This window comes from Pleurodeles waltl, chromosome 5 (genome assembly GCF_031143425.1).
Source record: "Pleurodeles waltl isolate 20211129_DDA chromosome 5, aPleWal1.hap1.20221129, whole genome shotgun sequence".
Classification (NCBI taxonomy): domain Eukaryota; kingdom Metazoa; phylum Chordata; class Amphibia; order Caudata; family Salamandridae; genus Pleurodeles; species Pleurodeles waltl.
The window spans coordinates 445,682,373-445,926,165 of NC_090444.1; the positions used below are offsets into that span (position 1 = coordinate 445,682,373).

The 243,793-nt window shown below is 44.8% G+C and overlaps 1 protein-coding gene and 1 long non-coding RNA gene across 2 annotated transcripts; one reads left to right on the top strand and one right to left on the bottom strand.

Moving 5' to 3' along the window:
* Nucleotides 1-22,335: 22,335 nt before the first annotated feature.
* Nucleotides 22,336-140,064, bottom strand: RAB1A (RAB1A, member RAS oncogene family). Its single transcript, XM_069234262.1, has 6 exons — nt 139,622-140,064; nt 82,836-82,908; nt 64,393-64,488; nt 55,165-55,260; nt 53,842-53,973; nt 22,336-25,042 (listed from the first exon to the last, which is right to left on the bottom strand). Exons 1-6 carry the CDS (start codon nt 139,642-139,644, stop codon nt 24,845-24,847), a joined length of 618 nt encoding a protein of 205 aa, XP_069090363.1. The 5' UTR covers nt 139,645-140,064; the 3' UTR covers nt 22,336-24,844.
* A 33-nt stretch (nt 140,065-140,097) lies between these two features.
* Nucleotides 140,098-243,403, top strand: LOC138295757 (uncharacterized). The gene is made up of 3 exons (XR_011203680.1): nt 140,098-140,173; nt 226,529-226,600; nt 243,243-243,403. It is a non-coding gene; the product is annotated as an uncharacterized lncRNA (long non-coding RNA).
* Nucleotides 243,404-243,793: the final 390 nt, after the last annotated feature.

Consider the following 243,793-nt stretch of genomic DNA (forward strand, 5'->3'; position numbering starts at 1 on the left):
AGATTTCAAAAGCTGTATTTTGCCTACTACTGGCCAGGCATGGCCCTGTAAGGCCAATCTAAAACAGACAGGAAGCTGTCATAGCATAGTAGGAGTAATTTAACTGCAGTCCCTCCTTTTCCAAATTAATTCACTGATGCCATTCATATAAAGGGCTGGGCTTGTTGCTGCATCATAGGCTGGGAGGGCTGGCCTGTAAACCAGACCCCTGGAATAGCCCCTAACCTTCCTGTAAGGTTTTTAAAAATAATTGCCATGCTGGTATCAGCAGGCCAAAGGACCAAGACATGGCACGACTGTCCTTTAATCATTCCTGTGCCAAATTAGCCTTTTCTCCACAGTAACCTGCAGCCATCAAAGGGCGTCCCCATCCAGGTACACCTGCACACCTCCCGAACACCTGGTTGATCTCATCCAACTATGTCTTGTAAGCACAGTACTGGTGCCAATTGTTCTAGTTCTCAGACTAGCTCGAAATGTAGATGTTGCAGCATCCTAGCAATCATGTACTGTTTGGGCTGGTGAGGACCAGAGATCTTCCGGAACGGCTTGCATTATCGCACTGGCCAGGTCTCCACAATCCATGAGTGTGGCTGCCCAACAGGCTTATTCCATTGATTAATCAGAAAGCTAAACTACCTGAAGAACATATTGTCTTTCTAAAGGCATTAATTTGATGGTCCAGCTGAAGGACTGGTCAGAATGAATTTGGGTTAATCCTACACATCCATCTGCACAACCAAGCTTTCAGGGTGATTAAGAAGTCCAGTTCATTGGAGGCTAGTCTGTGAGGTCTATCTATACGTTGACTGACCAAGGGGCATGAGAAGGCCTCTGAGGCAATGAACATTGTTTTTCTCATTTAAGTCCAGGTGTTCTGTGGTGTTAAACTCGAATTTTGACTTTAGCACTGTAGTACTACATGTGTGAATGCATATTTGCAGGAACAGTTGTTTCAAATAGCATTTATTTGGTCATATTTATTTTCTACTGCCATGGCATAAGGATTATGTTACTTACCCTCTAAGCATTCGTTTGTGGCATGTAGTGATGTCGATTTACATACTCTGCCTACTCCTACCATCTAGTGTTAGGTCCGGAATTTTGCAAGATGTTTTTCTTCTAAGTAGTCTTTCAAATCCCATGGCCGAGTGACTCCTCCTCTCGGTGATACTGCGCATGGGCATTGACAGATTATTTTCCCATAGGCCGGTGAAAAATGAGTACAAGGTATGTGGGAAAAAAAGCAATGACCGCACTAAGTACAAATGTACAACAGCCACAGGTGTCTGGGGAGAAGGGACGGCACATTTGAATCTACAGCAGTACATGTCACAAACAGATGCCGACAGGGTAACAATCCATTCTATGGCATGTCTGGCTGTACATATACAAGCACAGCATGGAATGTAAAGCAGTCCTTCCTTGGAAGCAGGTGGCTAGCCTGTGGGAGTTGCAGTTGTCCCAAAAAAAAAAAATAAGGGAGGGGTCGCATTTAACTTCCTCATCTACACTGGCTTGTTGGAGTGCTGAAACATCCACAGTAGTGCTTGGTGAGGGTGTGTTGTGTAGACCATGTAGCTGCTTACAAATGTCAGCTATGGCAACGTTTCCAAGAAAGGACATAGTAGCTTCCTTTTTACAAGTGGAATGTGCTCTGGGAGAAACAGGTAAAGTTCTTTTGGCCTTAATGTTTGAATACATTTGACTAGCCATCTGCCTATGCCTGATTTTGATATTGGATTGTCTTTACGAGGTGGAGAAGAGGCTACAAGGAGTTGTTTAGTTTTACTGAAAGTTTTAGTTTTTTCTAGGTAGAACATGAGTGCTCTTTTGACATTTAGGATATGAAGAGCTCTGGAATCTGGGGGGGGGGGGAAACAGGCAGTTCAATGGATTGCATGAGGTGAAATTGTTTAAGTAACTTATGTAGCAATTCAGGATTAGTACAAAGAACGACTTTGTCTCTATGTATTTGGTTCTCCAGTAGTGGAATCTTTCATAGATTCACATGCTTGAATCATTCCCCGTCGTCGAGATGGTAAACCACCACCCCCCCCCCCCGACTCCCTCTCATTAACCCCCAGTACATTTAACCAAGCAGTGTTACCATAGAATTAAACCTAAAGTTCCTTAAACCTATTAATTTAATACTATCACAGTCATTTTAAGAAAAATGGCCCAAACTTCAGAATCCACCAATCAGGAGAAATGGTTTAATCCTGTCTAAATAGAATTTAATACACCTTTTAACATCTAAACAGTGCAATGTTATCTCCACAGGAGTCGTCGGCTCAAGAACGAATGTCTTGAAGACCAAGGGATCATTCGGATGAAAATCCGAAGGGACTTTTGGGATAAAATGCAGATCAGTGCGCAAGATTAGTCTGTCTTTTTTAATCTGTAAAAACAGCTCCAGAATGGAAAGTGCTTGTATCTCACTGACTCGTCTGGCTGATGTGAGGGCAACAAGTAAGGCAACTTTCCAGGAGAGGAATTTCATAGAAGCTTGAGGAATTGGCTCTAAAGGCTGCTTCATAAGTTGCATAAGAACAATATTTAAATTCAAAGAGGGGGGAGGCAGTCTGAATAGTGGAAACACTCTGAAAAGCCCTTTCAGAAATCGTTTTATCAACCTAGGGTACCATAACGAAGGTGAAGCGTCTGTAAGACGCAATTGCAGCCAGGTGCACCTTTATAGATGAATGCCCAAGTCCTGAGAGCGCTAAATGCAACAAGTAAGGTAATATCTGCTCTGGAGATGAGGAGAGAGGATCAATTTGCTGTTGATGACACCACAAACAAAAGCTTTTCCAGTTACATGAGTAAGCCTTACTGGTGCTGGCTGCTCTGGCGTTGGATAGAATGTCCCTGCACTCTTGCGGAATGTTTAAATGTGCAAATTCCCTGTGCTCAGGAGCCATGCTCACAATCGCACTGATTGAGGATCCCGATGCAAGATTTGACCGCTGCTCATTGTTAGCAGATGTGGAGATATTCTCAGTGGGATGTGAGGCTTCACTGACAGAAGAAGCTCTGCAAATCAATGTTGGCGAGGCCAGTACAGGGCTATTAATATCAGCATGCACGGTTCTCTCTTCATCTCTGTTAGGACTCTTGGGATCAAGGGTATTGGTGGAAAAGTATATGCAAAGATTCCTCACCAAGCTATGGAAAATGCATTTCCCCCATGATCCCTTTTGGTGATGCCAGCTTGAGAAGTATTGGTATTCAACTCGCTGGCGAATAGGTCGAGTTTGGGTGTTCCCCACTGGGAGAAAAACGTGGTTGACTGTGGACTGGTCCAACTCCCACTCATGACACATTGATTTTTGCCTGCTGAAAGTCCGCTATCATGTTCTGTATGCCTGGAAGGCGCACTGCTGTGTGCAGGCTGCCCTGCTGCGACGCCCAATTTCAGATCTTCTGAGCTTCCCTGGAGAGAGAGAGAGATTTTGTGCCTCCCTGTTTGCTGAGGTAATGCATCGTAGTAGTGTTGTCCTTTCTTATTACCACTTCTGAACTGGCAATCTTTGGGAGGAAAGCCTGTAAAGCTAGATGAACTGCTTTGAGCTCCAGCAGATTGATGTGCATTGTCCGCAACTCTAGTGGCCACTTGCCACTTACCCATAGGTCTTGTAAAACAGCTCCCCAACCTTCCAGGGAGGCATCTGTGGTGATTGTCCATGGTGCTGGGCGATGAAGAAACAATAGACAGGTGATGTTTTTGAGACCACCACACCAGAGCTTTGATTATTGCGGGAGTAATGTTTATCTGATCTTCAAAGCTTCCTGGAGCCATTGTAGATGGAGCTGCTCTTGCAGGGGCTGCATCTTGAGTCTGCAGAGAGGAACTAGAGGTATGCATGATGACATCATGCCCAATAAGGACTTGAAGAGGCGTACTGAAATGTAGTCTTTTCTTTGAATCGATCTTGCTAGAGATATTAGTTTCTTCTGTATTTCCACAGTGGGACATGCCATGGTGAATTTAGTGTCCAGTCTTGCCCCTAAAAAAGTGATCCTGCATGATGGTTGGGGTTTGGATTTCTCCCAATTGAGGGTCTGGCCAAAGATGCTGAGCAAGGAAACACACTTATGTTGACCTGCATGCTCCTATATAGGTGTTTGCTTTTATCAGCCAACCATCTAGGTATGGGAATACCTGATGTTTTTTCTCCTGAGAAAGGCTGCAATAGGAGCTAGGCACTTCGTAAATATCCTGGCAGCTGACTTCAGGCCAAATGGAAGGACTTGAAATTGAAAATGGCTTCCGGCTACCATGAATCTCAGGTATTGTCTGTGGGCTGGGTGAATGAGGATGTGGAAATAGGCATCATTTAGGTCTAGTGAAGACATAAAATCTCCCTGGTTCAATCGCAGAAGGACATCCTGAAGGCTTATAATGCAGGATTGTTTTCTCAAGTAGGTGTTTAATTCTCTGAGATCGAGGATCAGTCTCCAGTTCTTCCACTTTTTGCAAATGAGAAATAATCTGGTTCTGAGAGGAGGATTGGGAGGAGGCATCTGGACGAACTCTAGTGTGTGTCCATGCTTTACGAGCTGTAAGACCCACTTGTCCGATGTTACGGCTTGCCATTGTTGGAAAAACAGAGATATCTTTCTGCCTAGAACAGGGGGAGTATGGTTGGGGGCAGCCAGAGCCTTGGATGCATCATGCTCTGCGAGCTGAGTATTTAGCATAACGAGCTGAGCGTCCCCTGGAGCCAGACCTGTTGTAGGCCGCTTGTGGCAGCTGCTTTTGGGTGTAGTATTGACGAAACTCCTGAGAGGAGGAAGGATACGTCAAATATCTGTATTGCTGGTAGCCTCGCCTACATGAAGGCATTCCACACCCTCTCGTAGTTCGAAAGGAAGGTTTGCGAAACTGGAGAGATCCCAAAGATTTTGATGTATCTGTGTCAGACTTAATTGACTGCAGTGTCTCATAATGAAAATGTCACTTACCCAGTGTACATCTGTTCGTGGCATCAGTCGCAGTAGATTCGCATGTTCTGCAATAGCTCGCCATCTGGTGTTGGGCCGGAGTGTTACAAGTTGTTTTTCTTCTAAGAAGTCTTTCGAGTCACGGGACCGAGTGACTCCTCCTTTTGTCTCCATTGCGCATGGGCGTCGACTCTATCCTCAATTGTTTTTCCCCGCAGAGGGTGAGGTAGGAGTTGAATTGTAGTAATAGTGCCCATGCAATGGAGTGACTAAGTATGCACCTATTTAAGGTTGAGATGATACATATATAAATAATTGAAGGTAACTTCCAAACTGCTACAGGCTCCCGGGGAGGCGGGTGGGCACATGCGAATCTACTGCGACTGATGCCACGAACAGATGTACACTGGGTAAGTGACATTTTCAGTTCGATGGCATCTGTCGCTGTAGATACGCATGTTCTGCATAGACTAGTAAGCAGTTATTTCCCCAAAAGCGGTGGATCAGCCTGTAGGAGTGGAAGTAGTCTGAAATAATGTCCTTAATACGGCTTGACCTACTGTGGCTTGTTGTGCGGATAACACGTCTACACAGTAGTGCTTGGTGAATGTGTGAGGCGTAGACCATGTGGCTGCCTTACATATTTCTTGCATTGGGATGTTTCCTAGAAAGGCCATGGTAGCACCTTTCTTTCTGGTTGAGTGTGCCCTTGGTGTAATGGGCAGCTGTCGTTTAGCTTTAAGGTAGCAGATTTGGATGCATTTAACTATCCATCTGGCTATACCTTGTTTTGAAATTGGGTTTCCTGCGTGAGGTTTTTGAAATGCAATAAAGAGTTGTTTAGTCTTTCTGATGTTTTTTGTTCTGTCAATGTAATACATTAATGCTCTTTTGACATCTAATGTATGTAGTGCCCTTTCAGCTACGGTATCTGGCTGTGGAAAGAACACTGGAAGTTCCACTGTTTGATTTAGATGGAACGGTGAAATAACCTTTGGCAAAAATTTAGGATTGGTTCTTAGGACGACTTTATTTTTGTGTAGTTGTATAAAAGGTTCCTGTATAGTAAACGCCTGAATCTCGCTTACTCTTCTTAGGGAAGTAATGGCGATGAGAAATGCCACCTTCCAGGTTAGGAACTGTATGTCGCAGGAGTGCATGGGTTCAAAAGGTGGACCCATAAGTCTAGTTAGGACAACATTTAGGTTCCATGAAGGAACAGGTGGTGTTCTTGGTGGTATAATTCTCCTAAGGCCCTCCATGAATGCTTTAATGACTGGTATCCTATATAGGGAAGTTGAATAGGTAGTTTGCAGGTATGCAGATATTGCTGCAAGGTGAATCTTAATGGAAGAGAAAGCTAGGTTAGATTTTTGTAAGTGAATCAAGTAACCCACTACCTGTTCTGGAGTTGTGTGTAATGGTTGTATTTGATTAATATGGCAGTAGCAAACAAACCTCTTCCATTTACTTGCATAGCAGTGCCTGGTGGATGGCCTTCTGGCTTGTTTTATGACTTCCATACATTCTTGGGTAAGTTGTAAGTGCCCGAATTCTAGGATTTCAGGAGCCAGATTGCTAGATTCAGCGATGCTGGATCTGGGTGTCTGATCTTTTGGTTGTGCTGTGTCAACAGATCTGGCCTGTTGGGCAATTTGATGCAGGGTACCACTGATAGGTCTAGCAGCGTTGTGTACCAGGGTTGCCTTGCCCAAGTTGGTGCTATCAATATGAGTTTGAGTTTGCTTTGACTGAGTTTGTTTACCAGGTAAGGAAGGAGAGGGAGAGGAGGAAAAGCGTAAGCAAATATCCCTGACCAGTTCATCCATAGGGCATTGCCTTGGGATTGTTTGTGTGGGTATCTGGATGCGAAGTTTTGGCATTTTGCGTTCTCCCTTGTCGCAAACAAGTCTATCTGAGGTGTTCCCCAGAGTTTGAAATAAGTGTTCAGAATTTGGGGGTGAATTTCCCATTCGTGGACCTGTTGGTGATCTCGAGAGAGATTGTCTGCGAGTTGATTTTGTATCCCTGGTATAAACTGTGCAATTAGGCGAATTTGGTTGTGAATTGCCCAATGCCAAATTTTTTGTGCTAGCAGGCTTAACTGCGTGGAGTGCGTCCCCCCCTGCTTGTTTAGATAATACATTGTTGTCATGTTGTCTGTTTTGACGAGAATGTATTTGTGAACTATTATTGGTTGGAAAGCTTTTAGTGCTTGAAAAACTGCTAGAAGTTCTAGGTGATTGATATGCAGTTTTGTTTGATGTACGTTCCATTGTCCTTGTATGCTGTGTTGATCGAGGTGTGCTCCCCACCCTGTCATGGAAGCATCTGTTGTTATTACGTATTGTGGCACTGGGTCTTGGAAAGGCCGCCCCTTGTTTAAATTTATGTTGTTCCACCACAGAAGCGAGAGGTAAGTTTGGCGGTCTATTAACACCAGATCTAGAAGGTGACCCTGTGCTTGAGACCACTGTGATGCTAGGCATTGTTGTAGGGGCCTCATGTGCAGTCTTGCGTTTGGGACAATGGCTATGCATGATGACATCATGCCTAGGAGTTGTAATACCATCTTTGCTTGTATCTTTTGTGTTGGATACATGCGTTGTATGATGGTGTTGAAATTTTGAATTCTTTGTGGACTTGGAGTGGCTACTCCTTTTGATGTGTCTATTATGGCTCCTAGGTATTGTTGTACCTTGCGTGGCAGAATTTTGGATTTTGTGAAATTGACGGTGAACCCTAGTTTGAAGAGGGTTTGTATGATATGATTTGTGTGATTTGAGCACTCTATTAACGAATGGGCCTTGATTAGCCAGTCGTCTAGATATGGGAACACATGTATCTGCTGCCTTCTTATGTGTGCTGCGACTACCGCTAGACATTTGGTAAAGACTCTTGGTGCGGTTGTTAATCCGAAAGGCAGTACCTTGAATTGGTAATGTATTCCTTTGAATACAAACCTTAGGTATTTCCTGTGCGATGGGTGTATTGGTATATGGAAATAAGCATCCTTGAGGTCTAAAGTTGCCATGTAATCGTGCAGCTTTAGCAATGGCAATACTTCTTGTAGTGTGACCATGTGGAAGTGGTCTGATTTGATGAAAGTGTTCACTACTCTGAGGTCTAGGATTGGTCTCAGTGTTTTGTCCTTCTTTGGTATCAGAAAGTACAGTGAGTAAACTCCTGTGTGTATTTGTGTGTTTGGCACTAATTCGATTGCATTCTTTTGCAATAGTGCCTGCACTTCTATCTCCAGGAGATTGGAATGGTGTGTTGTTAAATTTTGTGCTTTTGGTGGTATGTTTGGAGGGAATTGTAGAAATTCTATGCAATAACCATGTTGGATAATTGCTAGAACCCAAGTGTCTGTAGTGATTTTCTCCCATGCTCTGTAATAATGACCTATTCGTCCCCCCACTGGTGTTGTGTGGAGGGGGTGAGTGACATGTGAGTCACTGTTTAGTAGTAGGGGTTTTGGGGCTTTGGAATCTTCCTCTATTTCTAGGGAATTGCCCTCCTCTATATTGTCCCCGAAAACCTCCTCTATACTGTCCTTGGTAACTGGACGGTGTGGCTTGTGAGGTGCTGGCTTGTGTGCTTTGACCCCGAAACCCCCCTCGAAAGGGCGTTTTACGGAATGAGCTGTAATTCCCTCTGCTCTGCGGGGAGTAGAGTGCGCCCATGGCTTTGGCAGTGTCCGTATCTTTTTTGAGTTTCTCAATCGCTGTGTCCACTTCTGGACCGAACAGTTCTTTTTCATTAAAAGGCATATTGAGAACTGCTTGTTGAATCTCTGGTTTAAATCCAGACGGTCGGAGCCATGCATGCCTTCTGATAGTTACAGATGTATTAATTGTCCGTGCAGCTGTATCTGCAGCGTCCATGGAGGAGCGGATTTGGTTGTTGGAGATGGCCTGTCCCTCCTCAACCACTTGTTTTGCCCTATTTTGTAAGTCCTTGGGCAGATGTTCAATGAGATGTTGCATCTCGTCCCAGTGGGCTCTGTCATAGCGCGCAAGTAGTGCCTGGGAGTTTGCGATGCGCCACTGGTTTGCAGCTTGTGCTGCGACTCTTTTACCAGCTGCATCAAACTTGCGGCTTTCTTTATCTGGGGGTGGTGCATCTCCAGATGTGTGAGAGTTGGCCCTTTTCCTAGCTGCTCCTACAACGACAGAGTCTGGTGGCAGCTGTGTAGTGATGAAAACCGGGTCCGTAGGAGGCGGCTTATACTTTTTTTCTACCCTTGGTGTGATTGCCCTACTTTTAACCGGCTCCTTAAAGATGTCTTTTGCGTGGCGGAGCATACCAGGGAGCATAGGCAGGCTTTGGTATGAGCTGTGGGTGGAGGAGAGTGTGTTGAATAAGAAATCATCCTCGACCTGTTCTGAGTGGAGGCTTACGTGGTGAAATTGTGCTGCTCTAGCCACCACTTGAGAGTACGCGGTGCTGTCTTCTGGTGGAGATGGCTTCGCAGGGTATGCCTCCGGACTGTTATCTGACACTGGGGCGTCGTATAGGTCCCATGCGTCCTGATCTTGGTCACCCTGGCTCATGGTGGTGTGAGCTGGGGAGTGTGAAGGAGTTTGTGCTGGTGAAACGTCAATCACGGGCGGAGGTGAGGGTGGTGGTGTAACTCTTTTCACCACTTTTGGTTGTGGTGTTTGTTCCGTGTGGAACTCCAACCTCCTCTTTCTCCTAATGGGGGGAAGGGTGCTTATTTTTCCTGTCCCCTGCTGAATGAAGATACGCTTTTGCGTATGGTCCACATCAGTTGCTTGTAGCTCTTCCTCAAACCTATGCTTCTGCATTTGGGAGGTTAGCGAGTGCTCTTCTGTATAAGAGCCTGAAGCTGGGTCGCTTGCAGTTTGTTTCGGCATCGAAACTTTGTCTGCGTGTTTTTTCGGCTCCGAGGTGACTTTTTTCCTTTTCGGGGCCGAAACCTCTCGGCGTCGATCTGTTTCTGTGCCGCTGTCTCGGCGTCGAGCCGTGTCCACACCGGCATCTCGGTGTCGAGGCTTGTCTCCAGCACTTTCTCGGTCCCGAGAAGGCTGCGTGCCGGTGTCTCGACCGGAGTCGGACGATCTCGGCACTGTTTGGGCCTTTTTCGGTGCCGATGGTCGGTCACCGAATTTATGGGTCGAGCCATGGCCTGGTGGCAGTGGCGTCCCCTGGGCCTTGTAAATCTTCCTCTGTGTGGTTTTCGACGTCTTACTCACGGTTTGTGTATCGTCGAATCCTTCGGAGTCGGAGTCTTGGATCGAGAAGGTACCTTCCTCTTCCTGTTCCTCGAACTCCCGGTGGGCTGTCGGTGCGGACGCCATCTGAAGTCTTCTGGCTCGACGGTCTCGGAGTGTTTTTCGGGACCGGAACGCACGACAGGCCTCGCAGGTGTCTTCGCTGTGCTCAGGTGACAGGCACAGGTTGCAGACCAAGTGTTGGTCTGTGTAGGGGTATTTATTGTGGCATTTGGGGCAGAAACGAAACGGGGTCCGTTCCATCGGCGTTCTTCAGCACGCGGTCGGGCCGACCAGGCCCCGACGGAGGATCGAAAAAACTACCCCGAAGGGCACCGGAGCTGTTCGATCTTCGATGCGGTGTTGAATGTAAGTACGCCGATCCCGAACGCAACAATACCGACGAAAATCTTCCGAAATTAGCTAATTTTCCGTTCCGAAACTCGGAGCGACAGGAACACGTCCGAACCCGATGGCGGAAAAAAAACAATCGAGGATAGAGTCGACGCCCATGCGCAATGGAGACAAAAGGAGGAGTCACTCGGTCCCGTGACTCGAAAGACTTCTTCGAAGAAAAACAACTTGTAACACTCCGGCCCAACACCAGATGGCGAGCTATTGCAGAACATGCGTATCTACAGCGACAGATGCCATCGAACATATGCTTACCAAACAATGCCTGGCTATCAAAAGGAAGATCTAGGATTTTATTCTGGACTTCCGGATGGAACGATGTGGCCTTTAACCGACTTTGCCTCCGGAAGACAGCCGAACCTGCGAGCAGACGAAATGCAGTAGTGGCTATATCCATAGCACAATCTATCATTTCAGCTGATATATGCTCTCCCTCATGCAATATCTTTTTTGCTTCCAACTTAACATCCTCCGGCAACTGATCAATATGCGGGGCGATGTCTGCACATAATTGCCTATCATATCTGGCTAACACTGCCCGGGAGTTAGCCGCTCTTATCATGAGGATGGACATTGACGAAAACCTCTTCCTGATGTTATCCAACCATCCACCCTCTTTGTCCAGAGGTGCGGAAATTGGAGCAGAGGGATCCTTGGATCTTCTCTGTGTCGCTGGAGCAACCACTGAATCTGGATTGGGTGACCAGTCAATCATGGTAGGGCATCCTCCAGCGCCTTGTACTTTTGCCCTATCGAGGAAGCACTGCTGTGACTGTAGCAGGGTTGTGCATGACCTTCAAACTCTCTTCCCATATGAAACTGACTAGCGGTACAGAGCATACTGATTTCTGGAAAGGCTCTTTAAAATCATATAGAAAGCAATCCGTTTCCTTGGATGGCATTGGGAGTGCACAACGCTTAGCTGCTCTTTCCAAATGATTATGGAATCCCCCGATGTCATCTGGAGGTGAATCCACTTTTGGCTGCGAAGGAGGAGCTGGAATCACATATTCATCCCACTCTGACTGGGTGTCGAGGAGTTCTTCTTCTTGATCACCACCCGAAATGTCAGTGTCATCTGGTATGGTCATATCCGGTGTAGCCACATTCGCTAGTGGTAAAGAGGTTGGCCTCTGACCTGGAGTGGTAACACTTGAAACAGGCCAAGAAGGAGGCAGTGGTTGTCCCGATTCCTGAGGAGGAAAACCCGTACTATAGTCTGCAAGCATCGCTCTCAGATCAGAAAGTAAAGAGCTTGGCATGTATACATCCTCCTGATATGCCTGGTCCCCTGCGTAGTACTGCAGGTTATAGGTTGCGCCAAACTCATCCTCATCTTGATATTTAATATTCAACTCTGAGGGGCTGTGTGCTGTTCCAAATGGTCGCTCCTCATCTGATTCAACACCCTCCAACAGATGTACTGGCATCAGAGGGGTTACTTTACTAGGCAAAGTATGCTGTGGAGTAAGTTTTTCCTGGCTTCTGCATTGTCGACGAACGCATGGAGATTTTAATCATCAACAGCTTTAAAGTGGACGCTCTCGTCGACGATGAAGATGGCAATGAGGTCACCATTGTTACTGCCGCCACCGACGTGTAGGTCCTCGCCATCAACGCTGTCCTCGTGGACGGTGGGAGGCTCGTCGTCAGCACAGCCGTTGGCGATGATAAAGTGGAAACCACAGTTGACGGTGAAAAGGCACGCACCGATTTCGACGGTATATTCTTTGCCAGAGGTCTGTCCACCACAGGCTCAGAGGAGGGCCTTTTGAAAGGTTCAGCAGACGCAGGTGGAGGCACAGAAGATGTTTTTTTTTTTTTTTTTTAAGGCCTTTCTCAGCTGCTGGCATGCCCTCTTTCCCCTTTTGTGGAGAACTTATGATGCAAAGTGAAAGGGCTGCAGCCTTTATAAGACATTGAGGTGGTCTTTTTGTGGGCCTTTCTTGGCTGCTCTGATGAAGATCTTGAACGTGATCTAGCTCTCTTAGATTTCTTTCTGGACAATGTTGAGTCATCACTTTCTGAATCAGAGACTGGGTTATCTCTAGATTTAAGTTTCTGCAGCCATATTAATAATCTGCCCTCTCTATCCTTTAGGGTCTTAGAAGAGAAGGTACGACATACCTGCAGTCCTTAGCAGAATGTCCGGGTAAAGGTAGTATATGCAGTCCTGATGAGGGTCTTCAGAGTGTAATCTCTTTTCTCCACGTCTTGCAGGATCTGAACAAACTTTTATTTTCCTTGTCAGACATGCTGTAGGCCTCACCCACAATTAGAACAAGTTTAGAAGAATATCATCTTAAAGCTAATCCAAAAGATATGAAGAAAGAGCAGAGCTCTGAGGAGACTCCCTAGCATGACGCGCAGTAGAAAATCAGAGGTAGTGGAGCTTCTCTCTGGAGGGTTCTTGGGGGTTGGTATCTCCTTATTGGTGGATTCTGAAGTTTGGTCCTTTCTCTTAAAATGACTCTGATAGAGTGTTAAATTAAGAGGCCTAAGGGCCTTTAGGTTTAAATCTATGGTAACACTGCTTGGTTAAATGTACCCGGGGCTCCCATCTCAATGACTGGGAATGATTCAAGCATGTGAATCTGTGAAAGTTCTAATACTTGAGTAGTGCCACTTTCCACTACAGAAAATGAAGTAGGCATGAGTGTAGAGGCTCAAATGGGGACGCCCATGAGTCTAATGAGAACAAGACGACAGGAGGCTGTTGGACGAACCAGAGGCGGAATAACTTGAGTCCTTTCATCAAAACCCAGATGACTGGAATTTTGGACAGTGAGAAATGCAGTCTATTTTGCAGACACACAGCAATTGCAGCAACGTATAACCATATGGAAGTGTAAGCTAAATTTGCCTTCTGCAACTGAAGCAGGCAGCCGACAATGTTTTGCACTGTGGCTTTTATAGGATCAATTTGTTTGGATTCATGGTAGCAAACAAAACATTTCCATTTTGCTGCATAACAGGCTTTAATGGAGGGTATGTGTGCTTCCTTGAGAATGTACATACATTCTGGTGGTAAGTCAGGGTACACAAACTATGACCTCAGGAGCCAAATTGCTAAGTTGAGAGTTTTGGGGTCTGGTGTCTCATTTGAGTGACAAGGTCTGCTAGGATGCTTCTTGTGAGGAACCGCTGAGAGATCTAGCAGTGTTGCGAACCAGGGCTGACATGCCCGCTACAAGGATCATGGTGCGAGACGTTTACCTGAGCTTCCAAACCAGAAACGGAATGAGAGGGAGGTGAAAAGGAACTAGCCAAGACCAAGTTATCCATAGTGTCTTCCCCTTTGATAGTGGGTATGGGTACTTGGAGGTGAAGTTTGGGCATTTTGCATGTTCTGCTATGGTGAAAAGGATGATCTGCGGGGATCCCCACTTTCAAACGTATGGAAGGACTTGCAGGTGGAGTTCCCATTTGTGGACTTGTTGCTGCATCCTGCTGAGCAGGTCTGCAAAGCAATCTGTTCCTGGAAGGTATTCACCCAAGAGGTGAATGTTGTGGTAAAGAGCTTCTGAGGCACCTTCTGTAACCTCGATGAGGAAATCTTGAAGAACAGTTTCTTTCAAACAGGGTTCATGAAATCCCAGCAGAACACTTCATTTCTCATATTTCACAGTAACATCACCTTAGAACACACTTGGTAATCACCATTACTTTTTTTCCCCTCCATCGATGGGTCAGTTGGTGGTGTCAGCAACTGATCTTTTATGTGAAAAACATTGTTTGATCTGTTACTAACGGTGCTAAACTTTGAGTATTCAACACAGGTTTTGTTGTAGAAGATTGTTCAAGGCATCCATCGACTATGTTGCGGACATAGTTGTTGCCAATACGTTTGTCGTAGCCAATGTTGCTCTTCGGGGGTCTTGTTGACTTTCTTCTTCAACACTGTCTTAATCAACAAGGGGTCCACCAACAGCTTGTTTTAAATATATAAACCTGCAGAAGATGATTTCAATAGGTCTTGGCAAAATTTTAATTACGCTGGAGTAATTTGAGTAGTTTCTGTAATTGCGCTTGTTTTGTGAAATTCCATGATTATGCCAGCTTGAGAATAATTGGAGACAAAAGTCCTACTGAAGGAGCACAGAAACAACCAACTTAGAGGGAGCAAACAGCTGCTGCGGGTCGGGTCTGGCACAAAATGCATCACCTGGCCAATTTTGGGTGTGAGGGTGCATTTTGCACTAAGAAAATGGCACTTAATTCTGGATTTTGCTTATCATGTAATTATGCATGATTACAAGTAAGTTTTGCAATAATTGACTTGTGATGGCTAGCCCTCTGTGACAATTTGCTGGCCTCTCTTCCTATGTTCTTCCTGAAGGTACGTAAATGGTCCTCCAACTCATCCCAAAGGGCTGTATCATAATGGCCAACAGGGCCCAAGAATCGTCGACACGCCAATGGTTGGAGGCCTGAGTAGCAACCTCCTTCCCAGCAGCAGCTATTTGCTTGCTTTCCTTTAATAGGAGGGGAGGAGCGGGGGGGGGAGGCCTGTTTGCCCTCTTACATGAAGTGGTTGCAACAATGGAGTCAGGTGGTACTTGACTCCGAATGAACAAGGGGACGGAAGGAGCAGATATATATATATAATATATATGGAAAATGGCACTTACCCAGTGTACATCTGTTCGTGGCATGAGTTGCTGCAGATTCACATGCTGTGCATTATCCTGCCATCGAGTGTTGGGCTCGAAGTGTTACAAGTTGTTTTTCTTCGAAGTCGTCTTTTCGAGTCACGAGACCGAGGGACTCCTCCCTTTCGGCTCCATTGTGCATGGGCGTCGACTCCATCTTAGATTGTTTTCCCCACAGAGGGTGAGGTAGGAGTTGTGTATATAGTATAAATGGCCATGCAATGGAGTGAGTATGTATGTACATAATGTGTGTAAAAAAATATATATTTATAAATGTACAGGTTTCATCAACTTATAACAGCTACAGGCTCCCGGGGAGGCGGGAGGGCGCATGTGAATCTGCAGCGACTCATGCCACAAACAGATGTACACTGGGTAAGTGACATTTTCCGTTCGATGGCATGTGTAGCTGCAGATACACATGCTGTGCATAGACTAGTAAGCAGCTATCTCCCCAAAAGCAGTGGTTTAGCCTGTAGGGGTTGAAGTTGTTTGAAATAATGTTCGTAATACAGCCTGTCCTAATGTGGCTTGTTGTGTTGTTAACACATCTACACAGTAATGTTTTGTGAATGTATGAGGCGTAGACCATGTGGCTGCCTTACAGATTTCTGTCATAGGTATATTTCCTAGAAAGGCCATTGTGGCGCCTTTCTTCCTAGTGGAGTGCGCCTTTGGCGTAATAGGCAGATCTCTTTTTGCTTTAATATAGCAGGTCTGAATAAATTTCACTATCCATCCGGCAATGCCTTGTTTGGATACTGGGTTTCCTGCATGAGATTTTTTGAAAGGCTACAAACAATTGTTTTGTCTTGCGAAATTGTTTTGTTCTATCAATGTAAAACATTAATGCTCTTTTGATGTCTAGCGTATGTAAGGCTCTTTCGGCTACTGAGTCTGATTGTGGAAAAAAAGACTAGGAGTTCCACTGTTTGGTTCAGGTGGAACGGTGATATAACTTTTGGTAAGAACTTTGGATTTGTCCGGAGAATCACTTTATGTTTATGTATTTGTATAAAGGGTTCTTGTGTAGTGAATGCTTGAATTTCACTTAGCCTTCTAAGAGATGTGATCGCTATTAGGAAGGCTACTTTCCAGGTTAAGTATTGCATTTCACAAGAGTGCATGGGTTCAAATGGTGGACCCATGAGTCGTGTTAACACAATATCGAGGTTCCATAAGGGAACTGGTGGTGTTCTTGGGCGTATGATTCTCTTTAGACCCTCCATAAATGCTTTGATGACTGGGATTCTAAAGAGTGATGTTGAATGTGTAATCTGCAGATAGGCAGATATTGCTGTGAGATGTATTTTGATAGAAGCAAAGGCTAGGTTTGATTTTTGTAAGTGTAATAAATAGCTTACGATGTTTTTTGCAGAAGCGTGTAGTGGTTGGATTTGATTATGATGGCAATAATAAACAAATCTTTTCCATTTGTTTGCGTAACAATGTCTTGTAGTAGGTCTTCTAGCTTGCTTAATGACCTCCATACATTCTTGTGTAAGGTCTAAATGTCCAAACTCGAAGACTTCATGAGCCAGATTGCTAGATTGAGCGATGCTGGATTCGGGTGTCTGATCGGTTGCTTGTGTTGAGTTAACAAATCTGGTCTGTTTGGTAGTTTGATATGAGGTACTACTGACAGGTCTAGTAGTGTTGTGTACCATGGTTGGCGTGCCCAGGTTGGTGCTATCAGTATTAGTTTGAGTCTGTTTTGACTCAATTTGTTTACAAGATAAGGAAGGAGTGGGAGAGGGGGGAAAAGCTTAGGCAAATATCCCTGACCAACTCATCCATTACGCATTGCCCTTGGACTGAGGGTGTGGATACCTGGATGCTAAGTTTTGGCATTTTGCGTTTTCTTTTGTTGCGAATAGGTCTATTTCTGGTATTCCCCAGTGTAGAAAGTAAGTTTGTAGTATCTGGGGATGAATTTCCCATTCATGTGTTAGTTGGTGATCTCGACTGAGATTGTCGGCTAACTGGCTTTGAATCCCTGGGATGTACTGTGCTATTATGCGAATGTGAATCGCATAATGCCAAATTTTCTGTGCTAAGAGACACAGTTGTGACGAGAGTGTTCCTCCTTGTTTGTTGAGGTAATACATTGCCGTCATGTTGTTGGTTTTGACAAGAATGTGTTTGTGGACTGCCAACAGTTCTAAATGATTTATGTGCAGTTGTTTTTGTTGATTGTCCCATTGTCCCTGTATACTGTGCTGGTTGAGGTGTGCTCCCCACCCTATCATGGAAGCATCTGTTGTGATAACGTATTGAGGCACTGGGTCTTGGAATGGCCGCCCTTGGTTTAAATTTATAGGATTCCACCATTGAAGCGAGGAGTGTGTTTGGCAGTCTATCAACACTAGATCTTGAAGTTGACCCTGTGCTTGTGTCCATTGTGTTGCTAGACATTGTTGTAAGGGACGCGTGTATAGACTTGCGTTTGGGACAATGGCTATGCATGGAGACATCATGCCTAGGAGTTTCATTACAAACCTCACTTGATAGTGTTGGTTTGGGTGCATGTTTAGTATTACGTTTTGGGAGGCTTGTACCCTTTGTGGACTTGGAGTGGCAATCCCTTTTTGTGTGTTGATTGTTGCTCCTAAGTACTGTTGTATTTGACACGGTTGTAGATGTGATTTTTGGTAGTTTATAGAGCACCCTAGTTTGAGAAGGGTTTGTATGATGTATTTTGTGTGTAGAAGACAGTTGCTGAGTGCTGGATTTTATTAACCAATCCTCTACGTAAGGAAATACGTGTAGTCCTGTTGTTTGAGCAAGGGAATGACGTCTTGAAGTGTCACCATGTGAAAGTGATCTGATTTGATGTAAAGATTTAGTGTTCTGAGGTCTAATATGGGTCTCAGTGTTTTGTCCTTTTTTGGGATTAGGAAATACAGGGAGTAAACACCCTTTCCCTTTTGATGGTTGGGCACTAGTTCTATTGCTTCTTTTTGTAACAAGCTTGAACTTCTAGCTGTAACAGATCCAAGTGTTGTTTGGACATGTTGTGTGCTCTTGGAGGCACATCTGGTGGCAAATGTAGGAATTCTATGCAATAGCCATGTTGGAAAATGGCTAGGATCCACGCGTCCGTAGTTATGTGCTCCCAGTTGTGGTAATCTGTGAGTCTTCCCCCCCCCCCCCCTCCCTCCCCCCACTGGTGTTGTGTGGTGGGGGTTTGTGACGTTGAAGTCACTGTTTAGTTTAGTTTGTGGGGTTTTTGGACTCTGGAATTTCCCCTCTTGTATTAGGCAACTGTCCACCCCTACATAGTCCTCGAAAACCTCCTCTCTGATATTGGCCCTGATATGTGGGTCTGACTTGTGAGGTGCAAGGCTCTGTGGTCTGGGCCCGAAACCCTCCTCTAAAGTGTGGCTTCCTAAAAGTGCCTCTGCTCTGTGGGGAGTAGAGCGCGCCCATGGCTTTGGCCTTGTCTGTGTCTTTCTTTAGTTTGTCTATCGCTGTATCCACCTCCGGCCCAAATAGTTGTTGTTCATTGAATGGCATATTTAGCACTGCTTGCTGAATTTCGGGCTTAAATCCGGAGTTTCGTAGCCATGCGTGTCTCTGAATGGTTACCACGGTGTTTACTGGTCTGGCCGCCGTGTCTGCTGAGTCCATGGCCAACCTTATTTGTTTGTTGGAGATACTTTGGCCTTCCTCGACAACCTGTTGGGCACGTTTCTGGAACTCTTTGGGAAGGTGTTGAATGAGATGTTGCATTTCATCCCAATGTGCCCTGTCGTATCTTGCTAGAAGAGCCTGATAATTGGCAATTCGCCATTGATTGGCTGCTTGTGCTGCCACCCTTTTGCCTGCTGCATCGAATTTCCGACTTTCGTCGGGTGGTGGTGTGTCTGCAGAAATTTGTGAGTTCTCCCTTTTTCGGGCTGCTCCCACCACCACTGAATCTGGAGTTAACTGTTGTGTGATGTACACAGGGTCAGTAGGGGGAGGTTTATATTTCTTCTCCACCCTAGGCGTGATGGCTCTGCCTTTGACTGGGTCTTGAAACACCTGTTTAGCGTGTTGTAACATGCCTGGCAGCATTGGCAAGCTTTGGTATTGGCTGTGCGTAGATGACAGGGTGTTGAACAAGAAGTCATCTTCTATGGGCTCTGCATGCAATGCAACATTATGAAATGCAGCTGCCCTGGAAACCATTTGCATGTAATCAGTACTGTCTTCAGGTGGTGAAGGTCTTGCCGGGTAGCATTCGGGACTATTGTCAGAGACCGGTGCGTCATACAAATCCCATGCATCCGGGTCATCTTGACTCATCCCTGTGTGCGTTGGTGACTACATCATTGGGGGTGTTACTACCGGGGACAGATGTGGCGAATGTAATGGTGACTTGTGGCGAAAATTGTGGTGGAGTTTTCTCTTTTGCCACTTTTGCCTTTGGCTGCACTTCTACCTCTTGGAATGCGAGCTTCCTTTTCATTTTGATTGGAGGAAGAGTTCTAATTTTCCCCGTGTCCTTTTGGATATGGAGCCTTCTTTGTGTATGGTCAGGCTCTCCCATGCCCAGCTCTTGTTCAAATCTGTGGCCTTTAAATGTGTGGAAAGGCCTTGTTCCTCTGTATAGGAGCTTTGTTTCGGCTCCGAGGAAGAATGTTTCAGTACCAACATTTTTTTGACAGTCTTTCTCGGCTCCGAGGAAACCTTTTTGATTTTCGGTGTGCCGAACTCTCGGTGCCGTGTCTGTTCGGAGCCGGTCTCTCGACCGGAGTCTGATGTCTTCGGCTGCTGGGAGGCCTTTTTCGGTGCCGATGTTTGGTCACTGTGTTTTCGGGTAAAGCCATGGCCTGTTGGCGGTGGCATCCCCTGGGCCTTCATGATTTTCGAGTGAGTTTTTGCTGGGGCTGGTTTACTCACGGTTTGCTGCGTCTTCGGCTGCTCACTCTCAGACTCGCCTGAGTCCGAATCTCTAATGGCAAATGTCTCCTCTTCTTCGACGTCGGTGTGTCCGGCCGGTGTCGACGCCATTTGGAGTCTTCGAGCACTTCGATCCCGCAGTGTCTTCTTGGATCGAAATGCCCGACAGGCCTCGCAAGTATCCTCGTGTTTGGGGGACAAACACAGATTACAGACCAAGTGTTGGTCTGTATAAGGATACTTTGCGTGGCAGTTGGGACAGAAGCGGAAGGGGGTCCGGTCCATGAGCGTTGAAGATGGACACGGTCAGGCTGACCAGGCCCCGCCGAGGCGCGGAAACCCCGAAGGGCTGACGGAACATTTGTTTCTTCGGTGTCAATGTGCTAGCACTAACCCGGTACCGAGCGCAAACAATACAGTCTATTCCAATGGATAACTATCTTTTCCGAACCGAAACACGGAGCGTAGAGGAACACGTCCGAACCCGATGGCGAAAAGAAAACAATCTAAGATGGAGTCGACGCCCATGCGCAATGGAGCCGAAAGGGAGGAGTCCCTCGGTCTCGTGACTCGAAAAGACTTCTTCGAAGAAAAACAACTTGTAACACTCCGAGCCCTACACTAGATGGCAGGATAATGCACAGCATGTGAATCTGCAGCTACACATGCCATCGAACATATATATATATATATATATATATATATATATATATATATATATATATATACATACACACACCTGGCAGCATGGGCAAAAACTGAGAATCCCTCTGTGTGGAAGCTAGGGTGTTGAAAAGAAAGTCCTGTTTTAGGGTGTTCTTTGTGTACCTCAACATTATGAACACTAGGAATAACCTGCTGTTAGGAAGTTGTATCCTTAGGCAGTGGGGAGGGACGAGCTGGGTATAGATCAGGGTCCTTTGGTGTGGTGGGAATCGGTGTCATGCATGTCCCAAGATCACTTAATGCCTTCCCTCTCTAACCCCACGATGTCCAACTATGGTGGCCCTGGAGGTGACCCATCAAGTAGGTTGTGTGTAGGAGACAATGGAGTGGAATATTGGAAGGGTGGTGTCGGAAGAAGAGGTGGTTTGAGGAGGAGAGGCAAGACTGGTGGCCTGGTCTTTAGTATCCTTCCTGGCAGGAAGGGGGAGGTCCAGTGCCTCCTCAAAAGTCAGCTTTTTATTTAAAGGTGGAGGAGAGGAAGGAGTTAAAATGATACAGCCAGTACCCACTTGAATCTGTCTGGTGAATGTCCAATTTATCAAAAATAGGGCCAAAGACGGTCTAGAGTCTATCGGCTCTAAGGGCTTTCGGTATTGAAAGTTTGGGTTTGACAGGTTAAGCTTCATCGGTGCCAAGGTATAATGGAGTCTGCTGCCAGGTCAGCACAGAGGGTCAGACTGATGCCAAAACATGTTTGCCGTTTGAGGAGGTGGCAGTCGATGCCAAAGGCTTGGCCTTTGTGGTGATGTTCATCATTTGGCCTGAGGGCGGTGCAGCCGAGCCAGATTTTCAGATCCAACCATAGCCAGAAGTCAGTGGTGGTCTTGTGACCTCCAATAGTGGAAGTGGAAGTGGAAAAGCCACAGATTTTTATTGGGGAGGGCTTGGGTGTTGAGGCAGGGGACCACAGCACTCTTGGTCCCAAACAGGACAAATTTGCAAGCATAGCAGTCGATCTGTGATCAGGTTAAAGGCACAGATTGCACACAAGGTGTTGATTAGTGTGCAGATATTTTGCGTGGCAGCATGGGCAAATCCATAAGAGAGTGTGTGCCCCACCCACCCCCATCAGAAACACATCCTTGATGGAGCCAGTCACACGTGAGAAGATAGGCCCGAATGAGCGGCGAAGAAGAGAATCACAGAAGCAGAAAAGTGCAATCGAAAACACAGTTGAGGACTGTAAAGAACCAAAGAATCGTAACAAACAGAGTCACAGTATAGGGCAGAGGCACACATGTCCAAACCAGACAGTGGACAGGAAACAATCTAACACTGGAGTCCATGCCCATACACAATGTCACTGAGATAAGGAGTCACTTGACCTTGTGACTCAAAAGACTTCTATGAAGAAAAACAACTTGCACAACGCTGCAGAGCATGTGTCTCTACAGCCACACATGCCAGCGAACATATATTTAGGTCATGGCAGAGAAAATAAGTGTGGACAAAAAACATTAGAGTAACTGAAGTAATATACATAAAGTGACACATTTATTACATATCACATTATTAGCAGAGCAAAACTTCCATGAGAACAACAATGTTTATTGCACCATAGATTGCATATGTATTGCCATTGTTGAGGGAGAGGTATCATGACACGCGACACTCCCCCACCCACCCCCAATTCAACAATGATAATAAATTGCTTATTACACTCCGCATATCTATGATGAATAAACTGGTGCTGCAATGTCGGAGGGTGCCAGCTTGTTTCACTGAAAGGTGGAAGTACTATAACCTTGAATACATTTACATGTGTTTAAGGTGCTAGTAGTTTTAAGCTACATTTACAGCTGCACTATAAATGTAATTGGTGCCTAAATTCAGTAAGGTTCTTTAAAGCAGGGTATGTTATATGTAACAAGACATTATGAACTTTCATAATATTATTTTTCCAGAGTCATAAAAGATGCACTGGGCCAGCAAGGGAGAGAAACATTGTGCAAAGGTTATAGGAAGCCCACCATAACAGTACGTATTAACTTGTGATGTTTAGCATCGGTGGGAAGAACTGCCTAAGAGACGTGTTATGGGGCACAAAGGCGGTACATTTTTAGGTCTCTAACCAATTTGGCTGAACAATAAAGTTTTCGGGGGGGAGAATACTGGTATATGGGTTCTCTGAACATTACCACAAACATGAGTCGAACAAGTAACCCTTTAAGATACAGCAGACAAACTGACATTTGGACAAACAAACTTGGAAAAAGGCACATCTAGGTTTTAGCTTAGGACCAGTTGTGTACAAGAACAACAGGATAACATGCCTTTCCCAAAACACCAAAATATACCTATAGTGTATATATCTGAAATCTGCAATATTACCAAACTCAGTTCTGTTAGGTTAAATAAAATAAGCACACGCTGTAATTAGTCAATAATAAAATGTTATTTGGCCACAAAGCGATTCATAGATGAAAAGTGCTGAATAAAGAAATGTGTACTGTTTAAATATCTATGACTGTACCAGTATAAACCGTTTGGGCACATAAGTGAAAAGCATGGCATCTGAGATAACTTAAACAAGTTCTAGGCTCCTGGGATTTGTAATTATTTTTCTTAAATAAGGGGTCTCAGTTTAATCACTTCTACTTTGAAAACAAAAAAAATCCATTTTGGCATCTTGCTTTGGTCAAATTCAACTTTCATTTGCATCTTTACATCCCATACTTTTCGCCCCACTGTCTGCAACATTATTTTCTATATTTGCAGTAGGCGTATTTTTATCCTGTAGTATTCTCAGCAATTCAAGGTCTTAAAACAGAACAGAATGCTCCCATTTAAAATCTTTGCTAGGATCTGAAAAATAAATGTTGATATTAACTTATTTAATAAAATTAAAACTGTGCTAAATTGTCTGAAGATTTAGCAGTACATAAAAGAAAGGTAACAAAAGAATGTATTCTGATGCCTGAGCTCATGAAAAGAAAAATGCACTGCTTTTCACCTTAGCTACAGACTTCATGGTAATAGTAGGGAACACTATAAAACAGCCATATCAAATGGCGTCTGAACTAAAGGACAAGGATCCTGTACATTCAGCTTAAAACATTCTACTTTTGTTATGTCCTCGTAATTTTCAACTTGCCTATTTCCAACTAATATCAAAGCATATGCAATATTAACTTTTAGACCTGAAGTATCAATTTTTAAATCAAAATAATTGGGTACAAAATACCAAATATATCATGATAAGAACAACAACGGCAACAGACTTGGTTTGGGAAATCAGTGATGTTTGTCCAATGTACACTATTGATACAAGGTAACTCAAAAATTCAGTAAGAAATATAAAAATGTATTCTCTTCTTCCTAACTACAAGACAACACTAGTTTACCATACAGTTAGATATTACTTCCAATAAGTACAATATTTATTAAACATGTCTTCAGTTTGTTACATATTGGGCAACAAATTACAATATCCTGCAGCCACAAATTATATGCAGAGTATGAAGAAAATATTAATCAGACAGCCTAATCCTCCATTAATAACTACAAGAAAGAACTAGCAAATCAGATGTTACATAGAACAGCTCACTTAACTTTATTTATGCATGGAAAGTGACAGACACTGTTGTGCTGTTTGATACAAAATTGCTGAACTTCATCTTCAGAAGACTAAACCCGACATTTAAACATGCCAACAGGAACATCAAAACAAAATTATTTTCTAACCAACCACAAGAGACAGTCTGGTATACGTAAAGCAATGAAGAATAAACACATTATTTATAAACCAGTAGATACACATACACACACAAAGGTTTAAAACTGTTCTGAAAATGAAGTTAGCGGCCTTGAGTCGGGGAATAAAAAAAAGTCAGCAATGACTATTTCCAATCGCTGACCCTTAGGGAGACGGTAAGAATCTGTCGTAGTGCGGCTACATACAGTACAATTCAGGCAATTTTCTTTTGTCACTTAGGATCAGATTGCAAATTCACTGGTGTGGTGACAACGAGGAGGCAGATTTTAGCAGCAACCTCCACTGGACTGCTTGACCGGAGTGCTTTGAATTTTGACATTGGACTTTTCTGCCCCACCAGATGTTGCTCCAGGGCCCATTCGCTTTTTAATTTCAGCTGCCATTGTCATGAAAGCCTGTTCAACATTTGTTGCATTTTTTGCGCTGGTTTCCAAAAATGGAATTCCAAGGGAGTCTGCGAATTCCTGCAAATGAAAAAGTATGTTCAGATTATTTAATAAACAAAAATCAGTTAAGAAACTGACTATATCAACAAACCCAAACACCAGACATAAAAAAGGATACAAGGTAACTAAAATACCTCAATTTTCTTAAAATTTAGCAATAACAATTTTGCAAGTAATAGTTTTGATATATGCCGTATTACTGAGAAATTATCCAAGATCTGTGAGGCTTTTTTGCCAGGTCCTAGTGCAATTAGTAGTTAATTGCAATGTAGGTGGGTGTTCACAGGTGCCAAGTATTATAGTACCCTCAAATTGGACAAACAGGGTTCTAATCAAACTTGACCCTCTAGTGAGAGCAATCAAGATTCAATGAACTCAGACAAAATAGGACACATGACAACCCCAAAGGTTATGGTACATTCTGGTGTTAGTTCTACGTTTTTGTTAGAGAGGAACCAAAATTTGAGCAGGGTGAAATGTTACTGGGTGTCTAAGGATTTGAAGCTTCAGTGCCTGTCCATTGCCTAAGACGACCCAGAGGATGAGCAAGACTACTAAAAGCAGGTATCAATTTCCCTTCAATCAATGGATACCATGCATCTTTTGTTGCTATAATAACAATGACTTGTGTTCCAACTTTTATCTTCTAATGTACCTGGATTGTGTTATAAATTTCATAGTGCAAAGGTATGTTAATGTTTACATGTGTTATCATGCAATGATTTTAAGTAATTAAGCATGAATAGTAAACTTTAAACTTCTTTGTTTTAGTTTATTCTAGTGCATTCCGCAGTCTACAGCTTAAGAAGGGAAGATTAGAACCAACATCGAAAGGTCACCTGGGATTACCAGATCACTTAAAAGGATTATTACTGGATGGAAAGGCAAACTGAAGCAAGACTTCAATGAAGGGGTTGTTTGAACACAGGTGTCTGGGTTCAGTGCTGTCAACAGGAGGCAGTTTTGCAGAGCAACAGACCAATATATACTCAGAGGGCGTCAACATTTTGGGAATTAATAAGTTAACAAGCACTGGCAATGCCAATATGTCTGTCTTATGAATGTACTGTCAAGCCAGATGTAAAAACCCATGTGTGCTGACTGCCCTCCTCCCTTCTGTGCTGTCTGAGAGAAAAGCCATAAAATATATAGTTACCCAATACGCTTTAATAGCATTGCAATGCCGTGGATGTGCCCCTAAAAAGTTCAAAATCAGGCAGCTGGATACATAAAGTGATGAGATGTGTGAAGGGCAAGCACTTTTTTTTGTGGAAGCACACAACTTCTGCCCAATCTAAACAGGTACTTCCGGCTCCCAACATGTGGGTAGAGACAAAGCCCCCTCTTCTGGTGATACTCGCATAATTGTCTGGTGACAGCTGTGCTGTCATGCCAGACCATAAAAAGCCTTGTGCTGACCACACCTACACCCCAACCCTCTCCCAAAGGACAGAGTGCTCCAACACTACCAGCAGAGCACACAGAGTGGCGTGTTACCAGAAAGTGCGCCTGTAGGTGGGATGGATGGGTCAGGCTATAAAACTACGTTTCTAATACACTGGTTTAAGCTGATTCTCCCAAAAAAGCTTACTGAAACCTCTGTACCCTGAGGAACAACTTAACATTCCTTCAATGTGACCTGAATATTTTTCTGGAATAACAGTGTACATGAACACTGAATCTATTATCAATGCTACTGTAAACCCACACTCTTCAAATTCAGCTGTTGGTCTCAAGCGCCCTTTATCACCACACACTTTTTACTTCCTCACTACCAAACATTTCTCAGTACACCCTATATATTTACCTGTTTCTACTGTACCTACTCTGGATTTTAAATTTTCTTTAGGCTTGTTGCTCTCTACACATCCACACAAAAGTGGCCCTTGCGACCATACTTCCTGCATTCTTTGTGTGCTGCAAATCATTTCTTCAATTCAGATGTGTGATAAGTACTCCCACAACAAGTACATCCCTTTACTTTATTTCTCGGACTACTCCACAAGGCCCCAGCACCTCCCTTGTTACAGTTTAAGAAACTGCGTTGACCTCTCTCAGGACAGTCAATCCTCAATAATGCAGCCTCTCCACTGTCCATGTTTCTTTTGCTAAATTCTTTCATACATCACTGTGACTTCTCTATTAATTTGGCCATCTATACCATATCTTTAAGTGACGGATCCTTAGCAGCCCATAACCTTTCCTGTATTTTTTTTTTATCTTTGCATTGAACAACAAGTTAACTCTTTAGTCATTAGCCCAAAACTACACTTAATTGATAATTCTCTGAATCTGACCACAAACTCATCAATAGATTCATGTTCTAATCGAGGTTGAGTGTAAAATTTGTATTGTACCATGACCAGATTCATTTCCTTTGTAAATCTAGTTTCTGACCTCTTAAGTGCCTCATTGTACACATTATCCATAGGTCAACCATTAGGCCTCACTGCCAGAGGGAAGAAATTGAACATCCGCTGCCCAGAGCATTTAACAGTAGAGATTTCGTCCTGTCTGGTGAAAAGCTTTGTACATCTAATGCTACAATATAATTCTCAGACATTTCAATCCAATCACCCCAAATTACCGCCAGCCCTCCTAGTTGAGAATCTTACTGTTTAATGCCATACTGGGAGACTAATACTGCAAGAAATGTCCACTTAATCTCATGCAGTCGCTTAATATTTTAATAATCTCCAATAATTAAAATTGTCCTAGAATATAATCTCTATACCAATGTCCATTTCTCCACTGCTGTTAATGGTGTGCATATCACCATGAATTTGCACCTACAAGTATCTCAAATCACTGTAAATTATTGTATCCCATATAATAATGGCACTGCCTGCTTGAGTGTGCTGATTACAGCGAAGGATGCCGCTGTGCCAAATCCAAGATGGCATTAACTGCACAACATAATACTGGTGTGCAGATAACTGAAGGATGCTGCTCAGCCCAATCCAAGATTGTGCCATGCTGTGTGTGCTACGTATCCCCCACCATACAATTCCAGAAAATAATTATCGAAGCAGTGTCTCCTTGATGCGCAGGCACTTAGAGCACCACATACACTTTTCAGTGGCAGGTACTAGGACCATCCAAGTTGTGTGAGACAGTTGCTTCCGCTAAAGCCTCCTCTGCTTGTCACCAATTTTGTACTGACCAAGTAGTATGCAACATGGCTGCCAAAAGCAGTTTCAACTATTCTTTATTCAGCACACAACCTGGAGTCTATCCTCCTTGAGAGCCAGAGGCCCATTGACTCCCATGGAACTCTCCAAGCCTCACAATCTAGAACCCAAACATCCTTACATCATAACATCCACCATGGCAGGGACCGTGGGGCTTCACGCCTTCCATTCGCCACAGATCTTTTATGACTGGCAAACACTGAATGAGCCAAATCTTCAATCAAATACCCTGAGTAGTCACGCTCAACCTGTCAGCCAGCAAAATTGTTACATTTTTTGCCATCCTTTTGGGATGGGAGGGACTGACCAATTCCATAGAACACCAGTCATCTGCCCAGATCTCAGAGGCTTTACTGAAGAGGACAACCTCTATCTTGTGTCCACTAAGGTGGAGGCAAATCTGCTTCATCACTTTGTCACAACACTAAAGGCAGTAAAAAAAAAAAGGAAAACAAAAAACAAAAAAAAAATCTTTGCTCTGGTTGCTTAATCATCATGGCCAATTGACTCCACCAATTGGGTGTCATCGGCATACAACAGAATTTCAAGGCCAAACTCTAACATGGTTAGCCAGGGACACCATATGGATGTTAAGAGTCCGGCTTAATAAATACCCGTGGCACCCCGCAAGCATTACTCAGATTTATACAGAGGAAGAGAAACCATTTGACATCTACTCTGGCTGGTTGTGAGACCTCACCAAGTAATGACCCTATTCTGTGTCAGACCAGTTAGGGCTCTTGTATACCATGTATCAGTATCAAAATAATACGCGAGGAACACAACACAATAAAAACCTCCTTCCAGTTCATACAAATAGCATATATTTCTTTATCATTAAATAGACACTAAAAAACTAAAATCTGCTGAATAGATCACGAGTAATGATATTTAAACTGTTGTCATAAATCACTGCAATTCACTCAAAAAGATTTATAAAACATTACTTTTCACTTATAGTGGTAGTCTAGAAGTCACGAAAGCCAGGGCCAGGTCAAAAATCAACGTTTCAGGCCAACAGTGATGGAGCACTGATTGGATTCAGGGGCTGGGCTGGTCCCAGTGACTTACCTTCACACTCAAACTTTTCTGGCTCTTTTTCTCACTGACTGGCTCATCTGCAGGGTCCTCTGCAGCTTGGATCCAGCGTTGTACTCGACATCAGTGGACAGGGGAAGTCCAGCGGCGTGGTGGGGGTCTTTGCTCTTGACGGAAGCTCCATGTGGTTTACAAACTGGCAAAGCAGTGGTAGCGTATAAGCCTCTAAATTGCTGCCAAAAAACTATTACCTTTTAGCATTAGGGTCACAGAGCTGCACCAATGGAGCCCAGAGGTAGCTGGTCTGCTAGGGACTTTGTAGTTGCAAGGCTTCTTTAGCTTATGTGTTCTGGATCTTAACAGGAGGCTAGCCAATCACCCCTTGGAATCCACTCACTAGTCCATGGCACTAATGGGAGCATGTTCATCCCTTGGGATTACTCTCTATAATTTTAAAAGCAGGAGTAGTAATTTATTTCTGAAGTCCTGTCTTGATTCAGAAGGTGCCGTGTTACTTGGTGCAGCCTTTCATTCCGAGGTCCACAGGTTTGGCAGATGCAGTCCTACTGTCCTTTTTTAGTTCACTAGTGTTCTGTGGCTGGTAGTTAGGTGTGTCCAGTACAATAAGCAACTCCTCCTGGGAAACCAGTTATGCAACAGGTTTTCCTCCTCTGGAAGACATGCCGGCCAGTCTACCTAGAGAAAGGAGAGGGCAAGGTGCAGTGTGACTCGTATTTGGCTGTGAAAGGCAGCTAGCCTTCTAAAGTCAGGCCATCAGCAGCCACAGCTAGGGCAATCATTTCAGGAGGACGTCACAATTCAGAAAGATCTATTACAACTTTGGGGCAAGAAAGTGGTGATTTTTTAAAGTCACCTTTATATTAGATGTTCGTGTACATAAGACTTCAGCACTATGTTGGGGTTATTGTAACAATTTATTTGATACCTTATAGTGCTGTATTTAGTAGTCCCAAATGGAAGTTAGTACTTAGCTATTGGGCTAGTGTTAACATATTAGTCAATGGGACTACCATCCTTGCTACGGTTAACACAATAGGAAGTTTTCACTTTCAGAACATAACCTTTAATATTTAGAACCCTCCGTTATGGGCTTTTATGGCCTAAGGAAAGTAGGGGGTCCACGTTAAACAGATGTAGAGCTATTTCAGTTTAAATTCCTAGACTGATGCAGATCAAAAATATCTGTGTATCATCTGCAGACATAAAAAAAAAATGTCCACTGCAGAGAAGAATTTCCTGGTGTACTTCTCTTCGGTGATGAAGACCTTCCTTTTTGGGTGGGTAGGTACGTGGTTTCTGTACCAACTCTAACATATGTCTGGTGCACCCACTGGTTCATCGTTACTGACTCCCAAAGGCAATTTTCTCCCTGACCCGTTGAGCTAGGGATGGCATGCGGCAGCTACAAAGTTACACCAGTTTTTGGGAAGCGCTGCTCTTCTAGCCTGAAGATCTGCCGCACCTGGCCTCTGGTTCCCATTGGATGCATAGTCCTAGTGATATCTAGCTGTCACCTGGCATATTATGGTCTGATGTGACCTCCAAAATAGTTGATGCCCCATTTACACAAGTCATGAAAAGTCATGGAGCCAGAGCAGTGGTACCAGAGGGCTCCGAAATCCCATGCCATTTCAGTTTTCATTTTGTTTGTAGAGCATCATCTATGCGTTTCCCCAACAGGGAGATTCCATAAGGTAGCACACCTAACATCTCTGCTTGGACATTCAGGTGGAACATGGTGGATCTCAGCCAGCTCTTCCTTCTCATAACAGCTGCTCCTGCCCAACTACAGAAACCTGTTTGAAACATCTACTGCAACATTTATTATGGCTTTGGATTCTGTGCTCCCTCTTTGATACTAGGGTTAGCAGCCTCTTTTCTAGGATGAGGCTGATCAGGGGAGAGATGCCATGCTAAAATCAGCTGATCAAGTGAGTCCAATATCACCAATGTATATTTACTCTTGACTGAAATAGCCATTGAACAAACGTTACCGCCAATAACCGTCTATCGGCCTGCCATCTATCGGGAGACACAAACAATGGGGTAACTGAGTTTTTTGATCTTCGTTGCTTGTAGACAATCACAGAATCTGGATTTAGATTGCCTGTAAAGCAGGAGTATCTGTATGCCTCAAAGCCTCTAAAAATGGTGTGCCACCGATGAGATTGCAGCCAGTGTCTACATTAACTTTTAACCTTATGAATTAAACAAAATCCAGAATGGGTATGATCTTGTGGGTTTACCTTACTGTTCCTTAAAATAAAAAAGGAAGTGCTGCAGATCCTTTGAAAGACTGAATTTCTTAGTCACTCTCTCCATTAGAGCATGAAAATGGGCTATGTCTTCTGGAGGGGAATATGGCTGTATGGGTGACTTGTCACCCCCTTGGGAATTATATAATCATCCTATTCTGAATAAATGGACTCTGACAAGTCTTCTTCCCTCATATCCTTAGGTGTTGAAGAGACCTAGGGCTGTCTGACAGCACTTTGAGATGTGCTCGCCGAAGGTGGCGGAGGCGGCAGAGGATTCACAGGTGATGGAGGAGTTGTAGGTGGGGGTGGATGCGAACTGAGTGTAGGTGGCCCAATAGGCTATTGTGGGAACAATCTTCCGAAAGTGTCTATCATCTGCTTTAGAGTAAACATGAAGGCAACTGGCATCTGTATGACCTATGGTTCTTTGTAACAATGATGAGGTCTACCAGAGATTGGGGAGGAGGGTGCTCTGAAGAGTCGCTGAAAGTCATACTCCTGGTAGGCCACCTCCTCATCTAATGGCTCTTCCTCAAATTTCTGTAAGTACAGCACATCTGTGTCACACTGTAGGATGCCCCGAAAGAGTTGATTGCTAAAGTCTGCCTCCAGACCAGAATCTTGATGGGCAGGATTGTATTCCCCTTCTAGGGTAGAAAGATAGCTTCTGATGGAAAATTTGTCATCAACCGTTGAAAACAAGGCTATGGGTATCACCATCAACCAATACACCTCTTTGGGACCATCACCAATGGTGTTGTCGAGGAAAGGGATGGTGTTGACGGGGTAGTCATAGATGATCTCATTACGATTGTTGAAAATGGTCTCACAGGTGACAACAGAGTTATCATCAGCAATGTTGCTGGCAACAGTAGCTTCTTTCTCATCCATGGGGATGACAGAAAAGCCACCAGTGAGGATGGCACCTTTGTGATATCGCCCAGAAAGCTGGATTTTCGTGCAGTTTTATTTAGTATGATGATGCATGTACTTCCTGGAGTGTTTACCTTTAGGAACTCCTTTTTCTTCATGTTAGGTTGTAGTAGATGCTTTAGGGTGCAAGTGCAGCGCTGCAAACTCTACATGTTTCCATCTTGGTGCTGCTTTTGTAGAAGTGCTTGGTGGAGCACTTTTCACTGAATCATCACCAGAGGAGCGGGCATTTTTTTTTTTTTAATGTACATATGTTTCCAACCTTATCACCCTAGCCTTTAGAGTTTTAGAGGGACAAGTCTGACATATGTCCCAGCATGAAGCTTGCTGCACTGGATAGAGGCAATAAACAAGCTGCTCATGTGGATCACCTGTATACATTTTCTATACACAAGTAAAGCAGGGTTGCAAACTAGATTTTCTCCGTCAGTCAGGACAGTTGGTAAAAGAGAGAAGTCTCCATGGTCCACAAAATGGATCTTTCACAGAAAATTACACTAAACAACGTACAGTATGAAAAATCCATGCTGGAGAACCAAGAGACCTTGAAGGCTAACATGACCAGCAGAGTTGCAGTCTCTCTTGCAGGCAATGCACTGGAAGAGGTTGAGGCCTTAACCTACCAGGGCAGTGTCACAGACCAGCAGGGCAGCACAGACACCAGTGTTAAGGCAAGAACCAACAAAAGCAAGGGCTGCTTTCATTCAGCTAAAGATCTTCAGTGCCAAGGACTTAACGTGGGAAACCAAGAACAGGCTTTTTAACACTACTGTTATATCTGTCCTTCTGAATGGATCAAAAACTTAAAAGACAAGAGTAACCACCATCAATAAAGTGCAGACCTTAACCAACACCTGTATGAGGATAATACGCCAAACAAATCAGCCAGCAACAACGACCTATGGCAGCAGAGTTTCCAACTCACTGCCCATGAAGAAATCCTGAAAAGTCACTGGGGCTGGGTAGGTGACACCCTCCTCAAACCCATGCAATTTCACCAGACAAGCTTGACCTGGAACCCTCAAGGGAAAAGGAAACTAGGAAGGCCACGAAACACCTAGCCTCAAGGCTGACCGCAAGGCAGATGATGGGCTACACCTGGAGCCAGACAAAGTATCTGTAAGTTACAACAGTTTCCCAAATCAGTTCAGGAAGAGCAACACTACATGCCACGAACAGATGTTTACAGGGTAAGTAACAAAATACATTTGATGGCATGTGTGGCTCTACATACACATGCTGTAGGAAGTTGGCTCTGTATGTGCTATTTCAAAGTAAGGAATAGCATGCACAGAGTCCAAGAGTTCCCCTTAGAGGTAAAATAGTGGTAAAAATAGATAATACTAATGCTCTATTTTGTGGTAGTGTGGTCGAGCAGTAGGCTTATCCAAGGAGTAGTGTTAAGCATTTGTTGTACATACACATAGACAATAAATGAGGTACACACACTCAGAGACAAATCCAGCCAATAGGTTTTTATATAGAAAATTATCTTTTCTTAGTTTATTTTAAGAACCACAGGTTCAAATTCTACATGTAATATCTCATTCGAAAGGTATTGCAGGTAAGTACTTTAGGAACTTCAAATCATCAAAATTGCATGTATACTTTTCAAGTTATTCACAAATAGCTGTTTTAAAAGTGGACACTTAGTGCAATTTTCACAGTTCCTAGGGGAGGTAAGTATTTGTTAGGTTAACCAGGTAAGTAAGACACTTACAGGGCTTAGTTCTTGGTCCAAGGTAGCCCACCGTTGGGGGTTCAGAGCAACCCCAAAGTCACCACACCAACAGCTCAGGGCCGGTCAGGTGCAGAGTTCAAAGTGGTGCCCAAAACACATAGGCTAGAATGGAGAGAAGGGGGTGCCCCGGTTCCGGCCTGCTTGCAGGTAAGTACCCGCGTCTTCGGAGGGCAGACCAGGGGGGTTTTGTAGGGCACCGGGGGGGACACAAGCCCACACAGAAATTTCACCCTCAGCAGCGCGGGGGCGGCCGGGTGCAGTGTAGAAACAGGCGTCGGGTTCGCAATGTTAGTCTATGAGAGATCTCGGGATCTCTTCAGCGCTGCAGGCAGGCAAGGGGGGGGTTCCTCGGGGAAACCTCCACTTGGGCAAGGGAGAGGGACTCCTGGGGGTCACTTCTCCAGTGAAAGTCCGGTCCTTCAGGTCCTGGGGGCTGCGGGTGCAGGGTCTCTCCCAGGCGTCGGGACTTTGAATTCAAAGAGTCGCGGTCAGGGGAAGCCTCGGGATTCCCTCTGCAGGCGGCGCTGTGGGGGCTCAGGGGGGGACAGGTTTTGGTACTCACAGTATCAGAGTAGTCCTGGGGTCCCTCCTGAGGTGTCGGATTTCCGCCAGCCGAGTCGGGGTCGCCGGGTGCAGTGTTGCAAGTCTCACGCTTCTTGCGGGGAGCTTGCAGGGTTCTTTAAAGCTGCTGGAAACAAAGTTGCAGCTTTTCTTGGAGCAGGTCCGCTGTCCTCGGGAGTTTCTTGTCTTTTCGAAGCAGGGGCAGTCCTCAGAGGATGTCGAGGTCGCTGGTCCCTTTGGAAGGCGTCGCTGGAGCAGGATCTTTGGAAGGCAGGAGACAGGCCGGTGAGTTTCTGGAGCCAAGGCAGTTGTCGTCTTCTGGTCTTCCTCTGCAGGGGTTTTTCAGCTAGGCAGTCCTTCTTCTTGTAGTTGCAGGAATCTAATTTTCTAGGGTTCAGGGTAGCCCTTAAATACTAAATTTAAGGGCGTGTTTAGGTCTGGGGGGTTAGTAGCCAATGGCTACTAGCCCTGAGGGTGGGTACACCCTCTTTGTGCCTCCTCCCAAGGGGAGGGGGTCACAATCCTAACCCTATTGGGGGAATCCTCCATCTGCAAGATGGAGGATTTCTAAAAGTTAGAGTCACTTCAGCTCAGGACACCTTAGGGGCTGTCCTGACTGGCCAGTGACTCCTCCTTGTTTTTCTCATTATCTTCTCCGGCCTTGCCGCCAAAAGTGGGGCCTGGCCGGAGGGGGCGGGCAACTCCACTAGCTGGAGTGTCCTGCTGGGTTGGCACAAAGGAGGTGAGCCTTTGAGGCTCACCGCCAGGTGTGACAATTCCTGCCTGGGGGAGGTGTTAGCATCTCCACCCAGTGCAGGCTTTGTTACTGGCCTCAGAGTGACAAAGGCACTCTCCCCATGGGGCCAGCAACATGTCTCGGTTTGTGGCAGGCTGCTAAAACTAGTCAGCCTACACAGATAGTCGGTTAAGTTTCAGGGGGCACCTCTAAGGCGCCCTCTGTGGTGTATTTTACAATAAAATGTACACTGGCATCAGTGTGCATTTATTGTGCTGAGAAGTTTGATACCAAACTTCCCAGTTTTCAGTGTAGCCATTATGGTGCTGTGGAGTTCGTGTTTGACAAACTCCCAGACCATATACTCTTATGGCTACCCTGCACTTACAATGTCTAAGGTTTTGTTTAGACACTGTAGGGGTACCATGCTCATGCACTGGTACCCTCACCTATGGTATAGTGCACCCTGCCTTAGGGCTGTAAGGCCTGCTAGAGGGGTGTCTTACCTATACTGCATAGGCAGTGAGAGGCTGGCATGGCACCCTGAGGGGAGTGCCATGTCGACTTACTCGTTTTGTCCTCACTAGCACACACAAGCTGGCAAGCAGTGTGTCTGTGCTGAGTGAGAGGTCTCCAGGGTGGCATAAGACATGCTGCAGCCCTTAGAGACCTTCCTTGGCATCAGGGCCCTTGGTACTAGAAGTACCAGTTACAAGGGACTTATCTGGATGCCAGGGTCTGCCAATTGTGGATACAAAAGTACAGGTTAGGGAAAGAACACTGGTGCTGGGGCCTGGTTAGCAGGCCTCAGCACACTTTCAATTGTAAACATAGCATCAGCAAAGGCAAAAAGTCAGGGGGCAACCATGCCAAGGAGGCATTTCCTTACACATGCTCTGCATAGACCATAAAGCAGTGCCATCCCAAAAGCGGTGGCTGCTAGCCCATGGGTGTTGCAGTTGTCTGAAAAAGAGAATTGAGCACAGGTAGTCCAACATTTGCTTGTTGCCGTGCGAAAACATCCACACAGTAATGTTTAGTAAATGTGTGCAGATATGAACATGTGGCTGCATCGCAGATGTCAATTATTGGCATATTACCCAAAAAGGCCATAGATGCACCTACTTTGTGTCAAGTGTGCTCTGGGAAGGGGGGGGGAATGGGTAGAATTATTTTAGCTTTAGTATAGCATGTTTGGATAAATGTGATTATCCATCTTGATATGCCTGCTTTAGATATAGCCTTCCCTGTATGTGGAGGTGAGAAAACGACAATTGTTTAGTCTTACAAGAGTCTTTAGTCCTATCAATATAGTACATTAATGCTCTTAACATCTAAGATGTGTACAGCTCTTTCAGCAACTGAATCAGGCTAAGGAAAGAAAATTGGCACCGCAACCGATTGGTTCAGTTGGAAAGGGGAAACCACTTTTGGAAGAAATTTTTGATTGGTACGAAGGACCACCCTATCCTTATGTATTTGCAAAAAAGGTTCTTCTAAGGTTAATGCCTGAAGCTCACTCACACGTCTCACTGAAGCGATTGCCACCACAAATTCTACTTTCTAAGATTAAAACTGGATTGGACATTTATGTAAAGGTTCAAATGAGGGTCCCATAAGTTTCGTAAGTACAATATCAAGATTCCACATTGGTGCTGGGGTCATCCTAGGTAGAATCCCTCAAGACCTTCTGTAAGTGCTTTAATAACTGGAATTTTGAATAATGTTAAATGTGGTCTGTTTTGTAGATACGCTGCTACTGCTAAGTGTCGCTGTATTGAGGTATATGCTAGGTCACAAGTTTGCAAGTAGAGCAAATAAACAATATTTTGAATAGATACATTAAATTGACCAATTTGTTTGCTCCGACAGTAAATAACAAACCTTTTCCATTTAGTGACGTAGCATGCTCTGGTTGTGGGTTTACCTGCTTCCTCAAGAAGAGTCATGCATTGTGGTGGTAACTGTAAATATCCAAACTCTATGACCTCAGGAGCCAAATCGCGAGGTTGAGTTCTTTGGGATTTGGGGGTCTGATTTCTCCATGGTTCTGAGTGAGAAGGTCTGGGCGTAGGGTAAGATTCTTGTGTGGAACTACTGAAAGTTCGAGTAGTGTTCTGAACTATGGTCGACATGCCCAAGTGGGAGCCACCAGAATGAGGGTGAGAGGATTGTCTGAAGTTCCTCACCACAAGGAGAGAGAGGTGGAAAGGTGTAAGTAAATATCCCTGACCAACTCATCCATACAGCATTGCCTTTGGAGAAAGAGAGTGGGCGCTTGGAGGCGAGGATGGGCATTTTGAGTTGATTCTGTTGCGAACAGATCTGTGTGTGGAAACCCCCTCCAACTGAAATTCTTTTGTAGGACTTGAGGGTGGAGTTCCTACTCGTGGACTTGTTGCCGCATACTGCTGAGTAGGTTGGCAAGATCATGGTCAGTCCCTTGGAGGTGCTCTGCTAACAACTGAATGGGAGTATGAGTGTGTCTGTGTCCCTGTTTCTCTAAATAAAACGCGGCTGTTGTATTGTCTGTCGGGACTAGAACAGTCTTGCCTTGGAGATGAACCAGAAAAGCTTTGAGTGCTAGGTGAATGGCTTGAAGCGCAAAGTAATTTATGTGCAGAGCTTGACGTTTGGTGTCCCACAACCCTTGTATTGGGAGATTGTGACGATGAGCACCGCAACCTGTAAGGGATGTGTTGGATGCCAGAGTGATCTGGGGAACAGAGTCTAAAAATGGCCGCCCTTTTGTCAGATTTTGTATGTTCCACCATTGCAAGAAGATTGCATGCAGCTGTCTACCAACACTAGATCGTATAACTGGCCCTGTGATTGAGACCATTGATTCACCAGACACTCTAGCAGCAGCCACATGTGTAGCCGTGCACATGGCACTATTTCAATACAAGATGCCATCATCCCTAGAATTCTCTAGACTGTTCATACTGGAATACGTTGATTGGGGAGTACTTGACTCAGAGCTGTTATATTCTGCATCCTGATTTTATTGGGGTAGGCTAATCCTAAGTGGGTGTTTAGAACAGCTCCTAGATAGGGCTGAACTTGAGATGGTTGTAGGTGTGATTTTTGTATGTTGACGGTAAACCCTAACTGGGTACGAGATGAAAGGTTGTGTGTGCTGAAACGAACTGGATTTGATGAGCCAGTCTAGAAATGGGAAAACATGAATACTTTGTCTGCGTAGAAGCGCTGCGAATATTGCAATGCATTTTATGAATACACAAGGTTCAGTTGTTACGCCAAATGGGAGTACTCTGAACTGGTAATGGGTGCCTTGTAGGACAAATCTGAGATTTTCTGCATGCTGGATCTATTGGGATGCGGAAATAAGCATCCTTTAGGTCTAGGGCAGATACGAAGTCTCCTTGTTGTAATAGTGGTATTACATCTTGTAGAGTGACCGTATGAAAATGTTCTGATCGGATATATTGATTTAGTCGTCTGAGATCTAGAATTGGACGAAGGGACCCATCTTTTTTGGGAATGAAAAACTAGCGAGAATAACTGTTCCTTTTTTCATGATTGGGTACTAACTCTATTGCTCCTTTGTGAAGGAGAGCCTGCACTTCTTGATTTAATAATTGCAGATGTTCTAGCGAGAGTTTGTGCTTTCTCTGTGGTATGTTTGGAGGTGTGGTTATAAGCTCCAGGCACTAACCATGTTGGATAATATCCAACAGCCACTAAATCTTCTGCCTCAGAGTGTGAGTGGTGTGGTGAAGGAGGTAGAGGAGAGGGTGGTAAAGGTGGAAGTATCAGATTGGTGGCGATGTCCTTTTTATTTTGTGGAGGTGGCTGGATATCAATAGCCTCCTTGAATGAAGTCTGGGGCTTAAAATCAGAAGATTTTGCAACGATCCGACCAGTGTTTGGTTGAATATGTATAGTTTTCTGTTTCGTATCAAGCTTCTCTGTCAGTCTGTAAAATAGGCTCTGGCGCTGAAACAGATGGCATCGATCCCAATGGTGAAACGTTTGATGACAAAGGTTTTAGTTTTGATGTCAAAAGCTTGATGCCGATGTTGTCAGAACCGAAGACAGGCTAGGTTGGGTCAATGCCAAAACCTTAGAGGCCTGTTTGTGGGGGAAGTCTTTAGTCTGGGCAGCAATTAATGGTCTGCCACCCAGAAAAGCCCCATGCGCCAATAGCTTCCAAGCCTCCTTTTAGAAAGCCTACACTCTGCCCTTCCTACAGACCTAATGTACTTTTAAACTGTAATATTAAAATATTCACATCGATTTTGGTGGCTAGGCTGCACCATGTTTGGTCTCCCCTCATCTCTACCCAGCAAACAGGCTTGATCAGACAAAGGCAAGCAAATGAGAACACAAGACTGGCGATAGCACTCATCGGAGTTGGCAGAGTGTCGGAAACAACCAATGGCCCTTCTCTCCCTCAATGCAGAGAATGCCTTCAACAAGATCAACAGGCTGTACCTGTCAAAACAGTTTGATAAAACATACCTGGGTCCCAACAAGAAATTGTTCATCCAGGCAAACTATAAACAATCCACCACCAAGGTCTAGCTTAGTGGGGAATATCAGACATCCCCACTAATAAGAAGAACGTGGCAGGGATGCCACACGTCTCCTCTAATCTTCCCCCTGCCCATGGATTCCCCTTATGTGCTAAACTGCAGAATAATCCGGATATACACAAAACAACTGGGGCTGAAAGGGGGGGGGGGGGGGGGGGGGGGGGAGACAGGGATCACTATTTGCAGATGACATCCTCTGACCCGGAGAGCACCTTACCAGTACTTCAGACAGAACTGGGCGGCTTCACATTAGTATTGAGCTTCATAATTAATTACTCTAAAACTCAGGGTATTGGGGTAGCGGATCCACCAGGCCTACTACGAAGTCCCATCCAGAGCAGTGGATACAACTGCACAGAATCCACCATAAGGTATTCAGGGGACAACATACAAAGTCACTCACAAGGACTTTATGCCTGCAATACCCACCAGTGATCACAGCCCTATTTCAAGGACTTCTATATATGGGAAAACTAAAAATCTCCTGGCTGGGACAGTTGATTAGCCTGTAAATGAACGTCATGCCTCGCCTTTTATTCGTCCTGCAAACTCTCCACCTTACCATCCTAAAAGCAACTCAACTACTAATCTGCACAAAAATGCTTAACTTTGTATGGGAAGGCAAGCATCCATAAGGAACTAGGAGGTTCTGGGTTTTTCAGAGATAATTGCATACCTGCTAGAGACTCAGCTACACCCCTTCCTGGATTGGAATCATGACCCCTAGACAAACTGTGGGTACAGGCAGAACAAACATTCTCACCCACACCACTTGAAGATCTTCTGTGGTTACCAGGTAGGACTGGACTTGCCTCCCTCTTCTTCCATTAACGCCCAAGCTATTGATCCGTTAGAACATGGTATGTAGTAAGCAGGTGTTTCCTATCTACCCATTTCTCCTCAACCTTTTAACTAATAAGCCGGATTTTCACAAAGAGGCGCTGCATCCAGGCGTCCTCATATGAAACAGAGGCCACCCACCATGCATGAAAGATTTTTACAATGTTGAGGGCCTGCGACAGAGGCAGGATCTAGTCGAAAGTTTTGCTCTGACGGTATGAAATACATATAGACTCAAGCCCTACACTGCACAGGGGAGAGAACTTGCTCAGAGTGCGTTCCTGATGGACGAAGCACAAATTGAATCCTTGTAAACCAATACTATCAGCCACAAAGGCATCTCCTGGCCCTACTGGTACATATTACACTTCACTCCTCTCAAAAAGCAAACATATGTGACAAAGTGAGAAAGGGAGCTAGGGGTGGAGATCTCGTAGGAGACCTGGAACGCTATATGGCTGAGGGCCTCAAATTCCTTATTCTGCCTATGATATAAAGAAAAAACACACATACTATTGACACTGTGGTATTTCACCACAGTGCAACTGCACAAGATGTTTGGAAGTCCTGATGTCTGCTGGAGAGGCTGTGGCGACAGCAGCACATTTATACACAGGTGCTGGGCATGCCCCATGCATTCAGACCTTTTGGGACAAAGTCCTCCTCAGGATACAGACTATTACAGGTGTTATACTGCCCAGTGACCCACTACTTACCTTGCTGGGAAGCCCTGGGAAACAAAGACAATACCCCACATCTACACCAATGGGGAAAACTGTTCTCCCATGTACTCTCACCTGCATATTTGATCACAGCTCAGATGTAGAAGTATCAATATGCTCAATGGAGAAACTCAAGTGACAGGTCCTCCAAATTTGACGGAACTTGGCACCCATTTGTAAGGAAATGCCTCCTTGGTATGGTTACCCCCTGACCTTTTGCCTTTGCTGATGCTAAGTTTTGATTTGAAAGTGTGCAGAGGCCTGCTAACCAGGCCCCAGCACCAGTGTTCTTTCCCTAACCTGTACTTTTGTTTTCACAATTGGCACACCCTGGCATCCAGGTAAGTCCCTTGTAACTGGTACCCCTGGTACCAAGGGCCATGATGCCAGGGAAGGTCTCTAAGGGCTGCAGCATATCTTATGCCACCCTAGGGACCCCTCACTCAGCACAGACACTGCTTGCCAGCTTGTGTGTGCTGGTGAGGACAAAACGAGTAAGTCGACATGGCAATCCCCTCAGGGTGCCATGCCAACCTCACACTGCCTATGCAGTATAGATAAGTCACCCCTCTAGCAGGCCTTACAGCCCTAAGGCAGGGTGCACTAGACCACAGGTGAGGGCACCAGTGCATGAGCACTGTGCCCCTACAGTGTCTAAGCAAAACCATAGACATTGTAGGTGCAGGGTAGCCACAAGAGTATATGGTCTGGGAGTCTGTCAAACACGAACTCCACAGCACCATAATGGCTACACTGAAAACTGGGAAGTTTGGTATCAAACTTCTCAGCACAATAAATGCACACTGATGCCAGTGTACATTTTATTGTAACATAAACCCCAGAGGGCACCTTAGAGGTGCCCCCTGAAACCTTAACCAACTACCCGTGTAGGCTGACTGGTTTTAGCAGCCTGCCACACTCGAGACATGTTGCTGGCCACATGGGGAGAGTGCCTTTGTCACTCTGTGGCTAGTAACAAAGCCTGTACTGGGTGGAGATGCTTATCACCTCCCCCTTGCAGGAACTGTAACACCTGGTGGTGAGCCTCAAAGGCTCACCCCCTTTGTTACAGCACGACAGGGCATTCCAGCTAGTGGAGACAATAGACCCCTTGCTGATTGAACGAGGAACATGACGGTCAGCTAACGCGCTGCCCGTGAACTCCCGTCGGACGGACGAGAGACACCAAGCATCGTGCGATTTTGGACGTGAGCAGATCTCCCCCGGTCTTTGCTCGGGAGAGCCGCGGTGGTTTTCGCTTGCTGGATTCTGAACTTTGGAGCCCCTGGCGGCCGGTCTGTCAGGAGGGATTTTGGCGGGGGAGAGGATTCCCCCCGCGCCTTTGTACATTTTGGTTCGGGAGCCGGCGTTTGGAAACCGGAGCTCCCGTTTGGCGCTTTGGGGAAGTCCTGGAGCCGTGCCGGCGGAGCGAGCGAGGAGCGGCAAAGACGGTGACATTTGTTTGGCGGCTTGGGGGGAGTCCGGGGCATTTATTCTCCTGGCTTTAGCAGGCTGAGGCAGTTTGTACTACCGGTGCTGCCTTTCCAGGAGTAACGGGGCACCTAAGTCAAACTCGTATAAAGCTTACATGTGTTGCTCATTTGCAAAATAAGTAGGTGCAAGAGTTTTCTATGGATTAGCGGAATACCGTGTTCTTGGTATTGCGTTCCACAACTGCATTTTGTCAGGGAGTGTTAAGTTCTGGCTCCTTGACATCCCACGAACTTGTGTAAGCTCACCGCACTGCGCAGAAGGGATTTGAAGCGCAGATGGTTGCCGATTATTCAGCATTCTTGTATTCGTGGTGGTACACGGTTTGTTTTGGAAGTGCTGGAGATCGTGAATTGTTGCTTCAATGGGATTTCTTCAGGTTTAAAGGCCTTTGCGATAAGAGGTGGGCCATTGGCCAGCTCGGTTCCCTGTGGAGTGGGGGTATTTGAATCCTCACAACGTGTACTGTGTTTTCCAGCATTCCCAGTGGCCAGGGAAAGAGAGAGGGGGAAAGAAAACCAAAAGATAAATACTCCTTTTATCAGGCCTCGTTAATATTCTAATTACCCCCCCTATAGTGTCTTTTTTTCCGACCTTCGTCGGGAAAAAATTAGGAAGAAAAACGGCGAATAAGAAGGGGGGGTCACTGGCTACGGAGAGGTGTGCGACGTGGGAGATCTTATACTTCCCGTTGCTCTCTTCGTGGGAGTCTCCCGGAGACCCCGGGGATCTTCACAAGAAGTAACTTAATTGGGAAGGGGGTAAGAAGGGAGTGTGAGAGTGTTGGAGCCTCACAGTGTATGTCATCAATCAAGCGCCGCCCCAGGGGTGCCCGGGCAGAAGTCAATGACTTGTGTGTTGCCAGGAAAAGTAAGCCCGGTACCCGTGGTGCAAGTGATAATCTTCGGACTCAGTTGTCTGGGACTATAACAACAGGCATAGCGGACTTAGATCATAAAACCCACGGTGAGGGGTCAAACTACACAACATTACTCGTGGATCACCCTTTACCCCTCCGGGAGGAAAGTCAAATTGAGCTTCACGGGAGGAGCGATTTGTTGATTACAAGGTATTTTCAGACTACAATCCCTCCACCACAAGCCATGGCAGACGCTCAATCGGTCTTAGGCGAGCTAGGGGTTTTAAAGCTAGTTGAAGGTGGTTCAGCTGTTGGCCCATCTCAAAATCTATTAGATAAGGAACCAGCTACGTTGAGAGAGGGCCCTCCTAAGACACCACCCTTACTGGAAGTTGACGGTAATTTCTCTAGTGGATCAAAATCACACGACTTGGACGTACAGGCTCTGTTAATCTCTCTTACTAAAGAGATTAGGGGAACATTTGAGATTTCAGAAACTAATCAAAATAGGATTCGGGAAGCCTGTGAAGTCTTGGAAAGTAAAATCAACCTGTTAACAGACCGGTTGGGGAAGTTAGAGGCGGTGGTGGAGGCCCATGAGGAGCGAGTTTTAGCTCAATCTAAGGACATTTTACAATTAAAACGGGGAGAAAAGTTGTTGCAGGACAAATTGGAAACATTAGAAAATAACATGAGGAGAAATAATATCAGGCTCCTGGGAGTCCCAGAGGGCTTGGAAGGGGAAGATATTAAGGGCTATGTGATTACGTTGATTAAGGAGGTCCTCCCTAGTATAGCAGGGATTAATTTGGAAGACGATATCCAGAGAGTCCATAGTGATCCTTTCAGGAAAAATTCAGGAAGGAAGAACCCCAGGAGGATCTTGATAAATTTCAACACATACTCTATAAAGGAAAGAATCTTGTCCGAAGCCCTCAAGGTTGGAGCTTTCCCCAAAGGGGATTGGTCTCTTAGGATAAGATCAGATGTGTCTAAGGCAACTTTAGACAGGCAGTGGGAGCTGGGAAACTTTATGCGGGAGCTCCGTGAACTTGGGGCTACAGTTCAACTAAGGTTCCCGGCCGCTCTCCGTATAATGTGGAAGAATAAAATGTATAATATGAGAGATCCCGGGGAGGTCAGCACATTTATAGATCAGATTAAGGTGTCTCAATAAGATCTAGTGGAAAATTCCGTCCGGCGAGGAGTTCGAAGTGGGGATAACAGGATGGTTATCCCAGCAGAAATAGGGAGGGTTCCTCTGGGGGCGGGGGGTGGTTTTGGGGGTATGTTGGTGTTGGGTGTAGGGGTGGGAGGCACAGGGTGTTGGGGTTTGTTCTGGGTTTGGTGGGTTGAAAATTACAAAAATAAGAAAGTCCTCATATCTTGCCTACATAGGTCGGGGGGTTCGGGGTTCTCCTTTTTTCTTCCTTCTCTCTACGAATGTTCATGTATGGCAATGTAAGGTTGAGATTCCTCTCTTGGAATGTGAATGGGTTAAGGGTGCCTGGTAGGAGGAAGATGATCTTTGAGTATTTACGATTGGTTGAGGAGGAGATCATTATCCTGCAGGAAACTCACCTTCATCAAAGTGAGTGGGAGACCTGGCTTAAACGGCTGAATTGGGTTTCATCTAGCGTATGTTCTTCTCAAACCAGTACAATAAAAGGTGTGGCAGTTTTGATTAAGAAATCCATGAGGTTCAAGGCAGGAACAGTACATGTTGACTCCAGAGGGAGGTGGGTAGTGGTAGAGCTGTGTGTATGCGGTCACTGGATTACAGTGGCGGGTTATTATGGGCCAAATATTGACGACCCAACGCCATTTCAAGACCTATTTAATATTCTACTTTCAGCTAGGTACCCAGTGGTATTAGGTCGGGATTTTAATATATTGCTAGACCTTGCACAGGACAAGTCAACCCCCCGGGAGAGGGAAAAGCTGGGAAACATGGAATTGTCATTAAAAACGCTTCAAGTCTCATTATATAATGCGCGGTTAGAAGGGAAAAAGGACTTATTAAAGGAGCTGTCTTGTCAAGAGGAAAAGGTTCGGTCTAGTTTAGACGCCTTTTTGGAAAATCGCTGTAGGTTAAAGTGGGAAAGTAGTCAATATGCACACTTTGAATATGGAGAAGGTTGCAGTAAATTGTTAGCGTGGAAGGTTAAGTCGGACCTTTCCAAAAAGCAAATTTTATCAGTCAAATCAGATCTTACGAATCAGACCCGCACGGAGCAAGAAGAGATTGAGGAGGCATTCGTATCCTTTTTTCAGGAGATATATTCAGAAAGTTTGGTCAACTCGGAAGAGTCGGTAAGAGAATTTTTAGATAAAGCACACCTCCCAGCGTTAGAGGAGTCTAAAATGCTCTTATTGAACGACAAGCTAAATGAGGCTGAGTTGGTAGAAGGTTTAAAGGTGTTGAAAAAAGGTAAGGCAGCGGGGCCAGATAGTCTACCTAATGAATTATACAAGGCTTTGGGGGAGGAACTTACTCCATTCTTATTAGAGCTATTTAATTCTATGTTGATAGAAGGGGCCCATATTCCTAACTCCTGGAGAGAGGCGACAATCTGTTTATTGTTAAAGCCAGGTAAGGATTCATCGTCTTGTTCCTCCTATAGGCCCATCTCCTTGCTGAACACGGACTATAAACTTTATACAGGAATCTTAGCTAAGAGATTGGGGAGAGTCATCGGCAATCTGATCCATCTGGACCAAAAGGGTTTCATGAAGGGGAGGCCGCTTCACGAGATAACTCACGAGTTATTTGCTGCACTAGATTTGGCAGAACACGAGAAGGCGCCATTGGCGATTTTGGCTTTTGATGCGGCTAAGGCCTTTGATCGCGTTAATTGGTTGTTTTTGAAGGTGGTGTTGGAAAAAGCGGGCTTGGGAACCCCCTTCGTCAGAGCGATAGGGGAATTGTATAGATGCCCCTCAGCGAGAATCCTGGTTAATGGCCAACTATCACAAGAATTTAGGATCTGGCGGGGTACGCGACAGGGTTGCCCCCTATCTCCCTTGCTTTTCAATTTATACATTGAACCCCTGGCTACTTTACTCCGGTCTTCTAAGGAGATTATTCCATTTTGAATTGGGGGTTGGGAAAAAAAACTAGCGTTATATGCAGACGATTTGATGATATACAAGAGTGATGTTAGGTCTACTCTACCTAGGGTCATCGCCTTGATGGAACTATTTGGTAGATATTCCGGGTACAGCATAAACAAAGAAAAGACGGAAATAATGTGTTGGAACTTGTCGTATGCTTCCCCCTTAGTTAAACAAGAGATCAGATACTTGGGTATTCGATTAGCAGCTGATCTTAATGAGGTAGCTAAATTGAACTTTGACATAACATATAGGGACACCAAAAAACTGTTAAAGGTGTGGGCCGCTCTTCCTCTTACGATAATTGGAAGATCCAACATTTTGAAGATGTGTATTCTTCCAAAATTTACTTTTTTATTTAACACTATCCCACTAGAGTTCAAGAAGAGCTGGTTTAAAAAACTACAGGGGGCCTTATCCTCATTTGTATGGGCTTCCAAGGGAGTAAGGATTGATTGGAAAAAGAGAGTGGGGGGGGGGGGGGGAGAAATCGCGTCTCCTGACCTTTTTAGGTACTATTTGGCTTTCCAATTAAAAAACATTAGAGTCTTATTGAATAAAAAGTCAGAGCACGATTTAGTCTGGAGAGCATTAACGGCACACCTTGAAGAAGGAGCAGACCATTTTTTATATAAATTTGGACACCCCAGGTACTTCAAGAAAGTTCGTTTGAAACTTCCCAGACATGCATGCAATGTTTGGATGTATTTTCGGAGGGCGTTAGAGATACCTTATTTTTGTAATTCGGCTCCCATTTGGGATTCTCCTGGCACTCCGGAATGCCTTATAGACAAACTATCAACTCCTTTGAGAGCAAGTGGGATGGTAAGATGGGGCCAGTTAATAGAAGGAGTTGAATTGTTAAGTTGGTGTGCATTCCAGGAAGGTACTGGTGGGACAGTCTCTAGATTCAAGTACCTTCAGATATCTAGTTGGGTAAAGTCTCGTCGAGATGGAGAAATAGGGAGGAGCATATGGGAAGGGAAGCTAAACCAGAAAATCATTAATAAAGAGGTTGCAGTATGGTACCATGCTTTGTTGGAATCAGAGGATAGTGCATCCCTTCCTTTGTTGAAGTGGGGAGCGATTTTTCCATCTCTAGATGTTATAGCATTGTGGCAAAAGTCTTGTTCAATATTGTGGCTTACCACCAGTCCTGCAGGGCTGAAGAAAAATCACTTGTTTACACTGCATAGGGTTTACTGGACTCCGGCCAAATTAACAGCTATTGGGAAAATTCAGAAGAAGTGTCCAAGGTGTGGGGAAGATAAGGCTGATGATATCCATAGGTTTTGGCAATGCTCTAAGTTGTTGAATTACTGGGGGGATATAGGCAGTATCTTAAAGGTAATCTTTAATGTTAATTTAGTTTTAAACCTAGCAATAGTGGTGTTTGGGGTTCGGGAACAGGATACAAACTACCAGAAATTGTCAGTTCAGCAGGAGTATTTGCTGTTTATATTAATCCTTCTAGCTAGGCGAGAAATTTGTCGTAAATGGATTGATCCTCTTCCTCCTTATGTGCTGGATTGGCAAACAGCTGTAAATCGAATTTGTACATTGGAACAACGGGGTCCCCTGTCTAGAAAAGATAACTTTTGGTTGTATTGGGAAAATGTGTATCAATAACATATTATTCTATGCTGTATAGGTTCTTTTGTTTTGTCTCTTCCCTTTATTGTTTTTTGAATTTTTGAACTCTTAAAGTCCAATGATTAGATCCCCCCCCCCCCCCACCCTATTGGGGTGCTGCTTTGGTTATGATCGGGTTCTAGAAAGTAACAATTAGCAGAACAGGAGGGATGGATCATCCGAGGTATGGATTATATACTTGGAGGCACGCTGTCGCCTGCCGTGCCAGTGCTTTTCCTACCCAACCAAAGCAGGGGTGATGAATAGGAGGACAAAAACAAAAACAAAAATCCAGCTAGTGGAGTTGCCCGCCCCCTCCGGCCACGGCCCCACTTTTGGCAGCAAGGCCGGAGGGGATAATGAGAAAAACAAGGAGGAGTCACTGGCCAGTCAGGACAGCCCCTAAGGCAACCTGAGCTGAGGTGACTCTGACTTTTAGAAATCCTACATCTTGCAGATGGAGGATTCCCCAAATAGGGATAGGAATGTGACCCCCCCCTCCCCTTGGCAGGAGGCACAAAGAGGGTGTAGCCACCCTCAGGGCTAGTAGCCATTGGCTACTGCCCTCCCAGACCTGAACACACCCCTAAATTCTGTATTTAGGGGCTCCCCTGAACCTAGGAACTCAGATTCCTGCAACCTAAGAAGAAGAGGACTGCTAAGCTGAAAAACCCTGCAGAGAAGACAGACACCAACTGCTTTAGCCCCAGCTCTACCGGCCTGTCTCCCCACTTCTAAAGACACTGCTCCAGCGATACTCTCCCCAGGGACCAGCGACCTCTGAATCCTCAGAGGACTGCCCTGCTCTAGAAGGACCAAGAAACTCCTGAGGACAGCAGCTCTGTTCACCCAAGACTGCAACTTTGTTTCAAAGGAGCAACTTTAAAACAACTGCGTTTCCCGCCGGAAGAGTGAGACTTGCTACTCTGCACCCGACGCCCCCGGCTCGACTTGTGGAGAAACAACACTTCAGGGAGGACTCCCCGGCGACTGCGAGACCGTGAATAGCCAGAGTCCTCCTCCCCCACCCCCCAAACACCACACAGCGACGCCTGCAGAGGGAATCCCGAGGCTCCCCCTGACCGCAACTGCCCGAATCCCAGATCCCGACGCCTGGTAAAGACTCTGCACCCGCAGCCCCCAGGACCTGAAAGATCGAAACTCCAGTGCAGGAGTGACCCCCAGGAGGCCCTCTCCCTTGCCCAGGTGGTGGCTACCCCGAGGAGCCCCCCCTTGCCTGCATCGCTGAAGAGACCCCTTGGTCTCCCATTGGAAACCCGACGTGTGTTTGCACACTGCACCCGGCCGCCCCCGTGCTGCTGAGGGTGTACTTTCTGTGCTAACTTGTGTCCCCCCCGGTGCCCTACAAAACCCCCCTGGTCTGCCCTCCGAAGACGCGGGTACTTAAATTGCTGGCAGACTGGAACCGGGGCACCCCCTTCTCCATTGAAGCCTATGCGTTTTGGGCACCACTTGGACCTCTGCACCTGACTGGCCCTGGGCTGCTGATGTGGTAACTTTGGGGTTGCTCTGAACCCCCAACGGTGGGCTACTTTGGACCCAAACTTGAACCCTGTAGGTGGTTTACTTACCTGCAAAAACTAACTCTTACTCCCCCTAGGAACTGTGAAAATTGCACTGTGTCTAGTTTTAAAATAGCTATATGTGATTTATTTGAAAAGTGTATATGCTATTTTGATTATTCAAAGTTCCTAAAGTACCTACCTGCAATACCTTTCATTTGAAGTATTACATGTAAAATTTGAACCGGTGGTTCTTAAAATAAACTAAGAAAATATATTTTTCTATACAAAAACCTATTGGCCTGGAATTGTCTTTGAGTGTGTGTTCCTCATTTATTGCCTGTGTGTGTACAACAAATACTTAACACTACTCCTTTGATAAGCCTACTGCTCGACCACACTACCACAAAATAGAGCATTAGTATTATCTCTTTTTGCCACTATCTTACCTCTCAGGGGAAACCTTGGACTCTGTGCATACTATTCCTTACTTTGAAATAGTGCATACAGAGCCAACTTACTACACCATTCACAACTCATAAAACAAATGCATCAATCAGGAGGCATGTACATGACGATGTCCAAGACTCTGTGTGCCTTTGGCATTTGTGAAATGACTGCCTCCGACGCTGAAAGCCAGTCGTCCTAAAACACCACAATTCAAATTGTATAACTACAATAAAACCTGTGTATACCCCGTCCAACTGACCAATTCCCCCTACTGGACAATGACAAAATAGCCCACTGGAGGAGGCCTGCAGATGGACAAGTTATTTACCTTCAGTAAGGCCTTATCTGGTAGAGACAATATCTCGTTGCGGATTCCTTACCTTAGAATTTCCCCCAGGTGTCAGACTGGATCCGAGATTTTTCTCGAGCAGTACTCCTGCACACCGTTAGGTGGCGATCGGCTCTACGTCAGTTGTATGTGCTGTCCGGGCCGGATAGGATGTCGCAGGTCCTATATAGGCACCACACCCCAGAACGCTGCCATCACTTTCTTTTCACAAGTTTCCACGTCAGAAGCACAGAACCATGAAGAACACGGACCACTGGTGCATCAAAATCTAGGGCTCTGAAAGGGAGTACCTGTCCCTAGAAATCAGTTTGCAGAGTGGGGAGGATGGGTGGGTTGAGAAGGAATCTGCAACCAGATAAGGCTCTACCGAAGATAAGTAACTTGTCCATCTGACAGAGACATCCAGTTGCAGATTCCTTACCTTAGAATAGATACCCAAGCAATACCATCCCCGGAGGTGGGTCTATGAACTAAGACACTAGAAAATCCTGCAAGGCTGAACGGGCAAATAACCCAGCCCTACGGACCAGACTGTCTAGGCAGTAATGTTTGGTGAACATGTGCAAGGATGCCCATGATGCCGCCTGACAGATGTCAAGGACTAGAATTCCACACGCTAATGCAGTGGTCGCAGCTGTAGCTCTGGTAGAATGAGCATGCAAAACGTTAGGTGGGTGCTTCTTGGCAAATGCTTAGCCGATTTTAATGCAGAGTACGACCATCAGGCGATGGTTCTCTTCTGCACTGCCCGACCTTTCTTCGCACCCACGTAACCGAAAAAGAGTTGACCATCTACCTGGAACCCTTTAGTATGATTACAGTAGAACGCCAATGCACTTTTTGGGTCCAGGGAGTTGAGTCTCTCCTCCGCCTTAGAAGGAGGTTGGAGTGTGTAAAAAGTAGGCAAAGTGAAGGATTTGCCTACATGAAAGGATGTGACCACTTTTGGCAAAAGAAGCCCTAGTGTGAAGCACCACTTTATCAGGATAGATGGAAAGGTAGGGCGGCTTAGATGAAAATGCCTGCAGCTCACTCACTCTGTGGTCAGATGTAATGGCCATAAGGAAGGCTGTTTTCAAAATGAGAAGCCTAAGAGGACAATTGTGGAGATGCTCAAAAAGAGCACACATCAGGAATGTCAGAACCAAATTCAAATCCCTTTGGGGCATAATAAATGGTAATGGAGGAAACATATGGGCAAGACCCTTAAGGAATCTATTAACAATAAGAAACTTAAACAAAAGAAGATTGATCAGGCAACCTCAAAAACACAGATAGCAGATAAATAATCTTGGAGTGCCCATAGCATTGCTCTGCTGGGCCAGAGAAAGGATAAACGGAACCTCAGAAAAAGAGGAAGAAGGGGGTGTTGGAGGCTTGGGGGTCAACAGACTTGTCTGTACACCATGCGACAAATTCCTTCCAATGACAGGCGTATATATTTTTTTGGTGAAGGGACGCCTGACTGCCAAGATCACATTGTAGTCTTCGGGCAGAAGGTCAAAAGCTGTTAACTGCCTCCGCTCAATCTCCATGCAAGAAGGCGGCGATTCAGGTGGAGAACGTTCCCCTGCTGCAGCGACAGAAGATCCTCCTGAAGGGGCAGTCTGATCGGAGGATCACTGACCATGCCAATAGCTCGGGATACCAGACTCTGTGTCCATTCTAGAGCCCCAAGGATTACTGGGGCCTGGTCGTTCTTGATCTCCTTGAGATAATCTTACTGACTGAAAGCCCTACAACTGCCAAGATGAACTTCCACAACAGGATGGAAGCCGTAGCAGCCTGGATGAAGGAGAGATGCATCAAGCTCAACTCAGACAACACAGAGATCCTCATCCTGGGACCCTCCACTTCCACCTGGGACGACTCCTGGTGGCCTGCGACACTCTCCCCTCCCCCACCCCCCCCTTCCCCGAAACACGCATTCAACCTTGGCTTAATCCTAGATTCATCTCTAGCCATGGCCCACCAAATCACCTCTGTCGCATCCTCCTGTTTCCACACACTCAGACTTCTCTGCAAAACTTTCTAACGGATCCCAAACGACTGCTGCAAGACCATAACCCACATGCTGGTCACCAGCAGGCTCGACTATGGCAACGCCCTTTATGCCGGGGTGGGGGGTGTCAGGCAAACTGGCTAAAAGAAGCATAATGCTGATAAAGAGCGCTTTGTTTTAAGGGGTAAAAATAATGAACGGCACTAAGCTGCTCTAGAATGGGCCATCATTAACATCTGCTGTCATTTATAACAGCTAGGGGTAGGTTTGAAAAGGGAAGTGACTCCAAATAGTCCTATAAAATCCTATCCCTAACAATGACACTGTGGATACTTTTACACGTTAGTAAGGCCTGCCTGTTCAGAAGAGTATGTTTGACAATAATGTATTTCATTATATTTTCAAAAAGGTTAACAGAACTTAACTGCAATGTTTTAATACGTCTAGACGTATTTAAACAATTACATCTTAAAAGTTTGAAGACCACTGGTCTAGGCACTGCCTTCTTATACTGCTAAACCTAACAAAGATTATCCTAAGCCATATTGTAGTGAATAAGCCTGTAGTTTAATACATTATAAAAAATAAAAAATAAAAATTATACATTTTTTTTTCTCTAAACAACCTGAACATGTGCACCCAAACTAAATTGTGGAATGTTAAGCATATTGACAATGCTATGTACGAGTCACTGAAAAGAGCCATAAATTTTGAAAGATACATACAGCTCAACCTCTTATAAGGCAGGAAGGAAGACCACAGAATAAACCTTCAAAGCTATGAATGAACGAGCTTACCTTTGCTGTTGTGTAGTCTACTACTTTCTTTGTGGTCAAATCGCATTTGTTTCCTACCAACAATTTGTTAACGTTTTCACTGGCGTAACGATCTATTTCCTGCAGCCACTGTTTTACATTATTAAAGGACTCCTAGAAGATAAAAGGTTAACAATGAATACTGCAAACTTAAATTTTCTTGTACAAGAGTAAGAAACAAAGTTTTTTTTTTGTTTTTTTTTTTAAATCAAGACGTTGCTAAAAGGAAGAAAACCAGACAGCAAAATAAATCTAATGACATTGAAAAGGTTCTGAATTCTTTCAACTAGCTATATGTATCTTAAAAACTCACCCCACGCACTCTGAATCCAAGACATCTCAATACTATTTATTTAAATACACGCTCAACAAATTTAAAATGAGAAAAAAAAAAAAAGAGGCAGCTGTAAACTAGGCAATGCATTCACACAGCAAGCTATCAACAGGGCGGTTGAAATGTATAAGAGGCAAGTGGCAGTCAACTGTATGCATCTCCTAGTATACTGTGATAGCTCTATAGGGGAACGAATCACAGAGGGACCCTTCTGAGGCCCCCTAAAGGTCCTACAAGGAGCCAGGCAGGCTCGGCAATGGTAACTGAATCATGGTGTGCAACCCCAACTAAAGTTTGTGTGAAAGATATCAGACCTGCCTAGCTCAGTGCACAAATGATTAAACTTACAAAAAGAAAGGTTTAAAAGGAAATGAATGTGTTCGCGATTGCTAGAATCATTTGAACCAGGAAGGGGGATATGGAGATCGTGATACTTCACCCCCCACAAAGTTAACAATTTCCATGCAACTTTCTATGCAAGACCAGAGATGACTGTGCTTTTCCTCTCCAGCAGCAGCTTGTGTGGACAACTTAAAATGTTAATAAATAAAATGATCTAAAAAAAAGTGGTTGGAAAATGTTACATTTTAACTGGCCCACACATTTTAACATTTTGGAAACTTTTTAGCACTTGCAACGTGACTGAAAATAACCGTCATTCAAATAAATGAATGAAAGTTTCCTTTTTATTTTGGGATTTTTTGTTTCAACAATGGGCATGTTATTAGAAAATAGACTTCCATTACATTTCTAGCTAGAATCTAAGGACAAGCTGGTTTATTGATTAATCATGTACTCAACAGCATCACTAAAAACATGTGTGCTCCGACGCACAAGTTACTGGCATCTTTGTAAAACAGCTTTTCATAAAACTACACAAGTGGCAAAACAATTCCATTTCATCCATGCACAATTATGACATTTTCAGTAAATTGATGAAAAAACATGTTTCTGTATAACTGCATTTGTACCTGGTCTGTCACATCATACACTACTATGATACCATGGGCTCCTCTGTAATAACTGGAAGTGATTGTTCTGAATCGCTCCTGGCCTGCTGTGTCCCACTGTATTAAGAAACATACACATTGTTATTTCAGCATCACCATAAAATGAATGAGCAATAGTTCCAGCGTATGATTTTACCCATTCAGGATGAAATTTATATATATATATAATTCCGTCCACAGATGCACAATATACTGTTTAACAACGAGAAACCAAGGGCGTGCTTAAATAAGAAATTTAAACCAAAAGGAAGAACCATCAATGTAGAGAGCTTGATAGCACTGCCATTAATGGAAACCTGCATGGTTTTACAATAACTTACATTTCCAGCTTGTTTCTCCAGAAACATGCAGTACAGTGAGATCTCCAGCCATGCAGGTGTGACTGTTGGGTAAGTAGGCATAAGTTACTGTGGATCTATAGAAAAGTTATAACCAGAAAGATAATAAGTTACTTACCTGTAACAATAGGTTTACAACCTGTATTGCTGTAGATTCACATGCTTTGCACACTCCTGCCACCTAGTGCTGGACTGGAACAGTAACACTTGTCTTCCTTTGAAGAAGACCCTTCAGTTTCGAGGAGACCTGGGATGCCCCCCCCCCCCCCCCCCTTGAAACCCACTTCACAACAAAATTGTTTCGAAGGTCAACAGTGTTTGAAGCCTTGGGAGAATGTCAAGGAATAGTTAATAAAAGAGGAGCTGGGGTTAACAGCCACTCCCCTCTGGTCACTACATCAATCATACAGCATGCAGATAGAGGACATGCTCTTAAGCTCATTTTACCCATAGCATTGCTCAAACATTGACATTTTGAGTGCCAAAGCCACAAATAGATGGCTATTTTATCTTTTAGATGAGACTGACAAATCACCTACTGGATTCAGAGGCGAGTTTCTAAGGATCCCAGAAAGAATTACTGAGCACTGGATTAATTTCAGGTCCACAAAGTTTGTTATGCAACCACCTCACTCATGGCCAATAAAATGCACAAGTTAATCAATGTCAACCCCTTTGACAGGCTTCCCCATTCAATGCTGTTCCTTTCCTCATCACCCATGGCCGGTCAAGTGCTTTAAGACCAGCCAGCCTGTTGCCATGAATGATTTCCCATTCTGAAGACATTCTACTGCTAATTACCTAGTCAGATGCCAAAGACATGACAGCCAGCTCTTTGTGACCCCACCCCCCCATTAACACTTCAATCTCTTCATTTCTCTATTCCTCATGCACTTTCATCATTGCCCCTGTGAGTCACCTGCCAGTACACAGATTTGGATTGTCAAGAGCTTCACATCCAAGGTTCAAACGAAGAAACCCTCCATGTCCAACATTACTCCATTCTTTGATACATCTGTCAGGCATGTAGAGTAGGTTTTAATAACCCAAACAAATTATGAAGAGAACATGTAAACAAACATGCTCTACAGCAGAACGTGTCCACAGCGGACTTCAACCTTTGAATCCCCAGCAAGTTAGCTGTGTTTGTAGAACACGTTCGTCTGACAAGACTGTAGATCACTACAACAGACATCTCAAATTTTACGCAATATAGTGTGCATCAAATGTTGGCATTCTAGGTATGCTTTCTAGGAAACCTGCAGGTGCGGAATGTTTTGCATGTGAGCACATGTACAATGTTAGGAATGGAGGGTCGAGGATCAGTTGGGAGCAGTCAATGTATTGCCCAGGTCATTATTTTGTCAGTCTAATCTACGTACAGCTTAGCTTTGTAATACATGTTGAAGACTGATATGGGTCTGTGTCGTTCTTCAATCTGCCTTACCTGCACCCTAAAAAGATCTTAGAGAAGGAGGTTATTATAGGCTGCAGGTGCAATGACAAATGAGAAACACAAAGCAGACAATGTTACAAGTTTATCTGAAAATCCTGCAAAACAGATTTGCTTTTATCACTTTGTTAAATTTTCAAAGGCGCGCTGCCTCTTTTCTTATTTTCGATGGCAGCTTGTTCAATAAATGTTTGTCTCTTAAGCCAATCTTCAGCCTTATTAAAACTTTGTGACAAACAGTAGCACTGAGAAAAACAGACTTGGCAACTATGGGAGGAGTTATGGCAGTAAGAAGAGGCATTCCCTAGTCTGCTCTTTGATCAAGTGCATTTTAAACTCTCATTGATAGTGGCAACCTATGCAGTCTTTTTATTTCAAGATTTCTCCTGTATAGCCCGCGGATTGCTTTGACTGCTCCATTCAGCACAGCTCAACCCCCTGAACGCATTTGTAGAGTCAGCATACAAAGAAGTACCTTGAATAAGCCTGGTTAGGTGTATGGCCCTAAACAGGGTTGCATGGTATGCTATCAGAAAAGGAGCAATGCTCTCCGACTCGGTCTCTTTACTAAAGAGCTTGATGAAAGAAAACCCACATGTTTTTGTCTCTGCTGACAACCCCTGGAGAATCGGGCATCTAAAGGGGTTATGGCACCGAATAAACAACCCAACCTCCACTCCTAGCCTGAGTGTTTTGTTCAATTAAGCTTTCCACCTTTTGCTACATAAGGACATTTTCTAAATGCATATAGAAATCCAGGTGATACCCCATCATCATCCACTTAGTAGACTCATGTATCTTAAACAAGAGTGAGTATATTGTAGATTTGAGCAGGATACCACAACTAACACAAAAACAACACAGAAGAACTCAGAATGACTGGTTAAGAAAGACCCTCCCAGAAACATCTTTAGTGATATGGATAATTTGAATATGGTTTGATCACAATGGTCACAACCTTGTGGTTCAAAAAATATTCTTAAACGTTTACAGGTTTCCGATTAGAGGGTATGCAATTGAAAGTACACAGTAAGAGGTTTGTATGCCTTTTTATGGGTGAGCGCAAAGCGCTCCGCCCCATGCTGTAATCTCTTTGGGCTTCTAACCACGCCCATGTTACATCAGTCACTTTCACTGGTTTGTGGGCTTGCCTTTTAAAATCAGCTTGCTTACATTTGTGAAAGGCATGCATACGTCATGACTTTTCCGGTTTTTAGCCCACCTATATAGCACCGGTAAACTACTGGAACCATTCGAGGCTTGATGTTTTCAGCATGGTTTCCAGACTACTTGATCTTTTTATTTTCAACGCACTGTGATCGCGCTGGGGTTTACATAACACAGTTGTGCTCGGTTTTGCAGTTTTTAATTTCAGCGCGATCGCGCTGTTTTTTTTCCCTTGTAATTTGTGTGGCAAGAAAAGTCTGGTTAGGAATTTACCACGCTAATAGCTCTAACTCGAGCAAATGCGAGTCCCGTTGTATTGCAAATGCTTGTTTAACCCCTTCGCTGCCAGGCCTTTTCCCCCTCCTGTGCCAGCCCTTTCTTTGGCTATTTGGGGCAGTTCGCGCTTAGGCCCTCATAACGTTTTGTCCACATAAGCTAGCCAAGACAAATTTGCGTCCTTTTTTTCCAACATCCTAGGGATTCTAGAGGTACCCAGACTTTGTGGGTTCCCCTGAAGGAGGCCAAGAAATTAGCCAAAATACAGTGAAAATTTCGTTTTTTTTAAAAAAATGGGAAAAAGTGGCTGCATCAGACGTCTTGTGGTTTTTTCTCTGAAAATGGCATAAACAAAGGGTTTGCGGGGCTAAAATCACCAGCTTTCAGGAACAGGCAGACTTGAATCAGAAAACCCAATTTTCAACACAAATTTGGCATTTTACTAGGACATACCCCATTTTTACGATTTTTTGTGCTTTCAGCCTCCTTCCAGTCATTGACAGAAATGGGCATGAAACCAATGCTGGATCCGAGAAACCTAAACATTTCTGAAAAGTAGACAAAATTCTGAATTCAGCAAGGGGTAATTTGTGTAAATTCCTACAAGGGTTTCTTACAGAAAACTGAAAAAAAAAATATTGAAATTGAGGTGAAAATAAACAGCAATTTTCCTCTACGTTTTACTCCGTAACTTTTTCCTGCAATGTCGGATTTTTGAAAGCAATATACTGTTACGTGTGCTGGACTCTTCTGGTTGCGGGGATATATAGGGCTTGTAGGTTCATCAAGAACCCTAGGTACCCAGAGCCAATAAATGAGCTGCATCCTGCAGTGGGTTTTCATTCTATACCGGGTATACAGCAATCCATTTGCTGAAAAATAAAGAGTGAAAAATAGCTATCAAGAAAACCTTTGTATTTCCAAAATGGGCACAAGATAAGGTGTTGAGGAGCAGTGGTTATTTGCACATCTCTGAATTCCGGGGTGCCCATACTAGCATGTGAATTACAGGGCATTTCTCAAATAGACGTCTTTTTTACACACACTCTTATATTTGGAAGGAAAAAATGTAGAGAAAGACAAGGGGCAATAACACTTGTTTTGCTATTCTATGTTCCCCCAAGTCTCCCGATAAAAATGATACCTCACTTGTGTGGGTAGGCCTAGCGCCCGCGACAGGAAATGCCCCAAAACACAACGTTGACATATCACAATTGACAGAAAACAGAGGTGTTTTTTGCAAAGAGCCTACCTGTAGATTTTGGCCTCTAGCTCAGCCGGCACCTAGGGAAACCTACCAAACCTGTGCATTTTTGAAAACTAGAGACCTAGGGGAATCCAAGATGGGATGACTTCTGGGGCTCTGACCAGGCTGTTACCCAGAATACTTTGCAAACCTCAAAATTTGGCTAAAACAAACACGTTTTGCTCACATTTCGGTGACAGAAAGTTCTGGAATCTGAGAGGAGCCACAAATTTCCTTCCACCCAATGTTCCCCCAAGTCTCCCGATAAAAATGATACCTCACTTGTGTGGGTAGGCCTAGCGCCCGCGAAATGAAATGGCCCAAAACACAACGTGGACACATCACATTTTTTTTCTTCACAGAAAACAGAGGTTTTTTTTTTGTACAAAGTGCCTACCTGTGGATTTTGCCCTCTAGCTCAGCCGGCCCTGGGGGGGGGGGGGGGGGGGGGGGAAATTCCTGTCGCCTAGAGGTTTCTGCCACCCCCACCCCCCAAAACCACCACCCCCCCACCCCCGGGAGCGACCTTGCCTACGGGGGCGCTCCCCCTGTGTGACATTGGCCCAAATAAAATTAACAAAATCCCCGGTGCCTTGTGGTTTCTGCCCCCCTTGGGAGCAGATTGACCTCAAAATCGTCCGATCTGCCCCCAAGGGGGGCAGAAATGGTCTAAATACAATTTGCCCTGGTACCTAAAGATTTCTGCCCCCAAAGGCGGCATAAATGGCCTAAATACAATTTGCCCCTCCATGGGAGCGACCCTTGCCTTGTGGGAAAGTAATCCAGAGGTAGTTCAAGTACCTCAACTAGTGCTTCCTGCTATTGATCCTCTGGTAAGACATCAATTGGATAGGTATTGCATGGCACCGCTTCTCTTTTACTATCTGATTAACACTGTGGAGTTTGGAACAAGTGTTCTGCCCACTCCGTCAAACAGCTCTGAAATGACAGTCTGAGGTGTCCATGGGAGTGGACACCCACCAAGCATCAACTTTGTTACTTAGCGATTACTATCTATCACTCGCAAACGGATTTGGATGGAAATCTTGGCATGGTGTCGAAATCACTGAGGGTTCTGATCCCTTCCTGGAAGTCTGCCACTCACTCACCCTGGACACATCAAAATTGCAAAAATTGTGATGCTTCCCAGCGTACTGTACTACTTTGCAAACCTCCCACTCTTAATTACGGCACAATAGTTTAAGTAAGAGCACTCTCTCCTGGTGGACTGTATTTAATGGAAGCGACCGTTGAAAATTAATTTGGCCAAACTACGCGTACCACTGGACAAGGGAATCCTTGGCACCCCTGACTTCCATGGTTACTTCTAAGCAGCCCAGTTACAATGAATGGCCCACTGGATCGGCGGGGCACTACATGCCTGAGATTGCTTTAACAGTGGAGCAACTCCAGAGCGATGTCCTCAACAGCTTATTGTTCCCATGGACAAAACTCCCTAAAGTTCAGCCAGGATTGGTTCAGATGGTGGCTCTGACACTATGATGATGTCTCCACTCCACACGTTCAATACCCCTGTACACCCTGGTGCTCCTGCAAAGGACCTACCTACCTCCACTGGCCTGTTAAACGCTGGAAGGATTGCCCAGTGGGAGGCTGTGTGTATCCAGACAGTGGATGATCTGTACATCAACAGCACTGCTACTGATTTTTACACCTTGAGCCTTAAGCTGGGGAGAGGCCAATTTCTACTCTTTGACGAGATAATGCAAGCACTGAGGGTTTGTTGGAATGTCTACGAGACAGACGCAAACAGTACTACAAACCATACACACAATGGGAGACTGGTATGTTCGAGGATGGCCTTATATAGCCAAGTAATCTCCACCAGAGTATGGCTCCAATCTCTGATGGAACAATGGGAAGGCTTCTGCCGCACCTTTAATGATACTGACTGGAGGAGAGCCCTGGGATATCCAAGGAAGGCCTCCAGAAATGCAAGCTTTATCTTCATACAATATAGCATCAAGCATACACAACGACCCTTAAACTGCACAGAATATTTTTCTTCAGGCTTGCATAATAAACCGCCCCAACCCCCTTTGCAGCACCTACCCGTTGCTTGATTCTTTTGAGGCCCCTCCGCTGTTCCTTTCCATAAACATTATTATATCAGTTGCTAAGGGCACAACCATATTAATCCTCTCCTTTGGCACCTGCTTCAGACAAGAGCCCGCCTCAGGCTAGTAAAATGCTCTGGGTCACTACAACCAAGAAGTGCATCAAGCTGGAACTTCTGTTTATATTTTACCGCTGGAACATTACTGGATGGGAGAGGTCTGAGGAAGGGCAGAGAAATCAACCACAATGGTGGAAATAGCAGATGACTTGATTTTAGAAATAGCAACTGAAACACACTGAATACCATTGATGGTGACCCCAGATATGCACTATCGGCAATTCATGGCTCGCGTGCGAGGACTGCTACCATGTTTTGTATTTTACTAAGTGCCAATAAGCAGATTAAAAAAAAAAAATCACTGTGGAGGTGTACTCCATGAACACAAATGGAGCTGATACATTCCTGCTCAGTGACTCTATGGTCCTGCTAGCAGAACATGATCAATGGAATCCGAATAATGGATATCATTACATAGCTATCATTGCACTTGTATAAATCTGCTACCAGATCCTAACTGACATGAAAATGATGGAACCCTATTTCTTTCTGTAGTTTTAGAGTAACTAGTCTGACAGTAAAATATTTAAACTCCTTTCCTGTAATCATGTGATGCTAGCCAACATTGGACGCAATAATTATATTAGAAGCCGGACAGAAGAAAGTGAAATTTTTAGGAGATCTCTGAAGAAAAATAGCTCATTAACACTGTATATTTTAAAGTGTTCTTACTAATTTGCCTGCATTGTCCTCGTACTATACCACCATGTGATCATCCTCAACAGTGGCACCCAAGTAGAATTAGCATGTCTTTTGTAGGAAGCAGATCCAAAAGTTATTTCTTAACTGCTGTAGGCTCAAATCACAACAAAGTGATCATGTGCTGTTGAGTGTTTCTTTGTTGGACTATTCTAAACCTTCGGTGCACATTAACACACTGGTGACAAAAGAGAAGCTTGCCAGCTATTGATCAAAAATACTCCACGGGAGGTGGGAGCGCACACGGGTTGTGCCTGTCACTGTCCAATTAATGTGTAAGCGGAGGCTTTAGATTCTTATTTTTGCATATGGATTACACATAGTTTAGGCACAGCAGAAGACATTTTTCACATCAAATGAAAACCACCAGGAAAATGACAAATAGTAGGAGACGACATTTGATTAAAAGACCCTAGCTTGTTTTGAGATGCTGGTTGTGTGGGAGTTGTCAAGTTTATGTAAGAGGGTTTTCTTTGTTACTAGCATGGTTCTCCTCTGTTGCAAGAATGTTGGCCTGATGCTTCAGTTCTCAAGCTGGGAAAATAAAACTGTTAAATAAGGAGTCATGAGGGATCTTGAGACTGAAGACTACTTTCAAGAAAAGCAACTTACAAACGTCTCACACTAGATAGTAGGAGTATGCAGACCATGTGATCAGCAGCAGCACATGCTACAAAGATCATATTTGACAAAAACAAAATGATTGGCAAGATAACGGCCATCCACTATCTCTAGTGAAACTTATTAATGCTTACATTATTTCATGATGGATGTGAAAGACTGTTAAGCAAGTCAATCCACTGAAAGCATATTTAAGGCACCCTCAAAATGTTGTCAGACAACGGGTCTAAAACTGAGTCCCCCTACACATTAGTACCAGCCTTTTAATCAATAATAGAAGCCCGAAAATTGTCATCCCCAATGGAACTCACAGGAGGCAAAAGTAAACCAACCACATCACCATTCTCATCTTCCTCCAATAATCTGCCGAATACAATCCTGTTTCATGAAAATGTCTATCGCTGGCATATGCAACGAATAAAACAAGCTACCATTCTTTTATATATTCACAAAGAACACAACGTTGTTTTAAGTCTTGCACCAAGATTGTGGAACACAATGTCTTGTAATATCAGGTCCATTGCTTCAACCTATTCTGCACAAATGTTAAACTTAGTCTTTAAGAACAATGATTCTTGCTTCTCTCATCCCAATCTTGCTCCAATGTCCTACAAACATTTTTCCACATGTTTCTAAAGACACTCATTTGGCCAAAGTAGAGTCTATTGATGTAAAACTGAGTGTTCCATCACTTGTAAGGCAACATCAACTTATTGCTTGTTATTCACATTGATCCAAAAAAAAATAAGTTAAATAAAAAAATAAAAAAATGTAGATGTTGTGACGAAGCAAGTACAATAAAAAACAAGGACATTGTAAAGGGAGGAAGAAATTGTAAAAGAATAATCACATCAAGCGAGCTGTTAAGATGAAATAAAGACACTTGCATTACATAAGAAAGGTAACTAGAGCAGATTGAACGATATAAATGGAGAGGCAGCTTTGGATAGATTAGATTTTCCTTGGGCAGGGCAGGGCAGGGGGTTGATTTATCAGAACTAAAAACACTGGCTTTCTGCAACACTGGCTGCTTTGCTGCAATTATCAATAAATCTGTTAATATTACATACAAAGATTATGTGAAATCCAGGATAGCTCAGTCTTCTTTACATAACATCCAGTTATCTACATTATATGACTACAATACATTTAATAAATACCCAGTTGCTCAGAAAAGTTACAAGATACTTACTATTTGAAGTTTAATTGTTTTTCCATCTAATTCAATAGTTCTGATTTTAAAATCGACGCCAATTGTGCTGATGTAGCTTTCCGTGTAGGTGTCATCCTGCAGAAACAGAAAAGTAATTAAAAGTGATGCAGAAGGTAGATTTGAAGTGGCAAATCAAGTGGACTTCTTGGAACAACAAGCAGAGATTTATTGTTGGATACCACAGTAATCAGGGGGTTCTATTTAAGCAACATGTTCTTATTAATAAAGAAAAAGTTACTTAAATAATCTACTCAACCTAACTGTAATGCTATTTTAGTACACTGAGCCCCCATTTTCTTCATATCACATGATAGTGCACCATGTCTGCTGTAACATTCCAGTGGCATTACCTTAGCTCATTTACAGCATTGTCATCAGAGCGGGGCAAGAATGTTTCTCTAATCATGGTTCAAAACTATCACTTTTAATGAATATGTAACTAAAACATGTAGTGGTAGCATACTGTCGTAGCCGATCAGCGTGTTTTACATTGGAATAGTCACAAAATGCAGTTTTACTGTACAAACAGTAATGTTTGAATATCGAGTTTCATTGGACATTACAAAGTTAAGTGTTCTGATTTGTTTTTCTGCTATTTAAATATTTGCATCACTTCTGAATTAAATTAAATTAAAAAATATGCATTTGTAATTCCTGATATATTGTGAAATGTGTGCTATTTATATACAAGCCATTTAAATGGTGTGCTAGAAGAAAAAACTGACATCCTACACCCTTTTGTTTCACAAGGATTGTGAGAAGGTTCACTTCACAAAATCGTCTAACTGTAGTAAGAGGTAAAAAAAAAAAAAGTAAACCCCATTTTCAGGATAAGATGAACAGCATTTAGTTAAAAGACAAACTAACATCTGACCTCTGTCCTTGAACAGACAACAGATGTGTTGGGATAAAACAAGATTTAATTGAATCTTTATTGCTCATTCATTCTCTGAATGACCAGAATGTCTGTTCCTTTCCAGCTCAAGTTCACTTGCCAGAAGGGACCAGTAGGTCCTAAAAATAGCTCAACCTGATTAAATCTCAATCATAGTGCGTGGGCAAGTAGCTTTTTCGAGGCCTGACTAGAGAGCCAGCCTCGAAAAAGCTACTCACCTACTCAGTATGGCAAGTCACATTTTATCAGGTCAAGCTATTTTTAGGACCTACCCGCCCCTTCTTCTGGTGAGTTGACAAAGAACAGATTCTGTTCAGTCAGGAAGTGATGGCGCAATAAAGACACATTTAGATCTTGTTCTTATCTTGTCACATTTGCTCTGTGTTCAGAGACAGAGGTCAAAAGTGTTTGTCTTCTTATAATTACTTTTTCTTCTGACTGCAGAGTTCCAAGATCTTGCAAGGTGAACTGCCTGACATGCTGTACACAGTGTGAAATGAAAGACTGTAGAGTGTCCGGTTTTTATAACACATTTAAATAATTGAGTAAATTGTACAAGCATTTCAAAATGCATTTCAGTAGTTGTGAAAGCCCATTTTTTGTACTTCTGTGTGATGATATGATGAAAAAAATCAGAACACTTTTTTTGATGATGTTCACACTATATGGTTTAGATTTAAGCTGTAAGTTAGTGGGAAAGTTTTCGGACATTTCTTGAAAACTTACTGTCTGTAAATGCGCTACCACATCATGCTTTAGTAATACATTTCTTAGAAGTGAGTGTTTAAACAAACTGAGAAAAACTCCTGTCCTGATGGCAATGCTATTAGTAAACTAAGAGGCAAGTCATGGAGCATATGTACCCTCTGTGTGTATTCTTATTATACACAGAGCAAACTTTTAGTCTATTTCATCAAAACAAAAGGCTTTTTTTTTGTACAACAGAAGTGATGAACTTGCATATTTGAAGGAGCTCTCATATGAGAGAATGAAGAAAAAGGCGACTGTAAAATAAAATATTTGTCTAGGATCACACAATTTGAGAGCTGTTTACAGGTCAAGTAACATTAATGATTTTTCAAGGCCTGCAAAGGACTGGTACATGCTACAAGCTACAACTGCATGCAGAAACAGAAAAATTAATGTATTAGGTGGCTTATAAATTGGTCTATGTTTGAGGTCGAACAACTGCTTGTAGGCTATGTAAGGTAGGCTTACATGTACTGTCCATTGAAATAATAAAACAACAAGTGCACTTTAATGTATCTGAACAGCAGCAGGCTTTATCCAGCCGCTTATGGCTGCAGAGGTGCTGGAAGGGAGCTCTGTTAACTGTATGCATGAGTGTAACTTATTTCTAGTAGGTCATATCACAACAATAAAAGCAAAAAAATAAAAGAATCAATAAGGTACGTTATGACTTGCGCTTTTACCATCAGTTGCTAATCAGGATATAACAAAATAATTCTCAGCAAAATCGTTTGTTGCAGGTATGTTATGTTGACTTCCTCAATTTAAAAATCAGAGATTTCCCAGCTACACACACACACACACTACTACACCGCTCATTAACTCGGAGGACCACACATACAATATAAATGACAAGCTGACCAGAAAAATCGTTATTGTTTCAAACTACATGCACACACATGGATAAGGAGATTTAACAGCCAAACAGCAGTACTACGACCATATATCTGCATGTAAAGATAGCAAGGATACCATTTCTCTTCTCTCCCTTCAACCAGGCCAGCTCAGGAGCACAACTATACAGAAAATCTTGTGTGAAAGGTGCACATATCAGAACGGCACTTTATTTCGTGTAGGTGTTTCAAAAATACCCTTTCAATCTTGTTCACTGATGTTCACAGACCTTTCCACAGCCATACTTAAAAGGTAGCATTTAGTTTTTGGGAAATTTTGAAAAGAGCATACTGATTAAAGATATAAACAATGTAAAACAAGCTTTTGCAATGGAATAGGTCTCACATTTTCCTGAGTTAGAGCTACTGGCATTGTAAATTCATAACTGGACTTTTCTTGCCAAATAATTTGGCCAATCCCGCCTCAATTTAGTCTTTTCCTGCCATATAATTCCAGAGGCCCAGCATTTAACTAAGGCACTTCCATTTACCTTCTTCCTTTATCTTAAAACATATACAATCATATAAACATTTATCTGAAATAAAGGTTTGGCATTAGAGTGCAATGCTCAAAACACCATAACAAAAATATCATTTTGGATGGATTGGAGGGGGGAAGTAAAGATGGAGGACAAGTGGCATAGTAACTGTGTCATGGGCCCGGTGTAAGAAAGGAAAACGGTTGACTGCAATTTTGGTAGGAAAATACAGCAGTAATTAGAGTTGAGTGAGGTTGATAGGTCTCTGGGCCCTGGTGCCATTGTACCTGTTGCTCCATTGATAACTAGGCCGCAGGAGATAAAGCAGACGGGGCAGAAAAAGAGAAGCGAAAGGAATACAATAGACAAAAAGAAGAAATAGAAGAGGGTCGCAAAAAAAATAAAAGAAAGAAGGGAAAGGGCGAACGAGAAAACGAAACCACAACTAAGAAGAAATGGAGCAAATGTGTGAGACAAAAGAAAAAAAAAAAAAAAAAAAAAGAAGAAGAAAGCCAGCGAATGAAAGATAACCTGCAAAAAATAATGAAAGTAGTATGAAAAGAAAGAAAAATGAACATTAAAGAAAAAAAGATGGTGAGAGAAACAAGTAGCGAAAGAACAAGGGCAATTATGTACTGATACATTTCCCACAGACACAGAATGGGAAAACCACTGACACTTCGGGTCATGACAAGTAACTTGTGGCTTCCATATACAGGCTGTAAAAAGAGGGATTTATAGTAAAACATGAATTGACAGATAAAGATAAGAAAAACACTGTAGAAAAGAGGGAAGAAAGACCTATAAAAAAAAATAATTTAAAAAAGTGAAAGGACGCATACCGAGTCAAAAGAAAGAGCAAAGAGAAAAAAACAAAGAAAGAATGTAGGAAATAGAACAAAAAATAGTGAAAGAATTAACGCCTGATGAGGAAAAAGAAGAACGAAACAAGAAAAGAAGTAACCCAGTTTTTGCACGTTTGAAGGAGGAAGTAGCAAGAGGAAAAGGGATATTATTTTTTTTTAAAAAGGGAGAGGAGTAGAAATAAACAGTTGAAAGAAAGAGCAAAACTTAACTTGTGGATTTTAAGAGCTGGAAAGAGAAAAGTGGGGGGAGAAAGAAAACGTTGAGTAAACAGAGTAATGGAAAGAATGGAGTGAGATAGGTGAAACAGACCCTCCCAAATAAAGATGGCAGCTAAGAATAGATTTAATTGGCTCCCCCGTGTCCTCAAGTAGCAGTCAGAGTGTGTTACAGTAGGGGGCACTGCAAAACTGCAGGAGGTGCATTAGTAGAGTTGTATGTGAACCCAAGTACAGCAAAATAGGGGCACTTTAGATCAGAATTGGGGGTATAGACAGCTGTGCTCCTGCCCAGTGCTGGAAAAACAGAAAGGCAGCAGGAGAGGAATGAGAACGGAGCGCCGTGTAATTTCTGGTATTGGAATAATGGGGAGCTGCAGGTTAGGGTTGAGGTGCACTGACAGAGTTGTATGTGGGCTGCAGTACTGGAATAGTAACGAGTACACAAGACCACAAGTGAGGTATGTTAACGGAGCTATGTGTGGAACCTAATAATGGCGTGCTAGTGTTGCTGAGTGTTAGACTGGAGATACCCTGGTGAAGCTGCAAGTGGGGCCCAGTATGAGAGTGGCATTGCCTCTGAACCACAGAAGCGACGAGTCCCAAAGGGCGTGTGTGAGAGTCTTAGTACTGAAAAGGAATGTACACTGAATGTTTAGAATTGATGGATTCTGGCGGAACTATGGTGGTTCCCATCAACAGTGGCATTGGATGTTAGACTTGAGGTGCACTGGCTGAGCAGTGTTTTGCTCTTTTGGGTCCAGTATTGGCATGGCATGGGGACTGAATGTTAGAATTGAGCTGCTGTAATGGAACTGTATGTGAGTAGGGTACCAGTATAGGAAAATAAATCACCTCGCTGGGGTAGAACTGAGGTGCACTGATGGAGCTGCGCCTGAGGTGCTGGCACTGGAAAAGCAGAGTGTACTGATTGTAACAACTGAGGTGTTCTGGCAGACAGTGTGTGTGGGGTTATGGCATGGCTGAGGGTTTGGAGTGTGTGAACCGAGGTGCACTGATGGAGCTGCCCGAGGTCCCAGTGCTGGAGCTGCAGAGTGTACTGACTGCAAGAACGGAGGTGATCTGGCAGACACTGTGTCTGGGGTTCCTGGCACTGGCATGGCTGAGGGCTTGGAGTGTGTGAACTGAGGTGCACTGATGGAGCTCTGCCTGAGGTCCCACTACTGGAGCAGCAGAGTGTACTGACTGCAAGAACGGAGGTGCTCTGGCAGACTATGTGTGGGGTTACTGGCACGGCTGAGGGCTTGGAGTGTGTGAACTGAGGTGCACTGATGGAGCTGCGAGTGGGATCCTAGTATGAAGAAGTGGGCACGGTCTCTAAGGATTGCAGACCCCTGGTACAGCTGGCTATAAGTTTTTACAAGCAATTCTCTGTCCTTGCTCTCAGCACACAGGCAGGCACACTCCGCAAAGAAAATCCAAGCCAAGGAAGGGTGGGAGCCAGGCAGCTGAGAGGTTGCAGAGAGTCCACAAAGACCAAATGTGAACAAGATAGCCTGATTTATAGCCTTGCTCGCAGCTAAGCTCAGAGGAAGAATGCTCTGCGAATGAAAAGGGAAGCTTCTCTGGACAGGAACAGGAAACAAAAGTAAAAAAAAGAGTAATTTTAAAGTAGTTGGTCCCTGCTCCCACAAAGGAGGGACAAAGAGGCATGACTGACTACTAGCGAGCAAGGATTTTTAAATGACACTGAAACCAACACGTGAAATAGCTGGAAGCCCACTGAAGTATACAAGAGGTCGTAACGCTTACGCTCGACCTAAAAAAGAAGCTTTGTCTGTGGTGGCACACATTATCAATAATCAGCAGCACCAGCTCGTACTGTGCACAGGGCACACCACTTTGGTAGCAATGCAGAGTTTCTGCTATGATGTAGAAGACCTAGGTTTGTTAATACCATCTCCCCCCAAGTTTGACTTTGAAAGAATAAATGTGTATACTGTAAATAGCCATTGTGGCCAACTTTAGCCATTTTACCCCTCTAGAGCTCATAAGGAGTTCGACATTTGAGTAAAAAGACATTTCACAGTTCTGCATACATCACTTCTCTAGTTAATGAAGTAAGCCAGTCTGAACCAGAAACTTCACCTTTGTGTACGTAATAGATTCAAAAAGAATTGCTTCCTAACCAATCCTTAAATATACAGAACAGCAAAAAATATCTTTTAGCAGCCTGCACGTTAGAGCTAAACCACAAAGTTTTGTATAATTCTGAATTAATCTCACTACTATTTCGGTATATTAAGTTATTAACCTATGAAATATAGATATAGTTGACCCACAATGCATAGCATTTAAAGGAATCGAATTCCAACCTCCTATAATAAAACAATCTTCCCACACTGGGATCTATGGTCAATATATGACCTATTCTAGCTTTAGAAGCTTTGTCCAAGATGGAACAAGTCTTCTCTATACAATATTGTAAAACCATTAGAGATGGAGTAAGTTTTACAAATGAGGGACTTTATGCATATGGTCCTTTTCCCATTCGAAGCGAACAGAACACTACAATAGTGGCATTCATTTACGCTGGTTTAACATTCCTATTGAACGTTCATTTATGTTAGACTTTGCCAACAGTTCCAAAAACATTTATTTTTTATATTTACTGCTTTGTGGGTTTGAGCATGATCACTGTGCTTATTTTAGACTTAGTATCTCTGGGGTCAAGATCTTATAACAGTATCAAATCACTGAAGAACATTGTGCTTCTTTGCAAGGCTACCCTCATTCTTCTACACTACTGTTATCTAGACTCTGTGCATTGATAATTTGCTAGCTGGATTTTCATTGCATGCATTTCCCTTGAAACAGAGATTGAAAGACTCATCTAATAACTGTTTGTAGCTGCACTGCTGCAGAAACGGTCTGCCTGACGTTTGCGTTGAAGCAGTATTGCATGGTCTAGGAATGGAGATAAACGGCAGTCTATTCTTGTAGTGTATGTGCAGAGGAAAGGAATGAGCAAGGAGGAAGCGAAGACCACAGCAGCATCTCAGCTTCAGATGGCCTGTTAAGATCCAAGATGGACATGTACGGATATATAGCTTGGGCCTGTTTTTCAAAAGGTTCTGATTGAACTGAACTAGTTTGAATCAAGAAAGCACTGGTCTACCATTAGAGTGAAATAATATAAATGGCATTTTATAATACCCGCCCCACCTCTGCTGTGAACATATCTGATAGTGTCTAAGGCATAAGCTTTTAAGTACACCTGCAGCCCGTCCAGGGGGAGACTGAGAATTGGACACAGGCCCAACCAAAAGTCTGTCAGAAGTTGTGCGTGGCTGGTAAAAAAGGAAAACAATACTTGCAAGATCAGAACATGGCTGAAAGGCTCAAGACAGTCAGATCACATACCTATTTGGTGCAGAACTTCGAAGCAGGGAGTGGCGGCTGCAACTGGAAAGTGTTACTGCCTGACCAAGAACTGTACCCATTTGTAAAAAAGAGGATCAGATTAAGCTTATGTCCTGGAGGCCCCCAGGGACACAAGAATAGCACAGGAAAGGACTAGAAGCATACCAGTTCACTAGTTGTAAGTACTGTTCATGGTGAAGATTCTTTGTTGAAACTTCAAAGCAAGTGAAGAAGCCAACGTCCACTCACTATGAACTAGTACCAGGAAAGCAAACACTCCTGTGGAAAGTGATGAGTCTGATGTCAGCACCACAGACTGAACTTGCACCTGGGAAGGTGAGGACGTATCTACTGGTCCACAGAATATTGGTCTATAGAAAGAAAGGGACCAAAGACTACCCGCTGAGAGGATGCAAGGCAGGGATACCACCAGAGGAACTGTAACTTTTGGAAACTGAATTGTGCTGGCCTGCAAAGGGGAACTAAATTTCATTCTGTCCTTCTAGACGGATTGAAGGCAAGAGATGGTCTGAAGCGGAGGGTTGTACTGTGCTCCTGGAGTGGAAGAAGCCACCAATGGCTACTTTTGAGAAATGTGCAACAACTTTCACTGACTGTGCCAGCAGAACTGAGAAAGGTAGAGTGGAACTGTACCTTTGTCACTCTAGATCTTTCCAGTGACTGATTTAATTTGTGTCATTTTGGTCTTATTTTAATCATAAAATACTTTTGTAAATTCACTGCATTTGTTTGGGTGTTTTACAGCGTAATTTCGTCAGCCAAGTGTAGTGTTCATACTCTGAAGTAGCCTTACGCCTTGGGCCCATCCTATTAAGGGATATACTGGGCTATTTTAGAGAAACAGCGTTTGCCTGACGAGAACCTACTTTTGCACAACGGTGTGAGAAAGTTGTGGTAAGTTGCCCTACCAAGTAATCAGACTTGCTACAATCAGAATGTAGAGGACAGATAATCTTACCTCCTATTTTCGTTATATTGATTCTGTCATGGTTTAATGCATTTGAAATGTTATTAAAGATAGAACTAAAGAATTGGTGTCTCACATATTTGTTTCATGCTACTGTAGACATGAATCCTAGTAATCAGTGAACCATTCAATGCCATTTTTTTACACACAACCACAAATCAAGTTCAATTATAAATGTCAATACATCAAAAACACAAAAGGTGATGAGCGGAATGCTTGGAAACAGACTAAACCATTAAGAATCGTTCGGAATAGCGCTTCTCCCCTCTTTTTTTTGGGGGGGGGGGGGAGGGGGGGGGGGGAGGGGGCGGTGTTAAGGGTCACCTGGCAGTTCAGGGTGTATGGTGCTTATGAAAAGAAGGGTCAGTACTGATGTATATAATGCAGGCCTCCATTTAGCTTGGCAACGTGGGTGAAAAATTAGTCTGAATGCTACAAAGAGCGAGTGTTCCTGGTTTAGACTATTTAAAATAATTAATCCCACCAATGTGCATGTTTAATCTAAATGTACATTCATTTAGCACCAATCAATTGAGTATGTTAAAATATATGGAAAATGTCACTTACCCAGTGTACATCTGTTCGTGGCATGAGTCGCTGCAGATTCACATGCTGTGCATTATCCTGCCATCTAGTGTTGGGCTCGGAGTGTTACAAGTTGTTTTTCTTCAAAGAAGTCTTTTCGAGTCACAAGACCGAGGGACTCCTCCCTTTCGGCTCCATTGCGCATGGGCGTCGACTCCATCTTAGATTGTTTTCCCCGCAGAGGGTGAGGTAGGAGTTGTGTATATAGTAAAAATGCCCATGCAATGGAGTGAGTATGTCCATAATGTGTATAAAAAATATTATATAGTTACAAATTTATACATGTACAGGTTTCATCAACTTATAAAGGCTACAGGCTCCCGGGGAGGGCGCATGTGAATCTGCAGCGACTCATGCCACGTACAGATGTACACTGGGTAAGTGACATTTTCCGTTCGATGGCATGTGTAGCTGCAGATACACATGCTGTGCATAGACTAGTAAGTAGTTATCTCCCCAAAAGCAGTGGTTTAGCCTGTAGGAGTTGAAGTTGTTTGAAATAATGTTCGTAATACAGCCTGTCCTACTGTGGCTTGTTGTGTTGTTAACACATCTACACAGTAATGTTTTGTAAATGTATGAGGCGTAGACCATGTGGCTGCCTTACAGATTTCTGTCATAGGTATATTTCCTAGAAAGGCCATTGTGGCGCCTTTCTTCCTAGTGGAGTGCGCCTTTGTCGTAATAGGCAGATCTCTTTTTGCTTTAATATAGCAGGTCTGAATACATTTCACTATCCATCTGGCAATGCCTTGTTTGGATATTGGGTTTCCTGCATGAGGTTTTTGAAAGGCTACAAACACTTGTTTTGTCTTGCGAAATTGTTTTGTTCTATCAATGTAAAACATTAATGCTCTTTTGATGTCTAGCATATGTAAGGCTCTTTCAGCTACTGAGTCTGGTTGTGGAAAAAAGACTGGGAGTTCCACTGTTTGGTTTAGGTGGAACAGTGATATAACTTTTGGTAAGAACTTTGGATTTGTCCGGAGAACCACTTTATGTTTATATATTTGTATAAAGGGTTCTTGTATAGTGAATGCTTGAATTTCACTTACCCTTCTGAGAGATGTGATAGCTATTAGGAAGGCTACTTTCCAGGTTAAGTATTGCATTTCACAAGAGTGCATGGGTTCAAATGGTGGACCCATGAGTCGTGTTAATACAATATTGAGGTTCCACGAGGGAACTGGTGGTGTTCTTGGGGGTATGATTCTCTTTAGACCCTCCATAAATGCTTTGATGACTGGGATTCTAAAGAGTGATGTTGAATGCGTAATCTGCAGATAGGCAGATATTGCTGTGAGATGTATTTTGATAGAAGCAAAGGCTAGGTTTGATTTTTGTAAGTGTAATAAATAGCTTACGATGTTTTTTGCAGAAGCGTGTAGTGGTTGGATTTGATTATGATGGCAATAATAAACAAATCTTTTCCATTTGTTTGCGTAACAATGTCTTGTAGTAGGTCTTCTAGCTTGCTTAATGACCTCCATACATTCTTGTGTAAGGTCTAAATGTCCAAATTCTAAGACTTAAGGAGTCAGATTGCTAGATTGAGCGATGCTGGATTCGGCTGTCTGATCTGTTGCTTGTGTTGAGTTAACAGATCTGGTCTGTTTGGTAGTTTGATATGAGGTACTACTGACCGGTCTAGTAGTGTTGTGTACCATGGTTGGCGAGCCCAGGTTGGTGCTATCAGTATTAGTTTGAGTCTGTTTTGACTCAATTTGTTTACAAGATAAGGAAGGAGTGGGAGGGGGGGGGAAAAGCGTAGGCAAATATCCCTGACCAACTCATCCATAACGCATTGCCCTTGGACTGAGGGTGTGGATACCTGGACGCGAAGTTTTGGCATTTTGTGTTTTCTTTTGTTGCCAATAGGTCTATTTCTGGTATTCCCCAGTGTAGAAAGTAATTTTGTAGTATCTGGGGATGAATTTCCCATTCGTGTGTTTGTTGGGGATCTCGACTGAGATTGTCGGCTAACTGGTTTTGAATCCCTGGGGTGTACTGTGCTATTAGGCGAATGTGATTGTGAATCACCCAATGCCAAATCTTTTGTGCTAAGAGACACAGTTGTGATGTGTGTCCCTCCCTGTTTGTTTAGGTAATACATTGTTGTCATGTCTGTTTTGACAAGAATGTGTTTGTGGGCTATTAGCGGCTGAAATGCTTTCAATACTAGAAACACTGCTAAGAGCTCTAGATGATTTATATGCAGTTGCCTTTGTTGAACGTCCCATTGTCCCTGTATACTGTGCTGGTTGAGGTGTGCTCCCCACCCTATCATGGAAGCATCTGTTGTGATCACGTATTGAGGCACTGGGTCTTGGAATGGCCGCCCTTGGTTTAAATTTATAGGATTCCACCATTGAAGCGAGGAGTGTGTTTGGCAGTCTATCAACACTAGATCTTGAAGTCGACCCTGTGCTTGTGTCCATTGTGTTGCTAGACATTGTTGTAAGGGACGCATGTGTAGTCTTGCGTGTGGGACAATGGCTATGCATGGAGACATCATGCCTAGGAGTTTCATTACAAACCTCACTTGATAGTGTTGGTTTGGGTGCATGTTTAGTATTACATTTTGGGAGGCTTGTACCCTTTGTGGACTTGGAGTGGCAATCCCTTTTTGTGTGTTGATTGTTGCTCCTAAGTACTGTTGTATTTGACACAGTTGTAGATGTGATTTTTGGTAGTTTATAGAGAACCCTAGTTTGTGAAGGGTTTGTATGACGTATTGTGTGTAGAAGACACAGTTGCTGAGTGCTGATTTTTATTAACCAATCGTCTAAGTAAGGAAATACGTGCATGTGCTGCCTCCTGATGTGAGCAGCTACTACTGCAAGGCATTTTGTGAATACTCTTGGGGCTGTTATGCCGAACGGTAACACTTTGAATTGGTAATGCACGCCTTGGATTACAAACCTCAAGTATTTCCTGTGGGAAGGATGTATGGGTCTGTGGAAATAAGCATCCTTGAGATCTAATGTTGACATGTAGTCCTGTTTGAGCAAGGGAAGGACGTCTTGAAGTGTCACCATGTGAAAGTGATCTGATGTAAAGATTTAGTGTTCTGAGGTCTAATATGGGTCTAAGTGTTTTGTCCTTTTTTGGGATTAGGAAATACAGGGAGTAAAACACCCTTTCCTTTTTGATGGTTGGGTACTAGTTCTATTGCTTCTTTTTGTAACAATGCTTGGACTTTTAGCTGTAACAGATCCAAGTGTTGTTTGGACATGTTGTGTGCTCTTGGAGGCACATCTGGTGGCAAATGTAGGAATTCTATGCAATAACCATGTTGGATAATGGCTAGGACCCACGTGTCCGTAGTTATGTGTTCCCAGTTGTGGTAATAATCTGTGAGTCTCCCCCCCCCACTGGTGTTGTGTGGTGGGGGTTTGTGACGTTGAAGTCACAGTTTAGTTTAGTTTGTGGGGTTTTTGGGCTCTGGAATTTCCCTCTTGTTTTAGGCAACTGTCCAACCCTATATTGTCCTCGAAAACCTCCTCTCTGATATTGGCCCTGATATGTGGGTCTGACTTGTGAGGTGGAAGGCTCTGTGGTCTGGGCCCGAAACCCTCCTCTAAAGTGTGGCTTCCTAAAAGTGCCTCTGCTCTGTGAGGAGTAGAGCGCGCCCATGGCTTTGGCCGGGTCTGTGTCTTTCTTTAGTTTGTCTATCGCTGTATCCACCTCCGGCCCAAATAGTTGTTGTTCATTGAATGGCATATTTAGCACTGCTTGCTGAATTTCGGGCTTAAATCCGGAGTTTCGTAGCCATGCGTGTCTCTGAATGGTTACCGCCGTGTTTACTGGTCTGGTTGCCGTGTCTGCTGAGTCCATGGCCGACCTTATTTGGTTGTTGGAGATACTTTGGCCTTCCTCGACAACCTGTTGGGCACGTTTCTGGAACTCTTTGGGAAGGTGTTGAATGAGATGTTGCATTTCATCCCAATGTGCCCTATATTATCTTGCTAGAAGAGCCTGAGAATTGGCAATTCGCCATTGATTGGCTGCTTGTGCTGCCACCCTTTTGCATGCTGCATCGAATTTCTGACTTTCTTTGTCGGGTGGTGGTGCGTCTCCAGAAGTTTGTGAGTTCGCCCTTTTTTGGGCTGCTCCTACCACCACTGAATCTGGAGTTAACTGTTGTGTGATGTACACAGGGTCAGTAGGGGGGGGGTTTATATTTGTTCTCCACCCTAGGCGTGTTGGCTCTGCCTTGGACTGGGTCTTGAAACACTGTTTAGCGTGTTTTAACATGTCTGGCAGGATTGGCAAGCTTTGGTATTGGCTGTGCGTAGATGACAGGGTGTCGAACAAGAAGTCATCTTCTATGGGCTCTGCATGCAATGCAACATTATGAAATGCAACTGCCCTGGAAACCAATTGCCTGAAAGCAGTACTGTCTTCAGGTGGTGAAGGTCTTGCCGGGTAGAATTCGGGACTATTGTCAGAGACCGGTGCGTCATACAAATCCCATGCATCCGGGTCATCTTGACTCATCCCTGTGTGCGTTGGTGACTGCATCATTGGGGGTGTTGCTACCGGGGACAGATGTGGCGAATGTAATGGTGATTGTTGTGGCGAAAATTGTGGTGGAGTTTTCTCTTTTGCCACTTTTGCCTTTGGCTGCACTTCCACCTCTTGGAATGCGAGCTTCCTTTTCATTTTGATTGGAGGAAGAGTTCTAATTTTCCCCGTGTCCTTTTGGATATGGAGCCTTCTTTGTGTGTGGTCAGGCTCTCCCATGCCCAGCTCTTGTTCAAATCTGTGGCCTTGTAAATGTGTGGAAAGGCCTTGTTCCTCTGTATAGGAGCTTTGTTTCGGCTCTGAGGAAGAAGGTTTCGGTACCGAAATTTTTGAGACAGTCTTTTTCGGCTCCGAGGAAACCTTTTTGATTTTCGGTGTGCCGAACTCTCGGTGCCGTGTCTGTTCGGAGCCGGTATCTCGGTGCCGTGTCTGTTCGGAGCCGGTATCTCGACCAGAGTCGGATGTCTTCGGCTGCTGGGAGGCCTTTTTCGGTGCCGATGTTTGGTCACAGTGTTTTCGGGTAAAGCCATGGCCTGTTGGCGGTGCTGTCCCCTGGGCCTTCATGATTTTCGAGTGAGTTTTTGCCGGGGCTGGTTTACTCACGGTTTGCTACGTCTTTGGCTGCTCACTCTCGGACTTGTGCGAGTCCGATTCTCTAATGGCGAATGTCTCCTCTTCTTCGACGTCGGTGTGTCTGGCAGGTGTCAACGCCATCTGGAGCCTTCAAGCTCTTCGATCCCCCAGTTTCTTCTTGGATCGAAATGCCCAACATGCCTCGCAAGTATCCTCGTTGTGTTCGGGGGACAAACACAGATTACAGACCAAGTGTTACTTTGCGTGGCAGAAGCGGAAGGGGGTCCGGTCCATGAGCGTTGAAGATGGACGCGGTCGGGCCGACCAGGCCCCGCCGAGGTGTGGAAACCCCGAAGGGCTGCCAGAACATTTGTTTCTTCGGTGACGATGTGCTAGCACTAACCCGGTACCGAGCGCAAACAATACCGTCGGATTTTCCGATGGATAACTATCTTTTCCGAACCGAAACACGGAGCGTAGAGGAACATGTCCGAACCCGATGGCGGAAAGAAAACAAATCTAAGATGGAGTTGACGCCCATGCGCAATGGACCCGAACATCAACTTTCATCTATACCACTTGGTCTTTGAACATAGGGTATGGTCAGTTATGAATTAACTTTTGAAAAACCCACCTTACATTTATGGAAGCAAGGCAATCGATCAAATCTATTCCTCAGTTTAAATCTTTTTTTTGTACTTAATATGACGATGTACATTGACAGAGCGCGGTTACCCCAATAGGTGTCCTGCTGCAGAACAAAGGAAGGCAAATAAAAACTAATTAAGGAAACTGGGAGACGCAAGAAAGGAGACTTAATTAGGTCAAAAAGAGAGAATTTAATTTCATTCAAAGTGATAAAGTAGGGTAGTGACATCTGTTCGAGGAGAGAAAGAAAAAAAGGGGGGAGGAAAAAAAAAAAAAAAAAGACAATCGTTCTCCCACATAGGCCTTCCAGATTAGGGATACAGGAATACAAGGAAGAGGCATGAACAGTTGACCTAGGCACAAAAGGAATCAGGTTGAAGTGCAGACATATAGGACCCAGACTATAAACAGTTCTGACGTCAAAAAGAGAAGGCCTCTAAAAGGCATTACTTTTTTTTAAATAGATTCAGTGTAGTCCCTTAAGGTCTCAAAGAGATGAGTGGCGAGGAAGCTAAGGAGGTGTGGCAGCAGAGTTCTGAACCAGCCACAGGCAGTAAAATATTATTTACGCTGGCATAAATAAAAAGTTACCACAATCATGCCTATAAAGGACTGTAGCTTGAATTAATGTCCTTCAACAATGATCAGTGTGAAGATGAAAAATCCCACATATCTAAAAGAATTTTGTGCTCCTTTTCCTTCCACTGCTGCCTGTTGTAGAATCTTAATAGCTCTTGTACACTTGCAGCACCTGTTGCTAGTTGACGGTTTACACTCCTCATCAGGAGGCAGACCATTTACTGTGTATTCAATTAAAGTAATTTTCCAGTGGCACGACAACCATGACAAAGGTAGAACATACATCTTATATGCCAGATAGTGAGGGAAGTTTTCAATTTTTTCTCTACCTCAGGAGTAATTATTCTGCTTTTGACAGGTTTTTCAAAAATGTAGTAGCCTTTTGAGAACTGTCTTTAACATGGGACAATACTGGTTTATCAGTCTTCTCAACGATGTTTCAAGGAAGAAAGTGTGTTCCTCCCCACTTGCATTGCAAATCACCGACGGACTGATTTCAGATTCTGATCTGGTGGGGTTGATTCAAGTTGCCGTGCCTAAAGCTTCTACATCTGTGTATTCTACTTGTACTTTATTTCAGGCATCATGCTATTTTACACCCACAGAATGTTTCTACTGTTTCACTTCCTGATCAGTTTCCTCCTCAACTTCACAATCCGTACATAGAATGGGTTCTGGTGACTCAAGTGGTGTGGTGTGCTGCACAGAATATCCTGTTACTTGGACTTCTTCGATATGGGGAATTTTCAAAGGTACTCTGAAAATTTCCTCTGCAAAAATTTAACTTTCACTTTTTCCACGGATGTTCATGTGAAATTTGACCGGGTGTCCGAGAGGTTAGATCTTGCATTATCATATACCTAGTTTCGAGGGTCAAAGTGCATTTTCATTTGCCTAAAATTCTACCTCAATGTTTCTCCAAACATTTCTAGTTTTAAAGACTTAAAATAAACTGTCGGTTTCAACCCTTCTTCCTTGAGAAACCTTACGAGTGTACTTGTTTTTGACTCATTATTTGAGGTTGGAACGCCTCCTTAATCACTGGTTTGCCAGGATTAGGAGGACTGGATTGGACACAATCCTCATTTCCAGGCTGATCCATGTCAGGATCTAAACTTTATTTAAGGTTGATTAATTTGTCAGTGAACTGTCAGGTTTTTTTTTTTTTCTTCCCCCAAACGGGAGTAAGGTGTCAGAATAAGGTGTCTGTATGTGATGTAAGTTAAGGTTGCAGTTGTCATCCATGTGTTGACGGTGCACTAGCCAAGAGTTAGAGGTAACATTCTCAAGGATCACATGCCTTCGCTTCAAAACAATGATTTGCTCCGAATCTTCTTGTTCAAATCAATTACTATGTATTGCTCACTATCCTTCACCTATCTGCTACATTTGGTGCCTTCATCATGCTCCTCCTCATCAACCCTTGCATTGACTGTTTTTTAATGTTTCACAAATGAACTATATTCAGAGACTGAAGTGAAAAAGAAAGTACACTCTAAAAAAAAAAATCCATTATTTTTAATATATGTTGGACACTCATCTAGTCATCATCAAGTCTTAACAGTAGCCAAGTTTAACCTCGCATAACAAATTTCAATTTGTAAGGACCAATCTTTCAAAGACCATGGTGGTCAATGCCTCTTGTTATATTTAGGCGAATAAACACTGCTGCACCTCAAATGACTGCTTTACGTCTGATACTGTAGAATGTGCCAGATCCTGAGAGGAGTAAAGATAGGGCCCATTCCAGTTTGCCATTGGTTTGGCTACATCCAGTACTACAACAGTTTGTATATGTTGCAGGAACTACATTGCAAAACATGAGGTTGGAAGAAAGTATGTACATCAAGCGGAACTTCAGAGGGAAGATTCAATATTTTATGAGCAGAAGAGATGTACTTGGTACATACCCTCTTACTTATGACTCAGTCAGTCCATAAAACACAAGGTTACTTCCTTTTCCCTTGTTAGATCTAGGTAGCTGCCTAAATTAGAATTCGATTTTTAGGATTCTAGAGGGTACTCCATAACAAGTAGTATCATTCTTCAACAAATTAACATTTGTAATGGCATCTAGCTTCTCTTCTATGGTTTGTGATCTGGAAGAAACGCACGGCTTGAAAACTTAAGGCTCTATATCCTGGAAGAATGCTGAACAGCGAAACCACTTAAATGTACAGGAGGTTAATATTTCAGTCATCGTGTTTGTATTCATTCACATCAGGTGCAAGATCTTTCTGCAAACTCAAGAATTGTCAATGGCCTAATTACACCCTTTGCATACTTTGAGGATTTAGTTTCATTATTATTAGGGTAGATTTTAGTAAGGCACTTAGCAGTTGATGTGCTAATGGGGAAACACATTTTTTTTTTTTTTTTTTAAACAGAGTACTTCACAATACTGATATTAAAAGGACAGTTATTGAACTTGAAGTTGAAAAATATATTCCAATATCACAAAGCTCATGTGAGGGAAGATGGCAAGGGTGGGGGCCAGGGGGTGGTGATGCTTGAAATTACTGTGGCTTAAGCATTTAGGACACCTATTGTGCACAGAGTACTGGAGGCTCTTCTGGAAAAGACGTGTTCCATGTACACAAGTAAGGCAGCTTAATTTTTTTCATTTTTAATATTCATTCAACATGTCCTTAGATAAAAGCATGTTGATAACTGGCATGCAAATATAACAAAAATGTCCTTATACAGTACCTTTTGGAACCTTGCAACTTTAAATAGTGAAGACCACTACAATTGTGAAGGGCATCACTGCTAAATATCTTATTTCATTCTAGTGTAGCACTTTAACACAACTTACATGCAAAACCGGAAAAAGAAATTTAAATGCTGCCTTTTCAGCTACATAAACATTTCACAACGTGGTGGACTGTCTCAGCACACACACACACACACACGTAAGTTTAAAAAAAAAAAAAAATACACAACAATGTAAGTATAAAAGGTCTTCATGCACATGACCACCGCTATGGCATTTACGGAGGAAAATGTAATGTGGGTGTACACAATTAACAAGAAACTTACTGCAAACCTAAGCAGAAGGCAGGACTTTCCAACGCCAGAGTCCCCAATGAGCAGCAATTTGAATAAATAATCACTGTAACGGAAATAAAAAAATAAAATTAAAAGCACATTCAACACTATTCAGGTTTTAGCAGATTATCTACAGAAAACTCCTATGACAATTCAGTGCTCCTAATCTCTTTCCTCAGAAACGCACTAAACACTGTGGTAAACCGACCCATACAAAGGAATCCAACTTGGTTCTCAAAATCCCAAAGCCTGCCTGCCTCCAAGCTGAAGGCCCTATAACAGTGATCTAGATCACTTCCAGATTACCATCACTCTACACTCGGACGGCTTCCCGGCAAAAACAAACTAGACACCATTGTCGTTCTGAATTTAACAATTTGGTCCTATAAGAGCTTAGTTTGTGATTGTCCTCTCATATGCACCCAGTCTAAACCGCTGAAGACCTACCTTACAACTACACTACTAACCCATCAAGTCTTCCCACATCCAACTGATCGGCCACCATACTGTCCCATATTTGGACAAACATTTTGAACTCTCTTCATTCCCATGGTAAATTGTGAGACTGTCTAAAATGCAAATGCAGATGCCCATCCAGATGCCCTCAACCAAATACTCAGCACCAGTTCCTGGCTAAAAGTTATTGAAAGCCTAATTATTCAGTTCCAACTTAATTGTATCATGATGCTACTTGGCAACTAACTGCTGGTGGCTGTCTACATTATTGGTAAGGGGAATCCAGTCGCCTGATTAATCTATATTTGTCCTCTGCTTTTAACATAGTGACATAAGTGTCCTTCTTGATGCACATAAAAAACACGAGCATATGCTAAATAGGTTATCCTGTAGCTCAACCACCATTGTCAACATGTAAAGCATGACAATTCATTTTCGCCCTACAAGATTCCTTTGTCTGTACCAAAAGGTTCCATTTTTGCTGCTATATTGCTCAACTTATATATGGACCCTCTCAGTATCTCAATAGAACTCTACCAACTAACATGAATACATGCAGCTGTAGCTTAATTTTTTTTTTTTTTTTTTTTTTTTTTTTTTTTTTAAACGGCTACACTTCAGTTCTGCCCTGGTATCTGAACTCTCTTCCTCTACCTCTGCTATAACCTGTCACACATGCTCCTTCACCACCAAAGTGATCAGTCTTTGGTATGGTGCTTCAATGCTGGTCATTACTTTAGGCCTTACTTCTTTCTTTTTAAAGTATCCTTTTATAATCATGTCCTAGGTTATTATATCTGCATTCTAGAGACTGAACTTATTTTAATCAGCGTTTGAATTGTTTCATGTACACTACATTTGCATTAGCCGGATATTTTGATCTCACTGAATGTGCATATTTACTCTGTAATAATTGTATCTTGTGTTTCAAGTATCATCTCCCATAATACAGCAATTTATTTGCAATGATGTCACCATACTACATCGCTTCCAATCTTCTTGCACATTCCCTTTAATGATAATAAAAAACTGCCATGGATGTGACCTTGCTGTCTGCATATTTGTAGGTTTTCTGTTTACTTTAAGATGGGATGCCATTTACACATTGTACATGCCATAAAACAAACAAAATGGTAAAAAGACAGCTTTTTTCAACATTAGGAGATTTTGATTTTACTTAAGTTTGTAATTTGGTAACTCAACTTGGCTGTTTCAAGCTTGTCACATGTATTTATTTGTACTCTACTGATGTACTACATTAAACGTCTGACTAGACAAGGTCCCAAAGGCTAAATTATCACCAAGCACTTCTGAATCACTGAAATTGCTGTACAAAGGCAGCATCAGATGCTTAAACTGCATAAAATTCTATATATATATATTTTTTTTATTAATTTATTTTTTTAAACCGCAATACCTGCTTGTAAGGAAATGCCTCCTTGGCATGGTTGCCCCCTGACTTTTTGCCTTTGCTGATGCTATGTTTACAATTGAAAGTGTGCTGAGGCCTGCTAACCAGGCCCCAGCACCAGTGTTCTTTCCCTAACCTGTACTTTTGTATCCACAATTGGCAGACCCTGGCATCCAGATAAGTCCCTTGTAACTGGTACCTCTAGTACCAAGGGCCCTGATGCCAAGGAAGGTCTCTAAGGGCTGCAGCATGTCTTATGCCACCCTGGAGACCTCTCACTCAGCACAGACACACTGCTTACCAGCTTGTGTGTGCTAGTGAAGACGAAACGAGTAAGTCGACATGGCACTCCCCTCAGGGTGCCATGCCGGCCTCTCACTGCCTATGCAGTATAGGTAAGACACCCCTCTAGCAGGCCTTACAGCCCTAAGGCAGGGTGCACTATACCATAGGTGAGGGTACCAGTGCATGAGCATGGTACCCCTACAGTGTCTAAACAAAACCTTAGACATTGTAAGTGCAGGGTAGCCATAAGAGTATATGGTCTGGGAGTCTGTCAAACACGAACTCCACAGCACCATAATGGCTACACTGAAAACTGGGAAGTTTGGTATCAAACTTCTCAGCACAATAAATGCACACTGATGCCAGTGTACATTTTATTGTAAAATACACCACAGAGGGCACCTTAGAGGTGCCCCCTGAAACTTAACCGACTATCTGTGTAGGCTGACTAGTTTTAGCAGCCTGCCACAAACCGAGACATGTTGCTGGCCCCATGGGGAGAGTGCCTTTGTCACTCTGAGGCCAGTAACAAAGCCTGCACTGGGTGGAGATGCTAACACCTCTCCCAGGCAGGAATTGTCACACCTGGCGGTGAGCCTCAAAGGCTCACCTCCTTTGTGCCAACCCAGCAGGACACTCCAGCTAGTGGAGTTGCCCGCCCCCTCCGGCCAGGCCCCACTTTTGGCGGCAAGGCCGGAGAAAATAATGAGAATAACAAGGAGGAGTCTCTGGCCAGTCAGGACAGCCCCTAAGGTGTCCTGAGCTGAGGTGACTCTAACTTTTAGAAATCCTCCATCTTGCAGATGGAGGATTCCCCCAATAGGGTTAGGATTGTGACCCCCTCCCCTTGGGAGGAGGCACAAAGAGGGTGTACCCACCCTCAGGGCTAGTAGCCATTGGCTACTAACCCCCCAGACCTAAACACGCCCTTAAATTTAGTATTTAAGGGCTACCCTGAACCCTAGAAAATTAGATTCCTGCAACAAGAAGAAGGACTGCCTAGCTGAAAACCCCTGCAGCGGAAGACCAGAAGACGACAACTGCCTTGGCTCCAGAAACTCACCGGCCTGTCTCCTGCCTTCCAAAGATCCTGCTCCAGCGACGCCTTCCAAAGGGACCAGCGACCTCGACATCCTCTGAGGACTGCCCCTGCTTCGAAAAGACAAGAAACTCCCGAGGACAGCGGACCTGCTCCAAGAAAAGCTGCAACTTTGTTCCCAGCAGCTTTAAAGAACCCTGCAAGCTCCCCGCAAGAAGCGTGAGACTTGCAACACTGCACCCGGCGACCCCGACTCGGCTGGTGGCGATCCAACACCTCAGGAGGGACCCCAGGACTACTCTGATACTGTGAGTACCAAAACCTGTCCCCCCTGAGCCCCCACAGCGCCGCCTGCAGAGGGAATCCCGAGGCTTCCCCTGACCGCGACTCTTTGAACCTAAAGTCCCGACGCCTGGGAGAGACCCTGCACCCGCAGCCCCCAGGACCTGAAGGACCGGACTTTCACTGGAGAAGTGACCCCCAGGAGTCCCTCTCCCTTGCCCAAGTGGAGGTTTCCCCGAGGAATCCCCCCCTTGCCTGCCTGCAGCGCTGAAGAGATCCCGAGATCTCTCATAGACTAACATTGAAAACCCGACGCTTGTGTCTACACTGCACCCGGCCGCCCCCGCGCTGCTGAGGGTGAAATTTCTGTGTGGACTTGTGTCCCCCCCGGTGCCCTACAAAACCCCCCTGGTCTGCCCTCCGAAGACGCGGGTACTTACCTGCAAGCAGACCGGAACCGGGGCACCCCCTTCTCTCCATTCTAGCCTATGTGTTTTGGGCACCACTTTGAACTCTGCACCTGACCGGCCCTGAGCTGCTGGTGTGGTGACTTTGGGGTTGCTCTGAACCCCCAACGGTGGGCTACCTTGGACCAAGAACTGAACCCTGTAAGTGTCCTACTTACCTGGTAAAACTAACAAATACTTACCTCCCCCAGGAACTGTGAAAATTGCACTAAGTGTCCACTTTTAAAACAGCTATTTGTCAATAATTTGAAAAGTATACATGCAATTTTGATGATTTGAAGTTCCTAAAGTACTTACCTGCAATACCTTTCGAATGAGATATTACATGTAGAATTTGAACCTGTGGTTCTTAAAATAAACTAAGAAAAGATATTTTTCTATATAAAAACCTATTGGCTGGATTTGTCTCTGAGTGTGTGTACCTCATTTATTGTCTATGTGTATGTACAACAAATGCTTAACACTACTCCTTGGATAAGCCTACTGCTCGACCACACTACCACAAAATAGAGCATTAGTATTATCTCTTTTTACCACTATTTTACCTCTAAGGGGAACCCTTGGACTCTGTGCATGCTATTCCTTACTTTGAAATAGCACATACAGAGCCAACTTCCTACACTGCTGGTCCTAAAAAAGAAAAAAATAGGGGTGAGGGAAATAAACACCCACAGGTACGATTGCAGAACCATATTGCCTACAATTGAAACTCAGTATTCAGATGATACTTTATCCAGGAGACAAGTCTGTCAATCTAGGAAAATGAAAACAAGCATCTGCAACGCAACGGGTCTCGCATTTGCTCGTGTTAGAGCTAATAGCATTGTAAACTCCTAACTAGACTTTTCTTGCGACAAACCATGTACGTAACCGGAAAAAGTGCAATTAACTGTGTAACAGGATCGATACTATGCAAAGCGCTCGACTGCTGCCAAGCAAGATTGCGTTGCGAAAATAGAGAAAAAGTAGTCCACAAACCGAATGGAAAACAGCAAGCCTCACATGTTTTCTGTACTTGGTCAATGCGCCCGAGGAGGCCTAACCACCGGAAAAGGCATGACGTATGCGTGCCTTCCACTAATGAAATCAAGCAGATTCTAACAGGCAAGCCCACGAACCAATGAAAGACATTGACGTCACGTGGACGGGGCTCCGAGCCATTATTAATCCCTAAAGCGTCTCGCTAGCGAAACGCATGCACAAGCGACGCAGGGACGACCCTGGAAAAAAAAAAAAAAGTGGACACATTGATCGCTAATTTTAAAAGGAAAACCAAAAAGACATGCTAGTACGCAAATATTTACCAAGCGTTTTAAAGGCTATCAGATACCAAATGAGAGCACACAACATGCATGTAAAAGTAAGTGAATTTATTAAGTTAGTAAAAACGACCCAAAAGATTTTTACCAGGTGGCGACAATCAACAACCTGAACTCAGCTTTAACCAAGTTGGTTGGTCCTAGTGGAAGACATACAGAAACTAGGGTGAAATAAGTGTGACTAGTCAGTGTTTACTCTTGCTACTGATGTTTCACAATAAGGGCGAGAGTTGAAAAAGGGGTGTTGCTCAGTCTATATTATTATTTTTTTAAATGTCAGTGCATTTTTAGTTGATAAGCAGTTGTAATATGTATGAGATATGCACATTTTTAGACGTCAATATTATAAAAAGAAACGTTTGCAATGTAATAGTTCTCTCGTTTGCTCGAGTTAGAGCTAGGAAAATGAAGTTTGCTCGCAGTCCAACATGACTACAAATATGCAATTATCCATGTATCAAGCTCAATGGCCAAAGCGGGAACAGAACCGCCCTAAAGAAGAACAAACAAACCATTTACCAAAGATAAAGATTTTTTGAAAGGCAAGCCCATGAACCAAAGATAGTGATGGGCGTGCGGTGGGCGTGGTAAAAAGTCCACAGATCGATTACAACACGTCGGAGTGCTAGATGTAAATCAGGTTCTTCGCAGCAGTTTGCACTGATATCAAAACATATTTCCAACAGGGTAAGAATCACTTGAACTTCTCAAAGTATATGGTAGCAAAGGAGTCTGAAAGTAGAATGGTTAGACAAAGATGTGTCTCTCAAGAGTAAACTCTTAATTGTAGACCTTCACTAATAGATGAAGTTAAGTTACATAAGCTGATACACTTGTTTACATGCAACACATTTTCTTTCTTCCGTTTCAGAATCCTCTTTAAAAAGTTCTCAATGTAAGAGGTCACATAAAAGTCGGGAGCTAACAAAAGTCCCTCCTCAGAGTGAGAATTGGATCCCATCAACTCAATATAATACAGCCCAAAAAAAAAAAAAAAAAAAAAAAAAAAAAAGGAAATGTGTCAAGTACAGTATAGGATAGTTACTGAAAACTTCGAAGAAATCAAACATTGACTTTTGAGGACCTCAAAACATCCACCCTGCCACATCACATATATGTTAACATACTGCAAAGTCATCATCTCTGCAGACCAGATGGCCCTCTCAAAGATAAGAAAAATTTTATCACAGATACTTACATTGCACGAAATAACAGATTACATGATTAGCTGAAGCAATTTCTCCTGCAAGTTCTTCTCAAGGTAATTGTGCGACAGTTGATATATTACCATGATGCCTTCCTTACCAAGCAATATATTGCCAAACCCATGCCCCGAATCTGCCTTTGTTGCCATCTGTCGTTAAGCCTACATGCTGAGATGCCTGGTTTGTGATTACAAACATCTAAAACTTTCACTGTTGTGGGTATGTGACAGCACCGCCTTACCCAGACAGGGACTAACTGAATGATTGACAAACAAAAAGTACTTACTTGTAATCCGCTCTGTCAGGGCAACTTTATTAAATCTACTAACAAGGGGAAACACTTGTCTGCTAATTTCATGCTGTCCAATATTCTGTCTTTATTCTCGGTCATCGTTAATTGAAAGGCAATTCACCAAAATCGTGCAGTGTAGTATCCTAAGTTGCAGCACTGCTAGACAATTTTCAAGAGGTGTACCAATTTGGGAAGAGTGATGGACTGTTGCTTCACACACTTAGGGATGTACATCTCTTTCATGAATGTGTACACACGGCATAGTAAGAAAACATGAACGCCTGTACTGCAACATATTTCTATTAAGACAGAGCATGAGACAACTGAGAAGGCACTGATTCGTATCCGGGGATGTGCAGCATGCTACACAGTGGAGCAGTTCTTTGTTGGAAGAGTGCTGATTTGCAGTATGGTCTACGAGCAAAGCACTTGTGTTGGGAACTTATTGCGAATTAGTCATTCATCCCTTCATCATAGATAATTTGCAGTGTTTGGCAGATTTCACTGCTGGGTTGCTACTGCAAGTGCTCTACAGAATATATCCAGGAATGACAGTGGAACAAACAGCAGCTTGCACTGGTTACTGGCAAATACTGTGTAGAGTCCACCAAGAAGGGACAATAGGCAGCCAATATTATGTACTGGATACAGGCAGCTCTATCCATCATTCTTCCCATTGTTCACATTTACCTTCCTCACCGAATGAAAAGTGACCAACCCACAGGCTTACGCTAGACACAAGCAATCTACGTAGTTTGCTCAAATGGATCAACCAGAGGCCATTCTGGAGATTGTATCTGGGCTCCCTGACATCATTTCACTAGTAGATAAAAGGAAAAGGCAATTGTTATAGCATTCTTTGCCTACTGTTGGTAATAGGTTTTCTAAAGTTAAATTGATGCATATAAAGAACGTCTATCGATTTTCTTAAGAAAAGTTACAACATTTTCATAGCCTGGATTTCAGTTGATGCTTGTACGATAACTAGAAAAAAGATGCACCTGTTTGCTTTGCATTCATGAAATATTCTGAGGTTCCATGAGCAGTATGCGTTTGTGGCCAACATGCATTACTTGCCCAAACATTCCCAAGTCAAAGTTCCAAAAGTGTGCAGCACTGCTTCCCAAATGTGAAACTGTATACTAGTGAAGACTTTAATCTGGGTGAAAAGGTTTCTATGCAATTCATACACTTCAAGGACAAAGTCAAGGACTTCACTTGTTCATTCTTAGTCTACTCATTCAGTTTTGCTCCGAATATGCGATGACATAACGACACTAACATACATCACAGCAAATTGAACCACACATGGAAGTAGTTTTTACAAGGAGAAGAGTGGTCATATTAAATGTTATGACAGTTCGCTTTTAGTCCGTAGTAGGTTTGTTGATGTACCAGAAGGAGAAATGATCTAATCAACTGTATGCTCAATATAGGGCATTATGTGTAATAAACACACCAGGAACCAAACAGAAACTCACAATTTTGACCCATTATTGTTTTGGGTGAAATACCTAGGTTAGGTACATTTCCTTTGCTGTGGGGCTCACCTATGTAGGAAACTACACATCGCAAAACACTATATATGGCTAGAAACATTACCTTCAGTTTTGCCTTATATGTGAATTTACACAGGTGGGGCCTACCTTTTATCCAGTTAGAGCTAATAGCTCTGTTGAACTCCCTACTGAACAAGTCCTTGCTATCTGGATAGTCCCTTCCAACTAGAAACAAGCCAAGATTCTGCCTCTTCTTCTTGAAGAAAAAAAAAAACAAGAACTAACGCAGACCCCAATATTCCAAGCAACTATATACAGCTCTATGCTGCTAGCCTTGTCTGAAATTGAGGAGAAGTTTGTGAATCAGCAGTTTTCTAACCACATACACTTCAACAGGCTAGCTCCTCCACCCCATACAGTCAGGATTTAGGCCAAATCTCAGTAGAGACAGCACTTCTGGACGTTTCCAGAAGTGATTAAACACACCTTAGATGCAGCTGGAAAAGCAGTGCTGGTACTGCTAGACCTATCTACCGCTTTTGACACGGTCCCTCACTCCAGGCTGCTTGCCGTCTTCATGACATAGGGATTAGGGGCACAGTGCTGAAGTAGCTGAAATCCTTCCTTGAAGACAGATGAGGTTTGGAAGGCACCTTTTTTGTCAGATAAGAGCAGTGACTAGGTGGGAGCGCCAAGGGACTCAGCCTTTAGCCCAACCATGTTTAACATCTATATGATCCCTTTAGCGGCACTGTTCAAGTGTTTTGGGGGCAAGATGACTTCTTTTCAGAGCTACATGGTGTTGTTTCATTTCCATGTTTGTATGTGATGGTTTATGTACCTAGTTAAGAAGCAAAAGATCGCTGAAAATGCACCGACTCCATAAACGGTTCACAAAAAATAAAACTAAATAAAACTAAAGTCCTCACCACAGAGCTTTGGACCATTCTGGATCTAAACACCCGTCTTCCAGGATTCAACAGTACCCTCCCCTCAGAAGTCTGCGCTCTTCCTATGGCCATCTGGCTAAAGTTCCAAGGGACAGGTGGGCAAAATCTGAAGGCAGATCCTTCTCCCTTCTGGGCTACCAAGCCTGGAACATCCTATCTTCTGATTGATTGGCCTTTCAGAAAGCAACTCGAGACCTGGCTTTTCACTCTCTAAATCAACATCCTGTGCTCTCTTACATTTCCCTTAGTGCTGGGAAACTCCTCAGAGTAGTGGTGTGCTCTAGAAATATCGCTATTCATTCATTCAAATGAGCAGCTAAGCATTTACTTTAATTGATTTTATAATTATATGAACATGGATGATTTGGAGGCATAGTGAACGTTAACACCATTCAGTGCAGTTGCGATCACAGCTCATCGACTTAACATGACCCACTGTTCATCTTTCCCAATATTACTTCTTTTTGGAGCTACATGGTGTTGCTTCATTTCCATATTTGTATGTGGTGGTATCTGTACCTAGTTAAGAAGCAAAAAAAAAAAAAAAAAAACTGCTAATTAACCGACTCCATAAACTGTTCACAGCAAAAGGGTCCTACATTTTTGGAAAACGTTTATAAATCATGAGGTATGGCTAAATTTTTGCCACCACCCTACTCTTCACAAATGTGGTGCAGATTTCTACAGGGGAAGCACGAGAATGAGGGATGTTATACAACTGAGATTCAGCATATTTTCTTGAACTGAATAAATAAGCTGCAGCTTAGTGTGCACTATGATTAGGTGCATCTGCTGCTTTTCACATAAAATAAGTCCTTCTCTCTCCCAAATTAGTTCCACCATGTAGCCATTTTCTAGAAATATGTAGTGTCCCTATGTATGAATGGCGATAGGATGTATGTATATATATATATATATATATATATATATATATATATATATATATATATATATATATATATATATAAACGTTAAGGATCCTTCCCTAAGATTGCTTAGTTATAATAAGCTGGCGTCTCTTAAGACCGTTATTTGCCTTAAATGAACACACCCATGCTATTCAGCGCCACGCTTGAAACCCAAATCAGCCTTGACCAACATTTTCAAACCAGTTCCATTGCAGGAGGGCATGACTAGGGTATGGACAGAGATGTTAAATGCCATGGCAGCTCATCAGCTCTATAACAAACAAAACAAAAAAAACAAAAAAACAAGCATGTACAATGCAATGGGTCTCGCTTTTGCTAGCTATTAGTGTTGTAAATTCCTAGCTTGACTTTATCTTGCCACACAAACTGAAATTAAAAAATAGTACAATTGACATAAGCGAGCCAATTCAAAGTGCCACCACCGCAATGAGCACCAAGGAGAGAGACAAAAGTAAAAAGAAGTTCACTCACAGTCAAAGTTATCGGCAAAAGTGCAGTTATCCATGTAACAGGGTCGATGGCCAAGGTGGTAACCAAATCTCCCCAAGGAGGGACAAACACAAAAGCATTTTCTAACAAAAACAAAGTATTTTTGAAAGGCAAGCCCATGAACGAGCGATAGTGATGGGTGTACAATGGGCATGGTTAAAAGCCCAGACACACACGAACACGTCAGAAAAGCAGCCCTTGCACGCTGCTATGCTCAGCCTAAAAAAACAGTCCTTCCGCCAAAAGCCTACAGTGCTGAGAAAATTCCAAAGTGACAGAATAATACTTACAAAAATATATATATATATATATATATATATATATATATATATATATATATATATATATATATATAGAGAATGTCAGTTACCCAGTGTACATCTGTTCGTGGCATGAGACGCTGCAGATTCACATGCTGTGCATATCCCGCCATCTAGTGTGGGGCTCGGAGTGTTACAAGTTGTTTTTCCCCCCTTCGGCTCCATTGCGTATGGGCGTCGACTCCATCTTAGATTGTTTTCCCCGCAGAGGGTGAGGTAGGAGTTGTGTATATAGTAATAGTGCCCATGCAATATAGTAAGAATGTACATAATGTGACTAAAAGTGATATTTACAGATTTACAAATGTACAAGTTTTAATTTTTTGTCAACTTCGAACGGCTACAGCCTCCCGGGGAGGTGAGATGGTGCATGTGAATCTGCAGCGTCTCATGCCACGAACAGATGTACACTGGGTAAGTGACATTTTCCGTTCAATGGCATGTGTAGCTGCAGATACACATGCTGTGCATAGACTAGTAAGCAGTTATCTCCCCAAAAGCGGTGGTTTAGCCTGTAGGGGTTGAAGTTGTTTGAAATAATGTTCTTAATACTGCTCGTCCTACTGTGGCTTGTTGTGTTGATAACACATCCACGCAGTAATGCTTGGTAAATGTATGAGGCGTAGACCATGTGGCTGCCTTGCAGATTTCAGTCATTGGTATGTTTCCTAGAAAAGCCATGGTGGCACTGTTCTTTCTGGTGGAGTGTGCCTTTGGAGTAATAGGCAGTTCTCTTTTTGCTTTTATTTAACAGGTTTGAATACATTTAACTATCCATCTGGCAATGCCTTGTTTGGATATTGGATTCCCTGTATGAGGTTTTGGAAAGCAACAAACAATTGTTTTGCAAATTTGTTTGGTTCTATCAATGTAGTACATTAGTGCTCTTTTGATGTCTAATGTATGTAATGCTCTCTCAGCTACAGAATCTGGTTCTGGAAAGAACACTGGGAGTTCCACTGTTTGATTTAAGTGGAACAGTGAAATGACTTTAGGTAAGTATTTTGGATTTGTGCGTAGAACTACTTTATGTTTGTGTATTTGTATAAAGGGTTCTTGTATGGTAAATGCTTGTATTTCACTTACTCTTCTGAGAGATGTGATGGCTATTAGAAAGGCTACTTTCCATGTTAAGTACTGTATCTCACATGAGTGCATGGGTTCAAATGGTGGACCCATGAGTCGTGTTAATACGATGTTGAGGTTCCACGAAGGAACTGGTGGTGTTCTTGTTGGGATAATCCTTTTCAGACCCTCCATAAATGCCTTTATGACTGGGATTATGAATAATGAAGTTGAATGCGTAATTTGCAGATAAGCCGAAATTGCAGTCAGATGTATTTTAATGGATGAAAAAGCTAACTTGGACTTTTGTAAGTGTAGTAGGTAGCTTACGATGTTTTTAGCAGATGCGTGTAATGGTTGAATTTGATTATTATGGCAGTAATAAACAAATCTTTTCCACTTATTTGCGTAGGAATGTCTTGTAGTTGGTTTCCTAGCTTGTTTTATGACCTCCATGCATTCTTGTGTAAGATCTAGGTGTCCGAATTCTAAGATCTCAGGAGCCAAATTGCTAGATTGAGCGATGCTGGATTCGGGTGTCTGATCTGTTGTTTGTGTTGAGTTAACAGATCTGGTCTGTTTGGCAGTTTGATATGAGGCACTACTGACAGGTCTCGTAGTGTTGTGTACCAAGGTTGTCGTGCCCAAGTTGGTGTTATCAGTATGAGTTTGATTTGACTCAATTTGTTTACTAGATACGGAAGGAGTGGGAGAGGGGGAAAAGCATATGCAAATATCCCTGACCAACTCATCCATAACGCAGTGCCTTGAGAGTGAGCATGTGGGTACCTGGATGCGAAGTTTTGGCATTTTGCGTTTTCTTTTGTTGCAAATAGGTCTATTTGCGGTGTTCCCCATCTTTGGAAGTAAGTTTTTAGTATTTGGGGGTGAATTTCCCATTCGTGGATCTGTTGGTGATCCCGAGAGAGATTGTCGCTAACTGATTTTGAATTCCTGGTATGAACTACGCTATTAGGCGAATGTGGTTGTGAATCGCCCAATGCCATATGTTTTGAGCTAAGAGACACAATTGTGTCGAGTGTGTCCCTCCCTGTTTGTTCAGATAATACATTGTTGTCATGTTGTCGGTTTTAACAAGAATGTGTTTGTGGGTTATTAGTGGTTGAAATGCTTTCAACGCTAGAAATACTGCTAGTAGTTCTAAGTGATTTATATGAAGTTGTCTCTGCTGAGTGTCCCATTGTCCTTGGATGCTGTGTTGGTTGAGGTGTGCTCCCCACCCTACCATGGAAGCATCTGTTGTGATCACGTATTGAGGCACTGGGACTTGGAAAGGCCGCCCTTTGTTTAAATTTATAGTATTCCACCATTGAAGCTAGGTGTATGTTTGGCGGTCTATCAACACTAGATCTTGAAGTTGACCCTGTGCTTGTGACCATTGTGATGCTAGGCACTGTTGTAAGGGTCGCATGTGTAATCTTGCGTTTGGGACAATGGCTATGCATGAGGACATCATGCCTAGTAGTTTCATTACAAATTTTACCTGGAACCTTTGGTTTGGGTGCATGGCCTGTATTCAGTTTTGGAATGCCTGTACCCTTTGTGGACTTGGAGTGGCAATCCCTTTTTTTGTGTTGATTGTTGCTCCTAAGTACTGTTGTATTTGCATGTGTGATTTTTTGTAGTTGAGTGAGAACCCTAGCTTGTGAAGGGTTTCTATAACGTACTTTGTGTGTTGTGAACACCGTTCTTGCGTATTGGTTTTGATTAACCAATCGTCTAGATACGGGAACACGTGTATTTGCTGTCTTCTGAGATGGGCTGCCACTACGGCAAGGCATTTTGTAAAAACTCTTGGCGCTGTTGTTATTCCGAATGGCAACACTTTGAACTGGTAATGTACCCCTTGGATTACAAACCTTAAGTATTTTCTGTGGGAAGGATGTATGGGTATATGGAAATACGCATCCTTGAGGTCCAATGTTGTCATGTAGTCTTGTTGTTTGAGCAATGGGATCACGTCTTGCAGTGTCACCATGTGAAAGTGATCTGATTTGATGTAAAGATTTAAGGTTCTGAGATCTAAGATGGGTCTTAGAGTTTTGTCTTTTTTGGGTATGAGAAAGTACAGGGAGTAAACACCCGTTCCTCTCTGATGATTTGGTACTAGTTCTATTGCATCTTTTTGCAACAACGCTTGGACCTCCAGCTGTAATAGATCCATGTGTTGTTTGGACATGTGTGTTTTTGGTGGCACATTTGGAGGGAATTGTAGGAATTCTATGCAATAACCATGTTGGATAATGGCTAGGACCCACAGGTCTGTTATTTCCTCACAGTTTTTGTAAAAATGTGTTAATCTCCCCTCCACTGGTGTTATGTGTTGGGGATTTGTGACACTGAAGTCACTGTTTATTTTGCGGGGTTTTGGGACTTTGGAACTTTACTCTAGTTTTAGGGAACTGTCCCCCTCTGTATTGTCCCAAAAAACTTCCGCTCTGATACTGGCTCTGGTATGTGGGCCTTGTTTGTGAGGTTGAGGGTTCTGTGCTCTGTCCCTGAAACCCCCCTCTAAACTGTGTTTTTTGAAATGTGCCTCTGTCCTGTGGGGAGTAGAGTGCGCCCATGGCCTTGGCCGGATCTGTGTCCTTTTAAGTTTCTCGATAGCAGTGTCCACTTCCGGCCCAAACAACTGCTGTCCGTTAAAAGGCATATTCAGCACCGCCTGTTGAATTTCTGACTTGAATCCTGAGGTGCGTAGCCATGCGTGTCTCTGTATGGTGACCGCTGTATTTACAGTTCTTGCAGCTGTGTCTGCTGCATCTATTGCCGACCGTATCTGGTTATTAGAGATACTCTGGCCTTCTTCCACCACTTGTTGCGCACGCTTTTGGAACTCTTTGGGTAGATGCTCTATGAAGTGTTGCATTTCGTCCCAATGAGCTCTATCGTATCTTGATAGCAAGGCTTGTGAATTGGCAATGCGCCATTGGTTGGCTGCTTGTGCCGCAACCCTTTTCCCCGCTGTGTCGAACTTGCGACTTTCCTTGTCGGGTGGTGGTGCATCTCCTGAGGTGTGTTAGTTTGCCCTTTTGCGAGCTGCACCTACTACCACTGAGTCCGGTGTTAATTGCTGCGTGATGTACACAGGGTCTCTTGGTGGTGGTATGTACTTTTTCTCCACCCTTGGAGTGATGGCCCTGCCTTTCACAGGCTCTTGAAATACTTGTTTGGAGTGTTTCAACATTCCCAGTAACATAGGAAGACTCTGGTACTGACTATGTGTGGACGACAGAGTATTAAACAAAAAGTCATCTTCAATTGGTTCTGCGTGCAGGGTGACATTGTGAAATGCGGCTGCTCTGGACACCACCTGTGTGTAAGCAGTACTGTCCTCAGGTGGTGATGGTCTCACTGGGTAGCATTCGGGACTTATCTGATACAGGCGCATCATAAAGATCCCATGCGTCAGGATCATCTTGGCTCATTCCTGTATGCGTTGGGGACTGCATCATTGGTGGAGTGGCCATTGGTGATGGTTGTGGTGAGCGATGTGGTGATGGTGGCGGAGTTACTTGTCTTGCCACCTTTGCTTGTGGCTTTGTGTCTTTCTCTTGGAAAGCAAGTTTCCTTTTCATTTGAATTGGAGGAGAGTTCCGATTTTCCCTGTTTCTTTTTGAATGTGGAGCCTTCTCTGTGTGTAATCTGGCTCCCCTGCTTCTAGCTCCTGCCCAAATTTGTGTCCTTGAATTTGCGAGGACAGTTCCTGCTCCTCAGTGTAGGAACTTGGTTTCGGCATCGAAATTTTCAACCGTCTTTTTCGGCTCCGAAGACACTTTTTTGGCTTCGGTGTTTCGATATCTCGGTGCCGATCTTTTTCGGTGCCGGTTTCTCGATGTCGAGATTGCTCTGACCGGGTGTCTTGGTGTCGAGCCTGTTCTGTGCCGGTATCTCGACCGGAGTCGGATGACTTCGACACCTGCGTGCCCTTTTTCGGTGCTGATGGCCGGTCACCTTATTTTCGGGTTAAGCCATGGCCTGTCGGCGGTGGTGTCCCCTGGGCTTTAATGTATTTTCCGTGAGTTTTGGCCAGGGGTGTTTTACTCACGGTTTTCGGCGTCTGTTCAGTTTCGGCCTCGTCCGAATCCGCGATGGAGAAGGTTTCTTCTTCCTCCTCCAAGTCTTGGTGTCCTGCCGACGCCATTTGAAGTCTTCTTGCTCTCCGGTCTCTTAGCGTTTTTCTCGACCGAAACGCTCGACAGGCCTCGCAGGTATCCTCTGTGTTCGGGAGACAAACACAAATTACAGACCAGATGCTGATCTGTGTAAGGATACTTGTTGTGGCATTCGCGGCAGAAGCGGAATGGGGTCCGTTCCATTAGACTGGATGATGCACGTGGTCGGGCCGACCAGGCCCCGCTGGGGAATCGAAACCCCGAAGGGCCACCGGAGCTCTTAAAAATTTGGTGTCGATCTGCATTAACTAACCCGATACCGAACGCAAACAATACAGTCAAATTTTCTGAGATTTTAATCTACTTTCCGAACCGAAACACGGAGCGAAGAGGAACACGTCCGAACCCAATGGCGGAAAGATAACAATCTAAGATGGAGTCGACGCCCATGCGCAATGGAGCCGAAAGGGGAGGAGTCCCTCAATCTCGTGACTCGAAAAGACTTCTTCGAAGAAAAACAACTTGTAACACTTCGAGCCCAACACTAGATGGCGGGATATGCACAGCATGTGTAGCTGCAGCTACACATGCCATCGAACATATATATATATATATATATATACATATATATATATATATATATATATATATATATATATATATATATATATATATATATATATATATATATATAGATTAGTTGGCTGCTGTGGGTAATAAATATCTGGCCAAACAAAGAAATTTGTTGATCAGACAAGCCAACACAATTCATAGTTGAGATCCGAAACAGACGGCATGTCTTATACATGAATTACTAATGTTTTGGGAAGCTCAGATAACACAGATGATTAAAATACAAGTATTTGCTGGATGCTGCTTAGAGGAAAACATGTTTCTAATACCTTCAACAAAACACTATGCTGTGTTGGTTGTGTTTTTTTGGGGGGGGGCGGAGTGGGGGATAATGTCTAATGAAACGAAATCTGTCAGGGAAACCTTTTAAAAGGTTAAAGGAGAAGTTAAATTACTAAAACGTAACAAACTAAAGTGCGCAGCATAGGAAACAAAACCCTTAAACGCAATAAGAGTCAAATATTGACCCTCTATTTGCCTTTGATCAAGCTAAAAGCAAAGGGGCCTTTTTAAAGATCCCCTGTAAAAGGTCTGAATTTTTTCCAACTCAGGGCTAATGACACTTGGCGAACAGTTTTATTCCCTATACTCAGAAGCAAACCTGCAGTGAATAATACGATATTAGAATACGTGGGATGGCAAGGCTTCGAATCGGACAGCAGGGGAAAAAGTGCTACCCACACAGCAGCAAGGAGGGCATGCAATCGAGAAGGTACCTATACCCCTATTACAAAAAGCTGTTGTAGACTCAATTCAAATTCCCTCAAGTCAGTATATACAAAATATATCCTAAATGAATATTTGCTTTTGGCACCAGATCAGGGTCTATTTGAAAGAGGGAGTGGAAGGTTCAGACCAATGGATGCAATCTCTTGTGGAGGTATGACAGAAAAGCAGAGAGAAAATTGTGACGGAAAAATGGCAAAAAGGCACTCCAACTTACAGGGGCTTTTAATAAAAATAAAGGAAGAAAAAAGAAAGAATCCTGCACAAACTAAAGGTCAAAAAATTATCTGCAATAGTGAGGCAAGCAGGGCAGGTTTTGCATGGACTAAGTTTGGTCCTGCACCCACGGTGTTAAGAGTGGTGCTATTGCCGTGCGCTGACAAAAGAACTAATTGTTCAAGCACGTTTTCTATTTATGACAAAAGTAATAATTCTCATTCATGTCTTTTTTGGTTTGCAAGAATGATAACTCGTGCTAGAAGTTTGTTTACAGCATGTTGACTGCTGCACCATTAAAGAACTCCCCTCTGACCGCCCTCATACCTTCTCCTAGTCCCTTTGACCCTCCAACATTCTAATTTACCTGCCTGCTATTTATAGACCAGATTAAGGATGTCTCTTCTCGCCACAATGATGTGTGTGCCAGCGTGGAGGGATGAGTGGCACTGGGACTATCTCTGCAAGCATCTAAGTCGGCGTCACAGAGAACAAAGTCATCAGTGACACACAAAAGTTTACAGTCTGGTGCAAAGTACAATGCAGCACAGCTTGTTCATAACGAAGGACGTCAGATAAGCAGGCTTATTCAAGGTACTTAATTTCCATTTATAACTTTAGACCCATAAACAGTAATGGAGACAATTTTCCCGTTAGTGTACTGCTTTTTTTTTTTTTAGGTGCAAAATCAGAACGTGTGCAGCAGCTTTATCAAAAGAATCGACTAACTGTACACATAATATCGCCTGTTTTTACGCAGGCACACCTATCTGGAACAAGATGTATGCGAGGTACAGCGTAAACTCTTACCGGTTTAACAGTACATCTATGCTATTCTATTAAGATTAATAGATATTTAAATTATTATTTATATACCAATTAGCAGCCAGCATTACAAAATGTTCCAGCTACATCAGGCAGTTTCCTCCTGTCTGAGGCATTTCCTGGTATACATTAAGAGTACTATTAAGTGTCAGTGAAACCTTACCATTCGAAGCAAAACAAAGCTTAATATGGCAGAATCAACCCAAACGCTCATTTTCTACTTTATTCTTTAAAAATGTCTATTTCGGATGTGCATACGTGTCACTGATTCAGCGTAAAGAGGAAGACTGAATTGAAATGTTAAAGCCGCCGATCCTCCAAACCATGTGAAGCTGAAGAAAAATAAGGCGACGCTAGAGACCTCAAAGGGGCATTTCCCACATAGAATCAACGGACCACATGCAGGGTCACGATTCGTTTCTGGGGGTATCTCTTCAAGTAGCAATTTAGACAGGTTTGGGCCCAGCGAACTAGAACCCCTGGGAAGCATGGGATCGGAGGTAGCAGCAGAGTGAGAGGCCCAATGCCTCCATTCCAAAAATATGAACCTACTCTGCGAACAGTCGGGGGGGGGGCGGGGGGGGGGGGGGGGGGGGGCGGGTTAGGGGGAGAAAGGGGAATAGTGCCAGGATGACCCCTAATAAGTGTATAATACACCGTACCCGGGGGCGGATCCTGCCCTGCATAGCCAGATAGTAACAGTTGAGCATGCTAATAAGTCAATAAAAATGTTGCCATGGAATGTGGAGAGTATAGTCCCTAAACTGGCGGATGCAGATTGGGGGCAGTTTATATATGTCTATTCCAGGAGTTGTGGAGCATTCCCCCCTGTTATCAGTAATGGGTACACTTCATTCTGCACCCACACAGTTCAATCACCTAGAGGTAGGCCTTCAGGGGGCTTGGCAATGTGGGTACGGACAGATTTGGAATCTTTTATCGGGACCCTACCTGTTAACTCTGGGGATGTGTTGGCAGTAAGGGTGGACTTTAGTTGTGGAGACTCCCTGGTATTAATAAATGTGTATGATAGAGTTGATGGGAGGAAAGAAGAAACCAAAACTAAGTGCCATAGAAGACTTCCTAACAGGTTACAAGAGCAAAGGGGAGTTCATTATTTCAGGTGATTTGAATTCCACCTTCGAACTACTCCTATCATTCGACTCAAATTTAATGGCAAGGCAGGATGTGAAATGGAAAATTCCCCACTATAGATCACCCTGCTGTTAAATTATCTTCGAGGGATGCAGTTACGTGCACTGACAAATTTTAATTTTAGAGCAGCAAACAGGTGGACTATATTCGATATTGATGGTAGACATACCTTTAACAAGTAAGGAAGTATCAGGCGTATTAATTACTTCTTAGTCTGAAGGACTGGATGTACGTTCAAGACACAGTGGTCCTTGAGAGGTCAGAAAATGATCACAACACCCTTAGTTGATCACTGACTGGGTTGCTGCTAACCAATGCCATGCTAGACCAGGGCTGCATGCAAGTTGGGAGCACTGCACTCTCGAATAATGGGAAGGCCATCAAATGGGGTTGAGTTCAAACGTACCCGGAGGTCTTGGAGTCAGTAAATACCATAGACAAGAACAGGTGGAGGTGCTGGGTACCCTTGCCTTGTAAGATAGAGGCTTGTTTTGGCAAAGGCCCATGAGATACTTTTTGATAGGATAAGGGAGTTCTTGGTGCAAGATATTAAGTGCAATCATACAAACCAGAAGGTAGCTCCTTGGTACACAAAAGCATATAGGTTGGCCAAAACAACTTCTGTCAGTAGGTAAGGCCAGGAATAGGCCACAGCTCGAAATATGTAGGGCAAAAAAAGAAAACAAAAAAAAAAAAAAAAGAACTGGAGAATGCCAAGAGAATGGGACTGAAATCTAACAAAGTCAAGAAGTCTGTGTAGTATTTTGTCCTGCCACAGGACAGGGGCAGCATACTTCTCCCATAAGTATCCGGCAGGGGGGTCCTGGCCCCCACTCGGTTTTCACTTTCTATTAATGATGTGCGCCGGCTGGATAGTGGTGGCTGCGACGCATCCCAATTAGTGGTCAGGAGAATGCCCACTCTGCTTTTTGCAGATGACTCAGCATCTACTGGCTGATTTCTATCTCTTCTGTAATGAGCAGGGGCTAGAACTTAATAGATCAAAAACTAAATTTATGATATTCCACCCAGAAGGAAGCAAAAAGTATAAGTGAAAGCTGTACATCGACGTAGATTTAGTAAAGCAGGTTCCCAATATGGTCACCTGTATTAAGCTGCTGAAAAAGGCATCTTGACAAAACCGTATCATAAGAGCGTACAAACTGTTGACTCAATCATCTGCAAACTCACAGGATTAATATTTTTCAACTGTGCTGGAAGATAACATATCTCAGCAACATGACAGTACTCTTCTATGGTCTGAAGCTAAAAATCCGACTTGGATATTCACTTGCATTTTTCAGGCAGATCCCCAATGGTTAACTGAGAGGTCTAGTTGTGCTGGACTACACTTTCTAGATCAAATACAGTTTTGTTTTCCTCAAATCCAGCGCCCACTTAAAAGCAAGATAAAAACAAACAAATAAGAATGTATGACAAGAACAGAAGCTTTAGGCTTATATACATGCACCCAAATAAAACAAGCAACCAAGAAGAAACAGGATTTACCAGAAACGGAGATGTGAAAACATTGTGCCATAAACCAGAGGAGTCCTCTTTCTTTTCTGCTCACAACCAAGTACCTCTTCATTTCTTTAAATAGTTTATGCCTATACTGTACTGCTAGTTTCACTCGGGCACCTCATTAGTTTTGCTTCAGACCGTTTGTGGGAATGAATGCATGTGCACAGTTTCTGTGCAGTGGGGCTACAAGAGGCAAACTCCATGCGCCCATCAGTATCCCACACTTCGGTGAACGTTTTTTTTTTTGTTTTTTTTTTTTAACGGTGCTGCAGACTCTATGGAAAGAAGTCTAATCCAACAAGATCAGAAAAAAGTGTGCTATTTCACCCTACCACTGATGTGAAGAATTCTAACTCATTCTTCTGCTGCTATAAACTTTGAACATTCCAACGCAGACTGCTTTTGCCTCCTAAAAGGAGAACGCAGCCTTCCCTTGAAGCTGTGAGGTACAATACAAAGCAGCCAATGTAAAAGCATGAACCAACACTAGTGGGAAACACTCTGCTTCTGCTCTTCTCCAACATACAAACTCCACCAGCCCTCACCATTAAACTATTTTGTGGATTTTGTTTCGAATCTAACCTCACGCTTGGATGAAAGTTGTTCCGATGTCTGCTACGAGAACAAAACTGCAGCATTTTCCTCAAAATTTGGACAAGTCCCTAAAAATTCCTCAACTGGGGGAAGTGGCCAAAGGGGAAGAATTCCACGGTGACCCACAAATGAGATCCTATACTTCAGCTCAAATGGCATTCTGCTTCATGGGGTATAAAAAGGTTTGCTATCTAGGACAAACAAATACTTATTAAAAACAATCTAAAAAACAGAAGTAGGTCAAGAGGCCAAGGTCCGTTTTCCAGCAAAAACTTTAAAAAAGAGGTTTTTGATTTTTCCTTTCTGGACAAGATAAACAGATTTCAGTAAAGAATATTCAGTCTGAGGATTTTTACAAATGCTGCTCTTTGGCCACTTGTCATTCTTCCCCCAAAGTATAGAGTCTTTCTAGAACAGACCAAAAGAAAGATCTATTTCTTCCCTCTGAGACGCAGAAACACACAATATCTAAAAGTATGCTTTTCAGTCATATCCCTGAAAAAAAAAAAAAAAATTTATATTATATTATATATATATATGATATTAATAATATTATATTATTATATTATCTGTTGAGGTACCCTTACAGATAAACTTGGAGGTTTGGCAAGCAACATTAAGGGGGGGGGGGGGGAGTGTAGATATAAAAATGGGGAACTATCACCACAAAGGAAAGAGCAAGAAAACATACATTCTCACGAGTGCTGAGTGAAAGAAAAAAAAGTAGTTCCTCAGTGAGCATTGGAAGAATACAAGTCGGCCAAACAAAAGGATGGTAAAGAGCTTATGCTCCAGAGGAGAGGAAAAATAGGGGGAAGGGAAGCCATCAAATAAAAAAGCATGAAAATGACAGGAAGAATAAAGCCAACTTATTGTATGTATGGGCGGGCTCTAAGTTCACTGCAGGTTTTAAGTATGTTCCACAAGAGGCTTTCACCCAACACAGCTAAAAGCAATCTGGTATGAGAGACCTAAAAAGGGTACAGTAGATTGGGTAGATTGAGGATCAGATCCCATGTGGCCAAAAGAATAAACACATGCAAAGGCCATGCAATTTTTCACTACATCTGTTCAAAACCAGATGTAGTAGCAATAACATCATCACAACCAGCGTTCAGCAGAGAAGTTCAACTGTCCAGCAGACCATCAGACCGGAGAGAAAGAAGTGCCAACAACTTTTTTTAAAAGCAAAGCAGCAGACCTTTTCAACCATTCACCCTCGATCCGCAACACTGTGCCACATACCCATCAGGTGCAAACAAACACTGCTCAAATTTTGAAACAGTTGTATACGCACCTTTTTAAAGAACACCCCGCCAAGACTAGTAACAGTCCACTTCTGCTCTCAGAACACAGCTACACTTCAAACACCTGTTGAATATATCTTTGCCCTGCCTGACTTTATACAGCTCTCAGCTATCTTTTGGTTAGGTTTGCACAATATAAAAGACCACATACATACTTGCATAGGGGAAAGAACCAACTACTCCTGGAGAATAAACCAAACCAGACAATAAGAAAGAGTATGAAATATTAGGCTAAATGGCACACTGCGGCCAAAAACAAATAAGCAGATCAGAAACATACCAGTTGTTAAAAGGTGTGGAAAAGGATTTGATCCGTTACAAAAATAACACGATTCAGAAGATTAAAAAAAATATATATATATATATATATATATATATATATATATATGTACACATACATACACACACACACACACATACACACACACACAGGCAATTTTGTTTTATTAACATTTTCAATTACACAGGTGGATAGTTTTAACAATACAGTAAGGCAGTTCACAACTTCTGAGGGATTATGTTGTCATAGCAAGAGCAAGTGTGAGGTAGTGTAAATCACTCAGAAGATTAGTCTAGGAACTCAGTGGGCAAAAAAAATGTAATTTGCACATCAGGAAACTTCAACAACAGAACAAAGACAACACTACATTTAAAGTAGTTCTCTCGTCTATGCATGTTGGTGAGATGCACAACAGTGTGGACTGTGCTCTTTAGAATAGTCATAATTAATTTGGGCATATCCTGAACGTAGAAGCAGAAGGTCCAAAAAACAAAACAAAAAAAAGGCAAGTAATATGGTGGTTAATTAGTTCCCAAAACAGCAGTTCCACATTAAAAGCCAGTAAATCTCAAGTGGGTCACACAGAACCCTAGTAGAGCCAGAGCTCTAGAAGATATTACACAGTAAACAGTCTAACAACCTGCGCTAAATAGCAACGCAGTGCATACCAACCAGACAGTTAAGTTTAAGCTTTGCAAAGGCAATAGGTTTTGTGTATGTGAGATCTATTGGCTGTCAATGTATTTTTAAATGTTGCACAGCAGAGCAGGTTGCGTTTAAACGTGGCTTTAAGTAAAGAACAACACGTGCTATGACACGTCCAGTGTTGGTCCCGGGATGGAGATTTGTTTTTCCCTTTAAGAACCGGTGTACTGCACCCTGCTCTGCTGTGCAATAAGAATAAAAAAGTGCTGAGGGTGGGGAGCAACATAAGGAGGTGCAGAGGAGAGAGGGAACAGCAAAGAAAAAAAAAGAAGAAAAAAAACAGCGAGGGGAAGGAACGTGTGAGTTGTGTAGGCAGGGAGCAGCAATAACTGACAGCAGGGGGTACAAGCAACACAGTAGAGGGAGACTGACTGTAAAGTGCCATGAACTCTAAGAGTGGATGGCCACAAAAAAAAAAAAAAAAAAAAAAAAGTACTTGCAGGAGCGCACGGCAAGTGGAAGGACACTGGCTGCAAACAGAAAGCTACACAAGGGTCCATGCTACACAGCAGGGACAAACCCTGAGGCCCCCTGGAGGCAGAGGAGCCGAACAGTAAGCAGCAAGGAGAAGAGAGTGAGGTAGAAGCAAACTAATGCTAAGTAGCAGGTGAGCTCCAAGCCAGTTTCAAGCCTCTAGTTTTTTATTAAGAAAGGGTTTTGCTGACAGCGCACACCGTCTCAGCTGAAACCTATAAAAGGGACGTAATTTTTTTTCCTCCCAACTGCAGAACCAGAAAAAAAAAAAAAAGTTGTATGGCTTGAGAAAATATACAAGGTAAGCATACTGTTTAAGAACTGAGACATCATGGAACCTTACATAGTATTTTTCCAGCTGCATACATCTTCCTTCTTTTACCTATGTCTTGCAGCAAGTACCGAACACCTTGAAAGGGTGCAGAAAGGTGCATTCAGACAGGTTTTATATTGTGCACCCTAAGAAGGCTCACTAAATTAGTGATAAAGTCACTAAACTTTCTTGCAGCAGAGGTTTGAAAACTAAATAGTAGCCATTCAGAGATGGTTACAATTACAAGGCAAATGTTCAGATACAGTGGGCATGGACATATTCTTTTGCTTTAACTTCTATGCATCCATGCACTGGTTTGTTAACGCCCAATTGTGACAGCAGGGTCCGTCCAGGTCTTAGATCTGGTAGCAATTTAAAACAGACATTGAAACAAGTCCCTATCGGGACCCATAGCATTGCTCTTAACCGCACTGGTAAACTCACTCATCGATGTCGAAACAGTAAATGTAAAAAAAAAAAAAAAAAAAAAAAAAAAATGTAATTTAGTCCACGGCTCTGTTTATATTTCACACGTTTTATATAATTATGCTCTCCCTAAGAGCGCTGGCTATATCCAGAATGTTTGTTTTCTTTTCCATGTAGCATGTTACTCTTTTATTGTACTTTATCTTAAACAGCTAACAACCATTGATCAAGCCAATAGACATAGCGGAGAGGGAGAGAGAGTAATAAAGCTCATAGGGACACCAAAATACCAGTTAGGTAGCACAATATGGGAATCACAGAAATTTATTTTACATCTTTAAGTAACACTTAATCACGTAGGTCACGCACCTTTAGGGTCCCCCCCACCCACACTTTTTTCATGGCACTAAAGCCCTAAGCAAAACCTCCTTTATTCAGGCTCGAATGGCATAGTAAGGAATTAATTTTGATGGGAATGGTATACAAATATTCCTTACTTCAGTGTTTTTGTTCTTTTTTCGTCCCCACGGGAAACCGTACATTTTAAAGTGCATTATTTTCAACACTGGTTCCATTATCCCACCTGCAAAGGCACATTTTACAACGCAATTCAGTGTTGAAAGAAGCACAAACTTCCTGAGGCGATTAGCCTGAAGATACCGTTATTACAACACAATTAACGAGGAGGAACTAAGACTCCTTGACAGTAAACCAAGTAACGTACTGGAAACAACCATTTTCAAATGCGGTCAAAGTACTGGCAGATAATCTGTGGATAGAAAACAACCCTTTTGTCGCTATATTTTTTCTACCAAATGGAACAGCTCTGGAATCCTACACAAGTTTACACCAACTAACCTACTCTTCTGCCCCTCCCACCCTAATTTTAAAAACTGCTGCAAACACAGAAGGGGGATTGGAGGGTTGCACTTTGCTTAAAGCAAAAATGCAAGTATAAGCCCCAACCAGTGTTGATCTTTTTCCACGTTTTGTTTTTTAGCACAAGTGTAGATGAATACACCATTTACGGTTTGTCAAGCCACTTTTGATCACGGGATTCAACAATGCTAGTAGGAGCTATTATCCAAACCAAGGGCTAATATAAGCCATCTCAGAGTAATGAGAGGCAAAGTTGACCGCAGTAAGATTTAAACCAGTGAACTCTGGGCTGACCAAGTAGGACTGTTAACTGGGGAACCAGTTTGCAAGCTTAGTCAGCTCACCAACTATTTCTACTGGTAAAATGGCTTAGGATATAAGGCAGTTAAGCAGACTTGCATGTATTAGCAGATTTCAGAGTAAAGTATTCTGCTCAGGTAGTTAATGTGTTTGTAATCAGACAATCATAAATTTTAAGTATAAAATATTTCATGGGGTCAACGTGCCGCTGTACAGCACTTTGCAAAGGTCTACAGCTCACATATTTGAACCAATATTAAAAGAGTTGCGTTCAAGCGTTACTTCTATTATCCTTGTGGAAACTTCAGGTAAAACTCCTACCTCGGTTCTTCTGAGGTCGATAACATGAGTACTACTGAGTTGGATAGTAACCAATACCCATTACTTACAACCATCCATTACTCTGTAAGTATTTTGTGCTGCGTAAATGACAACTACCAGCATAAACACAAACACCTGGATACAAACAACACTTTCCAGTGAACATTTATGAGGAGTATTCATGTTCTTCTCTCGTCTTTACTGAAATAAAGATGCAACATCTCGTTGCTGCCTCGCTTTGTTCTCCTAGTATCATTACGCAGTTTCTTTTGAAATCCTTTGCATTTTTGTGGAGAGCATGGGCAAGGAGTGAACAGAGTGCCTCCATCCTGTGATGGCATGCTGAGTCTGGAGGCAAGGTGTGATTGTATCCAATAGGCAGACATCCAACATCTATTTTAGGATACAAGTCTTCATAAAATGGCATTAGTGAATGTTCAAGGCAGAGAGGGCAGCAACACTTATCGCTTTTCTTTAACGAATCACAGATCTGTTCTGCTGTGAAAAGCTAACTTGAAGGTTACAAGGACAGGCTCAAAGCACCCACAAAGGAGCAGAGATCAGACGAACCGGAAATAAATATGGCCTTCCCCGTCCAAGTACTGACAGCAGGCAACTCTAACTGGGGAGGGGGCAAACAGAAATAAAGTGTGCAATGAAAGTCAAATGTTTTCTGTCATCACCACTATGCACAGCCTGACAAGGTAGCTGAATATGTAATAAAGATGTTCTTCCTGGTGAGAACAAGCAAAGGCCACCTTTAGTTTTACACACTGATCACATCTGAGAGGCTTAGGTTTAAACAATGTCCTAATGAGACACCATAATGTGCTACAGAAACATAGCAACTGCATTGTTTTCGGGTAGTTTATAGAAAACTAATAGCAAATCTGCAATACCAGCCGTAGCAACAGGAACACTTCAGAATCACACGATGATGGCTAACAAATGTAATACAGTGCAGGTAAAGCACAAGGGTGCATTTCAACAAAATGGAGAATAATCTTCTCTAAAGGACTAGCATTCAGAAACAAAATACATGGTAAGAGTGATGCACACCCCGAATTCCCAACTAGGGCGAGAACATACGCATTATTCCGTATGTGCATGAAGTAACAAATTTATCATGCAATCTTCAAACTGCTCATAATAAGAGTCAATAAGGAGTTCCCCATTCACAGTGTATTTTGCTGGCGAAGCAGACACAGTGCTGTCTGGGTATTCCACCTGTTTTTAGACCTGATTTAGCTACCTAAATGCATATTTAGAAATTAAAGGTGTGCCATGCAGAACCATCATATGGAAGAAAATAAGCATTGACAAAGGCAAGAGGTTTGGCTTTTGTGTAGTGCATATACACCAAGGGACAATTACAAAAGGGAGTGTGCAGACATTGCAGGGCAACTTCAAGTTTCTATGTATACAATCAACACACACAAAGACACCATTGTGTTAAGCAAGGCAGTTACACGCTCACAGACACACAGGTAATTAGCCAGAGCTAACAGGCCTACCTGTCAATTGGCCCTATGACCTGTGTGCCAGCCCTAGGATAGGAAGTAAATTCAAACTCATGCTGCGATTGCTAAACATACTTGTAAGATCAATGCTTAACTTATGTTAAGGTTACAGATATATAGGCATATGGTTGTAAACTTTATATACACTTACATTTGGCCGTTTTAGGAAGAAATGCAATATGGGGTGGGCGAGAGTTGAGGACCAGTGTCCTTTCAAGTCTCGGTCTCTGCAATATTAAAACCCCTCCATAAATTTAAGGTAACAAGAATCAAGACCTATCTTTCTTGGCCTCAGAATTACTAATGGCTGGGTGACGAACCTCGGCATACATTATGGATGAATCTGGAGATACGTGGCAAATTGTAAAACTGTGAGGATTGAAAAAAATAGATTTGAGCATTTACGGAAAATTGCTGTGAGATGGGGTGCACAGAGGGGGGCAGTGTTGGTGATAATTACTGAGTGACTAGTACAGTACAGAGGATCCAGTTTTATTAGAGGTTGAATCCTAGAACTATGATGCATGGAAGTGATTTTAAGGGGCAGCGTGTGTGTTAAGAACAAAATTAAAATGGTTTCTATGGAAGGAGTATTGAATTTATATTATATAATCTCTGTAGGTGTTAACAGAACGAATTAAATTGCAATTCCTTCAAACCAGATGGTGGTCATGTGAAACCACGTTTTATTTGACATTTCATACTGACGACCAGCTTCAAAATGTTTAAATAAGGTTGAAACACCTATACCATGCTTACAATTGGACTAAGGCTTGCTAACACGATATTGAATATCCGATTATATAGCCCAAGTTTTAGAAGCACTCCTTGATAGACTCTACATTGCTCTATATAACATACCTTAAACATTTTTTCACCATTGCCTATGAAATAAGTATATTTAGCTAAATGAGTCCATACTTAACAACTGAGGCTATATATGCATAAATGACTTGTTTATCAAGAACTGGCAAACTGAATGGTACTAGTAGTATTTATCGTTTGTTACATTGTGTATTTCTTATTTCTACTAGTAGTTCCTCAATCATAATGCAACTAGAAAACTAGAAAATCCATGGATGGACTGATTGATGGTAGGCACAACTGAGGTGGGGGCTGGGGGTGGGGGGGGGGGGGAGGGTAATTTAATCTTCAAATGCAATGAATGTTTCAGCCCAATGGAGTGGGCACATCATTTGAGCTGCAAAAAGTAGTCAGGTGAAGTGATAAAGCTGATTCAATCATCAGCTCGAATACTTCCTTCAGTCTTCATGTGCCTTTAGTGCAAGTTAACTCTAGAACACACACTTATGTAATAAAGCAAACTATGAGCCATTCCAGATGGGTTTTTTTTGGATTTTCAAACAATGAATATGAATTAACCACATTTACATGTTGCGTGGTTAAACAAACTACCACTGATCCAGCCACCCTACACCTAAGTGGGACTGTTAGCTAGTACGTACTGAAAGCATACACATAATATTTATGAACGGTTAAGGAGAAAACTGTATGTTGCAGTTTTATTTTTACTTTCACGCCACTCAAAACCAATGAGAAGTGGCTCCTGCTACAAAGCTCTTTCCACGAGCAAAGCCGTCAACCGCATGGGCTCACTATGTGCTTATGTATCGAAATACCTTCTCATCCTGGTGAACTACTTCCGGCTCTCTTACAATTGTTTTCCTTCCATCCATTACGACAAAAAAAAAAAAAACTAAGTGACAGTCACTAGTTCATGCAATAACTGACCCTGTATGGTCAGTTACAGGAAATAAATATGCCCGAAGCCTCTATAGTATATAAAGACATGTCTTACAGTCATCTAGTCCTCAAACTTTCAACAGTAGCTACATCTAAAGAGTGTGTCACAAATAAAACAGAAATGTCACTTCGTCATTGTTTGTTTAAAAAAAAAAAAAAAAAAAACAATTAGTTAACACACTGTAGCCTAGAGAGGTTAACACTGTAGCCCTAGAGGAAAAACTGCTCCCATATCAATAAAGTGTATCCTTACCGCTTCCTTGTCAAGAGCATACTCTTACCGCTTCCATGTCAATTAGGAGCATACTCTTACCGCTTCCATGTCAATTAGGAGCATACTCTTACCGCTTCCATGTCAATTAGGAGCATACTCTTACCGCTTCCATGTCAATTAAGAGCATACTCTTACAGCTTCCATGTCAATTAAGAGCATACTCTTACAGCTTCCATGTCAATTAAGAGCATACTCTTACCGCTTCCATGTCAATTAAGAGCATACTCTTACCGCTTCCATGTCAATTAAGAGCATACTCTTACCGCTTCCATGTCAATTAAGAGCATACTCTTACCGCTTCCATGTCAATTAAGAGCATACTCTTACCGCTTTCCATGTCAATTAGGAGCATACTCTTACTGCTTCCATGTCAATTAAGAACATACTCTTACCGCTTCCATGTCAATTAAGTGCGTAATTAGAATCAGTGGTACTAAACAAGTGTGCGTTATGATTTGGTCATCAGAAGTGCTACAACCTGCATATAAAAATCAGAAACTGCAGCATTCATGTACATGCAGTTCCTTTTTCACACAAAGCTTCTGAATGCTGACGGATGTTTTTGCTTTATGAATGACGACTAAGTGACAGAGTGTTATTTATCAAATGAGATTAGATTTACCCAACGTGAGCACTAGATGAAGGGGTTCGATGTAAACTTATTTTTTCAAGCTATAGATTACTAAAAAGGCCTACTTGTTCTAATCACTGGTATTTCACGTTGCCAGCTGCGCGCAAAATCACGTCCCCTCCCACTGTGTTGCCCCCTAACCGTTTTGTTTTCCCACCACTTGTCAACAACCTGGGGTCCATTTTGGCAGCCACATTCACCTATTCTTTATGCCTTTCCACTTCCACTACATCATCAGCCTATGATCTTACTTCACATTCCATTCAGTTAGGATCCCAAACGACACACATTCTAAATAAATTAGGCTGTTGTAACAGCTTTATTAAGCTCATGCTCTTTCTCGCTTCCCACTTAGAAATTCTGATGTACCTAAAATCTATTCAACCATTATCACATTATCCCCATCACACTTTGTGGTAATTGAGGGCCTTGACATGCGACTCTTGTTTCAGCAGGGCCAAAGACTGGTATTACAGAGGGACATGTATGCTTCAGTGTAAGTTAACATATCCACATTCAAATTTGGGAAATTAATATGTACTATTCTACGTCCCACAGAAATGTCAAACCTCTCCATCTCTTTATTGCCCATGCTTCTTTACAGTTCATACACAGGCAAACACAATGAGTATCTGCACACCATGAGTTGATATGCAGTTAGTACACCCCTGTGTTGGGCGCTCAGGGATTTGGTAGACATCTACCTGATCATATATGCTGTCGTATTTATATCCCATTACTGCAGGTGTGGTGGGTACAATTTGTAGCAAGGGCGGTGTAATCTGGATCTGCACACCATGCACCCACTGGCTGAAGGAGAGCTGCGGAGCACGCCCTAAAAGGGCAGGGAGGCGTGCTGCACACACTCATGGAGCAACATGCTGATAACACTATATGGTGTGCTATTCCATTAAGACATACACACAGTGACCGTGCACACCTGTATAGTAGACTTTGTTATTTCTTCAGTAATGTGGCAATAGGAGCACCCAGCTTGAACAGTTTTGAATGTTTGCATCTCAGCAACGTGCAACTATACATGCTATGACCAACAGGGTAGTAGGTGCTCAAATGACAAAGACATGAATCCGTTTTTTATGCGGTTATTCAACTAAGCCTCTGTGTGCTGCCACCACCCAGTTCTTTGAAGACTATCCTCTTCAGAATGCTAAAAATGCCATCTGCTCAAAAATCCAAATCAAAGACCTAAGCACAATCACCCTTGCCGCCTGAACAGTCAGACAATTTACCCTTACATCACTCCATTACCATAAAGCCCTCCCTACCTTTGCCCTTGGAAAGGACCTCTTGACCCAGATTTCAAAAGTACACTCAAAAAGACTTCATTCTCATCACGAAGGTCCATATTTTTTTTTTTTTTTTTTTTTTTTTTTTAATTCTCACCTTGAGCCACTTGGCCTCAAGAGTTACCTAAGAAACTGCAAAACTTGTGCACCATCAAACCTGTGGGGCGCATATGCTCTACCTTGGAATATCTAGCTCATATCCACTTTATCCACACAACTACGGATTTTTACAAACGATGCACCATGTCAATTTGCATTTATTAATCTATGTACTTCATTTCTCAGATGTGTTGGGAATCTACATGCAAACAATAGTCACCAGGAAGTAGCGCAGCTGCCACCTGCTTTTCTCAGGTACAAAGAGGAACACTGAAGGAATATAAGAATTCGCTGAGCACCACAAAAACTGCGCCAATACTATTTGGAAACCGAAAACTAGTGATGTTAAACAACATCTTGATTGTGTCCGGCCAACTTACTTGGTACAAAATGTCCATAGCTCACTTGACAGTCAATGTTTGGACCAAAAGCCCACTTGAAACATAAGACTTCTGAGGTCATCATGTCTGTGTGTGGAAACCTTCCCATGCCATCAGACCCCTTTTGCGATAAAGTCAGACTACAAGTCAAAGATCTCAGCTTTTTAATACAACACGAAAAGAACGACATGTGTAGTAAAATTTGAAAATATATACCAATCTCATGGGGTCAACGTAAATATGGATTTAAAAAAAAAAAAAAAAAGACAAACGGTTTGGATGATTCAATTCTGCAAAAAAAATAGAAGCTGCGTTATCATTTATTTTAATTTTAAGTGTGAATGAGCACATAGAAAAAAAAAAAAAAAAAAAAAGTCTGGAAGTTAACGTCTGGCACACTTAAGAGTAAAATGGAAACAGCGACACAAATTAGAAACAATAGTAGGAAGAAACATTAATAAAGCTTTCATGTGGGAATAATGCTGCAGGCGTGGATATGGTTTATAATGCACAATGACCATTTCTTTGATAAAATAATTTTTTTTTTTTTTTTTTAAAGAAAAATACTGGCTAATCCCCTTGGTAGAATAATGTATTTTTCAAACAGGCCACACAGAAAAAGGATGAGGTAGGCCTGTCATGATTTAAACTGTCCTGCAGTCGCCCATGCAGCTCAGCAAAAGTCCGAAACTCACTGGACACATTAAAATGGCAAGTCCTACACTTTTTGTTATTATTCCAGACACTTTAAATTAACAGTCAAGAAATGTGTCCGTCCACAATCGTGTGCTCAGTTTGCCGAATATCCTTTATGAGTAAATAGTTGCAAGATATGTTATGCTTAGCTAGTGTCTTACAATTTTATATTTTGCATCCCATTTCGATACATAATTCACTTAAAAAGAGCCCATTTTACTGGTTTCACAATCACCAGGACGGCGGAGATAAGAGGCTGCGAGATGCTGTGTTACCACCAAGTTTCACTTGGGGCAAACAGTCCAATCGATGGAGAACTGGACAAAGGTGTTGCTTCAGTAAGGAGCATAGTTGCAAAATATGCTCCATAATTGATCCCACTCCACCAGCGAGCAGCCCAGTGGTCCCTCGCCGTACTTCCTGCTAAGGCAGTAGAGAGACTAGCAGCAGCCACAGCTGGACTGCAAGGAGTGAAGATTGCTTGAAGGTGTTACTCGAAACTGGGTGGGTGTCCGAGAACAGAACAACTTATTCTTTAGCTTAGTGTGCTTTATGGTTTGTTAGCGTCCAGTCAGGTTGGGACCCGAGAAAGCTGCATCCCCAATGTCTGTCTCATTTGTGTAGAGGAAGCCCGGGCCATGTGACATGGGAACGTTTCATGGGTCCACAGCACTTTCCCCAACAAGTTTAGCAAAAACCATGACAAAACAAGTATTAACAAAGCTGAAATGTTGGTGGCCAACAACAGACCGATTGGCTATGTCAAAGCTTCCACAATGCACTCCACATCTGTAAGCCTCCTGGAGACGTTTGATCTGGGTTAGACAATGCAGAGGAGTCCCCCATTCCCAACTTCTCCAAACTCTTGCATATTTAGAACAAGTTAATTGTCATCTTTTGACAACAGCAGCCACGAACAAAAACAAAAGAAAACATGCATGGAAACTGAGAAAAGACGACTTGGCAAAATAAAAAAAGTTAGCTTTAAAAAAAAAATAACACTTTACAATGCTGTTTGTCCTGCGGGGCATGTTTTTGCCCAGCACAAGCCTGCTGTTTGTGGGACACTAAAAACTAAAAAAAACTAATATATATATATATATATATATATATATATATATATATATATATATAAATAAAACACACCTCAATCACGTTGGGAGCAGTGGACGAGAACCAATTAAGCTGAATCAATTAGTGCTTGATTCCTGCTCCACACAGAGAAACAGAAATGAAGCCAGGCATGCCGTCATAAATTATGAGGCTGTAAAGAAGAGTGCCACGAAAACCAACAAATGGTGAGCGAAAGGCAAGCTCCAAGCCCTCTACTGAAAACAGAGACTCACTAGCACATGCACTCCCAGGCTTGACCCTACAAATGTTGATATACACATACGCACCGGCAAATACAACAGTTCACAATTGAAAAGCTGGTGCAATTTATTTTTTTTTATTTCAAATTCAACAAAAATAATAAAGGTGTGCTGCCACTTTAACTCAGCCACCATATGCTTGCAGTCGAGATTTGAATTTAAAAAAATATTCACTGATGTAGCCTTTTTACTAGTGATTTTAAGCAACAAGCCTTTCAGTTGATCAATGTATTTTATTGATATTTGTGAAGATAAGATGAAAGACCTAACCAACCACTCAAATCAACTAGTTAAAACTTTACACTCTCTTTAGAACAGAAACACTGAACAGGAGGTGGAAAGTAAATATCCACCTAACTGGATCCCAGAAATGCTGGCAAACTAATGAAAATGTCACTTACCCAGTGTACATCTGTTCGTGGCATCAGTCGCAGTAGATTCGCATGTTCTGCAATAGCTCGCCATCTGGTGTTGGGCCGGAGTGTTACAAGTTGTTTTTCTTCGAAGAAGTCTTTCGAGTCACGGGACCGAGTGACTCCTCCTTTTGTCTCCATTGCGCATGGGCGTCGACTCCATCTTCGATTGTTTTTCCCCGCAGAGGGTGAGGTAGGAGTTGAATTGTAGTAATAGTGCCCATGCAATGGAGTGACTAAGTATGCACCTATTTAAGGTTGAGATGATACATATATAAATAATTGAAGGTAACTTCCAAACTGCTACAGGCTCCCGGGGAGGCGGGTGGGCACATGCGAATCTACTGCGACTGATGCCACGAACAGATGTACACTGGGTAAGTGACATTTTCAGTTCGATGGCATCTGTCGCTGTAGATACGCATGTTCTGCATAGACTAGTAAGCAGTTATTTCCCCAAAAGCGGTGGATCAGCCTGTAGGAGTGGAAGTAGTCTGAAATAATGTTCTTAATACGGCTTGACCTACTGTGGCTTGTTGTGCGGATAACACGTCTACACAGTAGTGCTTGGTGAATGTGTGAGGCGTAGACCATGTGGCTGCCTTACATATTTCTTGCATTGGGATGTTTCCTAGAAAGGCCATGGTAGCACCTTTCTTTCTGGTTGAGTGTGCCCTTGGTGTAATGGGCAGCTGTCGTTTAGCTTTAAGGTAGCAGATTTGGATGCATTTAACTATCCATCTGGCTATACCTTGTTTTGAAATTGGGTTTCCTGCATGAGGTTTTTGAAATGCAATAAAGAGTTGTTTAGTCTTTCTGATGTTTTTTGTTCTGTCAATGTAATACATCAATGCTCTTTTGACATCTAATGTATGTAGTGCCCTTTCAGCTACGGTATCTGGCTGTGGAAAGAACACTGGAAGTTCCACTGTTTGATTTAGATGGAACGGTGAAATAACCTTTGGCAAAAATTTAGGATTGGTCCTTAGGACGACTTTATTTTTGTGTAGTTGGATAAAAGGTTCCTGTATAGTAAACGCCTGAATCTCGCTTACTCTTCTCAGGGAAGTAATGGCGATGAGAAATGCCACCTTCCAGGTTAGGAACTGTATGTCGCAGGAGTGCATGGGTTCAAAAGGTGGACCCATAAGTCTAGTTAGGACAACATTTAGGTTCCATGAAGGAACAGGTGGTGTTCTTGGTGGTATAATTCTCCTAAGGCCCTCCATGAATGCTTTAATGACTGGTATCCTATATAGGGAAGTTGAATAGGTAGTTTGCAGGTATGCAGATATTGCTGCAAGGTGAATCTTAATGGAAGAGAAAGCTAGGTTAGATTTTTGTAAGTGAAGCAAGTAACCCACTACATGTTCTGGAGTTGTGTGTAATGGTTGTATTTGATTAATATGGCAGTAGCAAACAAACCTCTTCCATTTACTTGCATAGCAGTGCCTGGTGGATGGCCTTCTTGCTTGTTTTATGACTTCCATACATTCTTGGGTAAGTTGTAAGTGCCCGAATTCTAGGATTTCAGGAGCCAGATTGCTAGATTGAGCGATGCTGGATCTGGGTGTCTGATCTTTTGGTTGTGCTGTGTCAACAGATCTGGCCTGTTGGGCAATTTGATGCAGGGTACCACTGATAGGTCTAGCAGCGTTGTGTACCAGGGTTGCCTTGCCCAAGTTGGTGCTATCAATATGAGTTTGAGTTTGCTTTGACTGAGTTTGTTTACCAGGTAAGGAAGGAGAGGGAGAGGAGGAAAAGCGTAAGCAAATATCCCTGACCAGTTCATCCATAGGGCATTGCCTTGGGATTGTTTGTGTGGGTACCTGGATGCGAAGTTTTGGCATTTTGCGTTCTCCCTTGTCGCAAACAAGTCTATCTGAGGTGTTCCCCAGAGTTGGAAATAAGTGTTCAGAATTTGGGGGTGAATTTCCCATTCGTGGACCTGTTGGTGATCTCGAGAGAGATTGTCTGCGAGTTGATTTTGTATCCCTGGTATAAACTGTGCAATTAGGCGAATTTGGTTGTGAATTGCCCAATGCCAAATTTTTTGTGCTAGCAGGCTTAACTGCGTGGAGTGCGTCCCTCCCTGCTTGTTTAGATAATACATTGTTGTCATGTGGTCTGTTTTGACGAGAATGTATTTGTGAACTATTATTGGTTGGAAAGCTTTTAGTGCTTGAAAAACTGCTAGAAGTTCTAGGTGATTGATATGCAGTTTTGTTTGATGTACGTTCCATTGTCCTTGTATGCTGTGTTGATCGAGGTGTGCTCCCCACCCTGTCATGGAAGCATCTGTTGTTATTACGTATTGTGGCACTGGGTCTTGGAAAGGCCGCCCCTTGTTTAAATTTATGTTGTTCCACCACAGAAGCGAGAGGTAAGTTTGGCGGTCTATTAACACCAGATCTAGAAGGTGACCCTGTGCTTGAGACCACTGTGATGCTAGGCACTGTTGTAAGGGCCTCATGTGCAGTCTTGCGTTTGGGACAATGGCTATGCATGATGACATCATGCCTAGGAGTTGTAATACCATCTTTGCCTGTATTTTTTGTGTTGGATACATGCGTTGTATGATGGTGTTGAAATTTTGAATTCTTTGTGGACTTGGAGTGGCTACTCCCTTTGATGTGTCTATTATGGCTCCCAGGTATTGTTGTACCTTGTGTGGCAGAATTTTGGATCTTGTGAAATTGACGGTGAACCCGAGTTTGAAGAGGGTTTGTATGATCTGATTTGTGTGATTTGAGCACTGTATGAACGAATGGGCCTTGATTAGCCAGTCGTCCAAATATGGGAACACATGTATTTGCTGCCTTCTTATGTGTGCAGCGACTACCGCTAGACATTTGGTAAAGACTCTTGGTGCGGTTGTTAATCCGAAAGGCAGTACCTTGAATTGGTAATGTATTCCTTTGAATACAAACCTTAGGTATTTCCTGTGCGATGGGTGTATTGGTATATGGAAATAAGCATCCTTGAGGTCTAAAGTTGCCATGTAGTCGTGTAGTTTTAGCAATGGCAATACTTCTTGTAGTGTGACCATGTGGAAGTGGTCTGATTTGATGAAAGTGTTCACTACTCTGAGGTCTAGGATTGGTCTCAGCGTTTTGTCCTTCTTTGGTATCAGAAAGTACAGTGAGTAAACTCCTGTGTTTATTTGCGTGTTTGGCACTAATTCGATTGCATTCTTTTGCAATAGTGCCTGCACTTCTATCTCCAGGAGATTGGAATGGTGTGTTGTTAAATTTTGTGCTTTTGGTGGTATGTTTGGAGGGAATTGTAGAAATTCTATGCAATAACCATGTTGGATAATTGCTAGAACCCAAGTGTCTGTAGTGATTTCCTCCAATGCTTTGTAATAATGACCTATTCTTCCCCCTACTGGTGTTGTGTGGAGGGGGTGAGTGACATGTGAGTCATTGTTTAGTAGTAGGGGTTTTGGGGCTTTGAAATCTCCCTCTATTTCTAGGGAATTGCCCTCCTCTATATTGTCCCCGAAAACCTCCTCTATACTGTCCCTGGTAAGTGGACGGTGTTGCTTGTGAGGTGCTGGCTTGTGTGCTTTGACCCCGAAACCCCCCTCGAAAGGGCGTTTTACGGAATGTGCTGTAATTCCCTCTGCTCTGCGGGGAGTAGAGTGCGCCCATGGCTTTGGCAGTGTCCGTATCTTTTTTGAGTTTCTCAATCGCTGTGTCCACTTCTGGACCGAACAGTTCTTTTTCATTAAAAGGCATATTGAGAACTGCTTGTTGAATCTCTGGTTTAAATCCAGACGTTCGGAGCCATGCATGCCGTCTGATAGTTACAGATGTATTAATTGTCCGTGCAGCTGTATCTGCAGCGTCCATGGAGGAACGTATCTGGTTGTTGGAGATGGTCTGTCCCTCCTCAACCACTTGTTTCGCCCTATTTTGGAAGTCCTTGGGCAGATGTTCAATGAGATGTTGCATCTCGTCCCAGTGGGCTCTGTCATAGCGCGCAAGTAGTGCCTGGGAGTTCGCGATGCGCCACTGGTTTGCAGCTTGCGCTGCGACTCTTTTACCAGCTGCATCGAACTTGCGGCTTTCTTTATCTGGGGGTGGTGCATCTCCAGATGTGTGAGAGTTGGCCCTTTTCCTAGCTGCTCCTACAACAACAGAGTCTGGTGGCAGCTGTGTAGTGATGAAAGCCGGGTCCGTAGGAGGCGGCTTATACTTCTTTTCCACCCTTGGTGTGATTGCCCTACTTTTGACCGGCTCCTTAAATATGTCTTTTGCGTGCCGGAGCATACCAGGGAGCATAGGCAGGCTTTGGTAGGAGCTGTGGGTGGAGGAGAGTGTGTTGAACAAGAAATCATCCTCGACCTGTTCTGAGTGGAGGCTTACGTTATGAAATTGTGCTGCTCTAGCCACCACCTGAGAGTACGCGGTGCTGTCTTCTGGTGGAGATGGCTTTGTAGGGTAGGCCTCCGGGCTGTTATCTGACACTGGGGCGTCGTATAGGTCCCATGCGTCCTGATCTTGGTCACCCTGGCTCATGGTGGTGTGAGCTGGGGAGTGAGATGGAGTTTGTGCTGGTGAAACGTTAATCACGGGCGGAGGAGAGGGTGGTGGTGTAATTCTTTTAACCACTTTTGGTTGTGGTGCTTGTTCCGTCTGGAACTCCAACCTTCTCTTTCTCCTAATGGGGGGAAGGGTGCTTATTTTTCCTGTCCCCTGCTGAATGAAGATACGCTTTTGCGTATGGTCCACATCAGTTGCTTGTAGCTCTTCCTCAAACCTATGCTTTTGCATTTGGGAGGTTAGCGAGTGCTCTTCTGTATAAGAGCCTGAAGCTGGGTCGCTTGCAGTTTGTTTCGGCGTCGAAACTTTGTCTGCGTGTTTTTTCGGCTCCGAGGTGACTTTTTTCCTTTTCGGGGCCGAAACCTCTCGGCGTCGATCTGTTTCGGTGCCGCTGTCTCGGCGTCGAGCCGTGTCCACACCGGCATCTCGGTGTCGAGGCTTGTCTCCAGCACTTTCTCGGTCCCGAGAAGGCTGCGTGCCGGTGTCTCGACCGGAGTCGGACGATCTCGGCACTGTTTTGGCCTTTTTCGGTGCCGACGGTCGGTCACCGAATTTATGGGTGGAGCCATGGCCTGGTGGCAGTGGCGTCCCCTGGGCCTTGTAAATGTTTCTTTGTGTGGTTTTCGACGTCTTACTCACGGTTTGTGTGTCGTCGAATCCTTCGGAGTCTGAGTCTTGGATCGAGAAGGTACCTTCTTCTTCCTGTTCCTCGAACTCCCGTTGGGCTGTCGGTGCGGACGCCATTTGAAGTCTTCTGGCTCGACGGTCTCGGAGTGTTTTTCGGGACCGGAACGCACGACAGGCCTCGCAGGTGTTTTCGCTGTGCTCAGGTGACAGGCACAGGTTGCAGACCAAGTGTTGGTCTGTGTAGGGGTATTTATTGTGGCATTTGGGGCAGAAACGAAACGGGGTCCGTTCCATCGGCGTTCTTCAGCACGCGGTCGGGCCGACCAGGCCCCCGACGGAGGATCGAAAAACTACCCCGAAGGGCACCGGAGCTCTTCGATCTTCGATGCGGTGTGAAATCTAAGTACGCCGATCCCGAACGCAACAATCCCGACGAAAATCTTCCGAAATTAGCTAATTTTCCGTTCCGAAACTCGGAGCGACAGGAACACGTCCGAACCCGATGGCGGAAAAAAAACAATCGAAGATGGAGTCGACGCCCATGCGCAATGGAGACAAAAGGAGGAGTCACTCGGTCCCGTGACTCGAAAGACTTCTTCGAAGAAAAACAACTTGTAACACTCCGGCCCAACACCAGATGGCGAGCTATTGCAGAACATGCGTATCTACAGCGACAGATGCCATCGAACATATTATTTAAACATAAGACAAAAATAAATAAGTGAACCGAAGAAACAGGAACTATTTTAAGGCAGAAGTGAACAATGTGCACGTTTTGTGCAGTCACTCAAAGCGAAAGGATCTAAAGGTGAAGTGGGCTGACACATTGCGCTATACGCTGTATGTTGTGAGGGGCAGATGCAAAACCTGAGTGATAATTTAGTATACATCTATGCATGTCATTTTTTGGGCAAAAAAATAGTTTGTGAGAAAGTTTAATCTATCCGAGAGGCCAGGCGGCCTATGAATACAAAGATGCCTGCATGGAGAGGCTTTGGAATCAGCCTCTTCATCCATTGTCTGTTCAATCATCCCTCGTATTATTGTTCCTCCCACCAAAGCACAGAGCATGGGACAATGAATCCGCCCACTTCGGCTGCTGTTTTATTTTTATTTTTTTGCACTGCTGGCAATGGCATTTTCCAGTCAAATAAGCATGTTTGCATCGAAGAGGTGCTCTTCAGTGCCACAGCAAGTGAGCCATTGCCTTACACTTTGGATGCTTTTTTCTGTCCATTCTTTACCTTTTAGGAATTCTACAGTAATTCAAAACCAATAGCACCTTTTCCGTGCACTAATATTTTTTTTTAAAGTGTGTTAGTAATGAGGATTAACTCATTAAATGCGTGCAACAGCCATTTGCTGGGCGTGGAATGGCTTCAGCATCTCCACCCCATCCGCCCATCTGTGATGTCACCATGCCACAAGGTGAACTGATGTCACAGTTTTCCCAACAGGAGGAACAGGTAAGTGTCCTCTCCCCAGTCGGGTGGGATAAAAAGGCCTCCCCAGATGCCAGGAAGGTACTAATGGAAAGGGGAGTCTCTGCGATCCCTGGCCAGCAAAATTGCCCTAGGCACCAGGAATCTTGTTGGGGTGTGGGGGAGAAATAAATTAAAAAATAAAATAAAGACACAACATACATAGAAACTGACGGGGTTGGCCCTCCTGACGTGGGCATAATTTCAAGCAGTACCGTAGATCCTTGTGTGCTCTATTCTGGTTGTGGGAGCTAGGCCCAGGCACACCAGTGGGGTAGTATGTTTATTGAGACATGTTGAGGAATGCTGGGTGGTAGGACGTTTCTGGACCACTGCAGTTTTTTGTCTCAGAAATGGAAGTAAAAATAGTGTTGGTTATTCAGCATTTTACCTTTGCAGGGTATTCTAGGTAAGAAAACTTAGGGGAGCCACAAAAGTTATACCTCCCCGGACTCCCCTTGATGCCTCCTTTTTTAAAAATGTCTGGGTTTGATAGGTTACCCTACATGTTTGCCGATCTCTAGACTAATTAGTACACCCTTTATTCAAAAATAAAGGTACTGTTTACCAGTGGTAAGAAAAAACAACTCAGGATGGAGGATGAGACAGAGAGGGAACCCTTAAGATTATGCAGAGGTGCCTTCACACATCCCTAAGGATGTCATGCTTCGTCATTGGGCATTCTCGTAGGACGGGTGCTGCAATGTCCTATGGGTCCCACAAAGGGTTGCTTTTCTCTGTTTTGCTGTATGATAGATGATATAGGAGTGAGGGTGTACTAAGTATGTGGGTTAGTGATAGTATACTTATAAGTGAGGGAAGAATAAAACTGACTAAGACACCAAATTTTTTTTTTTTTTTTTTTTTTTTTTTTTTAATATGGTGGCTCTCTTGGCAGGGTTAAAAACCATACAGAGGAATCGGGGCTAGTATGAGGGCGGAATGTGTCCAAATAGCCTTAAATCGGTGGATGGGATCAGGGCAACATGTTTAGCGCCCCTAGGTCCGAAAAGGATCCCCAGTGCTTCTTCAGGACCTATGAACAAAAATAAAGAGATATGACCCTTGCCCCACACCTGTAATACAAGATGCAGTGAAGGTATTCCTCTAAAAGAAAATACCTGGTCTGTTAAGAACTTAGCGTCCAACCTGGAAATTAGATGAAGAAGAAGGGAGAGATAGTTTCTGTTAAAGCGGAGTAGTTTTGTTTTAGGTTATAGGCATCAGTATAGTTGCTCCATCAATCTGTAGAATCTAAAGGTATTCAATGACAGACATGAGTATGCTATGGCGCTATATCAGTCACCATCAGTGTAGAAAAATATAAATGCATTAACCTAAATGCACACATGTAGAAGACAAGCAAGGGTATGCGCAGTACATTTAACACAGAATCAAACTACTGTAGGTGTCACATAGTGGGTCAAAAGTGATTGACTATAAGTAAGTAGAGGGTCTTACCCTTTGGATCACTCAATTGTGCCCTGTAAGTCAGAGGTTGAAGCACAGCTGCTAACTAGAAAAAAAAAACATGATAACCTAGTCAAAGATTGGAGCTAGTCCGGTTGGAAGTATGTAATGGCTGGAAAATAAATGTGCCCCAAGAAGCACGTACTCATAGTGGGTGTGCGGAGTGCCTGCCTGCGGATTCCAGAACTTTTCATCACAGAAATATGGAAAATGTGATTTTTCTCAGCTGAAGTTTGAGGTTTGCAAGGTATTCTGGAGCCAAGCAAGCCAGCCCACTCTGGATACCCGTAGGTGTCTAGTTTTAAAACAAATATCCAGGTTGGCTAGGTTTACCTAGGTGCCGGCTGAGCTAGGGTCCAAAATCACAAGCTACACACATTGGGGGGGAAAAGGGCCAGTTTTCAGTGGAAAAAATGTGCTGTGGCCAGGTTGTTTTTGGCCATTTTCTGCGCCGGGAACTAGGCCTACCCTTACAAGTGAGGAACCATTTTTATGGGGAGCCCCGGGGGTGGGGGGAATGCCTGGTGGAAGGAAGTTTGTGGCACCCCTCAGATTCCAGAACTTTCCATCCCAGAACTGTAAGGAAATGTATTTTTTCAGTCAAAGTTTGAGGGTTGCAAAGGATTCTGGATAAAAACACTTGGGTAGAGCCACGCAGGTCGGCCCATCCTGGGTGTCTAGTTTTCAGAAAGCTACTAGTTGGCTAGGTTTCCCTGGGTTCCGGCTGAGCTATGGTCCAAAAATCGAGCTACCCATCTTGGAAAAAAAAGGGCCAATTTTTCATGGAAAAATGTGCTGTGCCCATGAAGTATTTTGGGCAGTTTCCGGACGCGGGAACTACTCCCACCCTTACAAGTTAGGAACCCTATTTATCAGGAGACCTGGGGGAATGCCAGGTAGAAGGAAGTTTGTGGCTCCCCGCAGATTCCAGAACTTTCAATCACAGAAATGTGAAGAAAATGTGTTTTTTGTCAAAATTTGAAGTTTGCAAGGGATTGTGGTAAAAAATAATAATAATAAAAGTGGGGTGAGGCACGCAAGTCAGCCAAGCCCGGGTACCCCTAGGTGTCTAATTGTAAACAATTTACAGTTTTGATACGTTTCCCCAATGAGCCAAAATCTCGAGCTACCCACACTGGGGAAAAAAAGGGCCAGTTTTCAGAGGAAAAATATGCTGCGTCCATGTTGCGTTTTGGGCCGTTTCCATGCAGGCACATCTAGTGTTTGTGTGTTATGTGGGTGGATGCACGATAGAGGGCACCTCCGTAAGGACAGGGTCATTGCAGCACAAAATGGAAGTACGCCTCCATGCTGCCTGCAAGGTTCAGATATCCTTTGCGTAGATTTTCCTAGCAGGACCATTTAGCCTGTCTGAATGAATATATGGAATTCACATTCATCCACTGCAATGACAAAGCTGTACTGGAGTTACCAACACACATTTTCTGCTTGGCAGCTCTCTCTGCAGATTTGCTCAAAGACGAGCTTATCCTTCATTTGGATTTGAGCACATCACTTATCTGATACCACAGTTTTGATATCTACTTTGACTTCCCTTTTGGTCATATGTTGGGAGTTGTCTAGAAATCACAGAGACCCAAAGAAATAGGTCTACTTTGCTTCTTTTGGAATACACATTCCTTTAACCTATTTGGAGTTGTTTGTGTGTGGAGAAAGCACAGATGACATGCCCTGCTTTGGTTGGCTCAAAATTATGGATTTTGAATTTGGCACACTGGAACATTAGCTCGTGAAACATGTCTAACAGAACACCCATTACTACACCCTTGACCCTACCGTCCACTTTTCTGCTAGCCTTTAACATCCAAGTATATTCCAGGAGAGTGTCCTGACACTGGCATTAAGAAAAGTTACAGCTGAGTGGCACAGCTTCACCAGTTCAGTCATTACCAATTTCAGAGAGCTCTGTAAAATGGAATGAGGTCCACAGGCTTTGAACCAGGTCATCCCTCTGCTCCCTCAATGAGTTTGAACACGTTGAGGCAGGAATGCTATGGAAATTGCTGTAAGTGGGCAAAAAGAAGTTCACATAATGTTAAGTTTTTGAAAGACAGCTGAAAGAAATTCCATAGCTTTTAACCTTGAACACAGAGTGATTTCAGACAAAAGATCAAAAAGACTGGGATGTGGTTTTAGTGGAAATATTTTCAGCTTAGGAAAAGAAATTGAGACTTTAGGGCAGTTTATTAGGTGGTGGAATAATCTAGCTGAGTATGGGAGCTGTACTGTGGTTTATTTCCAGGCAGTGTTTCAAAGCCAGGGTGTGTTTGGACAGTGATTCAAGGCAAAACTTTCAAGGGTTCTGACCTCACAGCACTCAACATTGAAACTGGGACACAATGAAAAATACTGTACTTTCTAAAATAAGTAATCCATTCGCAAAGATATCCAAGTTACTGCTACCGCACAACCTCAGTGGGATTCCATCACAAGGTCAAGTGCAAGCTGGTGGTTTCGAAGCAAAGACCCCAAATATAATAATATTAATATCAAGACCAACCTGGTGCTAGTCTAAGGTGTACTTTAAGTCAGGGAAGTTGTGATATTAATTCCAGCCCATTTGTGAATATTATTTCTGTGTGGCAAAAAAATACAGTATACAAACTGGCCAATTTACTCCTAATGGGAATTCAGTTGGAATGACTACTGAATTCAGAGCCTATGCTAAACTAGACTATCTCTGGGTAGACCAGCATTAGGCGATGATCTTCAAGTCAGTTTTGGGTTATTCAATAGAGGGGAGATGATGGCCTGATCGGATTAAGATGCTTTTGCTACCTTCTTGAAGTGGGAAGCAAGAAAGAACTGGTTGACAATGTATAAACCCCTTGGCATTACAGAAGGCAACAGGGATTATTCTCCAGCAACTCTATGATCTGGGTTGTTTAAGCATCAAGCTTAGTTGGAACATGGGGAAGAATATAGGATCAGGGTCATGTGATTTGATTATCCACAGAGAGAGTAACAAACAAAATAATGTTCTAGGGCAGTGTTTCATTAAGGTTACCATATAACCGTTATGAAGTGTTTAGTGCTACAGATCTGTAGTCACTACCAACTCCTGAAAGACTAGAAAGAGTTCATCTGGAGAGATAGGAAGACGCTGGAGCAGTTTCATTTCACGTGATAAAGTTTGCTTGTAGGCACATGTGGAAAGGTGATGGCAGCTTCTGAAAAACAGTTTTCTATGTGGTCTGTGCCAAAAGAGTACAAGCGAGTGTAGCCAGAATAACTATACATTACAATGATAATACAGAAATGTATTTGTTGATTCTATACGCCTGCAGTTAGTATAGCTTTTTAGATGAATAGGCAGTTGGTTCAACAATAATCGTTTTTTAAAACAATAGGGTATCTGCTATTAAGCATGACTCTCGATGAACAGGTCTATGCTGATCACTGAACAGAGAAAGGTGCCTGTAGCCTAGTATTTTCTTCAAATTGTCCTTCATCTCAACCACGATTGATGCGCAACTCTTTCAAGTGACAGGCTACAGTGTACGGTCAGATTAGGCAGAGAGTTGGGGGGGGGGGGGGGGCGGGAGAGAGAGAGAGAGAGACTATCTGTGTTTGGCTGAAAGTGTGGTTGCACCTTGCTCCATTGAACAGTTTTTTGTTTATGTTGTAATGGTGGTCATCTAATAAGCAACCTTGCAATGCTGAGTACAGACCCACATAGGAACTTGTTCACTTCACTAAATTTCCCAAAGCATTCGGCCAACCTTAACCAGTTTGGGGGTCACATGGGGTAGAGGAAAATATAAACAAATAGGCTACGCCACATTATGACTGTACAGTACCCTACAGTCCACAGTTACTCAGTGCTATCTGACAAACATGTAACCTATACTTCAGTTACAATGAGTTGTGCAGACTTGGACCACAATCGCAAGCTTCCCAGTAATCATTTATGCACTTGTGCAGACTGCATTCAAGCAACCTTACCTTTGAACATTATGTCAGGGCTTCACTCTACACCACGTAAAGTGTAGAAATGTCCAAAGATTCAAACCTCAATGGAAGATACAAACCACAGAATCCATTAGATGAATGTTATTAAATGTACTTTCCAATAGTAAGCATAGGCTTAAATTTGACAGGATTATAGATTTTATCCTTTATGACTAATGGGCTGCTCCCATTTATTGTATCTCCAATTTATTGTATCTTGTTCTGTCCCAATTCAAATGTGGACTGAAAAACAGTCAGTCAATGTGTTGAGAGAGGAGTTTAGGTTTTCATGTTAATAGACAGAGGCTAAACAGCATAAATACCACACACCATATCTCACAACCAATTTGAAGACTTTGTTGGTGTAGAGATCACACATCCTCCAGGTACATTATTGATTAAAAAACAACTGAAAATTTAATAACAGCAAAACATTGCTATGGGCCCTTAAGAACATGCGGAAAGCAGCAGACACCTGTGCTAGACCGCACAAAAATGCTGTAAAATGTACGCAGCTGCTGGCAACTCCACCAGCATGAATCAACTCAGCACCATATGCATGACACTTACTTGTACAAGAACCCATGAAGGAAATAATGGAATAAAATTCTGCTCAACATGCTCACACCCAAGCAGATCCAGCCTCTACTCAAACAGCTAGTTTGGGTATCCTTAGGCCCTCAAAACCACCACCCAGTTACACAATTAGCGTTTCTGTGGCGGTTCACAGGCTAGCACCATAGCAAGCATTGTCCTCAGTTTTACCAGTTAGGGATCAGATCACCCTGCAGCACATAGGAAGCAAACATCCAGGTTGCTGATGAAACTCCTCAGAGTAACAGACAACAGTGAACCCTGCGGTTCCATCCCACTGGAACTCAGCCGTAACAGAAAAAAACAACCAGTGCTTTCCAAACCCAGATCTCTGAATGGAATGCAACAGCATAATCCTGCACTGTTTAAGTTGCACCTTTGAAGATCAGAACTTAGTTGGTCCAACTGGAGGTCCTCCCATGCAACAACCCTCAAGGCCCCATCCTCTCCTCAGCAATTCTCAGCCTGTACATGGACTGATATCAACTCTGCTGAACATCATCATTTCAAGCAGGCAGTATTACGACATTGCTCACCTGAAGAACTGCCTCACCATCATTCAACCCATAGTGTCCCAAGCATGTCTCAAGCTAAAACCGGAACACACTTTGGTCTCAACAGTAAGCATCTTCATTGTGCTCAGCAATAGACCAGATTGACAACATGAATGGAATTCCTCTCACTGCAGCCCATCAGGAGTTCCAAATCCATCAGCTTCTACATGAATTACCCGTTTCAGAGTCCCATTTCACACAAGGACAAGACTGCAAGGCATCACTTGGCCCTGCTTTGCAGTGTGGAGTCATTCATTCCAGAAGAAAAATTCAGAACATCCATCCATGCGACTGTTAATTTACCCAGATGGTGGTAATGCTTTATCAACTAGTCTCACAGACAACACCTGCACCTATGATTTTGTTTTCTTTAAAAAGTGGCCTGCTTCAGGTACACTCCAAGAGCACTACCAGTTCTCACTGTCGCCCATGTCACCAACACAACCTGCTGCACAGTCTACAGAGCAGTAAACAAGGGCATCTATACTTCTTTGACGACTAAAATCAGGGCAGTGGGATTACTTCACAAGACAGAGCGGCAGCATCAAAAGACTGAATATAAAAGACCTGCTGTGATTCAAGAGTGTGGAATCCCATTCCACACCGAGCCTACCAGGAACAATCCCTTGCCTGCTTCAGAGAAAGACAAAACCCTACTTTTCTAGCAGTACTGTGTCATGTTATAAGATCAGTTACAGGAAGCATCAAAAGCATATATATATGCCTGTGCCCCAAACTCCATTCCCATGCCCCAATATTACTACCCCACCCCAAATCCCACTTCCACTATCTCCTCATCTTAATCCAGTCTTCAATATTGTGGAACTCACTGCCTCCTAGCCATAAGACTACAGAGAAGTCTAAAGTACCTATTCACAGAACTATAGAAGATTGTTCTCCTTACATTAAGCAATAAGTTACCCTCCAAGACCACACCTTCAGTCTTTTCCAGCAGGTAGAGCAGTGGCAAAAATCTATTGTTTTAAAAAGGCTGAATGACATTAGATGGTTTGAGACAATGTCTGACAATGTTGTTGCAAATGTATGAAGGGTCACTACCAAGATAACTTCATTTTATTTATGGTTTATGCAGCCTAACTATTATCCAACAGAAAGCGAGCAAAAGTTAGCTTGAGGATTTGGCTTCTTTACAGTAGATTCTTAGAAGTTTATCAACTCGCCATTTCCCAAAAACGACACAAAGAACAGGCAAAACCCACGTTACTAACCAAAATAGAATAAGAGAACTGATTAGTTTACTGCAGGGAGAAAAAAAAAACTACTTCAGATATAATTGTGCAACCTGTTTTCAACATGGAACACCCTTATAATTTGCCCAAAGCAGCAATGCACACCCTCAGATATAACGTTTAATATCATTCTGTGTACACACGATCTTATCTACTCTAACAAATGAGAAGCAATCAGGACAATACTTTGCAAAATTATAGATTTCAGATTATTCTTTCACAAGTCGAAAATAGTTTTTTTTGATGTAAGAAAAAGCAACTGGAGCGAATTTAAGTGCCCTTTAATTTTAAAAAAATGCGTTGTTTGACAGCGCAAGGGGTTTCGATAGAACCCTCAGTAAAGGAGCAGTTGGGGAAGGGAGGCTATTCTAAGCGCTACTATATTGTACAATTATGGGAGCTGAGGCACAGGAGATAAGCTCATGATCACAGATGTCAAGTGGGCAAATCAAGATAAAAACTGATGCATGCTGGCATAGCCATAAGAATATACATAGGACTCTAAATGCTTTTTAACATTATAATTTAATGTAAACTTAAGCAACGGGTTTAAAAAAAAAAAACTAAATGGAAAAACAAACATCCATTTAATCTCATAGATTTACTAAAGGTGCATAATGTACCTTCTGGTTGACCAAGTGTAATCCAAGAATAGTGTGTCTCGTTTCTAACTTAGAAGTTATTTCTTCGTATGTTGGTCTTTTTTATACTCATAGCTGCATTCGATGTAAGTTATTATTTGCATCCGTATGGAATCTCTCAAAACTCGTTCTTTTTCTATTCTGATAAACAATGCCTCAAAAGCAACAATTCCATGTTGCAATGTTTATGAGAAACCAGCCATAAACTGCTTGTTCCATGCAGGAAGCTAATCTCCATAGTCAAGTTAATTACCTGCCACACAAACAATATTAGTGGCATCAAAAAAAAATAACCTTATGGAAATAACGAGATTTTTTTTTTTTTTTTTTAGCAAAGTGCTTAACACAAGCTTTGTTGTTGTCAACAATACGTCAGAACCAAACCAGGGAGTATGTTTGGCCACGTTCAACAGCAGTGCTACTCTGAAATCAGCAGCTAGTGAGTTTCTATCTAAAAAAATAAAAATAAAAAAAATAAAAATGGGTAATGAGCTATCTGGTGAGGATAGCTCAGTCAGTTAAACGCTTGCTAGTGAGAGGTGCAAGGCGAGAGTTCAAACCCCAGCAAGCAAGGCTGACTTAAGCTTCCATCATTCCGAGATCAGAAAATAAAGTAGGGTGGAAATACCACCTGTTCTTTATAACGCTTAGAAAGTACAGTATGAAGCACTACATAAAAATGATCAACTAAACATTATGAAATGTACTTGCTGTTCAAGTACTCTACTACTTTTAACATTCCCTACTTTATACAATGGTCTCCTTAATAGGTTGAGTGCGATTTGCAAGAGGGTGAAAGTTAACATGTATTTTCTGAAACATTAGTATTTGATAATGCCCAAGTTTTTGCTATTAACTGTTTGTGTAGTGTAGGGATACTCAAAGCATGGGCCTCCTATCCTTTCACTCGGCCCCTTGGGCTGTTTACTTAGCTTAGCCCTGTCATGCTCTTAAAACGGCCAAGTATTCACAGGTGAACTGAATTAAAAGGGAAAGAAACCAGGGGGCATGGCTAGCAGTCCAAGATGGTGGACGCATAGAGGTGCGGTGCCCGGACACCCGTAATTCCCATTAATCCTTCACCCAGCGGATGCCATTGCCCGCACAGGGGCCGTGAAACCCACACATCTCTGCTGAGGGCCCCGGTGGAGGCCACAACACTGGCTGCTGTGGACTAATAACACAACCCGGTGCCACGTGACCGCTAAGCTGCGGCGGGGCCTTGGATTGCTGGGGTAGCCCATTGGGTCCTGGCAGGCCACAATGTTCACAGGATAGAGGACCTGACAGTGCCAATGCCGGCCTTGATTTTCCGTCTGCATGAGGGACCAGGAGGGCTCGGGCAGAGTGCAATCGCCACCAGTGAAGCGAGAGGTGAGTGGGAGCAGGTGTGCCCTTTTGGTGCGCGGGGCCTGCTGGCCACTGCAAAACCTCTAAACAGTGCAAGGCCAAGTATTGGGAAGTTAAGTTGAATTGTTTCAGTGTCACCTAAACTGGTAATCACACGCCTTATGCAAGGTACTAGGCAGGCTGTATGTATCTCATATTTTCTACTCCATATGCCATGGCTACAGTATAACATTTATATAACATTCTCACCTGGAATGTGCAAGGTGCGTGTACGATTCATAAATGTCACAGAATACTGGCTCAATTATACAGGAGGTGCACACAGATTGCTTATTTACAAAAAACACATCTTATGACCACAGAGGCTCAGAGACGCTGTAAGAAATGGCGAGGGCAACTCTTTTACACGTATCACTCAGCCTTTGCTCATGAAGCAGCGATCTGGCTCCGGGTAGGGATCACTAATGAAGTCAAAGACACTCATATTGATACTCAAGGACAATATGTCTTTGTGAGGGGGACACTAGATGGCACACCCATAATACTCGGCTACATATATGCGCCTAACGTACATCAGGATAAAAATATTGGCCACACTTAACAACTGTACTAGCAGACTGGGCACACTGTCCATGGGAGGGGACTTCAACGCCGTATTTGTTATCTCCCTAGACTGCTCACACCCCACTCTGCCTGGTGTGACTTCTATAAGGCAAGCCAAATCCCTCCAAAAATGGGTGACAGGTTGGTCTCTTGTGGATCCTTGGTGGAATCTCAACGTGGGCCTACGAGAATACTCATTTTATTCATACCTGCAGATCAGAACTACACTCTCGCTGAACAGATTTCGCTGCTCCCCACATCTCTAGCCTAGCTTCACACATGCCACATACCTAGCTAAAACACTGTCAGATAACCCCTTGGAAATTACACTAGTCTGGGGCTGTGATCGGCGCCTATACCCACCTGGAGGATGCAACCGTCACTCCTGGAGGATGCAGCCTTACAAGGCTCCCTCGCCAACACCATAGATAACTACTTTGCTGAAAACTCAGGGACGGCCTCTTCACCACTACTGGAGTGGGAGGCGTTTAAAGTGGCGATACAGGGTGCCTCTATAAATGAACTAGTGGGAGAGCGCCGGAAAACCCTAGAAGCACTTAAACAAGTTGAACAAAATATGACCCGTTTGGAACAAGCGGTGGTGAGGCGTGAAGTAGACTCAGCGCAACTACAAGCGCAAAGAATAATGCACACAGAATACCTAGAACAGCTGAAAATACGTATGGTCTTGTACAGCTCCATTGGTCTAGCTCTCACTGTAACCCTTTTAATTGGTGACACAGTAGTTGCAGGGAAATTGGGAGAATGAGAGGGGAGGGAAAAGAGGGAATTTAGTTAGTGTAATATGCCATTATCATCAATGACTTAGTTATTCCTATGTGGTTGCAACTATGTAACACGGATACACTAAAAACTGATTCTCTTTTGCTTTGCCACAATATTATATGATGACTTAACTTTAAAACGCAATAAAGTTTGTGTTAAACAAAAAAAGAAGAAAAAAAGGGAAAGAAGCCAAGGTGTCCTGACCACCTATGTTTAGAAACACCGTAATTGTTAAAGACACTGTGCAACAAACATGTAAAAAGGTGTTAAAGACTTTAGAATCCAAGAGCATCTTTCATTAACATGCAGAAGCATCTCATTTTGGTGCATAAGATTGTATCACTGCACTGAAAAGCATTAAAAATTATAGTTCTCAAACATGAACATTGCACCGTTCATGCCTTCCCTGCCCTAACAACATTAGTGAACTGAGAGGCAAGTTAGTCAGTCAACAGACCCACATCACCAAAGACGACGTATTATAGTGGCCGATTACTTGTCAAAGGGAGTCTTTTCTATGAGATATTACTATAGATAAGAAAAAAGGTATTGAGAGCGATTTAGTAGCGGATTTGCTATCTAAAATAATAATGAAGAACTACTGGTGGAGGAAAAGGAGACGTTTGCCAAGCTGCACATTACACACTGCAATAAAACCTTACAACCAATGAGGAAACAGTCCCATGATACAAATGAACAGCCTAATTACCGGAGCAAAGCAGCTGAAGTGGCAATTGCCTTAAATGCAAACGTGGCTGTGCAGAACAGGAGTGATCAAAGAAGACCAAAAATATAAAGCACGGACTAAGGTCCTGTGACAAGACTAAAGCCATAGTGCTTGCATTTTAACAAGAAGAGTTGTGGAGAGGAACATAATGAGTCTTCAGAAGAAAAATGTCAAGGGCTACATTAATGGGAAGATGGTAAAAGGTCATTGTTATGAAGGCTGGTGAGGACGGGCAAGTTCATCTCAAGCAGCTTGCATAGAAGATCTGTTCAAGTTTGGCTCTCTCCATTTGCAAAGAAGTTAGGAAATATGATTTATTAGAACACTGGAATGTTGAGAGCTCCACTGAAGACAAAGGAGTAGCTCCGCGTTCAGAATGGATGGTATAAGCCTACTTTTCCAACGTCCCTATGTCTATGTTTCTTCTTTTTTAAACTTAGAATATTCTGCCCTTAGTGCAATGGTCTTCAAACATTTTAAAGCTGCACCCCCAGTAGAAAAATAATAATAATAGGGGACCCCATCCGAATTTTTCACAATTAATCCAATAAATTGGAAAATGTTTAAATAGGTCTTTAAACATTGCAGTTAAGTTATGTTACTGTTTTTAAAATGCATTCAAACACACCATACCAAACATACTGTTCTGGTCAGGCACGCCTTACTAACGAGTAAAAGTGTCCAAGTGTGATTATTAAGGATGTTTGGATATAAATGACAAAACTTATTAGTAATTGGCCTTTACAAAGCGATTTACGGCTGCTAATTTTTTCAGCTTACACAAATACCCCGTTACCAGCATGATGCTTGGGGGGTGCCTGCCCCGCAGTTTGAAGATCCCTGCTTTAGTGGGTGGAATGTTTTAATAGCCGTACAGCCCTTCTGCTTCAGGCTATACTGGTTGTTTCAGGCCCTCTTCCTCGTTATAGGCCCATGCTTGGGGCGCAGGCCTATAACTTGGGTTCAGAGTCTTTAACAACCAGTAAAGCCCTCAGCAGCAGGCTAGAAGGCTATATTGTGATAAACCGAAAGCCACCTATGTGCAGGAGCCATTATATAGATCAGCAGTTAAGGGAGTGATGCTTTAGGATTCTTCATGTGGGTTATAAATGTCATTCTTCTAGGTGGTATAATCATGCTTCGTCGACACATTCATGAAACTGTTGTGACATGATTCTGTCAGTTTAAGGAAGGTGGGTGAATTCGGTTACTCATGAGGCACCGTTGACTAGCAGTTAGATGGATCCAGCTCCGTAGTTGGGTCCCTTTTGGAACTGCGCTTACCTTCAATAAATAGTTGTTATCTACATTATTAAATTACAAGAACATACGCACCGTACAAATGCTGCGACACAGCAGTGAATTAAAAACGAAAAACTTTCAGACACGTTTCCCAGGGCGTCGATTAACATTCTTTTGAGCAAAACTTTCACTTTAACTGGTAAAGAAACCTATCACACCTTTGTTTTTTTACACAGATGAGCCCTACAGAGAATACACACAGAGACACTAATAGGAATGTTTAAAATACAAGATAAGCAGAAGGTATGTCCGCCTCCGCCTGGCCATTACTCTGTAGTTCTCGGCAATACTAACACAATAATACCGTGCAAGTGGATGCGTCCGGGATTGCAAAATTTTACGCGAGAAGAATTTAGCAATAGACATGTGACCGCCAAACACATGACTGACTCCTCCGATGGCGGACTGACATCTCTCCAGTCAACTGCGCTACTTAGCAGATATGAAGCTCGCATTGTAGCTACTACAAAGTACCACACTAAAAAACACGTAGGGCAGTGAACGCTCACCGAGTTCCAGGGGGAGATTAATTGCAACTGCAAAAATAACAATGGTGTTCAACTAAGGACACTAATCGAATCAACACGGGATGTAGCCAGAATGTTTAAGGTATAAATAAGGGAGCGGCTGCTAACCTACTTTTCAACATCTGTGCAATGTTCATCATCTGCAACTATTCAGGTGTGTAACCAAAAGCCACAAAGAACTCAAAAGTTTACCCTTTTCCGTTTTCATTTCCAGTTCACTGCTTTTGAAAGTGACAAGGCCACCAGTCATTTCATTATAAAAAACATTAAAAAAAACGACTCTCAAACCACAACTAGACAAAGGACTTGTTTGGGCTTCGCTATAAATACAGTGGGAATCAAATGAACTCACTAGCATATTAGTGTTGCGTTCCAGGTCACGGAAAGTGGGGGAGAAAACAGCTGACATGCCAACTTCCTGACTCTATACTAACAAGCCAGTAGTGTAATTTTAACTTCAAGAAGGTTCTAATTGCAAAATAGTAAAAAGAGCTGGGTGGTAATTGGAAATCTAGGAATGCTTCTATTAAGTGGTGCGACATAGACGTAGCTCAACAAGAAACGCCTGTGACAAATGTGGGACGCAGATTTCAATTACTGGGCGTTGATACAATCAGACAACCACCTAAAATCAACCTGTCCTACCAAAATTGAACTCAAATAGTACAAATGGACAACATAATTGGGCCGGCATCAACTGGCGCGACTACAGTTGTAACGTCTTAAAGTGAAGTTTAACATCTAGACTGGTAATACGATAAGTGTCAGATAAGCACCTTACAATAGTCACACTAAGTGTCGCGATCTTACCACTTAGATGAAAAATACCCAATTTCCAGCTTCGGCAGGTGCACAGGGCCTGCCGATGCTTCTTTCCTTGTTGTTAAGAGGGGGGTGGAGAAGAGTGGTGGTGTCAGTTCAGATCATAGGGAGAAACCTACTTACCGGTAAGCTCGGTGTTCACTGCTTGTAACATTTGTTTTAAATGTGTGTCCCCGGTTCCCTACCGTCCTCATGCGCCCTTTATGACCCCAACTCTTCTACCCCCACCCTCACCGAATACTCACTATTCAGGATTCATGCTGGACATGTCACGCTCTCCCCCCTCCGCGTCTGCACAGTTCTGACGCCGTCTGAGGCTGGGGCGGGACCGCTTGACACTCGCTTCCTCTCCCCCCCAAAAGAAAAAAAAACACCACCGGCCCCGCTCCTCTCAAACCCCAAAATGGCCGTCCAACCCGAACCAGGAAATAGTGACTGCTCCAGCTCAGGGCTTTACGGGACTGTCTGGAGGCCGGCATCCGCTACACTATGGACCTTGTAGTCCCATAGCATTACAGATTGCTAGTGATCAGGGGATGTGGCTGTCATAATAAACTACAAATCCCATAGTGCTACACAACACCACCTCCTGTGAGGTGACGTCACCCCCTGCACGGGCTCTTCTTGTCATTGGCCAATACAAGCCTGGGCTGTCTTGGCTCCGGCTTCCTCTAGAATTACTTATCCGGGGCTGGCAGTCGGTGACGTCACCATTGAAACGTGGCAGCCGGGCGAGTCACGGAGCTGCTGGGCGAGAGGGGAGGAGAAACTCTGTGTGAGGGTAAAAAGGTGACTGGGTAAGCAAAACAGCGAGGCTGAGAAGGGAAGGGTAAAGAGAGGATTAAAGATAGGTAGGAGAAGTGTTAGTATAAGAGCTGGGTTGGGATAGGAGCGAAGAGGAAACTATGACATGGGAGGAGCTTCCACTCAGCATATAAGTGGAATGTCAAGAATCATAAGGAAGAAAAGTGTGGCGAAAGGGAAGACAATTAAGTCATAATGGAAAATAGCCTTTAATTGTTCACAATTTACACTAAAATAAGAATATTTGTTTTCATTTTTACATGCATACTTTATTTGCATACATTATTTCTATTTTTTTATTTTTGTAGTTTTATATGGTGTGAGTTTGGCGAAAGGGCATCAGAGCGTTTTACAAGAGAACAAGAAGAATAATGTTGAAAACAACATAAAAATAACATAAGCGGCAAAGAAAATCTATAGATCCAGCGTTCGAAAAAAGGGAGAAAGGTCAACCAGATTGTGTCCATTACTAAGTCAAAAGGAGATGCGGAGAAGTGATCAAAGGTTCAAAGAAAGAGTCTCTTAAACAGGAGAATTATGAGCAAAAGGCCCAAGGGTGTTAAGAGCCCAACCCAACGGTATTCACGTAGCCTCATTCCTTATGTGGAAGCATTAGCATTTGTACATACACCCACTCCCACACTCACCCTCCTGCCCACAGGCACAAACACACACGTACCCACACATCCATACATATCATTTAGGTGTCTGGGGATCCTCTCCTCCTTTTCTCCGAGGATACAGCCAACTCTGCGACCTGTGAGCACTCAGAAGAGGCATGCACTCTTAAACTGGGGTCTTGGTTCAGTAGGAAGCCACCGTTGGGGTGCGAAAAGGTGAGATCTGGTACATTTTTTGTGACCAGAAGTGGGCAGTTGCATAAAGCACTGCTCTTAGGGGTGCAAGGTATGTTTTGGGGAGACTGGTGAGAAGAGAGTTCCCATGGCCCAGTCTGTAGAGTACCAGTACCTGGACTAGAGTTTTCGAGTCTTCCTGTGGGTTGAACTACGTGATGTTACACAGCCGTCAAGTTGGCGCAAGCACTCCTGGCCACGAAGAAGATTTGCTTCTGAAGGTTAAGGCGACTGTCAAGTGTAAATCCCAGTGATTTAGCATTACAGTACAGTGGAAAGAAGGAATCAAACCACTCTCGGTCGGGGAGGTTGCATTTCTTTGGTGCGATTAGAAGAAATTTAGTATTTTTGGGTTGAGTGTTACATGGTGTTTGACCATCAACTTTTGAATCCTGTCAAAGGATGTAATTCGGGCAAGAAATCTTGAGTTACATCAGGGAATCATCCATTTGTTGATGATAGAAAATTCTAGAGTTACCCAGAATCTCTACAAGTGTTTTGAGATATAGATAAATAAGGATGGGAATAGTATGAACATACATGCCAATAGACCTGATTCAGATGGGAGGCTCCCGATTTCGGAAGCCAAAAATGGCTTTATTTTCACTGTCTCCCACCTGAAATTGCCTGTGTTTTAATAGAAGTCAATGTGGGAAATACATTCCCCTTATTTTTTCTAAATCTCCCACTTTTGTGGCCTAAAATGCATGTATGGAGCATGTATGGATGAAGCTCTTTAGAACCCCTTTCTTTAGGTCAGTGTTGCTAAAAATAGAGTTTCATATTTCAACTATAGCGTTCTATTTGACACATGGGTATAAACCAGTTTGGGACTGCACCATCAATGCCCATTCATTCCTTCAGGATATTAATCAGAGCATAGCGATTGACTGTATCAGTGGGAGCCAAGATGTCCAAAAGCACAAATAGGCCAGATTTACATGAATTGGGGAAATTTAAAGAATTATCCACAATGTGCAGACGGACCATTTCAGTGCTGTGGGGTTCTCTGAAATCCGATTGGAAGACATAAAGAAGGATGTTTAGCTGAATATGAAGGGATATCCGTGAAGCTATACAGATTTCTAACATCTTCCCTTAGTGATGAATTTGGCAGAAGTTGTCCAGGTCATTGGTGTCAGCTGCTGGCTTTTTTGGGATGGGCGAGACCTGGCCAATTTTCAAACATTTGGGGCAAACACCCTGCTCCAGTGAGGAATTTACCAGGGATGTTTGGTATGGTAGCAACAGCTTTCTCATTTCCTTGCGCAAGGTTCCAGGCATTGCATCAGAAGGGTGGTTGGAAGGTTTGACCTTGGCTATGATTTCAAGTAGCTCTCCTCGGAGACTACATCCAAGTGGGCCTTGTGGTTCAGTCTGCAGTCGTCAGGATTGATTGATCTTGGTGGTTGTGAAAGTTGCCAAGACTTTACTTTCTAGCAAAGACGTTTACAAAAGCTTCACATTTGGATGATGGTGTTTAGACCATGCAAGTCAAAGACTGACTGTTGGATTCTTGAATGATGTTAAACGTTTGGCTGATTTTCAGAGACATCAAGCAGAGAGTTGATTTGGTTAGATTTTGCCCTGAACATGTTCAATTTGTAGTTTCTTCTGTCAGTCCTGAGGCTTGCCACTTAGATAGAGTGGTTGTTTCCCACTTTTTTTACAAGATGCCCCCAGAGCTTTTTTTGGCGTATAGATCCTTCAAGAACCAAGGGAGCAACAGTTAGGTCTTTTTTTCTTGTTTTTCAGTGGAGCACATTAATTAATCAGGTTATCCATGTAGTTATCATTTTCACCTGTTGCTGTTTTAATTTCTAGCAGTATTCCAGGCCTGGCTAAGTTATCGTTGGTCTGTTTTAGCCATAAAGCCGATGCCAGTGTTTATAGAGTCACATAACCATGAATGTTCTCTTTTTAGTTGCCCCGAAATGTTCTGCCAGATAAAGGATTTCATAAGGGGCTTTGCAAGCCAGCCAACTGGGATGGGTCCTCTGCAGTCAGAAGCGTATCCTAGGAGATAATCAAGCCGAGACTGGCTCGTTTGCAGTATGTGCCTTTTTGTTAGTGCTGAAAGAATTCATTATCTAAGAGAAAAGAGGAGAACAGATTAACATATTTGTTTGCTGATCACAGTGGTCAGATATCAGTAGGTGGTAGATCACATCTTAACTGGGCGTCATAATCATCAAAGGTGCCAGATTTCAGATGTGTGTTAGACTGAACCCAAACATTGAAGAGGGCTGACTCATGTAGGGCAGGTATCAGGGTATTTAGTGACTACTGTGTGATTTGTGATGTATCCTCTAGCCTAACATAACGGTGTGGATGGATTTTTTGCAAAGAATGACACAGGCTGAGGAGGGATTTACAGGGATTGTGACCACATGCCTCAGAGTTCACCAGGAAGCATCTTGTCGATGGCACACTGTGGGAATTATAATTGTGTTGAAATTGATATTGATATCTGACCACAGTGATCAGCAAAAAAAGTGTTAATCTGTTTTCCTCTTTTCTCTGAGCGATTGAACTCTTTCAGCACCACCAAAAAGGAACAAAATGCAAACGAGCCAGTCTTGACCTGATTATCACGCAGCATACACTTCTGACTGCTGAGGATCCCATCCCAGTGGACTGGTTGGATCAGTTGCAAAGCCCCTTATGGAATCCTTTATCTTTCAGAAATTTTCAGGGCTATTCAAAAGAAAGAGATAATTCATGGTTATATGACACTAGGAACATTGACATCATTATGTGACACCAGGAACTTTGATATCAGCTTTATGGCTAAAAAAGGCCGATAACCTAACCATGCCTGGGACACTGTGAGAAATTAAGGCAGCAACAGGCGAATACAATAACTACATGGAAAACCTGGTTAATGAGCCTGTTACATAGTTGTATCCTGGGTTGGTGGTCTTTGTTTAGAAAGGTGGACCAGCAAGGAGTAGTCTCCAAGAGTGGTAGGTATAGTATAATAGAACATTGAGCGTGTTTGTTATGGGCGATGGGCCTTGCTTTATAGAATATCTGTCTCTTTGCACTGAACCTTTTTATCTGTGTGTGCTTTGCCTTACTTTACAACAAGTCAGCCTCTTTCTAAGGTCAGTGTGCCTTGTTTTGCCAAAAAACGGCCTTTGCAAAACAACCACCCCTTCATAGAGATTTGGTGGATAGTGGGGAATGTATTCCACTGGGTTAAGATGACTAGTAAGCTGGTAAGGTGTTTGCTTTGGTGTGTTGCGTTACACCATCAGAATCAATGGAGCACTGCTCTGCTCTGCGACTGTTGGGGGTTGAGCTGCCTCCGCCTTCTCGCCCTGTTGCTCGTGGCTCTCGTTCCACTGCCTGCCTGTGCTCCAGCTGAAACAGTAAGAACAGTCTTTTAGCCCTGTACATCCTGGCTCGGCATTTATGAGGCAAGTGGGCGGCTAGGGGCCAATATCTTCTATGGAGGTGTTCTTTGGTGTGACCTGGAAGTGACCCCAGTGAGTCGGCCTGAGTGATGCAGTAAAAACAACAAAACAGCATCTGTAGGCATGCAAGCAGACCACGTAAGCGGCAGGGTGCCCTTGTGCCCCCACAGCCTTGCATCTCCACCATCAGGCCCAGTTCTCCAGTCCCTTCTCTGCTAGTTCTCCCTTCTTCACCTTCTTTTGCCAACCTCTGCCCTAGCTCTGGTAGAGTGTGGACTTGGGATGCTCACCATCAGCATTTGAAAACTGCTGGTGAGTGTTGTCCTAAGGTTTGCAGTGTGTGTGGGGGAAGGTGGGATTGTGCTGTGGGGTGGATGACAGTGGGCTGGTGGTGTTGTAGAGGCAGTAGAAAGGCGGTCCTGGTGCAGCTTGTAGAAGCCCCTTTGGGTCTGTGTTGAATGGATTATTGTTTGGATCTTCAAATTATTTTCCGGCACTGTTTGGAGTAGTGCTGCCATGGTATTGTGATCAGTGTCTTTCACTTGCTTGGATAAGAGCTTGGACATAGTGGTATTTTGTCATAAATTGGGGCCTTTGGAATATTGACGCAGCTCTTGAAACTCCTTCCTTATTCTTTGAATAGTTTGTATAATTACAACCACATGGAAAATAGCTACTTGGTAAGACTTGGAAAAACAGTATTTGAAGCAGTGAATGTACCATGAGCACCATAGTAAAATATAATATCAATAAACCAGTTTCACCTGTTATTTTTGGTTCAGAAATGCCTGCAGCCTTTGATCGTCTTTCGGGGAATTTCTCCATGAATCAGATCTAATGTGTATTCCAGTGCTATTTCAAGTGTTTGTGTAGCAGTGAGACCACTACACGTTTAATGATTCTGAGTTCTGAGAAGTAGGGAGTTAATTAAAAAAAAATGGATGCGTCACAATGTGTTAAAATAATTCAATAAAGTCAATTATGCAACCCAAATCAAAGAAGGGGGAGTTACCTGCCAACAGTTGCCTGGGTGCTGCAAATTAGTTTGTCATTGGGGTTATTGGGGTTAAAATAGAACAATAATCTTTGGTCCCAGTGACCAGTGAAGATAGGGCTGAAAATACTGCAGAGACTACTGCGAGTTTACAGTTAGCTACTGCTCCAAGGAAAAAGGAAGCAATAAGAGTGACTGTGGAAATATACCCTCCAACACATCTACCCTGTAATCAACCATCACAACCGACCACACCGTAGCATCCACCGACCCCTGCCCCCACGACTCTTCATCCTCGGAAGAGACGAGATCAGCGGCCAACTCACCACCATCATCAACGCTTCGCTATCCATGGCACCTTTTCAAATGCTTGGAAAGACAGTGAGGTCAGACTCCTCCTCAAAAAAGCCTCGTCAGACTCCAATGAACTGCAAAATTACTGACCCATCTCTTTGCTCCCTTTTCCCACTTAAGTTCTGGAGAAGGCCGTCAACCTCTAACTCTCCGAACATCTGGAGAGAAACATCCTACTAGACTCTTCCTATTCAGGTTTCTGAACCAACAACAGCACAGAGAGATCTCTGATCGTTGTTTCAGATGACATCCGTGCCCTACTCGACAGAGGAGAATCCACTGCCCTTATCCTGCTTGACCTATCCGCCGCATTTAACACGGTTTCCCACTCATCCACCACCTGCGCCAGACAGGAATAACTGATGATGCATTCAGATGGATGGCATCCCTCCTCACAGTGCGCACCTAGAAAGTCTGCCTTCCCCCTTCACATCGCAAGCAAAACATACCATCTGAAGCGTTCTTCAGGGCTCGTCCCTTAGCCCCACTGACGTCATCAGGTCGCACAACATCAATATCATCTCTTACGCAGATGACACGCAGCTCGTCCTATCTCTCTCTGACAACCCCACCTCCATCAAGACGAATTTCCACAACTGCATGCAGAACTTCTCAGAGCACATGGTGCATAAGGAACTTCTCAGCGTGGATGAAGGACAACTGCCTAAAGCTTAACACAGACAAGACTGAAGTTCTCATCTTTGGCAAACACGCTTTCCTCTGGAATAATTCCTGGTGGCTGTCGAATCTTAGCCCCACCCCCATGCTGAAAGACCATGCCCGCAACCTCAGCATCATACTAGACAGCAAACTCTCCAAGATATGTCATATCAATTCTGTCGCCTCAGTCTGCTTCCACACGCTTTACACACTCTGAAAAATGTTCAAGTGGCTCCCCATTAACACAAGAAAGACAGTCACTCCTGCTCTCTTTACCAGCCACCTTGACTACGACAAGGCACCCTATGCAGGCACCACCACAGAACTAATACAAAGGCTCCAATTAATACAGAACTCGGCCACCAGACTGATTCTCGGCCTGCCCAAGAAAGCCTACATCTCCCAGCATCTCAAAGACCTCCACTGGCTCCCAGGCCAGAATAGATGCCACTTCAAGCTCCTCACCCGTGCCTACAGAGCCCTCCATGACCAAGGACCCACCTACCTGAACCAACGTCTGCACTTCCACCACCCTCATATGGACCTCCGCTCGCACACCTGGCCGTCGCACTGATCCCTTGCACAAGCCGCTGCTGTGTAGGAGGACGCTCCTTCTCCCATCTCACCACCAAGGCCTGGAACACCCTCCACCTCCATACCATCCTTTCGCTGACCAAATTCAGAAAGGGGTTCAGAACCTGGCCTTTTGAATGAGACCTACTTCAAGCGCCTGGATACCCTTGTGTGTGGCAAGCCGCACTCTACAAATACTTGATTGATTGAATGTGGTCATGGAATCCAGCCCAGAAAAATGTACCCAGTGTTTGTTTTTGGAGCAGAGGTCTGTTCAAGATGTAATTGAGGGTTCATTGTCAGACGCCTCTAGCTCCTACTCTAGTCCCAATAAAAGTGCTGCAAAAAGGTACTTAAACCAGTGTAAGCTTGTTTGTGATGGTAAAATCACATATCTGAAGCAATGTGTTGGGGACACCTGGGCAGTAGAGTCTATGGGAGGTGAATGGAACCACTGGAATCATATGAATTAGTGAAGCAATGTCTGTTTTAGACAATCTAGAAAGGGACGGGGGCTTGGAGGACCAGATATCTGTGCCTATGTGTTTCACGCTTTCAGGTGACTTGTGGGATACAAATCGGTCCTTGAGTTCATGTGCCGTACATGAAGAAAAGCTACAAAGAAGCTCCCCGGAGACTGCTAAAGCAAGGAAACTCTAACTTCAATATGTAATTGACTTATCTTCTTCACACAAAGATAGTGTCTTGTTACTTAACAAATCACAGCCAACGATCTCTGAATTGTTGCTAGATAGGGCTCCACTTGCCCAAAAAGGCAGTTAGTATGTGGGTAAGTCACACTCAACTCAAGTTGAATGGCATAATTGAATGAAACCCTGGAGTCTGTGGTCCAACTATTGTCTAAACTTGTAAAGGATACTGAAGATAATGTTGATATGAACTTGAATCTACAGTTTTTATCAAAATTAAAAGAACATAAGTATAAAAGTAAGGAAAAACTGGTTACTGTGACATATAATGAGTTTATTGTAGGGCGGGGCCGGTGTGTGGGCAAAGTAAAATAGCACTCTCAATTTGACATAAATCAATCCAGACAGAATCGGAGGAAGTCACGCATCCAAGCGTAATTATTATTTAATGAGCCCATCCTTCAAATGTGGTTTCTTAAATTAATATGCACGAAGATAATTTTGGAAATAAATGCTTTTAACTCTGGGAAAGAAGCTGACCGAGAAGAGGTAAGGTCATTGTGTTCTTATGAGTTAAAAGAGTGGATAAGATGTTCCAGCTTTTTCATAAAAACAAATTAACAAAGACATCCATATATTCTAAATCAAAGAAAAGTCGGAAAAGAAGAATTAAAAAAAAAAAAAGGAAAAAGAGAATTCCCAAGAAAGAATTAATGGTGCTTAGCCAAACAAGACAAACCATGATCTACCATATGTGGGGAAGGGCAGCAACGGAGTCTTAGGGGCTTAAAAGATTTAATAATAAAATCAGAGAATGGAAGACAAATGTATACAAAACAAGAGGAAATATCACCGAAAATGAGATAGTGAATGGAACTGGAGTGCAGGTACAACCAACCTGAAAAATGGGGCTATAAGACTGCCATTTTAGCAGTCCTGATGAGATCTATGTTTATCTTTGTCATAGACTATTGCTGGTATGAAAAGGAATCTGAAATCTCTTTGGTCCATTATAGATAGGAAAATAATTATGATAATAGCGTTGCAAGAAACCTGGGAAACTGAGGATGTGGTGTTGAGGGGTTACGTTGTCATGCAGGGGGCTTAGCTTTCCTGATGTCAGAAAAACATGAAATAAAGGGTGATGTAATATTTAGGGCATTTTCCAACTTTTCAACTATGACAGTACCATGTTTGATGATAAGTAAAAAGGCTTACAAGAAAATAATCATGGATATGTCTAATGTTGATGAACATACGTTTCCCCCATAAAAAGCCAGGATAAATAATTGAAAGATTTTGTACTGTTATTGAAAAAATCACTTTAAAATTCCTGAATGTGCAAATTTTATTGCTAAGTGATTTCAATGCAAATATTTTTTCCTCTTTCCATGAAGGGTGGCATACAGAGGAAGAAGGGCAAGTGCATGTTATTGGATGTCAGTGGGAAGAGTGCCTACCCCAGCCTCTCTCACTTATTTCGGATCAATGATCCTCAAAATGCAAGTTAAGCCTGGATAGAGGATGCACAGGGCTCAGCATCTGCTGTAAATTCTACGAGGATGCCTGTCAGAGTCAAGGGATTCCCATGGGTTTTGTTGCCAGAGCCTCATTGAGCGGTTTCCATTGCATTAGTCATCTTGTAGAAAGAATTCAGCGTAAACCTTTTATTTATTTAAGAGACAGCTGTAAGGGAAGAAGCCCTTATATGATTCCTATATTTACGCAGGTTTCTCTAGCACAAACGTGGCCCAGGAGCATTGGAGAGAATTGCAGATGTGCAAAAAATTGGCAACAAATGCTTTTAACAGACCTTCTAGCTTACACTGTGCCACCGTGTGTTGCACAATATCAACTCCCTTCACACGGTCATCTGACATAATTAACTGGAAACCCCTGTTGAGAGTATATTTTCAGCTATTTGTATGGAGACTTTGTGCACTTGATTTCATTTGTGCGGTGTAAAACCTCCCTAGGACATGTGCAGCAGCCCCAGAAGCTTTAGTGTTTTGAATTGTGTGAGGGAGAGGAAGTCAGTTGAAGTGTCTCAGGCTGTGCTTGGCACAAAGTTCCACCCCCTTCAAGGCCCTAACCCCGCCTCACACTGTCAACATCTTTCACAAGGTGATGAACAAAAACAATTAAATATTAAAGAAAAAAGTAGAGAATACAGTTCTCAGATGCAATCAATGTTGCTTTTTAATGAGGACTTTTTTTTTACAATCTATTTTTTTAGATACATCACAGACATCGACATAGATTGTGTATTTATGCATATCTGGGCTTCATGGGGGGAGGAGGTGAGAACCAGGCATTTCAGTGACACACCTGTTTATACAATGGTGAAATACACAATCTATGTCGATGTCTGTGCTGTATCTGAAAAATATGTTGTAAAACAAAAAGTCGCAAATAAACTAGCAATAGTAATCTCTGCTCCATCCCTTCTCTTCCTCCTCCAGCTCATGGAATCTGATCGTCCCTAAATGTCTTCATTTCTTCATCAATGGAGGGGGGATCAGGCTTCCGGTCCTGGCGGGGGATCCCTGTATACTGGGCCCATGTTGCCCACATTATGTGGTGTTTCTATGGAAAGCCTCGAGAGACATAAGTGGGAATTTCCAGACTAATGCATCTGTCTAGACTCGCCTTTGGGTTCTCCCAGCTCAGGGGACTTGCGTCCCACCACGCTGTGGCAATGTCTCATTTGTCAACAACGACCCACAGCCACATGAGGGCTGCCTGATAGCTATTGATGTCAAAATCTACAGTAACGTGCAATAGGGTACATTTGGGACCCCTAGGCAGGCTCCAACCACGATGTTTCACAGAGACAGGATCCAGTATGTGACCGAGATAGGCCAGCAGAAACGTCCCAACATCGTACTTTGGCACCATTTCTGCTCCTGATGGCCTCCAGGCCCCCCCTCGAATCCCAGGTCTTGGGAGGAGGAGCATTGAAAGGCAGGTCTCTTTTCACCCCATGATTAGACAGCTTCTGGTATGTCAAAGAAGAGAGTGTTATTGTTGAAAATTACTTTGAGGCAGGCTGGAAAGAGCAACATGTATTGGGTGTGCATGGCCTTTAGCTTTTGTTTCACTTCCAGAAATGAACGTTTTTGTTGCTGAATCCTCCAGGTATGGTCCTGAAATACCATGAACTTCCCTGAATTGTACAAATGGGTGTCCATTTAGTGGGAAGAATCACATCTCTGTAAAGTTCAACACCCTGGCAATGATGGGGGTGTGGAAGGGTCCCCGGCAGGGGTTCCTGGGCCAGTGACTGATGTGCTCACTCAATTGCATAACAGGCTGAAAGTTCACCTTTTGGGTCTCAGGTCTATATCCAGTCTCCTACAAAATGTGTTGCGGAGGTGCCTTCTGATCCTTCGGGTACCCCCATAATTTGAAGGTTGTTAATGCAGGAGCTCCCTCTGCATCGTCCACCCTCGACTCCAGCTAGTGCACCTACCATTTGTGGTCTGATATTGTGACGTGTGGAGTCTTCAACACATCTCTGATATCGTCCCCTTCGCCTCACTGACCCCTGCTGCAGTGATGTTCAGAGCTTGGCACGACAAGAAGACATCTGTTTGGAATTCTTAAATTTTCCACTCCAACAAGGAACGGGAGCCATGGATGGCTTGCAAGGTAGTGGCTGACTGGTGATTGGGTGGTGGGGGTGCTCCCCCTTCTCCTGTATCACTCTGGGTTTCGTGAATTAGTCAATGCAGCCATGTGCTGCTGGGGCTCTAGAGGTTTTATCTTTCCCCATAGTGGGATGCCTAAGCTCCAACTTCCAGGATCATTATAGACCGTCTCGCCTCAGACCTCTCTGGGCGCTCCAGAGCACAGCCACAGGGACGAACAGACCGTGGGTAAGAGTTGGCTGACCCCTGGTATCTCGCAGTGGTCAACTTGCCATAATCAGTGCACCCTCTCCATCTCACCTCCTAAAGCGGTCTTGCTGACTGGGCCCCTGTATCTTCTGCTGTGTCTAGGGCCTGATTGCATCCCGGGCCCTCATCCCTCTTTCTCGTGTCCCGGGGCCCATCTCTATGCGCCTCTCAGGACACTAGGAAACTGTAGCTCAGGTGGATGAGGATGTACTCTCCATCTGGTGCTCCCTCACTGCTGCTGTATGTCCCCCAGTTGCTCAGGTCTCCCCCAGGGCCCTGCAGCAAGGCAAGCACATGGGCTGGGCCTTGGCAGCCAGGTGCACCATCATGTCGCAGCTGCAGTGGCTTAGATTGTTCAGACCCGAGAATGTTATCACATGTTGGTGGCCTGCTCCTTTTCAGAAAATAATTTTAAGCCATTTTGGGGGGGCTCTGCTGCTAGGAACGTTGGTTCTCTCTGTAGGGGAGGAGTTTCCCCGATGTGATTGCCTATATATTTATAGAGTGAAAGATTATGATGGAGTCCAACAGTTTTGTGTCCAGGTGTTCATTCTATGTCAGAGTTCATATTTTGTTTGGGATGTCAACAGGGCCTTAGAATAAAGGGCTATTTGGGAAGGGGAGAGTTTGTTTAGTGTTGCAAGGTTGTTACCTTCCTTTGGAGGGTTACAACATCACTCCTTCCTTTTTGGGTGAATCTCTCCTAGTTAAAATATGGGTCTCTAATTCCGGTATTGGTTTGGAGTGGGAGAACACTTTGAAATAGTGGGATTCGCTGTCATCTGCTTCCTGATGTATGTTAATGAGTTAGCCTTTGAAAGCACAAGGATGCTTTTGTGTCGCTGTTGTCTGCTTCCTTGTGTGCCTGTTCCACAGATGTAGTCTTTAGTTTAGGAGAGGGAGCAGATTCAGTGAGGACATGGGTGGAGATTCTGCTTGGTGTTGTGTTCTGCTTTACTTCAGACAAAGAGAGAATGAAGTTAAAGAATGTGAAGAATGCAGCACTCTTAGTCTGAGTAATGAATTTATTAAGGCACTTCCCAGGTCTCAAACACAAATATACGAAAATAATAACATGAGCACTTAATGTGAATGCAGCAACGCGTGTGCAGCCACTAAAATAATCACAGTAGTTGGATAATAAAAATCAGAGAAAATGCAATATATCAACAGAGAATATATATGCGGTGAATACATATATTTATGTATGAATACAGTAAAGGTAGATATTAAAAATTAAAAATGTATCACCATGGGGATCGAATCCAACATCATCCCTGTCTGCCAACAATGTGAAACCCGTGACAGCTGAGACAGGAGAAACCTCCTCACTGGGATTATTCTGAGCAATGCATCCATTCTCAGAAATGAGTTCCTTCTACCCCAGTGTCACACTTCCCCACCTTTTATACTTTAAACAAACTTAAGAGGAAGGTTCTAGAAGCCGTCTTACTTTGACTAAGTTGTGAAATTCAAGCACTGGCTGTAGTGGGTCAGTGTTGAAAAAACACACAAAAGACTAGCCAGATCCCAAGGTGTATTTCCAAGACCAAGTTGTACCGTTCTCTGTCATAAACATTCTCATCCTTGTACACTCTTATCAATGTTGCATCCCCCATGTTCTGTTCCTTTACCTGGTGAGAAAAGCAAAAACACGTTAACAAGCTGTGTGTGGAAAAATACCTGCACCTCCAATGAGACGGCATTTGAAGCTAGGCTAAACACAAAATGGAGTCAGTGGTCATGATGGAATCGGTGGTTAAATACAGATAGCATTACATGTTGCTGGACCCTTTCTGAGATCTTTTACCTTTAAAATTATGTAACTTAGGATCTCTAGAAAGGGTGTGAGCTTGTCAAATATTGGAGTGCAAAAGCAGGCATCCCTTTTTACTTCCTCCACTGTTAGAGCTATTTGAATGAACATTTTGTGTACATTGTCTACCTTTTTTTCTAGCTCAGTGATTGAGCTAGCATTTGCATGGAGCAAGTCAATCTGAAGTTATAGTTTGAGCGATTTGAAAATTCAGAGCTTTTGACAATTCGTTCAGTGTTGAGAGTAGTGCTCGCCAAATTTGTGGTGACAAAATTTAATTACTCTGTCGGTCTTGCTTTTGACCTGATGTGGATATTGTCCTCTTCCTCAAAGAGACTTTTAGTGGGGCTCCCTGGTAAGGAACATTTTGGGGTTTGCTCTAACAAATGCACCTCATGGCATACTAAGATTTTGTGGGAGTTAGCCCCTCTATGAGCTGTGAGTCAGTTAAATATTTTCTGAGTTCCTTGTCCTTGTATAAAGCAAACAGGGATTGCATGTGACTTTTATTTCTGGAGGAGGTACCAGCTGTTAGGTTTTCAGGTTCGTTCTGTGGTTTGCTTTGTGTCCATTTTGATATTGAGATGTTAGATGGGGGTGGTTCTGATGAAGTTGCATAGTGTATTTGCAAAAACTATTCGTCAAACCTTGTAGTCAATGTTGCTGTTTGACAGAGTGCTAATGCACAGTCACAAGAATGTTTAGAAATTGCTTGGTTTTTATCTGATTTTGCAGATTTCTTTTAAGTCCTTTTTTTAAAGATCTCCTGACATGAGCTATTCCAGTCCTTAATTGCCATGATCGCATTATTGGAAGTCCGGCATGGTGGATTCTTAACTCCTCTGTGTACTGGCCAACTTTGAATTTAAAACAGAAATTATTATAATAACAAGAGGTATAGCGAGGGTACTGTTGCTGAGGGCGCCAAGTTCTCAGAAGGGGGCCTATCATTTTTTGCTGATATAATGGAAGAATACCACTTTAGGATTGTGGTGAGCAGTAAGGACTGACAACAAGGAATTCACTGCAAGGAGTTAGTTATATAAATTTTTCTCCAGTAGAAGTGGTGGGTTAAAAGCACTGTTTCAGTGGTTTCAGGTGACTTACAGGGTTCAAACTATCATTTAGGAGTGTTAGAAATGGGGTCTTTTGTTGACAGTCAGGTTACCCCCTGTTCAAGCAAGGACCCTCACTCTAGTCAGGGTAAAAGAGAATCACCCTCAGCTAACCCCTGCTTACCCCCTTGGTAGCTTGGCAGAGCAGTAGGCTTAACTTCAGAGTGCTAGGTGTAAAGTATTTGTACCAACACACACAGTAACTTAATGAAAACACTACAAAATGACACAACACAGGTTTAGAAAAATAGGAAATATTTATCTAAACAAAACAAGACCAAAACGACAAAAATCCACCATACACAAGTCAAGTTATCAATTAAAAATCAAAAAGAGTCTTTAAGTAGTTTTAAAAACACACTAGCGCTGCTAGAGTGAAAATGTACCTGGTGTGCGTCAAAAATAACCCCGCACGGGCGGGTGTGCGTCAAAAATAACTCCGCACGGCGGTACTTGAGTCAAAAATCCAGCCGCACGATGATTTGAAAATCCCGCAGCGCAGGTTGCGATCTCCCAGCCTCCGTCAGCGATGCTGCGCGTCGTTTCTCCTGCTCCGTGCGTCGATTTTTCGGTCGCGTTTCCTGCGAGCGTCGTTTCTCAGCTGCGGAGCCGGTGGCGCGTCGTTTTTTTCAGCCGCAGATCGGATTTGCGTCAATCTTTTCCCCGCACGGCGCTCTGTGCGTGGATTTTCTTGTCTTTAGGCTGCCAGCTTCTCCTTTCAGGGTCCCAGGAACTGGATGGGCACCACAGGGCAGAGTACGAGTCTCTCCAGAGACTCCAGGTGCTGGCAGAGAGAAGTCTTTGCTGTCCCTGAGACTTCAAACAACAGGAGGCAAGCTCTAGATCAAGCCCTTGGAGATTTCTTCTCAAGATGGAAGGCACACAAAGTCCAGTCTTTGCCCTTTTACTCTGGCAGAAGCAGCAACTGTAGGATAGCTCCACAAAGCACAGTCACAGGCAGGGCAGCTCTTCTTCCTCAGCTATTCAGCTCTTCTCCAGGCATAGGTTCCTCTTGGTTCCAGAAGTGTTTCCCAAGTCTGTAGATTTGGGTGCCCTTCTTATACCCATTTTAGTCTTTGAAGTCACCTTTCTTCAAAGGGGACTCACACCTACTTGTGAAATCCTGCCTTGCCCAGGCAAGGCATCAGACACACAGCAGGGGGTTGGAGCCGGCATTGTCAGAGGCAGGCACAGTCCTCTCAGATGAGAGTGACCACTCCACCCCTCCCTCCTAGCAGAGATGGCTAATCAGGAAATGCAGGTTACACCCCAGCTCCCTTTGTGTCACTTTCTAGTGCGAGGTGAAAAACAACCCAACTGTCAAACCGACCCAGACAGGGAATCCACAAACAAGGCAGAGTCACAGAATGGTTTAAGCAAGAAAATGCTCACTTTCTAAAAGTGGCATTTTCAAACGAACAATCTTAAAATCAACTTTACTAAAAGATGTATTTTTAAATTGGGAGTTCAGGGACCCCAAACTCCACATGTCCATCTACTCTCTAGGGGAATCTACACTTTAATCATATTTAAATGTAGCCCCCATATTATCCTATGAGAGAGACAGGCCTTGCAACAGTGAAAAACGAAGTTGGCAGTATTTCACTGTTAGGACATATAAACCACATTACTATATGTCCTACCTTATCCATACACTGCACCCTGCCCTTGGGGCTATCTAGGGCCTACCTTAGGGGTGCCTTACATGTAAGAAAAGGGAAGGTTTAGGCCTGGCAAGTGGGTACACTTGCCAAGTCGAATTTACAGTGTAAAAATACACCCACAGACACTGCAGTGGCAGGTCTGAGACATGATTACAGAGCTACTTATGTGGGTGGCACAACCAGTGCTGCAGGCACACTAGTAGCATTTGATTTACAGGCCCTGGCACCTCTAGTGCACCTTACTAGTGACTTACTAGTAAATCAAATATGCCAATCATGGATAAACCAATCACATACAATTTCACACAGAGAGCATATGCACTTTAGCACTGGTTAGCAGTGGGAAAGTGCTCAGAGTTCAAAAGCCAACAGCGACAGGTCAGAAAAAAATAGGAGGCAGGAGGCAAAAAGACTGGGGATGACCCTGCATAAGCAAAAGTCCAACACAACCCCCTACCAGCCTAAAGCCAGGGGAGAACAATCAATACCTTGATGTACTTCCCTGATTGGGGCGATAGAACAAGGACCCAGGCCCACAACAGCAGGGGCATGTTCCAGTTCTACGCCTTCCTGACTCCAGTTGGATCCCTCTGTCCATACTCTCAGGGCCCATTAAGCTAACCCATGGGGAACCCTTCTCCACATCTGCAGACACCATCTGTGCAGCGCCTAACTTTACTTTGCTCACAGATGTATTGCAATGGGCAGATAGTACCACCAGGGCCAACACAGTGGTGTTGCCCACTCCACCCCCGGGGGGTCACTCTCGTCCCCCCCCCAGGGGCAACTCTGTCCACCAGGACAGCAAGCCACAGTGGCCCCAGACAACTGTCAGGGATGAGAGCCCGACCTCAGGCCTCTCCAAGCACTGTGACTGCGGAGAGTGGGGGGCAGTAGCCCCAGGTGCCTGACACCCTTTGACCACTCTCCCTTCCACCAGGTCAGAGAAGATAACCTGACCCTGGTCCTCCCCTCTGGGGCTCTGTACCCTCCCTCCAGGAGCAGCACCCCCAGAGTAAAATATTGTCAGGGTGCTTGTAGAAGCGGTCCTGCACAATTCTTCCACCAGTGCAGGGATGTTAACCTGCAACTGATCCTCCAACCTGGGGTCTGTACCTTCAGGTTGGACCAGGGCCAGGGGTGAGGCTTCCCTCCCCCTGCCCTCTCTTCTGGGGTCCTGAACCACCCAACTAGGAGTGCCCCCCCCAGAAGACAACATGGTAGGGGCACTGTTAGCAGTAGCCCCTTCCTCCAGGTCAGGGGGGACACCCTGAACCTGGCCTTCCAATCCAGGGTCTGTACCCTTAGATTGCTCTAGGGTCAGGGGTGAGTCTTTCTCTCCCCTTCCCCTACTTTCAGGGTTCTGCACCCACCCCTCAGGGAGAGTACCCCTTGAAATCACACCAGGGGGGGTGATATGGCAAACCGTCCCCCCCTTCAGGTCAGGGTTTATCCCCTGCACCTGATCCTCCAGTCCAGGGTCTGTACCCACAGACTGGACCACTGCCTGGCAACCCAGGAATTCCTGGGGGGCATACCTACCCTCCACCAGGTCAGAGTTTACCCTCTGAACCTGGTCATCCAACCCAGGGTCACCACCCTGCGGATGAACTACTGCCTGGCGCACCAGGACTTCCTTGGGAGCACACTTACCCCCCACCAGGTCAGAGTTTACCTCCTGAACCTGATCATTCAACCCAGAGTCACCACCCTGCGGTTGAACCACTGCCTGGCACACCAGGACTTCCAGAGGGGCACACTTACCCCCCTCAAGGGACACACTGTCCCCAAGGGCCACACAAGAGTCTGGCTGGCGCAGGTCTCCTGACCTCTGCCCATCTGACAGAGTCTGGATTCCCCCCAACCCAGAAATGGTCTTACCAAGGTCATTCCTGGGGGGCTCTGCTCTCAGAGCTGACCCTCCAGGTTCTCCACTGGGGTCCGCAACCCCCTCTCAACCCTCTGTCTGGACTTCTGCACCCCCTCACTAGGAGTGGTACTGCCAGACACCAGAACTGGTGGGACGCTGGCTACAGCCGCCCCCCCAAGTTCTCCTGACACTGTGGGGTCTCCCTCAACAGATGGCCCTATGGTACAGGCTAGGCTCCCCTCCTGGTGTTCCCTCATGGAACCCTCCAGGACCTGGGACCGGATCTCGGGCACCTTGGGCCTCAACCCATCCCCATTCCCTCTCCTCTGAGACTGGACATGGGGTCCCTCACCCATCCCACTACACTGGGACCTACCTGGGACACTACAATCCTTCCCTACCTCACCTGGTTGGGAACTACCTAGACCACTCCTCTCAGGAGCACCCCCAAATGCCTCTTCAGACTCTCTGGTACTCACCCAGAAGTCTGCCTCCATTGCAAGCTCCCTGGGGTCAGAGAACTCACACTCCACCTGGTGTTGGCATAGCTCTGGAAAATAAGGACTAGACATATGCTCTCCAGCAATTACATCACTCAGCCCCTCACATGAATTAACCAAAGTACCCGTCACCCAACCATCCAGTGACTCTGCTTTGAAAAAGCACCCCACATCACCCTCTTGAGACTGGTGAGACAGTACCTGACTGTCCCGGACACTCAACCCACACTCTTCTGGGATGTCTTCACACTCCATAACCAGGACTTCTACCTGGGGGGAACCCCTCTCCCTGTCACTCTCACCTAGAGTCAGTAGAGTGTCCCTCCCACCAGTAGGAATATGACTCCCCATGCCAGTTCCCCAATCCACATCAGGGACCCTGTGCATCACTGGAGCTACCTCATACCCCTGAACCTCCTGGTGTGTGTTAACTCCCTCCTTCAAGCAGGGCACCACATCTCTGGGCATGTGCACTTCTTCAGCAGCACTAGATATACAATTGTTGCTGCCACCATTCCAGCTGGATTCAGCTCTCATGACTTCCAGATCCTTCATTTTGAGCTCATAAGCCCAAATCCTCTTTTTGATCTCTAAGTCCCTCCTCCTTTCTTCCAACTCCTTCTCCCTTTGCATCCTCAACTCCTTGAACCGGCAAGCCCTCTCTGCCTGTCTGTCCTGTAACTCTTCAGGAGTCAGACCCTTGGATGACACCCTGCTACCCCTCCTGGGGACCCTCCCCCCAGGCGTAACAGGTACCTCCACTACACCACTGTGTATCCTCTGCACTTCCCCACCCACATTCTCCTCCTCTGTGTGCCCTCCAGACTCCTTGATTGTCACCCAGGCCCTCTGTGCCTTTTGCAGCTCCCCCTCCCTGGTGGAGCTCTCAGTGAGACAGTCAAGATCTTTAAGGAACTGTTTCAATTGAGCAACTGAGTACTCCTTCAGTTTCTCTATTTCAAACACAGCTCCAGCTGTTGCATCTCCAGATTGAGACATGATGGTCACAAGTGCAAAGTTCCAAAGGCAGAAAATAAGTTCCCAATGAAGTAAAAAGAATCTGTCAAGGGATCAGCAAAATCATGGAAGTAGAGCAAAAAGGAGTCCTTAAGAGAAAAAGCAACAGATCACCAAACAAGTAGTATGTGGTCACGTAGTGGTCTGCACTCAAAATAATAGTGTACACTTAATCACTGTATGTCAAGTACAAATACAAGTCCAAATCCCGTCCGCTGATCACCAATGTTAGAAATGGGGTCTTTGGTTGACAGTCAGGTTACCCCCTGTTCAAGCAAGGACCCTCACTCTAGTCAGGGTAAAAGAGAATCACCCTCAGCTAACCCCTGCTTACCCCCTTGGTAGCTTGGCAGAGCAGTAGGCTTAACTTCAGAGTGCTAGGTGTAAAGTATTTGTACCAACACACACAGTAACTTAATGAAAACACTACAAAATGACACAACACAGGTTTAGAAAAATAGGAAATATTTATCTAAACAAAACAAGACCAAAACGACAAAAATCCACCATACACAAGTCAAGTTATCAATTAAAAATCAAAAAGAGTCTTTAAGTAGTTTTAAAAACACACTAGCGCTGCTAGAGTGAAAATGTACCTGGTGTGCGTCAAAAATAACCCCGCACGGGCGGGTGTGCGTCAAAAATAACTCCGCACGGCGGTACTTGAGTCAAAAATCCAGCCGCACGATGATTTGAAAATCCCGCAGCGCAGGTTGCGATCTCCCAGCCTCCGTCAGCGATGCTGCGCGTTGTTTCTCCTGCTCCGTGCGTCGATTTTTCGGTTGCGTTTCCTGCGAGCGTCGTTTCTCAGCTGCGGAGCCAGTGGCGTGTCGTTTTTTTCAGCCGCAGATCGGATTTGCGTCAATCTTTTCCCCGCACGGCGCTCTGTGCGTGGATTTTCTTGTCTTTAGGCTGCCAGCTTCTTCTTTCAGGGTCCCAGGAACTGGATGGGCACCACAGGGCAGAGTAGGAGTCTCTCCAGAGACTCCAGGTGCTGGCAGAGAGAAGTCTTTGCTGTCCCTGAGACTTCAAACAACAGGAGGCAAGCTCTAGATCAAGCCCTTGGAGATTTCTTCTCAAGATGGATGGCACACAAAGTCCAGTCTTTGCCCTTTTACTCTGGCAGAAGCAGCAACTGTAGGATAGCTCCACAAAGCACAGTCACAGGCAGGGCAGCTCTTCTTCCTCAGCTATTCAGCTCTTCTCCAGGCATAGGTTCCTCTTGGTTCCAGAAGTGTTTCCCAAGTCTGTAGATTTGGGTGCCCTTCTTATACCCATTTTAGTCTTTGAAGTCACCTTTCTTCAAAGGGGACTCACACCTACTTGTGAAATCCTGCCTTGCCCAGGCAAGGCATCAGACACACAGCAGGGGGTTGGAGCCGGCATTGTCAGAGGCAGGCACAGTCCTCTCAGATGAGAGTGACCACTCTACCCCTCCCTCCTAGCAGAGATGGCTAATCAGGAAATGCAGGTTACACCCCAGCTCCCTTTGTGTCACTGTCTAGTGCGAGGTGAAAAACAACCCAACTGTCAAACCGACCCAGACAGGGAATCCACAAACAAAGCAGAGTCACAGAATGGTTTAAGCAAGAAAATGCTCACTTTCTAAAAGTGGCATTTTCAAACGAACAATCTTAAAATCAACTTTACTAAAAGATGTATTTTTAAATTGTGAGTTCAGGGACCCCAAACTCCACATGTCCATCTACTCTCTAGGGGAATCTACACTTTAATCATATTTAAATGTAGCCCCCATATTATCCTATGAGAGAGACAGGCCTTGCAACAGTGAAAAACGAAGTTGGCAGTATTTCACTGTTAGGACATATAAACCACATTACTATATGTCCTACCTTATCCATACACTGCACCCTGCCCTTGGGGCTATCTAGGGCCTACCTTAGGGGTGCCTTACATGTAAGAAAAGGGAAGGTTTAGGCCTGGCAAGTGGGTACACTTGCCAAGTCGAATTTACAGTGTAAAAATACACCCACAGACACTGCAGTGGCAGGTCTGAGACATGATTACAGAGCTACTTATGTGGGTGGCACAACCAGTGCTGCAGGCCCACTAGTAGCATTTGATTTACAGGCCCTGGCACCTCTAGTGCACCTTACTAGGGACTTACTAGTAAATCAAATATGCCAATCATGGATAAACCAATCACATACAATTTCACACAGAGAGCATATGCACTTTAGCACTGGTTAGCAGTGGGAAAGTGCTCAGAGTTCAAAAGCCAACAGCGACAGGTCAGAAAAAAATAGGAGGCAGGAGGCAAAAAGACTGGGGATGACCCTGCATAAGCAAAAGTCCAACACGACCCCCTACCAGCCTAAAGCCAGGGGAGAACAATCAATACCTTGATGTACTTCCCTGATTGGGGCGATAGAACAAGGACCCAGGCCCACAACAGCAGGGGCATGTTCCAGTTCTACGCCTTCCTGACTCCAGTTGGATCCCTCTGTCCATACTCTCAGGGCCCATTAAGCTAACCCATGGGGAACCCTTCTCCACATCTGCAGACACCATCTGTGCAGCGCCTAACTTTACTTTGCTCACAGATGTATTGCAATGGGCAGATAGTACCACCAGGGCCAACACAGTGGTGTTGCCCACTCCACCCCCGGGGGGTCACTCTCGTCCCCCCCCCAGGGGCAACTCTGTCCACCAGGACAGCAAGCCACAGTGGCCCCAGACAACTGTCAGGGATGAGAGCCCGACCTCAGGCCTCTCCAAGCACTGTGACTGCGGAGAGTGGGGGGCAGTAGCCCCAGGTGCCTGACACCCTTTGACCACTCTCCCTTCCACCAGGTCAGAGAAGATAACCTGACCCTGGTCCTCCCCTCTGGGGCTCTGTACCCTCCCTCCAGGAGCAGCACCCCCAGAGTAAAATATTGTCAGGGTGCTTGTAGAAGCGGTCCTGCACAATTCTTCCACCAGTGCAGGGATGTTAACCTGCAACTGATCCTCCAACCTGGGGTCTGTACCTTCAGGTTGGACCAGGGCCAGGGGTGAGGCTTCCCTCCCCCTGCCCTCTCTTCTGGGGTCCTGAACCACCCAACTAGGAGTGCCCCCCCCAGAAGACAACATGGTAGGGGCACTGTTAGCAGTAGCCCCTTCCTCCAGGTCAGGGGGGACACCCTGAACCTGGCCTTCCAATCCAGGGTCTGTACCCTTAGATTGCTCTGGGGTCAGGGGTGAGTCTTTCTCTCCCCTTCCCCTACTTTCAGGGTTCTGCACCCACCCCTCAGGGAGAGTACCCCTTGAAATCACACCATGGGGGGTGATATGGCAAACCGTCCCCCCCTTCAGGTCAGGGTTTATCCCCTGCACCTGATCCTCCAGTCCAGGGTCTGTACCCACAGACTGGACCACTGCCTGGCAACCCAGGAATTCCTGGGGGGCATACCTACCCCCCACCAGGTCAGAGTTTACCCTCTGAACCTGGTCATCCAACCCAGGGTCACCACCCTGCGGTTGAACTACTGCCTGGCGCACCAGGACTTCTTTGGGAGCACACTTACCCCCCACCAGGTCAGAGTTTACCTCCTGAACCTGATCATTCAACCCAGAGTCACCACCCTGCGGTTGAACCACTGCCTGGCACACCAGGACTTCCAGAGGGGCACACTTACCCCCCTCAAGGGACACACTGTCCCCAAGGGCCACACAAGAGTCTGGCTGGCGCAGGTCTCCTGACCTCTGCCCATCTGACAGAGTCTGGATTCCCCCCAACCCAGAAATGGTCTTACCAAGGTCATTCCTGGGGGGCTCTGCTCTCAGAGCTGACCCTCCAGGTTCTCCACTGGGGTCCGCAACCCCCTCTCAACCCTCTGTCTGGACTTCTGCACCCCCTCACTAGGAGTGGTACTGCCAGACACCAGAACTGGTGGGACGCTGGCTACAGCCGCCCCCCCAAGTTCTCCTGACACTGTGGGGTCTCCCTCAACAGATGGCCCTATGGTACAGGCTAGGCTCCCCCCCTGGTGTTCCCTCATGGAACCCTCCAGGACCTGGGACCGGATCTCGGGCACCTTGGGCCTCAACCCATCCCCATTCCCTCTCCTCTGAGACTGGACATGGGGTCCCTCACCCATCCCACTACACTGGGACCTACCTGGGATACTACAATCCTTCCCTACCTCACCTGGTTGGGAACTACCTAGACCACTCCTCTCAGGAGCACCCCCAAATGCCTCTTCAGACTCTCTGGTACTCACCCAGAAGTCTGCCTCCATTGCAAGCTCCCTGGGGTCAGAGAACTCACACTCCACCTGGTGTTGGCATAGCTCTGGAAAATAAGGACTAGACATATGCTCTCCAGCAATTACATCACTCAGCCCCTCACATGAATTAACCAAAGTACCCTTCACCCAACCATCCAGTGACTCTGCTTTGAAAAAGCACCCCACATCACCCTCCTGAGACTGGTGAGACAGTACCTGACTGTCCCTGACACTCAACCCACACTCTTCTGGGATGTCTTCACACTCCATAACCAGGACTTCTACCTGGGGGGAACCCCTCTCCCTGTCACTCTCACCTAGAGTCAGTAGAGTGTCCCTCCCACCAGTAGGAATATGACTCCCCATGCCAGTTCCCCAATCCACCTCAGGGACCCTGTGCATCACTGGAGCTACCTCATACCCTTGAACCTCCTGGTGTGTGTTAACTCCCTCCTTCAAGTAGGGCACCACATCTCTGGGCATGTGCACTTCTTCAGCAGCACTAGATATACAATTGTTGCTGCCACCATTCCAGCTGGATTCAGCCCTCATGACTTCCAGATCCTTCATTTTGAGCTCATAAGCCCAAATCCTCTTTTTGATCTCTAAGTCCCTCCTCCTTCTCCCTTTGCATCCTCAACTCCTTGAACCGGCGAGCCCTCTCTGCCTGTCTGTCCTGTAACTCTTCAGGAGTCAGACCCTTGGATGACACCCTGCTACCCCTCCTGGGGATCCTCCCCCCAGGCGTAACAGGTACCTCCACTACACCACTGTGTATCCTCTGCACTTCCCCACCCACATTCTCCTCCTCTGTGTGCCCTCCAGACTCCTTGATTGTCACCAGGCCCCCTGTGCCTTTTGCAGCTCCCCCTCCCTGGTGGAGCTCTCAGTGGGACAGTCAAGATCTTTAAGGAACTGTTTCAATTGAGCAACTGAATACTCCTTCAGTTTCTCTATTTCAAACACAGCTCCAGCTGTTGCATCTCCAGATTGAGACATGATGGTCACAAGTGCAAAGTTCCAAAGGCAGAAAATAAGTTCCCAATGAAGTAAAAAGAATCTGTCAAGGGATCAGCAAAATCATGGAAGTAGAGCAAAAAGGAGTCCTTAAGAGAAAAAGCAACAGATCACCAAACAAGTAGTATGTGGTCACGTAGTGGTCTGCACTCAAAATAATAGTGTACACTTAATCACTGTATGTCAAGTACAAATACAAGTCCAAATCCCGTCCGCTGATCACCAATGTTAGAAATGGGGTCTTTGGTTGACAGTCAGGTTACCCCCTGTTCAAGCAAGGACCCTCACTCTAGTCAGGGTAAAAGAGAATCACCCTCAGCTAACCCCTGCTTACCCCCTTGGTAGCTTGGCAGAGTAGTAGGCTTAACTTCAGAGTGCTAGGTGTAAAGTATTTGTACCAACACACACAGTAACTTAATGAAAACACTACAAAATGACACAACACAGGTTTAGAAAAATAGGAAATATTTATCTAAACAAAACAAGACCAAAACGACAAAAATCCACCATACACAAGTCAAGTTATCAATTAAAAATCAAAAAGAGTCTTTAAGTAGTTTTAAAAACACACTAGCGCTGCTAGAGTGAAAATGTACCTGGTGTGCGTCAAAAATAACCCCGCACGGGCGGGTGTGCGTCAAAAATAACTCCGCATGGCGGTACTTGAGTCAAAAATCCAGCCGCACGATGATTTGAAAATCCCGCAGCGCAGGTTGCGATCTCCCAGCCTCCGTCAGCGATGCTGCGCGTCGTTTCTCCTGCTCCGTGCGTCGATTTTTCGGTCGCGTTTCCTGCGAGCGTCGTTTCTCAGCTGCGGAGCCGGCGGCGCGTCGTTTTTTTCAGCCGCAGATCGGATTTGCGTCAATCTTTTCCCCGCACGCGCTCTGTGCGTGGATTTTCTTGTCTTTAGGCTGCCAGCTTCTCCTTTCAGGGTCCCAGGAACTGGATGGGCACCACAGGGCAGAGTAGGAGTCTCTCCAGAGACTCCAGGTGCTGGCAGCGAGAAGTCTTTGCTGTCCCTGAGACTTCAAACAACAGGAGGCAAGCTCTAGATCAAGCCCTTGGAGATTTCTTCTCAAGATGGAAGGCACACAAAGTCCAGTCTTTGCCCTCTTACTCTGGCAGAAGCAGCAACTGTAGGATAGCTCCACAAAGCAGAGTCACAGGCATGGCAGCTCTTCTTCCTCAGCTATTCAGCTCTTCTCCAGGCAGAGGTTCCTCTTGGTTCCAGAAGTGTTTCCCAAGTCTGTAGATTTGGGTTCCCTTCTTATACCCATTTTAGTCTTTGAAGTCACCTTTCTTCAAAGGGGACTCACACCTACTTGTGAAATCCTGCCTTGTCCAGGCAAGGCATCAGACACACAGCAGGGGGTTGGAGCCGGCATTGTTAGAGGCAGGCACAGTCCTCTCAGATGAGAGTGACCACTCCACCCCTCCCTCCTAGCAGAGATGGCTAATCAGGAAATGCAGGTTACACCCCAGCTCCCTTTGTGTCACTGTCTAGTGCGAGGTGAAAAACAACCCAACTGTCAAACCGACCCAAACAGGGAATCCACAAACAAGGCAGAGTCACAGAATGGTTTAAGCAAGAAAATGCTCACTTTCTAAAAGTGTCATTTTCAAACGCACAATCTTAAAATCAACTTTACTAAAAGATGTATTTTTAAATTGTGAGTTCAGGGACCCCAAACTCCACATGTCCATCTACTCTCTAGGGGAATCTACACTTTAATCATATTTAAATGTACCCCCCATATTATCCTATGAGAGAGACAGGCCTTGCAACAGTGAAAAACGAAGTTGGCAGTATTTCACTGTTAGGACATATAAACCACATTACTATATGTCCTACCTTATCCATACACTGCACCCTGCCCTTGGGGCTATCTAGGGCCTACATTAGGGTTGCCTTACATGTAAGAAAAGGGAAGGTTTAGGCCTGGCAAGTGGGTACACTTGCCAAGTCGAATTTACAGTGTAATAATACACCCACAGACACTGCAGTGGCAGGTCTGAGACATGATTACAGAGCTACTTATGTGGGTGGCACAACCAGTGCTGCAGGCACACTAGTAGCATTTGATTTACAGGCCCTGGCACCTCTAGTGCACCTTACTAGGGACTTACTAGTAAATCAAATATGCCAATCATGGATAAACCAATCACATACAATTTCACACAGAGAGCATATGCACTTTAGCACTGGTTAGCAGTGGGAAAGTGCTCAGAGTTCAAAAGCCAACAGTGACAGGTCAGAAAAAAATAGGAGGCAGGAGGCAAAAAGACTGGGGATGACCCTGCATAAGCAAAAGTCCAACAAGGAGGTTCTGGCTTTATCTGGAGGACTTCCCTGTGAGGTAGCTGCCTCCTCCCGGCTATATGGTGGGCTGATGTTAAGGCTGAAACCTCTAGCGCACAAGCTGCAATGGGGCTACCTTCACCTGAGGAGCACCGCCTCTGCTCACCACCACTTAATGCCCACTGAGTCTTCGCCACTTTAGGTTAGTTCCCCACCCACGCAGAAGTTTGGCAGCGGAAGACATCAAGATTGGTCAGGTGGGGTGGAGCATTCTTGCCTACTTGTGCAGCGATTCAGTGCCTGTCAGGCAGTGGGCCTTAATGGCTTGGGCCGTCCTTTTGTGTCCTTCTTCAGCCTAGTGGTATCTCAAGGCAGAGAGCCAGGAATTTGGAGCCTGAACAGCAGCCACTGGTGAAATGCGGCACTGTTCTGTGCTTGGCGGAAATTTCAAGGAGCTGCAGGATGGTGCTGAGAACCCCAGTGCCAAGAGTTTACCATGCCAATGCAGAAGCATATCATCCATGCCAGTTTTTTTCATTGCATTCAGGCTCTTGTGGCCCTAACTGTTAGACCTGTCAGCTCTTGGCGTTGTTTCTCCTGTACTTTTTGCTTCTGACCACCTATTTTTTATCCTGTGCTGAATTTCGATTTTGCTGGCTTTGTGACTCTTGGCACTTCAAAGTGCAAGTGCTCTCTGTCTAAATTGTATTGGTGATTGGTTTATCCATGAATGGCATATTTGATTTACGGGTAAGTCCCTAGTAAAGTGCACCAGAGGTGCCCAGGGCCTATAAATCAAATACTACTAGTGGGCCTGCAGCACTGATTGTGGCAACCACATGAGTAGCCGTGTAAACATATGTTATACCTGCCGCTGCAGTGTCTGCGTGTGCAGTTTTAAACTGCAAATTCAACCTAGCAAGTGTACCCACTTGCCAGGCCCAATCCTTCCCTTTTACTACATGTAAGCACCCCTCAGTTAGGCCCCATTGTAGCCCAGTGGGTAGGGTGCAGTGTATTTAAAAGGCAGGACATGTACTAGGGTGTTTAACATGTCCTGGTAGTGAAATACTGCCAAATTTGCTTTTCACTATTGCAGTGCCTATCTCCCATAGGTGACCATTAGGAATGCCTTTAAGTACCTTTTAAGTACAATTTCCCATTAGGAGCAGATAGAGATATTGTTAGACCTGACATCCTTAGGGTGATCACCCAAACTTTTTGCCTGCCTCCCTCCACTTTTTTTACACTGTTTTTGCTGGATTTAGGACTCTGCGCACTTTACCACTGCTAACCAGTGCTAAAGTGCATATGCTCTCTCCCTTAAAACATAATAACTTTGGTTCATACACAATTGGCATATTTGATCTACTTGTAAGTCCCTAGTAAAGTGCACTACTTGTCCCCAGGGCCTTTAGAGTGAATGCTACTAGTGGACCTGCAGCGCTGGTTTTGCCACCCACATAAGTAGCCCCTTGACGATGTCTCAGGCTTGCCATTGCAAGGCCTGTGTGTGCAGGTTCACTGCCACTTCGACTTAAACTCCTCTTTTTATACATATAAGTCACCCCTAAGTTAGGCCCTAGGTAACCAATAGGGCAGGGTGCTGTGTAGGTAAAAGGCAGGACATCTACCTATGTGTTTTATATGTCCTGGTAGTGGAAAACTCCTAAATTCGTTTTCCACTGCTGTGAGGCCTGCTCCTTCTATAGGCTACCCTTAGGGCTGCCCTCATATACTGCAGAGTACACGCCTCACTGTCAAGTCCATTGTGTGCCAGATAGGGCAGCGGTTAGGGAGCGGCCAGGTGGTGCCCCTACAAACCAAAATTGGCACCATTCTGGCTTGGGCACTCCCCAAGACTCAGACTGAGATGAGGGCCGTTTTATGACTCACTGGTTATTACTGGAGATTTGTCAAGGGATATAGCACCATTGTTGCACCCTTGAAAGAGCTGAATTCCAAGAAGCAGTCATATCAGATGATCTGGACCAGGGTGTGCCAGACTGCTTTTGACACCCTGAAGGAGGCCATGTGCACAACACTCATGCTCAAGGCTCCTGCCTTTTCCAAAGAATGCTTCAGAGCATGGTATGGGAGCCATGCTCTCGCAGCTTAACGAAGAGGGCCTTGATCAACCTGTAGCCTTCATCAGTAGTAGGTTACTTCCCCGGGAACAAAGGTGGAGTGCAATTGAAAGGGATGTTTTTGCTATGCTCTGGGCGCTGAAGCAGCTAAGACCCTACTTGTTTAGGACTCACTTCCAGGTGCAGCCCGACCACATGCCCCTCAGATGGCTAATGCAGATGAGGGGTGAGAATTCTAAACTGTTGAGGTGGCCCATCTCCCTGCAGGGAATGGACTTTATGGTGGAACACTGCCCTGGCACAGAACACGCCATGCTGATGGTCTGTCCAAGTTCTTCCACCTTAATAATGAGAACTCCCATAAGGGTGGGTAGTTTTCTGCACTTTGAGCTGAGTGGGACACATGTTAGACGTGTCAGCTCTTGGCGTGGTTTCCCCTGTACGTTTTGCTTCTGACCTCCTGTTTTTGATCCTGTGCTGAAACTTATTTTTGCTGGCTTTAGGACTCTGGGCACTTTACCACTGCTGACCAGTGCTAAAGTCAAGTGCTGTCTGTCTAAATTGTATTGGTGATTGGTTTATCCATGATTGGCATATTTGGTTTGTGGCTAAGTCCCTAGTAAAGTGCACCAGAGGTGCCCAGGGCCTGTAAATCAAATGCTACTAGTGTGCCTGCAGCACTGATTGTGCCACCTACATGAGTGGCCCTCTAAACATGTCTCAGACCTGCCACTGCAGGTTAACTTGGCGATTGCCTTTAAGTATCTTTGAAGTATAGTTTCCCATTGGGAGCAAAGATCCCCCCCCCCTCCGGATCACTTGAGGCCCCCATAGGGGGGCTGGCCCCTCAGTTTGAAGAACCCTGCTCTAGACAGTGACACAAAGGGAGCTGAGGTGTGTCCTGCATATCCTGATGAGTCTTCCTGGGCTAGAGTGGGAGGGAGAAGCTATCACCTGCACCTGAAAAGGCTGTGTCTGTCCCCTCACAATATAGCCTCCAACCCCCTAGAGTGTGACTGGGGCAGGGAAAGGAAGAGGCAGGGTCTTGTGTACTAAAAAAACTTTCCTTTGAAGTTTGCCTACTTCAAAGGCATTAATGATTATAAGCAGTGGACCCAAAACCCCACAACTTTAGATGTTATCTGGGTCAAGAGGAACTTCTGCCACGGAGAAGACCTTTATTCATGAGGAGGACCTTCTGCAGGAAAGTCCTCCTTTTGGCATGGTTACTCCCCACCTTTTGCCTCGTATTGATGCTAGCTTGACTGAGAGTGTGCTGGGATCCTGCTAACCAGCCCCCATCACCAGTCATCTTTCCCTAAACTATACCATTGTTTCCACAATTGGCATACCCCGCCACACAGCTAAGCCCCTTGTAAAAGGTACCAGTGGCACCAAGGGCTCTGTGGCCAGGGAGGGTTCCTAAGGGCTGCAGTATGTTTTGTGCCACCCTAAGGCACCCCTCACCAAGCACATGCACACTGCCATTGCAGATTGTGTGTGCTGTTGGGGAGAAAAAGTCAAAGTTGACATGGCACACCTTCCAGGGTGCCATGCCCACAAACCTCTGCCTGTGGCATAGGTAAGTCACCCCTCTAGCAGTCCTTACAGCCCTAAGACAGGGAGCATTATACCACAGGTGAGGGCATAGCTGCATGAGCAATATGCCCCTACAGTGTCTGAGTCCAATCTTAGACATTGTAAGTGCAGTGTGCCTGTATTAAGTACATGGGCTGGAGTTTGTCATTACGGGCTCCTCTGCTCCATGATGGCTTCACTGAAGGCTGGGAAGTTTGGTATCAAACCTCTCACCACAATAAACTCACACTGATGCCAGTGTTGGATTTATTGTACAATGCACTTAGAGATGCCCCATGCACTTTACCCAACCCTTTAATGCAGTGCTGAAAAGTCTGTGCCAGCCTGCCACTAACAGACACGTTTCTGACCCCATGGGCTGAGAGCCTTTGTGTTCTCTGGGGTCAGGAACAAAGCCTGCTCTCGGGAGAGGAGCTTCACACCTCCCCCTGCAGGAACTATAACACTTGGCGGTGAGCCTCGAAAGCCTCCTGTTACAGTGCCCCAGGGTACTCCAGCTAGTGGAGATGCCCACCCCCTGGACCAAGCCCCATTTGTTGGCAGCAAGTCCAGCGCGAAAATTAGGAAAAACAAGGAGGAGTGACCACTTCAGCTGCGACCACCCCTGAGGTGTCCAGAGCTGAAGTGATTCCCTCCTTGCAGAAACCTCCATCTCATTTTGGAGGACAGGGACCAATAGGTTTAGGAATGTGCCCTCCTCCCCAAAGGGAGTTGGCACAGGAAGGGTGTAGCCGCCCGTAGGGACAGAAGCCATTGGCTACTGCCCTCTGACCCCTGTAACACCCCTAAATCTAGTATTTAGGGGCTCCCCTGAACCTTACTCACCTGATTCCTGGCAACCTTAGAAGAAAGAAAGAAGAAGGACTGCTAAGTCAACCCAAACAGTGAAGATTTCAGGCGACAACTGACTTGGCCCCAGCCCGACCGGCCTGTCTGCAGCTTCAAAGATCCCTGCTCCAAGAAGGTGATGCATCCTGCAGGACCAGTGACCTCTACAAACCCCCACAAGGCTGCCTGCCCAGCAGAATACCAAGAACTCCAGAGGGCAGCGGCCCTGTCCAGAAGAAATCACCAAAAGGACTCCAGAACCGCCCCAGATCCGCAAGATCTGTTCACTCTGCACCCGACGCCCATGGCCTAAGTCAATGCCAACAGCTCACCCGATGCCCACAGCCCATCGGTACAGAGAAGGTCCCCAGTACCGGTACAGAGAAGGTCCCCAGGTGATTCCGACCTCAAGTCTACCCTGGGTTGACCCCTCCTGGCCAACACAATGACACCTGCAGGCTGAATCCAGCGGACCCTCCCCCTGACCGCGACCGGATCCAATGAAGATTCTTGAGCCCCAAGGAGACCCCTGCACCCTGGCCTTGGGGAATCCAACCAACGGTCCTGCCACGTCCAGTGGGCACCTCCCCTGCCTGTTCATCCTTTGGTTTCCTGGAACCCAGCCTGCAGCATCTTTTGTGACCCTCGGGGGTCACCCCACTGAAAAGCATTGGGCGCCCAGCTCTGTGTTTGCACCCTGTGCCTGGCTGCCGCTGTGCCACTGAAGGTGTGTGTTTGGTGTAGAACTGTGGCCCCCCTGGTGCTCCTCTAAACCGCCCAGCTCTGCTTCCTGAGGATGCGGGTACTAACCTGCCAGCAAATCTTTTCTGAGTGTCCCAGTCTCAATAGAATCCCATTATAAACCTGACATCACCTTTGACCTCTGCACCCGGCCGACCCCGTGTTGCTGGTAGTGCATGTTTGGGATCAATTTGAACTTTGACCGGTGGACATCCTAACACCCGGAGACAGGAACTGTAAGTCGAGTACTGACCTTCAAAACTTACTAATACTTTTTCTCCTCTGGACTGCATTGGTTTCCATGAAAACATGCACTAAGTTTCAACTTTTGAAATGGAAAATTGCTACTTACTTGTAATCCGCTTAAACTGCTAAAACCAAACAAAGTACATTAGATAAATATGCTTGATAACTACTTACAACTGTACTTATCTGCAACCAAGTTCTTCTGGTTCTAATAATAAAGTAACAAAATATATTTTTACTACATAAAAACAATTGGCCTGGAGTTAGTCATTGAGTGTGTGCCTCAGTTCCTAAGAGTGTTTGTACAACAAAGGCTTTACACTACCCCATTTTAAGCCTAACTGCTCCACCACACTGCCACAAAAGAGACCATTAGTATTATCTACTTTAGTCTCTGTTAAGCCTCTGGAGAACCCCTGGACTCTGTGCACACCATACCTCATTTTGGTATAGTATATACAGAGCCAGCTTTCTACACCTGCATCTCTGCCTTTTGCTTTACTGTGCTGGCTTGCTGCTTCTGCCTTAAGAGGGAAAGCACTGGACTTTGCTTTCTGAAATCCTGCTTGTGAAGTTTCTCTAAGGGCTTGGACTGAGCTTGTCCCCTGTTGTGAAGTCTTAGGGCCATCAGAGACTTCATCTGCCAGCACCTGGGGTCTCTTGCTGAGTCCCCTGCCCTGCTAAGGGGTGCCACATCCTGTCCCTGGGCCCCAGTCCCTGGGCCCTTAAAAGGTGAAATTCCGTGCTTCGGAGTTGAGCAGCAGAAAAATCCACCCAGCAACTGCACTGCTCCTGAAAAATTGACACATCAACAGTAAAATCAATGCATCGTCAGCTTAGCACCTTTCAGCTCTGCCATGCGTCCGGATTCTCCACGCATTGTGCCTGGGTGTCAAAATCTCCAACTTCACCGCAAGGGCCCGAGGCTGCTTGTGTGGAAATCGACGCATCTCTTACCCGGCGGAGAAAGAATCAACAAACAGCCTCACTTGCGAGTAAGGAATTGACGCATCGCTTGCTTTTCCAATGCACGCTCGCCTGTGCGGTTTTATTTTTGACGCACACCAGGTATTTTGTGCTAAAACAATGTATCCATTGATTCTTATGGATTAAGACTCTTTTTTTTACTTTAACATTTGATATCTTTACCTGTGTATGTTGGATTTTTGTCGTTTTGGTCTTGTTGATTTAGATAAACTGGTGTGGAGTCCTTTTGAGGTGGTTTCAATGTATTACTGTGTGTGTTTGTACAAGTACTTTACACATTGCCTTTGAGAAATACTTGACTGCTTCTGCCACGCTACCTAGGGGATGACCAGGAGTTATCTGTGTATCTCCCTTACCCTGACTAGAGTGAGGGACGCTGCTTGGACAAGGTGTAAACCGACTTCCAACTAGAGACCCCATTTCTAACACAACACTATAGTAAGACCAAAAGGCTACTTACTCATCCTAGGATTAAAAAATTAAAATATCTGGACAGGACGAGCTACTCACACATGCAACTGAGAAATTGGAGAATTTTGTGATATGTTAGAAAGATTATGCTTTCTAAACAAAAAAAAGATATAACATTAGACCAGTGCCTTTGGGCTTTGAGATCACTCATAACAAGCAGTGCAATTTTCATGTAAAATAAATGTAACATCCTCACATCGAGTTAGACAAAGAATGAGCTGGAACCATACTGCTTATTCCGTTGTTGAGGATTTGAGGTGCTATTAACGTACAATTGCAAATTATGCCAAAATATGCACCTGTCGTTAGGCAGACATATTGGCTGAGGAATATACTACTCTGGGTAAGGGTTTCAATTCCATTAGGGGCAACTCAGCCTTTCATCCATCTGAGAATATTAAATTGGTATCACTTCTCAACATTTACAGTGCTGTAAATCTGCTATTGCAAGCGCTACAACAAACACCAATTATGCATTTGTGAACTGAAAATGCTAGTTTTAAGAGAACCAAATATTTGTGTAAATTACAACAACTCCTATTAAAAGGCCTCAATTTTACTGAAACAAATAGGTTAAACTTATTTTTTTTAAACTCAGACCCATTTACACATATTTCACTTATACCTGAATAATGTATTGAGTTCTGTCATGTGCTTTGAAGTAATGGTGGTCATCCACAATTAGTTACAGGTTCTATGTAGCACTATTGTGCTCTAATCGAAATAACGTTAACTTGTGTATCTCAAAATCTTTGAGATTTATACTTTATAAGAGTTATCTGCACCATTGTGCCCTTAACTCTTGTTTAATACTTTACTTGAAGTGAATTTTAGTGGGGGAGGAGTCAAGCCGAGCCCAAGATGGCCGCTTACTTCAAGCATCCACCCATCAGCAGACTAACTACATTTATCCCCCAATGCCAAGGCCTCTCCAAAGAACGCTGCTTCCTCTGAGCTCATTTGGAGGCCCCCGGGCTGCTCCCTGAGCAGTCAGTGAGGGGATTGGACATGCAGCCTGCCTGAGTGCTCTGCCCTGACGGAGCAGGTGGCCCTCTGTGCTTCCGGTCTGCTGCTGCCTGTTCTGTTGCTCGTGGCGCGGAGTGCAAGGACTGGTGCACCCCCTTGCAATGGAGTTTACCAACACCTGTTGTGCTCTCCTGGTTGCTGCTGAATTGGGCTGGCCCGCTGGGCCTTGGGCTGAGGTGCCTCAATTGCCACGGGCGCTGTGACTGGAGTGCGGCAGCCAGGAAGAGGCCCTGGCTCACGCCTGCCCTCCATTTATTCAGGGGCTGGCTGAGGGTGTGCTGTGCACCACTGGAGACCCGCCTGAGTTCCCCCCTCACCTGGACATACTGGACAAGATGAATGGAGACTGGGCCTGAAAGATGAAAGTAGTGAGTACAGCTCCTCTCCTACCTATTCTTTACCTACAGCAAACCTGATGCATTTCAACCACCACCTTCGATACATGGCACGAACACTCCCATACTTGGGCCTGAAACTGATGTGTAGCCATTTTAGTTATAGCTCCATGCATGTTAGTTTAATACACTTGGCCGCTGTGCACTTTGATCTAGATATATTTCATTTGTGCTTCACATTGTTATTTTTACAATAACCAGTTTTACGGTTTTGTTTTAATTTCTTCTATCTAGCTGTTTTGCTTAGCCCAGCACTATGTTCTCAAACAAGACATTCTTGATCACTTTGTGCTTCAGTCAAGGCTACAGTTTGGTACATTGCCGGTGAACGTGGTAGAAGTTTAGTCTCCATCATTCGTAGAAAATACACATCCTTACGTAGGGACATTTTCTTAGAACATTAGCTGTGCTATTATAAAAACACTTCCTAGTCCCATTATACGTCAAGAGGGAGATTCTAGCCAGGGAACCACGACTGTATGCTGATTGCTGAATGCTTGGCTGCAGATGCTAACGCAGACTACAGGCCTTTGCTCAGGTATGGGGGTCGATGTCCTCCCTGGGGAACCTGAAAGGCAGGATTAGAGCTTAACATGCTGTGCTCAAATTATGATTCAGATAGAAAATAGTCCATCGATTCTAGTGGCTATATGATAGCGTTATTCTTATGTTTCACTCTCATCGTCACCATTTTAAAATTGTCATGTTGCGTCGTCCTGGTTATTGCAGCTCACGCTTTGCTATCTAAAATGCATTTGTTTTATTAAACCAGTCTTTAAAACCTATGTCATTTATATATGAGACTAAATTATGAATGAGAGAATCTGATGCGACCTGAGTGACCACGACTTCCCTGAGAAGTATGATATGTCATGCGCTCGGCTGCCCAATCGTCTCTACCTTGCGGGTGAGACGAGGCACTCCTAGTTAGCCGGAGCAAAACCCGGATTTAGAGCGACAGGTGTCACTCACAGTGGGTCAAACTCAGTCTCCCACACCATGGACGATCTTGCTGCTCAAAATCCAGTAGTCATTAGAATAATGAGAGCCTACGCGACAAAACTACATCCTTCTACCTGCATTTGAGGGACCCATTCCCCCAGTCTCCTTAATGCATCTTGGGCCTACCCCTGTGACCCACACTACTTTGGCTGCTGCATCTGGTCATCTCTCCTTCCCTGGGAGGCTAACCAGGGCCTAGAGCCCGGTTGTGCCCCGACATAAGTGACCTTTTGGGGAGTAGCGGGGGTATGACAATAAAACTGGTCTGCTTGCACATTTTCCTCACTCAATGCTCTACACTACTAGAGTAGTGCCACTGCGGCCGTGCTCTGCCCTGTATAAGCTTTCTTCTCCCCCAGCTGGTCCCTGGCTGCACCACAGCGTGGGACACAGACCCCTCTGCAGCTGCCATGGGCAAGCATGATGCGCTCCAGCAGAAACTGTCTTTCGAGAGCAGACGCCTCACTCACCTCACAGAGCAGGAAGCACCAACATAAGAGACACCCAGTGATTCTCGAGGCGACACCCACACATACGTGGACCTCAAGGCATTCCTGATAGAGGTGCAGTCCAACCTTGAAACCATAGACGCAAAGCTAGACATCCTCACCTTCCGCCTAGACCACGAGAAACAATGCCTTGACAAGCATGAGAACAGACTGGATCATTTAGAGAATGATGTCTCAAATGTTGATGATGCCCAGGCGGACTCCAAGGAACACCTGCTGCAAATGGATAAGGTCCTTGATATAATAAAAGCCAAAAATGAAGATTTGGAAGTGAGTTTTAGACAGAACATCCTTCGGACTGTTGGACTTCAAGAATATACTGCCATCAACAAAATAGAAGACTGTGTGGTGGCCCTGCTCAGTGAACTCTTTAGCGAAGCCCTATCTCTGGTCTTCAGAGTGGAGCGAGTGGCCGCTTGCTGGAACCGCGCCCCCATCCTGGTCTCCGGCACACCCCATTGAACTACAGACACTGCAACACTATTTTGCACCTTGCACAACACTGATGGTCTATCTCCTATCAGAGGAACAAGCTCTCCTTCTACCCGGACTTTACACAGTCAGTGCATGTGGCACTGCAAGAGTTCCTCCCGGCCAAACGGATCCTCCAAAAAGCAGATGTGCCATATGCTCTTGTATACCAGGCTAAACTCATCATTACATTTGATGGGAAGGCCCACTTCACCGATGCCAAATCTGCCTTAACATATGCTAAGCATGTCACCACAAATACTCCCAGAGGCTCTCTGCATGAACAGGCAGATTCTCCCCTAAGTGATAAGATTGAACACTGGACCAAGTCGGACCCGCTGGAGCTTCACTCCTATGCTACTGCAGCGACCGGCCTGCTGCAGCCATTCTCTTCATATCCCAGGGACTGAACCATGACAAAATGCTGTGATCCCTGTGGCAAACACCTCCGCCGCAAGATCACCCACCACCTACATCAAGTCCACTGTCAGACTCTCGGGTGTTCGTCACCCATTGGGTCACCCTGTCTTACTTCGACGGGGGTGTCCACCCATTCCTTCTGTCCGCCTGTGGGGATGCCTCCCTGACTGACTCACTTTCTATTTTTGGGCTGTTGGGTTGAAGGGTGGGGTAGCCTCGATATTGGGTTGGACTGGGTGGTGGGTGGGGTTGGGTTGTTTATTTCTGTTGTCTACCATTCGCTAGTTCCCTCCCTTGCTTCCTAGCACAGTCAGCTGCCCTACTTACGTCTTCCCACGCAGGGTTTCCCCTTTGCATGCCCATGCTGTACCCCAGTACACATTCTCCAGGATGCCATGACCTCCGTCAAATGCCTCACCTGGAACATCTGGGGCCTTCATGACCACAGGAAAGCTTGCTTCTTACATGCATACATCACCAGGCACCATGTAGATATCTGCTTTTTCCAGGAACTTCACCACACCCAACCGTCGGCACCAGGACTGCATGTGCACTGGTGTGGAGAAACTCATACCTCTTGTTACTCTAACTATGTAAGCGGTGTTGCTATACTACTGCACAAAGGTGTCTATCCTGGCAAACTCTGTGAGTCATATGTGCTAAAAGCGTCAGACACTACTCCTCCCCTGCACACTCCATCAACTACCAGTAATACTGGCCCCCGTCTATGGCCCAAAAACAGATGATCCTGACTTCTTTGCTGAGGTATGCTAGCTCATTTTCGACCTAGGCCCAGGAGCTCTACTACAGGGGGCGGGGACTTCAGTGTCACACTTCACAATCATTTAGACTGCTAAGGATCGACAAGACGTCCGCAACCCAATGCGGCACTGACGCTCAACACCATTATACACGACAACTGCTTGCAGGATATCTGCTTTCACACCCATGCTGCACAGACAGGGGGCACCTGTGTTACAACATGTCACAATGCCTGGTCCAGGATCGACTATTGGCTAGACTGCCTAGATGCGCAGACTTGGGTCACATGGGTATTTGCATCTACCTCACACCCTTTCTGACATTTCCCCCGTTGTGATCGAGTTAATGATCCCCCAGTCGATTCTCTGCGCCTTCAACTGGTGCCTACCTTCTGGAGGGCTCCGGGATGCAGCATTCCCTGAAGAAATCTGGACAGAGATATTGGAATTCTTTAAACATAACGAGGACTCCCTAGAATCCCCTTCCACACTCTGTGATGCCTTCAGGGGATAATCCGCAGTGCATGTATTGCAACGCAATCAGGTGTCCTAAAGGACACATGGGGGAGACTGGCTCTGCTTTAGTGAGAAATCTGTGACCTTAAACAAGCTTATTTCTGCTCTCCCAACATGGCCAAGATGGCTGGGATCCGGGATAAATTAACAGAATTCTTTGACAAAGCCGCCCTCGAAACACATTATTTGGATAAGCAGAGACAGGCCTGAAGTTAAGGGGAAGGCGACTGCCCGGGCAGAACTGTGGCAGGTTTACTATGCACACCACGTGCCTCCGCATATGTGGGTGAACTATTAGACGATCAGAAGGTCCTTCACTACTCACCTAAGGACCTCCTGGATGGCATGACTGCTTTCTATGCTAAGCTGTATGGCACTTCTTCGGTTCAATTGGAGAGTGAGCTGAGAGTGTATTTCGATGCTATACAGCTCATCTGGCTCGATCGAGCTCATTGAGAATATCTTGACTCGCCAATCATGGTGCAAGAACTCAACGCAGGTTATCTGTATCCTCCTGGGCGACAAGGAGCCGGGACTGGATGGTCTGACAACCATCTTCTATAAAGAATTCGCACCGACCCTCGCACCACGCATGCTAGCAATGTTTGATGAGGTCCTGAAGAAGGGCACACTGCCCCCATTTCTCAGAGAGGCGGTCATAGTGACGATCCTTAATCCAGACAGACAAGCACTGCATTGTGATTCCTATTGATTGCTATCCATGATAAACCTGGACAATAAGATTTTTGCCACATCCTAGCTAACCACCTCATCTCCTTGCTACCTAAGTTCATCAGGCGGGACCAATCCGGGCTTATCGAAGGCTGTTCCACCTCCCACAATCTAAGTACCATATTTGCTGTCATTCACCACCTGGATCCCCAGGTCCCGACAGTTCTTACTTGACCGCCACTAAGGCCTTCGACTCCCTTGAGTGGCCTTATCTTTTTTCATTGTTAGCGCCCATTGGTCTCAGCTCCCGCTTTATCTGCCAGATGCAGCTCCTATAAAACCACCCACCGCCCATGTGCTACTAAATGGTATGCTGTCGGAGCCATTCCTGGTTACCTGTGGAACACGAGAGAGGTGTCCACTTTTGCCTATTATTTTTGCTATAGCAGTGCGACTCAGTTCCGACAGCACCATGCCCATCAAGGTAACAGTTTTTCTACTCAGGGACTGGTGGTGTAGATGTGCGCTGATGACATTACCCTTTATATCCACAAACTACAGGAGAACTTGACACCATTAACACCTGAGATGAGTCACTTTGTCGGCTTCTCTGGCATTCTGGTGAATTGATCAAAAACCGTCCTATTTCCTCTCATGGACGGTATTCAGCCCTTTCCTCGGTATATATCTGTTTAGATGTTCATCCGAGCCAATTCGCTATTTGGGAATCTGGCTTAGCCACGATGTCCACAAGCTCTGGAGGGCAAACTATGGCCGAGCCACATCTGGCTTGAAGACAGAATCCCCTTGCCTGCCGCTGTCCGTCACCGGGCAGATAGCGATAGCAATAACGGTTGTCCTGTCGAAATTCCTGTATTTTGTTCCTAAACCTACCCCTTTCTCTCACGACTTACTGCATTGCTCATCCTTCTTGCTAAGTGCCGAGTGGCCATACACTGGGGTTGAAGACCCACTCCCACTGTACCATCCTGACTACAAGACACTACCTATTGTCAGGAGCAGTCAGCCAACTTCTTGCAACTGATGCCTTTGCGATCACTTCTTAAGGACATATGAGAACCATTCCTCACCTACCTAAGCAATAGAGACTACACCACCCCCTCAGCACAGATGCCTGACTGCGGAGATGGTGCTACACCCCCCATTCCATTGCAGCATTCTTCCCCGCAAGCTGTGAAGGATTCTGATACTGTCCTGCACCAGATGCGCTAGGGCCACCTAAACAACGCCCCTGCTTTTATTTATTTTTCTATGGAACCTTTTTAAGTGATACCATGGGCAAGGACATGTCTTATTGATGCTGCTTACTTGGCAAACAGGCTTACCTTTTGTTAGTACTATTATGATATGTACTGTGGAAATACTGTGCTTCCTTCTTCCCCACTAGCCTCCCCTTTTTTTCCTTCCACTCCCCCCAACCGTCTACGCCCTCCCCTTCTCCTGTGCTTCCCAGTTGTGACAATTGTTTGTATTTTTCATATGAATGCCAATAAATACAATATTTTAAAGTGAATTTTAGTGACAAAGCAGAGTGCACTGTACGGAGTTGTCCACTCTCAATACATACGTTTCCATGTCTGACTAGGAGAGGCTATATGTGCCTACAATATTGGGTTTTTATGAATAAGTAAAGCTTCCCTTATGGTCTCTTCACTTTATGTTTGTTTAATTGCTTTGTGTAAATGTGATGTGCCAGTACTGAAGAATGCAAATTTCCCTATGTGAATGTACATTCACTGATCTAAATGTGTACTCTGATGCATCTGCATATTGAGAAATTCAAATGTACTTTAATTGGTGCAAACATTCAAGCAAATGCACATTTGATTATGTTCAAGTTGACATGTAACAGATAGTTTGCTTTGATTATGGTTGCTTTAGTAAATAGCCTCATATTACTGATAAGGTCCCCGAAGCACTTCTTTGTGGACGGACAGCACACTACTCCAGTGGTTGTGTTTCACTAAAAGAGCGTGTGTTTATAGTATGAAAGAATATTGGCAACATTCATGAGAGGTGTGGGCAGCTTCTGTTGTGACACAGCATGTATATAGCTACTGTAATGTGTGGAGTGAAGCACAAATAAGCAAAAGGTGTAATCACAGTCAGACCCCTTTTTGAGGGGAGGGGGCACAAGGTAGGCAGTAGCAATTTGGCTGCAATCATGGAGGCTGTGGTCGTTTGCCTCAGGGTGTGCTCTGCTATGGTTTTGAAAACTAGGCTAACTACACACTTTTGCAATTGCCTCTGAGGGTTGAGAGAGTGAGCAGTCAGAGGATTCTCACAGAGGTAGTGTATGGGGCAGAGACACCGAATTTGAACAGAGAAACAGTGGACCAATATCTCACTGCCCAGCTCTGTTCCTTGTCTTAACAAAAAGAGAAGTACTTTGATATCACAGCAAATCGAAATACTATGTAAGTTAATGAAGATCCATCTACAGCAGAGGTCTTCAAACTATGGCATGAATTTACATCAGGGAGTGGCTATATGCTCTAGTCATGAGGAGCTTTTATTATGCTCAAGGAGAGCGCAGGCAAACATGCTGGCAACAGCACTATGATTTTAGTGTAAAACCACTTTGCAGTTGGCTATCAGTAACACTTTTTTTAGTCATGGTCTGGCTGGGAGGGAAACTGTGTCAAAGTACAGCTTCCAAAGTATACCCTCCGTCTCACCTCCTCATTACCGATGGCGGATCACACCTTGGACGTTTTTAGGGTGACAAGTCTACCAATAGCATGTTGGCAAACATATATTTGATTACAATTTTAACAGAGATAACTGAACATTACTTCAGTTTTTGAATAGTTGAATCTGTTCAGATCTGCCAAGTGGCCCGTTAACTGTAAAACCCAACATTTAGGTAGGCCAAAAAGTTTAAAATATGTTTAATGCAAAAATAGCGAGCAGCCAAGCAAAATAGCAAGTGAAAGTGATGAATTCATCAGGCCAGAACATCCACTCAAAATCCAGTTCCTAAATTCTATTGAAATAATACCGGTTTTCAAACACTATGGCCCTCATTCTGACCCTGGCGGTCCTAAACCGCCAGGGCCGCGGGCAACGGAAGCACCACCAACAGGCTGGCGGTGCTTCATTGCCCATTCTGACTGCGGCGGTAAAGCCACGGTCAGAAAAGTGGATCCGGCGGTTTCCCGACAGAATACCCCTGGCAGGGCTGAACCTCCATGGCGGCGCTGCAAGCAGCGCCGCCATGGGGATTCCGACCCCCTTCCCGCCAGCCTGTTTCTGGCGGTTTTGACCACCAGGAACAGGATGGCGGGAACGGGTGTCGTGGGGCCCCTGGGGGCCCCTGCACTGCCCATGCCACTGGCATGGGCAGTGCAGGGGCCCCCTAACTGCATAGCAGACAGTGAAAATCGCGACGGGTGCAACTGCACCCGTCGCACCCCTGCAACACCGCCGGCTCCATTCGGAGCCGGCCTCTGTGTTGCAGGGCCTTTCCCGATGGGCCGGCGGGCGCTCCTTTGGCGGGCGCCCGCCGGCCCAGCGGGAAAGCCAGAATGGCCTCCGCGGTCTTTTGACCGAGGAGCGGCCAAATGGCGGTGACCGCATGGCGGGCGGCGGTACGGTCAGAATGACCGCCTATTTCTAATACATGGCAATTGGAACATGAACATGAAATAGAAAGTGTAACTTCAGCAAAAGTACCTAAGAGGAAGGACAGGATATTTTCACAAGAAGAATGTTGATACATTAACATACTACGGAACATACTCATTTTTGAAAATTATGCTTCTGAGTGCCAATATTGAATGCAAGGCCACGCTTTATACGAGATGCAGAAAATGTACCAACACTAAATAAATGGCTTCTGTGCCTAAAAGATTAATGAAACTTAGCAGTTATATTAAAGGCTAATTAACAATTTAAATTAATACAAGAAAGAAATTAAAGCATATTTAAGTAAAACATCAGTGCACAATAAGGCATCTTGTGTAACCAAACATAGGTATTAATACAGCAAATATGTGAGAAAAGGCCTCTTTTTGACGTGGTTTAGCCCCCACTTTTTGCCTGATGTATGATGTAACCTAGAAATTGTAGTTCCCAGGGCCCCTGCTAACCAGGTCCTCTGGGTCAAAGCTCTTTCCCTAAAACTGTTGTGATGCATTGGCACAATTGGATACACCATTAACTACCACTCTAAGTCCCTAGTAAAAGGTACTTAAGTACCCAGGGCTTGGGGTACTAAGGGTAGGCCCTTGAGGGCAGCAGCACTGATTGTGCCACCCTCTAGGGCCATGCATCCAGATACACCAGCACTGTTATTGCAGGTTGGGTCTCCTGGTACAAGCCTAAAACACAAACTCGACATGGCACACTGCCTATATGCCCTGTCCACCATGCACTGCATACACTATGGATAAGACACCTCTCTGCCAGGCCTTCCAGCCCTAAGGCAGAGTGCACCATATTATATGTGAGGGCATAGCTGCATGAGCAAAATGCCACCACTGTGTCATTACCTAACCTGGGACATAGTGAGTAAACAGAGCAGCCATTTTAATACACATGCTGGACACTGGTCAATATGAGTTTTCCAGCCACATGATGGCCACTCTGAACCCTGGGTTGTTTGGTATCAAACAACTCAGAATGATAAATCCAAACTGGTACTAGTATTGGATTTATCCCTAAAAGTAACTATGGGTCACTTTAGAGGTGCCCCCTGCAAAAGCTTAACTACCCTGGCATGGTTGCTATCCAGCCTGCCACCTCCAGACACCCAATATACAAACCTTGGGGAAGAGATCTGTCTCTCTGGTTTGTAGAACAAAGCCAATCCTGGGTGGAGGAGCTAACACCCCCTCCTTCAGCAATATGCACTGCCCTGACGGCGAGCTTCAAAGGGCTAACCTTTGAAACTCAACCCCCCTCCCAGACCTGCTTATAGCAACAAATGGTAACCCCCTTGCAAACCCCCACTTTTGTTGGGAGCAACGGCTGGACATTCAAACAAAGAGTGGCAGGAGTGGCCCCACCTGGCATGCACCACCCCTAAGGTGTTGCCTGCTTGGTGGGCACACCATTTCATTTTCCTCCATCTTGGATGAAAGGGAAATAGCCAATCATGGATTGGGAAGTGACCCTTCCTACAAGAAGTGGTCACTTTAGCGGGTGTAACCACCCAAAGGTAGGTAACCCGTTGGTCACAACTGGGTTTCCCCAAAAACACCCACTAAATACAGTATTTATTGGTCATACCTAGACTAGGAAATCAGATTCAACAGACAAAAGAAGACCAGCACCAAGAACATCCAAGGCCTGAGTACTGTGGACCTACTGCAACAAAGAAAAGGCGCAAACCCCTGCCTGCTGCACCCAGGACCAGACAATTGCCACTGAGGAGCTGCCAGACAACTGGAAAAACTCTAAAGAACCCCAAAGGACCTCCAGGCTTTGAAAATGGCCATAGAACTCCCTCCAGAGTGGAGGTACCACTCTACCACAGCAAGTAACCAGCAAGCCAGTGAGGGTCACTTCACTGACCAGCTGCTAACTCCTGAACAGGAAGCCACAGCTGGACTAAACAACACACCGATGACTGCGGGGACAAACCCTGCAAGTGTGCCACGTTTGGTGACACAGTGCCCTCCAGTGTTCAGACCGTACCAATATCCTGGGTATTGGTCATCCAACATCGGACGCCAAGAGAACCAGCCCTCCTGGGCCTGAAGAAGGACCAGTAGGAAGCCCCAGTCAAAGGACTTCAGGAACATCCTGGACCTCCTGCCAGAGTACCCCCGTTGTCCTGCAACCGACCCTTGAACCAGCTTACCCCCTGCTTAAGAGGGCATCCTTGCGCACAGCTCCTGGCTCACCGATTCGCTCAGCACCTCGCCGCCCTATGCCCTGCAATGAAGAACCTGCTGTGCCCTAAGGGTCCCCTACCCCTTGCAATCTCGACGCTCCAAGGGGACCCCAAAGAACCACCTTCAAATTTACCTGTGCAGTGCTTTTCCAAGTGGTCCCCCGCAGTGGCCCTGCACCAGCTCCAGAAACCTTCCATCACTGCTCCTGCTGGAACCGGGAGCCGCGCAAACTTCCCCAGCTGGCACAGTGTGCCCACCGACGACCTCGACCAACCTGCTAAAGAAGAACTTGGTAAACCAACTGTACATTTTTATATGTATTTTTAAAGGTGATCCTCCACTGATTCCTATGGTGCATAATTATGCACAAAAATACTATTTTCTAATAAACTTCAAAACTTCATATCACAAAAAGTACCTAACCAATTTTGATAATCGTGATCTTAAAAATTGCATAAAAATGTGAAGTATTTATATAAAATTGTCTTGAGTTATTCCTTTGAGTTGCAAGATTGATGCTGTGAGTACAACAAATGCTTTGTAATTCTCCAACATTGGCCTAACAGCTCGACCAAGCTACCTTAAAAATTAGAGCATTGGGTGATCTAGTTTTCATTCCTGTAAACAAATTTGTGGTTGCCTGGACCCCATGCACAGTGTACTTAGCTTTTCACACTACATAGAGGGCCAGCCTCCTACAAAATAATGTATGTTGTGTTTTCTGAACATGACATGGGACTAATTTCCAGGTAGGTATGATAACACATTAAAATAAACTGCAAGAATAAACATCAATTTTTGACTAAATGTATTTGACTCCCTCTAAAGTCCTTTACATGTTTTGGCACCTTTGCTTACATGAAGCTGGCACGCGTGACACCGAGGGACTGAGTGGGATGGAGGGCAAGGGGAGTGCCACGGGAGAGACCAGAACTGCCACCTCTTCATCGGAATCCTCCTCCAGTGGACACTCCTTGGTGGACCCATCTGGGACAACCCCAGCACGAACTGTCTGCCACCCCCTTACTACCACCGGATGGCTGTTGGGTGTCTGAGTGCTTGTGTTTGTGTACTTTTGGAGGAGGAGGCACAGACACAGGGGACGTGTGCATGGATGTGGCGGTGGTGACTGCCAGTGAGGGGTGTGTAGTGATGTGCTGGTGATGGTGGTAGTGAATGAGGATGTAGTGCATGTAGGTGTGAGTGGAGATGCTACTGGGAGGGTGGTGGACGAGGAGGAGGAGGGGGACACAGTGGAGGCAGTGGGTGTTGTTATGTCTGCATCTGCATGGTGTTTGTGTGAGTGCCTGTGGGATGACGCATGGTGCTTGTGTTTGCCTGAGCTGCTCCTGTGTGTTGTGTTAGGTGCAATCTGGTCTGAATGTGTGCTTGGGATAGGTTGGGGTTGAGGGGAATGGGACTGGGCAGAGGAAGCTGGAGGGGGAGGCTAGAGACAGGGACAGTGGCTGCCATCAGGGAGGAGGCCAGAGCCTGGAATGATCTCTGTTGGGCCGCCATGCCAGAGTGAATGCCCTCCAGGTATGCATTTGTTTGTTGCAAATGGCCTGCCAGGTCCTGGATGGCATTCACTATGATTGACTGCCCAAAAGAGATGGATCTCAGGAGGTCAATAGCCTCCTCACTCAGGGCAGCAGGGCTAACTGGGGCAGGGCCTGAGGTGCCTGGGGCGAAGGAGATGCCCACCCTCCTGGGTGAGCGGGCACAGGTAACTCACTGAGGGGCTGCTGGGAGGGCTGTGCTGATACGGGAGTGGCAGCTGTACCTGTAGTTGGGGTTGGCACTGAGGTGTCCGCCAACAGCTGGGAGCTTCCATTGGAGGAGGCATCACTGTCCGAACTGTCCCCTCCTGTCTCTGCCGTGGTGCTCCCCTCGCCCTCCGTCCCACTGGTGCCCTCACCGTCGGTGGATTCAGCCTCCTGGGCCCTGTGGGATGCAGCTACCTCCAGCGCCGGTGCCTCTGCTTCTCCGCCAGATGATGCTAATGCACATCAGTACAGGGTGACAAAACAAAAAGGGGGGGAAGAGACAAAGGCTACACATGGTCAGTGGCAGCAACAATACCACTGTTGGCATACATGACACACACACTCACACAGGGACCAGCCCTACGCACTAGGCAATGCACTACCAGTCACAATGCTAGTCACCAGCCCATGGACAGGAATACCTAACACCAATTGCAGCATACCTGAGATCCACAGACCAAGTAGTGGATGCCTACTTGCTTGATTGGAGGTGGTGTTCAGCTCCAGCACAACATGGAGGCTACCCTGCAATTTCCGGACTGGCCCAGGGGCACCCACAGGCCCACATCCCCCACCCGTAGACCACCCCACCACGCACAAGTAGTATAATTTGAAACTGTACTCAACCCCTTGTGGCTGCTGTGTTGCCCTCAAGCGCCCATCCAGCTCTGGATAGGCCACCGCCAGTATGTGGGCCATCAGGGTGGTCAGGGTTCAATGGGCACCCCTTCCTCGTTGGGAAGCCTCCTCAGCTGGGCCTCCGCCGTCTTCCTTGCCCAGCGTCTCAGGTCCTCCCACCGTTTGCGATAATGTGTGCTCCACCTGTCGTAGACCCCCAGGGTCTGCACGTCCTTAGTGATGGCACGCCATATACCCTTTTTCTGATGGCTGCGACCTGCAGAAAAAGATACATTGAAAAAGATATCAGTCATACCGTCCAGTCTGTTACACTCATGGCCCACCATAGCTCTCACATCCCCTTACGCACAGACATTGCCCACCATACATGCATCATGCTGCCCAGAACCCTTCCACCAACCCCCCATACAAGAGGCCCTCACACACAGCACTCCATGCATCCATGCCCCTTGCATCGTGCTCACAGTGTACTCACCTGCTGGTCTGGAGGCCCTTACAGCATTCGGTACTGAGGTAGGACCCCCATCCACCAGTCTCTCCAACTCCACAGCGGTGAAGGCAGGGGCCCTTTCCCCAGTGACACGAGCCATGGTCGATTCCAAACACAGGTCACAGCAGCACTTGCAGTGTAGGTCCTCTCCTGTTGAAGGTCAGGGAGCAAGTGAGTGAACAGATAGAAAATGGCGGTCACGTCTGTAGCGGTGGTACCGTCATGGCCAGCATACATCACCATTGGCAACTTTAACCCATAGGGCCCACACACAACCAATGAGGTGTTGCACGGCACTCCTCTAGACTTGACAGGGACACAATCACAGAGCTGTGTGCCCAATTGGAGCCTGACCTGATATCTGCTATCCGTCACCCCACCGGGATCCCCCCTCTTGTGCAAGTCCTATCTGTGCTCCATTTCTTGGCAACTGGCTCCTTCCAAGTGACAGTGGGCTTGGCAGCAGGAATGTTGCAGCCAATGTTCTCAATAGTGCTGACCAGAGTGCTGTCTGCCCTGATAAAACACATGCGCAGCTACATTGTTTTCCCTCAGGTGGAGGATTTGGCCACATTGAAAGCTGAATTCTATGCAATGGGACATATCCCCAACATTATTGGGGCAATTGATGGTACACATATAGCATTTGTCCCCCCCACCCCCCGGAGAAATGAACAGGTGTTCATAAATCGAAAGAGCTTTCACTAAATGAATGTGCAGAGAGTGTGCCTGGCAGACCAGTACATCTCCCATGTGAATGCAAAATATCCTGGCTCTGTGCATGATGCCTATATCCTGAGTAATAGCAGCATCCCATATGTGATGGCTCAACTCCAGAGGCAACAGGTGTGGCTAATAGGTGAGCCCTGGTCCCCACCCAGTGGATGTTGGTGTATGGGTATGGTGTGGGCCCTAAGGGTTAGTGTATGTCTAACAGTTGTCCCTCGATATTTGCAGGTGACTCTGGTTACCCCAACCTCTCATGGCTACCGACCCCTGTGAGGAATCCCAGGACAAGGGCAGAGGAACGTTACAATGAGGCACATGGGCAAACAAGGGGAATAATTGAGAGGACATTCGGCCTCCTGAAAGCCAGGTTTCGGTGCCTGCATCTAACAGGTGGATCCCTATGCTACTCACCCAAGAAGGTGTGCCAGATAATCATGACATGCTGCATGTTGCATAACCTTGCCTTTTGAGATGCCAGGTGCCTTTTCTGCAGGAGGATGAGGCTGGAGATGGACGTGTGGCAGCAGTGGACCCTGTGGACAGTGAAGATGAGGAGGCAGAGGATGAGGACAACAGAACAGCTATTATATGACAGTACTTCCAGTGACACACAGGTAAGACACTGTAACTTCACTTTGCATTGACAGTTTTGTATTTGACATTGTACATGGCATGCAGATTTTCCCACTTCTATGGCCACTTACTGTACCCTTTGGCATCTCTATGTTCAGATATCCGTGCCCCACTCTGGCACCTGGTTTGTTGACTGCAGCCAACTACAGGCCATTCCTATGTATACATTACTGTAAAGTTGTATTGCAGTGTTTAAACCTTGTTAAACGAATACATAGTTAAATCATTTGACATACTCCATCCTTGTATTTATTTAAAGGGTGTTTATTTAAGTTCTAAGAGGTAGAAGGGGAAGTGCAATAGGCTGGGGGCATGATTGAAGTAAGTCCAGGATAGAGTCCAGTGTATTTGTATCACAGGTGCATTGTCCAATGGGGCATAGGAAGGGGAGCAATGGCAGTTCAAGGTGGACAGGGGGACAGAGTGGGACACAAGGGTGACAATCAGGGGAGTCTTATTTCCTGGCAGGGGTCTTGGCAATGTTCTGTGGCTTCTGCCTGGATCGCAGGGACAGTTTGCAGGGACAGTGGTTCTCCTTCTGCAGGGGGAGGGGTGCTGGTTGCCTGTTGTTCCTGTGGCGGGGCCTCCTGTCCACTAGCGGCAGCAGAGGTGGAGGGCTGTTTATCGGTGTGGCTAGTGTCAGGGGCCCGGTGATGTGCCACTGCCTCCTACATCCTGCAATGGTGACCAGGGTGGTGTGGATGTCCTTCATGTCCTCCCTTATCCCCAAGTATTGTCCCTCTTGCAGCCGCTGGGTCTCCTGCAACTTGTCCAGTATCTGGCCCATTGTCTCCTTGGAATGGTGGTATGCTCCCAGGATGTTGGTGAGTGCCTCGTGGAGAGTTGGTTCCCTGGGCCTGTCCTCCCCTGTCGCACAGCAGTCCTCCCAGTTTCCCTGTTGTACTGTGCCTCTGTCCCCTGAACCATGTGCCCACTGCCATTGACCCCATGTCCCTGATCGTCCTGTGTTTGTGGGGTTGCCTGGGGTCCCTGAAGTGATGGCTACACTGCTGATTGACGTGTCCTGGGGACAGAGGTATGGGCCTGCTGGGTGGGTGCTGTGCTGGTGTTTCCTGAGGGGGGTGGCGCTGTGGTGGTATGGGACTGTGCCTAGGTAATCGACTGTCCGGAGATCCCTGATGGGCCAGGTTGGTCATCCTGATCCAGACGAGCAGAGCTGCTGTCATCACTGTGGGCCTCTTCTGTGGGTGGACTGGATGTTGCTGGCACCTCCTCTCCGGTGACATTGGGTGAGGGACCTGTGGGGATGTAAATGCAGTGTTATAGTTTCTGCATGTGACATCTTGTGCATGAGTGTGTTGCCCTGTATGGTTGTGATTGCCCTGTCAGCTTTGCCTTGTGTGAGTAGTGAATTTGTGGGCTAGGTGATTCTCTAATGTGCATGCTTTAGTGGTGGGTGTCCATGCAGGTCTGTGATGGGGGTCCATGCATTGGTGTTGCATGCAGGGCTTGGTATTGGGATGGGTGGGTTATTATGGTGGGGTATATGTGAGGTGGTGGAGTGATGGGGGTGAGGGTAGGGGTAGGAGTTTTTGATGGCATGCAGATGGGGGGGGGTGAAAGTATTAAAGAGTTGACTTACGAGAGTCCAGTCCTCCTGCTACTCCTGCCAGGCCCTCATGAAGCAGTATTGCCAAGACTTGCTCCTCCCATGTTCTTAGTTGTGGGGGAGGAGGTGGGGTCCACCGCCAGTCCTCTTTAAAGCTATCTTGTGTCTTGCAACCAGGGAACGTACCTTCCCCCGTAGATCGTTCCACCTCTTCCTGATGTCGTCTCTTGTTCTGGGGTGCTGTCCCGCAACGTTGACCCTGTCCACGATTCTCCGCCATAACTCCATCTTCCTGGCAATGGATGTCTGCTGCACCTGTGATCCAAATAGCTGTGGCTCTACCCAGATGATTTCCTTCACCATGACCCTTAGCTCCTCCTCTGAGAACCTGGGGTGTGTTTGTGGTGCCATGGGTGTAGTGTGTGTGGGGTGATGTGTTGGGGTGTGTGCTGTGAGGTGCGTGGATGGTGTATGGGTGATGGTGTTCTGTGGCTCTGGTTCTGTGGGTGCTCTTGGTGTGTCTCTCTCAGTTGTCAATGTTTTTGAGTCGTAAAGAGTTGTGGGTAATGTGTGTGTGTTTTATAGTGGTGTGGGTGTGTGGGTATGGTGTGTGTATGTGTCAGATGTCGGTTATTCAAATTGTCCAATGTGGTGTTGTTTTTTTAGAGTGTGTGTATTTGGAGCGTGGCAGGATGTACCGCCAGTGGTTTACCGTAGTTGAATGTCCACTGTGGTGATTCGTGGGTCATAATGCTGTGGGCGTAGTTCTGTTGGCGTAATGGTGTGGGTTTTGCTACTGCCAGATTATCACTGACCTTTGGTCTGGCAGTCTTGCGTGTGTGTCTGTATAGTGACAGATTGCTATGTGTGGGTCATAATATGGGTAGCAGTAAACCGCCGCAGCGGCGGTATGTTGGCTGCAGTCGGCATAGCGGTAAGCAGGACTTACCGCCAATGTCATAATGAGGGCCACAGTGTATAGTAATTGTTGCCATGTGTGATGGTGGTGTTGTGAGTCCTTGTGTGATTGTTGTGTGCGCGTGTGTGGTGTTGGCTATGTCCCATGCATTGTTTGTTGTGGGCGTGGTGTGTCAAATTGTTAGTTGAATAGCAGCGTGATTGTGTTGATTGGTATTGTGGTGTTATTACGTGCTGTATTTATGTGTTGTCATGTGAAGGTTTTGCAGTGAGAGTGCTTTGCGAAGCGTTTGTGTACTTGCGGTTGTGATGTGGTCGGTGGAGTTGTGTATGATTGTGTTGGACAGTGGCGGTGCTGTGTGTGCGGATTGGTATCTGTACAGCACGTGTGTGTTGTCCGTGGTGTGTGTTGTTTGGGTTTATGTGTGTGTAGTATGTGTGTGTATGTAGGTGTGTGTGTGTTCGTATGGTTGTGTGGTAACGTGTGTGTGTGTGTCTGTCACAAACAACCCCAGATGTGTGTGTGTGGGTGTGTACTAATGCCTTTCCCTCAAATGTCTGCTAGGTGTGTGTACTTATGGTTGTTGTCTTTGTCTCCGTCACAGGTTCTGAAGTCATTGAGTGAGCAGGACTAGTCGGAGGACTCCGAGTTCTGGATCCATGGCGGGTCCGGGCACGTCTGTGTTTCTGAAGGTGGATATTTCCTTATATAGAGTTGGTTCTGACAGGGTTTTCGTGGTGGTGCGACTGCGGCAGAAACCCTGGTGGGGTGCAGCCTCATAATGTGTCCAGTGGAAATTGTCCCTGCTGGTCTGATGGTGCCTACCACAGTCTTTGTCGGCCTGATCGCACTGGCTGTAGTTGGCTGTGTTCTGTTGGGAAGACCGCTATGGTCATAATTTGAAGGTCTTCAACGCCGGGCCGTCCGCCACCGACAACATGGCGGTCCTGTGACCGCCAAACTCGTAATGAGGGCCTAAATGTTCTTGCATTCTGCTTTTACAACAGACCTAAGGAGCTGGTCTACTTTCTGTGGGGAGCCCAAACTGTAGGGTTTACAGTGAAGATGTTTCTGTAACCTTGTTCACTTGAGGTATGAATGATAGGTTAGAGTCCATATTCACTCCTGAGTGTCTTACTTTATTTGATGTCTTTGTGGGAGGTCCAAGTGTCTGGGTTCAGATAGCCACCAGGTGCTAATTCTGCCATTTTCTTCCTGTGAGGAGCATGGTTTTGGATGAGTCAAGATTCAAATGGTTGGTTAGCATCCAATGGTCAATGGCATAGAGGCAGTGATCTCAGCTGAAGCAGTCTAGGTCCACCTGATAATACAGCTTGAGAGTGATCTTGGTATAGCTCTAACACATTAGCTTAAAGGAATTAATGAGGAATTGTAATGGGCTGATGCAGGTGTTGAAAAGAAGAGGAAGTATGCCAGAGTTAGTGCAAAATGGAGTTGATGGTTTTGGTGAGAGTGGGATAATACCTTATCTGTCTTAGAAGCACGAAAATATCTACTTTATGATTGTTCCTTGTATGCCAAGATTTTCTAATTTATGAAGTAGAGCAGAGCAGTGGACTACAATGAAGGCAGGAGAGGGGTTCAGAAGCAGTATGTGCCAGTGTGCCAGCTCCATTCATGTTGGCTGTGGTGGTCAGATGGAGAGGCGGATATATTCTGTTTCTCTACCAAGACGGGGCCAGAGTGACAGTCAAAGAGTAGATTGTTTTATTACAGGGTCCACCTGGATCAAGGTTCTTATTTATGAATGGCTTAGTGAAAGAGTTCTTGAGAGCTTTGGGAAGATGGCCTAAACGTAAAGTGTTGTTGATGATGGTTCTGGCCTGGATCACAAGTAGAACAGATTTTCATGTTGTTTCCAGCATAAAATGGACAAGTGTCCAATGGAGACCAAGCTGAAACACTAATCTTGAGCAGTTCCTTGAACTGGGTGAAGAGCTGCTTGAAGATTTCCACAGTCTGTGGTATGCCAGTGGACATTGTCTTGTGCTTCATAGTGTGAGGTAGCTCAGTGACCTGCTTCTGAGGTAGTATTTCATGGTATCAGCCTTAATGATGAGTAGCCTTCAATGGCAGCGCGCAGGGCTTAGGTGTCAGGAACATTAAAATGGTGGGCAACACTTGTGGTAAGAGTAGACATGTATTCTTCACAGTGGCCAGCCGAGGCTGGATATATGGATTAGGTACACTTATAGGGCCAGATGTACAAAGCCCTATTGCATTTGTTAACGGTCTGAATTGGTATTTCGGGTTGTTAAGAAATGCAAAACTGCCTTTTCTGATGTACAAAGGCCCTTAACGAATCGCAAAATGCAATTTCTTCCTTGTAGAAATCGCAATTTGCGATACCCAGAATAGGAAATTGCAAATAGATTCCCTATTTATGATTTCGATTCTGATGTACAAAGCATTTCCTAAATGCAACTTAGACATTTAGGAGATGCAATTACCACCGGCTTGAAGTCGGTGGTAACCAAGTGAAATTTAAAAAAAACACCCCAAAGAGCTTTTGTATCGCAATAGAGCACACACATGCCCCTTAGGCATATGTGTGCTCTACAGGTGCACCCCTATTTTTGGGGTGCACTAAGGGGGGCCTTTTGCCCTCTGCCATCCCTGGCTTTGCATTTTCTAAATAGCGATTTCTTAATAAGAAATTGGTATTTAGGAAATGGAAAAAAGGCCCATTGACTAAAATGCAATGGGATTTCTTAATACCGATTTCCTAATAAGAAATTGGTATCTCTGTACTTAGTGTTTTGCATTTCTTAAGTAGCGATGTCTTTAAAGTTGCTATTTAAGAATTACAAAATTGCATATTTGAACATCTTGTCCATAGTTTCTCATATTTTGGTTATACAGAACATTGTGGGCCTGATTACAACTTTGGAGGACGGTGTTAATCTGTCCCAAATGTGACGGATATACCACCTACCGTATTACGAGTCCATTATAGCCTATGGAACTCGTAATACGGTGGGCAGGATATCCGTCACAATTGGGACGGATTAACACCGTCCTCCAAAGTTGTAACCAGGCCCTGTATCTTGAATTATGATTTCTTAGTGTTAATATGGAATGCAGTTCTAAGTAACTAAGTAACATTCTACAGATTTGAAAGGTATCCAAAAGGCTGAGTATCTGATAGGCCTTCCCAAACCAAGATGGCTCTCATGTATTGAAGGGCTTATGTCAAACGGCAACAAATGTGAACTGGAGTGTGGCATCCACCTTTTAACTGTCAAGGTGCTTACCTGGAAGAACCTGGACTCCCAGTAGCATCATGTTTGCCTGCTTGTCTCTCACTTAGTTGGAAGACTGATTAATACTATGACAATACTGTGGAATGTTCTTGTTAGAGTCCGACAATCAGCTTTTGTATGGACTTGAAATTATTCTAATAAAGGCGGTATTGTTCATGATGGACTTAAACAGACTGAAGTAATGTTCTTGATTCAGAGTGATAGAATGAACTAACGTTTTGATTTGGCTTTCTGAACTGCATTCAGTATAATTCAAGATAGTTGAAGGATTAGGTTGCATACATAAATCATTACACTCAAGATAGTTAGAACTTAGAGTGACAGGGAAGCCATGTTGTGTTCTTAAGCACACATAGCTGCAGAGTGTTACCCAACCCTAAAAAGTATATCATATACTGTAAATAATATAGTTGCGTTCCGGAGAATAAATAGTAATGCTGTTTGTTGCTCTCTTCTGGATTCAGACATATGAAACAAATCCATACGAGATCAAAAAGAGGGTGCCACGGGGTGACATGCTTTTCCTAATTTTACTCTCATCCTGTGCACTAAGGAGTGGCTTTTAGCCTCCTTGGAGTTTAAAGTGGGGAGTCGGAACTGCATCACAATCCAGACATCCATGCAGTGGAACTTTGAATCTGACATTAGGGTAGTGGCATCTTAGTAGTAGCCAGGCTGTGGAAAGTTCCGTCTATGGGCATTATGCTTACTAGCTCCAATGCTATGTGCTATTTTTGATAGCCAATTTGTATAACGTAGTGTGAACTTGGAAACAGAGCTTATCATTGCAGTCATCCGACTTCTCATAATGTTCCAAGGCACTGCTTTCCATCGTAATTGTCTTTATATTTGTGTTGTACCACTGTATCTTTGTACCGTGATTTTGGCATGAGGAGGTCTTGTGTGGTATGTCAGTCGAAGCCTTCAGATGTGTTATGCGATTAGGGTGTCAAGAATACTTTGAGGTGAGAGTTGAGTGCACTGATGATAAGGTTTTTCAAATGTCTTTTGAAGACCTTGTGCTGTTTGATTTTCTAAATGTGGTATTTGTGAGGATTTTAGTGTTATAGAAGATGAGGGCATGGGTAAAGTTCCAGTTTGTGTGTTAAGCCCCTATCACGTCAGGTGTCAGTTTGGAGCCAACATGGAAGATGTAACAATCTTTAGGTTTGATAGGAGGAATGATACCAAACAGTATCACAGGATGCAATGTTTACTCTGGTTTTCGATCTCGAAGAGAAAAGCACCTGCGAATGCGTAGTTGTTTTATAGAGGCCTTTATGTCCATTGATATAAGAGCACAAAGGTGGCGGTAGCATTCATTTGCAGTAGCCTCTTGGAAACATCAGAAAAGAGGTTCCAGATAAAAAAGCACTTCAGTGTGATAGTAATGGTAGAAGGCCCTACACAAATGCTGCTAACATAGTACCTATCCAGTGTGGACTGGATGGGAACCAAGTTATGAAGCTTGCATTTGTAATGGCTTAGAGACATGGTGCTTGCAATGTTTTTTCATCTATATTTTTTTCCTATAACTGTTGTCTCAGTATACATCAAAACTATAGATATATCTAGTATATATATATATATATATTTATAAATTGTTGTTCCTCAAATGTGGAATTTATTTACTTATTTATTTATTTATTTATTTGTGTATTCAGATATTGGCTAAGTAGACCCTGTGTATATGGAAACTCAGATGGAATTTGATGCAGTTTGGAGAATTGACTGCTTGGTGGGGTCTTTAAAGAAACTCACATTGTCATAGTTTTGAAACAGACTTTGAAAGCATGCCTTTTAATCTTTCAAATCATTACTGTATGATGGACATTGATGGGTGGACCACAGTAGAGATTACACAATTCTTCTCAGCTTCTATGAATGACTCCTTCATTTTCCACCACAGGAGCAGTAGAGTCTCAAAGCAGCATAAATACAAGTGGAGAATTAAAAGTATCTCCCAGAATAAATCTTAGATCCATCAGCAAAGAGACTCAGTCAGAATATATCTGAGTCAAAGGGCTCTCAAGGCAGTCTAAGAAAGGGACTTTCAAACAAGTCCAGGAAAAACAGTTGTATCTCTAGTCTGGGAACACGCATTTATACAGTAGTGCGTATCAAAGAAATGCAACAATTTGTTGCAACTTGTGATAACCCTTCATCTGGGCCAAATGGAAAGCAACGTCTTCATGGGAACAAGACAGTTTCAGTTGATTTAGCAAGCCTCACAAAAAACATCCAAAACATAAGATACAACTAACTACAATTTGTAGCACGATTATCAATTCAGCTAATCTTCTTAATGCTTCTTTCTGTAAGACAAAACAAGTCAAGGTAAATACAGCACATTACTCTGTGAGATCTCTCCTGTTTCCATACGCTTCTATTGATAAAACATATTCATAAAGAAACAATTTATGAAGATTAAACCAACATTTCAATGCATTATTATATTTTTACGTAGGACTCAGACTCATGGGTAAGAGAACTAAAGCTTAACATGTCCTCAATTCATTCTGTTGTTTCAAAAATGTATTTGCATCACAAAAATATATACACTTTCGTCAGATCAGAGCAAAAGAAAGAAGAAAGGAGAAGAAAATGCATTTATCAGTGTTTTAAGCTAAATACACATCTCTATGAAAACTCAATATGGAAATCTTTGTCTCAAGGCAGCATTTGGTTGAGGCCTACATGGCATATCATACAGGTTCATTATTTTACATTTTAATTATTCAAAAAGCTTCCACAGCACCCTGTTGCTATGCCAGCATAGGACAGAGGGAGAGACAGAACACGAGAGAGTCACAAGAAAAATACATAAAGTGGCAGTCAGAGACCTCAAGAAATGGAGGCGAGAGAAAACCTATCGCTTAAAAGTTTTAAAAAAATGAAAAATTACAATTATGGTGTGAAGGGATTGTAGTTAGTATGTTGCCTATCTGTAAAACTCTATGTACCACCAAAATGCCCTCTGAAAACACGGATGGAGGGAACATTGAAAACAGAGACAAGGACACAAGAAGGTCACAATACTAAAAGAAAGGCATAAGAGCTGTGAGACTAAAGCACAGTTTTCACAAGACTTTAGTATCTCACTGGGCAGAGCAGACGTGATTTACATGAATAGCATATGGCTAAAAGATAGGGAGATAAGGAAAAAGCAGAAATGATGAGAGCAGATGGGCTCAGTAAGGTTTATTTCTAGACAAAGGTGACTGTGAAAGACATCGGGATGGCAAATGTGTAACAAGACATATGGTAACATTGTTCAGTGGATAGAAGGACAGGCCACAGAGAACCCTTTGAAATCAAGAGACTGCTCATCGGCTTCCCAGTGTCTACAAGAAAATCTTTCATGATCCTCACTCTAGTAACTGTTTAGCTGAAGAGGGAGAATGATAGTGCTTATGCGAGAACAGAAGCCAAGAGGGTTAGCAATATATGTTTGAAAAAGATGTGAGTGACAAGGCTAGGTTATCTGAATGGGCAGTGCTTGAAAGGGATACTACTTAGTGCAAGTATTTGTTGTCTAGAGTAAATGCTTCCTGTTCAGAAGAGTCGGTACTCTACCTCAGAAAATCAGAAAACGAGATTGGGATTATATTTGCATGGTCTATCTATTGTGCCTAATTTTCTGCCTGCTGCAACTCACTACGGAGTAGTTTACCTATAGCCTAGTCTTTTTCTCATCCTATAACTACTTCTGTTTGTCCAGAATCTTTGTTCATTTGTTCTGATTTAGCCCCATCGCTCATGCTAGAAGCCAATCGCATGCATCCACCATTCTTTTTGTAAGATAGTACTTTGCTATGTTACTATTGAACATTGAACAAAAAATGCAATTGCTATGCAACATATTACACAGATTTTAGCTGTAGCAAAGGTGGTCTTCATGTACTGTTGCCAGATATTTTCACAAGGTGTATTGCTATTTGATAATATGCTCCTACGTGTGTAAATTTACAAGTTAGGGCATCAATGTTGGCATGGGATGTTTATTCACTAAAAAAGTGACATCAAACACCTTTAACCTCCAATGGTAACACAAATTCACTTCTTGTTCCATGCTTATTTCTTCAACAACCAATTAGCGGCACACCGAGGGAACTAAAGAAAATAAACTGCTTGTAAAGGTGTGTTTACATTCTGATCCAGTTACTGCATTGATTAACTATGAAATGAGGAGTAGCAAGGGCAGTGCTCGGGGTAGCAAACAGGATTACTATGGATAATCACAATTTGTGCACGCAGTTTCTGTCCTTTGTGCATGGTATTAGAGTCGGGCTTTCCAAACATGGATTGTTTTTCAGGCTCTATGACAACCCAAGCATTTCGGAATCAAATTTGATTGAAGGTGGACAATATAGTATCACAGAACACAGATTCAGCATTTTATGGGTTATAGAGTTTGGAAAGCAGGCATCCTCACCCTGACAGCAAGATAGTTGCCTCCTTTACTGTAAATAACATAAAATCACTGCGTGCTGATATATGCAATATAAACAGAACAATAAAGAAATGTGCTGAAACTATATGATTTGCAACCAATTTTCCAAACCTTGGGTTGGGTTGAGGAAGATGCTTAAATATGTTCTAAAACTTGTTTTTTAAAGTTCTATTCGATTGATCCAATAGATAGAGTGTTTAGAATGCATTGTTTGTTACAGATTGTCCCATAAACTAGAAGATCCCATTCCACACCATATACTAGGACTTCTGGATAAATGTATATTTGAAACAAGACCATTTGCCTTTACATTCCTTGAAGGAGAACCCACAAACCACCTGTAAATTATATTAGATATTGCTGAGAACAATGCCACTAACTTTTGCAGAAACATGCCACAAATGCTGTGTAGGCATTTCTTTATTATGGTAAGAAATGATTAGAAAGTATTCCAACAGCAACTAGGAAATTTCCCCAGTTCCTGTTAGCAGATTTCCAGCCACTTTCTACCAGTAATCTAGAGGATATCCCATATTCTAAAGCCCAATTTCACATTCTATCACCAAATCTATCACCCCTATTTCCCCTTAAGAAAAGAACAACATAACCTAAATACAAACAACACAACAGACCACCCACAGAGACACTATGAACCCACAAACAAGAATACATTGAACACTCCCAAAATAACTTAATATCCCATAATAAAGTCCTTGTACTGTTTCGGCAAATGCCTGAAACTGATGCTGAATAGGAGTACTGTGATCCACTAGAAGTCCAGACAGACAGACATGGCCTTCTCTCGCTCAGAACAGAGTTAAGTATGTTGCAAAGATGGGTCATTGACTTCACTACCCAATGAGGCTCTCACAAGAGGTAAGCAACTGCCCCATACACCATATTCACTCACTCAATTCATGGAAACTAACTCCATCATCACACATTCTTGTATCCTTGCATCATGTGTCAGCTCCTCACACACATTTACTGCCGCTTTGAATTCAGAGATCCTTTCACGATTCCACAACCTTCAATCCTCATTGTATTTCCCAATACCACAAACCCCTTCATAAGGTCAGATCATGCACCTATACCTTTCACTCTCTTACAAGTTTTCTTCACAGAAACTCACTAGCCATTTTAACTCACCCTTTTCATCTCCATGCATCCATATCCTGCAGATGATTCATGTATTCCACCATTTGCCTCTGTCCTTCTATCATATTTAAAGAAACATCTACATGTCGCCAACACTTACTAGGATAATAGCAAGAAGGCAAACACCAAGGACACAGCTTCATGGTCACTGTCCTCCTCCTCAACAGCTCAAAAAGTGTGAAGTGGTTCTATATGCTTACAGTGTATTTTGAAGTGCCTTCTTTCTACACAACTTAGCCGTCACCACCAGTTGAATGGCCTTCTTGACTACACGATTCATATGTTCTACTGGTCCATTCTTTTCTTGTGTTTTTTTAACAATTTTATTATTGGTGTACATGGGTATATAGTGCACACATATCAAGTTACATAGTATAACATTATGCATCAACAATTTGCATAATCGTCTGTACTGCCAATACCTTGGACTGACATGTACTTTTTGCTTATAGAGAAACAGTACAACAACACAAAAACCCAAATCAACCCTAACCCTCCTACTATCCTGGTTTCACCTATCTCTGTTGTAAGTTAGTAGATCTGCCCTATGCAAAGAGAACTGGAAAAACGTTTATCCCAAGAAACACTCCATGCATTCCCCAAGGAAGGCCATGCTACTGCTGGTTCACAGTTACAACTATAGTGGAGGCCCTTCAGGGTGGTATCATCTGTGATAATGTTTTCAAATTGCTCAAGAAGAGAGCAATTTGAGAGAGAGAAGGCCTGTGATAACCATTCAATTCATGTTGAAACAATAAGACCTTTCTGGGTACAACTCCTGAATTATTATTCTGAAATTTTTACATATTTTCTGGCAGAAAGTGGATACGTTGGCCTCATACCAATTCCTAAGGGCTGCCTTCCCTGCAGAAAGCCTCTTCTAAAAACTCAATTACAGTATAAGTGCCCATTTTCCCAAACAACTTTACCTCAGACCACTTAAAAAAATACTCAATGAACAATAGAGCAAGCAAATGGGTCCATCATATCAATAACTACCTTATACCATAGTCCTTAGGAAAATTAGACTGCAGTAGCAGGTACTTTTAACACTTTGTCTGACTTGTTATTCTTGGAGAAGCCTTCACAATTAATTAGCAACTATCTGTTTGCAGGCAATCAGTGAATCCCATATTGTGTACATGACATCCTCAAATAACCCAAGTATATTTCTTGATAATCCTATGCCACAAATCTACAGGAGGAACTGACTGCCCTTTCTTCCTGGATGACCACATCATTATCTAAACCCAATTTGTTCTTACTATTGGAAAAACTGTGGAGTTCACTTCTCAGCACCCTTTTTTCTTGCTGGCCTTCCTGAATGAATCCCTTACAATTGGCCAAGCATTAATCCTTATCCCATTCCAATCTCCAGTTTCTATCTGAAAACACTTTCTGCCCATCCATAATCATGCTTCCAACAATCTCCACTAACAAGCTTGCATTCCAACTCTTCATGACCGTCAGAATCACCAGTCAGATCAACTGTTTAGACATGGCATGCAACCAGCCTGCACATTCTTCTTACTGGAAATGTAGTCAATATTAAATGAAAAAGCTTAATTTTGGGCTGCCAGTCTTGCCTTTCTGGTGGTCAGATTCTTTACCCTACCCGATAAAGAACATTGACCACAAACGTATTGGGTCTGTGTGAAAAGCAGTTCTTTTACAATCACAGAGTAGTTCCTTTCACTTACTAGAAGCTAAAGCTACAATCTACCCATTCCTTTTTTCTTCCTGTGATAAAATTGCCTCAGGCCATAATTGCTTGCATCATGTGAACAAATACATTTCCCTTCCTCCTCAAACAGTTTTAGAACTCTAGAATATATGGATGTTGAGGTAAGGACCCAGATGCTAATCCACTGATCTTCTCTACTGTGGGACCCACACATACCAGGAAATGCAACACTGGCTTGTGCAATCCCCTCAGGGAAAAATAAAGGAATAGAGTAGGAAAGGGAGGCAGACAAAACTTGGTAGTTGGCTCAGCCTTCAAGGTCTTTGGTGCCAATATCCTTCTAGGAGCGCTCCCTGTTGTTAATGGAGTGTTAGGAGTTTCCTATCCTTGGCATTAGGTGACTGAGTTGTGCACGGGTGTTGGTGATATGAAGCGTGGTTTGCAAATATGAGAAGAGGGGAGGTTTTCACAAATGGACAGAATCTTTTATTAATTACTCTTGCTCCTCAACTCTGGCCTTTGACGAATCTCAAAATGTACCAGGAATTGCATTCTGGGACCACAGGGCATCAAAGGTATTTTACATTGTCTGACCACCACAGGTTACAACCAGCATATAGGGCAGCAAAGTTGACAGGGGGAGACAGCATCATGCAAACTTCAAGCAAAGTGGGAACCATAGGGAAAAAGAAGAAAATAAAGTGCAGGGATACCAAATGGAGAGAGAGAGAGCTAACCGCAGCAGGAGCCCTAAAATCAAAGAAAGTTATGAAGTGTCTTTTTCTTCAGTCTGCCTGTTCTTAAACCGCTCTGGATGTGCTAACCAGCCTTCTGGATGGCTGTCCCTATTTCTTGAGAACCCTTTCTGTCTACGCCTACAAAGGTCTGCATGCTTTGTCCCAGCCACCATAGACCATTTTTTCTCATCTTCCACCCTACTCATTTCTTTCTCTGTGTTCTCTTTTTCTTTGTACAAATCCTGGCCGTACTCCTCTGCCTCCAAGTATGTGATGGTTTCCCTTGAAACGTAGCATGAAACCCTTTAACTAGACAGGGGACATGTACAAAGATATTGGGGCCAGATGTAGCAAAGGGTTTTTCCCATTCTGTGTCAATGGGAAAATGTGTTCGTACATATAGCCCTTGGTTCCTAGAACTGTCAGTTGGGTTGTACTGTTCCATGCAATGAGATACTGCAGGTTTCTTTTCCTGAGATGAGAATCTAAGATTGCCTTGATTTCAAACTCGGACTGTCCTTGCACAGTGACAGTAGCTAGAGGTTGAGGACAGGACAAATGACCTGCAGGTGTTTTACCATGGACATATGACTAGATTAATCTTCAAACAAGGTTATCATTTCAGCTGTAAAATCCCAGGACAAACATGGGTTGTTAAGAGTCACATCTTATCACCTACTTTATACTTAGGTGTGGGTAGCCTCTTCCTGTCAGCAAATTTCTTGTACGTTGCCTTAGCTTACAAGAGGGCTGATTCTTGAACCTTGGCTAAAAACATAAGAGAAACTGGACTGTTGGAAAAATACTGAACTAAAAACTGAAGGCAAGACTGTGGAATAAAGTCAAAGGTGCAAATGACTTGGGAATATTCTAGTAACATGAGAAGTGAGTTATTGTTAGCAAATTCTGTCAAAGGTACTCCGAGATCCGAATCTGCCTGATGATCTGATGTGAGGAAGCAAAAGTGTTGTTCTATGGTCTGATTGAGTCTCTCCGCCTGGCCATTAGTTTTAGGATGATAGCTGGATGACTTATACTGATTTTCTTTTCACTTGTTGAGGCATAGGTTTCCAAAACCTGGAGATGAATTCCGACCATCAATCAGAGATAATTATTTCTGGTAACTCCTGCAAACAGCAATCTCCTTAAAAAATACTGTGTTAGGCAGTTGAATTAGAGGAATGAAATGTGGCAGTTTGATCAAATAATCTACTATAACTCACAATATTGTATGGCTTATTGAACTACGATGATCCACAATATTATCTACTAATATCCGAAACCATGGTTGATTTGGTGTAGGCAGAGGTTGTAATAATCCCATGTGTTTCTCAGAACAGTTCGCGCTCTGAATTAATACAATACCAGAAGGTTCTGAATAATACTTGATTTGTTTTCTTTGTTCCAGGATATCCTGCTTAAGATGTTTCACAACACCAGTGTAAAATTGTCCTTTACAATTCTGCTATTGGTACATAGCGTCTGTCATCATGGTACAGTCATCCTTGGATAATTTTCCTTTGGCCAAAATAGTGGAATGGGCTTCTGTTAATGTTGTGGTCTGTTCCTCGTCTTAACAGTGTATCTGCCTCTCCGTGTCTTTGTCCGGGGTCTAAGTGATGTTATACTTAAAGTATGAGAAGAACAGTGACTATTTAGCATGTCTCGGGTTGGCACATTTCCTGGCACATTTCTTGGATCCAAAATAACCAGAGTATTGAGAAAGTCAGATTCTTCTAAGTAGTGTCTCCAGAATGGGAATTACACTTTGGTAGCCAGCGGTTCATGGTCATACACTAAATAGGCCTTTTCTGTACTCGTAAGTTCTACAGGAGTATGCCACTGAATGAAGATCATCTGTCTATGGATTCCTTTGTGTCAAAATAGTTCCTGGGGCAAGCTGATGCCTCTGTTTCACTCATGGGTGGTCTTGAGCAATCAGGGAGTCTTAATATAGGGGCAGTGGTGAAAAGCTCATTTAGGAATTTGATAGGCTTTTCCTGTTATAAATCCCAATGTTAAGGTTGCTTCTTCTTGATTGAAGCAGTAATAAGTTGCACTGTTTGCAAACATGTGTAAAATGTCCATAAAAATTAGCAAATCCAAGAAACATTTTTTTTTCTTTGATCAAGGAGGGTGTAGAGCATTCCATAGCATAGCCGCCTTGATGTTATTGGGGTCCGTTTGAATCCCTTTAATGGAAATAACGAACCCAAAGCACGTGAGTTAGGATTTTTCAAAACACACACTTTTTTGCTTTTGCATATAGTAATTTGCTTCTAATCTTGTGAGGACCTTGTTTATATGTTGCAGATATTGCTGTAAGTTGTCGTAGAAAAACAGGATGTTATCTAAGTACATTACTAGAAATATATGCAAAATGTCTCCAAAGATTTAAATGGCAAAGTGGTGAACTGCAGCAGTGGCACTGAATATGGTATAAACAGACACTCACAATTTCTATATTTTATATTAAATGCGTCTTTCTCTCATTGCCTTCCTTTATCCAAGCCCAGTGATAAATCCCTTGCTAGCCAATCTTGAAGGGATTTTGTTAGATTTTACTTTCACTAATAGGACAGAGATAAGGGGAAGTGTATATCTATTGGGTATGGTAATTTTCGTTGAGCTGCCTATAATCCACTATGGAACAGTACTCGCCTCCAGGTGTGGGATAAAAGAAAATAGGAGCACCTACTGGTGACACAGAATACCAATGAAACCGTTCTTAAGATTTTCTTCTTTATTTAGCTTTAGTACTGTACCTTGCTTTGGAGTCAAAGGGTATATGCGCCCATGGGGAATCTTGGTGTTAGGTTAAAAGATGATGGTGCAGCTGGATTTCTGATGGGGAGCAGGGTTGGCATTCAATCCTTATTTTACTAAATACATCCCTGAATTCCTGGCATGCCTTGAGTATATGATCATTGTCTCCAAATTCTTGTGGCGCAAAGCATGTAAATAGTTTTTTTGTTTTTTTTAAGGGTGCTGGTCCATAAATGATGCCAACAGTAATCAGAACCTGAGTAAATTCTCTGCTTCCCAGTCAGTTTGAGGATTATAAGTTCTTAACCATATGGTACCTAGTTCTACTGGTAATTTTATGGTCTTACTTACATCAACCACTAAAGCCTCTATGGCCCTCATTACAACCCTGGCGGTCGGTGTTAAAGTGGCGTAAGACCGCCAACAGGCCGGCGGTAAAATAAATGGAATCACGACCATGGCGGAAACCCCTCACATAGACAGCCACTTTAACACTCCGACCGCCACGGCAGTAGAAACAAACACAGCGGCGGTCACCGCCAACAGACAGGCGGAAGACAATGTACAGCCCACACTATTATGAGAGGCCAATCCGCCACCTTTTCCGGGGCGGATTCAACGCGAACAAAAACACAGCAGAAACAGGACTTGGAAGGGGAAACACTCACCTCTACACAACCCACGAGGAACCAGGACGCCATGGAGCCAGAACTCCAAATACTCCCTGCAATAGTATTCCTGCTCCTCTACCAGGAGCACGAAAGACGCCGACGACCACGGTGAGTACTGCACCTACAACACAGGGAAGGGGGAGGAAAAAGAGAGTGACACACACACGCAACACGCAACACCCCTACCCTCACCCTCACCCACGACAACATACACACGAATACATGCTGCAACATTACATTTACACCCCCCAAAACCCCCCGGAAGAATGCAATGACAGAAGGAAATGATTGTAACGACTGTAATCAATAAAAATCCATTAGTCAAAACTTTAAATACAGTATAAACAATTATGTACACCAACTATTCAAGTCCGGTTAGTGCACCATTCATAGTCCGTGGACCACTGGGCTCAAAATGCATGGGTGAGGCCCACACTTGATACCAGACTGGAAACTGAGAGAACACTGCTGGGGCATCAGATCGAAATGAAACAGGCACCTCAGGGGTAAGGGAAGTGGGGCACCTCAGCCGGATGAGTGCATGACGCCAGCTCCATGAGGGGGCTCCATGCCCATTGATGTATCCTGGGGAGTGCAAAGCCACAGTCTCTCAAGTCTTTTCAGTGGGTGGGTTTCCCACTGCTTTATCCTGGGGAGTGCAACGCCACAGTCTCTCAAATCTTTTCAGTGGGTGGGTTGCCCAATGCTTTATCCTGGGGAGTGCAAAGCCACAGTCTCTCAAGTGGATGCCTTTCTCCACTGGTTCTGGAGGGGGCTTTGTGCCCAGAGTGCTTCCGCCTGCCAAGGACTGAGGTAGTGGATGTGATACTCCACTGGTTCTGGAGGGGGCTTTGTGCCCAGAGTGCTTTATCCTGCCAAGGACTGAGGTAGTGGATGTATCTCTCCACTGGTTCTGGAGGGGGCTTTGTGCCCAGAGTGCTTCATCCTGCCAAGGACTGAGCTAGTGGATGTGACACTCACCTAGCCGCCAAGACCTGGAACTCCCTACCGCTCCACCTTCGCCCGACCCAAGACCTCTTGACATTCAGGAAACGCCTCAAGACATGGCTCTACGACCAGTATCTCCCCACCCCCCCCCCAGCACCTTGAGACCCTAATGGGTGATTAGTGCGCTCTATAAATCCTTGATTGATTGATTGATTGATTGACACTCCACTGATGGTGGTGCAACATGCAAGCTGCCCAGGCTCCTGGAACTGACCACCAGCCTTGTACGACTGACCACTGGGGATGGCAGCCATGTCTGCGGTGGTGCCACTGGCTCAGGATGTTACGGGCCGCTGTCAGTGCTGGCGGCGGGGTCAGTAGCGGCGGTGCTTGTGGTGGGCTCTGTGGCATCGGTGCTGGCGGCAGTCTTTGTGGCGGTGGTGCTGGTGGTGGCCTCACTGACTGCAGTGCTGGTGGCGGCCTCACTGACTGCGGTGCTGGCGGCGGTGTCAGTAGCGGTAGTGCTTGCGGCGGGCTCACTGACTGCAGTGCTGGTGTCGGTGTCAGTAGCGGCGGTGCTGGTGGCGGGCTCACTGACTGCGGTGCTGGCGGCGGGCTCACTGACTGCAGTGCTGGTGAAGGGCACAGTGTCTGCGGTGCTGGTGAAGGACTCAGTGTCTGGGGTGCTGGCGGCGGTGTCTGTGGCGGCAGTGCAGGTGGCAGTCTTGTCCGCCGTGCAGGTTGGTGTCGACGTGGACCTGCCTTTGATTTTCAGGCCCTTCCCCACCTTGGATGGTGGCGCACCTGTCTTGCCACTTTCAACTTTTGTCTTGCCTGAGCCCTTGGTGGCAGGTGTTTTTGCCTTCTCCCTCCGGGATGTGGGCAACTTTTTCAGTTTTGGAGGTGGCGGAATGTCCTTGCCCTCGCTCCTTAGGACACTGGCAGCCCTGTTACTTGGCGCACTCCAAAATCCCGCTATTTCTGGCACCACTGTGCCCCGTGATGTGATGGCTGAGGTGCTGGGTTGGGACCTGGAAAGGCGGGCCCTAGGGGACGGACGGGGGGGGGAGGTGTACGGAAGAGGTCAGCATTTGATAGGAAAAGCTTTTTAGACACACTGGGACGGGTAGATGGAGGGGCTTTGGGAGTGGAGGAAGAGGTAGTGGTTGTAGAAGGTGTTCGTTTGGTGACTTTGGGTGAAGGTGCATGGGCTGTAGGCTGTTGTGAGGTAAATGGCTGTTGGGTGGGTGTGTGACTGCGTTTGTGTACTTTGGGAGGAGGGCTCACAGACACACTGGTAGAGGACACAGGGGATGTGTGAATGGTAGTGGGGGTGGTGAGCGCACGTGAGCGGTGTGTGGTGATGGGCGTGCTGGTGATGGAGGTAGTGGCTGAGGATGTAGTGCATGCTGGTGTGAGTGGAGACGTGACAGGGAGGGAGGAGGGAGATGTGGAGGAGGGGGACACAGTGGAGGCAGTGGATGTTGGTATGAGTGCATGGGTATGATGCTTGTGTGAGTGACTGTGGGATGTGTGGTGCTTATGTTTGCCTGAGCCACCCTTGTGTGTTGATGTGTGTGCATGCTGGTCTGATGGTGTGCTTGGGATAGGCTGAGGTACAGGGGATTGGGTCTGGGTGGAGGAAGTTGGAGGGGGGAGGTTGGACACAGGGACAATGGCTGCCATCAGTGCAGAGGCCAGAGCCTGAAATGCTCGCTGTTGGGCTGCCTGGCCAGAATGAATGCCCTCCAGGTATGCATTTGTTTGTTGCAACTGCCGCTCTACACCCTGGATGGCATTCAGAATGGTAGACTGCCCAACAGTGAGGGATCTCAGGAGGTCAATAGCCTCCTCACTGAGGGAAGCAGGGCTGACTGGGGCAGGGCCTGAGGTGCCTGGGGCGAAGGAGATGCCCACCCTCCTGGGTGAGTGGCCACAGGACACACGCTGAGGGGCTGCTGGGAGGGCGGTGCTGGTATGGGGGGTGCCGGCTGTACCTATAGATGCGGTGGGCACAGAGGGGCCCGCCACCGCAAGGGAGCTCCCATCAGAGGAGGAGTCGGTGTCTCTGGTCTCTGCTCTCTGCTTCTGTCCCTGCCGTGGAGCTCCCATCGCCCTCCGTCCCACTGGTGACTTCAGACTCCATTGTCTCGCCCTCCAGGGCCATGTGGGATGCAGCTCCCTCCTGCTCCGGTGGCACTGCTCCTCTGCCTGATGATGCTAATGCACTCAAGAACAGGGAGACCACAAAAAGGGGGGGGGGAGAAAGAAGAAAGACATATTCAGTGCATGCAATACCGTTACCGTTAGCGGACACTACAGACACAGCAGCCCTCTGCACTACGCCATACACTTAGAGTTCCCAAATTAATCACAGGGACATGGGGTACAACGCCTATGCCCGATTGCTGCACACATGGATGTCACAGGAGCCTGACTAGGTGTAGATGGCTCTTACCACTGGTGGGGTAGGGGTGCCACATAGCCTGCCTCACAAAGGGTCCTTGCCTACAAAGCTCGCCCTGGCCTAGGGTAACCCATTGCCCACCTCCCCCACCCAGACACCTCGTAATGCGTGCAGAGTCAGATGGATGTGACGGTACTCACCCCCTTGTGGCTGCTGTGATACCCTCAAGTGCCCATCCAACTTCAGGTACGCCACCGCCAGGATCCGGAACATCAGGGGGGTCATGGTGCGATGGGCACCCCTCCCACATTGGGAGGCCATCCCCGCTGGGCCTCTGCTGTCTTCTTGCTCCAGCGGGCAAATGTCCTCCCATCTTTTACAGCAGTGGGTGCTCTGTCTGTGGTGGACCCCCAGGGTCCGGACGTTCTTGGCGATGGCACGCCACATATCCTTGTTCTGGTGGGCGCTGACCTAGATGAATAGTACAGGGGAAAAGGAAAAACTTTAACCGTCCGGACCGTCACAGTCATTGTCCCACGTTCCCACCCTTGCCCTGGTGCACATACACTCACCGTCCGCTCATGCAGGCCTCAGTCCCCCCCCCCCTGTATCTTCCATCCACACCACTCCAAACAGGCATTGCCCATACAGCATGCTCACAGTGTACTCACCTGTTTGGTTGGAGGACCGTAGAGTACCGTGTACTGGGGGAGGACCCCATTCACTAACTTCTCCAACTCCTTTGAAGTGAAGGCAGGGGCCCTTTCCCCCGACACATGAGCCATCTTTGCTTCCAGACACAGGTCACCGCAGCACTTGCAGTGTAGGTCCACTCCAGTCGAAGGTCAGGTATCAAGTGAGTGAACAGACAGAAAATTGCGGTCACGTCCGCGGCGGTGCGTACCGTCACCGCCGGCATACATCGTCATTGGCTCCTGGGACCCATAGGGCCCAATGTTAACCAATGCAGGATTGCGCCGCGGTTTTCGACCGCATACCGCAACGGTGTACAGCGCAGTTACCTCATATTCCGTTGTCCCACATTACAGGTCAGGCAGCTGCCATTTCAGGGGGGCCACATTGGCATTATTTCTAAGTGCGTCACACATATCTAGGCCTTACATACACACAGAGACAGGCACAGAGCGGATTGACAAATGTGTGCAATAAATTATTTTTTCACTACCTCAGTGTTGGCTGAATCTGTGCTCGCTGTTCTCGTCCATAGGGCGCGTCCGCTGGGGCAGGTGAGGAGATGGCGGCATCCTCCGGTGTTCAGACCGCTGGTGGACCTGTCGACAATGAAAGAGGGACATGTAGTAATCGCCTACAGACTTGATCGTGCCACAATCCAGGAACTGTGTGCCCAGTTGGAGCCAGACATGATTTCAGCTATCCGCCATCCCACAGGAATCCCCCCTCTAGTGCAGGTCCTGTCAGTACTCCATTTCCTGCAAGCAGGTCTTTTCAAACAACATTGGCCATTGCATCAAGGATGTCCCAGCCTATGTTCTCAAACGTGTGGTCCAGAGTGTTGTCTGCCCTGCTGAAACACATGCGCAGCTACATTGTGTTCCCTCAGGTGGGGGATTTGCCCACAGTGAAAGGTGACTTCTATTCCCTGGGACATATCCCCAACATCATAGGTGCCATTGATGGGACACGTGGCCATGGTACCCCCCTGCAGGAGTGAACAGGTGTACAAAAACCAGAAGAGCTACCATTCAATGAATGTGCAGATGGTGTGTTTGGCCGACCAGTACATCTCCCATGTGAACGCCACGTTTCCTGGCTCAGTGCATGATGCTTACATTCTGAGGAACAGCAGCATCCCTAATGTGATGGGGCAAATCCAGAGGCACCGTGTGTGGCTAATAGGTGAGGACAAGGACCCTATACCCTGTGAATAGTTGTCTGGGTCTGGGCTTGTCCCTACTGGTTAGTGTGTGTCTAACAGTTGTCCCTTGACATTTGCAGGTGACTCTGGTTTCCCCAACCTGCCATGGCTACTGACCCCAGTGAGAAATCCCAGGACAAGGGCAGAGGAACGCTACCATGAGGCACATGGGCGAACTAGGAGGATTATAGAAAGAACCTTCTGCCTCCTGAAGGCCAGGTTTCGGTGCCTCCATATGACAGGTGGTTCTCTGTACTACTCACCAAAGAAGGTGTGCCAGATCATCGTTGCCTGCTGTATGCTGCACAACTTGGCTTTGCAACAAAAGGTGCCTTTTCTGCAGGAGGATGGTCCAGAAGGAGGTCTTGTGGCAGCTGTGGAGCCTGTGGGCAGTGAAGAAGTGGAGGCAGAAGAGGATATCGGCAACAGAAACAACAGGGTGGTCTCATTTCTTGGCGGGGGTCTTGGCATTGTTGTCTGTCTTGTGCCTGGATCTCAGGGACTGTTTGCAGGGTGGTTCGCCATCTGCAGGGGGTGGGGTGCTGGTATTGTGGTCCTGTTGCGGTGCCTCCTGTCCACTAGCACCGGCGGAGGTGGTGGGCAGGTCATCATCCAGGCTAGTGTCAGGGGCCCTTTGTTGGACCACAGTGTTCCTCCTGTTGTTCACAAGGTCCTTCAGCACCCCTACAATGGTGACCAGGGTGGTGTTGATGGACTTGAGTTCCTCCCTGATCCCCAAATACTGTTCCTCCTGCAGCCGCTGGGTCTCCTGAAACTTGGCCAGTACCGTTGCCATTGTCTCCTGGGAATGATGGTACGCTCCCATGATGTTGGAGACGGCCTCTTGGAGAGTGGGTTCCCTGGGCCTGTCCTCCCCCTGTCGCACAGCAGTCCTCCCAGTTCCCCTGTTTTCCTGTGCCTCTGTCCCCTGAACCGTGTGCCCACTGCCACTGCCCCCAGGCCCCTGATATTCTTGGGTTTGTGGGTTCGCCTGGGTTCCCTGTAGTGGTGGACACACTTCTGCTTGACGTGTCCTGGGGACAGAGGGATAGGCCCGCTGGGTGGGTGCTGTGCTGGTATTTCCTGAGGGGGAGGCTCTGTGGTGACATGTGCCAGTGTGTGGGGAACCGACTGTTCCGAGGTCTCAGATGGAACGGGCTGGTCATCTAGATCCAGTTGGACAGAGCTGCTGTCATCACTGTGGGCCTCTTCTGAGGGGGGGTGGACATGTCTGGAATCTCCTGTCCAGTGATGTTGGGTAGGGGTCTGTAAGGAAATGCCTCCTTGGCATGGTTACCCCCTGACTTTTTGCCTTTGCTGATGCTATTTTTTTAATTGAAAGTGTGCTGAGGCCTGCTAACCAGGCCCCAGCACCAGTGTTCTTTCCCTAACCTGTACTTTTGATTCCACAATTGGCACACCCTGGCACCCAGATAAGTCCCTTGTAACTGGTACCCCTGGTACCAAGGGCCCTGATGCCAGGGAAGGTCTCTAAGGGCTGCAGCATGTCTTATGCCACCCTAGAGACCCCTCACTCAGCACAGACACCCTGCTTACCAGCTTGTGTGTGCTAGTGAGAACAAAATGAGTAAGTCGACATGGCACTCCCCTCAGGGTGCCATGCCAGCCTCTCACTGCCTATGCAGTATAGGTAAGACACCCCTCTAGCAGGCCTTACAGTTCTAAGGCAGGGTGCACTATACCATAGGTGAGGGCACCAGTGCATGAGCACTGTGCCCCTACAGTGTCTAAGCAAAACCTTAGACATTGTAAGTGCAGGGTAGCCATAAGAGTATATGGTCTGGGAGTCTGTTTTACACGAACTCCACAGCACCATAATGGCTACACTGAAAACTGGGAAGTTTGGTATCAAACTTCTCAGCACAATAAATGCACACTGATGCCAGTGTACATTTTATTGTAAAATACACCCCAGGGGGCACCTTAGAGGTGCCCCCTGAAACCTAACCGACTATCTGTGTAGGCTGACTGGTTCCAGCAGCCTGCCACACTAGAGACATGTTGCTGGCCCCATGGGGAGAGTACCTTTGTCACTCTGAGGCCAGTAACAAAGCCTGCACTGGGTGGAGATGCTAACACCTCCCCCAGGCAGGAGCTGTAACACCTGGCGGTGAGCCTCAAAGGCTCACCCCTTTGTCACAGCACCACAGGACACTCCAGCTTAGTGGAGTTGCCCGCCCCCTCCGGCCACGGCCCCCACTTTTGGCGGCAAGGCTGGAGGAAACAAAGAAAACAACAAGGAGGAGTCACTGGCCAGTCAGGACAGCCCCTAAGGTGTCCTGAGCTGAAGTGACTCTAACTTTTAGAAATCCTCCATCTTGCAGATGGAGGATTCCCCCAATAGGATTAGGGATGTGACCCCCTCCCCTTGGGAGGAGGCACAAAGAGGGTGTACTCACCCTCAGGGCTAGTAGCCATTGGCTACTAACCCCCCAGACCTAAACACGCCCTTAAATTTAGTATTTAAGGGCTCCCCTGAACCTAGAAAAACAGATTCCTGCAACTAACAAGAAGAAGGACTGCTGAGCTGAAAAACCCCTGCAGAGGAAGAACAGAAGACACCAACTGCCTTGGCCCCAGACTTACCGGCCTGTCTCCTGCCTTCCAAAGAAACCTGCTCCAGCGACGCTTTCCAAGGGACCAGCGACCTCTGAATCCTCTGAGGACTGCCCTGCTTCGAAAACGACAAGAAACTCCCGAGGACAGCGGCACTGCTCCAAAAGAACTGCAACTTTGTTACAAGGAACAGATTTAAAGACCCCTGCAACTCCCCGCAAGAAGCGTGAGACTTGCAACACTGCACCCGGCGACCCCGACTCGACTGGTGGAGAACAACCAACTCAGGGAGCACCCTCCGGCGACTCTACGACTGTGAGTAACCAAAGTTGTCCCCCCTGAGCCCCCACAGCAACGCCTGCAGAGGGAATCCCCAGGCTCCCCCTGACCGCGACTGTCTGAACTCCATTTCCCGACGGCTGGAAAAGACCCTGCACCCGCAGCCCCCAGCCCCTAAAGAAACAGAACTTCTGTGCAGGAGTGACCCCCAGGAGGCCCTCTCCCTTGCCCAGGTGGTGGCTACCCCGAGGAGCCCCCCCCCCCCTTGCCTGCCTGCATCGTTGAAGAGACCCCTGGGTCTCCCATTGAAAACTGAAGGAAACCCGACGCGTGTTTGCACACTGCACCCGGCCGCCCCCACGCTGCTGAGGGTGTACTTTCTGTGCTAATTTGTGTCCCCCCCGGTGCCCTACAAAACCCCCCTGGTCTGCCCTCCGAAGACGCGGGTACTTACCTGCTGGCAGACTGGAACCGGGGCACCCCCTTCTCTCCATTATAGCCTATGTGTTTTGGGCACCTCTTTGACCTTTGCACCTGACCGGCCCTGAGCTGCTGGTGTGATAACTTTGGGGTTGCTCTGAACCCCCAACGGTGGGCTACCTTGGACCAAAAACTAAAACCTGTAAGTGACTTACTTACCTGTGAAAACTAACAATAACTTACCTCCCCCAGGAACTGTGAAAATTGCACTGTGTCCACTTTTAAAACAGCTTATTGTGTTTTATGTAAAAAGTATACATGCTAAAGTAATGATTCAAAGTTCCTAGAGTACTTACCTGCAATACATTTCAAATGAGATATTACATGTAAAATTTGAACCTGTGGTTCTTAAAATAAACTAAGAAAATATATTTTTCTATAACAAAACCTATTGGCTGGATTTGTCTCTGAGTGTGTGTACCTCATTTATTGTCTATGTGTATGTACAACAAATGCTTAACACTACTCCTTGGATAAGCCTACTGCTCGACCACACTACCACAAAATAGAGCATTAGTATTATCTCTTTTTACCACTATTTTACCTCTAAAGGGAACCCTTGGACACTGTGCATGCTATTCCTTACTTTGAAATAGCACATACAGAGCCAACTTCCTACATTGGTGGATCAGCGGTGGGGTACAAGACTTTGCATTTGCTGGACTACTCAGCCAATACCTGATCACACGACAAATTCCAAAAATTGTCATTAGAAATTGATTTTTGCAATTTGAAATTTTTCTAAATTCTTTAAAGTCCTGCTAGGGCCTTGTGTTAGTCCCTGTTAGCATTTCTTTTAGAGTTTAAAAGTTTGTTAAAAGTTTGAATTAGATTCTAGAACCAGTTTTAGATTCTTAAAAAGTATTCCAACTTTTAGAAGCATAATGTCTAGTACAGATATGAATGTGGTGGAAATCGACACCACACCTTACCTCCATCTTAAGATGAGGGAGCTAAGGTCACTCTGTAAAATAAAGAAAATAGCGATGGGCCCCAGACCTTCCAAACTAAACTCCAGGAGCTGTTGGCAGAGTTTGAAAGGGCCAACCCCTCTGAGGATGGCAACACAGAGGATGATGATAGTGACTTGGAGGGTGATTCTCCCCCACCAGTTCTATCTAGGGAGAACAGGGCCTCTCAAGCCCTGACTCCACAAATAATAGTCAGAGATGCTGGTTCCCTCACAGGAGGGACCAACCTCTCTGAAATCACTGAGGATAACTCAAGTGAAGAGGACATCCAGTTAGCCAGGATGGCCAAAAGATTGGCTTTGGAAAGACAGATCCTAGCCATAGAAAGGGAAAGACAAGAGATGGGCCTAGGACCCATCAATGGTGGCAGCAACATAAATAGGGTCAGAGATTCTCCTGACATGTTGAAAATCCCCAAAGGGATTGTAACAAAATATGAAGATGGTGATGACATCACCAAATGGTTCACAGCTTTTGAGAGGGCTTGTGTAACCAGAAAAGTGAACAAATCTCACTGGGGTGCTCTCCTTTGGGAAATGTTCACAGGAAAGTGTAGGGATAGACTCCTCACACTCTCTGGAAAAGATGCAGAATCTTATGACCTCATGAAGGGTACCCTGATTGAGGGCTTTGGATTCTCCACTACGGAGTATAGGATTAGATTCAAGGGGGCTCAAAAATCCTCGAGCCAGACCTGGGTTGACTTTGTAGACTACTCAGTAAAAACACTAGATGGTTGGATTCAAGGCAGTGGTGTAAGTAATTATGATGGGCTGTACAATTTATTTGTGAAAGAACACCTGTTAAGTAATTGTTTCAATGATAAACTGCATCAGCATCTGGTGGACCTAGGACCAATTTCTCCCCAAGAATTGGGAAAGAAGGCGGACCATTGGGTCAAGACTAGGGTGTCCAAAACTTCCACAGGGGGTGACCAAAAGAAAGGGGTCACAAAACCTCCCCAGGGGAAAGGTGGTGAGACAGCCAAAAACAAAAATAGTAAAGAGTCTTCTACAGGCCCCCAAAAACCTGCACAAGAGGGTGGGCCCAGAGCCTCTTCACAAAACAATTCTGGGTACAAGGGTAAAAACTTTGATCCCAAAAAGGCCTGGTGTCGTAGATGTAGTCAGTCTGGACACCAAACTGGAGACAAGGCCTGTCCCAAGAAAGATACCACTTCTAACTCCCATCCAGCTAAAACTGGAATGGCCAGTCTCCAAGTGGGATCAACAGTGTGCCCAGAGCAAATCAGGTGTCACACTGAAGCTACATTAGTCTCTGAGGGTGGGGTGGATTTAGCCACACTGGCTGCCTGGCCCCCTAACATGCAAAAATACAGGCAGCAGCTCTTACTTAATGGGACAAGTGTAGAGGGCCTGAGGGATACAGGTGCCAGTGTCACTATGGTGACAGAGAAACTGGTTTCCCCTGGCCAATACCTGACTGGACAAACCTATCCAGTCACCAATGCTGACAATCAAACTAAAGTACATCCCATGGCAATGGTAACTTTAGAGTGGGGAGGGGTCAATGGCCTGAAACAGGTGGTGGTCTCCTCAAATATCCCAGTAGACTGTTTGCTTGGAAATGGCCTGGAGTCCTCAGCATGGGCTGAGGTAGAACTGAAAACCCATGCAGCCATGCTGGGTATCCCTGAACTGGTGTGTGTCAAGACAAGGGCACAGTGCAAGGCTCAGGGTGAAAAAGTAGAGCTGGAGTCTGGAAGAATGGCCCAGCCTACCAAGAGAAAAGGAAAGTCAGCAGGGAAACCAGCTGCAACACAACAAGAAAAAGAGAACCTCTCTTCTCAGGAAGAAGTTCTGCCCTCTGAGGGAACTGAGCCTATGGAGCTGGAACCTTATCAGGTTGAGCTCTTGGGCCCAGGGGGACCCTCAAGGGAAGATTTGTGTAAGGGACAAGAAACCTGTCCCTCTCTTGAAGGCCTTAGGCAGCAAGCTGCTGAAGAGTCCAAAGGCAAGAAAAATGGAACACATAGGGTCTATTGGGAAGATGGACTCCTGTACACTGAGGCAAGAGATCCCAAACCTGGTGCCACTAGGAGAGTGGTAGTGCCTCAGGGTTTCAGAGAGTTTATTCTGACCTTAGCCCATGATATTCCCCTTGCTGGGCATTTGGGACAAACCAAGACGTGGGAGAGGTTAGTCAACCACTTCTACTGGCCCAATATGTCCCAGAAGGTTAAGGAGTTTTGCCTCTCCTGCCCCACCTGTCAAGCCAGTGGTAAGACAGGTGGGCATCCAAAGGCCCCCCTCATTCCCCTTCCAGTGGTGGGGGTCCCCTTTGAAAGAGTGGGTGTGGACATAGTTGGTCCACTAGAACCTCCCACAGCCTCAGGAAATATGTACATCCTAGTAGTAGTGGATCATGCTACTAGGTATCCTGAAGCTATTCCCCTTAGGTCAACTACTGCCCCTGCAGTAGCCAAGGCCCTCATTGGTATCTTTACCATAGTGGGCTTCCCTAAGGAGGTGGTGTCTGACAGAGGTACCAACTTCATGTCAGCATACCTAAAACACATGTGGAATGAGTGTGGAGTGACTTATAAGTTCACTACACCATATGATCCACAAACTAATGGCCTTGTTGAGAGATTCAACAAGACATTAAAGGGCATGATCATGGGGCTCCCAGAAAAACTCAAAAGGAGATGGGATGTCCTCCTGCCATGTCTGCTTTTCGCTTACAGAGAGGTGCCTCAGAAGGGAGTAGGATTCTCACCCTTTGAACTTCTGTTTGGCCACCCTGTAAGGGGACCACTTGCTCTTGTTAAAGAAGGCTGGGAGAGACCTCTTCATGAGCCTAAACAAGACATAGTGGACTATGTACTTGGCCTTCGCTCAAGGATGGCAGAGTACATGGAAATGGCAAGTAAAAACCTTGAGGCCAACCAACAACTCCAGAAGTTGTGGTATGACCAAAAGGCTGCACTGGTTGAATTTCAACCAGGGCAGAAAGTCTGGGTTCTGGAGCCTGTGGCTCCCAGGGCACTTCAGGACAAATGGAGTGGCCCTTACCCAGTACTAGAAAGGAAGAGTCAGGTCACCTACCTGGTGGACCTGGGCACAAGCAGGAGCCCCAAGAGGGTGATCCATGTGAACCGCCTTAAGCTCTTCCATGACAGGGCTGATGTAAATCTGTTGATGGTAACAGATGAGGACCAGGAAGCTGAGAGTGAACCTCTCCCTGATCTCCTCTCATCAGACCCTAAAGATGGCTCAGTGGATGGAGTGATCTACTCAGACACCCTCTCTAGCCAACAGCAGTCTGACTGTAGGAAGGTCCTGCAGCAGTTTGCTGAACTCTTTTCCCTAACCCCTGGTCAGACACACCTGTGTACCCATGATGTGGACACAGGAGACAGCATGCCTGTCAAAAACAAAATATTTAGACAGTCTGACCAAGTTAAGGAAAGCATCAAGGTGGAAGTCCACAAGATGCTGGATATGGGAGTAATTGAGTACTCTGACAGCCCCTGGGCTAGCCCAGTGGTCTTAGTCCCCAAACCTCACACCAAAGAAGGAAAGAGAGAGATGAGGTTTTGTGTGGACTACAGAGGTCTCAACTCTGTCACCAAGACAGATGCTCATCCCATTCCTAGAGCTGATGAGCTAATAGACAAATTAGGGGCTGCCAAATTCTTAAGTACCTTTGACTTAACAGCAGGGTACTGGCAAATCAAAATGGCCCCTGGAGCAAAAGAAAAGACAGCATTCTCCACACCTGATGGGCATTATCAGTTCACTGTTATGCCCTTTGGTTTAAAGAATGCCCCTGCCACCTTCCAAAGGTTGGTGAATCAAGTCCTTGCTGGGTTGGAATCCTTTAGTGCAGCTTATCTTGATGATATTGCTGTCTTCAGCTCCACCTGGCAGGATCACCTGGTCCACCTGAAGAAGGTTTTGAAGGCCCTGCAATCTGCTGGCCTCTCTATCAAGGCATCCAAATGCCAGATAGGGCAGGGAACTGTGGTTTACTTGGGACACCTTGTAGGTGGAGGCCAAGTTCAGCCACTCCAGCCTAAGATCCAGGCTATTCTGGACTGGGCAGCTCCAAAAACCCAGACTCAAGTCAGGGCATTCCTTGGCTTGACTGGGTACTATAGGAGGTTTGTGAAGGGATATGGATCCATTGTGACAGCCCTCACAGAACTCACCTCCAAGAAAATGCCGAAGAAAGTAAACTGGACTGTAGAATGCCAACAGGCATTTGACACCCTGAAGCAAGCTATGTGCACAGCACCAGTTCGAAAAGCTCCAGATTACTCCAAGCAATTCATTGTGCAAACAGATGCCTCTGAACATGGGATAGGGGCAGTTTTGTCCCAAACAAATGATGATGGCCTTGACCAGCCTGTTGCTTTCATTAGCAGGAGGTTACTCCCCAGGGAGCAGCGTTGGAGTGCCATTGAGAGGGAGGCCTTTGCTGTGGTTTGGTCCCTGAAGAAGTTGAGACCATACCTTTTTGGTACTCACTTCCTAGTTCAAACTGACCACAGACCTCTCAGATGGCTGATGCAAATGAAAGGTGAAAATCCAAAACTGTTGAGGTGGTCCATCTCCCTACAGGGAATTGACTTTATAGTGGAACACAGACCTGGGACTGCCCATGCCAATGCAGATGGCCTTTCCAGGTTCTTCCACTTAGAAAATGAAGACTCTCTTGGGAAAGGTTAGTCTCATCCTCTTTCGTTTGGGGGGGGGGGGGTTTGTGTAAGGAAATGCCTCCTTGGCATGGTTACCCCCTGACTTTTTGCCTTTGCTGATGCTATGTTTTGAATTGAAAGTGTGCTGAGGCCTGCTAACCAGGCCCCAGCACCAGTGTTCTTTCCCTAACCTGTACTTTTGATTCCACAATTGGCACACCCTGGCACCCAGATAAGTCCCTTGTAACTGGTACCCCTGGTACCAAGGGCTCTGATGCCAGGGAAGGTCTCTAAGGGCTGCAGCATGTCTTATGCCACCCTAGAGACCCCTCACTCAGCACAGACACCCTGCTTACCAGCTTGTGTGTGCTAGTGAGAACAAAATGAGTAAGTCGACATGGCACTCCCCTCAGGGTGCCATGCCAGCCTCTCACTGCCTATGCAGTATAGGTAAGACACCCCTCTAGCAGGCCTTACAGCCCTAAGGCAGGGTGCACTATACCATAGGTGAGGGCACCAGTGCATGAGCACTGTGCCCCTACAGTGTCTAAGCAAAACCTTAGACATTGTAAGTGCAGGGTAGCCATAAGAGTATATGGTCTGGGAGTCTGTTTTACACGAACTCCACAGCACCATAATGGCTACACTGAAAACTGGGAAGTTTGGTATCAAACTTCTCAGCACAATAAATGCACACTGATGCCAGTGTACATTTTATTGTAAAATACACCCCAGAGGGCACCTTAGAGGTGCCCCCTGAAACCTAACCGACTATCTGTGTAGGCTGACTGGTTCCAGCAGCCTGCCACACTAGAGACATGTTGCTGGCCCCATGGGGAGAGTGCCTTTGTCACTCTGAGGCCAGTAACAAAGCCTGCACTGGGTGGAGATGCTAACACCTCCCCCAGGCAGGAGCTGTAACACCTGGCGGTGAGCCTCAAAGGCTCACCCCTTTGTCACAGCACCACAGGACACTCCAGCTTAGTGGAGTTGCCCGCCCCCTCCGGCCACGGCCCCCACTTTTGGCGGCAAGGCTGGAGGAAACAAAGAAAACAACAAGGAGGAGTCACTGGCCAGTCAGGACAGCCCCTAAGGTGTCCTGAGCTGAAGTGACTCTAACTTTTAGAAATCCTCCATCTTGCAGATGGAGGATTCCCCCAATAGGATTAGGGATGTGACCCCCTCCCCTTGGGAGGAGGCACAAAGAGGGTGTACTCACCCTCAGGGCTAGTAGCCATTGGCTACTAACCCCCCAGACCTAAACACGCCCTTAAATTTAGTATTTAAGGGTTCTTCTGAACCTAGAAAAACAGATTCCTGCAACTAACAAGAAGAAGGACTGCTGAGCTGAAAAGCCCCTGCAGAGGAAGAACAGAAGACACCAACTGCCTTGGCCCCAGACTTACCGGCCTGTCTCCTGCCTTCCAAAGAAACCTGCTCCAGCGACGCTTTCCAAGGGACCAGCGACCTCTGAATCCTCTGAGGACTGCCCTGCTTCGAAAACGACAAGAAACTCCCGAGGACAGCGGCACTGCTCCAAAAGAACTGCAACTTTGTTACAAGGAGCAGATTTAAAGACCCCTGCAACTCCCCGCAAGAAGCGTGAGACTTGCAACACTGCACCCGGCGACCCCGACTCGACTGGTGGAGAACAACCAACTCAGGGAGGACCCTCCGGCGACTCTACGACTGTGAGTAACCAAAGTTGTCCCCCCTGAGCCCCCACAGCGACGCCTGCAGAGGGAATCCCCAGGCTCCCCCTGACCGCGACTGTCTGAACTCCATTTCCCGACGGCTGGAAAAGACCCTGCACCCGCAGCCCCTAAAGAAACGGAACTTCTGTGCAGGAGTGACCCCCAGGAGGCCCTCTCCCTTGCCCAGGTGGTGGCTATCCTGAGGAGCCCCCCCCCCCTTGCCTGCCTGCATCGTTGAAGAGACCCCTGGGTCTCCCATTGAAAACTGAAGGAAACCCGACGCGTGTTTGCACACTGCACCCGGCCGCCCCCGCGCTGCTGAGGGTGTACTTTCTGTGCTAATTTGTGTCCCCCCCGGTGCCATACAAAACCCCCCTGGTCTGCCCTCCGAAGACGCGGGTACTTACCTGCTGGCAGACTGGAACCGGGGCACCCCCTTCTCTCCATTATAGCCTATGTGTTTTGGGCACCTCTTTGACCTTTGCACCTGACCGGCCCTGAGCTGCTGGTGTGATAACTTTGGGGTTGCTCTGAACCCCCAACGGTGGGCTACCTTGGACCAAAAACTAAAACCTGTAAGTGACTTACTTACCTGTGAAAACTAACAATAACTTACCTCCCCCAGGAACTGTGAAAATTGCACTGTGTCCACTTTTAAAACAGCTTATTGTGTTTTATGTAAAAAGTATACATGCTAAAGTAATGATTCAAAGTTCCTAGAGTACTTACCTGCAATACTTTTCAAATGAGATATTACATGTAACATTTGAACCTGTGGTTCTTAAAATAAACTAAGAAAAGATATTTTTCTATAACAAAACCTATTGGCTGGATTTGTCTCTGAGTGTGTGTACCTCATTTATTGTCTATGTGTATGTACAACAAATGCTTAACACTACTCCTTGGATAAGCCTACTGCTCGACCACACTACCACAAAATAGAGCATTAGTATTATCTCTTTTTACCACTATTTTACCTCTAAGGGGAACCCTTGGACTCTGTGCATGCTATTCCTTACTTTGAAATAGCACATACAGAGCCAACTTCCTACAGGGTCCTGCAGGGGTGTAAAGGCATGATTATTGCATCTGTGTGTGCCATCATGTGCAATGGGTGGGTGACCCTGTACCCCAGTGCTTACATTCTTGTCTAGGACCTTGTGTGATATTTGGTTTGGGGATCTGTGTGGGTATCTGTAGTGGACATGCTGTGGTGATGGGTGTCCATGCTTTGGTGTTGCATGCAGGGCTGGGTGTTGGGATGGGTGGTTTGTGATAGTGGGACATATGTGAGGTGTTGGAGTGATGGGGGTGAGGGTGGGGGTATGTGATAGCATGCAGGTACGGTGCGAGATGTAATAGTTAAGATTTGACTTACCAGAGTCCATTTCTCCAGCTACTCCTGAGAGGCCCTCAGGATGCAGTATAGCCAAGACCTGCTCCTCCCATGTTGTTAGTTGTGGGGGAGGAGGTGGGGGTCCGCCGCCAGTCCTCTGAACTGCAATCTGGTGTCTTGAGACCATGGAACGCACCTTCCCCCGTAGGTCGTTCCACCTCTTCCTGATGTCATCCCTAGTTCTTGGATGCTGTCCCACTGCGTTGACCCTGTCCACGATTCTGCGCCATAGCTCCATCTTCCTAGCAATGGAGGTGTGCTGCACCTGTGATCCGAATAGCTGTGGCTCTACCCGGATGACTTCCTCCACCATGACCCTGAGCTCCTCCTCAGAGAACCTGGGGTGTCTTTGCAGTGCCATGGGATGGTGTGGGTGATGTGTGAGGTGGTGTGTGTTGTGATGTGTGAGGGGATGTGTTAGTGTGTGTTGTGTGAGGTGCGTGGATGTTGTGTGAGTGATGGTGTTGTGTGCCTGTGGATGCTAGTTTGTTGATGGTGGTGTCTCTCTCTGTGCTTCGTTCTCAATTTTTGTCGTAGGGGTTTGTGGGTGATGTGGGTGTGTGTTTTATATTGTATTGGGTGTGTGGGAGTGGTGTGTGTATGTGTATCAGGTGTGTGTATTTCGATTTGTCCAATGTGGTTGTGTTTTGCAAATGTGTGTGTATTTTGAGCGCGGCGGTGTGTACCGCCAATGGAATACCACGGTTGAAAGACTGCCGCATGGATTTGTGGGTCGTGATAGTGTGGGCGTATTCCTGTTGGCGTGACGGTGGAGGTTTTGTTATCGCCAGTTTATCACTGACCTTTGCTGTGGCGGACTTGTGTGGGTGTCTAGAATTTGGCAGATTCCGAGCTGTGGGTCGTAATAGCTGTAGCGGAATTCCGCCGCTGCAGCAGTGTGTTGGGGGTCTTCTGCACGGCAGTAAGTAGGATTTACCGCCAATGTTGTAATGAGGGCCTATATGTCTAATGCCATCACTATGGGCTGGGATTCCTAGCAATCATCTCGTGAAATTAGATGTTGCCTATCAATACCCAGGATTGCCTCAGCCATGGTTTTCTTTGGTAATGGAATGTTTTGTTTCATACAAAAGGTGGAATTGAAAAACCATTCTGACTCTTCCATCAATAAGCACAGGAACTCTCAAAGGGCCCTTAGGTGTAGGAATGATAACAAAAAATGTGAACATGTGTTGAATTAGTGGCAAACTGTTTTTTTTTTTTAAGGAAAAGGCACTGTTAGGGTTTGCCTGTTGAGAAGTCTTATTAATTTCCTGGTAGCAGAGGACATTTTCACACCAAATGCCCTTCCTTTACCACAACAAAAACACAGCTTTTCTCCTCTTCTTTCTTTTGCTGCTTTAGGGAGTATCATCTTCATTGACCCAGTTTATGCAGGTTCCTCCTTTTTTCCTTCAACTTGGAAAATTGGTGGTGGAATATTAGTGGTCGTGGGGTCTTCCTACTTCTTATACTTCTACCTTCTCTGATCGTCAAGCCTTTCGTTGTGCTAAAGTAGGAACCAGGGAAAAGGGCAGAAAATAATAAAGTACAGGGATGCCAAATGGTGACTGAGTACTATCGGCAGTCATAACCCTGCATCCAAAGAAAGTTGTGAGGCTTCTCTTTCCCTGGTGCCTCTTTTGTATCTACTCTGAAAGACCTTACCTTCCTTCTGGTTGGCTGTTCCTCATTAAATACTTGAGAACCCTCTCTGCCTACAACTAGGAAGCCCCACTTTTGCCTATGACGTCCCACCCATAACAGACCAGTCCTCCTTACCTACCACCTTATCCGTCTCTGTCTCCCTATTCTCCTGTTCTTTGTACAGGTCGTGAGGAATGGCTTCAGACATGGAGCATTACCATGTTTGATGCACATGAAAACATCTTGTTGCTCATGACCCCATGCAAATGTTGCATTGTTTTTTAGCTTTTCGCTTGCAAAATATTTCACAATTTGCAAGTAAAATTTAGCAAGACCTATGAATGAAATCTGTTGTTCTTTGCATTCAGGTTTTTGTGCTTTCAAAATGGCACGCTCAAGACTCTTCTACAGTTCAGTCCTGTTACCAGAAATTGTGTCTCGTAAGTACGCTGCCAAATTTTGTCTAAATTTTTATTTACTTAAATTCAGAGTAAGATGTTCTTCTCTATAATACACAAAAATGCCTTAATATTGTTATCATGCTACTTTTGTTCTTTTCCAAACATTAAAATATCATCTTGAAACGCAGTAGACCCTTTTTGGTTGTCAACCAATTTGTACATAAACCTCTGGGTTCCGAATGCCACAATAGCTAACCCAAAAGGCTTATTTTTATATTGGAATGCTCCTTCAGGCATTATAAAGCCTGTGAGATGGTTTGACTCCTCTTTTATTTCTATTTGATGATGCATATTTACTTATCTAGAGCAGACAGCACAGTGAAACCCCGCCCAGGAGTACAATGGGCTCGTGGATGCTAGGTAATGGATAACTAGCTACCTGTATGAGCCCATTCAAGCTCATAACATCAATTTACAGCCTTAACTTACCTGAGGACTTAAGAGAGATTATAACTGGGGAATAACACCCCTGCGTCTTGACTTTTGAGTTTTTCTAGGTGTCTTGTCAAGGGGGACAAATGAGGAGTGAGGCTTGTAAGACCTTGTGCTGGGTTCACTCTGAAAATGGTCTTCTTGTTTAAAGAGATTAATTACACTGGTTCTTGAGCAACAGGCATTTCTTGCAACTTGAGTGACTTTTTGCTTTTGCATGTATTATAATCATAGACTTCCATGCACGCCTTGAATTTGGCGACCAAAGCATCCAATTTCTTTGAGTTTATCTAGTCCACTTAAAAATATGCAGTTCATAGTCTACATTTGTCAGAGGAATGAAATGTTAGTACAGACAGCTCTTCAACCTCTTATATGTGTCAACCTCATCCTATGAAAGCATTGACAATACCAATAGGTCTGGCTTATGCATGAAAGTGCTTTTTATGTCAATGATGGATTTAGGCACTCACACAATCAATCATCACCAATCAGTCATCATTTATGCATTTATGCATTTATCCATCTACTAGTTCATTCTTGTTTTCACTGTCTGACACAACTGCAATAAAACACACAAACTCAAAAACATATACAAGGTAAATTAAAATAATACATGTATAAAAAAAATAACATGCTGTCATCTAAACACGGTGGATATATGGCTGCAATAATGAAACAAAACTAAACATAGCGGTGGATAACTGTCTTGCAGGGGTATTGCCAAAAGTCTATTGTTGGGTTAAAGTTAAAACATACCCGCCACATGTGAAACCAATGTGTTGGCCATCTTGAAGTGGTAAAAAAATGATACACAGTGGACAACAGCATTACATAATGGTCTTCTGGTTTTGAGGAAGAAGCGATGTGGATGCAGCAAACTGCAGATGAAATGAGTGGCAAGCAAGTGACCCATTAGCACTACTTAGAGATCTGTAATATCCTTTTAAGAAACCTTAAAATAATAAAATAAAAAGAGGAGAAGCAAAGAAATGAAAAGAGAACTGTAAAAGGAGAAAACTGAAAACTAAAGGACTGACCAGCCATCCTTGACACTGAAGCACACTCACTGTCAGGTGAATGTACACATGTGATCAGAAAATGTCATAATTTGCTGGGCAAGACAGCCAATGACTGGTGGATGAACCATTACCAAATGCAGTAAGCTGCCATCGATAAAAGCAGATTATAAATGGCAGAACAGAGAAGACCCAAGGTCCTCTGTGTAGCTTGATGTATGAAATATTTCATGATATTTTTATATTGCAAGAGCCTGGCAAACAACTATGAAGAGATTCTAGCAAGGATGATTACAATGCAAGTCTTGTCTTCTCCCACTAGGATAATAACCAACACTGAAATCCTTCCCTAAAGAGGCATCTGTGGCATTTTATGTAACAAAATACCTATATACAGGCTTTAATATGTTTTTAAAAAAACTCTCTACCCTAAATGCCTATTGCCTTTAACATGTGCTTTTCACAATTGAAATGTTAGTCCCACTGTGTTTATCATAACTTTTCATAATAAACAGATCAGACCTATGGCATCGGGTATATTTCTGCTAGTGAACTTGGCTTGTCATCATAACCTACTGAGGGCTCCTGCACTGAGATTAAACAGTCCCACAAGGCAACCATCAGGCATATAGTCTTAAAATTACATAGTATACAGAACATTTGGAAAACAAAAATACTTTCCCTCGTAAGAGAGCCTAAAAGGGATTCTGAGAGTGGCAATCTTCACTAACCATGCTTTATCAAAGGGAGTAACCAGCAGCCAAACCCATGCCTACTATGGTAATCTATGAGATGTAACAAAAGATCTGCTTTATTACAGAGTAATGACAATCTACCCTTAAATGCCTATTAACTTTAACATATGCTGTTTTTTTACTATCAATATGTCAGGTGTACTGCCTTAACTATAATTTGTCATTATAAACCATCAGACCTTTAACCTTTATTTTTGGCTTGTCACCCTAATAGTCATAAGCAGTGTTCCCTCTAAGCTGTACGCCTGGGTGGCCATTCAGGGTGTGAATTTTCACCGTGCAGGGGGCTTTAAGGAGCGCTCAAAACAAAAGGATCTCCTGCTGACAGGAGAAGAGCTTGCTATGAGCTGTTAATGAAGTCACAGAGAGGGCCCTGATATTTTCCCTCCCGCCCTTCTGACTTTTATTGTTTAAGTTGTGACTCCTTCACCCTACCACAATGCTTGGAGGAGCTGTTTTTGAAAATGCATCAGCAGCCCATAAGATTTACACACTCTGCAAGTGGAAAAACGGGGAACATTTGGGCAGATACTACAACTTCTATGATAAAAGCACAGCAAATGAATAAGCTGTTTTGGTAAAACCATGTTTATATTTGAAATAGAATGAATATAAAAGGCCAAGATCTTCAGAGAAAACAGTGTTCTAGTCAAGCTAACTTATTTAGTGAGGTGCTGTGAGTGCAGAGTGAGTATTATGCCTGGGGCCAAGTTCTCAGAGTGTATTGCCAGTGCAGGATAAATGGTGTGCCTGTATACGTGCAGTGTGCAACACATTAAAGCCAGACTTATTTCAGTTCACTACTTAATTTTTAAATGTTTGGGCACGTGTCTCTTCTAGTCTCAATAGAAAGTAGCATCATTTTTTATGGTTTCACTCAGTTCTGCACACAAACCCAAAATGTGTGCACAAAAACAAGTCACTGCCGCACAAACACTAAAATAATTAGAGGGAGCACTGGTCATAACCCTTCCCACAAGGCAACTATCAGTTGTGCTGTAATATAATAAAAAATATATACAATATGGAGTTGTGAAAACAATATAAATCTTATTATATTATATGGATAACCGTAGTGCAAATGGTCTGTCCCCATGTTTTTGTGGTGGATCACCAATTCCAAAAACCTTGCCTAGCACGGTAATCTGTGAGATTCCATGTAATAAAATAACTACCTAAAGGCTTTATGTAGCACAATATAATAAAAATCCACCTATAAAGCCTCTTGCCTTTAACACATGATTTTCACAATAAATAAGGCCTTAGTGCTATGACATAACATTTTCCAAGTGATCAAGTACTGCACTTAGCGCGTGGTGATAAAGACACCTCGGTCGAGAAAAAAACAGAGGAGTCCATAACAAAAAGATTTTATTGGCCTCAGGTATACAGGGATATTAGGAAGCATTGCCAGGCCTGTCACAGATGCCAACTCATTAATCCCTCTAATGAATATAAAGTTCCACTCCAACCTCTTCCCATAATAGAAGTGCCATTCACACGAGTTGGTATGGATTTGGTAGGCCCGTTAACTCCATCAGTAAAAGGACACCAATACTCACTAGTTTTGGTAGATTATGCCACCAGATAGCCTGAGGCCATTCCCATTGCTAGTATGACCACAAAAACGATAGCCCAGGCTATGGTAGCATTCTTTTCTCGAGTAGGATTTCCCAAAGAGATACTTACAGACCAGGGGACCCCCTTCATGTCCCGCTTAATGTCAGAAGTTTGTCAAATATTGGGAATCTGGCAGATGCGAACATCCGTTTACCACCCCCAAACTGATGGACTAGTTGAACGCTACAATAAAACAATTAATAATCTCCTTCAGAAAACCATTAATGGGTCAGGAAAGAACTGGGGGGAAAAATTGCCCCTCGTTCTCTATGCTCTCCATACACACATCCAATCATCCACAGGCCATAGTCCCTTTGAGCTCCTTTTTGGTTGTCAACCCTGCACCTTATTAGACATGCTTGTAGAGCAATAGGAAGAGGTAGATGAAGAAGGCAAAGATGTTCTATCCTATGCGAAGGACTTAAAAGAGACCCTGCACAAAGTGTGGGAAGCGACTCACACGTCTCTAAGAGATGCACAAGAAAAACAAAAGAAATATTTTGACAAAACCAGTAGACCTAAAACTCTAAACGTAGGACAGAAGGTATTAGTATTGTTACCTACTACAGAGAATAAGCTTGTGGCCCATTGGCAAGGCACATATGGTATCTTTAGAACAAGTCACTCCTGTTACTTATATGATAGAAATACCCACAGCTACTGGCAGAGAACAAATATACCACATCAATCTGTTAAAATAATGGCATAAAACAGATGATTCCCGCCGTATTCTATATGATAGTACTGGCACCATGGACGACCTACCACTATACCCCTTAGAGGCACAAAATAAAACAACAAAATGTTGGCCTCAGTTCGGTGCTTCTCTCTGACCCCTTCAGAGTTCACAACTGTCTATGTTAGTCAATAATAATTTAGATGTTTTCTCAAAACCCCTGGCAAAACACATTTAATACACTATCACATATGAACAATAGGAGACAAGGTAGCCAGACAAAGACTGTATCAAATACCCGAAGCAAGACGGAAGCTGGTAGAATAGGAGGTAGAAGAGATGTTACAGGCAGGTATCATTGAACGGTCCTCCAGTCCTTGGTGTTCTCCCATTATTCTGGTTCCAAAGCCGGACAGAACGATTAGATTTTGCATTGATTTTCGACAATTGAAAGCTCTTTCTCATTTTGATACTTACCCAATGCCTAGAATTGATGATCTACTGGAACGCTTAGGGAAAGCCAGATATATGACCACACTAGACCTCACCAAAGGTTATTGGCAAATATCCCTAAAAGAAGAAGATAAAGAGAAAACTGCATTTGCCACCCCCTCCGGTCTTCATCAATTTAAAGTCCTTTCTTTTGGCCTACATAGCGCACCTTCCAACGATTAATAGACCTGGTGCTCTGACCCTTTCAAAATTATGCAGCAGCCTACTTAGATGACATCATCATTTATAGTACTTCTTGGGAGGAGCATACCGCCCACTTGACCAACATATTACATGCCCTTAGAGATGCCGGTCTTACAGCGAATCCAGATAAATGTAAGATTGGATATGAGACCATTAATTACCTGGGGTATGTAATTGGACATGGAGTAGTGAAACCTCAACTTGAGAAGGTGCAGGCCATCACACAAATTCCCCTCCCCCGGATAAAAAATGATATTAGAGCCTTCTTAGGGATGGTAGGATACTACCAGCGATTCATTCCTCATTTTTCAGAAATAGCAGCCCGCCTCACTGCCCTGTTGGAAAAAAACAAAGCCAATCAAATTACACATCTCACAGATATAGAGAAAGCCTGCTTCGAGCACTTGAAACATCTCCTGGCTATCAAGCCGGTGTAGTGTAGCCCTGATTTTCAGAACCCTTTTCAGGTCCAAACAGATGCCTCGGATCAGGGGCTAGGGGCTGTCCTTTCTCAGGCTGATGAGAATGGGCTCTATCATCCTATAGTCTTCCTAAGTTGCAAGCTTTTACCCCGGGAGAGGTATTACCCTACCCTTGATAAAGAATGTCTGGCGATCAAATGGGTTGTCGAGTCCTTGCGTTATTATTTGGCGGACCTTTACGTTACTTACTGACCAGGCGCCCTTGACCTGGTTGGCGCGCCATAAGGACTCTAATGCTCGGGTGCTCCGTTGGTTTTTATCCCTTCAATCCTTTTTCTTTCATATTCGGCAGTCGCCTGGCTCACTCCTGTCCAACGCTGACTACCTTTCCCGTTATCCTTCTGACCTGTGGCCCAAACAGCCACTGTCTAGGGGAAGTGACTGTAGCAGGGCATCCTCTGTGGACACAACCCTCAGATGCCCAGGGGGTAAGTCTGCTGACCCTCGAGGCCCCGGGGGTATTTCCGGTGCTTTCTTCCCCAACCAGGAAGTGTTTTTCTCGGTGCGGAGGAACGCCGAGAAGCGGGATAGTGCGGGGAACTTTAAAGCCCCTGAGGAAGAGGAACAGGGAACGCATAACCAGACGACCACGGAAGAGCCAACCGTGATGCTGAGGGAGGAAAAGACAACGCCGGAGACAAGCCTCAGAGGTGACGAACAGGAGGCAGTAGGACGCTGAAGCCGGCCACGCTCTAGGAAGAGCGTGGCTTAACCAGGTACCGAAAAGGAGGTGGGTGTCACGACTCACGTGCTGCTTGCGCCTGGAATTTGCAGACCGGGTGGCGTGGATCTTCAATGTTCGGCTTTGGCCCAAAAAGGGGCGACTCTTTCTGGTAGCCACGGTGCTGTAGGCAATGGAGACGCCAAGAACAGACCGTGCCCTTCAGAAAATAGCGCCAGAGGAAAAAACCCCTTAGAAAAAGGGGAAAAACCTCCAACAGGAAGATTCCTGGAAAAAACAAGAACAAACAAACTAGAATCCAAAAGGAGCAAAAGTCAGGAAACACAGAATGCTGAAATCCAGAACCTACAGGAGAGGAAATCAGGAGCGAAGACACTAACTGAGCAGAAAGTGTTGCAGCGCAAGGAAATTAAGAAAACACAGCCCTTATATACCAAAAGACAGGAAGTGACCCACAGGAAGTAAAAGGACACCATATTAGACAGGGAGAGGTACATAGAACAAAACAGAATAGAAACCATAGAGAATAGGGAACAATGAATGCTGGGAAAAGAAAGGTAACCTGGGAAGGGAAGAAGACATAAAAAAAGTACAACAAAAAGACCCAAGAAAGAAGAAAAGAAAGAGGACAAGAAAGAAGAAAGAAGAACAGGTAAGAGGGGTCAAGAGACCCCAGCAAGGCGGTGGAAAACGACAGAGCGAGGCCCCATGCAATGCCTGGGGCCTCGAAAAGTGCATGAAAGGCTGGGGGCGCGCCGCGTTTTAGAAACGCGCTGTGCGGCCCCAGCCGAACGCCCGGCTTGTGCCGAACATTCGGCTCGCGCCGCACCACGCGGCGCGACAGTGGGGGGAGGGAGGGAGGGACGTTTGTCTTAATTTTTATTTTTTTTGTTTTCCCTTCTGTATTTAAACGACGGATACAGAAAAAGGGGCTGATACAAACATAAAGTGAGCTTCTTCTTACGCAGACAAAGCTTGTTTTTCTTTTCCTTTATTCATTTCTGTTATATTATACATATGCTGTGTGGACAGAGATAAAAGAAAAACAAAACAAAAGAGAAAAGGAAAAAGCAGGTTATGCTCTCTCTGAGATTTCAGTTTATATATATATATATATTCGTCATTTTTGTGCATTGTGACATTGTGAGAAAATTAGGAAATCAAGCTCAGGAAATAGAACACGACGGAAAGAAACTCCGCTAAAGAAAGGAAAATAAACTAAAAACAGAAAGAAAAGGGAAGATAAAGAGAAAGAAGCAAAGCAGGAAAATAAGGAAGGCTACAAGATAGAGAGGAGGACTATAGCAGAGAGGGAATCGAAAATAACAGTACAAGAAAAGAAAAGAAGCAAAGAGGTAGGAAGAAAGAGTCCGAAACAGTGAGGGGAAAGAAGGAAAGTAAAACAAAGGAGAACATACATACCAACCTTTATGTGTTCTTCTTTCTTTACATGCTCCTCCTGAGTCGCCCTCTGGATAAAAGAAGAACAAAGAGAGAAAACCTGAAGATAAAAGGAGAAGGAAAGACGGAGAGCAAAAACAGGCCAAGGATAAATGATTTAGAGACTGTAAAACTCGTATTTACCTTAATAAACTACTATATCAAAGACACTTGTGTCCCTCTATTATTATCACTTTCCTACAGAGTCCCAGAGGAAAAACCCCAAGGGGAAAGAAACCTCTTTATCAGGAACTTCCTGGAACAGAAAAAGGAATAAGTCAGGATACCAGGACTTCAAGGGCTGCAACTTAACAGGATGGGGAAAAAATAAGCAGGAAAAATGGACTCCAAAAGGATGGCAAGCCAGATCGAGAACCACCATTAAAGGAAGTGTTGCATCGCAAGAAGGGCAAGAATCTGTCTCCTTATATACTAATGAACAGGAAGTGACATGCAGGAAGAAGAAAGAATGCCATCTTGAATTGGGAAGAAGCCATAGGAAAAAGCAGGAAAAAGGCACCATTTTGGAAACAGAAGAAAAAGGAGACTCATGCATGCAGGGAAGAGAACAGAATCCCGGGAAGGAGAAAACTCGGCCCTGCAGCAGAAGCAAAAGAGGGGGAAGAAGGCCTCCAGGATCAGGACAACAGGTGAGTAAAGGGCTGCGGGCGGCAGGGGCGCTCTGCGGCAGTCATCTGTGCCACGCATTGAACGCGGTGATCCTCAACGCCCAGTCCACGGCTGCCGACCTCGTCGCGGGCAACAACCCACACGGCGGCCGAAGAAAGTTGAGATTGGATTGTGAAAAACCAAGCAACAGAGGCAAGTTTATATGCCCCTAGGCATTCTCATCCTTGGTTGGCGATTGTTGTGCTAATACAGCTGAAGTATACCTTTTGTGCCCTAGGGCCGCCTGACCTGTGTAAACTAGGAGTCCTCAAAAAAACACAAAATCGGCAAGACAGAGAGGAACTAGGCCAAGCTGTAGTTCAAACGGTGCAAAACGAGCAGTCCCGCAGGAGATGTAGCTGAGTTAGGGCCAGAGAAGGGTCCTGATGTAGCCTCAGGTGAGGAACAAGACTTGCTTCAAATTTTGGTGGCAATGCAACATAGCTTAACCCAGATAGATGGCAAGAAAGTCTCACTCTCATACAGCATGGATAGAATGACAGAAAGCCTTAACAAACATGCAGAGTGTCTGGATCAATCAGATAGGAGGGTATCTGAGGTGGAGGATGGTCAGACAGAGCGAGCTACCAACCAAGTAAAACTAAACAAAGAATTAAGCTTCTTACGCCGCAAGGTAGACGACCTAGAAGCCCGTTCCCGGAGAAATAACCTACACATAGTGGGAGTTGCAGAGTCCACCGTGATTGACAGTATGGAGGGCTTCAATGAACAGTTACTGGTGCAACTATTGGGGCGTGCTACTTTTCGTGACCTGTTCGTCGTGGAGCGAGCGCACCGATCCTTGGCGGCCCGGCCGCTTCCGGGGGCCTCTCCTCATCCTATTATAGCGAAACTGTTGAACTATAGAGATCGTGATGCTGCCTTGCGCAGCGCCAGGGAACTGAAAACTTTGCAATATGAAGGAATGACAGTCTTGCTGTACCCGGACTTCACGATACAGGTGCAGGAGGCGAGGAGACAGTTTATTGCAGGGAAGAAACAACTAAGAAACTTGCGCCTGGAAAGCAGAATGCTGTACCCAGCTAAATTAAGAGTAGAAGTGGACGGAAGCCCAATATTTTTCACGGACCACAAAAAACTGGATCAGTTTGTGAAACGCAGAGCGGCAGGTAAAGGGAGCAGCGGTGTCGATGACGCAGATTCCTAGCCAACTGGAGATGGGCTATTGGTCGTGAGTTTACAACCCTGGAAAAGTGCCTGAGCCACTAATATAGTGGAAACACTCTGATTAACCCTTAATCACTGACTGCACTTTAGAGACTGAAACTGTCAAATTTGGTATTGTACTGCAGAGGGGAAGATATATGAGGACTGTGTGTTTATTATTAGATTTACATGCAATATATACATTGGGAGTGGTTTGTTTGCAACAATGTATAGGTTACCGGCACATCAGTGAAATACAACATGGCCAGGTAACATTCGCCTACGTGTGTGCACCGCCTATAGTTATCATAGGGATAGATTACGTTGGAGAGGGTGGGGGGATGTTTCTTGGGGGAATAATCAGATGGGCAGGTTGGGGTATTGCCTATTGTGGGTGAGGGGTGGGGCCGCAGTGGGGTTGTTGGAGGAATTTTGTTTGCATTAATATCTATGCTTCGAGGAGTATGATTGCAGATACATGACATAGGAAGGGTGGACACAGTGTTGAAGTCCTATTATAACGGATGACCCAAACTCACTTATATCCAGATACACATAAGAGCTCTAGGAAGATCAGACTAGTTAGCTGGAATGTGCAAGTTCTCAATGATGCCCGAAAGACTCGTAAGATAGTGGCATACTTACATAGACATAAAGTAAACATTGCTATTTTACAAAAGGCACACCTGGCTCTGGATAGCCCTATGCTCACTCCGAGGAGGATGCAGGGACAGTTTCTGGCGGCTGGTTTCACCTCACACTCCTGAGGGGTACCGATTTGGGCCTCAAGGACTTCTGACATCAGCCTCTGAGAGGTGGCAGCGGATCCAGGGGGACGGTATGTGGTGGCACACTGTAGTGGGAGTGCATTGTCATTTTTACTGATAGGCTTGTATGGTCCGAACTATGATGACCCACAGTTCTACCGTGATCTGGCAGTTAGAGCGGACTCCTGGGGAGGTTTTCCACAGCTATGGTGTGGAGACTTTAATTGCACACTGAACCCTCCATTAGACAGGTCGGGAGGTGGGTCCCGCAGACCAGCAGCTGCGGCGAAGGCAATACTAGACTTGACTGCTAAGCTGGGGTTGGTGGACATCTGGAGAGATAGGCATCCAGAGGGAGGTGGCTAGACTCATTACTCAGCTGCGCACAACTTATACAAACGTATAGATTTGTGGCTGGTTTCCCGTAGTTTGCTTGGCAGATTGCTATCTGAAGCCCCTTGGCCTAGAACGTACTCGGCCACTCCCCGGTCCCGCTACTGTTGACTTTGAGCGCAATACCGACCCCGCCGTTCTTGTGGAGGTTTCCCCCATTCTCACTATTGGACTCGGTCTTTAGAGATGAACTGGCCACAGCGATCAAAGACTTTTTCCAGATCAACAAAAGTTCAGTGGCCAATGTGGGCATAGTATGGGAGACATTTAAGGTGTATATCCGCGGGATCACTATAGCTAAGCATGCTGGAGTTCTAAGATCAATAGGGGGTGTTTACAGCTGTTGGAGCAAGAGTTATCACAAGTTGAACAGGACCACCAAGTCACTGCAGATGTACCTTATTAGGACACATCCACGCTAAGTTGCAAGAGTTTCAGGAGGTAGCCCTTGCGGAAATTCAACACCTGGAGAAATATGCAACCGCTCAAATATATGGAGAGGGTGATAGACCTGGCTCAGTCCTAGAGAATCTGGTCCGTCCCCATCGGGACAAAAACGCAATTATAGCAATAAAGGAAGAGGATGGAGGCGAGATTAGAGACTCCGAACTCATAGTGGCCAGATTTCATGAATACTATCAATCCTTATATACCTCTAGGGTAGACCCGGACCCGAGGCACTGATGGACTATCTCACACATATTACGATGCCGCAGCTGACAGACACAGATAGGGAAGCCCTGACACCACTGACCTCAGGAGAGATAGAGAAAGCGCTGGGGGGGGGGGGGATGGCCAAAGGTAAGGCTCCAGGACTGACGGTACGCTTATAAAGCATACAAACACTTGTTACTCCCACACCTGAAAGAAGTTTACGAGGAAATGGTGGTGGAGGGGCTTATGCCCCGTCAATGAGGGAGGCAATGATAATCACCTTGGTAAGCCAGGGAAACCCCCAGAGCAATGCTCATCCTACCGTCCACTGTCACTACTAAACGTAGATGTTAAAATCTATGCTAACATTTTTGCGGATCGCTTGGCCAGGGTGCTGACGCACTTGATCAAGCCGAACAGGCGGGGTTCGTTCGGAGTTGCAACCTGACTATGAATCTCCGCACTCTGTTTGGTACGACACAGATTATCAAGCCAGAACTAAAGGCGGTAGCGGTTTTTTAGATGCCGTGAAGGCGTTTGATTCAGTGGAGTGGGGTTTCATGAGGGCAGTCTTACGGTGGTTCGGCGTAGGTGACTTTTTTTGCGCCTGGTTTCCACATTGTATGGGGAACCACTAGCCAGGGTTCGAATAAATGGAGTGATGACAGAAGCTTTTAAGATCATGAGAGGCACTGGACAGGGACGTCCGCTTTCCCCCCTGCTATACGTGCTGGTGGCAGAGCTCTTGGGGTGTGCCCTGAGAGAGTATCATGGACATCGCGGCCTTCATTTTCAAAATTATACCCTTGTGCTATCTACTTATGTGGACACCACATTATTATATATTAAAGATCCGCAGCGAAATGTTGCTCCAGTCCTCCGCGAAGTTACTAGATATGGCGCACTGTCCGGGCTCAAGGTCAACTGGGGCAAGCCCATAATGTTCCCCCTGACCTCAGTAACAACACAGGTGGATGTGGGTTTCCCTCTCGCGTGGGAGACGGAGTGAGTGAGATATCTAGGAATTAAGGTACACACAGACCCAAAGAAAGTAGTAGCTGATAATTTTGATGCTGCGCTTCAGAGATTGACGGGGGATGTGGAGAGGTGGATCAGGCTTCCATTATCTTTGGTCGGGCTTATAGAACTTATGAAAATGGTGGTGCTGCCGTGATTTTTGTTCCTAAATCAGAACATCCCGATAGTACTACCAAGAATCTATTTTAACACATTGAGAACATTACTTACTAGATTAGCTTGGGCGGGTAAGCAACCGCAAGTTAAGTGGCGCACCCTGACTCTTCCACATGATTTGGGAGATCTCGGGCCCTGGATCTGGAGGTCTACAGTGTGGCGGCGCACGCTGCGGTGGCACAGGCTTGGATTCATGGGACTGACGACTTCCCGTACCTAAAAATAGAGAGAGAGTTGGCTTCACCGGTCCCCTTGCAGAGCAGGATGTTCCACACCCTGAATAGATGCTATAAGGAATTTGCTTCCCTGAACTCGGTTACTCGTGCCTGGCATAAACTTTTACACGGACAGGGATTGGTCCTACTGTATTCCCCACATATGCCGTTGGACTGGTGCACCTGGCTTGTGCTTTGGTGTGATCGAAAGTTAGTACATGCTATGAATGAGCTGGGCATTAGCACTATGGGCGATTTATTTGAGGAAGGCATTCTGAAAAGGTGGGACTTGTTGGAGAGCCGTGTTGCCGATCCTACCTCTCTACTTCGATATCAGTATCATGGAGTGAGGCATGCGTTGGCAACGCTATTAGGAGACAATATGCGAGAGCCCCCAGACATACAGGCTCTCTCAGTAGTGATATTAAATGACCAACCACAGCGTCTAGTCTCCTGTCTATATGCACATATTCAGAACTCAAGTGTCCATGAGCTATCAAATGCGCGGCTGGAGTGGCGGAGAGAGTTGGGGGTTGGTTCAATTGACAGATGAACAGTGGCACTACTGCTGTGCCAGAACGTGTACAATTTCCTTGAATGGCAGACATCGTCTTATACATTTTAAGTATTTAAATAGAGTATACTACACCCCTTTAGGCTCCATAGATACGGATTAAGAGAGAACACGAATTGCCCTAGATGTGGGAGGGAGCAGGCTGGATTCCTGAATATGTCCTGGGCCTGTGATGGAGTGAGGCGCATCTGGAGCGCGGTGATTTGTGAAATGGAATCCATAGTGGGAGAGCAGCTTGACTGCGAACGGATCATGGCACTCTTGGGATAGGACAGGCATCTGCCGATAAAATTTCAAAAATTTATAGCTATCGGGCTTCTGCTGGCTAAAAGACGTATTGCTATGAGGTGGGACCGCGGACCAGTTCTGACAGTGGAGGACTGGCACAGAGAGATGGTGTACTGTAATATGCAAACAGACAACTACAGTGAACTGCTCCCACCAACCAATAGACCTGCGAAACACTGGGATATTTATAAGCAGTATCTGATTGGTAAAGAAACGGTATAGCCAGAAGCAGGTAATCCTGCTTGATATATTGAGAATGGACCGTGAATTATACAAATGAGGGTGGGATCCTTTAGTATAGTTCATGGATGGATGTCTCCAGATTGGATTGAGGAGGTCAACGTTCCTTGTCTCATACTTTGGTATTATTTGACAACATACATTGTATGTGGCTGCAATTGAATGATTATATGTGAATCGAATAAAAGCATAAATAAAGTTTTTAAAAAAAAGTCATATCCCTTATCCTCGCACAGGTGCAGATGTAAGTCATCCATTTCTTCTCTGGAGAGGGACATATACTCAGATTTCAGCTTATCAAGGAAGGATTGTACTACCCCAATGATTTTGTCTGGTTAAATTATGTTTTGTGAAGGAAGAATGGCACTTTCAGGATAACGTTGTGATAAGGCATCTTCCAAAATGTTCTGTGATCCAGGGATATAGGTAATGTAGAAGTCAAATTGACTAAAAAAGAAGGCCCACTGGGCTTGATGACTGTTTCAACATTAAAAATTACAAAGACACTGTAAATTCTGATGATCTGTTCTAACTTCAAAGGCTTCTCTGGTACCCATAAGGAACTGTCTCCATTCGTTACAGGCTGTTTTCAGGGTGAGCAGTTCTCATTCCAAAACAGAGTAATTGCATTCTGAATCAGTTAATACATAGAACAGATAAAAAAACTTATGTTCTAATCCATTGTCGTCCTGTCTTTGAAATAGTACGGCTCCTATTGTCCTTTCTAAGGCATCAGTGATGACTATTAAAAGGAGATCGAAAGGCATTTTTCCACTCATCACCTTCTTTTATTCGTAGAAGATGGTAGGCTCCTCTGAGATTCAACTTGGTAAACCTTTTTGCTCCTCTCACAGCTTCTAGGATATCTTTTATAAGGTATGGTATGGTGATTTTATTTAGCCAGTGAAAGTCTATACAGGGACGTAGATCCTTTGTCTTCTTTGGCACAAAAAAGAGAGGAGCCCCAGCAGGTGAAGAAGAGGGAGTAATCAACCCACTCTGTAAGTTTTCCTCCAGATATTCCCTAAGCGTCTTCTTTTCGGGCTCAGAAAGCGAGTACATTCTCCCAAAAGTAACAACTGTACCAGGTTCCAAAGGAATGGCACAATCATATTCTCTATGCAGTGGCAGAACTGGCTTTTCTGGTTTTTGAAACACAACTGCATATTCCAGGTAATGGCTGGGTACCCCTTGTACAGAGTTGATGGAATAACCTGCCTCCTTCTTTGTTAATGGGACAATGGTGGGCAAATAGTATTTTGTATGGTCACTGTAAAGTATGAATCACACTTCTCTGCACTGCCTTAAAACTCAGATTTGTATTGCCTCAGTAGTGTGGGGCAATGGTGGGCAAATGGTCTTTGTGTGGTCACTGTAACCGGAGAGGTGAGAGATCCTTCGCTCCTGATTCACACTTCTCTGTGCCGCCTTGAAACTCGGGCTCTGGGTGCTGGTGCAGATCCCCTCAAAGAGCTGCATGGTATCTTACATTACAGAGTTTACCACTCCCACCTCATGTTTGCCTCCCTGAATTGTGCCCAAAGCAGAATCTCCTCTAGGGAAGTTTCTAGCCTTTTCCCTGTTTTTTAGAGAGTTCCAGCACACAGACATTTTAAGGCATGGGCCCAGGGCCTCAGCCTTTCAGGGGGACCCTGAAAGAGCCAGCACTGTTCTGCAGAGTCCTACTCTGATGACCTTGAACACTTCGTTAACTTATTATTTTAAAATATTGTTTTCCTTTCATTTATTTTAATATGTGATGTGTGAGAATATATTAGAAACAAATTGTGGAAAAATGTGTTTATGTTGCATGCACCATCCATAAATATAAGTTCACATATGAGGAATGGGAGGGTGTCACATAGATTATGTGCAGAAATATTAGTGAGCTGCTGCTGTGTGCAATACTGAAAACAAACATCACTATCCCTGAATATTAGATGTAAACACATTAACGATTTGGGCGACATGAGTGACATGGCCAAAGAGGGCATGAAAGAGCTGAAACCTGATCATAATAAAGTCAGAGCTGTTCTGAACAGGACCACAAAATACGTTTGACCCAGGGCCCCCAAATTCCTTAAAATGTCCCTGACAGCAAATACCTAGATTATTGCAATCAGCAAAATGAAAGATTAACACAAAACTCTGTGTTAAAAAAGCAGCAGCTTGTTGTCAGACAAGTCTGACACCTGACTTCTGCCTTTGAACTGAGAGCAAATGCGACAAGTTTACAATTTGAGCTGTTCTTTCGAAATCCAGAAACCAAATTAGTTATCTTGAAAGTCTTTGACATATTTTTAGAATCTTCCAAAGCGAGCCATTTTGAGTGGAAAACTACCTTGCTATCTAACTAATTAATTATTAATCTACCCAGTGTTGAATTTGTGGGCTTGTTGTTTTGACCAACATATCCCTGCCATTAGTCTAAAAAGGGGATAAGGAGATAAAATGAAAGTATTCACATCTAAAGATGTACAGACTAACAAATGTCAATGAGCAACAGTGATATATTTCAATTTCTTGGAGGTAACATTTCTACATATCTGCATCCGATTCTGCTGTCCTGATAATGGCTGAGTGTTTCATCCTGGTCATATACAGTATTTTAAACATCAACCCAATGGCAGCTTAATTGTTGAATCTTTACATTTATAGATATGGGCCTCAAACGTAAGGACATTGATGATTACGTGTGGAGTATTCAGAATTTAAAGCCATGTCCCTTAAAGGCATGAAAAAGTTCACCTGCAGTCATGCCGAACAACTGTTGACATTGAACACAGGGCAGCGGATAATATCAAAGCTCACCTGAGGAGTAAAACGTATGAGAGACTTTCTTCTTCAGTCTTAAGGAAGGCCGGTGCAATGCACTACTCATGCAAATCAAAATATTGAAGAGGCTGCTGATATCCTACACAAGGTTGTGAAATCTCTGTGTGAAAGTGGTGTTACACTTTCACCTGATTGATCGTCCAATTGGAGAGCTGATTAGGCAGCTGTGCCTGTCTTTCAAAACATTTTAAAATCACAAATTTCCTGCACCTCATATTCAGGTTCATCATCGACCAAGAGAGGAGGAGGGAAGGAGAGCTGTCTGTGAAAGGAATCAGGTACATAGGGTTTCAATTGGGACACATGAAAAACTGGATGTATCTTCCAAGTCTGAGGTAAATGGAGACGAAAGGAATCTGGATTTATTACTTGAA

Bases quoted from the DNA above. Each gene is read 5' to 3' on its own strand.
- RAB1A (XM_069234262.1), bottom strand. From the start codon at position 139,644: ATGTCCAGCATGAATCCTGAATA. The intron at 64,489-82,835 runs GTAAGTTTCTTG...CTGTTTCTGCAG, and splicing joins GCCTTCTGCTTAGGTTTGCA to GATGACACCTACACGGAAAG. The intron at 55,261-64,392 runs GTAAGTATCTTG...TTCTTAATACAG, and splicing joins AAACAATTAAACTTCAAATA to TGGGACACAGCAGGCCAGGA.